Here is a 252,835-nt window from a genome sequence, read left to right on the forward strand (position 1 = left end):
TTTGTTTGTTTTTTAAAAAATGTTTTTATTCAATACTTTCTTGGGTACATCCAGAGCCTCTGTTTTCAAGCCACAGAATCCTTCAAACAAGTCAGTCAGGCTCAGAGTGGGACGTTACTATTCTAGGCAATATGGGGTTGGAGGGAAAGAAAAGTGGGAAGAGAGGGGGAAGGAAAAGGGGAAGACATTAACATTTCATTCATTGAAATAGTATGTGAGCTTTTGTGTCAGAGTCAGGTAAACAGGTATTTTATTTTTGTTGGCGATGGGAGAGACTAGAGGGCCCAGGAGGCGGTGGGTTGAAGCCATGCCCAGGCTTTGTCTGTGGTGTTTGAGCGGGATCCACGATGGCTGTTCACACATGCAGGGAGCAGTGCTTTTTTCTTTCCTGCTCATATTGAAATACTGCCCCTTAATGAGGTCAAACTTAGGTGCACAAAACGTTTAGGGGCATGCGTCCCCCCAGGAAAAAAGCACTGCTAGGGAGCCATTCTCTGCCGCAGTCAACATGTGGCGACTGTGTGTGCGCGCGCGCGCCTAAACTCCACTTGCACGCCCGCTCCGCATAAGTGGCAGCCTGTCTGTCTCTTCTCGGCGGTCGGAGGTGGTGCCCTTTTTGCCTGCCACTCACCCGAGCGTGAACCCCCGGTTCTGCCCCCATAGAGGAGAGGACAGGACTCTCCACATCTAGTTTGGGAGACCTCAGGCTTCTCAGAGGAGACCTCAGTTAAGCAGGAGGTGGGGGGGCATGTCCTTTACAACCCCCCCCCTTCCCTCACATCCTCAGCATTTCATACTCCCTTGTAATTACAGTCACAGCACACACACACACACAGAGTCAATGACAGCCGAGGTTTCCCCGGCTACACTGGCGGTATGAGGGAGAGGAAGGACTAGACGAGGCGCGAGGGGCGGGCGGGCGGGCGAGTGGGCAGGAGGCGGGAAAAAGAGCGAAGGCGCGCTGCTGGGCGGAATACTAATCAGGCGGGTCTCGCGTCTGCGGCGAGCCGGCTGCCTCCGCTGCAGAAGCGCGCACAGACGCACTCGGACAAGCGCAGGCGGGGAGCACCGCGGCGGGGCGGCCAGAAGGAACTTCCAGGCGCGCGCCCTCCGCCGCTCGCGCCTCCGAGCCGCCCGCTTTCTGGCGCTGCCCTTTCATGGCTTTCCTCACGGAGCTTCCCAGGAGGAGCCTGGCTTTCCCCACCTGTCCCCATCACCACCTGAGGGCTGTCGCCTCGCCGCCGCCCAACTTTGAAGGCGCTCGCTCGGCAGCAACAGCAGCCGGCGCCCCGCGGCGCGCCGCCTCACCTCAGCCCGCCTCTGACTGAAAGGGAAGGCGACGCGCGCCGGGCGGGCAGCGCAGCCTCCTTCTTTCAGCCCGCCAAAACCCACCGAGGAGCCCTCCCGGCGGCGCGCGCCCATGGCCGCGCCGTTGGGCGGGCTAACTTCTCGCCGCCTGCCCCCTCAGCTCCCCAGCCCCTTCGCTGCGGCCGCGGCTGCCGGAGCGGGCGAGCGCCGGCTGGTGAGAGCCCCGCGGGGTCAGTCTGTCAGCCAGTCCGCCTGCCTCTTCTCCGGGCGCCCTGACGAGGAGGCGGGAGGGAAGCCCGCTCGCCCGGCGCCTCAGCCTCGCGCCCTCGCCGCCTCAGCTTGGCACGAACCAATGCGGAGGCAGCCCAGGTTTTAGCGGGGCGCTTTCAGGCGACGGGGGGACTTCGGTGTGGAGGCTGCCGCCGCCGCCGCCGCCTCTTCTGCGGGAGAAGAGAGCCTGTCTGGTCCGTCCTCGGCGGGCTTGTGCCTCCTCACTTCTCCGCCGCGGGCTGCCGACTGGCGAGCGAGCTCCTCGGGCGGCTCTGGCGCGGGGGTCATGCAGTCCCTCATCTCCCCGGTGACCAAGGCGATTCTGGTGGCTTTGTTCATCTTCGCCATCCTGCTCATCCTCTATGTGATCCTGTGGTACATCTGCCGCGATGTGGATTGCGACCATGGCATCTGAGCGTCGGCGGCGAGGCTGCGGGGCGAGGAAGGCTGACTAGAGGGGCGCCTTCGGGTCGCCGCACACGGATCGGGGAGGACGGCCAGAGAGGAGGGAAGACGCGAGGCGGGGAAAGGGGAGGGAAAAAAGGGCCAGGAATCGGACCCGAACCTCCCGGAGCCCCTCGAGGAAAACTGCCATCCAAGCTAGCCCGGGATTGACCTTCAGACAGAGATCAGGACGACCCGGTGAGTTTTTCCACGCATCTTGTTTACAAATGGGGGCGAGAAAAGTTCTGAAACAATCGTTTGCAGCAGCAGCAAAGGTGGGTTGTTGTTTTATTGAATGAGGGGGGGGACCAAACCTTAACCATGAGAATAGCTGTCTGTCTGATCCTCCAGAAAGCACTGCAGTACCAGGCTGTTTGGGCTGCTGCTTCTCCATACAGTCATCATCATCCTAAGTGTCTGTGTGTGAGGATGGGGGGGGGGGGGAGGCACGGATCCCTGGTCAGCTCTTCCTCTACTCGTGTGGTCTCCCGATGGTTTTCCTTGCGGATTTAAATATGGAGAAAATGCGAAGTAGCCTCTTCGTGTCTGCGCTGGCCCCTCTGCATCACCTTACCTGTAATTCAACAAATGGGGAGTTTGGGAGAAGGGGTGTGTGTGCTAAAGAGACATAGAAGTAGATGTCTGAGCAGGAGAGGAAGCGTTGGTTGCTGCTGTCTTCTTAAAAAAAAAAAAAAGTAGGGTTTTAAAATGCACACAGGATCAATGTGTGATTGGGAAGGTGCGAGGCTGCGATCAAGGACTGTTAGGTTGTCTTTGCAGCCCCTAAATTGGTATGCAGGAGGTAGCTGCACTGCTAAACAGACCATAAAGGTAAGCTCGTGTGACAGAAGGAACGAACGCTTTGTGAATTCAAAAGGTGGAAAATCAAGAAAGTAATTGAAAATTAGACCTCGTGTGTGCAAGATTCCAAGGGCAGAAAATATGGTTCATGGCATAAACACTTGGGAATGATTTTGCATATTATACATTTCACCTTGCATAGATTTGCATTTTGAAATACCCATTGAAGGTTTAGTGGGGGGGGTTGGTGGGGTATTTACTAATTAATGGCAAAAGCATTTGAAATAGTCTTGGGGCTGGGATAAGAGGAATATATATGCATCCTTTTTAGATAATAGCTCTGCATTTAAAACAACTTCCCCACCCCCTAGCTTTTCTGATAGTGGATGAAATCCCATTCCATTAAAATAAATCAGTAGGAAATTTTGCCATTGAATTAAGTGGGAGGTGGATTGCACTTAATGTGTTCAATTGCAAAGCCAGTAAATGTGTGTGTTGCTATATTATAAATATCAGGAATGCTATGGGAAGTGCAGTCTGCTCTCTTCTTATATTGCCTGCACAGAGAAGACAGAATGTGGACAGCCTCATAGGAGATTAAAATGATGATGATGACAATGTATCATATTGACCTCGCTTACCCTAGCCTTCTGTAAAATAGTGGCGGGGGAGAATGTAAGACACACTGACTAGATGGAGGTGATCGAACTGAGGTGTCTTTCTGAAATGGAGAGGGGGAGGCAATAAACCTTCAGGCTGTACTGTAGACAGTAGAAGGTCTAGGAATGAGAGCAGAGACTACATGATGTATTCACCCATAATTGGTATATATGCTGTGTGAGACAGATACACTACCTCTGTCTCACACGGCATATGCACCAATTAAGAGGGACACTATGGGGAAGGGAGACAAGAAGGAAATGGATTTTGTTTTAACCCTCCCCCCCTCCATGTACTCAAAGTGCAACTCTGTGATTTGAGATGATGTTGCATTGCATTGCCTCAAGGTGACTTCCTACCCATGGAACCTTGTTTATATAGTCTGGAAAAAGAGAGAGAGCGAGAGATGCCCTTCTATAGTGATATCCAGTGAATTTTGCTCCTGCTCACATTGCACCTCAAAGATCTTCTGACCTGGCTAGTTAATCAGTCTTGATGCTATTGTTAATGCACCCTACAAACTAATGTGATTACAGCAGCAATGTCATCCATGTTTACATGCCTGGCAACTATATTGCTGAATCCATTTGTTTATCATCTTCTCCTCTCTTCAGCTGAAATGCCTGCTGCTCAGGACTCTGAGCAAGTAAAAGGTCACAAGCAGATGTCTAAAACAACTAGACCATTTTTGCTGAAAACTATTCCCTACAATGGTAGGCTTCTTGTGTGTGTACACTATCTAAAATACCACATGATTTTCAGCAAATCTTCAACGAACAACTCTCTCTCTCTCTCTCTCTCTCTCTCTCTCTCTGGCATCTGAAATGTGATGCACATTTCTTAATAAATAAATAGAATAAATGGACATGCAGTTCATAGGGTTTTTCTCCTGTGCACGCTCACTTCAAAATGAATGGGAGCTACTGAAGAGCATGTTGGTGTTTTTGCATTGCTCTTGTTCATTTCAATTAGGGATGTGCATAAGAGATTTCTGATGTATTGTGCCTTTGGTGTTGAACCCCATTGCAGGAAGGATAGTAGGGCTAATGTATGTAGAAGAAAATATTTTTCATATATCAAGCTGTTTCACAAAGTGTAAGTTTTATTAATATATTTCATTTATTCTTGTGGATGAGCGGGTGTGTAAATTCATATACATGACACACGATTAAATAGCATCACATTTGTACAGGTTGTGAAACTGCAGGTTTCTATATGCAGTATGCATGCCTCTTATTACTTCAGTACATGCTCAAGTCTCTTTATGTAAGTTACGCAACAGAATAAATATTTGTAACTCGCACTAACTGTACCTCAGCCCTCCAGAAATTTATAGCGTGACACTATGTATAATGAAATATAGGATTTTACTAATTAAAATTGCTGTGCATCACTTAACACCTAACTCCTAAGCAATTACTTGGAAGCAAATTCCAATTAAAATAAATGGAATTTACTGTCCAGGTAAATGCATTTAGGACCACGGTGCTATGATTTTGCAAACCCAGTTCTATGCAATGTTTCCTTGAAAGAAAATCCATGGAACTCAGTGGGACTTACTCCTGAGTGGATCTACATTGGATCAGGCCATTACTATGAATACACAGCAACTTCAGTTTGCAAATGAATATATCACCTTATATAACTTTAGTATGTAGTAGGGGGAAAACCTCAAATGAAGTTCTGCTTTTTCTCCTTGATACGGAAATGTTGTGAGAATATATATTTATGTCATTTTAAAGCAGCCTTTGCCAATGTTTCCTGTGATGGCTGGGGTTGATGGGAGTTACACTCCAACAGCAGCTGGAGGGCATCAGGCTGGTGAAGCCTGCTTTAAAGTCTAAATATATAGTTGCTGCTGTCCCTGGGAACAAGCAACACTTGAGCATCAGTCTCTCTACTTTTCTCTATCATTATTGGGAAGGTGAGTTGGAATTTGGCACCGGCACTTTTTCTATTCACCCCTGACTGAACCATTAAAGAGCATGTTGTTTGAGAGAAGCATACTATTCAGGGTAGATACATTCTCATTTGCGTGCATCTTTTTTTTGTAAAATACCAGATGGTGTGTGAACCACTCATGTAATGTCCACCTTATACCGGTTCCTACTTTTTGTCTGTCTTTCCTAGTATTGTATAACAGGTAGTAGCACTCCAGAGTCTTAGGCAGAGAGGTCTTTCTCATCACCTGTTAACCTGGTCCATTCTACTGGAGATGCCAGGGATTGCACCTGGAACTTCCTGCATGCAATGTTCTTTCCCCCTGATAGGTGGGATATTATATCTTAATTGACCAGTCCTTGACATTCCATAAACAACATAAGTGTTCTGCTGACATTTCTAGTTTGTGATTTCTCCCAAAGATATAGGGATAAAGTGTTGCACTTACGGTATAACAAGAAAGCAAGGTTCAGGTACAACTTGAGCTAAGAAAGCCATGGCTCAGCCATGAAGTTCCTGAGATAACTTTGCCAGCCTTCATCTCTCAGGGGTCACCCATACTACTGTTTAATGAGGATAGTAAGTTTCCTGTACCTGCATTAATTCTCCATTGACCACATGACATCCACCTCCAAATCCCTGCCTTTCTACACTTTCCATTCCCTCAATCCAGATGTTCTCATACCAGGGATACTCCAAAAAAAGGAGAGAGCATGAGAAAATATGGACTGAGGGAGGGGGAAGCGTGAAAAGGCAGTGATTTTGAGAATATGGATAATAGAGAATTAATGGAGGTACAGGAAGTTTGCTATCCACATTAAACTGCAATATGAATTTTCCCTTAGTCTAACCCTAATTTACAGGGTTGTAGTGACAGTAGGAGGGGGGGAGCAGGAGATGCACTTAGCTCATTGGATTAAAAGTGAGATACAAACATAATTAATTCGAGTAATTGCTAATGATCCACTGTCTTGTCCCTATATTCTAACAACCATTACTTATAATGGAGACTTTCTTAAGGGCTAACTCCTTTCCTAACAGTTTGCTATGAACAGCTACAGGTAGCTGAGACATGAAACGTGTGTTGGTTTTCCCCATCCTGATTCAGTAAACAAAGGGAGGGAAAAGCTGTACCTGTTGATTTCCCCTCCCCTTTGTCCTGAACCTGTAAAAGGCACAGAAAGTTAAAAACAAAACAAAACAAAATCCTGGTAATTCTACAATTCCGTAGTTTGTGCGTTGTGGTATGAGCTGGAAATGCAGAGAGAAATTCATTAGATAAGTGCAAAGCAATGTTAGGATCGGGAAATGCTAAAGTAAGCTTTAAAGGCAACTTTCCTAGATTTATGAATATGCAGCACTAATAATCAGCCTGGCCTCACATGGATGGAAGAGACTTCAGAGGTCATCTAGGCTAGCTCAGTGAAGGTCCTGCCACGCCAGATGCAACTTCAGCCACTGGTGGCTAGGGTCCATTAAAACCAGCAGCCAGAGCCAATGATATCCAGAGCTACCCTGTGACTGGTTGTAAGCAAAATAGCAGAGAAGACTGAGATTGGTGGTTCAGTGCTCCCTTTGCCCTAATGAGCCAGCCTCCACTGACTACAGCAACCCTGTCAGATTGTTGTCAAGCCTCTGCTTAAACACCCCTAAGAAAGGAGCTGCCACCATCTCCCGCAACAGCCTCCCCCAATATTGAACAGCCTTTACCCTAATGTTTAGTTCAAATCTGCTTCCCTGCCATTTCCACCCATTTGAGGTTCGTTCCCTGTTCTCTGTTCACCTTTTGCATGACAGCCTGTCAGATATCTGAAGGAAGCTATCATATATTCATCTTCTCTGAAACTCTGCTGTGAGAATGATTAAAGCTTAGGCTCTGAAAATATTAAGCATTTTAGCAGGCATTTCTCATGGATATATAGTGCTGCTGCTTCTGATATACCAAAGCTATGGCACATATTACTTATACATCCACCCACACCTCCACTTTGCACTAACACTAATAACCAAGTAATCAATACTCACAAACAGGAGTGTTTCATACCGGAAATGTGCTTTGCCTTTACCACTTGTACTTAAAATAGCTAAGTACTCTAGAACTCAATTTTATCCTTCAGTTATGCTGGCAGAGGGATTATCTGTAGGTTAGGGAAGAAGCACCACCACCACCAACAACAACAGGAGAACATGAAACATGCTGCTGCGTATCTTGTATACCAGCACAACTCTGTTGGCCTAGCAGCCAAAATTAGGCAGGGACACTGACCATGGAGCTGATGTAAGGAAAATTCCTCCCATTCAACTCAGAGCAAAACAAAACTTCCTGTTCCCCTACCAATCTCCTTCCTCATTCACATCATTATGAGAGCATGTAAGATACGGTGCAAATTAGCACTCAGTTACAGCATACAGAGAGATCATAAATAAGATAACTGGGTACTAGCATGGACCTATATCTTTCAGGCCTCACTCAGACCATGTACACATAGGGGAAACTCTGGTGATGGGAAACATAAAGAAGGTGCACTTTGAACAAACAGGGAGTGTTTCATTAAATTGCCTGTCTCCAGAAGAGACAGAGGGACTTGAGCACATTGCTAACACTTCTCTATCTAGGATCCTAACAGGTACTCCACCTTAGGACTCCAGACACAAACACCAACCTGCAACTCCCACTACACTGCCGCAACTGGAACTGCAAGAACAGAGCACTCCACACAGGTAAGCAAGCAGAGATGGCAGCCATCCTACAAAGTGGAATTCCTGCAACAGTTTCCCTCTCTTTGTGTATGGATGCCTTGCCTATATTGTATTGCAGTAATGCTTGGTTCCCCCAAACAGGCAGGAGCAGTCACTCTCAAAAGCAAACACTCCAATCCAGCCATTACCACTGCTGGCCAAAGACTCGTGAGCTCTTTTGCCTGACAGGAACACATCCTGGGCACGTGGAGCAGAATAAGCTGTTCCTCCACACAGAGAGTTGCACTGTAGCCCACCAGGGCGAGTAAGGCCTCAGTCACCCCCCTTCCCAAGGTGAAGGAGCCTGAGTTCTGGCCAATAACTCAGGTACCCCACTCCCACTCCCTCTTCCTCCTCACAAACACCTACTGTGCACCCACATTCATGGACTTTGTGTTGCATCTGTTACATATTGCTTATTGCTCTCTGTCTTCCCTTGCTCTCCACAGACTGCTGTAATGGACCTTCTCCCACATTGCATTCCAAGTCGACCAGGAAGGAGGCCCAACCCATCCTTGTTCCTCACTTGCACTAGACAAGCCCACTTGCACTAGACAAGCTCCTGATTCATTGCCAACGCCATGTCAGCTATGCAATACCTAGACAAGTAAGTGTCCTAATGTGGAGCTGGAGCCATGAAAGAAACACATCCTGCCACCATCCTGCTGACCATTGTGCTGCTTTCTGAGGCACAGGAGCTCTGCTTGGATGACTGGTTGGCAACCCTCTATGTGGTTTCCCTCCCCACCCACTCCTCCAACTCAAATGCTGTTCAATAAAGCCTATGATTATGCCACATTCATTTTTTTTTTGGTTTGTTTTCCATTGCTAGGGCATAGTGGATTGAAATGCCTTTCCCCTTAGTAGGATTGGGCTTCAGGATGGGACTGAAGGTAGGGAACTGGATGCTATCAGGTCTCAGGGCGGCAGTGGCTCTTTTGGCACTAACAGCAAAGGGTGGGCTGATATAGCGCTTCCTGGGCAACCCATGTGCTCCTGCTATACACAACTGAATCTGGAAGTGGTATGTGTGTGTGAGGGGAGACGCCCCATGATGTTTCTGCTTCCTGTCTGCTTCTATGGCTGAGTGAGTTGGGAACTGCTCAGTTGTGTTTGCAATGGGGGCTTGAGTCCAGGAAGGTCTCTTTCATTTCCCTCTGACTTGACTGCTGCTGGCCAAGCAAGCAAAAGATGAGTGGAATTCTATGCTTCTATACCTCCCCCGGGGTGCTTCTCTCTTTCCCCCTTCCCTTCCCTAGGAGTTATGGAGTATAGGCTTGCTCTTCCCAGCTGCAATCCTAAACATTTTGCTTCTGAATACAAGCTTACGATTGCACTGTTACTCTTGAAGGGGGCAGGGCTCTGATTAAGCTCAGTGGCAAAACATACACTGAGCAGAGATAGAGCCTTAGTGAAGCATTTTTAATAAACTTGGACTTCTTGTTATATTGTTGGGTAAGTGTGTGTGTGTGGGGGGGGGTGCATTTGATGGAAGGTACAAAGCTATTAGGAGGGACTACTGCTGCAATGGTTGGAGAAATAGGATGTTACTGACTTATTAATGAGATTAAAAAATAATGATGATGATGTTTTAGTTACCAGTGAGTAAAAACAAACCTTAAAGAGGTTTTCTGTTTAAGTGTCTTTACATTCAGCTGCAAAAGAAAATGAATCAACACAATTTTCAACTTCTGAGATATTATTTTCTTAAAATGGCTTTCCAGGGGTTTGTGGTCTTCAGGGAGTGAGTACTGAAAAGACTCTAACAAAATCCTATGTCTGAAATTTCACAGATATTTTCTTAACCTTTAATACAAGCTTCTTTTTTCCAATGTGTTACATTTCTAGAGTATATTTTGAAAACAAGCAATTTATATATCAATAAGATACCTACTAGTTGTAACACAAAGTAGTTTGGTTTGTTAATAATTGCTGTTTTAAGAGGGTTATGCAATGCAGACTTGCGTTAGAGGAATACTGAAGCTACATTTTTGTGAAACAAACAAAAATGCTTTGAATCAGACTCTCAATGTGATACTTGTAGCATTTTTGAACTTTCAGAAATGTAACAGCTTGTTTGCCATGAGCAATGAACCAAATGATGAGTGGTTTCAATGAATCTGAAGGATTGTATCATATCATGGTGCTTTTAATAGATTTGTACATGTTTATAGAAGTTTATATAGGTTTTAACCTTGGCTGGAGTTTTGTGTGTATTCAGTGTTGCACAGTGCATTTTAAAGAAATCTTTAAGTAGGGAAGGAAGGATCTGAAAATCTCAGTTCCCTTAGTCTCTCATTTTTTCCCCCAAATTAAATTTAGTTAGCCATATTTCTGCAGCAATTTGATAATTCTCATGCAAATTCTTCAGTAGTTGAGCACAAGTTTCTCCTAACTAATTTGTACACAGTTACGTAACCATTTTTCATATGATATTTTTCCTAATATGTTCCTTTTTTGCACACACTTTAATATATGCATTTTTATAAGCTTTGCTTCTAGAGCTGCATCACAAAATTTAGATAAGTACAGATTTTGAAAGATACCTCATATTTTGGAAAATGTGAATTTCATAGCTTAAACTTTCCATGCAAACTGAATCAAATTTATCCCCTATCCCTACCTTTAGGAATAATTGTTGGATCTATTGAAATCATACCCAATTTACAGCCATCGCAATCAATGGACTTAAATTATAGGGCAATCCTAACCATGTCTACTCAGAAATACTATTGAATTCAGTGGTGTTTATTCCCCAGTAAGTGGTGTTAGGACTGCAGTCTTAAGTTATTACTAACTTGCCCATTGATTTCAGTGGGTCTGCTCTGAGAATTACTTAGTTGCATACAACTCTGAATTACAAACTGATGTAATAAAAATTAGCAAGCGTTTCTCACTGCATAGTTGGCTTTGTGTGAGTTTTATTCAATTTATGGTCTTACCTTACAATTATACACAGGTCCATTGTCTAACACATGTAAACAGCCTTCTGTGTAACTAGTAAATTCATTTTTAGCTTCACAGTGCTAATCCAAGCCCTACCTAACTGACTCCATGGCTGCAATTACCCTTGTTTGTTTTAATCAAGGTTTGTTGAACAAATCATGATGTCTTGTAGATGAACAAAGTAACTACGACTTATTTAAGCTAATTAACATTTTTTTAACCATTTTTGTCTCTGTAGCTTTTGGAGTAAGACATCAAAACAAGCCAGGATTAAACCATGATAGAAGGTTTGGATGTAATGAGAAACTATGGTTAACATAGACTAAGATTTGTAAGCCGACTTCAAACTACGGTTTCATGTTCTGTTTTGTTGGCCATGAACAAACCATAGTTAGTTGGCATGGGTGAATTCAGATCACAGTTAAGCTAAACAAACCATGGCTTAATGTCACCTGGGAACCAGACCAGTATATAGGAGATAAGACCTGATCTTACTTACTCTCAGTGATGTTTGTGGCACTCCAGGTGCACGGAGATCATTTGACTGGAAATTGATCCCTTTATAAAATGGGGCTTCATTGCTCTTTTTAGATTATTTACCTGCTGCTATCTAAAAAGATTAGTCACAATATCCTCAAAAGCTCAGTTACATTTAGGAGCATAATATGTTTATCCTCATAACACTCTCTGGGATAAAGTTTTAGGTTGGTAAATTGTATTGAGACATTCTGACCTAGCAATCTTCATGACTGGAAATAATCTGGATTGCCAACATTCAACTACTCTGCACCACATGACCTATACAGTGGTACCTCGGGTTAAGTAGTTAATTCGTTCTGGAGGTCTGTTCTTAACCTGAAAATGATCTTAACCTGAAGCACCACTTTAGCTAATGGGGCCTCCCGCTGCTGCTGCGCTGCCGGAGCATGATTTCTGTTCTCATCCTGAAGCAAAGTTCTTAACCCAAGGTACTATTTCTGGGTTAGCAGAGTCTGTAACCTGAAGCATCTGTAACCTGAAGCGTATGTAACCTGAGGTACCACTGTAGTTCATAGTTCATGACTTGTGAGTTAGAAGTTGTGAACCCAGAGTTCTAATATGCATAGGAGAGAGAAAGTGTGTGTGTGTGTGTTTTCTTCTCTGTGTGTGCCTTTTTAAAATAGGAAATCAACTACATATACTCTTCCAGCACATTATTTTGTATTCTTACAAGCCACCTGTTGCCCTAAAATCAACCCACATTGATATCCCAAGTTTCCTATCAGCAGGTGCACTCAGCAATGTCTGCATATTTTGAATTGCATTGACGTAACATTTTCTCAAGTTGTGTTATACTTGTTTTATGTCTCCCTCTGTCACTTCTAAATCAACACTAGCAATGCAATACTATACAAGCCTGCTCAGAAGTAAGTTCCATTGAATACAATTGGTATGTGTATATAGATAGGACTGCAGCCCAAACATTAGGCCCTAGAGCATCATAGTAATGAGAAGCTTCACAGCAGATGAGTTAAGAGAGAAAGAAAGGGAACACAGTATCAGCTGAGGAGCTAGAACAAAAATAAATGGCACTGGAAAAGATACATGGAAACATTGATTTAAGAGACATACAAGAGATGGATTATGCAACAAAAATTTCTCACTATTTACTGTAGAACTATTAAAAACAGTCATTTGAACTTTAGTTTTTATAAATTCTTTTTTTAATAGAAATTTTGTCTGAAAACAAATCTTAAGGCTGCTTCTTGGAATCTGTGATGTGTCCCTTAGATCTGTGGAAATGAATGACAAACCTAGTGCATACATAATACAGAACATGCAGTTTTTTTCTCCATTTCCACTGTAGGTCATATGTTCATGGAGCCATACATGACAAATATATTTGAGAAATAGACTAACTATACCTACAATAATATTTAAGTAAGGCCTTCATTAATCATGGTCTTTAGGGAAAATAAATTGACACAATTAGCTAACTTGTAGAGCAGATTTCTTTTAAAACCTCTTTTAATTTAATTGCACTTAGAAAGATAACGAGTTATCACTGCCACCCTTATGAGATATGTATATTGAACAAGGATTAAAACGAAGTTGACAATCAGTCGCTGTTTTAATGACTTGTTTTTATTTCATACAGTAATACCATTCTATTAAGCCTAGTGGGGATTTCAGCTAAGTGGGAGGTTAATGGAAACATGACATCAGTGAAGATAAAATACAATGCTGGGAGCATACAGAAAGACACTCACTGGCTTAACTTTACAGCTGAAATAAGTGTTAAGGAATGTGCATTTTGCCACTAATTGCCATAGCAAATCGCAACTCTGCATCACCTGCTAAATAGCTGAAGGTTATGCTGAAAAGAATGGAATGGTTATCAGAGAGTAGATATTCTTTGTTTAAATATGCTATAAAAGGGGGCCAGTTATGAGACTGAGAAATGAGATGTTGCTCATTTGCATCCATATAAGGCTTGTAAATTTACTGCCCTTATAATGGGCACTATAGTGAAGCTTACATTATTTAAAGTGAGAAGATATAGCTGTGGTGCTAAAACTTCCCCTAATTATTATTGACCACCAAATTATTAGATTAATAAAGATATTTTGGATACAATGCTTACTGCCTTTAACATAACCATCTGCTCAGTCTCGACATACTCCTTATCAAAGAGTCCAAGAAAGAAAGGCAGCATGTGGAACGTTAAAAACAAAAACAATAAACTAAATACATAAAGAGCTCTGAAGGCATCTCAGAACATTCAGAGTCATTAGCTTGACATGCATCTGTGCATTGCTATACCTCACTCTTTGTCTGAAGCAATGAAGATATGCTTCAACAGCACTGCAATAAACCTGCTTATGTAACAAAGTACAGTATGCAGGTTAATGCTGCTACTAGATAAGACAGTTCTGTGGTAGTGGTTGTGGTTCGTTCCCCTTTATGGAAGGGGAGGAAGAATTTCCTTTCCCAGCAAAGGAGAGCTTGGCATGAAGTTACGTTACAGATATTCTTTCAGATGGAGCATCATAGGAATCATACAGTGCCATAGGAATCATACAGTGCCTTATTGTAGGAAGGGAAACAGTTTTCTGCACTGAGACTGTTAGCTGCAAGTCAGAATTGGTGTAGATTCAGAATCCAACAGGCTCAGAGCATGTCACCAGACTGTCCTTGCCATCTGTCCTGTTTCAGGTTCCAATATAGCTAATTTTGTAATTATTAATTCTCACTCCTTTTACTTGCAGATACGTACATTCCCAGAAGTAAGTTCCATTGTGCTCAGTGAAATATGCTGTTGGGAGGCCTTTAGAGAATAATCCAGATTATACATCCACAGAATTCATAGTGCATGATCTTTGATTTTAGAAATTTCTTCATAATAATATAGCTGACTTTGAATCCTGTGTGCTCTCCTATAGACCTGGTTGCTCAATAAGGTACTAGTTCGAATTACTACAGGGGTGGGAGACTGTGGCCCTCCCAATGTTGTTGGACTCCTATCAGCCCCAGCTAGCGTGGGCAGCTGTCAGGGATAATGGAACTTGTAGCACAGCAACATCCGTAGGGCCACAGTTTCCCTGACCCTGAACTAATAAATTGCATCCCAAGAAAGTTACATTAGTACAACACACTAAAGCATTCAAATTCACAAGCCTCTTTTTTGAAATCGTTTTTAGAGTTGCTGCCCACAAATTTATAAAACTAAAGTTTGAAACATACCAATATTTACTTAGTATACTAGAATCGTGATTGGGCCAAATCATGAAAAAAAGATTGTTTGAAGTTTCGAGCAAAACTGTCAGAGCTTTTTATTATTTAATTTGCTTGGACTGTAAATTAGAAAGCCTAAAATTTTTAATTGCCTGCTTGTCAAAATTATGAAAAGACTGGGTTTTCTCATTCTTAACATGGGACCACTGAAAACCTTTTAAAATTTTGCAGTGTGTAACCTACATAGATTGTTGTAAATCCTGTCCAAGGCGTTTTTGAACTTGGTAGACTCCGAGGCTTATACATGCATCATCTTCGTGGACTATCCTGATTTAACACATGCCAACTCCCCTCTTGATGTGTATGGTGCTTAAAAGTGCTTTTTACTGGCTGGATCATGCCACAAGTTCTGCCATTTTGGATATAACAGGAACTCTCATGTTGATAATTGTTGCATCATGCATAGGTAGATCTAGATTTGATCATAGGAAGATGATAAGAACATGTGATTTAAGAATCTGTTCTCTTCTCTGTGGCATCATGATTTAAATTAAACTAATGTGAATGGGGTTACCCTGAGAGCCAAATTATGTGCTATTCCATCATTTGAAAAGGAATAATTTCATTGTTATACTCTGCGTATGTATGATTACATAAGTATTACAAGCCACAAGGACAGTTGCTAGTGTAAATTCCTTTTCTAAAATTGCCCTTTGTTATTTAGTTTGAAACTGTGAATCAGGGGTCTTGTAAGGCAACTTCATTTTAAGAAAAACAACACTGCATTATTCATGGCCAAAAGTGTCACAGAGTATGACCTGAAGGTGTGTAAGCGGTGTTAGAAACTGAGATATGAAAGCTAGGAGCTAAATGGTACCTTAAACCTAGGTTATGGGCACAACAACGTAATGTCTAGGTGCACTTTTTCTAATAACAAGAATACAATGTTGAAAATGAGAGAACTGCAGCTAAAATATTATGTTCATTTTTCACATGGTCTAGTCCTTCCCCTGCCTACCCCCCTAATATTATTAAGAGGGTCTCTTCTCCAGTCTTCAGAGAATAGCTGGAAGTGGGAAGGCAGAAAAAGCTCCTCCTTTCCTTCCACTCTGCAGTTTAAATCTGAAATCGTAGGCACCTGGAGCTCAGAAACTGCTCGCACTAATGAAATTCCCTGTTACAAAATGCACCTAGAACAATGGGAGTTGTTCTTCATGTAAGGTCGCCATTACATTGCTGAAGCTAATCAGATTTTGGTCTGGTCAGTGCTGGACGAATGACCACTTGGAAACCATATGTATTCTGCCTTGGGTTCCAAGATGGAAAAAAGGCAGGATATAAATGTAAATGGGATTCAGAAGATGCCGTCATCTTTATGCTGGATATTTTCACTGCTGGTAAAAGCATTCCTCATAATTGTAAAGAAAAAGGTTCTACTACCAACCCCACTGCTGTTGTCCATCTTACATATTTATTTACTAGTGCAATTTGCATTGTCTTTTAGCTATTTGTTTGCTTTCTTTTAAGCTGGTTTTCATATATATTTCAACTTTCTTTCTTTGTTTATATATTGTAAGGCGCTTTGAGTTACCTTAGTAAAGAAGTGACCAATAAATACAATAAAAAATAAACAATTCAAATTCTTGTTCTGCTTGGGGTAAGTCATAATCTTCCAGCCTAAATGCCACCTGGGCTCCTTTAGGAGGAAGATCAACACAGAAATCCAATAAGGATGATAGCAACAACTAAGCTAGTATTTTATCTTGTTCTTTTGAGAAAAATTTTACCACTTACCATTTACAGATGCTTTCATAAAACAAACTGCAAAGCTGACCTAGTGAAATAAAACTATGATAATTAACTTGGGCCTAATATACACATGCATGGACTAACAAGATAGAATTCTGAGGTGTTAGTGTGTGGTGTGCTACTTGGGTCTGCAGGTAGGAAAATGCCATTTTAGAATGCCCTAATATTAACAAAGCAAAACTTGCCTGCAAGTACATAATTAGTACATCTGATCAAAAGGTTCCAGTCCACACCTTTGACCATTATACTGGTTTTCTATAGAGCGGAGCATCCAAAATGTGATCTTCATCTGCAGCTTCAAGTGGCACACTTTATTTTATTATCTCAGCATCCTACCATCTTATTCTGCAACAAAAAAACCCTCAATGCAATTAGAAAACCAGAAACGTTTGTATACTGTATAATGCTTCCCTCTGATATGGTCCATTTTCCATTTCTTTTTTTCTCTCTTTCACATTCAGATATGGTATCCCACCCCCAACCTGCAGTCTAAAGAGGTAGTTATTCTACCAGCTCACCGTCTTATGTGTAGCCTGACACAGTTTCTTTACCATTGCTAAACAAAAATTTCAATTTCTGGTGTTCACCAAATAATGACCAATGATATCATGCAGGATTCATCTCAACTAGCACCATGCAAGTCAGAAGCTATTTTACATATATACAGTTGTAAATGTTTTTCAATTTTAGTTGGCTGTTGCCTCCAGGGTTGCTCCCGACTAGCCCACACTGTACAGTTCCATATGAAGAAGACTCTAGTTTACAGTAACAGAGACATCATGGTGTGTGTGTGTGTGTGCGTGTGTGCGTGTGTGCGCGCACGTGCATGAGAGAGAGAGAATGGTACATTGCTGCTTTCCTTTACCTTTAACTTGTGAATACCAGAGGGAATCTTCTCGCCTTCCTCCTTAATTACTTTCCAAAGGGCTCTCTGATTTGTCCAGGAACTGGCCTCTGAGCAACCACATGTTGCAGCTGCAGCAACACACCCAACATTCCCAGCCCTGTTATCACAAATTATACAAATAATGTTTCCCGCATTTGGGTTGTTCTTTTCCTGCAAGGTGTGGCTGCTGCCACCAATTATAATATTGCAGCTCTGGGAAGATATAGTGGTGCAGCAATAAAACTGCTAGCACATTTACAAAGCTAAGCAGGGTCTGTTATGGTTTCAAATTGGAAGGGTATTGAGATTCCTGCATTGCAGGGGGCTGGACTAGATGACCCTTGTGGCCCCTTCCAACTCTACGATTCTGTGATTCTATATAGGATACTGTTTTTAATGGGAGGTGGTCTATGGTGTCAGCAATGCAAGATCAAAGGACATGTGCAAAATATGGGCTAACTTATGTTTTTTAAAAAAATCCATAACTTTAAAAAGGAAACAGAGAGAAGAAACCTTCTCTCTTCCAGCCAACTCCCTTTCACACCCCAATTCCTTGCTGGATTTGCTCAGACTAATTCTCCCCTCCTCCTGCTAAACAGATTACCATAGCTTGAGTTTATATCATCATGTTTGGAGCTATAGGCAACAATTTTTCTTCTTTCTTATTGCCCCATACAAAGTTTAATGTACAGTACAGTATTTCTAAGTGAGTTATGTCTAAGTGAGTTTAGTGAGACTTTGGGCTTGTCCACTTCTGAGCATTAAGTAGCTGTTAATCCACTCCCCTCCCCTTTGAATTAGAGCAGAGCAGTCCTCACTCCCACACAATTGAATTGGTACATGAGGAGCAACTTCTGTCCTTCCCATTCATACAAGTAAGCATGTGGTTTTGTGGTTTTCTCCACCTTCTAATTTGTTGATTCTGTTCTTCTAATTAAGTACCACCAGTGCTTGCCTGCAGTCAGCCGCACATGCACCTTGTTCTTAAGAAACTTTCCTCACCCAAGAAATGTGCAAAACCACATGAGCAATTACAAATTTACTTGTGCAGTTTTCTTGTTTGGTGCAAATCTGAGGGATCAAATTAAAAAAAGGCTTGGGTGGTATGCTGCATAAGAAATTAAAGGAATTGTAAATTCTTGGCACAGATTTTTCAGATTGCTGCCCAATATATCTGGTGTAGATTTTTTTTTTTTTTTTAATGCAGTTTGCTTGTGCATTGTTCTGGTTTTCTGCAAATCTGTGGGATCAAAAGAAAGAAAGAAATCCTCCATTCAGGAGCACACTGGAAAAAGATACAAGCACAGTCAGAAATGAAAGTGCTGAGTAGGTAAAGGGCATAGAGAGATGAGTAGCAGAAGGTGACAACTGATCCACCAACTCCAAAACCAATCATCTGTGATCTCCAGTGAAGTGGTTGGGCACCCAATATCCCCAAGGGGGAAAACCTTGAGATGGTTGTTGTTGTTGTTGTTTTGACACTAACGTAATGTGGACTATGCATATTAGACAGGAATGCAAACAGCGGCAAAATCACAGTAAACTCTGGTGTGGACAAGCCCCATCTCTCATATATATGTGCATAGAGCTGCCCCATTGTACCCTTCACTCCACATGCCTTAATGGGAACCAGCTGCCACTGATGCAAAGGGAGGATGGGAGGGACCAGGAAGGAGTACTTGGCCCTGGCATTCACCCCTGAAGAAAAACATCCAAATCCAGCCATTATGTGGAGCGTTTGACTGGGAAAACCAGAGGTTTAAATCCCTTCTTGGTGGTGCCACTTACAGGAATGCAAGTCTCTGTCTCAAAGCTTGGGTTATGCTGAGCATAATGTGGAATAGCTCATGTATGCTAACTTAAACTATTTTGGGGGTAGGGTAAGGCAAGGTAAATGAAATAAATGTTGAACAGGAAGGTGTTACATATGTATTTTACTTCCTGTTCTTTGAAAATAACCATGAAGGTCTTAAAAAGGTAAAGGTACCCCTGCTCGTAAGGGCCAGTCTTGCCAGACTCTGGGGTTGGTGCGCCCATCTCACTCAAGAGGCCGGGGGCCAGCGCTGTCCGGAGACACTTCCGGGTCACGTGGCCAGCGTGACATCGCTGCTCTGGCCAGAGCCAAAGCCAGAGCCAGAGCCGCACACGGAAACGCCATTTACCTTCCCGCTTGTAAGCGGTCCCTATTTATCTACTTGCACCCGGGGGTGCTTTCGAACTGCTAGGTTGGCAGGCGCTGGGACCGAACGACGGGAGCGCACCCCGCCGCAGGGATTCGAACCGCCGACCTTTCGATCGGCAAGCCCTAGGCACTGAGGCTTTTACCCACAGCGCCACCTGCGTCCCTTATATGAAGGTCTTAGGTTAGCCTGAAAACACCAATGAATGAATGTAACTGCTTCCCTGAAAGTGCAGATCCTTCTGACTTAGCTAACGAACCCAAATATATAGGATGTGACACGTCCTGTATTAATCTTTGATAAATCCACTCAGACATACAATGAATGCCTTGCTAACAAGGAAATAACACATATAGTTCTGTCTGACATTCTTCTTAGTTTATATTAAAACTATAATGAAGATTGTTAACCACCCTAACCAACTTGTGGATATGAAGTGGATAGTAAGATTGATGAGCATAAATGATGCAGCCAACAAGTGTTTTAGTTATGCCTAAAATAAAATAAAATAAAATTGCAAGTGGCTTTAGTTTACCAAGAGCTTTCTGACTTGAAAGGTTGACTCACCACAATATTACATATGATAATCCTAATATCTGACAGTTCTAAAGATGGTGTTAAATGCTTTCTGAGGCCATTTCCTGGGTTTATTTAAGCTGAGAAGCACCTGTTATCTTTTTAAAAAAAGAAATGTCAGCCTGCTTATCTGAAGAAAATAGATAGGGTTTAAAAGAAAAAAAAGCACTGAATATGAACAAAGTGAAACTTAAACTATAAGATTCGTTGTGTACTGCTCTCCTGTTGACATATCTTCTTCTATCAATGTACACAGATATTCCCATGGTGTCTGGTATAATTTTGTTTTGATATTTTGTATAAAAGCAGAATGTGGCTGTTCAGCTGCTGGGGGACATTGATTTCAGGAAGTGTGAACTGAGTCAATGGCTTCTATTTTATTTCTGAGATTACTAGTTGTTCAGAGATTCCATCTTTTGGAAGAGAAAAGTTCGTGGTAGTATCTGTAAAAGGGTATTTCCCATGGAAGCCAGAAGGCATTTCCTGAGAACTGCATGCTAAATCTACACCCCTTTATGTTCTGCTTTCAATGCTGGAATGCTGCACCTAATTATGTGGCTGTAAGCCCCATGGAGTGGGACGCAGGTGGCGCTGTGGGTTAAAGCCTCAGCGCCTAGGGCTTGCCGATCGAAAGGTCGGCGGTTCGAATCCCTGCGGCGGGGTGCGCTCCCGCTGCTCGGTCCCAGCGCCTGCCAACCTAGCAGTTCGAAAGCACCTCCGGGTGCAAGTAGATAAATAGGGACCGCTTACAAGCGGGAAGGTAAACGGCGTTTCCGTGTGCGGCTCTGGCTCTGGCCAGAGCAGCGATGTCACGCTGGCCACGTGACCCGGAAGTGTCTCCGGACAGCGCTGGCCCCTGGCCTCTTAAGTGAGATGGGCGCACAATCCCAGAGTCTGTCAAGACTGGCCCGTACGGGCAGGGGTACCTTTACCTTTACCTTTTAAGCCCCATGGAACTTGATGGGACTTACTTCTGAGTAAGCACATGAACATCCATTATGTTAATTTGGCACATGCCCTAAGGAGAGGAGGGAGAGAAGACAGCTAGATGGGGGGGGGGGTAGGGAAAAGGGCATCAGCATGAAGGAGACATTCTGGGGGAACTTCCATTCCTCCTCACCAGTATGATCTGAATAAAGAGCATGAAATCCACTCTCGACTCCAAGTATATTACAGATAGCTTGTTCTGTCATTAAGTTAGTATTAGATTAGAGCAAATAAAAATATTTCAAATAAAGGGTTTTTTTGCATTTATTTAAGTTTTTTATTTGGTTGTGTTGACTTCCTATGACATAAAAAATAGAATATGAATGATGTGATCAACAGGCTCCATATATTAGTGATCATATCAATTGGAAGCACAATTTGACAGCTTTACTCAATATAGGAAGGCAGCTGAAAATGCACAGCAAGGTGCTGATAGCAAGCAGTGGGAGATATTTCTCAGTGCCTTTCAGGTACAGAAAAATTATTACAGGTGTTTCATAATGCAATTTTGAAACTCCTAACCAAACAAAAACCCACAGGGAATAAAAACCTTACCTACATCTTGCTGTGGAAATATGACTCCCACAATGAAAGTTTGCAGTTGTCTTCAGCACTTCCCTTATTACTGTACGTACCTAAGGGAATATAGCTTTTATGAGGCTCAAAGTGACAATCCTTTCCCAAAGAGGGCAATTACAGTATATCTTTATTTTTAGCAGACTTACACCCTAATCCTAAATATGTTTTCTGGGGATATAAGTGTGACTGATTTCTGTGTCTAAGCAAGCAAGTTTAAATTTGCAGCCAAAATATAGAATGCATCTGTTCTAAAGAAAATGTTCTTTATATTAGCCTTTGCCTAGGTAAGGCTGCTGTTTGCAAAGCACTTACTCCAGAATGCTTAATATTGGGTATTAATATTGAACATATTTCAGGTAACAGGAACAAAATAAAACAGCTTTCTCCACCCTGCCTATTCCAATGGAAGTTTACAGTGTGTGCTTATTGTAAACTTGCAATAGCACTGTGAGAAAATTCGTGATGAAAATAATTTGCGCAAGACTAAAGCTATGAAAGTTATCTTCATGATTAAATCTTGGCCTCCCCTCTCCAACACAACGTTCTGGTTTATGAAAGGAATGCTACCTCAGGTAATTTATCTCTACGATAACCAGCAGCTGTTGCAAGTGCTACTACCTATGTAACTCTGTTTTCCATTTAAAATGGAATGTTTTGTCATATTGGAGTCATTAGTGAAGCACAACATGTAGGACTGGACATGCAGGCTTGGATTTTGGAACGAGATCACAACCACTCTTCACCTAGAGCTGCCTTTGATGCTGGATTCACTATGTTCTTTTCATTGAGGGTGCTTCCAGAGAGGGGTTTAATATTGCAAACAGGTTGTTCATCCACTGCAAGTAGGCCAATGGCAACAGGTTTTTGTAACTTGTGTGTCAAGACCCTCAAGCCAGCCCCTGTTAAGAATAAAGAAATTCACACTGATGCAGAATTTTGGTTTAAGGTTAATGGGCAAAATTTAGGCCACAACTTTATTGATTACAGCAGATGTGAGCGGTATTGGCTTAGGCATTGGCAAAAGACTATATTGGACTCCTGCCCCCTTTGCAGGAAGTCAGTAAGGTAAACCACCAAAAGAGGGAGCTGCTTCGGGGGAACCCGCCTGCATCTCCCCCGGTGTTCCTAGAGGCCTGGCATGGCCCTAGCCCCTCAACCGGACTTTGGACAAGATCCAGGCCCCAGATTCCTTTAACGGAATACCCTTGGACAATGGAGGGGCAGGCAATGGCCGACCTCCCCTCCCCCAGTCATCAATAAGCCAATGCCTAACCACCAAACCTTACAAAGTTGTGATGATTGCTAAGAAGTGGGCGAAAACCAAAAGGCTAGTGCTAATCTGCCAAATGGAAAAATTCCTACCCTGTCCCCATTCCAAGATGGGCGACCAACCATAGTCCGAAGCAAGGCCAGAGGACACCTAAATTAAAGGGAGGGTGGGCGGGTGATCGGCAGTGCGAAGCAGGTGCTTGGCACAGATCACAGTGCCACTTTTATACCCCCCATGATCACTTCACTCAAAATGATTGGCCAATAAGCCTGGGGTGATCGTGGTGCCACCCCGGCATGAGCGTATTACTCTGCCCACGCCAGGGTAGGGGGAACTGGGTTGAGGGCCTGCCCGCAACCAGGACCATCTTTTAAGATGATCCCACTTATCAGATTTTCCTTGGAATGTGGGGGGGAAGGAGTACAGGTTGGCATTTTGATGTTAGCAGCATCACATACACTAAGAAAAACTTACATGCAGTCTCAGGTTAGACACTCACCTGCAAGCACCCTGATTCACAAATTGATGTGCCCCTTCCCGCCTCACCTGCAAGCACCCTGATTCACAAATTGATGTGCCCCTTCCCGCCTCTATCTGCCTAGTAGTTGGACAGCCAGCATTCTCAAGTTCTTCATATTCCATTAGGGTTTGATTCTATGCACACTTACTACACAGGTGTAGAATGCTCTCCTCAGAGAGGCTTGTTCCCTGTGTCCATTTTTTTTTATAAAAAATATTTTTTAATTGCAAATTTTACAAGAGAAGCAAAAATAAAAGGATAAAAAGATGAAATAAAACTAAAGAAGAAAGAGAGAGAAGAGAGAAAAATAATATACAAATACAGTCATACCTTTGGTTAAAGTCATTTCAGGTTGAGCGTTTTCAGGTTGCGCTCCATGGCGACGAGGAAGTAACGGAATGCATTACTTCCAGGTTTCGCCGCTCGTGCATGTGCAGACGCTCAAAATGACGTCACACGCATGCACAGAAGCAGCGAATTGCAACCCGTGCACGCGCAGACGCGGGTTGCATTCTGCTCTGGATGAGAACGGGGCTCTGAAATGGATCCCGTTCGCATCCAGAGGTACCACTGTAATACTAACAACAGCATACCACCAGCAGCTCACATTGCAGATGCAATGACTGTTAGTGCATGTATCTTAAGCATATAAATTCATATAAGCCTTCCAGATGTCAGCCTGATAGTCCTTTCAGTGCTGCATGAACAGCTTAAAAAAAAAAATCCCAGGCATTTTAATGTTAAGAGCTTTTAGTGATTTAGCTGTGCTATATTAATGTTTTGCTACTGGTGATTTTATTTATTTTAATTCACATGTACATTTATTACTTGCCTTCTCTCTCTCTCTTTGGGTTTTTTGAAAAAAATCTTTTGTGTTTTTAGATTTTCTTGTTAACCACCCAGAGAATTTCAGTTATAGGCCAATATGCAAATACTGCAAATAAATGAATAATAAACAAACAAATGCAGAAATACACATTGACATCAATAGGACATTCTTTGGAATGTTGATGCTTAAGCTTCTGCTGTGGTTGCAGGGTGCCATCTAACATTAATCGGTGGTCTAGTTAACCATCTCCCCCACCCCCGCCCCCACCCTAAGCATCCCTATCTAATTAATATTCTGACTTGCTGTTTTTATTCTTGTGCTTACCATGAACGTTTTCTCTTATTTATTTTCTTGCGTATTTTGTCAGCTACTTTTTCAGCTACTTTTTAAAAAAGGAACTTGTTGGGGGAACAAACCAAGTTTCTAAGACATTTGATTGACCTTAGTAGCCTGCTATAAATGTCATTGCCAGAAGATCAACCCTTCTCTCCCCACTCCCCATGCAAATTAAAGGAAGGGGAATATCTTGTCTCCAAAATTCTACAGAGATTGTTGCTGCTTTCTGCTTTGAACTACAGCATGAGTATAGGGTTGAGCCTCCCCCGCCCCTGCTTCATGCCTGAGAAGAGTTGAAGGTTGATCCCGACTGTTGTGCAGAACTTTGAAGCCACTTGGGACACAGTGAGAACCTTGCTGCTTTCTCAATGACTCTAAAAGCTTGCAGTGGATATGTGAACTTTCCGCCTATTTTTCTCTTACAGTGTGCTTGCCAGAGCAAAAGATAAGTCACCACTGACAATCTGGCAAGTGCACTTGTGGACTATTGGGAATTGAGGCTTAAATTGTTATCGAATATTATGGAATTATTGAAAATAAGCACGGACATACAATTAAGGTCTCTTTTGTAGCATGAAAAGCCTCAAGGATACATGAGAATAGGACAACCCGATGAAAGACAAATGTTATATCTGTGTCAGCTACATTACAACATTGGGTACAGAAACATGAAATAGCTAGTCAGGGAGCAAGGGAATATGTGCTAAGTGGTGCCATTATCCAGTGCATTGATCAGGAAAAGGATTAGGAGGTTATTTAGGGAAAAACACTGAAACCTATCATGCCATTCCACAGTAACAATAAAAAAGGCAAACAAGATAATAGCTTATAGAAGAACAAACATAAGCAATGATGCCATGTGAGAAGGAGCACTTCCAGCCTCACCCCCTGTGAAATTTGCAGTGCATTGATGGCTAGTACAGAATCACACAGTGAGCGCAGAGGCCTTTGCTAATTTAAATACAATCAGATATACGTATTCGATGTAAAGCTGAAAGCTGGCAGAAGTATTGTGGTTGGGTAAGCCAATCTGTGGTTAAGTTCCTTGTGTAAGATATAAGAGCCAGGGCACACTGTGGGAGTTGTGAGCCCTTCATCCAAATCTTATTGATCTGCGTAAGGTTCTCAACCCCTTCATGGATCACTGCCTTGCCGTGGTGAAGGGGCTTGAATAACTCAGAGAAGCTATGAGCTATGCTGTGCAGGGCCACCCAAGACAGACAATCGACTAAACAACAACAAGGTTCTCAAATGTGATCTGGGATATATACTACATTCATAATGCCAGGCAGCACAGAATATCCTTAATGCCAATTGGCCTGGAGTAACCCTACCCTATTTTGACAGCCCACATACATAGCTCAGTTGGTTAGAGTTTGGTATTGATAACACCAAGGTTGCAGGTTCAATCCCCGTATGGGAAAGCTGCATATTCCTGCATAGCAGGGGGTTGGACTAGAGGACCCCCTTCCAATGCTATGGTTCTATGACTCACGATATATGCGTACACTGGTCTCAGTTAACACTAAGCCTGCCCTGTTCTTTTCTATGCCCGAGAGTGCTCCCTATCCTTGTCGCACAGAGTACCTGTTTGTGCAGCACATTTTCTAGCTCGTAGAAAAAACAGCAGCCCCTAGAGAGGTGAGGCTGTAGCTCCGTTGTAGAACACCAGCTTTGCAAGCAGAAAGTAGCAAGTTCGATCCCTGGCATCTCTAGGTAGAGATGATAACGTCCCCTGTCTGAAACTCTAGAGAGCAGCTGTTTTGTGGTTCCTGAGATCCTGCTTCTGTGGTTTTGAGATCCTGCTTCATGGTTCCTAGAATCATGCCTTTGTAGAAGTTTCTGCATTAACCATTACCTCACATGTTTCCCCATGCGTTCAACAGCTTCTCTGAACTGCAGCCAATGTGTTTGTTTAAAATAATCTTTAAAGGCATTCATTAGCATGCATTTGATAATCTGGTGAAATGATTCTGCAGAAAATAATATGCAAGATTTCCCCCTTCCCAGCAGGAGTAAATCTTTATGCCTATAAATTAAAAGAGGTTATTATGGAGCTCTCAAAGCTCTGCAAGTCCTGGGTAGCAGCAGAAGATAATTAAAAGGTGAAGGCATCAAAAATTAATTGCAAGGCCTCTTTCTCCCTCAAGTGTCATAAATAAATAAATAAATTAGAACTAGAAAGTGTCAAAAATTACATGGAAAAATATGTTGATTGATGCAGTGGGTGAAAAGGACATGCAGTCCCATGATATACACATTCATAGATAGGTCCAGAGACCCCATATTCTACTACATAGCTGACAGATGTTCTCCAAATAGTTGTTCCATATTCAATAAAACACAGCTTCACCTCCATCTGGAGTATTATGTATATTGTTATCAGTCATCATCACACAGAATAGCTTGGCTTTCTGAATGAATAGCAACAATACCACATCTGATAGCTAAGGAAAATTTAATGGATGAATAATGTTAGGCAAGCATTTAGAGTATTTTTATTCAGCACTTGTGTGTGTTTTTTCATGCGATTTAGAAAATGGGTTAAGTGTTGCAGGGAGGTGTACTTCCGTTTAGGGAGCCAGACCTCCAGTCATCCATGCCCTCTTCCAGGATACTAAAATAGAATTCCCATTCCATCTAGTTTTCCTTTACAGTCAGCTAGCATTCTGTGTGCACTGACCATACTCTGTCCACATTGACATGTTTGAGTTCCTACTAACCTTCAGGGTTTATTTGTGTAAGAAACTGCCCGGCCCCATTGATACCTCCTTCTTGTACATGGAGGTTGTTTGGGGTACCTTAGGACCCACACTGTTAGTTCAGTTGCGCATACTGATGGGTGTTGTACTCCAAAAACACCTGGAGGTTTGGGGTTGGGGCAGGCTGATATATGAGATATGGAGGAAATGGTTATGCATGGTTATGTCTGAACAAAAATGTTGAGTTTTGTTCTCTGAGCTAGCTACGTACTGTGCAATTGCATTATTAGTTCAGATTTTTCAGTTACTGTACCATTTCCTCAGGGTGGGTGTAAACGTTTCGGTAAAGGAAGTGGTTTGACTTGAAATGAAATATATCTCACAAATTGGAGCAAATTGGTTAATATGGCTCCAATGAAACATCTTCCGAGCTGTGGCGAAGAAGAACTATATTGGTTTGCTCTTTCACCTTGATTGCTTTCTCTTTTAGTAAACTGCACCCCACGGCAAATGTCTCTAGATATTAGATCACGCTAACCAATGTGGTGCTGCCCCAATTTTGTTGGACTGCAACTGCCTTCGTCCCAAATCACTGGCCATGCTAGTTGGAGCAGCATGAAAACATCTGGAGGCACTATGAAAGCAATAGCTGGCTTAGATAAATATTGGGCCTTATTCAACTCTCCAGTTCCATTAGTGGAAGTCAATGCAAGGATTCCTGCTAGTGCAACAGGACTCCCTCCCACTCTCCCTACAGCTCCCTCCAATCTGCTCTGGAAGGTCAGGAGAAACCCCCAGAACAGCAGGCAAGAGAAGGAAAGGGGAGATCATTTCACTGGTCAAGCAGAAATGCTTGTGCTGATGGAACAATCTCCTTAGTGCTATGTTGAATTCCAACCATTGTCTTCAGGTTCAACTGCCCAAACTGATTTGGTATCATGGAATACTATGTAAGCACCTGAGGCACAGGTCTTCAGCAAAACAACCATGTAAGCTAAAGACCCTTCTGAGCTTTGTTTGGCCTTCTGGGCTTTGTTTGGCCATGTTTGCCATAAGTCAAGAACCATAGGGAAGAGCAGCAGGAAAAAATAACCCACGTTCTGGGACTAACCATCCATCCAAAATGGACCTCAGCTGCTGAAAAACTGTGTCCCTGAGCCCCAGTTTGGACACCTGTCTCAGAAGGATACAGCGTTCAGTGGTACTGGAAATCACTGAGATGTCAAGGGGAATCCAAAAAGGGCACACTCCTCCCAGTGAAGATAATTTTTCAGGGCTACAGAATTAGTTTCCCTCCCAAACTCAGACAGAAAACCACATTGGAATGGTCATCCAGCAGCGCTTGGAGTTGAGGCCAGCACGCACTCCAAGATATTGCTTAGAAAGGGCAAACAGTAATTGAAGTCCAGGATTGTCTTTTTAAAGAAGAAATCAGCTTGCACCTCTGCCTCTTTTAACACAGCAAGGAGTACACCTTCTCTCAAAGACACATTAGTGACTCAAATATTTAAACTTCCTTTGGTGGCTTTAATTAGCTGCATGGTGCAAAGATCAAGGACACATATGGTAGCCTGGCCACAAACTTCAAAGTAGATTGTCCACTTTCTTACGTCAAACTACTTAAAAATGTATCTATTCCAATAGGACAAGACTAGCTGCATTCATCTCAAACTCTGCTACAGTCATGGAATCTAAATTGCCATGAATGTGAATAATTGTATTTTCAAAATGTGTTACAAATTGGTCACCATTAGCTACCAAGTTATGTTTGCAATTGCTGTGTGTATGGGTTAGAGGAAGTGTTTTCCTTTAATAATAGAACAACCAAAGAGCCATACCGCATGCAAAGAAAAACATTCTGCAAATATACAATTCCAGTTTTACAATAGAGCCTTTTTGAACAGGAAGATAATTTATTCCACATTGACCCAAACAATCAAAATTATATTTAAAAAGTAGATCATTCTGGTGTAGAACTATGTGAAATAATAGTAATAACAAAAAGCAGGCAGAAAATGATTCCTTTGTTGTTTTATAAAAAGGGGCTTTTGCTTGTAAGTCACAGATAAGCCTCTTTACAAAGCATTTTCTCTTAAAACCAATACAAAAGATGCTTTCAGACTTCCAGAGTCCTATGGGGGCATGGCAGTCAGTGCCTGTATCACCTTTACTAAAGCAGTTGGACTGATGCATTTCCAGGTACAATTTAAAGTACTCTTTTTGGCCTTTAAAGCACTACACGAGTGTTTCTCAAACAGTGGACTTTGGGCCACCAAACCTACAACACCAACCAGTCAAATAATTTATAGTTATAATAAGCCATATCTATAATATGCCAACTTTCCTAGTTTAGGAATACTATATAAGGAAGTTATTATTCTGAGTCAGCCCACTGGTCCATTTAGCTCAATATTGCTTACACCAGAGGCAAGGCATCTTTGCAGCCCAGTGGGCCAGGTTTGACAGGTGGAAGGAGGCACCTGCCTATCAGTCATGTGACATCATGGCATCGGGTGACGATACCTCTGAAGCCTCTGAAGCGCATTTCCAAGTTGTTTCTGATTAGCACTCTGAGATATGGCTTTTGAAGTGCATTTCCAAACAGTTGCAGGAAGAAACTGCTTGGAAAGGCACTTCAAAGTGAAGGCCACACCTTTACCTGCCTTCCACCTAACATCAACAACTGTAGTCATTTCTATAAAGTTTGTAGGCATATAATACAAAAAGTAAAAACCAGAAAACCGGAGTTTCATGAAATTGGGCCCTCACACTGCTCCTGGTAGATACAAGCCATGCATCTGAGCCGGGGGGGGGGGGGGGACGACGACTACTAACAGTGACTCCCCTGAAGACCTTAGTGATCAGGCAGGTATATAAGGGATTAGGTGATTCTTGAGGTATCATGGACTCAAGTTTTTAAGGACCTTGCAAACTTTGACCCTGACCCTGTAGCGTATGGGCTGCCAGTGCAAACTTTGGAGCACTGGTGTTATGTGCTAGCAACAGACTGTCTTCATCAACAGTCCAGCCACAGCATTTTGCAGCCTCCAGACCAGGCCCAAGGGTAGCCCCACATGCAGCATATCAAAATAATCAAGCCTTGAAGTTATCAGTGCATGGATTACCATGGCTAGACTATCTGTCAAAAAACAGCCATAGTTGATGCACCTGATGTAGCGAGTGAAAGGCACTCCTAGTTGCTGAGCTTCCAGTGACAAAGATGGATCCAGGAGCGTTCCCAAACTCTGAACTCCCTCCTGAACAGGCACCTTGCCAATCTTGTATGCATGGGAACTGTCAATCCACGGTGCTCCCATCTTCCCATGGTTCAAGCTCAGTTTATTAGTCCTCATTCAGTCCCTCACTGTGCTCAGACAACAGCCTCCCCTGACTCAAATGCTATAGAGAAGCAGAGCTGTTATGTTAACAGTGTATTGATGACCGTTTGCCACCAAACTCCTAGTGACTGCACCCAGTGACTTCATATATATGCTAAACAACATTGGGGAGAAGATTGTACCTTGTGGCACACCATAGTGCAAAGACCATACAGCTGGAACCCAGTCTCCCAATGCTACTTTCTGGACACAACCCTCTAGGTAGCAGAAAAACCACTGTAAAACAGTGCCCCCACAGAGTTGGTACAGAAGGATACCATGGTCCATGGTATCAAAAGTTGTGGAGGTATCAAGAAGCAGAGTTGCACTCTCTCTGGCCCTCTCCTTGATACAGGTGCAGCCCTGCCTTTTTAAGAACAGTAGGCAGCACCTTGTCATATAGTGATGTATCTACCACATTCTGGACCCATCCAGTCAACCCCTCCTGACTGCTTTTCACCAGCTAGGTGAGGCAGGGGTCAAGAGAGCAGGAAGCTGGCTGCATGACTGCAAGAGTCTTGCCCACATCAATTCCTTCTATTTGTTACTAAGTCATAGATTCTACTGAATGAATGCCATGAATGTGTTGTGCTTTGAAGGATGATTTGGGTACCACAGGCACCCTTGATAGATTGAATACAGGGAATAAGAGGAGGCAAATACAATTCTTTTAACTGAAGTTCTTCTTTTCATGGGTTCTTTTAACCAAGCTTTGTCTTCCCAGGTCACCTTATCCAAGGGCAGCAGCAGCAATATATATTCTAGTCAGAGCCCTCCATGCTGGAAGATAATTGGTGTAGATGAGTTGTGAAGGAGCCCGTGAAAACATTTTAACAAGAGGTCTGACACCTTTAAGGGAGAATTGCATTAGAAACACCAGACTTAAAAATAAATACACCCTCCCTCTTGGCCTGCTTGCCTTCCAAGTTCCTACTGGGCAGAACTGCAGGCAAATTTGAATGTCAGCGTTGATTTTTTCAATCATGCATTTAACCAGCGTTTATTTTATTTTTAAAAATCTACTAGTTTGTCTAGTACTTTTCACCGTAAGGTAGTCAGCAGCTGCTTCCTTTGAATGAGAAACGCGTGTTCCAAAGCAAGTGAAAAAGGCGTTATGTTCTCTATTGTTCCACATTCCGGCAAGTGACCTCATTTCACAGCCTAGCTGGCTGAGAGCCCTATTTCAAAGCATGCAAATTCTTACTGCCGAAATTAGCGCGGGGGTAGCAATGGGAAAGTGTATGCTGCACGCATGGTGTGGAAGGGAGGGTGTAAGGAAGGGGAGAGCGAGAGACCCGGATCGCGAGCAGAAGCGCGCACATGCCCGGAAAAGGACTTCTCCTCCTCCTCTTCCGCTGGGTGTAGCTAGCGAGTGCTCTGAGCCGAGCGCTCCGGAGCCCGGGAGGCGTGTCGCTTGCGCTGTGCCTCCTCCTGCCGAGGGTGGGGACCGGCCTCCTTTCTCCTTCGAGCCGAGAAAAAGCGCAAGGAAGAGCCGGAGGCGGCGGCGGCGGCGGCCAAAGAGCCATGTCGCTCCTCTGGCTGGCGCTGCCTGTGATACGAGTCTATTGGATCGGCTTCCGCGTCGTGTTGCACCAGCTGCTCCGCCGCCTCCTTCGACCAGGCTGGCCTTTGAAGCCAGGTTAGTTAGGGCTGCGGGTTTCTGGGGTGGAGAGGCTGGTCAAAGAAGCGCCTCGCTCAGCGCCTGCCACCTCGCCAAGTGGCGCGGGGGGCGAAAGGAAAGCGCGCGCGCGACACCAGCTCGCTTTTCTTCCGCCCGGGGCGGCGGCGGAGGCGAGGAAAGGCTTTTTCTTCCAGGGATTATCATTCTGAAAATGGGGAGCCAAGCCAAATTTTTGCTTCCGCGGAAGGAGGGCGCACCTGGGCGCCCGCTTCCCCGGGCTTTGTTTTGTCGCTGCCCGGAGGGGGATCTTCTTTTCTCGGGCCTGACATAGCAGAGCTTTGGCTCGGCCGTGTCAGTGTCTTTACCAAGCCCCACCTGCGGCTCTCGCCCCCCGGAGGCATGCAGATCTCTAGCAAATGCGTACACGCCCCCTTCCAGCCGCAAACCTGTGGCTCCTAGGTTGGACCGACCTGTTATAAGTGCATGCTGTTACAGTTGATAATACAGGTAGTAGGAACCGCGGACAGTGTCAAGGTTCGAAGCTGAATAATACCTAGTGCTGTGGACAGAAAAGGTACGTTGCAGCAGGCGAGGCGACACACCCTGGTCAAGAGGATCACATTGTCCTAGTAAGACCAATGGAAGCAGTAGGCTGTAACTTCTGAGTCAGTGTGTTTTGGCTAGGATTCGTTGGTTATCTAAAGAGAAAAAGCAGATCGTCCCTGCCTAGTGATGCATTTCAGAGTTGCAGTGTGAGGCCGCAGGATCCAGGAAACTACAGAACCTTGGATGGCCACCATCCTCTTAAAAGTAGAGAGTCCATAGCTTTTGAGTTTTCACTTTTCTATCTGTATTTTATGAAGCTGAATACAAACATGCCAATCTGTAAGTAAAGTTTTTAATGTATATTCTGTAACATATTTCAACTGTACCAAGGGGGTGGAGAACCTCTTAAGTTCTAGAATTGTTAACAGTTCAGATGTCATAATGTGTCTTCATTGGATAATGTTGCTCTGTTTTGCTCAATTTCTGATTACTTTTCATGGTCTGCTTATTTCTTTAAAGCAGACAACAAAAATATAATAAAGTTCACAAGATAGATGTGACTATTTTTTGAGTCGGAAAGTAATGTTTTACTGTAAGAATAGTTAGGGCTAAAAATACATTGGGCTGTCATTCTTGATAGCAGTGTTTTCTTTATGACATGTTATATTAAAACTTTGCAGCTGGAGTGCAAGAACTAGTCTTAATTAGTTTGTGCCTGGGTAGGTTAAACAATCCTTATTTTGAATGATGTTTCTGCCCTGATGTGGTACAATTAACCCTGTTTAGGCCTGCAGAGATATGCCACATGAGGTCAGCTACTTTCACATGCTAAAGGGACACTGTGTTAAGTCTTATCTTCTGCTTCCTCCTTGCAACAGAACCAGTAGTGTTGAATTCTTCATTTAAATTAATGTTTGATATATAGGATGTAGCTTTACTTGTCACTTAATTGCTGACCGTGTGCATAAAGAATTTTTAGCTGTAAAAAGTTCTTATTGTATTTAACTTTTGGTTTACATTTTCAGAAATCTGTCTCATAAGTGCATTTTGATTGCATTTGATGATGCATTAAATGCATTCTGCACCTTTATTTTATATTCTAAACAGGCCGCTAACAGCACAAACCTATGTGTGTTTGTTTGTAAGCGAATCCCACTTAGTTTGTTGGGGCTTATTCAAAGTAAATACATATAGCAGGTGTTGGAAATCTTTGGACCTCCCAATGTTGCTGAATTCTAACTCAGATCATTGACCATGTTTGCTGGGGCTAATGGGAGTTGTAGTTCAGGGCTGAAGGTTCTCCACACACACCTAGATTACATCCGCACCATGCTATTAAAACACTATTATACCACTTTAGAGGTCAGGCAAATTTCTGGGAACTATAGCTCTTAAGGGTGCTGACGTCACAGAGTTGCAGTTCCCAGCACCCTTAAGAAACTACAGTTCCCAGGATTCTCCATGACTGTTTAAGTGGTATAAAAGTGCTTAAATTGTATGTGTGGGTGACCCTAGTGCACAGGATTGCAGCCTAAAGACTTCTTCCTTTTTCATCTGAAAAACATATCTGCTGGTTGTGTAATGTGTGCTTTTGTATGTTGCTTTGTACTGTCAACCATCATTAGACCTAGATATATGAGCTTTCCATGTGGTTTACTTATTGCTAGATAAGTAAAATCTACTAGATTTTAAGACCAAGGGCAGGTGTCGTATCCAAGTCCTAGTATCAGACTTCTGACAATGTGTTGAATTAAGGGTGGGATGGCCGTGCACAACCTAAGGACCCAGGGCTGACGGCAGCCCACATGCTGTACTGATTATCTCATTCCCTTTCCCCACCTATTTGTGGGAATATATATCACCCAGGCTGGTTTATCAACAGATGAAAATGCTATGTTCTATGTTCTACATTAACCCTCTTCTAGCATTTAGGCATGGGACACTGGTGGTGCTGTGGGATAAACCACAGAGCCTAGGGCTTGCTGATCAGAAGGTCGGTGGTTCGAATCCCTGTGACGGGGTGAGCTCCTGTTGCTCGGTCCCTGCTCCTGCCAACCTAGCAGTTCAAAAGCACGTCAAAGTGCAAGTAGATAAATAGGTACCACTCTGGCGGGAAGGTAAACAGCCTTTCCGTGCGCTGCTTTGGTTCGCCAGAAGCAGCTTTGTCATGCTGGCCACATGACCTGGAAGCTGTACGCCAGCTCCCTCGGCCAGTAAAGCAAGATGGTCAGGGGTCCCTTTACCTTTACCTAGCATTTAGGCAGATGGTGGAGTTGGTGGCAGCAGCTGACCAAAATAAAGACAGACTTTAATCTTTCTCCCTTCCTTCCCAAACAACCTTCCGCTAATGAAGGTTTTACAATACTAAGTTTACAAGCATCAGTGTCTCTCTCTCTATATATGTAACAATTTGAATCTATATATGTTGCTTCATGTTTTGTTTCCCTTGTCAGGAGTTGTGAGACAACATATTGTGGATCTTTTAAGCTGCTGTCTCTTTGGGAATGATGTGGCAGAACAAGATTGGGTCAATAATTTGGTCTGACAGTTTCAAAGCATGGGTATTAATCACAGTAAAGAATGCATCAATTTTCTAAGCAGCGAGGTTTAGGTAAGAATTGCTGCTTCTTATTCAGCAGCAACTGTAATTGCAACTCTTTGAAGATTAGTTTAAACCAGCCAGGCACCTACTTAGGCATCTTAATTTTTTCAGGATTGACTTCTTAAATATTCTTGGCCTTGAGCATCTCATTAATGAACGTAAATTATGTAAATTTGAATATGTTGAGTAATTAAGTTGCATTCCAAAAATACAGATGTTTGTGGCGCGTATTTGAGTGTCTTAGGGGAATGTAAAAGGAGTCAGCATCAGGATATGTAGGCAGACTCTGGTGGCCTGAAGGAGTCTGATAGGCACTCATGAAAGGGGCAGCCAAGAGACTTTCCTGGATGATCTGACACTTATTAGTCATCCCCAAGGGAATTAGTAGGGCACTAATGCAAGGATTCTAGAATTGCTTACACACACACACACACACACACACACACACACATATACATATATACTTCACACTTGCATAGAAAATACAGAAAGATAGCATAGAATATAAAAATCACAATGCAACAATAACAGCAGTAGAAAACAACAATAACATCCTAATAGTTGTATTTTTGTTTATTTAAATTGCAGTATTTTCAAACACAAAACAAGACAGGAAGAGAAAGGAAGCTGAAGATCTATGGGTGGTGTGTATTTGTGAAGTCCCGCTGAAACAAATTAGATAATGTGAATTATTTAAATTCAGGCAATTGGTTTAGGGTACATTCCTACAAAACTATGCATGCAAGAGAAGAGTGTGCACATTCAGAGGTGTCTATAGCTTACAAGACTGAACAGGGCAAGCCACTTTTCTTGCTTGCTGATCTTTTAAATTGCCTTTCTTGTTCAGCTGTGGAGCAACTGCAGTGGTGGTTCTGCCTCCACTAGTTATGTGTAGCTTCTGCCCTATTTATTCAAGATTTTAAGTTGCATTAAACACAGCGTAACATTTGTTTACATATAATCTGGGGGGAAACCTAACTCCATTGACATAAACTGGGTCCCACTCAATAAATATTCTTTTAAATTATTTGCAAGAGGATGTTGAAATCGAAAGTTACAAACACTTTGGGTTGCTATAAAATTTGGTAATGTCTGGGGCTGTAGAAGTGCTTAATCCTACCTCGTAAATAAATTCACAACATTTTTAAAGCCCACAAAAATGTCTACCGGCCTGCCTGTACAGCCACACATACCTATTTTAATTAACTGTAGTGCACTGATAACCTCAAAGGGAGAGAGAGAAAAGACAACAGTCAACTAATTTACAAAAGCTCCCGTTGAGGCAATTCTTAATCACACAATTGACTGCCCACAGCGAGTATGTACAAACCTGAATTAATTAGGGCTTAAATATTGTCAAGAACTGAGATACTCACTTGCCATGGTGTCTTTCCTCCCATTGGTAAGTGTCATGAATTCCTGACCACCTGTGCTTGGATACGGGGAGGAGAGTTCCTGCAGTTACATTGTGCTTTGAAATTGTTATCAGGTCTTATAGAGATCAGCATGACATAGGTCAGCCTGCTTCTCCATGGGTCCTCAGCTGGTGATAGACTGCAGCTCTCATAACTCCTGACCATTGGCTAAATTGTCTTGGGGTGATGAGACATTTGCAGTCCAACACCATCTGGGACCCAGAGTTGAAGAACACGGAGCAACTCTTACTATCTTCTTAGGCAGAGAACAAGGCAGGAAATCATCCTTGACATTTTGCTATGCTTTGGAAGTGCTCAGAGTGCCATCAGAAACAAGGCCATGCTGGGAGATAAGCTTCCCCTCCTGCAGAGTTGGAGGAAGGAGCATATTTGTGGCAACCCAATTTTTGGTCAGCTGTCAAGGCCATCCAAAATGTTTTGTTCCCTTAGTGTTTTGTCGGCTGAAATGGCATAAGTTGCTTGCGGTAAGGAGAGGAATGCAAGCTAAAACTGAGACCTTTACACTGAGACATTGGCTCTAGTTCCACATACCATGCAACTTTTAGTTTTGGACAAGTCTTCTGTCAACACCCTGAATTTGCCATATGGTGTCCAGATACATAGGCTGTGGTGTGTCCTACTTGCAGAGTGGGAGCCACCCTCAAACGTATTCAAATAATACTAAGTATATTGTGCTTGTTCACAAAAGCACTGATTTCTCATATTTGATCAGGCCTACGCTTTCTCATTTTATGTTTGTTTGCTGCCTTTTATCAGGTGCTCATTAATGAGTGAAGAACCAAAAGGTTGGGGCTGTGGCCAAGAAGCAATGGAGAATAAAAGTTTGGAAACTTCCCCGTCAGACCTAAAGTTAGTGGCCCACCCAAGAGCAAAGAGCAAAGTGTGGAAGTACTTTGGCTTTGATACCAATGCGGAAGGATGTATAATGCAGTGGAAGAAAATCTACTGCCGCATTTGCATGGCACAGATAGCCTATTCAGGAAACACGTCCAACCTCTCTTACCACCTTGAAAAGAATCATCCAGACGAGTTTTGCGAGTTTGTGAAAAGCAACACTGAGCAAATGAGGGAGGCCTTTGCCACGGCGTTTTCAAAACTGAAGCCAGAATCGTCTCAGCAGGCTGTTCAGGACACCTTAATTATGAAGGCAGGTCACAGTTACGAGAATAAAAAGCACCAAGAGCTAACATTGGCAGTGATTAGCTTAATATGTGAAGGGTTATATCCTCCTTCCATTGTAGATGAGCCAACCTTCAAGAATCTTTTACGAACGGCCGACCCCAGATATGAACTTCCTTGTAGAAAGTATTTCTGCACAAAAGCGATTCCTGAAAAATATATGGCTGTCAGGGATGTTGTGCTAAAAGAGCTGACTGATATCCCGTGGTGCGGCATATCCTCTGACATGTGGAGAAGCGGGAACCAGAACAGATCCTACGTAACACTGTCAGTTCATTTTCTCAGTAGCGGTGCTTCCAGCTGCCTGGCTGTTAATTCCCGGTGTTTAAAAACATTTGAAGTGCCCGAGGAAAACACCGCAGAGACAATTACGCGAGTACTTTATGAGATATTCATTGAATGGGGAATCAATACAAAAGTTTTTGGTGCTACAACAGATTATGGGAAAGACATTGTGAAAGCTTGCTCTCTTCTCGACATTCCAGTGCAGATGCCTTGCTTAGGGCAAACTTTTAATGCAGGTATACAGCGAGCTTTTCAGCTTCCGAAGCTGTGTGCTTTCCTGTCGAGGTGTCGGAAGCTGGTGGAATATTTTCAGCAGTCTTCAGTAGCCATGTGCATGTTGAGTGAGAAGCAGAAGCAGCAGAACACTCTGCCCTGCATGCTTGTGAGTGATCGTGTTTCCTGGTGGGGAAGCACTCTTGCCATGCTGCAGCGACTCAAGGAGCAGCAGTTCGTAATTGCCGCAGTTCTTGTGGAGGACAGCAATAATCACCACCTGATGCTGGAAGCCAGTGAGTGGAATACAATTGAAGGCTTGGTGGACTTGCTCCAGCCGTTCAAACAGGTTGCCGAAATGATGTCTGCTTCCAAATACCCAACAATAAGTATGGTGAAACCTCTCCTTCACATGCTGCTGAACACAACACTAAACATCAAAGAAAATGACTTGAAAGAAATCAGTATGGCAAAGGAAGTGATAGCCAAAGAATTGTCCACAACATACCAGCATGCGCCTGATATAGACATGTTTCTAAACGTTGCAACTTTCCTGGACCCCAGGTACAAGAAACTTCCATTTCTTTCAGCGTTTGAGAGACAGCAGGTTGAAAACAGAGTAGTAGAGGACGCAAAAAGTCTCCTAGAGGAAGAAAAGGAGAACACATTGAGGCCTGAAGAAAAGTTTTTTGCATTGTCTGAAGAGCCACCAGTGAAAAAAATGGCAATTTCCTCTACCCCTCCTCCTACTAGTGCCATCAATAACATGCTTGCAGAGATATTTTGCCAGACAGGGGGTGCTGAAGACCAAGAGGAGTGGCATGCTCAGATTATTGAGGAGCTGAGTAATTTCAAATCCCAGAAAGTTCTTGGACTAAATGAAGATCCTCTCAAGTGGTGGTCTGACAGGCTAGCTTTATTTCCTGTTTTGCCAAAGGTTCTTCAGAAATACTGGTGTATTGTGGCCACAAGTGTTTTCCCTGAACGTCTCTTTGGTTCCTCTGCAAACATTGTTAGTGCTAAGAGAAATCGGTTAGCCCCGGCTCATGTAGATGAACAAATCTTTCTGTATGAGAACTCTCGCAATGGGTCAGAAGCTGAGCCAGAGGAAGAAGATGAAGGTGAATGGGGCTTGGATCAGGAGCACATCACTAGTTTAAGTGACACCACAAATGTAAACAGTAGTTTCTTTAATATGCGAGACAGTGGCTTCATGTAGAAGGAACGCTTAATGGTACATTTTCAGAGAAAAGGGTGTTTGTTTTAAGCTGCCATTACCAAAAAATAGTTTCACATGAAGATAGTGTTGTAAATACCAAATGCTTGTAACATAGCTTTGTTTTATGTGTGTGTGTTGTTTTAAATCTCGAGTGCAACCCATGACTCCAAAACACAGAAGTAGGCTTGAGAGTTATTATTGAATTCAATTCCATATTCAGGCAAAACTTTTTAACATGTTAAATGTCTTCTGTTGTTGTAGTTATTATTGTTACTATTACTGTTATTTATTGAATTTAGATACTGCCCTTCTATCTGATGGAGCCCAGGGCAGCAAACACATCCATAGTAAAACAATATTTATTTATTTTTTAAAAAAGAAAAACAGCTAACATAACAAATTTCAAAAAATTTACAGGTAAATTTACAGTTACAGGTAAAAAGGTTATTTCATCCAGGGATCCCAGGGTTGCAAGGAACAGTATCTGGGTAAACAGGAGCATGGATCAAGGCAGCCTGGATAGCTCAGTTGGTAGAGTGTGGTGTTGATAACGCCAAGGTTGCAAGTTTGATTCCCATATGGGACAGCTGCATATTCCTGCATTGCAGGGGTTGGACTAGGTGATCCTCAGGATCCCTTCCAACTCTACATTCTATGATTTTCAGATTCCTTCTGAAAGTCAGTAATGATGGACACAGACCCACCTCACCAAAAAGAGGAATTTCATAGGTCAACACCAACTAGGCAGCCCCATGTAGAATCTGATGTGGTTGATCCTCAAGAAGGTGTTCATTTAGGTAATTGGGGCCCAATCCATTTACGGGTTTATATACTGGCACTAACAGCTTGAAATGGGTCTGGTAGCTCACTGGAAACCAGCAGCACTTTCAGGACCAGTGATGTTCTGTGTCACTTACTAGCCTAGCAGTCACATTCGACAGCAGTCCAGACAGGTTCCTAGAGCATAGGCAACTGAAGCCAGGCTGTCCTGGTCCAAGAGTGGTTGTAGCTTGTAAATCAGCCTAAGCTGGACATCAACACTCCTATCCATGGAGTCTCTTTAGAGTTGGTGATTTGTCTAAATCCAGGAATACTCTCAGAGTACAAGCCTGTTCCTTCAGAGGCAGTGCAGTTCATCCTAGAACAGGCCACACTCCTAATTTCTGGACATGGGAGCCACCACACACAGTATCTCAATTTTACCAGTTTATTGCTGAGCAGCAATCTCCTCTTAGTACTATCTGGTAGCAACCCTACAGGTAGTGGAACCACTGAATATAGTACTTCCAACTCCCAGCTTATGGTCAGTAGTGTCAAAAGTTGCTGAGGGGTGAAGGTGAAACAACACAGTCACCATCCCCTTCTCTCTCCTGATAAAGGCTATTCTTGTGTCCAAACCAGATCTGAAACCAGATTGGAATGGATATAGATAATTTGCTTCTGCTTGCTGGCCACTACCCTCTTGGTCAACTTGCCTGGGAAGGGAATATTGGGAGACTGTAGATTTTCTAAAACCTTTGGAACCGGGTAGGATCTATTAAAGAAGAGTCAAACCACTACCTATTTTAAGGTGGTGGGATTAACTTCTTCCCACAGTGAGGCCTTCTGTTAGGAAGAGGACACACAAGTAAAAAGGGTAACTTCTAAGCAATTACTCAGCCCTTCTGCTACAGACAGAAGTAGCATGTTGAATGGTCAAGCCTAATAGATGGTTTAGCTTCATTGCAGAGCTAATTTGCTGTAGGGATTTGAAGTCTTAAAAGCTTTGATCTGAACTTCCTCAAGTGTTTAAATATTTAAAGTTTTAAAGGTAAGATCAGAACACCAAGGTTTTTTTGGGTTGTTTTTTTTAAAAAGTACCTAATTTAATGGATTGCTTCAAATGTTACTCTCCTCAATAGATTAGTTTCTGTGTTAGAAGCAATATGTGTCCTCTAATATGTTAAATCAAAGATGCTCATGCTTCCATTCTTTTTTGCCCTGATGGATGTAGTAGAGTCCTGAAACATGTACCTGAATGTTCCCACAGAGAAAGTGTAGCATGAAATGTCTCATTAAGATTTGCTGTACAGATTTGTTGTATTGCTGACGGTCACAGTAAAATATAATGGATCAGGAAGTTTGCACATACACAGAAATGTTGAACATTGTGAGTTAAGGAGATGCTTGTTTAATGCCTTCTCCAGTGAACACGTTTAGGATTGGGTGACAACCTGATTCTTCACCTCACTTTCTCCCTTCAAATAAGAGTCAGTTAGTATAACACGCCAACATTGCCAGATTGGCTGTTTGGCCAGTGAATGTTGGTCATGATTCAACACAAAATTCAACATAGAATTCAACATGTTTCGGCTTAGCAATTTCAGTGGACTTCAGTATGTTTACCTCTTCGCTGAATAGTTTCCTTTGTATGATATAGTACCCTCATAAAAGGTAAATTAGAGCTCCAATGGCGGCTATATATTTTATGAAATTAAAGGCTTTATTTTTTTTACCAAAGGGCCTGCAGGGATGAAACAAGTTTTAACTTGTGCTTGTAAAAATCCTGGCTGGAGGGAATGGGTGTTACCCTCACCTCCTGCTTCAGACTCCCAAGTTCTGGTTCTGGTATACAATTTTTGCCATGCCTGAACTTGCACTTGCCCTCTTCTGTAACTCTTCTGATTGAAATTCAAGGAGGATTTTTCAAATATTTTGGAGCTTTATGTTCTGTTTCATACATGTCTAAATGTTGGCTGGATAAAGATGTCATGTTTTACATTATTTAATGTTATAATATTTAATGTTATAAGAATGGGCTTCAGTGTGCCTTGGGGTCACACACACTCCTTCCTTCCCTTTCCTACTTTATGTGTGAGGTGTGGAGATTGAAAGTTTTCACTTTTGGTTTCAAATAAACTGAAGTTTCATATTTTGTCTGAACTTTAAAAGCTGTCTTTCATTCCAACTCTTGCTAGTTTGAAGTAAACCAGAATCAAACTGATTTCAGATGGTTTTGTTTGCTATCCGGAGGAAGGATGAACCACACATTCCTGAGGTTGGATGTAATGGGAAACTGGTTTATTCAAAACAAAATAGATGCTTTCAGTGTTCTCCCATAGGTGTGAAGGAGGAGAAGGAATGAGTAAGTACATGAGTTCAAGTGGCTCAATCTCAACCATAGTTTTAATGTAATGTCTAAATTTGGCCAATGGTTCTTATCATTACTATTGAAGCAAAAATTGTCTTGTATCGGTCAAAACAGTATGGCTTTAATTTGAGGATACTGATAGGTCTAATGCACATGTACGCTTAATGAGCTTAATTATATACCACTGTTATTATAAAACTTAAGTTGGAAATGGTCTGATGGTCCTTTTTGCTGAATAGAACATAATATATTGTGATGATTTAATGTGACTGACAATTGTTTTACCTACAGATGGTTCTTTTAGAGCATTTCTTGGTAAAACTGGTGTACATAAATACATCATTTTGTTTGTATGTCGCCTTTCCATAGGTAAAACCATGCTCAAGGCAGCTTGCAACATGAATATTACAAACACAACAAAAGTAGTCATAGACAACAATTAAAACATGAAACAGTACCCATCCAAATTGAAACAATTTCCACATAAATCATAATAAGATCTAAAATAAAGATACAAATAAGAACATCAATAACAGCAACAATCTCCCTGCAACAAAAACCCCTAAACAATACCCCAACCCAAGAGTCTGTTCAGCAGCCTCAGCTTTTGTGGTTGGAGTCACACAGGTCAAAAAAGGCCAGCAAGGCAGGAAGCAAGTGTTCCAGCCAATATGGTGTATGGTGTGAAGTGTAACCATTCATGATAACCTGGTTCCATACAGGTCTGTTTCATGTTTGTCACTTCCTGTTGAGTAACCAGTTAAATGAATTGGCCCTAGTTCTTACCATGCTGTAATATGTGGGTAGTAAAACTGCGTCCACAAAGTATCTCAAGTCTAATTTTATGTGGCCGATGATACCTCCTGAAGCTGCCCCATTTCATTCTTCCCTCTCATGGACAGAATATATAGGTAAGATAAGATCTATAGCTTGCTGTGCCAGTTCAGTATCACAGAATTTGATGCAGCTTCAGCACAGGAGAGAGATTTGGCCACATGACTATTTAGACAATATGGCATTTCTGCCATATTGGAATTACTAAATACTGCCTGAGATGGCTTAAAACCTTTGATTATTTTGTAGACATAAATATATAACAATGTTCCGTAGTTCTTTTAGTTAAACAAATCTTTTTATTACTAGCTCTAGTCATATTAAGAATAGATGAGTAGTTCTATTTTTAAAAAGTTTCTTAAGGATATTGCCAGTGCATTACACTCTCTAGTGCAGTGGTTCTTAAATGTCTCTGTGCCAAACTTTTTAGAATAAAAATTTACTGGCTCCATTTATTGTTGGAAAACAAAAACAAAGAAACAACTCCCAGCAGTGCTTGATTTTGAAAGAGTATCCACATTCTGCAAATAAAAATTATTATTTTGATAATCTACTACACTGAAATATTTAAATGTTACGTTGATTGTCCTTGAATCTTTCCCCTATGCTTGCCATCGTCTCCAGTGTGGCACCCACTTTGAGAACCACTGCTCTTGTGCTTCCTGGGCTTCTCTATATAGCACAGAAAGCAAGACAGAAGAGTTCTGATATTCTATATACCACACAAATATTCACATATGTTGTTGGTTTCCTTGTTGACGATGAACCTTCATGTTCTGTAGTATACCTCCTATACATGAATGTAATTCAATCAATGCAGAAGGCACTTATTTTTAAACCACTATAGTACAGAAGCACCCATTATTGTTTGGCTTTATTCATGTAGGGCGTACAGGACATACAGGGCATAAATTTATGTGTGTATCAGCCATGCACAGCTCATGTACAGATCAGTTGAACCTTCTGACACAGCCTGCTGAATATGCAGTCATAGCTTGGGCATTTTTCAATATACCGTAGCTTGGCAAATCCCATTTTGGAGCATAGTTTCTAGAAAGTGATCGAAAGCAATATGTCAAAATATTTTGAACTAATAAGCCATTTAACCCATACTGTTCCCACCCCCTTCTGATTCTCAGCTGTTGCAGTGTTGATCAGCTAAAGTCATCAAGGAAGTACCCCATAAAATGGTGATATTAATCTGATTTGAACTTGCTGAATTTTAAATCCATGGAAGCTCAAGATGAAATTTAAACAGCAAATTAGACTTATGCTGTCGTAAGCTATATTTGTTCCGCTACACCTAAATATAGTAATCAACTTCTACCTACTATCAATGTTATTCCAGCTACTATGACTGAAAACATGAAATGGTTGGCTATGCCTTTCCCATATCCTGTATTCTGGCCCAGGAAGTAAATTTTGTCAGAGCTGTGGTTGAACTGAAGGTATTTTCCTTTCACACAGCTGACTTCCTTTGGAGCTGGTCTAGGTGTCATTGGAAGATCGGAAACAGTCTCATATAGAGGTCTGGTCCATGTAGCCATACACTATTTATTGATGAGCTAATACGAGTCAAAGGCTTTGTTCCAACCTGACTATTAGAAATTACTTAATTGGGGATGCTGGAGACTCAACCAGAGACCTTTGGTGTCAAAGCATATGCTCATCCATTGAGCTTAGCCCCTTCAAAAGTTGTATTTCAAAAATTGTAAAAAGAAAACAAAACCCAAAACAAAACAAAAATTGTTTCTACTTGCAAAGCTAATTCTGTCTTGTCTTCCTTGCCTTGTATTTTCAAGTGCTTCAAACTCTTCTTTTTTCTAAGTTCATTTCTTTCTTTTTTAAAAAAGCCTTTTTTTCAGAAAAGGATTTGATTTCATTACCTAAAGAGTTCTTTCTAGAGTTCTTGGCGTGGAAGGGGCATAAATGTGACTTTTCAAAGTGAAATGGAGCATTTGAGGATAGAGATGGATAGAATGGGTTTAAGTGTAGACATTCCACTTGGCCTCATACAATGCATTTCTGGCTTTAAATTTTTTTGGTATCCAAAATAAAATTGTACATGGTTGAAATGACATGTTACTGTGATCAAAACCATTGTAAGTCCTTTCTGTTGTGTGTGATTTATTTGATGTCTTAAGCTCAGACTTAATAAACCCACAGAAAATTTTTCCTGTAATTTTTCAAACAAACAACAATGTTCATTAACATGTTTCTGGAGCTTCCTGATTGAACTATTCCATCTTCAAATTCATATATTCAGACTAGGTGTGTTAATGGTTTCCCAATGGGGAATCAACTTAAAATATTTCCTCTTTCACTGCTCGTTGCGCCAGTAAATGTGCTGACTTCTTTGTGTCTATATAAAATGTACTGTCCTATGTGAGGGCACAAGCTTCTGTTCCAGATTTCCATCCTATCTGAGTTGAGAGTGGTCTTCCATGGAAAAAGCAACATTCTGGAAATACTTCGTCTCATGTTGTGGGCATATGTTTTCCTGGCTCTGTACCCCACTGGAGTAGTACTTTGTTCAGAATACAGTTCCGTTACAGCCCAAGGGTTTGCAGCTGATTTTCTTCTTGCCAAAGGACCTCTACATGAACATGATGTGTCTTGCAGGCACAGGTCTGCAAGAAATGTGTGTATGTTTCAGCCAACGAAAGCCTCTCTGTGATGTGTACCTATATCAAAACATTCTCTAAAATATACACAGTGGTACCTTGGGTTACAAACACCTCGGGTTACAAACACTTTGGGTTACAGACTCTGTTAACCCGGAAGTAGTACCTCGGGTTAAGAACTTTACCTCAGGATGAGAAGAGAAATTGCACGCCGGCAGTGCGGCGGCAGTGGGAGGCCCCATTAGCTAAAGTGGTACCTCAAGTTAAGAACAGTTTCAGGTTAAGAACGGACCTCCGGAATGAATTAAGTTCATAACCAGAGGTACCACTGTACTTGAATTTTCTACATGTTCTACAAAGAACTATGAATTAATACCCTGATCCTGAAAGATGTGTTCTTTCCCAGACTGCCCTGCCCTTAATGCTGCCCACTACACATGAATTTGAAGTGGAGTATCAAAAACATTTTGTGATATTGCAGGAGGAGAGGTGACTGATTAAAAATACCAAACAAGCTGGTAAGGGCGACAGGGATGGGACCCTGGGATTTCTCAACCAATTTGTAAGCTTCAGCAACTCTTTGGAACTTGTGTCAGGTTTAACAAATATGCTACAGAAGCTAGTAACGTGAAACACCCTATCCCTGCCTGCTTTGAGCCATCGTAGTTTCCTGTCTTTTACATAACTTGTAAAGAAGCTCACCTTGGCACATATTGTAGGGACTGATCTCTTCATTTTGTGTTGTTTGGCTCATGGAATAGTTAGGAGACGGTTTCATAAGCATGGATCAACCTTCCAACTGGGGTCTGCTGAGTAGAAGTCAGGGGAGCGATGAGTGCACCAAAATTCTTGACTCTAAAGTGCAAAGATATGAAGTGATGTAAATTAGGGAAGCCTGCTGTGTACATCAAAGTATACAGCACATAATCAGTCCTTCAGTCTGTCATCAATATATGAGATGAGCCTGATTTTTGAAATTCTAAAAATGCAGCTTTGGAAATTCATTCCGTCAGAGAACAAGACAAGGGCATAAATACAGTCTGTATTATATTAAGTATATTAACAATGGAAACTAAAAACCCAAGGGTTTCCTGGTATTTTATTGTGTATTACATACTTGTGCTTTTAATTACAAGGGAATTACTTGTGCTTTGGAATGAATTTCCAAAGCTGCATTTTTAGATTGCCGCAGCCCTGTCATGGGGTATGCATGGCCTTCCAAATGTTGCTGAACTACAGTTCACATCATCCCTAGCTATTGCCTATGCTGGTGGAGGTTGATAGAAATTGGTTGCAGGTCTCTCCCCTGCCCTACAATATACAGAATAGTTGCTATCCATTAGTTTCCATGTTGTTCAGTACAAATTGAAATTAGAATAGCAGTATTATTATATTAACATCTTTTAAAATGATTTCTTTTAGTAAAAAATGAAAATACTGTTGGGAACTATTATTAAAATAGGAAGCAATATCCTCTCAGAATGCTGTGGTTGGCGTTCAGTGCTAGTGGCTGTTAAATCTTATAATAGATAACGGGTCTGATGCTAAGCTGTTAGGAACTGGTTGGACGCAAAGGAATGGTGGAGGAACCTGCTGTGAAACCTCCAAGGGAAGAATGCTCAGAGCCCAGGGATTGGTTGGTGGGACAAGTGGAGTGGAAAAGAGAGAAAAGACTGGGAGGATGTGCCGGAAGCTGAAAAGGTAGCAGGGCTTTGTGAGCTGGGGGAGTCTGTGTCAGAGAGCAGCCTAGAATCAGACATAAGCTGAAATGGGAGGGGGAAAGCCAAGAGGCAGAGTTAGGCTTGAGAAGAGGCACAGGTGTTTCCCCTTACTGCTTTGTCAAGCTACTGCTCCCCCTGGTGTCCCAGAACCAGGATAGTCATGAAATGGGAGGGGCAAAGACAGGCACACAGGCACAGTCTCCAACTGCTTGGAAAACACCATGGAGAGAAGATGGGAGGCGGGAACCTTTAATCTTCATGGGTGCAAGACCTGAGTTGCTGTGCTCATTAGGCCTGACACTCCTGTGCGGATCCTATTTTGCTGATAAAGAGTTAACTCCAGCTTGCTCAGTGTGATGTACTGCTGATATGCTCCTGCTATAAGATCAGTGATCCTGTTGAAACAGTGCCCCTGGTGCCTGCTAAGAGAAAGGAGGGGAAGTGATTTTTGCCAATTCCTCCTCCCTCCCCTGCAAAAGAATACAGTGGTACCTCGGGTTACATATGCTTCAGGTTACATACGCTTCAGGTTACAGACTCTGCTAACCCAGAAATAGTACCTCGGGTTAAGAACTTTGCTTCAGGATGAGAACAGAAATCGTGCTCCGGCGGCACAGCAGCAGTGGGAGGCCCCATTAGCTAAAGTGGTGCTTCAGGTTAAGAACAGTTTCAGGTTAAGAACAGACCTCCAGAACTAATTAAGTACGTAACCAGAGGTACCACTGTATTGACTCTGAATATTGAAAAGCCTCCCTCCATTTTTTTGGGTTAGCAGGAGCCTCCACTAGATCAAATGCTTTTATCTTTGTGGATGGGCATCTCTGGATCCAGCCCAGTGAATATTTGTTGAATGAGTGTAGACTACATACATAATTTATACTGGGGAACAGTTTGAAGGCAAAGTGACATTATTGTGTTATGGTTCTGGGTTTGATTCAGACTAAGGGTGGTGTCCATCTTAGCAATTCTACTAGCACAACCACTTCATGCTGTGCAGTGGGACTTCCACTCCTCATCTCTCACCTCATCTGCTCTAGGTGGTTTGGGGAACCCCAGAACATATTTAGAGAGTATTGGGACAAAGTGAAGGGTTCTGTTACGCTTTCAAAAGTGCTTATGCTAGTAGAAGTGTTTAGTTGGATACCTCCCAAAGTGAGTTGCACTCAAACCCCATTGAAATCAATGTAGAGAGTTAACAAGCTCCAATGGAACCAATGGGATTTATTAGCAACACCCTGTGGCTATAAAATTATTGACCAAACATAGATATTTGAAGGTTATCTCCCCCACCCATAAACCAGCTCTTTTTCCTTTCCTTGCACGTATTTGTTATATCAAACTTCTGATTTGCGTTTTAATGAAGGTTCACTTCCAAGTGAACTTAATCTTGATTTCTTTTTCATTCTTTCACTTTTGGAATATAATTAAAGTAGCTCTAAACTGATTGTCTAGTTCAGAAGTGAAATGATTGCCTTATCTTCAAGGGTCAAGAACTTCCAGCAGCGTCCAATCACTTTATCAGCAGTCATCTAACTCGTGGCGTTATCTGATTTTTTTAACAAAAGGCCTCATTTTCAGGGTACTTGGAAGTCCTGCTGGCTTATTCAAGATGAGGATGAAGCACACACTACCTGTTAACAGATTTTCTCTTTATTATTACTTTGCATGTCTAAGGGCTAAGACATGGTGAACTTTACATGGATGATGATGTAGCAGATGATGAGTATTCATTGCTGGTAACTGAAATTCTAAGAATTTAGAAGGCTGACTGAAGTTGGCATATTTCCCACCTCCCCCCACCCCAGAATTGTCAAATAGGGATTCCTGCCAAACTATATTTGGGCTTTCTCTTTCTGGAAGGGAATTCTGGTTAAGCATTTGAGCTTTCGCCATGTTCGGCAGATGAACAATTTCCAAGGTTTTCCTGTGTTAATTGTTTCTATTCATGTCGCTTACTCAATGTTACACTGGTTACAAAGGCAGTACAGCAGATCTTTCCAAACTCTGTGCCATGACATGTCAGTGTGTCGGCTGCGGTGTGTAGGTGTGTTGTGTGAACACTCTCTGTGCTCCTCCTGGGACTGAGAAGGGAGTGGGCAGCCTGCTGGTTTGCTAATAAAACTGAATTACTGTGTCGCGAAATGATACATGCCTAAAAAGTGTGTCACCAACATGAAAAGCTTGGAAAGCTCAGCAGTACAGTGAACTGAGTTGGGGTGTGTCAAAAGAAACCTGTTGACTCAAACAGGTATTGCAGTGAATAACTACTATTATTTACAAAGCACCTAAACATTTTTTGGCGGCGTACAGAGATTTAAAACAAAAGCAAGGCAAGCTCATAATCTAATAGAAACAATACAAAAGGAATGAGGGATGGGAACAGAAGAGGAAAACAAACAATTCAGCTACCAGTTCTAAAAAATTACATAATTGCTGTTCCAGTGACTGGCTGGTGAGGAAAGAGAAGGAGACGGCAGTTGGTCACAGCCTCCTCTCTCCTTGATACACACATACTTTGGAATGGGCTCCTTGAAGTTAAAGGACACATCGCTGGGTGATTCATGAAATTCAGGTGTGTGGTAGGTTATCTACCGCACACCACTTTCTGCAGATTTGGTCTCAATTCTGAGTGGTGATGTTGATCTGTAAGCTGGACAGCTGTCCTCTTAACAGCAGTGTGCAGTTTACAGGGAACAATTAAGGGATGAAAATTCTTCTATATCAGAAACCAGACTAGCATGCAACCAGAGACCAAATTGCTGCTTTGCTGTAAACTTTAGTGTACCTATCTACCCTCTGATGCAGCCAGTTGGAAATGGCTGTTGAAGGAAATGGGGAGAAGAAAAGCCAGTTCAGAGAACAGGTTTCTCAGTGGCAATCAGCCATAATAACTAAAAACGGGACCTCTTATTATAGGCAGCATACGTCTGATTATCACATGCTGAGACAAAACCAGGGATGGCTATTTCTAGCACGGCCCGGTTGGGATTGTTCATGGGGCGTATAACTGGGTATTGCTGAAGGCAGAATGTTTGACTAGATGGACTTTTGGTGTCATCAAGCAGTTCAGTTTTAATCAGTGGTTGTCAGCTGGAAGTGCCTTCTCCCCTTTCTCTCCTAGGAAGTGGGCGTACACCTGCTACCATCAGCCTGAGCACAGCTGGCTGGGGGACTTAAGACTGACATGATGGCTTGTTTGGGGAGCAGGGCAATGCGAAACTGCAAGGGATTTGCGGGTGGAACAGTGTATGTGCTTACTGCTGTTTTCATTTTTTCAGTCAGCTGGGAAGTGGCTGACCCAGCCAGCTGAGAAAACACACACACACACACACACACACACACACACACACACACACACACACAGCTGCATTTACTGGTTTACTGTATTTTCTAACACCCCCCAACCTTATTTGCATATTGAAGCAAATCTGCGATTCAGCAGAGCTCTTGTTTCAAGTGTGCAAATTATGAACCAGAGCAGTTGTGACCATGAGATGTGCCTTTCCTGAAACCAACAATTGTGTCCCAGAGAGCAATGATATATCGGATATATATCAGAAATCATGCTGTGCTGTCAGCAAGAGAACTTAGTGACTCTGTAGCCTCACCATCATCACATGTATAACTCTCAGACATGTGGAACTCGCAGACATTGTGCTGACACACTGGTAGAATTGTAGAGGTGGAAGGGACCTACAGTGGTACCTCGGGTTACATATGCTTCAGGTTACATAGGCTTCAGGTTACAGACTCCACTCACCCAGAAATAGTACCTCAGGTTAAGAACTTTGCTTCAGGATAATAACAGAAATCATGTTCCAGCGGCGCAGCAGCAGCGGGAGGCCCCATTAGCTAAAGTGCTGCTTCAGGTTATGAACAGTTTCAGGTTAAGTACGGACCTCCGGAATGAATTAAGTATTTAACCCGAGGTACCACTGTATTAGGGTCATCTAGTGCAATGCAGGAATCTTTTGCCCAACATGGGCCTTGAACCTAAGACCCTGAGATTAAGAGTCTGATGCTCTACCGAGGGGCAGGGCTTTGCCACATGCCTCTGTCCCCCCCCTCACACATTTGTTTATGTTCCTGAATAGGGCTTTTGTGAAACTGCATAGTCAACAATGTGATTCACCAAGGCTCTTCTGTGGCCTTCATTGCATCGGAAAAGCTTTTTGCCTGGAATGATCAGTTTGCAGATGACAACTGTGCACACTCACATTGTGATGATGAGAGCCTTTGGGCCTTACAGTGACTATTGCTGAATCAGCAGATTATTTACTTTTTAATATCCACTTGTTTTTTAAATAATAAACATTATTACAATAAGCCCTGTATATATTTATCAATAAACAGTCTGCAGGATTAAATTGTGTGAAAAGTGAAAAAAATGTATATATTACCTTATACTGCACCATCAGTGTTCATTGTGCTTTGGACTATCACCAGCAAAAAATAATATGGATCCCTTCTCTGAAAAGCATGCATTCAGAATTTTGACAGTGGGGAAAGTAACAAGAAATGGAGAAGGGAGGGAATTGATAGCAAGAGATAAACGTAGGCAAGTGCATGTAACCCCCCTCATTAATTGTAAATGGGTGTGTGTGTGTCCCTGTGTAGAAAGGGTTGATGGGAAGTGTGGCTTCTCAGCCGTCTGCTGATGTCCACATGTTCAGCCTTGATGTCTGCATATGGACCTCTATGGGAATCAGAAGCTTGATCACACAGGTTCCAGCTGCTGTGGAAGTCTACCATGCAGGCTTTCCTGGTTCAGATGTCCATGCCTAATGTGTAAATATCATCCCTTTATGTACCTGGATTCCCTTCACTTGATTCACTCATGGAGAGATCTGTACTTGTGCTCAGTTATGATATCTGAGTGACAGGGAGATTTTTGCTAAATGAAAATACTTCCAATCTAGATCTCTTATTTCATGCTTACGTAGGGCCTTGATAGCCAAAGGTACTTTCCTGTTTGGCATATCCATCAACGAACACACAACTACATGGAAAAATGAAAGTAACCACAATAACAAGCCGAATACAGGAGTCTTAGCTCCAAAACCCATGATAACTTGAGGCAATATTTAACTCTACAATTACCAGCTACTATACCAGGTACTGGCATTCAGACCCTGGAGAGTTGACCAAGGGTGAATACGTATAGTCTTTAGGCCCAAAAACATTAGCCAGCCCTTGTATAGACAGTGGGGAGAATGTGGTAGGTGGATGAACTGAACTTGCGAGGGAACCATTGCTGTGGTTTTATTTCAAACCTCCTTCAGACTATTTTGGCTGAATTGTGACTTCAGGAAGGTAAGACTTGTAGAATTTAGCTTTGCTCAGAGTTGGAATATAAAAAACCCCCCCAAGCCAGCTGCTGATGCTCCATCAGTTTTGGAGCAATACAGTTCCTTTAAGTGTATGCAGGAAGCTTCTTCGAGAATTTCTTCTGTTGTTTTGCTCCTTGTATGTCAAAAATGCCAGCAGCCCCCTGCCACTTTCTTGTTCCTCTGATCTTTTGTGCTGTCGTCCAATGCAACCCATTTTATCTGTTGTTTCAGGGCTGCTCTTGTCTGACATTACAAAGATTTCTCCCAGCTGTTTCCCCTTCCCTTGTTTCATCCTTGCCTTCAAAGGTTATATTGCTTTTTGTTGTGTACACCTGTTTGTTCAATGAGATCAGAGTCCCTCCCCCACAGAATTTAGTACAATTTATGATTTTAAACAAGTAGTAAATGTATGTAGGTCTTTTTTTCTTTTAACATGTTGACCAGTTTTTTCCCATGTGTGCATGAAGCTTGTGTGTGTGTATATAATCTTTACAAAACTATAAAATGCTTACAATGATCAGTAACCCAAACAATGGACTTATTGCTTCTTATATTGCCAAATCATTCTGCAATGCGAAGTAAATAAAAATTGACTGTTTTATGGAATGAAGCTGGCTTATAGAATGTGTAATGAGGCCTATTATTGTTATGCTTTTATGGTGTTATGGTGTAATTCCAGGCTAATGAAAAAGAGGGAAGCAAAATTGTTCATGTGTATGTATGTATTGTATGTATGTACCAACCTAGCAGTTCGAAAGCACGTCAAAGTGCAAGTAGATAAATAGGTACTGCTCCTGTGGGAAGGTAAACGGCGTTTCCGTGCGTTGCTCTGGTTCGCCAGAAGCGGCTTAGTCATGCTGGCCACATGACCCGGAAGCTGTATGCCAGCTCCCTTGGCCAATAAAGCGAGATGAGCACCGCAACCCCAGAGTCGGTCACGACTGGACCTAATGGTCAGGGGTCCCTTTACCCTTTACCTTTATGTATGTACTGTATGGTGCTTAGATAGGATATTAATTTCTAAATCAGTATTAACCTTCCAAAACTTAGAAAATATTTTAAATTATTTATGTTTTATTTATTAGTTTGTAAACTTTTTATACTGCCTTTTCTCCTCAGATCTCAAAGCAATGTAGATGGCAGTTACCTTATATTATTAGCATAACAATACTGTGAGGAAATTTAAGGCATTCAGTTAGATTCATGGTTTACAGTACTTAGAATGTGAACCTTGGTTTTGCACATTTACACCCAGCTTTGTGTGGACAGGTGGAGTCCCCCCAGTCCCAGGCGACCCCTGAGTGGAATAATGACTCAAGACAACATGCTATTGGATTAAAATTGGCCATAAGATTCACCTTCTGTTGTGTGGGCAGGGCGGTCCCTCTCCCTACCTGGCTGATCCCCTGGCAACATCTCCCCAGGTGGGATTGGGCGATTGGCTGAGGTAGACAGAGACCTCCAGGTATCCAGCCTGGGGAGGGCGAAGCCAGCCCATACTACCGGATGCCAAACTGGGATCTGGGGGCTGCGCACGACCACGCAAAAGGTGCCCCTTATTTGATGTGGTCATTCCAGCTGTTACTCATTAGGGCTTCTTTATATTGTTGACCAATATCACCAACAAATTTTGAAGTGGTTTCAGCCCTATGCTTAAAGGACAAAGGGTGTGACCCTGCTAATTCTTCTGGACCTGTCACTGGTCCTTGATACTACCAGCCATGGTATTTTGGCCCTAGGCTGTTTTTGCTATGAGGTCCCTCTTGTTCCCCCTTCTTTCCAACATCTACATGAAGCTACCGTGAGGGGTGCCAAACGTATGCCGATGATTCCCTTCTTTACCTTTTTTTTTTGACATCTGAGTTAAGTGATGTGTCGAAAGTGCTGAAATTGGTAGTGGAATGGATGAAGGACAATAAACTGAAATACAACCCTGAAGAGGAAGACACTGAGTGTAGGCAGTTCATCTACTGGAGGAGACAGTGTTCTTCCTGTTCTGGATGGGATTGCACTCCTCTCCAGGGATCAGTGTTGTGCCTGGATCCAGATTTGTCACTTGAGATCCCTGTGAAAGAATGCCTTTCCTCAGCTAAGGCTGGTGTATCAGGTACAACTCATCCTAGACTGGGATAAGCTTTGCTAGCCTTCAGATGCTGACTACTGTAATGTGGGGTTGCCTCTGAAACTGCAGCTATTTCAAAATAAAGCTGTATTTTCAAGCACAAATGCTTGGACTTTACCTTTAAAAGCCTGACATGATTTGGGGCTTGAATACTGAAGGATCACTTCCCTTCTCAAAGATGAAGGTGGTTATGTATTGAGGACACTTCTGGTGGTCTTCCACAGAGTTCACCCTCCTGAGGAGCAGTGAGTGGCAAACAGAAAAAATGGCCTTCTAAATAGTGGCACCTTAGTTATGGAATTACCTTCTTAGGTAGCCTTGGTTTGGGACTACATTAATTTCTTAGCATCAGGTACATGTACAAATTAGATGGGCTTAATATATTTATCGGCATACAATTTCCCCATTTTTATAAGTTTCAGTATGTATGATTTTCTTTTGGATTAAGGGTTGGCGCACATGAATGTATTGTAATGAGTGATGCCTAAAATACAATAAAAATAATCTGAATATAAATCTCAGCATCAGGTGATAACTTGATAATTCTTCCAGACTTTATAAGTTGTTGTTTTTTTTTTTGAGCTGCTGCTTTTATTGTTTGTTTGTTTGTTTGTTTGTTTAATTATTATTACAGCTGATTTTTCTGCCCTTGTATTTTTTATTGTGATTTCTTTGTAAAGTGCCCTGGAAACATGGATAAAACCACCGTTTTGTGTTTTTAATTTTATATAAGAGGAATTTTTTTATGTGGTGGTTGACTGCAGCAACTTTATGCTACTGGTGTTCTTCATTATGATCCATAAAATAATACCTTTGCAACTGCTGGAAGAACAATCGCCACATAACACGAAATGGCTGTAGCTGAATATTTTGTTACAATGAGTAATGTAAGCATTGTAGTAAAATAGATCTTAACCTGAATTACTTTTCTCTTTTCATGCAGTTTTTCCTCTTCAAAATGGGAATGTTGCCATAGTGACTGGAGGCACTAGAGGAATTGGTTACCATACTGTGAAGTATTTGGCAAGACTTGGCATGCACGTCATAATAGGTACTGTTGGTACTGCAATGATAAAAATATTTATTAACAATGTAATGTCATGTAATTTGATTTAATTATTAGTTACCTTTGCGTCACATTATTTGCCCCAGGAGCTCTGAGTAGCATTGCAAGCCTAGCCATCATCCTCATATGTTGGTTCAGTTGAGAGATGATAATGATAACTCATAGTCTCTTTCATAGACATAAAGCAAAGTAAAATTTAGCACCAAGAGTAATGCATTGAAGTTATGGAACATTGGCCAGGATCCTAGAGGGTTGCAACCAGTAGGGGTTACTTCTTATGCGAAATAGATTCTTTCAACACAGTTTGATTTTCCAGGTGCAAGGTTCTTGCGAGAGCTATTTGGAGAAACAAAATAACAACAATAATAATTGCTGTGGTTGCAGAAGCTTTTTTTGCGGGTACCAAAGATACAGATCAGGCATAGACAAACTCGGCCCTCCAGATGTTTTGGGACTACAATTCCCATCATCCCTGACCACTGGGCCTATAAGCTAAGGACAAGGTTTAAAATTTTGAGTAGAGTGGCATCTCTCTGACCTCTGGGTTTTTTGGGGGTTTTGTTGTTGTTTTTTGGAAGCTCATAAAAATCATTAAGTTCAGTGTTTGTCCAAATTTGAATTACATGTAGCTGAGTTCCATGGTAGCTGTGATTATAGTTTGTTTGTTTTTTAAAGCTGAAATGCCATTCATTTGCATTTCACTCTGAATGGCCTTATTTTAGTTCCTTAAAATGTGCCAGTTTGTGTATTTGAAGAAATGGGTGGCCTGACTTCCATGTCTGTTTGGGTTACCTTGTCAGTAGTTAGAAAAATTTCAGTCTGTGACTTGGGTAAACAAAATGTCTCTTCTTTACTTTCTAGGCAGCATTAGGCTTGACAGCCTGTATCATCTGATAGACAATGCACTGCTTTACATGTCTTCTAAATGTTCTAGTATAACTGTCCCTGCTGTGACTGCACTTCAGGAGATAAAATGTTATTTTTATTACCTTTTCCCTAGCTATGTAACACAGTAAGACTAGAAAGAGTTTGGCATTTCATCTGCAAAGGGAGATCCTATGTGACTACGATAAAATATACTTGCCAAGGCTTCGTGCTACAAATAATTATAGGCACACATTTATACTCCTTCTGTTACATAAATAGTAGAGAAGGAATATGGAAAGTTTCCCACCATAATTCCTATCACCAATGAAAAATTAGGATCTGGCAAAATAAACAGTTGTTTATGTTTTACCAAGACAGCATGTTCATAGAAATAATGATTTTGAGATAGGACCCCTGACCATTAGGTCCAGTTGTGACCGACTCTGGGGTTGCGGTGCTCATCTTGCTTTATTGGCCGAAGGAGCCGGCGTACAGCTTCCGGGTCATGTGGCCAGCATGGAGAACCAGAACAGCACACGGAAATGGCGTTTACCTTCCCGCAGGAGTGGTACCTATTTATCTACTTGCACTTTGAGGTGCTTTCGAACTGCTAGGTTGACAGGAGCAGGGACCGAGCAACGGGAGCTCACCCCGTTGCGGGGATTCGAACTACCAACCTTCTGATTGGCAAGTCCTGGCTCTGTGGTTTAACCCGCAGCGCCACCCGCTTCCCTAATGATTTTGAGATACTGATAACAGATCATCCTGGAAAGTACACTGAGAAAAAGGAAGACCTTTGGCTGGGTTTCTATGCACAGATACAGTTTTGCATAGCTGAGCTTCAGATCATGGAAGATGCTACAGTGATCAGCATTCTGAGTTTCTTGTATGAATTTCAGAATTAAAACAGGGCTCTTAGCTGCCATCCATCGCTTTTTACCATCTGATTGCTTTGAGTAAACCTCTTTACCTTGTCATTTTAGTGTTGATTTATATGTTCAACATTATTTATATTTAGCTTTTATTGTAAAGTGAGTGTTTCATCTCAGCAGTTTATGAGCCTTTCAATTGCAATTTCTTTTTGCATCCCTTCACATATACGCTCCACATCAATATTTTCACCCACTACATTTGCAGCAAGCCAACCTGTAACAAAAACGTTTGTTCTTTGGCCTTTCAGAAAGGTTGGTTTTCTTCTGCTTCCTTATTTGTGGAGACATTGCTTATGGACAATCCTTACTACTTTATTTTTTAGCAATACAGTGGTGCCTCGCAAGACGAAAAGAATCCGTTCCGTGAGGCTCTTCGTCTAGCGTTTTTTTCGTCTTGCGAAGCAAGCCCATTGACAGTTTAGCAGATTAGCGCTATTAGCGGTTTAGCGGCTTTTAGCGATCAGCTGTTAAGCGGCTTATCAGCAGATCAGCTGATAAGCGGCTTAGCGGCTTAGGAAAAGGGGGGAAAGGGGGGGGGGAACCCGCAGGAACTCGCAAGACATTTTCGTCTTGCAAAGCAAGCTCATAGGGAAATTCGTTTTGCGAAGCGCCTCCAAAACGGAAAACCCTTTCGTCTAGCGGGTTTTCCGTCTTGCGAGGCATTCGTCTTGCGGGGCACCACTGTATCTGAGTGAAAACGAAAAGAACTAGTTGCAACCAGTTCCGTGTGCTCAACAGAGCTCTGGGTTTGGTTTTATTTAACAGCAGCCACCTCCATCCCATGGCAAACTGCTTTTGGAATAGTGGGAACTAGTTGGAATCTTGGTATTGTCACGCACTTAGCTGCTACAAAGAGCTGTGGATCTCTTGTTTACCAATAAGTATGACTGCTGAAGTTCTCCTGACCCTTCTGCTTCCTGGTGTTAGGGAAGGACCTGTTGCAAGGTTTTTCTTTTAACCAAGTTTCACAAACTTATTTCAAACTTTGTTTAAGAATGAACCAGTGTGTGTGTGTGTGGGGGGGGCTCATCATTGTCAAGGCAAACAAGGGAATTTAGTGGAGAGGGTACATTCACCTAAGATAGGGAGTTAAGGGAGTACCTGAGTCCACGGCCCATTCCTGATCTCTCATTTATCGTTAAGTGGCCACTAGCATAATTTCTGAACTGAACTGCAGAAGCAGTACAATTACACAGACTTAAATGCACAACAACAGCAGTAACTGAAGAAGCACCAAAACCTTCCTCTTGCAAACTGAAATATGCATGCTTGGTAAGCAATTACTTAATTTGGCTTTCCTTCTCTTGAAGTCTGTGGATATATAATCTACCACCCCCTTTATGAGAGGCAATGTTACTCTGCTTGGAGCGTAGAAAGACAATGTTAAATTAATACAATAATGTTGTTCTTGTTTTAACTACTTATTTGTGTTTTTATACCATATTTTTATCTTGTGAACTGCCTTGAGATCTTTTGATGAAGGGCTGTATATAAATCTTAATAATAATAATAATATAGAATTTTATGTATTCATTTTAAAATATATATGTCATCTTGAGAGTTCAACTTAACATAATATATTAATACAATAATTTAAAAGTGCAGCTTCAGCAATAATAAAAGAAAACAAATTAAAACAAAAATAACAGAGTAAGAAATACAATACAATTTCCAGAAGATGTGTTTAGAAATATTATTCATCTGGAACTGCATCCATATGGAAGTGCTCGGGTTTTCTTAAAATAATGAATATGCAGCATGAAATATGTTAATATGCAATATGTTGTCCAGATGAAATTAATATTACCAGGACTTAGACAAGACTCTGGAGGCTCTTAATAAGCCTGCTTGCTGTACCGCAGCTGATGGATGAGGAAGAAGATCAGATGAAATTCTTGCAGGGATTATCATAGAAGCTTCCTTTCCCCCCAGCATAGCTACATCCAGTACTATGGCACACATTGGATTTTAATTCCCTGCTGTAGAAAATCACTTAGGCTGAAAAAGTGAGGAGATTTGATCTCATGCCCATAGCTTCGTTCAATGAGAACTCCATGGATATGGCAGTTTTACTGGAGGGTTTGTTCCTTGACACTGCATCTATTTTTAGGGATTAGGATCAAACTGAATGTTTGCGCTGTGTAACCCCAAGATTATTTCTATAGTGAAAACAAATACTGTTAAGAGTTATTTCCCCTCTTTCTTTTGTTTAACTTCCTTCTGCCCCACCCCACTCCATGGTTAAATAAAAAGAGATCAGCCAGGCAGTGCTGATATAATTGAAAAGCTGATCTAATAGATGCAGAGTCAATTGCAGACCAGTGTTCATGTCAGGAGTTTGCAGACAAAAATTGCTGTCTGTGTCTATAACTTTTAAATCCTATAAAGACTGCCCATTTGAAATGGTTACATAAGATTTTGTTTGGGAAGTGTGTGTGTGTGTGTGTGTGTGTGTGTGGATTGCATAGGAGAATGAAAGCTATTGTGAATGCTAGAAAATTAACCTGTTACAAACTACTTTCAGAATGAATGTGTGTGTGTGTGTGTGTGTGTGTGTGTGTGTGAGATCTTTTTGGTCAGCTTTACATTTACCTATAGGCATTGTTGCACAGCGATCAGGACCTAAGTGATATTCTTTAAAATCTGTGGCAAGTAAAGAATGATTGTTATGAAAGTGGAGAGACTGTGGAGTTATTAACTACCGTATGTTTCACCCTATAAGGCGCACCAGACCATAAGACGCACCTAGTTTTTGGAGGAGAAAAACAAGAAAGAAAAAAATTCTGAATCTCAGAAGCCAGAACAACAACAGGGATCGCTGCGCAGTGAAATTAGCGATCCCTCTTGCTGTTCTGGCTTCTGGGATAGCTGCGCAGCCTGCATTTGCTCCATAAGACGCACACATATTTCCCCTTACTTTTTAGGAGGGAAAAAGTGAGTCTTATGGAGCAAAAAATACGGTATCTTAGAAGAGTTCAAATTAATTTTGAAGGTTTGGCTATAGGCTTCTGTTTTGGGTTTGACATGAAATATAGAATTTGTCCTAAAAATTCAACCTGGACATTCATTTTGATAGCTCACCCTTCAGTGCAGATATTTCATTACATTTTCCTGTTTTGCTAATGGTTGTAAGGACCAGCTTGATATTCAAAACTGAAATGTAGAGTTGTATCCAGTATTTATGCCAAATAATCTTTCCATATTTCTCCACACCTCTGCCCTCAAGGAAAATAGGACATATATTACTGTTCTTTCTATTTCCTCCACTCCCCAGCTTGAAAATGAATGCAAAAGTTGATCATGTATTTGAACAGCAGTGTATTCTGCCTTTCACTGCATTCCCTGCCCTCACCTCCCTAAAATGGATCAGAGGCTAAGCTGCTTCAAATACAGAAATGTGCCATAAATTTACAAACCAAGTTTCAGAGAAAACGCATCACATTTCTCCCTTTCCGTCTGTCATAGCTTAATTGAAAATAGATGTGCAGACTTCCGGGTTAGCGCCATCGTTTAATGGCGGATTCCCTCCGAGCTCCGGAGGGAATCAGCTCCGCAGGATCGGGTCTTGCCCGCGGCGGTGACGCGGGGACCCTCAAAAATCACAGGCGCGGATGCCTGTGAACCTGGTGACTCGGCGGGCACCATTTGCGCCCCCCCAAACCGCGAAGGAGCCTTTTTAAAGGCTTCTGAATGGAGACGGGGTGCGGCGCGGTGCTGTGAGTCCACTGCTCCTTCTGCGGAGCGAAGCCGCAAGCCATTGACAGAGAGCGCTGACTTTTTCCTTGGATCAATTGGACTTTAAACTAAAAACCCGTGAGTAACATGGAATTTGGAATTTAAAGGAAAAATTTACTTTGAATCAGGAACGAGCGGGGAAGGGTTAAAAAGGAAGTCCGCCCCCCCTCTATGTAGATAATTTTAAAGCAAAGAACTTATTACCTATGGTCGAGAGGATCTTCTTTTTTTATTTGATTTGTTTTGTTGTGTTGTGTTTCATGATGGGCGTAAAGCCGAATAAACATTTTGAATTTGATCTTCTTTTTTTATTAAATGATTTCAACCCTCATGGTTTGACACTATAAGAAATTTTACCGGAGGATATAAGACTAAAGTGTGGGAGCTCAAGTTTTCACCCCCCTGGACCCGGGAGTGTCCCGCGAGAGAGCCTGCTGATAAAGCACTGAGGACTTTGACAGCTGTCAAATTGGCTGTCAGAGGGAAAAAGAGAACTTTGTTTCTGTTGTTTCTGCTGGTTATTTTTGTTATAATTTGTTGCAAACAAGGAAGAATTGATACAAATAAATTGGCTTTTGGACTGGAGCTGAAAAATACAATCAAACTAAAATCCCCCTAGAGGGGTTTTTGGACATTACAACAATGGTTGGAGAAGGGAAAATCCAGACTGAACTGGAAAGAACATTTGTTCTCTTGGGAAAATTACAAGGGGAAATTCGTGTTTTGGCTACAAGTATCACAACTCTGGCCTCAACAGTAAACAATGCTGGTGGAGCTGATAAGGATTTGAAGCAGGAAGCTCATATATATGAACATTTAGGCAAACTTGAATGTTATGAGAATATGGAAGAGGAGATATGTGCTGTTTCTGGAGCCAAGGAAGGTGGAGTTGTAACTTCCCAGATGCTAAAGAAAAGCTGTTATGAGAGCTGCAATTGGTGGCCTGACATGAAGGCAACAAAGGAGAATGACAATCTGATGTGGAAAGCCTGGCCTGAATTGGTGAGCTTGAAACTAAGAGATCCCCTTTTGTGGAGATCCTTAGACCGAAGGATTACAAACTTGATCTTGGGGATATTTGGACTTGATAGGAGTATGTTGGGGTACCCTAGAGGTTTTAAGTATGGAGGGCTGGCTGGAAAGAATATGGAACCTGTTGGGCCAAAGCCTTTTCGAAATCTGGGGTTTAACATTAAGGACTATCAAAAAGGCCGGCAGAGAGGGGTTGAAAGAGATTTAAAAGCCTCGGACGTGAGATCTCCAGGCTAGACAAGATATTGAACTGATGAACACTTTTTGGGGACTGAAACCGGGAAAGGGGTGGGTGGGGTCTGGGAATCCAAAGGGTATATAACTATAACTTGCTTTATTTTTACTATGCTCTGTTATTTGTTTGGAATTGGGGAAAGCCATGGAAGGGATATTTTGGTCGACTTTAGGAAAAGTGTAATGAGCAATGTTGTTTAAGTATTTGATGTCTAATTTTGAATATAAGGATTTGTTGAATTAAAAATTTAAATTGGAATACAAGAAGGGGAGGTGAGAGGAGGTCTGAGAAACAAGTTAATGGAAATAAGCATTCAAAATTGTATCTGTTTTAATTTTGTGTATTTTGTGTTTTTTGTATTTTTGCTGTGTTTTTTTTGTTTTTTAAACTAATTTTTGGAAAATTCAATAAATATATTAAAAAAAAGAAAAGAAAATAGATGTGCAGTTGGGCTGATATCTCATCTGAAACATGTATTTATGTTCTGAATGTGTACCAAATTTTATTCCAGGATCTCAGTGTTCAAGGGAGATGCTGTGTTTTAAAGCCAATACTGAATGGCCAATTAAGCTTTTCTCTACTAAGATCTTATTTCACTCAGCCAATAACAGAATTCTTTCTTATATTTATTGTAACTCCCCCCTTCCCTTCTCTGCTTCCTTTGCTTAAACATTTAAGAATTTCAGGTGCAGATTTTTCTTTTTGCAGGATTTATTATTGCGCTTTAAGTCTGCAATACTGACAGTTTTTCACAGTTATTTTTCTCTATCTTGATTTTATAACAGCTGGAAACAAGGAAAAAGAAGGCCAAGAAACTGTGATGAAAATAAAAGAAGAAGCTTTAAATGCAAAAGGTACTTCTATTTACCTTTCCCAGCAAAATTAAAAATCAAACCTCTTCAGCAATGTATTTCTCTCATGGGCACTTTTCAGTTCAAGGTACTGATTGTGTGGACTTTTCACAAACATGTATGTGACACTTGTCATTGAAGTGATCAATTTACCATGTACAGGGCAAGGTGATCTTGCAAGGAAACTGGTCACAAGCTGTTAAGGGCCTTAGATACTAATACAGTGATATCTCAGGTTACAGATGCTTCAGGTTACAGACGCTTCAGGTTACAGACTCTGCTAACCGAGAAATAGTACCTCAGGCTAAGAACTTTGCTTCAGGATGAGAACAGAAATCGTGCAGCGGCAGTATAGCGGCAGCAGGAGGCCCCATTAGCTAAAGTGGTCTTCAGGTTAAGAACAGTTTCAGGTTAAGAACAGACCTCTGGAACGAATTAAGTACTTAACCCAAGGTACCACTGTAGTTATGCCTTGTCAGGACAGATCTGGATGTAAATAAATGATAATATTTCTGACTGGATAAGTGTAGTGACACATTCTGCCTTTCTTCTTTCCCAAGATCTATGTGCCAGTGCTCCTTTAAAGCAGTTCTTGCCCATCCATGAGGCGGAGTGAAGCAGCCCCCTCAGGTGGTGGAAGCGCAAGGAGTGGTCCACCACTTCTGACGCTGGCAAAATGCTCCCTCTCACCAACTTTCAGTGAGAGGGAGGCATTCCAGCATGCAATGTTGCTGCTCCCTGGTGTGGAGGAGACGAGTGCCAAGGCCTTGCAGAATGCCCCCCTCTTGACGAATTTTGGTGAGGGGGTTGTTCTGGCAGTGGGGGCAGGTGGGACATGGTGGGGGAGCAGGAGGTGGCACATTCCCATTTCGCCTCAAGTGGTGAAACGGGACAGGCTGCCCCTGTTTTACAGTGTGCTCATGAGAGCTTGCGCAGCCCTCTGATTCTCACCATAGCTGCTGTTGTTTCTAGCGACGCTGAAGAATGGAAAATGGGGCACTTTTTTTCCCAGCCGGAACTCATTTCCGGCACCTCTCAGGTGGGCACCATTTGCCATTCTAAGAGAACAAGGGTGGCGTTTGTGGTGAGTTCCAGCACATTTTTTTCTTCAGAAATAGCACTGGGAAAATACACACAGAGGCCACGTGAGAGATGATTAGGCAAGTGGGGAATTGCATGGTTCATTTGGGATATTTGCATAGATCAGTCATTGCTTTTTACTGCAAAAAGTGACACATGGTTCACAGTTGCTTTTTTGTAAGAAGCCTGCAGACCGTAAATTAGAACAGTAGTGGGAATAGTACAGTTGATACATGTGTGTGTGTGTACGCAAAAACACAGTATTTGTTCATAATTAGAGTTTAACTTGGGAAACAAACCAGGGCAGATGGTTGAGAGTGGTTGTTGGTTTGCTTGCTTGCTTGCTTGTTTGTTTTAAGACCCAAATGGGGGCATCAGCCTATGTGGCAAAGGGTATTGTTTGTGAGTAAGGCAGAGTTGACATTTAGCCTCCATTTTCTCGGAAGATGCTTTCAAACCACGAGAAGAGAATATTCCATATGTAATGCAATGAGCACAAATATTTCTACTGTAAGATAGCAGTTATGACAAGCCGAGAGGGAACAGAACATCAGTTTGACAGTAAGCAAACCCTGATAAGATTCTCGTGAAACCTTTTAAAATAACTTGTCTAGACAATTTTTTTTTAAAGTCTGTACCATCTAAATTTATTTGTGTAGATAATTGGCAAAGGATTAAAAAAACTGATAGGATTTTTAAAAGTTAGTTTCCTGGTTGCAGAGCTGTGCAAAGATGCTTGTGCCACCACATTCTCCCTCCCTTTATCTACAGCGTCTTCATTTTCTTAGTATGCTAAACAAATATCTGATTGAACAGTGACATGATAGCCATGTAGAGGGCAAGAGTGCAGCCTTTCAGATGTCCTGTGTTGTTTATTCTTTGCCTGGTCAACTCCTTCCAGGACTGTGTATAACACTGCTTGGTCCCACATTGAGGCTAGTTGTTCTGTGGTTCCAGAAGACTCTCTTAACTAAAGTTACCAATGAGTAAGAGGAGCTGACACGTGCAAGCCAACATCCCTAGTGAATGAAGCCATGGGCAATGCAGTCTGTAGGACTCGTCTGAGAAGTGGCAGTTTCTGATGGCTGTAGATGCATAGCCAATAGTTAGGGTTGATGGAGGCCTCTGGTCTATAGCCATATGGACCAGTTTAGTCTTGGATATGGAGCATTGGCCCATGATCTTCTGCCACCAGGAGCTTGTTCAGGCAGCACACAGTCCAGAATATCACCACCATCACCATTATTATGCATTTATCTGTAGTGCTACAGTTTTCATAGAGTTGTATCCAGTGCTGCAATAGTAGAGTTCCACTTGTGCAACAGTATTTTCTGTTCTTCTCCCCACACATGCCCAGAATAAGCTCCAGAGTGCCCCCTGACCCTCTGGAGCAGATTTTGAGGGTCCTATGTGGGTTGCAGAGGAGAGGAGGGGAAATTTTTGTTGCCCAACATGAAGTCTTCTAAGTAAACAGAGCAGCAGCATTGGTGCAACCCATAATTTTAACATTTTAATATTGTGAGACTTGCGCTATAAAACTAAATGCAAATCTAAACCATGTCCCATGCCTTCTTTCCGTATGGCAAAGGTTTGAAATGAAAATGCACTTATTAAGGCATTGTACGTGGCAGACATTTGATTTGCACGGACAAAGATTTCCATTGTGTCCTAGTCCCCCCCCCCCCCCCCGTGGAAGCAAAATGCATTGGGCACTTTATTTGCACAATTTTCCTGGAGTAACAGATTTCACCAGGAGTAACTTGCAACAAATATATCATTGATTTAAGCTGGAGACTGCTTCCTTTGACGAAGATGTATGTTTTCAAACTGTAATTAGGGTGTCTCGTAGTTTTCTCAAGAAGAACATTTTCATCAGTGCAAGATCAGAGGGAGAAAAGGAATTACATACAGTGGTACCTCTAGTTGCGGACACGATCCATTCCGGGGTGCTGTTCGCACCCCAAAAAGTCCGCAACTAGAGTGACGCTTCTGCGCATGCGCAGAGCGCGATACAGCGCTTCTGTGCATGTGCAAAGCACACAGAACGCTTCTGCGTGTGCATGCGCGGCGAAACCTGGAAGTATACACTTCTGGGTTTGATGTGTTCACAAGCCGAAAAGACGCAACATGAACCTAGCACATAGGCGCCGACTCCATGGGGCCTGAGGGGGCCCGAGCCCCCTCAAAAATTCGTTTGGGGGGCTCTGCCCCCCCAATAATTTAAGAAAAACAAAGCCACTCCCGATCTAGAGAGGGGGTGGGGTTGCGGGCTCTCGACCCATCAACAATCTCGTGGGGCTGGCGTCAGCCCCGCGAGAAGCGGGGATTCCCCCTAGCTCATTAATATTCACCGCCCACGGCGGCAGCCAATCGGCTGCCGCAAAGGGCGGGCCCTCACAGGTTCACTTAAGGTCGGGGCAGCCCGGGGCTCGCCCCTTTCGTTCCCCCAGCAGCAGCGGTTTGGAGGTCTTGGGCCCCCCCCAATATTTTTTATGAGTCGGTATGGGCCCCCGCCCCCCCAATATTTTTTATAAGTCGGCGCCCCTGACCTAGCACAACACAAAGTATGACTGTAGTGCTTATTTTGCAAGCTTGGCTTGTGCAGGCTACTGCTTCCTTCTTTCAACAGCTGTTTCAGTACAAGGTGAATGCAGAATTAGGTATTATGATAATGTTTATTTTATTAGTTATTAGGTTCTATATAGGATATTCATTACACAACCTCCTTGTCAAGATGCTTCCGATTAGCATGTCTTTATGCTTAATTTGCTACCTGAATTTTACATTTGTCTTCTTGGATCTAATTTTTGTAATTCTATTTTCAGACGGCGAAGTTCCCTTAGCAATCTCTTATTCCAAGCACATCCATAATATAAGCAAGACTTTGAGTAGCATATAATATATATTCATTAATAATCTGTGTCTTGATAACCACCGAGACAAAAGCTGATTTCATGTAAAATGCATAAACCAGAAGAATCTGAATACCAGATGGAGTTGGTGTCTGAATGAGCATAGGTGGTTGCCATAGTAAATAGAATTGGTTTGGACTGGGAGACTGATACCACCCAGTAGTCTGTCATTTGAATGGCTGCTACTGTTGAACAAGGGAGGAGCAAACAGAATACTATTGTGGATGGAGAACAGGCCAGCATCCCTGATCTTAAAAAAACAGCAACTCAATAATACAGAATTACATTTGGATTTTAACTGAGGGGTTACATGGAAGGGTTGGGCTTTGTGGGTAGTGATCTGGAATGAGTCAAGAGCTGGGAACTGGAAGTCAGGTCTGAAGAGCAAACGGGATCAGAGGAGAAACCAGAAGGCAGGATTGGAGAACAAGTCGGAAGCAAAGACTTCCTGGACCTTGTTGCTCACTGAGACAGGAAGTTCTACCATGCTGCCCAGGATGAGTCAGCCTGTGTGGCACCAGTCTGAATATTGCAGTGCCATTGCTCATCTAATAGGGCAGTGGTCAGCAGTCCTGATAGGAGAACCATTGGTTGGGGCATGTGCACTGACAGCGACTACAGCTTCGTGATGATTCTTCTATGGAAGCAGCAAATGCATTTTTCTTCTGAATGCCAGTTGCTTGGGTGAAGACCTTGCTCCTTCACTGTTAACTTCCCAGAGGCATCAGGATTGCATGAAACTGGGTGCTTGACAAAAGAGGCTCTTAGCCTGAGCCAGCAGAGCTGCTCTTAATGCTATGTAGGTTACTGCCATACATATGAGGAGAAGGTAATCAGAGCAGACCTGGAGAACTAGGCATGTCCCAGTTTTTGCTTAGCTTGCAGCAAAAGCAAGCTTCTTCAGGTCATCATCCAGGTTGTTACTGCAGGACAAGTGAACTGTTGGAGCAGGGCTTTGGAGCAATGTCACCTGGTATGGCAGTGTGACAATAACTCCAAAACTACCATTGTGACTACAACATCTCATTGCAGGGTTATAAATACACTGGCCAGGGGCTTTGGATTCCAACATGCTCCTTCACCACCACCACCATAACAACAACAACAACAACAACAACAACAACAACAACAACAACAATTTATTTATACCCAACAACAACAACAACAACAACAACAACAACAACAATTTATTTATACCCAACAACAACAACAACAACAACAACAATTTATTTATACCCTGCCCATCTGGCTGGGCTTCTGCAGCCACTCTGGGCAGCTTCCAACACAATATTTAAAATACAATAAAACATCAAAGATTAAAAATGTCCCTAAACTAGGCTGCCTTCACCACTGCCGTGGTACCTCTGGTTACGAACTTAATTCATTCCGGAGGTCCGTTCTTAACCTGAAACTGATCTTAACCTGAGGTACCACTTTAGCTAATAGGGCCCCCTGCTGCCGCCGCACTGCCAACATGCGATTTCTGTTCTCATCCTGAGGTAAAGTTCTTAACCCGAGGTACTACTTCTGGGTTAGCGGAGTCTGTAACCCGAAGTGTTTGTAACCCAAGGTGTTTGTAACCCAAGGTACCACTGTAGTCTGTTTCTCCAATTAGAGACTGTTGCAAGCTAGCATTTGGTGTTATATTAGCTTCCCCCAAAGAACCCTAATACTTATAGCTGAGAATGATGCTGAAAAATTCAACTTAGAGATCCCTTCCCTGACCCACAGTTTCTTTGGTGGAGGGTGTGACACTACCGTCTTAAATCAGTTTCCCCCCTCTGTGCCAGTATGTTAGTTCACATGATACCATGACAACCAGTCACTTAACTTTGTTTGCTTTCAGACAGTTATATACTCAGATTTTACCGTATTTTTCACACCGGACCATAAGGGGCACCCAGTTTTTAGAGGGGGAAGCTGCTGGGGCTGCTGGGGGAAGCCCGGGTTCCCCCCGCCAGCCCCAAAGAGCAAAGAAGCCAAGACAGCGAGTGGGATCCATCCCGCTCACTGTCTTGGCTTCCTCTTTAGCCGCACCGACCCCTCTCGCTCTCCAGGCTTCAGCGAAAGCAACACGAAGCCTCTGGAGCGCGGAGGGAGTGCTCCCTCTGCGCTTCGGAGGCTTCGTGTTGCTATCGCTGAAGCCAAGGAGCCTGCATTCGCTCCATAGGATGCACACACATTTCCCCTTAATTTGTGGAGGGGGAAAAGTGCGTCCTATAGAGCGAAATATACAGTATTTTCTTCCTCTTAATAGCATCCAGTGTGTTAGATGCATTTTATAATCCAGAGTGACCAGGGCCGGACTTAGATTTGATGAGACCCTAAGTAATGGGGCCCTGTTTTTTGTGTTGAATATATGCTATATGGTAACTTATGGACCTTATAGGTATCTAAAGCCATTTGCACATAACAAATAGGAGCCTACAAAACACTGTTGCTGTGTGTAGGTTTTATTTTATTGATTTTCTATCTTATATTTTGGAAATGTACATCCAGTTTTTTCCCTTCAAATTTTTTTGGGACCCCCAAGAGAGTGGGGCCCAAAGCTATAGCTTGTTTAGCTTATACATAAATCCGGCACTAAGTGACCTCATAGTGGCTTACATGTGGCGCCAGAACAGTTTGTGGTAGTTGAAGATGATGCACAAAATGTGTGCTAGGTATTCAGTGAAATGCCACAGAGCCCCTCCCTGTCTTATATCTTCCCAGGAAAAGAAACAAAAACAAAATTAGATGTGTGCCTTTTGTGGATCTATGGTTTGGCTGAAGGAGGGATAGAAAGCAAACCAGAACAATTGAGAGTTGATAGTATGCATATTTATGAAAGAGAAATTCCGTTGCCCTGGCAGGGTAATTAATGTTAACTGTGGTTTAACTTTAATGAGCTTCATTACAACATTATTATAGAATTAATTATTATTTAATAACTGTTTATTGCAACAAGAAAGATAGGTTCTCATTGAGTGTTCTCATTTTCAAGTTTGATCGGTGACAGTTTTATTTTCTCCTTCCAGTCAATTCAGCTGAACTCCAGGGGAAGTAGGAGGAGGGATTTTTGTAACTATTGTAATTTTTCTTTTTATAGAAGTTAGATTATCATTGTTGCCTCATTTACACATGTTTGCTCATTGTATTATGTACCTGTTCTGGATATCAGTGTCTTGCCTGTACAGTACACAGTTTATGGAATTATTATTATTATTATTATTATTATTATTATTATTATTATTATTATTTCTCTCAAATCCTGGTTTCAAATTTTGGTTTAAGGCTAGGAAACCCTGGTTAAGGCTAGCAGGAAAAATCTGAACTGAATAGGGTGTTTACACTGGCCTACTTGCCCATATTGCTGAGCCATGATTCCTCATCCTGGAAGTTTTGTTTAGGTCTGGCATAAAATATGAAGTTCAGTGAATTTATCATCAAAGTCTGTACCAATGTTTTTGATCCTAATAATTTCACATCATATTTCTGGACTTCCTTTTTCTCTTTACTTATACTTTTTTGGAGGGTAAGGTGAAGCTTCTAGTATCTTGATGGGATATAATTTGCCCTGGGCTTTTCAAATAGTTATACTAGGGCATTTTGTTGTCTTGTAGTGTTGGTGACATTATCTGTCACGATTGCCTGCCTTGTTTCCCTTTCATAGCCAACATCCATGTCTGGTCCTTATTTAGCTTTCTGTTTACTGCTGTGTTCTCTAGCAAAGATTACTATTGATTTTCACAGACCTTGGGAAAAGAGAGAGCTTTTCAGCGATTGTCACTTCAAGTGACACATATATATAGATATATATACCCTTCCAAACATTTAGGCTGCCCTAGTTTTATTATTTTTTATTATTTATTTTGTTTATGAATTGCTTTCCATGAGGCATCTCTAAGCAATTTACAACATAATTACACATATATAAACACAATTGAAAACAGTTGCATATTAAAACAGTTATGAAAACAGTAAGTATAAAAACAGTTTAAAACTGCAAATGTTAGTATCTGAATTGTTCATTTTGGAACAAATGGATTTTCTTTTTTCACCATGTCATTTATCATCAGTGGTGCTACCTGGATGCAGAAAATGGAAAATGTCAAGCTTCAATAGTTCAAGTGCACATTGCAAGGAGGACCATTTGATTACAGCTGGTTATTGATTAATTCCATAAAACTCATGGCCCTTACTGTTCATATCCTAGGTAGGCATACAACTTAAATGCATGGTTAACATTGAGTTATGCCCATAAAATTCCTAAAAAAGCTAAATGCCCCACTGATTTTGCAAGACCAGTTCTGATCACTTGCAGTTTTATGGGGTGGAGGTGCACTGTTGGATCATCACAATTATTTTGCTTTACACACACACACACACACACACACACACACACACACACACGGAGAGAGAGAGAGAGAGAGAGAGAGAGAGACCCTAGGAAGGTGTGTGATAGGTTTCCAAAGCTTTATTTTTGTTGAGTATTCTCCATAGAGCTCAAGATGATTAAAAAAGCACCTAGTGGCATTCATGTCCTATGCTTCAGTTCTGAACTCAGTGGGGATTCCACCCAAGTAAATTTATGATTAGGATACCAGATACAGAACATTCTGCCTGTCACATTTCTAAGTAACTCCATCTGCTTTGCAAACATTGAGATGATGTGCACTGAATTTTGATATCGTACTTTAAAGATCCACTTGGAGAGCAAGCTGGCTGATTTTTCTATGGGAAACATATGGCAATAGTAAGAAGGAATCTGTGCACACAACAGTTGCCTTGAACTTCACATGCACTGTGGGAATTTTAATGGGTAGTTATTGTGCCTATTGAAATAATAAGAATTCATTTTTTTTGTTTTAAAAAATGAACATATTGAACATATCAAAAAAATACAAAATATTGTATTTAAAATAATATATGTGAGCTTTGTTTTGAGCAAGTTCTGATTCTGATTTTAAAAATGACAGCTATTTGTGTACATAATTTTAGTTAAATATGTCGTCTGCACAATCTAGCAACAATTTTCACAACAAAAGCCTGCTGCAAGAATGGAATGGAACTTCATTACTAAAGTGAATACTATGAATGTGATAGGAGGGTGTGATATACATTTTCCTAAACAAAAATATATTATTTTCCATCTTCTATTGAATTCATGTCTAGCCTTTGGTAGATAGTGGTTTTTGTGAGCAAAAGAGCAGTCTTACCTTACTGCAGATACGTCATAAAATCAGCAATATCCAGATTCCAAGTGGAACCTGCTATGATCAGTCTAGAACCAATGAGTTTTTCTCCAAAGCTCCATGCATTGCTCTTTTAATGGGACAGTGCTTAGGATGTTCAAGCCATATTTTTTCCTTGCTAGTTGGAGACGAAGGCAGGCCTAGGAAGAATCCATACCAGCCATTTATACTTTAATCGGCATCAGACTTGCACAGTTTGTATGCTGACAGGGTGCTTGCCTAACCTTTAGGAGAGACTCTAGAGAGCTCAAAGAGAGGATTGTGACAGTAAGGACCGAAGGAGCTGAAATAAAATTAACCCAGAATAGAACTGATGTGCATCAGGGGGTGCTGAATCAATAAGACCCAGATCCTAAATATCTATGCCACTGGATTGAAAAAGAGAGAGAGAGCTTTGCAATATAAATAATCATGAAGCAGGAGTAGAAGAAATAATTTGGGCTGTTTACGGTCCCTGAACACGTGGAGGACAAGAATATTGTTCAGGGACATTTCTTTCTTTCTCTCTCCCCACCCACTAGCTGACAGATATTTATTTACTGAATACTGCTCAGGGAAATTTACTTCTCACTCCCTCTCCACCCACTAGCTGACAAATATTTATTTCCTGGACACTGAGCTTATCTGCAGAACTCTACAAGCTTAAGGCAAAAAGTGTCAGAATCTGGGAGCTATTGATATCCTTCTCTTTTTTTAAAAAAATAATATTTATTAACATTTTAAAGACTGCAAAAGAAAGACAAAGAATTAAACAAAACAAAACAATAATACAAAAACAAAAACACCACACAATACCAACCCCCAAACATTAAATTAACAAAACCAAACAAAGACAATTTAAAACACATCTAATAAGTTCAGTATCTTAACTTTCATCTACTTGTTTCAACGACCTCCTCACACCTCCCTTTTTGTATTCCACTTTAATTAACTGTTTCAGCAATTCCTTTCCATCTTCCTCTGTTTTCTGTCTTGTAATTTATCTTAACATATTCTAACCTTATTTTTCCCTTTAATATATAATTGTCTTAACATATTCTAACTTTATTTTCCCTTTAATACTCTAATAATCTATTTGTACTTAGTTCCTTGTAACATTTCTACTAAAGCCATATAGCTCCTTTCCAACACTCATTAATTTTACAATATTTTTATAAATAGTCTTTAAACTTTTTCCAATCTTCTTCCACCGACTCTTCTCCCTGGTCCCGGATTCTGCCAGTCATATCCGACAATTCCCTATAGTCCATCAACCTGGTGATCTTCTGTCCGATGCTCTTAACTCTTTTCCAAGTCCCTTCTGCGAGTCTTCTTCATATTTATACATGAACTTTACTTTGTCTTCCACTGATCTTATTTTCATTTTCCTTCCTTTGAGGCTAAAGAGTAGATCTCGGGGAAACTCCCACCTAAAGATGATTTTATTCCTTCTCGACAGGACAACCAAATCTCCGTAGTTAAATCTAAGATCCAAAAGGTATTTCAGGACATCTTTCAAAATTTCCACTCTTCACTGTTGTTCTTCTAAGTTCCTCTGGTAGTTCCAACAGTCTCTTATTTTGTTCTTCTCTTTTTTCCCTCCTCTTCCAAGTCCGAGAGCCCTCACAATTTTAATCTCTTCTTGACCCAAGTCCCGGTCCCAAAAGTCATCAAATTCCTGTGTAAGGAAATCTATCAAACTTTCCTTCTCCAGTTCAGGTAGGGCTTTGATCCTCGAAATCTGATTTTCTTTAAATTCAATCATAGCAGGCATCAACTTATGGTCATCAAATTGCATCTGTAAGGCTGGGACTCTCTCTCTCCAATTGTGTTACTTTAGGTTCAACGGCAATATCTTTCTCCCTAGCCTTCTCCGCAGTTTGCCATGTCAAAGTAGATTCCTGTGTCAGTTTCTGAATAGTTTCTATATTGGTGTTCACTTTTTGTCCCAAATTGTCAATTTTGGTAGTTATCACATCCACCTTTTTGTGAAGCTGTTCCAATGAGTCACTTATCTTACATAATACAACCACTAAGGCCTCTTCTGTCAACATTCTTAACCGATTCAAGGTCCCCAGAATCTCACAGGTTTTTATCTTGCAGCTGGAAATTCCCCCAGCTCAACTCTTGTGACAGTTTCAAAAGCTTCCTCTAGAGGGAAACAGTTTCTATTTGTATTCGTCCTTTTAAAATCAATTCAAACAATAAAGTTAGTTTCAATTTTCTGTTACTTTTACTCCTTTTTAAACGCAGACGGAGACCATGGAAACAATGTATTCCTCTTGTTTAACTAACTGTCAGTGAACGTTCTAATCACGGTCAGTCCTGTTGGCAGCCCGTTTCCAGGATCGGAGCAGTGGTATATTAACTCTGTTCGCTCTCTCCTGCAGGTATACTCAGTCCAAAACTTTCCCTCCTCTTCTCCTGCCACCAAGGGGGGTTTAGTATTTTTTACTGATGGAAATTTAGTCCTTTACAATAGGCTTTCCGAGACTTCAGCTTGCATCCTCATTGCTTCAATCTATTTACAAAAGGGGAAGGTGGACTTCCTGTTTTAGACCTCCCTGTTTCGGCACCAAATTAAGACGTTTAAAACTCCAATTCTCCGCTCTACTCACGGGTAGTTACTTTAAGATCAAATTGTCCACAGGAAAAAGTCAGCGCTCTCCGGCAACAGCTATGCGGCTTCGCTCCGTGGAAGAAGCAGTCAATTTGAAGCACCGCGCCGCTCACCCCACGTCGCTCCGGATCCCCGAAACCAGGTTTCCCCACGAGTAGGGGAGGCGCAAAAGGTGCCAGCCGAATCCCACGTTCACAGGCTTTACCCGCCTGTGATTTCTAGTGGGTCTCCGCCTTCGCAGTGGCGGCCAGACCAGAATTCCTACGAAGCAAATTCCTCCCGATCAGAGGAATTCCGCCATTACCGGAGGCGCTAACCCGGAAGTCTATTGATATCCTTCTCAACTTCAGAATCAAAGAAAATTTTCTGGATAAAGCTCATATGATATGGAAAACTCGGATGTGGGTAGGGATGCAAAGACTGTGTTGGAACAACGTCACTGTTTTGAAGTTGCAAAATCCCTGTCTGCTGTGAAGTGTTTTCGGGCTCCTGAAGTTATTGACCATTGCCAGATCATTCCTGAAGTTATTGATTATTGCCAGATCATTCCTGAAATACGGGGTGAGTCTTTTAAAAGAGGCCCCATGGAACATGTGTATTCTGTATCCACGGGGCCTCTTTTTTACTCACCCTGTATTTCACAAATGTTAAATTCTTTTGAGTTCGGTGAAATTCTCACAGCAGTTTAGATTATATACCTCGGGTTAAGAACTTAATTCGTTCTTGAGGTCCATTCTTAACCTGAAACTGTTCTTAACCTGAGGTACCACTTTAGCTTAATGGGGCCTCCTGCTGCCGCCGTGCTGCCACCGCACGATTTCTGTTCTCATCCTGAAGGAAATTTCTTAACCCAAGGTAGTATTTCTGGGTTAGCGGAGTCTGTAACCTGAAGCTTCTGTAACCCGAGGTACCACTGTATCACCTAGTTGACTTGCACAATCTCTGATTATTGTTGTAGAGATCCAGGTTCCTTCTGTCTGCCTCTTTCTTGGCTTCCTACCTATCTAGTTCCTAGGATCAGATCAACCTAATTCTCAAATTTTAAAAGAGTATTTGTTTGTTTATTATTATCATAATTAATAACAACAACTACATTTTCAAAGGACTTACACATGTTTAAAGAACTTTGCATGCATTATCTAGTTGTAATCCTTACAATGACCCTGCATGTCATGTCATGTCATGTCATGTCATTATTTATTTTATTACATTTCTCCTCTTATGGGGCATTGAGAGTGTGAATTTGATATCTAACAAACTAAACGAACCAAAAATAATGGTGCTTAATATGGTTCTGCTGATAGCTTTTCCATTTTATTTTTGCGGCCAAAAGTATCTGTGTTTTAATGCATAAAATCTGAGGTTGCATTCAGGCCATCAAATCACACCATGCTTCTCTTTCTTTTTCTGACATGTTTGTCATCGAGCCCAGATGCCAAGTTACAGTAGCAGCTGGCTCCATGGAGATCCCTGAGGCTACAGCTGTATGAAGTTCTCCTGGTTATACTGTGAGCCAGATCACGTAGATGAATAGTGAAATGCTTTGTCTCAGCAGTCCTGCCCTCTAAAAATCCCAGTTTTTCATTTCCCTTCCCTGAGGTTGAGACCCCAGATCCTCAGTTAGTGCTTTGTGAGCAAAGGGAGATGTACCACCATCTGTTGTGGTTATGCTTAGTGACAAAGGGGTTTTGGAGAATGGTACACAGTGAGATTTCTAAAATATTTTAGGAATCAATAGAATATACAGCACAATTGTCTCTCTGATCCATATATGAGGGAGAAAATAAGAGCATCAAAATGAACAATCGTTACAGCATTTGCTAGTGATAACAAGGCTGAGAGACACTCAAAAGTGGAAGGTCCAGAAATGACCTGTAGTATAAAATATTTGGCAAATTGCTATTGTAGAAAATATAACCTGAGAGAGATGTTTTGAGGGTTATTGAAAAGTGAGAAACATTCTGTGATACATGGTGGGACTTAATTTTATATGCTAATGATGTAGGACTGAAGAACATCTTGTTAGTAGTATCACTACAATTATTGAAGAATGAATGACTCTCAGTGTTCAGTGAATGGTCTGAGAACACTCAGTGCATTTAACTTGTTGTAGCTCAGTGTGGCTCTCATCAGTGCTTAGCTTGTTGGCTACTGAGAAGCTTATGCTTCTCTAACATTTCTTTTAATAACAGCTGCAAAACAACCCATAAATATAATGCGTGGAATTGAACATTTTGCTAAGATGACCATTCCATCGGTGCATGCATGATGGAACAATCTCCTTTCCTGATATGTTGTTCTGGGGGTTTTCTTCTAACCCCCAACAGCCATACAGGAGGAAGAGGAGAGGGAAAACTACACTGAGCTAGTAGGACTCCTTGTGGTTTCTCCTGCTAGCATAACTATTTAGTTGAATCCAACCCAGTACCTTCTTTTGCAGGAATGGGGTTTCCTTCACAATCTGTTCTTCATTAGTTTTGCCCTTTTCTGACTCCTAACAATGCGACAAACTTTTATTGTTCTCAATTTAGTCTCCCCACCCCCTTTTGATAGAGTTAAGTATAAAGGTGAAATAAGAATTTCAGTTCTGATCTTCATATATTTCGACAGTTTTGATTTTCATTTGGAGGAGTATACGTGGAGCAGAAATACTCTCCATTCATTGTGATTAAACTTGACAGAGCCTGTCCTCAAGTCATCAAATGCAGACCCACGTTTCCCAAGAGCATCTGACACTTGCAACCCGTTGGTTTCAGGGTTGTATAACTATTAGGCATTGTGAAAAGCTTTGCTTGATTTTTGTTTATTAAATAAGGCATCTCAACCCATTGTTGAACATAACATAACAACATAACAACATAACATAACATAACATAACAACAACAACATAACAACATAACAACAACATAACATAATAATATAATACAGTATATGCAAGCAGCACTGTAAGCCATTGATCACTAGTCACTAGTGAAATCAAGTGTGGGGTGAACCATTTGGTTCTAAGAATACCTACCCAGTACAAACTTAAGTAGGCTTAATGCTTATTCACTGGTTCCTCTAGATCAGGCTTCCTCAAACTCGGCCCTGCAGATGTTTTGAGACTACAGTTCCCATCATCCCTTGTTGGACCGCATGTGACTCGGATATTCCAGAGCACGGGCTGGACACAGGGAGGCAAACGCCAATTCAGGTTTCAAGCAGAGTTTATTTGGTTCGCATATGCAAAGCAAATGGTGCAGCGCAATTCGTTCGCAATCTGCACACCCCAATCTGGGTGTGCCCACTTCTTATAACTATACAAATAAACAGAGAGTGAAACTTTTACATTCTTATCCAATCAGACCCCAACATTCCGTGTTTCTCCTTTTGAAGGTCAACGCTTCTTAATTTACTCATTCTTGCCTGTCTCCCTGCTTATGGCCTTGATCGTCTCATAACAGTTGCCTTGCCTGTCTGCCTGCTATGGCCTTGATCGCCTCATAACAGTTGCATGATAACTGCATACTGGAAGTTTCTATTCCTGAGGCCCTTCACTCTGACCACTGGTCCTGCTAGCTAGGGATCATGGGAGTTGTAGGCCAAAAACATGGAGAGCCAAGTTTGAGGAAGCCTGCTCTAGATCAGTGGGTACAGCACCATTCACATAACACAAACTACCATAGAGGCAGTACTGCTTTTCTAGAAAAAGAGGTGCCGGAACTCCTACCTCTTTCTCTTAGAATGGCAATGGCACCTACCTGAGAGTTGCCGGAACTGAGTTCCTGTGAGTTCCCCATGGGGGAAAAAGCCTTGCAAAGATGGTATTAAAATTTTCAGATGTAGGGGGTCCATGGCTTAGCTTTTGAAAAACAGGGGGTCCACAGTACTTAGCTAACTGGGAGCCACTGCTGCTAATAATCCCAGGAACTGTCACAACAGAATACGCTATTCCTTCGTAGAGGTGCAGTACACAAGATTTCCCTGAAGAGGCCAGTTTAATTTGTGGTGCAGATAGTTGCTCAAGTAGTTTAGGAGTTCGATGATGCTGAGGTTACTTTATTTTTCTGATATTTCAGAGAGTCATAAACAGCTCACTGTGTGCATTATATGTTGGTCTTGCATGTGTATGCCTCCAAAACACATTCAAATACAGTGGTACCTCGGGTTACATACACTTCAGGTTACATACGATTCAGGTTACAGACTAGGCTAACACAGAAATATTACCTCGGGTTAAGAACTTTGCTTCAGGATGAGAACAGAAATCGTGCTCCGGCGGCACGGCGGCAGTGGGAGGCCCCATTAGCTAAAGTGGTGCTTCAGGTTAAGAACAGTTTCAGGTTAAGAACAGACCTCCAGAATGAATTAAGTATTTAACCCGAGGTACCACTGTACTGATAAATCACATTTGCAGCATAATTAGCATTGGTCTCTTGGAAAGGGAACCTAATGGAAGCAACTCCAAACATACATTGTTCATTGCTATGCGGCCTCTATATATGTGAGTCATTGGATCAAATGGTGAGCTTTTGTTCTCAAAACCAGGGTGGATAAAAATCAATGATAAATCAGATTTTTAAAATTTAAATCATATTTTTAAAATAAAATGCTTTTGGAGGGGGGGGAAATCTTTCTAAGGATAGTTTCCTATTTAAGTTACATTATAGTCCAAAGGCTGTTCATCAGGAAATAAGGATTTGTTTTAAGTTTTTCATGAGTGCTAAAACTCAGTCTAAGGTGTGTGTTTTTTATTTAAAAAAAAGTTTAATCACACCAGTTAACAAACATGGATACATATGCTATAATGTTATTGTTTTACTTAAATAAATTGTTTAAATTGTTATTAAGGAAATGATTATTTTTCTCTTTCCAATAAAGTACAGCAGAAAAGTTGTCCAAATATAAACAGTTAACTTATTAAACCTCACAATAATTTCATAATTATCTGTCAATATATTTCTAATAGTATAACCAAATCAGTAATTTTTGATATGACTGTAAAAAATATTCTGAAAATTTATTATTCCAAAAATGAAACCTTCATCTGGTTGTAAATATTAAGATTATACCAGCAAGAATGAGTCTTTCTGTAAAAAAAAAAAAAAAAAAAAATTAAATCAAGGCTTACTGACTAGTGATTTAAATAGTGATTTAAATCAAATCCACCCTACTCAAAACTGATTTTAAATTCCTGTTCAGCCTTGGGGATGTAGCCATCTTCTTTTGTTCCCACCTATAAGATGAAGCCAAGAATTAATTTATCCAATAACTTTGCTGTAAAGATTAACAATCTACAGATTTTAAAGATTCTTGTATGCGTGGGCTATAGTAATGCTGTATACATGGTGATTTTCATATAAGTACGTTACATTCTTGGTTAATGGCGATAGGAGTTTAGTGGTCTCAAGCTGTTTCTTTCTGTTTTGTACTCAGAACATTTCCTGATGATACCCCTCTAATATGGCTTTTCTCCCACCACATTTGTAGTATGTTCTTAATACAATTTACTAAACCTCTCGCAATGCAGCAGCGGCCTCTTCTCTGATGCATATTGTTCACTGATAACACAATGAAGCTGGATCAATTTTGGTTGAGGAACAGATTCCTTCTGTCAGACTTTATGGGGACTTCTTTCTCATTCTCACCTGGCTGTTTTTGTGTCGCTGCCTTTAAAACTCTCCCTCCAATTCTGTGTTCCATTTTCTGCTGGAAGGTTTCCAGACATTTTGTGTCACATCACTGTTTGGCAAGTTGTGCCGGCAAAAAGGTTTTTGGTAGCCTGGCTTGGATGAGACCTTTTCAGGGCAAGAAAATGAGACAATTCTGGCAACAAATAGGAAGCAGAGAACAAATACGGGAAATACCGTATTTTTCGCCCTATAGGACGCACTTTTTCCCCTCCAAAAATGAAGGGGAAATGTGTGTGCGTCCTATGGGGCGAATGCAGGCTTTCGCTGAAGCCTGGAGAGCGAGAGGCGTCGGTGCGCACCGACGCCTCTCGCTCTCCAGGCACCAGGAAGCTATCCGCAAGCCTTGCGTGCCCGGGGGAACTCCCCCCGGGCGCGCAAGGCTTGCGGGCGGCAGCCTGCAGCGCGGAGCACGGGGCGCCCTCCGGAGGACGCCCCGTGCTTCACGCAGGTGTCCGCAAGCCTTGCACGCCCGGGGGAACTCCCCCTGGTGCGCAGGGCTTGCGGGCGGCAGCCGGCAGCGCGGAGCACGGGGCGCCCTTTGGAGGACGCCCCGTGCTTCGCGCAGGGGTCCGCAGCCTGCCACCCGGCGGGTGGGGTGCCCTGAAGCATAGCGCCCCACGCGCTGGACAGACATCCGCAGCGTGGGGAGCCCTGCAGGAGTTCCCCGCAGGGCTCCCCACACTGCGGATAGCAGCCTGCCGCCCAGCGGGCAGGGCGCTCTGAAGCATAGCGCCCCGCGCGCCGGACAGACATCGGCCAGCCCCACAAGCTCGGGGGACAGCGGGGAGGCGCAGCGCTGCCATCCCACTGTTCCCCGACCTGGTTTTTGGGGGGAAATAAAGGAATTTTTTCCCCTTTATTCCCCCCCCCAAAAAAAGTAGGTGCGTCCTATGGGACGGAGCATCCTATGGGACGAAAAATACAGTAATTCATTTCCTGATAGTTGAGGAATTATAGGTGCAGATGTTACAGCAAAACGGGCCAGCCTTGGCTGCATCAAGATGACAGTTGAGAGTGCAGGGAGCTCAAAACCTCCATTCCCCATCAGACCTGATCTGCAAAAGATCATTGTCCCCATGTGATATCATGGAAATATATGTTGGACTGTGTGTAGCAACCTCCCTCATTAAATAAAGTAGCAGGTACTTGCTGAACCTCTAACATTATACAATAATACAGTGTGTTGTGATCCAGCAAGCACATGGGGGCCAATTGTTCACATAGCTTGAGCTTTTGCTGATGAGTTGACCAGAGCAGTTCGTGCTGCCAAAGAGAGTTTTAAAAATTTAAAAGTCGTTTGCCTGCTTTGCATGGGGAACTGCTGTGCAATAGCTTCTTGCTTCATGAATACATATGGAACACTGTGTACCCAGTCCTCCATTCTGCCTTCTGTGCTGATCATAGAATGCTGTTGGCTGGTTATAATAGCCAAGTGAAATGGACCCTGCTAGGAGGAATCTACTAAACACACCCTTTGATGGGGTTTTCAAGAATAAAGTTGGTCAGCTCCATAATGTTAAGATGTTTTTTAAAGTTTTTCATAATACGGCGAAATACAGAAAACTAATGCAATTAAAAACAAAACAGAAACAGCTGCAGAGAAAAAGAATGAGAAAGAAGCAGGGGCTATGATCGTTCCTGGCCAGGGCTAGCCTGACCATTGTAGTCAATGCCTTGCTGACCTTGAAATTTGATTACTGTAATGTGCTCTATGTTGGGCTGCCCTTGGGTCTGTTTTAGAAGCACCAGCTGGTGCAGATTGCTGCAGCCAGATTGCTGATAGGAATTTCTGGCCAAGAACATGTGGCACCATTGTTAAAGCAGCAGTACCGGCTGCCCACGTGCTACAGAGACAGGTTCAAGGTTCTTATATTGATTTACAAAGCCCTGAAAAGCTTGGGTCCAGAATAACTCTGGGATTGCCTGAACTCTGCTCAGTTACTGAGATCATCCGCGGGAGCAAATTTGATTATTTCCTGAGTTGGTGAGGCTTGTATGACAACAAGCCTTTAGTGTCACCAGCCCAGTCCTATAGAACATCCTTCCAAGAGAGGGTACCTTGTGTATCAACTTTTAAACATCTGCTTAATTTCCCCCTGTTCCATTAGAAAGACAATTAAGAGTACATCCTCCCACAATAGTCTACTGATGTTTGCTTTTAAATTTCTTGTTGCTTTTAACTTTTTATGGTTTGGTTTTATGTTTTTATATTGTTGTAAACTGCTGTGATATATCTTTATGATACATTGGTATATACACTCTTTTTATAAGCAAACAAAGAAATCACCATTCGCATTTGGTTTGCAACATGAGAATTTGGATAGGGTTTAAATATTTACCTCTCCATCCTGTTACTGAGGGTTGAGACTGCATTCTAAAACGTGCTGAAATGGAAGCAAGTCTGTTTAAAACCAATTGGGGGCTTATTTTCATGGAACTACTACTTCCTGGGAAAAACAAAAGCCACCACAGTTTGTCACCTGGAGAAGAAATGTCTGACAAGAGAGGAATATGAAAAGAAAAAGGGAGGTAAGCAGTGGGGAAATTATCGCCCTTTATCATTCACGAAGAGAGATGGATCTTCAGAAGTCACTGCATCATTTTTTTCATGACTGTTTTGCTTGCTCTATAAGGGTCAGAGTTCCCGTAGATTCCTTTTTAGCTGTATAATTATATATCTACTGTATCGTGATTCGTCATTAAAGTAGAGCATGGAAAAGCTTTGAAACTAATTCTAGAGGAGTGTCTTTACAGTGAGAGCTATACTGCGACAAAAGTGCTAAATTAATGTGTTCAGTAATGTAGACTCCACATCCCACCCTGAAATGTCATTCCGTCTGAATTCTCTCTGCTCATTTGATGGTAGTTTTGAAGAAAAACGCAAGCTGCTCTTTTTGACTTGCATTGTTGCTGCTCTCATTGTTTTTTTAAAAAGCCCTTCTGTTTGTGTTCCCTTATGCTCTTAAACTGGGGTGGAAACAAATTAAGGCTGCAGTCCTACTATACACATGGGGAGGGGAAGCAAGTTGTGCTGAAGTGAATGGGATTTACAGCATACAATTCTGCTGTGAAAGTCTTTGTTCATCAGATTTTCATTGTGGTTTGTTTTTACAAATCTGCCCCCCCCCCCTCCCAATTTCAGACAGGTTTCAGAGCTTGGGTACAAAACTGTAAATAGGGTTGCAATGCAATGGAGACCTGGATAAACAGGGTGTGTTTAACTCTATCCCCCTCATTCTGTGGTGGTGAATATGGGAAACTGCAGTGTGAGCTTTTGGACTGTCTGAGAGGGCATCTGTTTAAAAGTGTCGATACCCTTTCTGGTCTATAGCTTTGCAATCCTAACATGGGGTAGATCTTGAACCAAGGAATGTCTTTTTCAGCATCAGGGCACGATTAGTAAGACTGAACTTCGTTTAGCTTGAAATAGACATTTATTGTACTCAGTTTCATGTTATATTTAGGACAAGAATAATTGCTTGACTGAATTTGAGTCCACCTGGCCTTGAGTTTGGTCTCCATCTGTGGAGCACGGTGGCAGGGGTTACCATTTGTTGTTCCTCCAGTACACTATCTAGAAATCAGAGAGAGACTCACTCAAAACATAGGACTTAGACCTATCTAATACATATTATGTGTGATTTCATTTTAAATCGAAGAGTCAAATTTAAAGTGACATTTAAATGCACCATTAGCAAATACTTTGGTTTTTAGATTATTATTATTAGTAGTAGTAGTAGTAGTAGTAGTGATATGTGTGAGGGGATTATCTTCATTTGGTTTTAAGGGTTAACTCTTTCCCCTCTGGTCAGAATCTGTGTGCTACTATTTGCCTTCCGGTGGGGTTGAGGTACCAATGAAAGCTGTTCTTTTAAGACTAATAGCTCTGGTGGCCTCTATCAAGATCATACCTCAGGAGGGAACAATTAAGCCTCCTCTCATCACACACCACAGTCCCAATTTAAATTAGTTTTAATTCCTGATGACACATGGAAAAGAAACTACCCCCCCCCCAAAAAAAGTTCTATAAGCCTCTCACAGCCCATAGATATTCAGAGTATGTTCCAAATAAGAGTAACCTCTGATTGTTCTGCTTAGAAGTACTCAATGTTGAGAATCAATCACCTCAAAAATATACCAAGCCAAAAAAACTCTGACTCGTAAGGCTATTCAGATTTAAATCACATCATTCTGAGTTCATGTACAAACATAAGACTATCATGGTTAACAGAGGACCATTTCCACAGTATACCTGTTTGCATATAATGATGCAATCTAAGAAAAAAGAAAGCCACTGCATAATTTCTGGTGGTTAGCTTAAAACAGCAGGCAGACTTATGTCAATGGGATGTTATGTTAAGCATGCTGTATTAACTGCACATGACAGGCTTTAAATCTTGTTCTAAATAGCACTCCTTCTTATGGTCTAACCTGGTCGTTCACTAACCTTGAAGAGACAATTTTCCACTCTTGATAAAATGTTTTGAAAACTGGAGATGTGATTTTAAAGCAGTTTGGCAATCAATCAGGTTTATTGCTTGGTTCTTTCTTCACAGATACTGGCTGCTTTTATTGCTTTCTTTCACACACAGTGGGCAAATTCAAGTTATATTCTAAATAAGGAAGACTCAAGATTTCGTTTTTGGTTGAAATAGCAGGCCGTGGTCTGTTCAACTCTTATTGGCTTACTGTGACAATAATTATGAATTCGTTTCAAATGAGAATAGTTGGGGGAATCTACTAACATCTTTGAAATATTTTATTTCTGTGACTGCTCTAACCTTGTTTTTCTGTAATGTTGAATGATTTGATGAAGATCAGAAATCAGGAGTTCTCAGGGTGTTGCCTGCCTGCCCATATACTGTATTTTTCGCTCTATTAGACACACCAGACCACAAGACGCGCCTAGTTTTTGGAGGAGGAAAACAAGAAAAAAAATATTCTGAATCTCAGAAGCCAGAACAGCAAGAGGGATCGCGGCGCAGTGAAAGCAGCAATCTCTCTTGCTGTTCTGGCTTCTGGGATAGCTTTGCAGCCTGCATTCACTCCATGAGAAGCACACACATTTCCCCTTACTTTTTAGGAGGGAAAAACTGAATCTTATAGAGCAAAAAATATGGTAGGTCTCTTCAGTATTTCTTCAAGTGAAGGAAGCACAACATTTTGGTGGCAGGTCTGTTGACCTGGGATGTGTAGCTATTGACTCTCCTTTGGGTCATAGCAAGTGGGGACTATTATTATGAGCTCTTGTTATTATGAGCTCACCATAGTTTCTGGTTCTTTAGTAAGACCAGAATTACTCACCTTTGCACTAAGTATCAACCTGATGGCCAACACACCAATAGATGGTGCTAGGAGCCATCACTCTGGAAGCAGTTAAAGCAGGCATAGGCAAAATTGGCCCTCCAGCTGTTTTGGGACTACAACTCCCATCATCCCTAGCTAACAGGACCAGTGGTCAGGGATGATGGGAATTGTAGTCCCAAAACAGCTGGAGGGTCGAGTTTGCCTATGCCTGAGTTAAAGGCACATGCTGTGTATATTTACCTGGATATCATGTATATTTCCTGAATATAATAACTTGTGAAGTCACTAATCTTTCACAAATGCTCAGGGCTTGGAGGAACTGCATGACTGGATAACCATACTTGTGCTGTTAAGAATGGGGAAGAAATTTGTTTGTTGCATGTTTTAATGCTTAATTCACACTTCCTAAGCCAATATGAAATTCTCACTTTGCTGAAGTTTATAACGTCATTCTCCTAAGACAATGCACATTAAAAATGCATGTATTGGGAGAGTGACACAAATATCAGTGAAAATAATGTACAAAATGCATTATAATAGGAAACATTGCTTGCCCCAAAGTATATATTAGGAGAAATGCACAGAATTTTCATGTGGAAGAATATGGGGAAAGCTTGCTACATTTCCATGGATTCAGGATTCTATTATTAGACTTATATCCTATCCTTCTTATGTGGTGTGGGAATCCTGTAACCCTCCAGATGGTTATGCATTCCCATTTCAACTGACCTTAACCAATGTTGCCAGTGGTCAGGGATTGTTGTTGTTGTAGCCCAACAACATCATCTTTTGAGGCTACAGGTTATCCATTAACTCATAGCTATTTACATGTGGTTTCCAGGCAACTTACAGGACCAGACTTGCTTAGCCTGGAAACGATGCCTTATGAGGAATGGCTAAGGGAGCTGGGCATGTTTAGCCTGGAGAAGAGGAGGTTAAGGGGTTATATGATAGCCATGTTCAAATATATAAAAGGATGTCACATAGAGGAGGGAGAAAGGTTGTTTTCTGCTGCTCCAGAGAAGCGGACACGGAGCAATGGATCCAAACTACAAGAAAGAAGATTCCACCTAAACATTAGGAAGAACTTCCTGACAGTAAGAGCTGTTGGACAGTGGAATTTGCTGCCAAGGAGTGTGGTGGAGTCTCCTTCTTTGGAGGTCTTTAAGCAGAGGCTTGACAACCATATGTCAGGAGTGCTCTGATGGTGTTTCCTGCTTGGCAGGGGGTTGGACTCGATGGCCCTTGTGGTCTCTTCCAACTCTATGATTCTATGATTCATTACCCGAAGCGGGCCATGTGCCTTTGAAGACATGGAGATGCGTTGACTCAAGCTATAAATACTCACAAGAATCCACTCATTCACTAAATCTAAAAAGAAGTTAGCCTAATGTTATGGAACAAAATGTAATGTTCCATAATTGCAGCAGAGAGAACATTTTATTAATCTACACACCTTTGAACAGTTTGCAATAAGGTAAACAACAACAACACCCAGTTTTGGTTCTTTGGTTTGTCAGTCACGTGTTATGGAAATAAATGTCTTGAGAGGTGCTGTTGATCCATTAAATATAACTCTTGCAGTTTATGTATAATTAGCTGTAATTTTCAGATAACTAATGCTTGTTTCATCTGTGCATTTCATTATCATGCTTTCAAACACGATGGAATTTGATTAAAGGGAGTGAGAGGAGCGAACACCACACTTAATAACAACTAAATCTATGTGGTCTCTATAAACCATGAACTCATCATGAAATACTTTATATCCATCGTTAGGTGACACAGTATTGTTGATAACCTTTTCCCCAAATTCATGGTTGAGAAAAATTGTGGTGACATCCAGTATAATGTGCTCTGGAGGGTCCATTAGCCATTTGGATCAGATTTGAGGGATGCACACTAAGCTGCCAGAGGGAAGAGATGGGGAAATAGTCTCATTGTACAAGAGAAAATCCATTAGACAAGTGCTCTGACACTGTTTGAACTCACCCTGGGTATTTCACTTATTTTTATTGGTGCATGTGTATGAATTTGCTACATATTTGTTTGGCCGTTAGATGAAAATTAAGTTTGGTCATGTAGTCAAACCTGGATTGTCCTTGTTAATTTTCAGCAGCTATGTGAGTAAATTGAGCTAGACATTACTGGAATATAAGAATTAATTGATAAAATGTTTTTAATGTTTTATTTTATTGATGCCTGTCGCTTTGCTGTTATTCTTAAGAATTGGGTGGTTTCACAAGGCTGTCACTGTCCATAGTTCTGTTCCCCAAAACGCTGTTGCAAGATTTTAAAGGAGCTTAATACATTTTCCATGCCTTTTCATACTAATCTTTTCATATTTCATTTAATAACATCAAGCAGCCAGGTGGTATTTAATGGACAAAATCAGGAGGGGGAAAAACCCTACTGCTTTTCTAATAAAGTACAGCTGATAGCTAATCTTGAAATGGATTGGATCTTTGAACATCAAACCTTTTAGCTTCCAGCATGCTGACAAAAATTTCACAAAATATAAAAACCCTGCAGTTGTTGTAATAGGTGAAGTGCTGATATGTGCTGTACTAGTTTCAGATACTACTAGGCAACAGATTGCTTCTCAAAGCACTCCCTGTAAAACACTAACTTTGCACATAAAAGTGAATAATCCTTTATCAGCCTGGTAGTATCTTAAAATGTGGCACCCATTACACCCCCCCCCCCATTTCCTAGCACTGATAAAGTCTGCATTGGATTGCAGATTGACTGAGGTCTCAGAATTCTATTTCATTTATAGTTGAAAATAGAAAATAAAATACATATCACCTCTTGTCTTACCAGTTAGATTCTGTCAGGTTGAGCAATGATGTTTCCTCAAACAGTTCACTTGCAACAAATGGTGGGGAATTTGCTTTTACCGTTATCATTTTGTACATATGTAACTTAAAAACATAAAGCTAGCTGATATAAACTTAGCAGTGTTCTTTAGCTGTGTGTTGTATTCATAAGGTGATGTTTTGATCCTACTTGTTTTGCATGCTCTTTGGTTTAAGGATTTGCAGATTCTTAGTAATAAAGCTAGATATGCACCGGTATAGAAATATATCCCTCCCAATCCTAACTTTACTGTGATTTTATTGTTACTGTGCGTGTGTATGTATCTTGAGACAAATCTATGGAATTGTGAAGTAATGGGAAAACTGTGTGTGTGTGTGTGTGTGTGTGTGTGTGTGTGTGTGTGTAACTCCTTCCTCTCTACTCTAGAAAAAAGTGTATAGTACAGTGTTTGGTGAAAGAACGTGAAAGAAAATTTTAAGAAGAGGAGAATCGACAGTGGCTAAGAAGAGGAACGTTAGAAGATGTGTGCTCACACCTGGATAGCTCAGTTGGTTAGAGCGTAGTGCTGATAATGCTAAGGTTATAGGTTCAATCCCTGTATGGAAAAACTAGATGATCCTAAGGGGCCCTTGATCCATTGCAGGAAGACCAGCAGAGATATGAAATTTCACACATACATGCACCAACTTAGGAGTGAATTGAGGGATAAGGACAGACTGCAAAAAGCTTGTAGGATGCTCATAGAACCATAAGGACAGAAAAGTTGCCTTGTTGAATGACCTTCCTATATTCTCTCTTCCAAATACCAGGTATTTGGTTTCATGAATCATGTCATCCTTGGTCTTTCAGATAACTGGTTGAATTGATGCAAGCAGCAGATACACAGGCATGAATTTTGCTAGCATCTGGATCAAGCCTTTTAAAAATACTTCACAATTATGTGCAAAGCATGTGCAGCTCTGACTGAGATGACGCTAGGAATTGCGATGGTGTGCTGAGAAAGCAGGACACGGCTGTTATTCTTACAGATTTCTTAGGAAAATGTGACTACTAGTCTGAGAAAACGAAATAAAAAAGAGGTGACAAGAACACTTTGTATTAGTAAATTAGAAACAAGCTTGGAATTAAAATGAGGAAAGTTAACTCATTACATTAGACCTTAGTGGCCTTGCTGAACAATTGGTATTGCAATTGTTCTTACAACTGTAAATTTCTTTGAAGAGCCCACTTTCAGTCACCAAGCTCACTGATTGACCTAGGTAAGTAGACTGACCCACAAATCTCACAAAGTTGTGAGATGCAAGGAGGTTATGTATGCTATCCTGAACTCTTTGGAAGAAAGGTGGCATTTGATTAAAAAAAATATGAAAGTAGTTGCATTAGCGAGTATAATATTTGCAAATAGAAATTGTTTACTTCTGTGCTAATTAAAAGATCCCTTAGGTTGAGTTTACTTGTGTGTGTGCATGAACTTAATGAGGCGATTAATATTTTCTTTCCCTCAACCCACCTCTTTGGAAACTGTTCTTTAAGCTCCTCAAAGTTTAAAATTCAGCTTGTTCTGCAGAGGGACTGATGTTAAGTATTGCTCCCTTCCTAAACTGTTTACAGTATGAGAGTGGGTCTTACACGTGCTAAAGAGGTTTCTACTTCTCTCTTTGAGGGCTGTCAAAGGGCTAGGATCACTTCCTTTTTGCTGTTAGGAGTGTTGGGCATTGACTACTTAATAGGTGTTGCTAGGTCCCAATTTACTTCCATTTTACTATTTTCAGAGTTGTTATAATAATAACAATGGGATTATTTATTTATTTATTTTTAGTGCACCTTGGAGGCTGGTACTGCAAGGTGGGATAGAAAGTAAAATTGGTTATTTTTGTTGGCAGCAATGTTATAAAAAACTTTGTTTGGTTATTTTTGTTAACAGCAAAATGTCTAGAGAATAGCTGTGTTCGTATTGTTTGTTGTTATATTCAATTGTAAATTCAAACTTAATTCTATTGTGTTTTATGTTCGTTTAGTACAGTATGTGAATCTGGTCTGGGACCAGAATAAGCTTCATTTCATTCAGCTGTGGCACATCAGCGAAGTAGTATTCCAACATCTGTGGTTAAAAAAATAAATGCTTTAAATAGCTGTTTGTCACAAAGGGCAAAGGTGGGGGGAGGGCAGAGCTGTTTGCTTAGGGAAGGAGACTGCAGTTCTTTCCAAAAATGGGGAAAGAAAAAACTTGTGAACACTTACCATCTCCTTCACGACTCACAGAACAGCTTAACATCATGAGATTTGCCATCATGAGATTCGTAGTCATTGTGGTTCCTCACCCTCTAGAAGGGTTGCCTTGAAACAGAAGCACAATCTTGGGTGCTTAAAAAGCCCTAAAATATACACGGTGTGGATGTTTTGGGCCATCTAAAGAGAAAGAAATGCAGCTTTATTTCAGCAAAACTGCTGTGGCTTTTAAACCATATGCTGTTGGTTGAGCATTTAAGCCGTTCTTCAGAAGTTACCCTGCCAGCTTCCACTGTGAATCATTTAAAGTCATTAAAAGGGAAACCTAGCTTGTTAAAAGTATTTGGGCAAAATACCAACTGGATCAGCGCTCTAAGACGTGGGCGATGTATAGTGCAAAGAAATTTGATACAATCTCGTGTGGCTTCTTTATTGGTTTCCAACTTGTCATGGATTTTATGTCTGGCCTGCAATTCTCACTCAATGGCAAGATTCCCTTGGGTAAAAGGGACAAAGTCCTGACGAGAAACGTGGTGATTATCTGTTGTTCACTATATAATTCTAGAGATCTGGGTTCCGGAGAGGTACTTTTTAGAAACAGTTTAATGTGTGAAGCACTACAATTATTCTAACATATTTCCCTGTAATCTCACATTCAATTCTTTAAGGTGTACATTGGATGCTTTAATTCTGCAGTTAAAAGTGTACATTATGAATGTGGAACATGTATGCAGCAGTGTGTCTCTTATAGATAAACTCAGCTTGATAGGAATTGCTGCAACTCCCTGTTGAGTGGTAGACTCAGACTTGCAGCTAAAGATTATGTACACTCCTACCTGGATTCATTAAGAATCCCCAGCGTTGCTCCCTGTAAATGAAACAATGTCTTAATCTGTCCCTGGCTATTTATCTTCTACTTAACCAAATGATTTGGGCTTCCCTGGATGCCTTTCCATTTGTACTAAATGCCTCAGAATCCTCCTGCCATGGCAGCTTGGATTTTCAACACTAAGTATATTGTTTGCTTTTTGCTTTAAGTAAATAAACATATTACATTAATAAAACAAAGGTAACTATGTGGACTCTCTCTCTCTCTTTCCAGTTGTACCTTGGAAGTCGAACGGAATCCGTTCCGGAAGTCCGTTCAACTTCCAAAATGTTCGGAAACCAAAGTGAAGCTTCTGATTGACTACAGGAAGCTCCTGCAGCCAATCAGAAGCTGTGGCAGCCCCGTTGGACATTTGGGTTCCAAAAATAGTTCGCAAACCGGAACAGTCACTTTCGGGTTTGCAGCGTTCAGGAACCAAAACGTTCGAGAACTAAGCTGTTCAAAAACCAAGCCTGAAATTTTATTATTTGTCGTAGAAGCGTTGAAGAAATGTTATCTCCTGCAGCCTCCTATCTTAGATTATTGAACTACTGTGTCTGTTGTTAGTGATAGTTCTTCCAGTCCATTAATTCTCTTTGCAGTACCGCTGCATTCCTGTCACAGCTTTGTGCAATGTAAGTCTGAGACCTGACATTTTAAAAAAGTTGCCCTCTGCTGCCTCTACTTTGTTTATTGGTTTCTGTGTACAGGGAACTGGGCTTCTGGGTGCCGTGGTCTGATTCTGTTTCCGTTACATGATGATTTGAAAGATGAAGTCGTGCAGATATTTTAAAAAGACCAAATAGCTTTCATTAAATACAGATAGAGGAACCAAATATTTTTCTGGGAGTCATGTAAAAGTTCAGAGTTTGAAAGGGAGATATGCAATCATACCTGACAGCAACTGTGGAAACAGAATTTATTTGGTAGGAAAAGATAGAGGATGGCCAATCTTATTTCTGTAACATCAGCTTTCACCTCTTAAATATCTAATGAAATGTATAAAGCCAACCCTGCAAGAAATTAAGAAGGTGTGCTGCAAACAGTGCCTTGAGGTTCGCTGCTCCTTAAAAGATGGGTTTGATGCTTTTCCTGCTTCCCATGTCATTTTCGTCTAGCGTCATGATCAGGGCATCAGGGGTGGGAGGATGGGGCTGTCACTGCAGTGTGTGACACCAGACAAGGCACTGGCCATTTCGTTAGTAATGACTGCTTTTTCCTTCTTACATGAGCTTGCAGTTTATAGAGATTGCCAGGAAGACAACTCTGCTTTGTTGTGCTCACAAAAGTTTCAGCGTTACCTGCCCAAAATGAAGCGCCTGTGATGAAATGAACTGTTGTACCTCAGAGGTATTCAAACATGCCTCACAAACTTAGTCCATAGAACAAAACAAATACAAAGTAAGAATATTAGGCTGCATCCAGCACTACTGCTCCACTGGTGCAGCAGACTTCTGTTTGCTCAAGGGAACTTTTCCCTCCGTTACCTTGCACCCTTAAAATCCACTCCAGATGTCAAATCCTACCTACTTTCCCCAATTTGTCACTATAAAACAGATACATTCAATGGACTTCGGTGGGAAGAATTTATCAGGATGTCCTTAATATGTAATTCATAGTGCCTGTAAGATGGGGAGGGGGAAGGTGAAAGGAGGATAAATCCCTAGATAGCTGGTCTATCTTTCTATCAGATATATGTCTGAGCTCTCCTGGACTCAGCTAGATTGGTAAAGAAAAAGCAATTTATATGTGTTGTATGTGCAATACTGTATAACATTGTGCCACCCGATGGAGCTGTGGAGTCCTGTTTTTCTCTATCTGTTTAAATGAAACACTTCTTTGATATGTATAGATCCAGCCCCTCTTTTGTTGCAGATCAACAAGGGTTTGTTGGCTCCCAGTGGCAACAATAAATATACTACAGTCCTATGTGTATGCAACTGATTTATCAATGTCACATCTTTGAGCCTCAGTGCTCCTCAGCTGTTAAATGATGATTCTGTGCACTAGAGTGCTGAGACAACTTGGAGTTCATTAGAATTGTTAGTGTAAATTTTATATATATATAAAAAAGAAAGATATATCCCACTATGGCTGGCCAGTTTTAGAGTTTTGTGTTAGAATCCCTGTAGTATCACAGTTATCCTTCAAAATTTGCATTGCTCCACATTTTGTGATGTAGCTCTCCAGCCAAAATATGTGGAAAAACAGTGTATATTAGTGGAAATAGCATAAAAGTGGAATATTCATGTACAAAAACGTGTATTAGGAGAAATATGCATGAAAGTGTATGTGAATTTTCATGTTGTTGTTTTTAAATAAACTGACACTGTAATGGAGTGAATTTAAGATTGCAAAAATGAGAAATTGATGGTTAAATGCAGAATAGCACTTAGGGGGACATCTTATCAGTGCAATGATTTCTTTTAGGGCATTGAAACACAGCCCTCCCCCCAAACTATTCTGGGGCTTATTCCAACTCTCTGGAATAGATTTGGGGATGGAGAAGGCATGCATAGGGTGAGGAGAAGGGGAATCTCCCTTTCACTAGTGGAAATTGTTATGCTTATGCAATAATTTAGCCAAATACCACCCTGTGAAACCAAAATTATCATATTAATGTGTTCCTATACTCCAGTTGAGTTACCTTGTCCTCTCATCTCTTGTATAGGCACCAAAGGTCCTTCATTGGCAGATGGCTGTGTGTGTTAGCTCTGTTGTTGGATATTACCAACATATTGTACAATACAGTTCCATAAGCACTGTGACTAATCTATCAACAAAAAAGACACTTGATAATCCTTTGCTGAATCCTGACACATTCCTCACCCACATAACTTATTTGCAACCTTACAAACTTTGCAATAAGAATATGCATACTAAAATAGAATCGCGATTACTGAGCAGTTTTCCAAACAGTCTATTTGCTCTTTTGCATTTCCTGTCTACAACAGTTGCTTAGTAAATGTGATGGGATTAAGAATCTCTTTGAGGATTGCATTGCAATAATGTGGTGCTTTACTAACAACTAGTTTGAAGACAGTGATCTATTTATTAGGTGAGAACCCATGATCTAAGGTGGAAGAAGTTGAATGGCTGAAACAGTGAAGGTTAACAGATTGTACCATTTGGTTTCTTTTACAGTTTTTCAGTGAAATACTTTCACAAAGTAATTTAAACTATATGTGAAGTAGAAAGTCAATGTAACCTAAAAATTGAACTGATTCCTCCCCTCAAGACTAGCCTCTCTTTTTTCCCTTTTCCTTTTCTACATAAAGCTGCTCTTCAATCCTAGCTGGTATTTAATATTATCATGTGTTTGACATGGATTAGCATATGCAAGTACACGTGGGTGTTTTTGGTGGCAAACCCAATTTATTCCTTTTCCTTTTGAAACAGAAAGCTTTCAAATAAAACTGGAAAATCTTGTTTTGTAATAGCTTGACAAGTAATCTCCTTAAAAGTTTGACATGGCCACCAAATTCAGAAATAAATAGGGTGATAAATATGCAGAAAATTATGTCTGTTGTTGACATGGCGGCTTTCGCTACAGATGCAAAGTTCTTTGACAAATGGGTCTTGTTTAAACATGAGCACTTGGGTACGGGAGCAACACCATGCTGACCAGGTCTCGGGTCTTATAAATTTGGCTGCTGAGCCAAATATAAGAAAGCTGAGGACCTCGGCATTCATTGTATTTTTGGGGTGGTAATTCTTGTGCACTATCCCTTCCCCCTTTAAAAATCTTTGCTTTCCGAAAGAAAGACATCACTTGTATTTCCTGAGCTGTTTTCTGCTTTTACCTCGTAGTTCCTTCCCTGGGAAATGCACATTAAGTATCAAAATGGCCCTATGAAACGGGAAGGGAGATTGGATGGTTTTCACATGGCAGGGAATTTTATTTTATTATTTAAAAGCTGGCAGAAGGTTTTCTTTGTATTTTGAAACCTCAAAAAAGAGTGTCATGGAGGTTGGATGTTGTGTTTCAGTAGAATGCTGAATCCCACAAATAGGGAGGTGATGCACAGTAGGACAAAACTGGTTAGAAGTTGCAGGACCATGGACAACTCCCAGTGAGTTGCTGTGATGAAGGTTGGGAACATGCTGAAGCCTTTGAGGTCTCCATCACCTGACCACATCTTATAGGCTCTATCCCTTGTGAAGAACTTCAGAGCCTTAATAGGGCAATTACTCTGGCCTGACAATAGTCACTTTGCCTCCATTCCATAGTCTTTCTCTTGGGACCACCTTTGTCCCAAGCCATGCTGCGAACAGCAGCATGTCTGGATTCTTCCCACCATTGTATATTTCATTGTTGCAGAGGAAAGGATGGTGCCTCAAAATGGTACTAAGGATTCAGTCTTTTTAAAATCATTATACTTAGCTTAGTTTTCCAGGAATAGCAGCAGTATATTCAGAGGAGAATATATTTTTAAAATATGTGTCTTCTAAATCACTAAAAGGCCATTGAAAAGGCCTTTCAGAAAAAAAGCCATTGTCAAGGGTAATCATCAGGAACCATGTTCACCTATCAAGTCAAATGTTGAATTGATCAGAGAACCTTATTTTCACTTAAATGCTTCTGCAGAATGATGTTTTCAACCAAAACATAGCCCCCTTTTTTAAAAAAGTACAGTACTTTATAATAACTGTATTTGAAAAAGATTGATTTATTAGTACAGTTTTCTGGCTGTGCCTCTTCCTTTACTTCTCTTAGTTTTTTAGGGGTTTTTTTGCACTTCCCCTCCCCTTTTTCTTATTGATTGTTGTCAATCACAGGAAAAATTCCCTGTGGCACCGTTTTGCAGGTAAGGATCTGGCAGCCTTACTCAGAAACCTATTCCATTTTGCACACTTTCTTGAGAACAAGTTGTACATAGATTTTGCCGCATCATACAAACCTTGAGAATCTAAACTCTTTGCTTCCCCTCGGTATCTGACAAAGTTGTAACTGTGCAGCTTTTCTTGAGCGTGTTACCTAGGTAGAATTACAAAAGCATATCAGCACAGAGGAAAGAAAAGCAGGTGCATTTGTTGTTGCCTGCTTTCATGTCTGAATAGAACTGATTTTCGAAAGAACAGAGGATAATTTGCCAGCATGTATTGTGAGAGTTTCCATATTTAGATTTTAATGTTATCAGCTCTTGTTTTTTAGTTTCTCTTTTTTTTGGGGGGGGGGGGAGGGACCCAATTTGGAGCATAGTTAGAATTGCTATTACTAGGTATTTTGAAGACTAATGGACAGCTTTATTGAAGCTGCTATGCATAAATTGGACTGAATGTTTATATGGTAAAAAGGTATGATTTGAATTTGTTCGTATTCTGTGATTTCTCTTGTTTTCTTTGCCCAGAACTGCTACACATTCAAAAATCTTGTGATAGTTATTCGTATATTGATAAGGAAAAGAATAAGACACCGGCTACATTAGTAATGGCTAATTTAGATCTGATCCCATTTTTAACCGTCAGTTTTGAAGCCTGCTTACTCTGAAGTAAATCCCAAAGAGTTTACTTGGCATAAACTAGCCATGGTTATGCATGATTAAGCATTTACCTGGGGGGGGGGGGAGCTTTCCAGAGCTCGATATATATATATAGGATTCCACTGTAAGTCTGACTGATATCCACAAGGAAAACCTATGGGATAACTTAATGTGAAGGTGGGACTTTAAAGGGTATCCAGATTGTGTCCCAAAAGATTTATCTTTTGGTAAGCATATTTATGATTGTGTGTCTAATTCTGACACACAATCTATTATAATTGTTATAATTATAGTCCCCCCGTTAGCTCTGTACCTGTTAATCCTACCCCTCCTCCAAGGGACTTAAACCTCTATGCATATCCCATGTTTATCCTTGCAACAACCATGTGAGGTAGGTCAGGTTGGCTGGGAGGTGTTGGTTGGCTCATGTACAACATAATCAGAGGCGATGAGTTGCGATTTTCAAGACAGTAGTGTATGTCAGATACTGTACCAGAGTATGCAAATGCAGAAAACAGGCATCTCTATCTGTAACAAGTATCAGTGTGCTGAAGGCATTTTATACTGTGTTATGCAGCAATGTTTATTGCATGTTGATCTACAGCTGAACACGAAACGTCATTTAAATCTCTCCAAGATAAAACATATAGGCCTACAATATTCATAAATGTTTTTACTTGCAACCATTTCCCATGGTTGGTAAGTGATTGTAAGTAAAAGTGTCTCTACTTATTTTTGTGCAGGTGTCTTAAGAGAGGCTGGGTGAAAATATTTCCAAGCGCTCCTAAGGAAATAAAATAAAAGTCCAGTATTTTCAGGCTACCTCTAATGTTGCATCCTGACTGGTACATTTCATGTCGCTTCACATTTGTCCTTACTGTCCAGGAATTTTGGCTTTGAGATTCTCCCCTGAATATACAGTTGCTATTCCTGGAATACTAAGCTCAGTATAAGGATTTTTCTTAGTAATGCTTAGTAATGCTGATCTTGGCTAATTGCACTTACACATCTGTGAACACGAGGCCACGGAAATCAGTTTCCTGAGAAGGGGAGGGTAGGTTTGATATGGCATTGTAAATATGCATGTTTCTGTCATTGTGGTCAGATAACCCTTCTGCTGACATACTGTATTTTTCTGTCTATAGGACGCCCTCGTGTATAAGACCCCCCTATTTTAGGGGACTCAATTTTAGGAAAATGAGGGGAGATGTCCCAAAGTTGTTGAGCCTTTCCCCCCACGCAGCTGGGGGCAGGAAACACTTCCTAGATAATTTCTCGCATGCAGAGCCATCGGAGGAATTTGCGCTCCAGCCAGCCATTGTGCTCCAATGCCGCCGCGCAGGAAACAACCCAGGGAGCACCCGCCACGCACAGTGGCAATGGGGGAAGTTGTGCTCTCGCCAACAAGCTGGCTGGTGGTGCACAGCTACTCCTCCCCCCCCCACGTAGCTCTGGGCAGGAAACACCCCCCAGATTGCTCCTCGCCCACTGTGGCATTGGGTGAAGCCATGCTCCCGCCAATGAGTTGGCTGGCGGCACACCGCTTCTCCCCCCCCCCCTCCCCCATGCCACTATCCATGTATTGGACAACCCCAGTTTTTTGACGTGATTTTTTAGTCAAAAAACCTCGTCCAATACACGGAAAAATACGGTAAATTAACAAAATGTCCTGGTGCAAAGTGAGCTATTTCATTTTTTCTTAAATGATCCACTAAAGAAAAACCTTTTTTAAAAAAGTCTGTCCAGACTCTTAAAACAAAAAGTGGAACACAAATATCAAAAATATGTTTCTCATGTTATATTGTTAGTAGATTGTGTGGAAACACTGCTGTTCTACAAATAACTTAAAGGTCAAGTTGCAGGCTCTCAAACCCAGTATGAATACTTTTGTTTTTCACTTAATTGATTTGGACATTGTTTTTCTTTTCCCTCTTTCAGTGGAGTTTTTATACTGTGATTTGGCTTCCATGAAGTCCATACATCAATTTGTGCAAGCATTTAAAGCAAAGAATTACCCACTTCATGTCCTGATCAATAATGGTAAGTTTTCTTAAAAGTTGCTTTTTGGATGAGTGCTCCCCTATTGGGATCCATAGCATTGTTGTATATTTTACTCCCTTCACTTAGCAAAAGAACTGTGTCAGTGGGCAAAAAGTTCTTGAACCTGAGAATTTTGTCCCCTGACTTCTAAGCTAAAGGAATCGTTTGTGCAAGAACCTGATGTGCAACAGCAGTGGAAAAGGGCTAACTTGATATCAGGAATTGTTAGGAAGCATCCAGTATCAAATTGTCTTTATATTCTCTGGCAGTCTTCCTAACTTCATGCTTTGGACTACAACTCTCACCAGCCTCAGCCAGCATGACCAATGCTCAGGGATTATGGGACTTGCAGTCCGAAACATCAGTCCAAGCACACCATAAGCCAAGAGGATACAGTAAAGAACCACCATAACAATCAAGGGATGGAGCAACCATTCAGCGTTCCTTGCCTACTGAGCATGCCCAGTCCTAACTGGGCTAGAACGTGGGGTTTGAGAAAAGGGATTCCCCTTAAGACTTCTAGTACTACTGTAGACCTAGAGGTTCACCCAGATCTGATTATACCCCAGGTGACAGGTGGCAGTAGAGGGAATGTTAATGGGAATAGCAAGGGACAGAAAATGCTCCCCAGGAAAAGGAATGGGCTTCCTGAGTTGATAGAAGCCGGGGTGAAAAAGTTATAAGTAATTCATATAAGCACCCAGGTAGCAGTAGGGGAACAGGAGAGCTTAAAGGAATGAGCTTCAGCTGGGCACATGGATTATTTTCTTCTTTTCGTTTGCCTACCAAACAATAGATCCAATTGTGGCTGAGGAGGGAAGGAGGAGGATAAGTGACTGTCTGTCAAGTTTAAACCATGAAGCTCCCTTGGGAGAATTTAACAAAAGAAAAGAGAGGGTGACGAATTGAAATAAGTTTTGATTCAGTCTGACTTTTATGTAGTTGGGTGTCTTGCTTGTTTTCTGGAAAAGGGAATCGGGTTCAATAGAATAAAAAGGAAAAAGGAGGAAAGCCAAACATTTCAAAGGCTTGCCAGTGTTTCCACTCCTCAAATAGTGTCAGTAATGAAATTCATGTCCTATTGCCACCACTGAATGTAAGTAAGTTGCCTTGTTGGTAGGAGATGAGATTCTATGCCACATGAAAGTTATTCACTGGGCTTCTGATAGACTTGTTCAGTTGTGGCGGGATCTTTAACGTAATCCTTCAGGAATCATGTAGCATTTTCTGTCTTTGGCATCAGTTTAAGATGCATTCCATTTTCATTTTATACCACTGGTAGAGTAGGTCTAGGCCAGTCCTTTCTCTTCTATTAAATACATTTTTTTAAAAAAGCATAGACTTAATAACTAGTAGCATGTAACACTAAGCACTCCATCTCTCTGGTTGATGAACTCCTTGCGCGTCGAACGTCTTGGCTCCCGAATGCCACAAACCCGGAAGTGAGTGTTCCAGTTTGCGAATGTTCTTTTGGAACCCGAACATCCAGTGCAGCTTCTGTGGCTTCTGATTGGCCACAGGAGCTTCCTGCAGCCAATCGGAAGCCGTGCCTTGGTTCCAAATGTTTTGGAAGTCGAACAGACTTCCGGAACGGATTCTGTTTGGTTTCCAAGGTTCTACTGTATAAGAATAGCCTGCTGGATCAGGCCAATGGCCCATCTAGTTCAGCATCCTGTTCTCACAGATGATCAATTGTCTCATTACAGACCACCTTTTTTAGGAGAAATATTCCCTTTTGTTTTATTTTAATAACTAAAATATGGTCATTATTTCAGCTAGATTTTTTTTTGGGGGGGGGGTGTTGATATGCTGTTAGTTAATTTGATAGAATGTTGATGAAAACCAGAATAATTTTAATCCCCAGAAGGACTAATTTGGGCAAAAACATACGGGCAAAAATAAATTGCATACAGATTAATCCAATAATGGCTGAACTGGCAGCTGCAATTATCATGGCACGGGGGTGGGGTGGGGGTGTGGATCATGATTCATTAGCTTGGCTTCAGTGGGAAAAGCCTGCTCATGTGAATAAGCTCCTAGGCAATGATGTTCTCAACTTCTGCAGAATTTCTTGTAAATGCCACACAAGACATGAATATTTGCAAGCACGATGGGTTGATTTAAGGGCAGGGATGTAGGTTCCTATATCTCCATGTCTGTTCCATTTAGTTTAACTGAGGACCTGAAGATTTCTTGAGCACACTTTAAATTAATGTTCTCACGACAAAATATGTCAGGCAAAGTGTGCAGTTTCACAGAAAGGTCAAGTCTTCCCTTTTTAGGCTTTCATTTTGCTTCACAGGCACCATTCTTCACAATGCACAATGTTCGTGTGCACTGCTTACATTTTCAAAGCAAATGTGTAAAAAAAAAAGTGCATAATAAATTGTTAATTTAGGTTAAAAAACAACAACTTGGTTTTTTATTTCACCATGAATGGCAGGAGAAAATGTATTTTATTTCTCCTTGATTTAATAAGTAAATTAGCACAAGTACTGCTCCTCAGCTCAGTTGCCATTACCGCCATTAAGGTACCAAAGGAGAGAGAACATGGTTATTTAATAGTGCCAAAAGAAAAAGAGCTGCAGACTGCGTGAGAAATGTATGCATACTGTGAGCCCTTTTATTTATTTTTTGAAACTTCAGACTCCCTTTCTTACTTATTTAATGCAAGGTATTGTACAAAACAAATATTAAAACCTAGCTGAATGGAAAATAGCAATATATAAACTTTTTTCTTTTTGTTTTAAGGATGGGTGAATAGGCAAGCAAAGTAGTCTGTTGCCAAAGGTCTTGCTGTTAAAAGCATGGAAAAGGACAACATTCCTCCTCCGTTGCCCCGGTTAGGAAATCCTTGTGTGGGGCTAAAAATCAAATCAAATCAATACTGCTCTGCGGAGAGATGTTAAGTGCATTCCCCCAAGATTCTCAGCATTTTACTCTGCCAGACTTTTCAAGGACATAACTCTGCTTCTGTTTTTCACTTTGCAATTTTCTGGTGTATGTACATATAAATTCCATATTTGTATCTGTGGAGGGTTGCTTGACTTCAAATGCTAGGCTACCTTTCCAACCTTTCCAGGTTGAGTTGAATGGTCTGAAGGGTGGTTGTAAATGCATTAGACTGCCTGTACTTGCAATCCTCTCTGCAGTCATGAACCGTGCACCATCTCCATAGATGCAATTTAAGAACACCTGAAGAGGACTATTATCCCATGGTATGTGGGGGAACCCTGCTAGATGGCAGGCCATGACTCTTGCACAACATTTGCATTAAAATTGTGAGAACTCTTTGGCTATCAACATTTTTTTCCCCTCCATCAGATCTGGCAGATGCTCAACATTTTAATATGTTGGGCTTCATACAGTTGCTGTCGGGTTGCTAATAAAATGCAGAAACAGCCGTTTTGTGTGTTACAAGTAGGGATGGTGGAGGATTTCAGTTTGGAGCAAACTTTTCTGGTTAGTATCTGACATACATGCTCAGATCAGAACATAGTCATGTGGGTTAGATTGCACACCTATGAACATTTCCAAATATGGCCTCTTCCAGTTTACAGTTTTAGGGGTGTCTCCCCCCACCCCCAGGCATTTTGAGGGCTTCAATTTATTTCTCACCTAATGAAGAACATATCTAGGTGACTTTCATGCACAATTTACAGTGCAATCTTAAATGGAACTAGTAGGGGTGAGTGCAAAATGGTGGATTGTCCACCATCTCTAAAGCTTTACTGACTTATATGCCTGCACAGGCAGGCGGTTCTATAAGGGCATCCTCCCCCCTCCCCCATGCATGGATCTTTTTCTAGTTCTTTAGTTCTCTCATCCCACCCGCCTTGATTCCAATTGAAGATAATTAGTTGTGCCATCTCCAGTCTGACATAGGTGGCTGGTGTGATCCTGGCAGCGGCGAAGCTGTATGCTCCAGCACTGGGGGCGGAGAGCAGATGGGGGCGTGGCTGGCACACATTCCAGGGGTGTGGCGTGCGTCCCAGGGCATGACATGCGTCCTGGGGGCATGGTGTGCCGCTCACGGGGGTGTGATGCCCGGTGTGGTGGGGGGATGTGTGAAGTGTGTCGGGGGGGCGCGTGATGGTACCCCTTCCCCGATGGTGCCGGCGGTGGTGCGCTTCCCCCGTCCCCCTGTTCCTCCGCCAGTGGATCCTGGAGCCCCTTGGATGAATGTAAGGGTCTTGGATCCATTAAGTTTGAAGCCTCCTCTGTCCTGTCCCTAGAACAATCTGTTTTGGGGCTTAATATGGGCCGCTGCTGACAAAAGAACCACTAACTGTAGCCCTACACTCACAAATGTTATCCATGAAAATAGAGGAAGCTTCCATTACAGATGCACAGTTCATAGAAGGCAGGAAGTCTCCTCTTCTCTTTCCTAATCCCCTCAAACTAGAGGATTTGGGGGGTTAGGATTGCTGTTGTTTTGTGTTAATTTCTATTATTAAACTTAAAAATTCAGAAGTTGTACTGCAAACTTCTGTCTGAGAAATAGATTCACTTGTTGTCATGATGATATATGATTGCTTTGAATGAGAAATTGCTGCTCATAATCCATCTCTCTTCCTCTTCCACCCACCCACAAATATCTACAATTAGGCCTATCAGCTAATTTATGTTAATGGCAATTGTTGTAAAACATTTTTTTAAAACCCACAGATCTTGGAACTGAATTTTTCCTCTCCAGAAATTAAGCTTTGTTTGCTTTGTCTCAAAATCAGGCTTTATTGTTCGAGTGACTGGATACATAAATTCGTTTAATTAAAGTCATGGACACATACACAATGTAAACCCTAGAAAGTTTGTTGGCATCAGCTTGTATTGGATTGAATATTTTTATCCAAGATTTAGCTACTAATTAAGAAAGTTACTATTTTCAGTGCAAATATGAACTTCATAGCAGGATGTCATTAGACTTTTTGGTCACTATATTCTTAGTTGTATTATTCAGTAACTTTCACCCTCTTCTAGAAATCATGGACTGACGTTTGACAGGATCTAGTCCACATTTTATGGTTCACCAGGGTGGATAATATTTATACTATTATTTGTTTGTTGTTTTATCTGAAGTATTTTAAAGCTGCCTTTCAGACTAACCAACTCTCTCAAGGTGGCTTACATAAAAGCTTACAATTTTAGTTTACATACTTCTATGTATCAAAATGTATAGAGCGATCCTGCAACCAGTCTGATCTTTTCTTGTTGCATTTCCAAGCAAAACCTCAACAGTATCACATACAATGGTACCTCAGGTTAAGTACTTCATTTGTTCTGGAGGTCAGTACTTAACCTGAAACTGTTCTTAATCTGAAGCACCACTTTAGCTAATGGGGCCTTCTGCTGCCTCTGCACCGCTGGAACACGATTTCTGTTCTCATCCTGAAGCACTATTTTTGGTTTAGCAGAGCCTGTAACCTGCAGCGTATGTAACCTGCAGCGTATGTAACCTGAGGTTCCACTGTACATCACTTTTTGTTTAACAAAGAAAGTAGGTGGTTTTACTTCCATTGTTTCTCTTCATTCGCCTCCCCCCTTGGTATAAATTGTCTCCAACTGAATCTTTCCAATGTTCCATGCACTTAAATGCTCTCTCTCTCTCCAGTGTGGATTCCCTCGTATATCATAAGGTTTCCCTTTCTGTGTTTACTTTCCTAGGAGCAACCCCCATTAAAAACAGTGGGATATAGCAGAGTAAACATGCATAGGAATGGGCTGTTAATCTGTGGATTTGTTAAACTCTTAACCCAGGGCAAATCTGGGAGTGGTAATACATGTACACACATAATCCCCCTCCTTTGAAAATGTAATTTGCATTGGAAGAAAGAAAAAACGTTGACCCTATTGCAAAAACACGCTTAATATTAATTTGGCCTTAAGTGTGGTGATGAGGTATCTGTGAATAAGGCAAAGTAGGGACAATCTATCAGAGATAAGGGGCAGATTTTTCCAGTTTGTTTTAAGATTTTGAATTCTAGAGTGTTGCTTTGCAAATATTTTTTCCCTCAGTACCTGGAACATTCTCCTCTCTGATGTTGGAGCTCTATTGTTTTTCTTGCCACCCTTTCCTGCTTCTGTAAGACAGCACACATCACCCGTGTATCTGAGCTAAACCATAGGGTGGTTTGAGTGTGAGTTTAATGGCCTAGTTCATGCAAAACCCAAAGCCAAACCATGGCTAAGTGTGACCACAACAGTGTGCAGGAAAAAACCATAGTAACTACAGCTTGTGAGACAAATCACAAGCATCTGGTTTACATGTAACACTAAGCCAAACCATGGTTTAGCTTGCGGTAGTGTGGCAGAAGCAGAAGCAGAAAATCACCAAAATGACTGTAATTTTCCTGTAAGGGTTTGGCTTTACGTTACATTTCACTGGGTCTCGGTGAAATCTTGGTTTATTGCAGTTAACTGTTTTCCTGTGTTTGACCTGGCTGAGCCATTCCTGCCTCCTTCCCAAAAGACATCTTCATTCAGAGCTAATTCAAGTACATAATTCAGACTGGATCTTGCTGAATGTCAGAGTTAATGTGCAATTATATGGATTGCCTCAGCATCTTGATATCTACTTGCATGTACACTAATAGGAGATCAGAAATTGCTAAACAAAATATGCATTGGCACACACTGTACAGATTATTCATAAATGCGCTTGCTGCTGCCTTACTTTTTCTATTGATGTCTGTTTAATCAAAGGCTTTTGAAACCAAGCTCGCTAAACTAAATTAGTAAATTGCATATAAATGACAGTCCTATCAAAACAGAGAGGGCTGGGGTTTTTTAATAATAAAAAGTGTCACTAACATTCTGTCTGCTGCCAATCCTTGTTCCTGAACTTGCTGCTATGTGCTATCAGACACTAGGGAACATTAGAAATCCAAAGGCAATTAGCAGTGAAATCTATTCAAAAAGTAGTTGATTTGTAAGAGTTCTCCTATGAAAAGTTTAGCAAAAGAATTTTTAGAGTGGGCAAAAGATGAAAGTGCACCATGTTCTTGGCAACAAATAGTTTCACAGTTATTGGCAGTAGAAAAATAGAACAGCTTTTGTTGCTCAAGTTCACCCCTTTAGGACCCATGAGTAAAGCTGAGGACATGTTTGGATGCTAGAAAATCAATAGTCTACAACTTTTAGTGCCTGGTGAATGTTGTGTAGTTAATAATTTAAAAAGGGGAAGTTGTTCTTCCAAGGCTTTTCCTTTTATCTGAAAGCAGGTCTCTGTGTATGTATGTTTGCTTTATTTCCTTCATTTCCTTCTAGTGCTCAGCAGGATTAAAATAGCACAAACATACATTTCAGGAAATATTTTTTTTGGGAAACAGTTGTATCTCTCTGGAGACTAAAGAGCTGTTGGAGATGGCAAGAAAAATATATAAATAGTGATTTACTGGGGTGGGGGTGGGGGTGGGGGTGGGGGTGTCGGAGAACATGGTGAATGTGTCTACAGCATAAAGTCAGAGAGAAACAATAGCCAAAGTTATTGTGCCAAGAGGACAGAATGAACTAAGTGTGCAAAATCTATACAGTAGAGGCAAAGCAGGCTTTCCCTCCTCTAGGAATCTTTGAGCTGAGCTAGCTCAGGGCCAGTTCCCAAGGCAGAAATGAAGTGGGACATGGTCTTTATCCATTGTTCAATGCAAAAACAATTCACTAGTGAGAAAGCAATCAAGCAACTACTTTAGTACTTGCTCAGTACACCTGCTTTTCCTGGGCTTTCTTTTTGGTCATGTGAATGAACTGTCCCTGAAGGTGGTGAGTCCAAGGTGGAAGAAAGCAGGGCATAAGTATTACTTGTATGATGGCACTTCCTCATTTCATCTTCTTCTGGAAATGGAGTTGCTTGGAATTCCATTATTTTTTGTGAAGGAGCTCATTTTTTTGCAGGTACTAGGAAGTTTATAAGCTTATATATATGTATATAAACACACACACACACACACACACAAACACACAAATTGATGAATTCAGGTAGTTTTTTTTTAAAAAAATATTAAATTTATATACCACCCTTTGTGTAGTGGTGTTAAATATCTCATGTTTATGAATAAGTAGTTTGTTAAGGGTGTTGGGGATTGTAGTTTTGTAAGTGGTAAGCTACAGTTTCCATGTTTCTTGGGGGGGGGGATTATGTGCTTTCAAATGTACGATGTGTAGCAGCCTATATAGTGGTCCATTCACCACTAGCAGGCTCCTGTATACCACAAACTTCACCTGCACTCTTTCTTTTCTTTTTAAACTTCACAGCTGCAGTGATGCTGGTGCCTGAAAGGAAAACAGAGGATGGGTTTGAGGAACACTTTGGTATTAACTACATGGGACACTTCTTGTTGACTAACCTTCTCTTGGAAACACTGAAGCAATCAGGAACCCACAGCCACAATGCTCGAATTGTCACTCTCTCATCAGCTACCCATTATGTAGCAGAATTACGTCTTAACGATCTGCAAAGCAGGTATATTGAAATAAAATGAAAAACTTCACTGTACCTCGAGTTTACAAAAAAATTGAAACCAGAATTCCAGAATTTAGCTCATTTGCCTTGTATATCCAGACTTATTTATTTCATATTTGTATCCCATTCCCTCCCTACAAGGAGTTTTGGGAGAATTCAGGATGGGACAACTTTGAAAATTCTCTTGCCTTTATGAGCATGAATTTTGGGTTCTGCACATCAATGCATTTGCTCCCAGTACCAGCCTATTCTTCATATGAGGGCTGCAGTATTTAATTGGGTGAACCATTGTCCTGCTTAATCAGGAATCAGATTTTTTTTAAATAAAAAAATGATTCAAAATAATTATTTTTAAGAGAAACACTTATGAAGACTCCAGATGGCAACCACCATCTTAAGGGCCATTCCGTTTTGTGTGTGCGCAGGGGGTAATACCTCTACAAAGGTGTTGGCTGGGCTCTTCACCTTTCAGGGATGCTGGGTTGCACCCGTGCTGAATAAGGGGTCCAAAGTCCCTTCCAGCCCCATGATTCCATAAATTCATCCTCTAAAACACACACAAAATGACTTTTTCTTTAGGACAAGTTTTCTTATATGCAAATTAATTCAAGTCAAGTTTGATTTATTGATTACACAAATCAACCTTTCTCTAATTGTGTGACAACCTTCCAAGTTAACCTTCAGAAAGGGGGAGGTGTGGGAGGGTTTGCTAGGCAGAAGTCCTCATCCACAGCTGGCAATGATGCCCTTGTGTCATTCTGAGGACCATCATTTCCTGCTGGGGAGCATGGGATTCGCAATGTCCTCCACCTCCAAATTCATTAAGCCATGCAAAAGAAGAAACTACAATTTCCTGCTCCTCAATATTTCCCAGGTTCTCTGTTGCCCTAGATGCTACCCTTGCACAGTTTTCAGATGACAGCAAAGGCAAGTAGGAAGGGAAACATTGTAGAAGGGCCACAGCTCAGTGGCTAGCATCTGCTTTGAATGCAGAAGGTCTCAGGTTCAATTCCTGGCAACTCCAGGAATGTTCCCTGCCAGAAATCCTGGACATCTGCTACCAGTCAGTAGACAATTCTGAGCAAGAGGCTCCTGGCTGTTTGGATTCCCAACCTACACAGAGTCTAGCACTTCTCCACTGACTGTCAGTTTCTCTCATAAGTTTTGCTCTCCAATTGGCAATATCCCCCTTCAATACTCTTGCCAGTTGGCAGTCATTCTGGCATGTGTTGGATATCATTTATTCTATTTAAATGTTGCCAGATTTCTGTTCATCCACCTGCCTGCTCCTTAACCCTTTTCATTGGGTTAATCTGTTCTTCCTTTGCTCTGTTTTAGGAGAATCATGGAGGGGGAATTTATAGCTCTAATCCCAGCCCCTGCTTATTATGCAGGAAATGCAGAGCTTAGAGCTGTGCCATATACCCTGTTGCCAAGCCATTTTCCTACCCAGCCATTCCTTTTGCATTGCTAGAACTGTGTTGTCTTCTTTACTGGCATGGTGTGACTTTGGAGACTGATACTAGTTGCTAAATTCAATATCCTCAAAACAACAACAAACCTCTGGTTACGTGAAACGTATTCAGTAAACACACAAGACGTAACCGGCTTGGTCCATATAACTCTACTCTGTAAAAGTTGCTGCTTACAGCAGCTACTACTATGCTATAAGATCCTGTGATATCATATATGAGTTTGTACTACTGATGAAGCCCAGGACGGCAAAACAAGGCTAATATTCCGGAAATCCTTGTCTTAGACTCTGTGAAAGGATTCTGTGGAACTGTAACAACCTTTCGTGTGGATTGTTGGACTCTATGAACAGACAGGTGGAATAGACACTTACACATACATGGACGTTACGCATAAACTGATTAGAGAATGAACTGATCCACTGTGTCTTCTGCTTTTTCCTTGAACTTTATGAGCTACTTCTGTTAAAATCTACAATTTAATACAATGAATAGTATACTTTATTTATTTAAACGTACAGCCGGTTATGTCTTGTGTGTTTATTGAAAGTCAACATCCTGACAAACTTGGATGGATTAAAGGAGCTAATAAGTCATGTCAGGGTAATGTCTTTTTAGGTATAAGAATGGAATGCATATGTTGTTGTCTTCTCTTCCATGGCAGCCTGTTGGAACAGCCTCTGTGTTTCTACTAATGTAACCCAAGGCAAATTATGAAAGTCACAGAGTATGAACCTAGTTATATTGTGGAATGCAATACTACCTTCTCGGTAGTGGCACCCTCCCTGTGGAACACCCTCCGTCCAGTTGTCAAGGAGATAAAGAACTCTGCAACTTTTAGAAGACATCTGTATTGGGAAGTTTTTAATATTTGATGCCTTATTATGTTTTATATATTCTGTAAGTCACCCAGAGTGGCTGGGGAAGCCCAGCCAGATGGGCAGGGTATAAATAATAAAATCACCACCATCAGCTAAACTTTGGTTTTGTATAGCACATCCTTGCATGTGAGCTACACATTACCGAGGCCACATCCTCCTTTGCTGATCTGTATTTGCATACTTCATCAGAAGGTGCTTTTTAAGAAGTACAAATCCAAAGCTCACTTGGATATATGGAGCAGGTTTTTTTTTGAATCCTGGCTTGCTTACACACAGTGTCAGTGAGAGATGCATAGGCTTAATTTAGGGATGCCATTTGGAGAGGGTGGAAGGGTAGTGAACTCCCTCTTCTCCTGGTATTTCAGGACTCGTGAGTATTCCTTTGGGTCACTTACAGCTTTGGTTACTTAGAAGTATTTATTTTTATACTGTCTTTTGACCCTGAGATGGCTTCCAAGGAGGCTCATTTCTCTCCCCCCTGCTTAAAAATCTTGGGAACTATAGTTTATCCCCACACACAGAGTTTCCAATACCTTCAACAAACTACAGTTTCCAGGATTCTCTGGGGGGTTCTTTAACTGTATGCTGGGTATGCAGCCACGGTTTGCAAAACAAAGCACCACAAAACCAACTTTTAAAATAATCAAAGAGCAGCGTTAAAGCTTTTACATCAAAAACCATTTCAGGACAGGTAGACCAAGAATTGTTTTTGTCTTTCCTATTCACCTGAAGGTGTTCAGGAATAGCAGGCTGCTGCCACAGGAAAAAAACCACCCTGTCCTGCATTCCCATGAAATGCAATTCTTTTGTTTTGGTGGTGGGACATCTGACAGGGTCTTGGAAGATAACAAAAAGTAAACACAACAAATACCTTTAAGATTCATAACTTCTTAGCAATTTAATCTTGGATATATCTCAAGAACAGGTTTCTGTACAGTGCTGTGACTCATCTTCCCCCATTCCCTTTGCAACACATACTACTGAAACCTGTAATGGAGCTCTGGTTTCCTCCTTAAGAGTTTTGGCTTCGCAAATTTCTTAAATGGCATTTCAACAAAAGTCTCGTTTTAGCATGCAGTGTTTTGATAGCCTTTCTTCTGTGTTCTCCTCTGAAATTGTGTGGACACGAGAGAGCATAATGTAGGTATAATCATGCCAGCTAGAATTTCTCCTGAATGGGCAGCTGTCTTTTCCTGCCTGTTACAAAAGTACTTCAAGAGAGGAACTTTAATTTGCATTCCGGGCCTCCATATCTTTGAAATATCCCCCTCTTTTGTGGGGAAAACAGAAAGCAGCAGCATCTCCTTAAGATCCTCATTATAAAGCCCTTGGAGAGCAGTTGGACCAAACAGGAGGGCCACATTTTGTTAGTGAAATATTGTATGAAAAGTGGTTTAAACAGCTCTTTCCTTATATGTTGACTGTAAAATAGAGCATTGCACCTGCATTTGCTTATAGAGCTTCAGTAAACACAATAGTGACTTCAGTAAACACAATAAGGTATTTTAAGAGTAGCCATTACATTACTAAATATTAATCTAGCTCACTTGTTTTCCTGTCTTCCACTGCTCGTGATTAACATTGTTACAAGTGAAATTGCCTTTAGACAAATGGCTGTAATGATTCCAGCCCACATATGCAACAGAAGGCTAGGCAGTAATTTCATCCTGAAGTTACCTTTTTGCCTGAATATTTATTGCGGTGCTGTCAGTATAACAGCATGATAGATTAGGAGGTTTTGCATTAAAATGATTCTTAAGTAAAGTAGACATGAATATGTTGAACGAGCCCCTGCAGGACCTTTTTAAAGCTGCTGAAGCTTTCTTTGTTTCTTGGATACCTCATTTCAGAAGTTTTATATATTTGGAAAATTCAAATAGTGAATACTATAAGCCTGTTTGTTCTATGGAATTCATTCCTGTCAATGTCCATTTAAACATTATGTGTGTTTACAGTTATGATAACCTCCATTTGTTTTCCAGTCAATAACTGTGAGTTACATTTATTGACTGTTACTGGCGGTGATGTGGGTTTTCCATAGGATTTTGAAATTCAAAAATATTCCCTTGAAGTTTAGGGTAATTTGCACTGGGTAATTTTCAGGTTTTGAGAGTTATCCAATTTAGTTTGCGTATTTTACTTGTATTTAGTAAGCAAAGCTAAAATTGTTGAAACTGCTAGGCTTGCCCAGTAATATATTTGCAGATTAACTTATTTTTCCATGTAAAAATTAAAACACTGGGGATTTTTCTGCCCTTCGTCATTTATTACTGATCTTGAGTATTGGACCCTAGTTCTCAGTCAGGTCCACTTTAAGTTATCAGGTAAAATAAGCACAGATACCACACACTGGCTAACATAAGCAATACATTTTGTATGCTATTTTCTAGGCAAGATTTGCCTAAAAACTTGTTTGATGGAAATACTGTTGTGGTTTGATTTTTCAGATTGTTTGATTTCCTTTATTTTGCTTGCTCTGGGATGTATTTCCATGAGGAGAGGGTTGCAGACCACATCAGTTTGGGTGACATGCTGATTCAAACCATGGCTTAACTCACAGCAGTGAAGCAGACGGAGGACCACAGGAGGATCATCATGGTGACAACATCCTCTCCAGAAGCCCACACACTTCCTTATTATAATAATTTAATAATAATAATAATTTATTATTTATACCCCACCCATCTGGCTGGGCTTCCCCAGCCACTCTGGGCGGCTTCCAAAAAAAATATTAAAATACTGTACTACATCAAACATTAAAAGCCTCCCTAAACAGGGCCGCCTTCAAATGTCTTCTAAAAGTCTGGTAGTTGTTCTCTTTGACATCTGGTGGGAGGGCGTTCCACAGGGAGGGCGCCACTACCAAGAAGGCCCTCTGCCTGGTTTCCTGTAACTTGGCTTCTCGCAGTGAGGAAACCGCCAGAAGAACCCTCGGTGCTGGACTATTTGCACAAAGCCATGATTTGCCTTGGTGCCCCATTTCTCTGACTGTGTTCTGTGGAACCCTGGGGTTCTGCAAAGCAGTACAAGGGGTTCTGCAATTTTTAAAAAATGTAATGGTGGAGAAGCATGCGCAATGTGTGATTTCCACTGAGTTGCAGCCATTGAGATTAAATGCCCTTCCTCTTCTTCCCTTCCTTTCCAAGAGCTAAATCAGTGGTGCCCAGTGTGGGCAGGGCAGTGTTGGGTACCTGGCTTCCCAACCCTGTGCTTTGTTTTTCGTTACTGAAAGGGTGTGTGTGTGTGAGGCAGCAGGGAACTTACTTTTGCCATTGCCTTATCCCTCCATCTCTTTGTAGTTATCAGTAACACACTGCATTGGGAAGCACAGGAAGCAACACCCTGCCCACACCATACCACTACTGGGTTAAATTGGCTGTTGAGTCACTTGTCATGGGAATTCTTTGTCCCCCTCTTAGCGCCTTCCATTGAGCTGCAGCCTGCAAGCAAGGGTTCAAAATGCTACTCCTTTTAACACTGACAGACGCAAGGGGAGTATTGGCTTTGTCCTCATTAGATCTGGGAAGTATCTGGGCAGCCGTTTCTACATACTGAGGGTTAAAGACATTCTGTGTTGGGAATGAAGGCTCTTTATGAGGCAAAAAAATAGTTGTCCAAGTTTCCTATATCATCTGAAGGCAGCCCTGTTTAGGGAAGCTTTTAATGTTTGATGCATTACTGTATTTTAATATTTTGTTGGAAGCCGCCCAAAGTGGCTGGGGAGGCCTGGCCAGATGGATGGGGTATAAATTATTATTATTATTATTATTATTATTATTATTATTATTATTATTATTAATCATCCTTCTCAGAGCACCTGCATCTTTTCGCTCTTCTCATTTCTGCCTTACTTCTAGTGTTAGCCAGGCTGTGTTTCCCAGGTTGTTTAATTAGGTCCACAGTCTCGTCAACAGTGAGTTGATTTATGACCAATTTAGGGGCAGCTTGATGGTGAGAGAAGAAAAAGAAGATGGACAGGAACAACCCCCCCCCCCCAAAAAAAAATCAGAATGTTCCTTCCACACTGTCTCTTCAGTACCCTACTGTGCTGCTGCTACAGTTTGTTTGTATTGCATAAAGAGTTTAAGGGGTCAAAGGATTGTATGAACAGAAACTTTAAAAGTTTTATAATTTTAAAAGGATAAAAGCCATAAAAATAAATAAATTGAAGCATACAGAAGTAGTCACCAGAAGGTTAAGATGGCGGCTGTGAGGCTGATTAGCTCTTTGGGGTAATTTACAAGGCTGGCTTCATAACATTTTACAGTGTTGCTTGCTGGGGATAATCGGAGCATGTAAACAACCTTGCTCTCAGCAGAAAAGAGGAAAAGTGGCCAGCAGTCAGCCCCCATGTTACAGTTAAAACAGAGTTTTAAAAGAATTTTAAAAAGGAATCTGTGGAGCTCTGATAAGCGCATCTTACCTCAGCGCCATCTTGACCGAAAACCCTTTGTTACAACTCATGATTTGTCTCTAACACTGACAGAGATAAGGACTCTTTCTGGTCAGAGCCAAAGCCTAAAGGATAACAAGCAAAGCAAAGGCTTCTCCCATCAGTGGCTATCAGCAGCAGAGTTTTTCAAAGTCTCAAGAGTTGATGCTTCTAAAAGTTGCAGCTCTGGCTGGCTCCTCCAATGATCAACTCCATTCCCCCTGTATATATTTCTGCAAACATTCTGCTATATTTTTGTTTAAAGTGAAGGGTTCCAGCGCTAAAAAAAAAAAAGCTAGAGAAGCACTGTCTCAGTATTGTATGCAAACAAAGTCAGTATGCTTGGAGAGCTTTCTGTTGAGGGCTTCATTCCATAGAACGATGCCTCTGAATACTGGTTGCTGAAAATCCCAGGTAGGCTGAGTGCTGTTGTGCTGAAGTCCTACTTGCCTGCTTCCCACAGGAATGTAGCTGGCCACTGTGAAAACAGGATGCTGGACAGACGAGCCATTGGCATGCTCCAGCAGACTATTCTTAAGGAGAAAAGATTCATATTTGACTGTGTTCTTGCCCTATTTATCTGCTGCCGGTTAGAAATAAGTGTCTAGACAGCTTTAATAAACACTAGTTTGCTGGCTGCTCACCAACTGTTAGAGAAATCTTGGCAACATATATAGACGCTAACATCTCTAGACTTATTGCCAGAGACATGTGCTGCCTGCCTGCCTGCCTGTCTTTCACCCTGTTGTCTTTCATATTGTGTGTGTGTGTGTGTCAGCCATACATATATACACACACTCATGTGCATGTAAAGATCAAGATTCAGAGCATCCGCTGTGTTTTAAGGAAAGAAGCAAAATAGCTAAAGGAGGATGATAAATGGAAAAGACGCCACTTATGAGCATATTTAGTATTTCAACCATAGTTTATAGATAGTTCTGCAGCAAAATGTGTGAAAAACTTACCTAAATGAATAGAAAGTCGTAATCTATAGTTGCACCCAGGACTGAATCCAGTTGTTGAAAATCTGCAGTTTCTTGTGAGGACTGGACTCTTGATGTAATCATGAAGCTCTATCCTGCCTGGAAGATCAGTCTTATTCAGGCATCCTTGAAAATTGGAAATTCCACCTCAGGGAGGGCACAGAGATTAGCATTCCAGCTCTAACCTGTCTACCATCCTCAATGCCTTCAAGCAAGAAGCCTGTTTCTACCCATTTAGGCTCTTCAGCTTACAGATGGTGATGGGAATTGGGAAGCTAGCATTATCAGCTTTGTGTGTGGAATTTCCATTTTATAACAATGTCTTTGATAGGACTACCTTATCTCAATTAATAGGCCAGACATTCAATCTAAAAGGATGATTTTTTAAAAAGGAATAGTGCATCAGTCTTGCACATAATGGCAAACTGGCCACTGAGCATAGTGCTAGAAATTACGCAAATAATTTCCACATTCCATGCAACTAAAAACCTGGTTACCAGCTAAAGGACTGAATATATCTATGGCTGTCTGGGGTTTTTTCCTTAGCTTAGACAACAGCGATGTTTTACAAACATAAGGCACAAATCATTAAGAAAGCTTTATGAGTTCTAGAGTGCTTCTGTTTTCCTCACCAAGTGCTGAAGCCAAGGTGTATTGCAGCATTTTACATGCGGCCTTTTGTTAGAAGTCACGTTAAGGTATGCAGAATAACAATGCTTTTGTTGAAACATTTAGCAATCTGCCTACGCCTGAGTACATTCTTAATAAACTGCTGTGCCCCCTAGACAGATTAACACCTTGGAAATTGGAGGGAGGTAGATTGGGAAAGGAAGTGTCAGGGTTTTTGATGTGTAGAATATACAAGTGGTTTGTGGCAGCCAGGAAATCCTGGCTTCTGGCAACATTGAGGTTAATTATAGCTGTCTTTTGTGAGCTGTGCACAATTATGTGTCTCTGAAGAATGAACCCTAACAAGAAGGCAGAGTAGAGGGAAAAAAGGCCTCCAGGAACCTAGAAGTGACATCAAGTAGCCACTTGACGTATTATTCTGACCTTGTGTCAATCAATATGCGTCATTCTCCCCTTCAGGTGTAGTGCATTTGTCAGCAGTTTAAAAAAATGAATAAAAGAACATGGCACAAAAGGAACAGAAGTTGAAGCATAGGCCTTGGTAGGCTCATGTTGTCCTCTCTCTTTCTCTCTCCACACAGCACATACCATATTGTGTTCAACTGAGCATGAATTTGCAGTAAAGTGGTACCTCGGGTTACAGACGCTTCAGGTTTCAGACGCTTTAGGTTACAGACTCCGCTAACCCAGAAATAGTACCTCGGGTTAAGAACTTTGCTTCAGGATAAGAACAGAAATCATGCTCCGGCGGCGCGGCGGCAGTGAGAGGTCCCATTAGCTAAAGTGGTACCTCAGGTTAAGAACAGTTTCAGGTTAAGAACGGACCTCCAGAACAAATTAAGTTCTTAACCTGAGGTACCACTGTATTTGGAGCACAACCTAAGCTGCTGTTGCAGCCAGAAACAGGTCTTGTCATGTTCTGGAATAAGGTGTAACCCTTAAAATGTAGTACAGCCAGAAACTGAACAGTGTTAGAGGAGTAACTGATCCTGAGGTTTGGGGGGAAGCTATTTTCCCCTGCACCACCTCCAAAATTCTACCATTCGATCCCAGAACAGGTATTAGCATTTCATATCTAGAGAGAATTGAAGCCAAGCTCTTTCATTGTTCAAGTCCTGTGCTTTAATCGTGCAAGTGAGAGAATGGGCTGTGATCACAAAAGCGCACTTGAGCTTCTTGCTAGTGTGTCTGTACTATGTATCTTTTTGTTAATATGCGGCTGTTAAAATTTGCAGGTAATTTTACACTGTGTCCAGTTAACTTTTCCATATGCTGAAGGCTCTTTGTCTCACACTTTCATGTTTGTTTTCCATTTTATTCAAGTCATATTTAGTTTTCAATGCTAATACAATAAGTGCAACAGTTCTTTCTTGTGAGATCTGTGAAGCAGAGGCTGCCTATTTTTAACTTCTATAAATGTAATAAGAGACTTCCGGAAGTCACAGGAAATCACACATATGGTGTTCTGAGATTCATAATTTAATTCTCCCAAGGGAGAACAATACCAGTCAGGTGCCAACACTACAGTTTATATTAACAGGCAGGTTTATCTAAAGCACTTCTTTCCATAAATGACACAATGAAATCTACTGAAATAATCACTTTGGCTACTGCAAGCAATGTGTTTTGAGATGATAAGCCCATTTGAGGGCCATTTTGTTGTATTGCTGCTTCTCTTATCCACTTCTCTATAATTTATTAAAACTTGTAACCAATCATGTGTCCTATAGCACACAGTTACCTTCAGAGAATTAATTCGCTTCTGTGTTTCTCCACCCCGTGTAGTTGCTTGTATTCACCCCACGGAGCCTACGCCCAAAGCAAACTTGCCCTTGTTCTGTTTGCCTACCGACTACAACATCTCCTGACAGCAGAAGGGAGCCACGTGACTGTTAACGTTGTAGATCCCGGAGTAGTGAATACTGATCTCTACCAAAATGTCTGCTGGGCAGCGAAAATGGTCAAGTGGATGACAGGCTGGCTTCTCTTAAAGGTACCTGGGGGTATTGTCAGAGTGTCATTTCGTGATGAGGTCTCCTGTGCATGGCTAAAGATCTATTCAGTATTGCTAGTGGCTCACAAATTTTTCATCTCTTCTTGTTGTGTTCTTCCTGTGCTGCTAACATGAATCAGAAACACCTCTGCCTTAGGAAGTTAATATTGCACACAGGTGACCAGCTGGCAGACCAGCTAGTCCCCAGCTGGTTTTACACTTCCCCTACATGGCAGGTCAGACTTGGCGCTCACATGATGCTGCACACCCAGGCAACACATCTTTGGCCAATAGCTTCACACAAGGTGCTGCTTCTACGTTAGCTATCCAGCTTCCAACTCCAGTGACATAAAGGCTCCAGGGACATTTCTCCCTTTGGTCATGAAAGGTTGAATACAGGCCTCAAGGACTGCCTCTTTCCATATGAACCTACCCAAAATCAGATCATCTTCTGAGACCCTTCTTCATGTGCCACCTCCCTGCTGTTTGCACTAGTGCAACGTTCTTACTTTAATCCCACCTTTGTGAATTTTAGAATGAAAGGGCATGGTTGGGATAACAAACCGTTGTACAGTTTATAAGTCTGACATGTACAGTATCTCACAATGTGAAAAGCATGGCAGACTTTTCCAAAGGCCTTTGGTCAAACCCTCAGAGGTAAATTCCACTAAGTTCTGCATGGCTTACTCACAGGTTAATAGGACTGTAGTCTGAATTCAGTGGGTAGTAGTCAACTAAGTTTTACTCCAACTTAGACCCATTCAAATTAATTAACATGATTCAGATAGGTCAATTAATTTCAGTAGGTCTACTTTGGGTAAAACTTAGTTTCCGACCACCCAGTTAACATGATGCTACACATCTACTTTTAGATAAAATTGCAGAAATAGTTACAAAGGGGAAATATGTGTTTGTCTTTCATATATATTTGAAAGAGTTTACTGAAATAAAGTTGTGTCACACTAAAATCTTCCCTAATGTTGGATTAGGGCCTAGATTGTTCACACTTGGCAGGTGGATTTAAAACTTTGATAAGAATATACAACCAGTATAGTGAAGTGTTTATAATCTGAAATAGTGTATAAAACCAAATTCTTAATACAATAAAACCATTCATTGGAAATACCTGATAATACTGTTTAAAAATACTACCTTAGAAGAAAAAGTGAATTGTTGACAATACACCCGGGGGGTGGGGGGGACATTTCTGAAGGGGAAAAAATTGTTTTATGGCTTAAATGTAGATTGTTTTTTTCTAGTGTGATTTGTATCCAGTGGCATATTCTTCCAGTGGCAGTTAATGCAAAAAAAACAAAAACAAAAACAAAAACAAAACCCTTCAGCCTGGACCCACCATAAGCAAGTAGATTGGAATCTGTCAATGTGATTCTAGTAGGCTGAATTAAATTGTGCCCTTTGTGCTTTCAAGTATTTTTCTTTTATTCTGGTCAGATAAGCTCCATGTCCTGGCCTGATTTTGGAGAGTCCTGTTGCAGCCCTCTGGAAAATAATTGGCCACTGATCTACTGTAACGGCGGCTGTGATCTGTTAACCCTTCACAGAATTACTGATCTATGCATGTGCCCCCTGATGTAAATCCATGCTGAAATTCAAAAACAATGAGAATGCTGAATCACAGTGCATATGTGAACTGTCAGGAAGTAAATGCTGCACTGAACTGAAACATAGGTTTCTTAAAAGTGCCCAGCATTGGCTGTAATCTCTCATTCCCTTTCCATTGCCATCAACAGCCTGTAGGCTTCTTTCTTTCTTTCTTTCTTTCTTTCTTTCTTTCTTTCTTTCTTTCTTTCTTTCTTTGGAAATGTCTGTCTTTATGTAATGCTCTGAGGTTCAGTCTCCAAGGAATTAGGCAAGTAGGCAGCCTTTCTCTGGCAAAAAACAACAACTATAGCACACACCCCTTTTTTTTACCAGCCATTTTGGCCCATGTAAACTTCTCATTTAGAAGGAGACACTGAGATGAAATGTGCTTGAGAAGAAAATGTGTGCATTTGTTTACTGCATGTTATGGTATTACAGAGCAACCTTGGTGGAAGACATGTAGCATTTAGTTCTCCATGAAGTAAAAATGTTTACAGCAGAGTACTGGGATACATTTGCTCACTCTCCTAAGCTGAGATTTCCACTTTTTTATTATGTACTAAGGATCCTCCAGCCACAGGTTTGGGTTCCAAATCCAAATGACCTGTATACTCCTTCTTGCTTCAACAGCTTCTTCCTGGTCTCTTCAAGTGGCTTCTTGTCTCTCCTACAGTTTGCCATCCACTTTCCTACCAAACTCAAAACACAACCCGTTCCATCCCCAAGTGGAATACACACGTGTATCCTATCCCTGTCTCTGTGGTCCTTTCAGATGCCTCCTTGACATCTTCCCTTTAATCCTAAGCATTTCCCTTTGAAAATCAGGGCACTGTTTTGTATAGCAGTTTCCAGGAGCTGGCTCAAAGCATTCTAACCCAGGATCCATGTACCTCACCATTAGGGACTTTTGTAGCCCGTAACACTATATATAGGAATGTGAGCTATCATCCTGATCTTCCTTGCCAATAACATCTTTTTTTAAAAAAAAAGAGAGAAAGTGAGAGAGAGGATCTTACCGCACATGTAGTTACTGCACTGAAGAATGACAATGCGCTGAAGAATGACAATGCTTTGAGAAATTTGGCAGGTTACAAAAAAATTCCACTTCTACCTATTATTTGTCACTGTCAGCAAAGTGCAAGCAGTAGACAAGAAACGTTGCAATTATCTTCCAGTTAATACTCTTCCAAGTCAAAAAGAGGGCAGGGGCTATGGCACTTCTGACAAGCAATTAACTAGCCTTCATTCCAACACCCCAGGGCGGGGTTGGGAGGGGGACCTTCTAGCGATTCTTTAACGATAGAAATTATAATCCCAGGATGTGAAAGACAGCAGCAGTCTTTCCTTTAAGACAGCATTTTTAAAGATGGACAGGGAAGTGGGAGCATGTGTGGTCCTTTCTGCTGCATCCTCCATGTTGTAAAATTCCACAGAGGCATTAAAATAATACATTGGTGGGGGGAGGGCCAGCCGTTGTTAAAAAATGCAGTCTTCTGTTTATATTTCAAGTATTCTGCAGGGTGTCAACAGGTCTCTTCCCAAGGCTGGGTGGTTTTCTAAAAAATCATTAGAAATGGACAAGCAGAAAAATAATTCCAGAAGTGGTCATGGTTTTGAATAAAAGCCCTGGCTCTTGTTCAAAGAAGATAATGGAGGAAGTACTTTCCAGCTAATTAAGACTGCTGTCCTATGCTCACTTGAAGTCAACAGGACTTCTGATTAGTCAGGTATAGGATCACACTGTAAGGCTGCCTCTGAGGAAGGCCTTTTGAACCTACAGTAAGGCTAACTGAGCACAGTGGGACTTCCTTCTGCATAAACATGTTGGGCTATAGATCGCATCTGTGCCTTCTGCAAACACAGAGACAAGCTCTCAAGAATAACAGTTGTGCAGATGTATTGATTCTTGTCTATAGTTCCATCTCCCCCTTACTCTGTTCCAATGATGTTGCTTGTGATTTACCTATGTTAATATATTAGATGAAGGACACACACCACAGAAAACTTGATATGGAATATCTGAATACACTTAAAATTGCTTCATTTGTCCTACAGCCTGAACTACTTTATATACAGTCGTAACTTGGATCCCGAATGCCCTGGAACTCGGACGTTTTGGCTCCCAAATGCCACAAACCCAGAAGTGATTGTTCCGGTTTGTGAACGTTCTTTTGGAACCCGAACGTCTTCTGTGGCTTCTGATTGGCTGCAGGAATTTCCTGCAGCCAATCAGAAGCCACAATTTGGTTTTCGAATGTTTTGGAAGTCGAACAGACTTCTGGAACGGATTCCATTTGACTTCCAAGGTACGACCATATTGTTGTTGTTGTTGTTGTTTGTTTTCATGAGGCACCTCTATTTTTAAGGCTGCAGAGCTCGATGTAGGGCTAACTTACGAGAAAACATGTAGGTTTGCACTGCAAGAGAAGTGTTTTTACAATTGTCTCATTAATGAATTGTTAAATGGATTGTACATAAATTTTGCTTTTATAGTTGCCCTGAAGGAAGAGTCATAAGACTTGCAATGTGCTAGACTCATAAATCACCCTTTTCCTCCGTTTCTTTTTGCTTGCTTTCACTTGGTTTCCCCCACCTCTTGCATTGTTCCTTCTCTGGATCAATTAAAGCCCAGGTAACTTGTTTGCATCACTTGAGCAAGTTTAAAAATCTGCACCATGGAATGTGTATAGATTAGTGTTTACTGATCTCAAAACAAAGAGCATGCTGGAATTCTTGTGTCTGAAATAATAGGCTTCCGTTGCTTTATGGTGCCATACATGGCCTTCATTAGTGGCTTTCTCCTAAAATTAGTAATATTCAGTAGCAGTGTGTAGGACAAGGCAGAGCCACCCTCCTCACTCCTTCTTCACTGCTTACCTGGACTGGGAAGGGAAGGGAAAGTCAGCAAGGAGGTTAAGACTACATGGATGAAGCAGAGCACTGGATTAGCAACAGTGCTTGTGCCACTGGTCCAACAAGCCACCTTGCCGCTGCCCTGCTCTGTCCTGCCATCAGCCTGTTCTAGGCAAGGACCAGCAACACTGGTGTCAGAAGTGTGGCTTCATAGATCTACACACATGCTGGAAATATTGTCTAGAAGGCATGCGTTCTTGGTAACAGAGCTGCAAATTAATGGTGATTGCTCCTATTTTGATTAAGCAATGAAATACAATGAAGCAGAAAAATGTTATTTTTAAAAATATTCCGAAACGGAAATCTGAATTGCCACATGTTCTTCAGTTTTACTCTTAAGTACCTACACAATACAAGTCAAATAACAAACATCTCTCTCATTAGCCTTAAGTGCTTTTTGTCACAACATCACTATGGAATTGCATCATTCTTGTCTAGGTTTTTAATATTTTTTCTTTTCTTCTCAGTGTTTTTAGGACCTTCCTTTCACCCTCACTTGAGCTGATTGTTTAAAACAGCCAATGTACAACTTACTTGAAGTGATGAGAGCACAGGTTTAGCAATCGGGAAATAATTAAAGCAATTTATCTCACTGAGTAATGCAGCCTGTTCAGTTTGAATAAAAATTAACTTAATTTTATTTTCCTCCATCTGTGTTCCAGGCCTAAGGCTTTGCAAAGTTCACAAACAATTGTAATCCTCTTAGTGAGCGCATATTTAAGAACCAAAAGGTCAGCCATCTTTCATTCATTCATCAAAGTTATTGTACAATTAAAGAAAAGCAAATAGCTGTTTTAAGTTTTGTTTTCAAAGGGTGCTGATCAGACTAAGGCCCTATGAATTCCTCCAAAGGCTTAAAGCTCATCCACACTTCCTCTTGTCGCACTGCTTTCCCTAGAGGAAAACCAATCTTTAGTGCTGAAACAGAGCAAACCGGAGGAGACCAGGGGGAAGGAGAGCTGATCACTGCAGGAGAGAGAGACAGCTTGGCTCCCTCACCAGCCCCACTCCTCTCCAGCCTCCACTTCTGCATCTGATTCTGAACTACTCTCTGCCACAGACTCTTCCTGCTCACTAAACCCTGTTGCTTCTTCAGCTTGCGACACCTCCCCCTCCCCCTTGTCTGCTCCCTCTTCAACTTCTGTTCACTCATCGTCATCCCAGCACCACTCCCCTGGCTCTGAGCCTTCTTCCTTTAGGGATTCCCCAGCTGGCACCTCTCACCACTCTTCTGCATCCAGCCAGTCCTTGAGCATGCTCAGTGGCCATGGAGTACTGAGAAGAGAAAACATAAAACTGTGAGGGCAGGGCAGATTTTCTGAAAACAGGGTATGACTGGCTGGAACCCTGCACTGCAACATTTTGTTGCAGGTTCCACTTCTACACTAGTATTTGCATTCTTTGTACACTATAGAGTGTCCTTCATTATTATTATTATTATTTGCAGATATAGCCAAAGTACCTTTTTAATATGCTGCAATTTACATCTAAACCATCTTCTGCTGCTTTATTAGTACAGTTCTTAATGAAGCACCATGGAAGAAGGGAGGGGGGAACCATATCTGCATTATTTATTAGATCTGCAGCAAATGCTAGTCCTTTAGGAGCAGGCAAAACATTTGGAGGCTGTGTAGCTTATTAGGAGAAAATGCCTTTATGCATGTAGTTAATCTAGTGGCTTTTAAAAATAGTTCATTAATGTAAACAACCAATATATACAATTTTATTTTTTTTAGTTGATATTAACTTGAGTACTACAATAGTTGCCCTTCTAGGGTTGGGGTAGAAATAAAGGAGAGATGCTGTGCTGATATTACTAATCAATGCTTATTTTATTAAAAATGCTATTCTTCCTCCTCCTTTTTTATTTTTAGAAAAGATATAGGTGTGATTTTTCTAAATTCACATTGTCTTGTTTGTGGTATATTCCTATAACATCTTAAGTATTTTGGCCAGATAAAGGTTTTAAAATTGGTAACAAAGGTATCTTTTCATGGATGATTGCCATTCGGATTGTCTGCAAAGGAAAGATAGTCACAGAAAGAAACCTGGACAATCTAGTCTTTTGTAATCACTTCTCCTTTAAAGGCTTGTTGTTGAATGAAGCTTCTCTAGATGAACAATGGTAGTAACCTTGAGACTAATCATATGCAGGGCAAACCTTTTTATGGAGAACCAGTAGTTTATCAAATTTCTCTTGGGTCTTCTGGCACATCCCAGAAGCAGAAGGATGAACACGGAGGATTTTAAAAGAAATAAATAAATAGAAAAACAGAAAACAGGAAGCTGAGAGAGAGAGAGAGAGAGAGAGAGAGAGAGAGAGAGAAATTATCTACAATGTTTAGAAAGACGAATAGCCTGCAGATTGCTGTACCGTATTGTCTGTCATTTTCTGTTGACTGTGTACTCTTGTCTTCACTTAACCATTATGACATTTGCACAACATACAGAATGACTTAAAAAAACACTTCTTGTGTCTTGAGCGTTCAAAGATGCTTAGTCTTTGATAGCGTATAACAATACAATGTGTGCAAGCAGCATGTCTCGGCAAGGGACATAGTTTTGTAAAGCAGAAAGAAAACATACCACTTTTCATAATAAATGCATTTATAGCTACGTATTATGTGTGCCCAGTATCATCTCTGTGGTCTTCAGTCTTCAAAGAGTCTGCCTAAAGATTTTCATAGCTTTCCATGCCACTGAGTTTCTTTCATCCTGCCCCAGTTGCTATAGTGATTCATCTTTCATTGGTCCCCCTCCATCCCCAGGGCTGGAAAAGGTTATCAATAAGATAGGCTTAGGTAATTAGTTTTCACAGGAGTAGGAATTAGACCCATGTGGGCATGTACTGTGTCTTGGATTATGTTAGTCTGCAGTGTCCTGTAAATAAACAGGGCAACAACTCAGCTCTGGAAACAGATTGTAATATTTGCTCACACCTTTCACATAAAAATTATGTTTTGTCTGAACGTTTCAGAAGGACAGGAATCAAAACATTCAAACAGAAGTATCATAAGCTCAAGATGAATCTACATGAGCCAGGTTATCATAGCAATTTCCAGAAAGGGAGCCACGCTAATCCGTTGCAGCAAGGAATTGTGTTGCTTATTTACAGAAGTTTTCACATGATCACAATGCCCATATCACCCCAGTGCTTGCTGTGAATTGCAAAACGCACCTGGCTGATGTAACATCCAGTTGTTGAAACAGTACACGGTGTCATAAAGATTGTTGATGCACTTCAGTCTTTAGTTCCAAGTAAGACCCCCAAGGTCTAAGCCAAAGGCATGAGAGAGGAATCTTCTTGTCATGTGTGCTTGAATCAGTTGGTTCAGGATCTGTGTTTGATGGGGGCTGTTGCTGAGCCTATACAAGAGGAAATCCTTAAAGGAAAAGGTAGTTAAGGAGCTCATTTTTGGATTGGACCATGTGATATTTGTTCCACATTTTTGAAGCTGTTAATAGCAAGGCTCAATTTTCTGTGTGGTGGGATTTATCATCCGTATGAAACCTGCTAGTGGGGAGCAGATTGACCATAGCTTTGTTCTGTATTTAAGCGGTACTTTTGGGTGTTTGGAATTTGTGAATAAGGGGAAACAAGCTAAAATTAAATCCCAAACAATACCAAAATAATGTTTGTTGGACGCCAAGTGCTCTAGGAAAAGTGAGTTTTCCTGTAGTTGTCTGGTCATTTGTTGCTCAGTAAAATGTGATATGAGGTGAATATGTTTCACACAAGAGGCTGGTTTTGACCTTTAAAATCCTTGATAGTTGGAATTTGTAGACCTCGGAAATGCCTTAGATTAACTCCCACCATCCTTCAAGATTGCTAGGTAAAACCCTACTTGAAATCCCACCAGGAGATCAAGATGGTGGCAGTGGAAGAAGAAGGCCTTTTCTGTAGGAGCCTTAAGGCTCAGGAATTAGGTCCCAGAGGAGCAATATTAAACATAACTCTGTAATTTTCAGAGATCAGTGCTTCTGAATTTGTTATTGTAACTGTTTTCAGCGGGTCTGTAGATTTACTTTTTCCCATTTCTATCCTGAAAAAGCAGAACACGCACCTGATGATGGCCCACCATTTTGGTATGGATATTTTTATTTTAGGAGTATAGTCACATTTGCAAGCTGCTTCAGATGGTAGGGGCGGTCAGGTAACACAGTCTCAGTGTGTTTAGGTTCCTTGTTTTCCCTGATGAAACGAGGCAATTATTGAAAAATAGGGGATCAGTGCGATCAGTAATATATGAGGCTGGGGCTGGGGGATCCAAATCTGTGATTAAAAATTTAAAACTTTGTAAGAATGTTTTTGTAAAGCCTAGGATAGGAAGTAAATCTGTTAAATGTGGGACAAATTATATCAGATGAATACAAAATGTTGCTTTTTGTTTGTTTGACGCGTACTAGTTTTCTCTTTGACAGCACAGCACTTTGATGATAATTATTTGTGTCAAGTGAAATCCTCTAGTTTACCTTGCTGTGCTGGATTAAGCCTCACAATCTTCATTTGCTGTCACCCTAGTTGTTGTGGTCTCTGCCTCATAGTGTGTTACTCAACAGAATGCATTATATATATACACACATACATACAACTTGCACCTTCACTTGCTTGTGGCAGATTAACGGACATTTCATCCTGGTAAAATGAATAATTACACTAGAGATTTAAATACTGCTGCTTGCTTTCAGTAATGCATTAATTGTGCTGCTGAGAAAGGAACAACTTGCCATTTCCGTGTAATGCTGCTGTATTGAGATTGAAAATCCTTGGATCAAACCCACGGCAGTGAATAAACCACAGTTTCAAAATCCCTGTAGGCATGCTATGACCTCAAGCTCTACCCATGTACAACTGTAAGCAAAATGCCAGAAGCTGACATTTGCAAAGAGATTAATGATTTTGAAAAACTTCGTGTTGGTTTAGCCAGCTTGGATCACCTGAAATAACCTGATATTCAGACGCTGTGATATTTTGCCCCCCAGCCTAATGAATATGAAAGTGTTACAAGTAGGACACCCTGAAGCTTAAGGTGAAATAACAGTGATACTCACATCTGGATTGCTCATTCTCCAATAAAATGACCCTGTTCCAGATTTGAAATACTGTTTATTGGATTCCTTAAATTTCGGGCCTCCTGCTTTCCTCCTTTTCTCTTCTTACCTCTTCCTTCTCCTCTTCTGTATACTGAAATGGAGCATGACATGCCATTTTGCTTCCACATTTTTCAAACTTACTACAGTGGCTTGAAAAAAAAAAAAAGGGATACAACCCAGTTCCTTACCGGGAGTAGCAATATACGAATGGGAGAGGACGTTGTGTATGAAGGGGACAGTGGATCACCAGGAGAATAGGTTGCTAATCCATTTCTAATGATGTTGTAATTAACAAGATTAAACAATTAATTTGCAGTTGGGGAAAGAGGAAAGCTTAAATCAGGTCTCACAAAACTAACTCGGGATTATATAATTTTAAGGACAGATGTCTAAATATCACCTTGAAGCACAAGATGTATCTTTCTACATTTGCAAACTTGACAAGTTTGATTCTCAGTGGTCTCTCCCAACAAAATCCATGTGTGTGCGTGTTCACACACACAAACAATGGTGATAAATTCAATGTTTTTTTCCTTAAAAAAATCAGTGCTTGTATTCACCGTGAAGTTATTACAGTAAATGCCACACTTTTTAAGTGGGGGGGGGGGAGCACTGGTGATAATTCTTGATATATCAAGATTTCTCCTCATAGAATGATAGTTTCCAGAGTTCCTTGGTCAGAGTGCTGAGGAATGGGGGCATAACTAGTTCTTGTATTGTTCTGTAAACAGATGCTCTATCTAGTAAATACAGTAACAGAATCTGTGTTGCCATGTCAGTTCCTAAAACTGAAAGAACTAGGTGGTTTCTAAGCAACAAAGAACCCCCACCCCCCCAAATTACAGAGGGGAGTGGTGAAGGCAAGCTAAAGGCAGAGATGTGATACATTTATCTTTGCTTAAAGTCCTTGAGAGACAGTACTTCCACGTAATCTGCCCATGGGGATCGTTCTGTTCATTGTGGTGTTATATTTATCAAATGTTACTACACTATGTGACTTGACAATTGCCTCTTGTTCATAGAATAACTAGCTCATAGACCACCTTTAGCAAGTCTCAAGGGAAGAAAACTTGCCCTGAGTGACACACAGTCTCTCCCCATCCTCTCTCTCTCCCCACCCCCACTCCCTCTATCTCTGCCTCTCCCCCCACCAACTCCACCTAAACTAAATATATTCGAGAACTAGGCTTATATGGTTTCCTTATAGAACATAACCTCTCCCCACACCCCACCTACCAATTAGCCAGTGCTTGAAATATGTCTTGGAAGTAAGTTCATGGTCATGTCTTGATAAACCTTATTCTGTGCATTCCTGTTCTACTTGATTGATTGATTGATGATTGATTGATTGATTGATTGATTGATTGATTTCTAATCCACAGAGCCCAGAAGAGGGTGCATCCACATCAATCTATGCAGCAGTTTCACCAGAGTTGGAAGGCGTTGGCGCCTGCTATCTTTGCAACGAGCAAAGGACAAAATCTGCGGACGTCTCCTATGATGAGGAGTTGCAGAAAAGACTCTGGACAGAAAGTTGCAGACTTGTTGGGATCCCTGATACAGCACCGTAGGATAGCTCGGAAAATAGCCACAGCTTGCTGTGTGAATGCAATACGTCTCACCAGCCTCTGTTGTGTGGCATCACTCATACTTCCGGAATTCACTGTTCAGTCACACCGGCAAATAAGAACTCTGTTTGAGCTACCAGTCTGCTAGTGGTGGTGGTGGCAGTGGTGGTGATGGGCAAGAGGTTCCCATCCAGAATTGTGTGTACGGTGGTTTTTGAACTTGACCATCCATTTTGTAATCATGATGTTTCAGTCTGTGATTAAATATATATATATCTTTAACCTTATGTAGAATTAGGGGTTTTCTTTCACACAGAGACGGCGAACCGCCAAGTCCCCCAGTTGTTGCTGGACTAACACTTCCATCTTTCCTGGAGCTGATGAGAGTTATAGTCCCAAAATTCATGGAGAGCCACAGGTCCCCCACCCCTGCTGCAATATCAGTAAAAAGGTACTGTTTCGTGAGGCTGAAACATATTCAACTTAAGGCAAGCTCTTCAAAGCTCTAGTGTAGGCATTTTGTGTGCCTTTCAGCAACTTGAAGAAGATGGAGTTTCTTTCCTTTGTGCTGACTTACGACAGGGCCTTTTCAGTAGTGGCTTCTCATTTGCAGAATGCCCTTTCTGGTGAGGTGGGTCTGTCTCCATCATTACTGACTTTCACAAGGAATCTGAAAATCATAGAACTGTAGAGTCAGAAGGGACCCTGAGGATCATCTAGTCCAATTCCCTGCAATGCAGAAATATGCAGCTGTCCCATACAGGAATTGAACCTGCAACCTTGGAGTTATCAGCACCATGCTTTAAGCAACTGAGTCATCCATATGTATAAAATGCTATGTATGATTAAGAATAGCTTAGGACTCTTGCCATGTTTTAGATAGCTGACCATTTAACTTGACCAAGCTGTTACACAGAATCATAGAAGATTCTATGCCCAAAGAGTCTAAGAATGATCATCTGTACTTCATTTCATGCCCACATAGGCCAGGATCCAGAGGTACTCAAGATCCAGAGGCACCCAAGGTCTTGAGCATGCCCAAATGAGTTTATTTTTTTAAATTTGATGGACGGAATCATCATGCTATATCACAAACACAAGCCCATACCTCCCTTGGCCACACACACAGATAGTTGTGATCTTCTTTAGATTGTTGTAATAATTGTACTCTATAAGTAGCTTGTAGCAGTAAAAGGGGTGTCATATTCCAGAACAATTCATCCAAGAAATGCAAGAATCTATGAAGACAGGAGAGGTTTCTCGGGATGAAAGATAAGTAAAACAAAAAACTGTGTGCAAAAAAAAGCTTCCTATTTTCTTAGAGGAATAGTTTGCTATTCCATCTCCAGGTGCAATGCACCTTTAGATTTTTAAAATGGAAGCTTTTTAAAGGAGGATTTCTAGTTGTCCACATGACTGCCCTTTGCAAAATACCTGCTCCCATTTCAAGATAAAAGGTAACATTACTTGCACCATGCATTTAGAAATAATAAGTAAAACGCATGGGAAAGTATGCTTCAAACTTCAGGGCTCTTTTACAGGCTTTACTATGGGAGTACAGTATGTGTTTGTAATCTCATCTTCTGTCCATCCTTTAAAACTATACAGGTCTGTGTGTGTTGGCTTTGCAGAAAGGGTTAGGGTGATGAAGGTAGATTTTGGGGTTGTTTGGGGTTTGTGTGTGTTTTCCTGGGCCCCCCAGACTGGGTATTTTTCTGGTGAGTGCATTTTGCAACACAGTGTGAATGCAAATATATATATAAAAAATAGTACATTAGTGGGGGATTTCTATTGCCCTGTACATTTATCATTCCACTTTATGAGTTGCTCTGCAGTGCTTCCCCAATGTAATTCCATTATTGCCATCAGGAGGGGCACTCTGGCACTACAGGTAAAAACAGCAACCCTTCACAGATCATTTGTGGTATGAAGTGTTACAGGATCTCAGCAGGGAGGTATGGGGGCATGTCCTGATTGGGAATGAAGGTGTACGTCCACACCAAATCTTCTGCATGCCCAAACAGTTTTGAAAACAGGATCACATATAACCATCCCAGTGCCATCACGAGCACAAACAGTGAGTGCACAAAGAAAATGATATCTGGAGGTGCCTGCAGTGCCAGAACTTGATTGCTCCTCTCCATGTTTCACTGTGCCAATGAACAGATCTGGGGCAATAATCAGGATGGCAGCAACCCTGTGGAAAATAGCTCCTCTGAAAGGATTTGCTTTGGGGAGAAATCCTTCATTGGTGCCAGTGAGGAAGTGTCTTCCCCTACAGATCACAGAAGGAGAGAAAAGGGTTAAATGTCCCCTCCATGTCTGCTATGATCTAATAGTTTTACTTTCTCTTCCCCCAGCCCCCAGCTGATGCTATTTGCATTTAAAAATAGCCGCATGTTAAATGCAAAGATGCATTTAAGGTCGCATATGTAGAATGACAGTTCCCAGAAGGAATTGCCAGAAGGCCAATTTAAATCTGTAATGTAAATACACCCTTAGACACGGATATCTCTTTACTGTTATTTTGCTTTATGTTAAACTGAACTTTCTGCTGTTCATTAAGCGAAAGAAACACGAATGAATGTAAGAAAATGTGATGAATGACTAAACTGTGGTTGAGTCATTCTACAGTTTCTCCAATTCATTTAGTATATGAACGCTGCTATTTTACAACCACAGCAGACAGCTCATAAATTGGCAACATAAGGTGTTTTTTTAATAGGTTCTGAGTTGAGTTAGTACTATAAAACATCGCCTACATTTCAGCTGTTTCATCTGTAACTGCGATAGGGTTACCCTTGCTTTGGCTTAATAAGGAAGCTTAGTGTCATGTTGTCTGCCTTTTCCTAGGTGTTGTAGTGCCATAGATGGGTGGAAGGAGTGAATTTGCTGTGAAGATTCACTAGGGAAACATACATGGCTAACTGAATGTTGTTGTGGCAGATCAGCTGTAGCCATGAAGGGTCTACTGAGCCAGGAAGGATCAGAAATATGAAAGATCTGCATGAATACCAAGGAATAGATGGATGAGTGAGCAATAACTGCATCCAAAAGGGGAGAAAATGATGAAAGAATAGTAAAAGCTTTAATACAGCTTTCCAAACCTGATGCATTCGAGATGTTGCACTCCTCACTTCAAGCCAGCACAGCCTGTGGCATGGTACAGTGGTAGCTCAGGTTACAGACTCTTCAGGTTACAGACGCTTCAGGTTACAGACTCCGCTAACTCAGAAATAGTACCTTGGGTTAAGAACTTTGCTTCAGAATGAGAACAGAAATGGTGGGGCGGTGGCAGTGGCAGTGGCAGCGGGAGGCCCCATTAGCTAAAGTGGTACCTCAGGTTAAAAACAGTTTCAGGTTAAGAACGGACCTCCAGAACGAATTAAGTTCTTAACCCGAGGTACCACTGTATTATGGGAGTTGTATTATAGTACCAGCTACATCTGGCGGGTACCAGGTTAGGACAAATTACTTTAATATACTGCCCGAATGAGACATATATCACATTGCAAAATCTGCAGCTGTTTGTTATTTTTTAGTCACGGCACCTACAGTCCTGGACATTTGTGTTAATGTCACCCAGTTCTTGTTGTCTTTATTGGTTTGAGCACCTGAATTATTCTAAAATTCATCCTGATACCCCCCTGCCCCCAACAACCAAAAGGTAAGGAAGCTCCTAAGCTGTAAGAAATCAGATTCCTATCAAATAATGGTTAACATTTGTTACGGATGTTTATAGCTGATCCGAAACAGAGAGAAGCTCACAAGAAGATAAAAAATCCAATAAGGGCATTTTGGTACATCTTTAGAGGCCAGCAGGGACACTTTCACCTTTTAAAGTGCTTTGCTTAGCATCATGTCTCAGGAGGAAAGTTAGCTCATTTGTTACCTGCATAATAAAGTGACGTTTCTAGGTGTGGGTTTTGTTTTGTGGGGAGGGTTGCTAAGGAAACACTTTCTAGTGTATATGATCTGCCTTGATGTAAGAATTTAAGAAGAGTTCTGTTGGATCAGGCCAAGGACAATGCCATGTTCTTATAATGATCAGCCAGATACTGATGAGAAACTCACAAGGAGGACATGAGCTCTCTACCCACTGCCATTTGCAATACTGGCGGTAGAATGCAGCCAATGTTGCTAGTCAGCCACTGTTAGACTTATTCTCCATGTGTGAACCCCTTTTTAAAGCCATCCAAATTGGTGGCCATCCTATGGTCACAAATTAGACTCAGGGTTGGAAGAAGTAATTTATTTGGCCTGTCCTGAAACTTACAACACTCAGGTCCATTGGGTGGCTCCAGGTTCTGGTATGAGAGGGGGAGAAACACTTCTCCCTATCTGCTTGCTCTGCACCCAGGCCCACCAGCTTGGCCCTGGGACCATTCAGGGTTGCAAACACCATGGGTGCCTGCCCACAGTGCATGTGTTCGGTGTTAGCATGCCTGCCAGCAAGCACACCTCACAACAGCACACCCTGCGGCCCTAGTGCAAAAAATTGTGGGTGCCCGACCCCTTAATGGGGAATGTTGTGTGGGGCGGGAGCCCCCAACTCCCACCCCATCCGGCGCCTATGTCTGTACCTAGCATAATTTTGCACACACTCTTTACTACAAGCACAAGCTAGGACAGCATGTGCTGATTTTTCTGCACAGCTCCTTGTGGATGCAGTGCCTACTCACGGTTGTGATCCTGCGGGCATGTTCTCATGGCCATGGAGGGCACATTCAAACATGGGTAGAGAATCCTTTTCTCCAGATTGAAAACTAGGGTGGGGGGTGTGTGTGGAACAGTGTGAACTGGTTCTGTGAGTCACTTAGTTTTCCATGCTAGTAAATGATGTAGCATATCCCCTGATTTGGTACTTGAGCACCACCTTCACTTACCATTATCCAGAAGTGCTAATGTGAGCCAATCATTCACAATGTCTGTATGAGAAACAATATGTGTGTGAGAGACCTGTTGAACTCCTGACTAGGTATAGGAGGTCCTTGACCAAGAGTCTGGCAGGAACAAATACTGAACATTTGGTTCAAACAGTCCATAACCATACCCTTCTCCAACAAGCCCTTTCCTCTTCATGGATTCTCATAGAATCATAGAGTTGGAAGGGACCCTGAGAATCATCTAGTCCAAGCCCCTGCAATGCAGGAATATGCAGCTTTCTATCCTGCCTACTTGACAGTTCCTCTCGTTTTGGTCCTTTGCTTGGGAGTGTTTACTTGTTAACTCCTCCCATCCTTATGTCTTGGATCCATGGTCCTCTGGTACCAGATCCTCTGGCACTGACTCCCTTCTTGGTTCATAAGTTCCTTTTTTTGAGCTCCGTCTTCAATGCCCAACCATTGACTGCTGCTTCTGTTGGCCTGAACTATGCCTGCAAGCATTTCACAGATTTGTATGTAGTAAATGTGTTCTTAAGCAGGCGTCACAGTCGAATGAAGCAACAGCCAGGTTTTTCTAAGTGGATGTGTTTCAGCAAGAAAAGGAGAGAGGAGTAGAAGCTGAATGTTAAGGGAATGACCTCAAGGATTAGAAGATCTCGTGAGGGGCAATGACCTCAAGGATTAGAAGATCTCGTGCATGGAATACAGCGTATTTTCTCTTGCCTAGTAACCTTAATGTGCTTCTTTGGTGCCATTCATAAATGCATTTTAACAGTGTTATATTCATAAGATTTAAAGAAAGATTTAAAGATTTAAAGAAAAAGAACACTCCAAAACAAATTTGTTTTTTGTTTTTACTTTTGCTTCGTCTTACCCTTTGTTACCTTTCACAGCAACCAGGTTCCCAGCATATTTTGCTAGCAGGTTCCTTTCCTTCTATTATTAAAGTAGCTACTAGTCTCCATGGATTTCTTTGCTTGTTCCACATACACTGCCTTACAACTTTTGCTTCCATTCCTGTTCTAGCAATGGTTTGACTAGCTGTTCTCCCCATTGTTTTCCACTTTATCCAGTAAAGATAGGCTCCATTCACATACATCTTAAACCATGGTTTCAGACTGTGGCTTGTTAACGAATTTTAGTTACAACAAACCACTGTTCCCTGTTTTCTGGCATTAGGTGGAATTGTAGTTTGTTCTAAAGTAAAAGCAGGTTTCACTTTTCTCTCTCATAAGAAAAGAAGAGGAAACATCTGAACCTCAGACTCACCGCAGCTCATTCTCAATAGGTGGTCATGTGAACCAAGCCATAGTTTAACTATAGTGTGGCAGAATAGCATATCTGAATGCTCTGCCATGTATAAAGTCTATGTCCATAGAAAACTAGAATATTAGGAAAACTCTTCATTCACCAAGCTAGAGAAGCTCCATCAAACAAAAAGCCAAATTACTCAAAAGCTGAATAGAATGCTAGCTGTCAACTGTTTGCTGTTTCCAGCCAAAACTTACAGAGACAGCTGTGAAAGTTTGTTGGAAGTAAGATTGCATTGGCACACTTCCCCTGCTTCCCATTTGTTTGTACAATGAACATGGTTCTGGTAGCTTGCAAATTTCTAAGTACGCCTTCCACATTGGTAGCTGGTGCCAGTTGGGAGTCATCCATGCAGACTTATCTCCACTGGGCTGGTAGTACCAAGGCAATCTACAAGCATAAACAGTGTGTTGCAAATTTGAAACAACAAACAAGAGAAAGTCTGTATTTGCCAACTGCGTAGAACAATTCTTCCAGGTAGGAGTTCAAAGACAGCATGGCAATTCTGAAGAAAGCATTCTTTTCTGCTACTATGGTGTGCAGTCCGCTGAAATAAGTTCTTTTCCACAGTGGTTTGGACTAAGGCATTGGCTTAACATCACATTGGCTGCTGTTCTGCTTTTCTGGTTCAGTCATTATCATGTAGCTCTCTTCATAGATGCATCCTATTTATATTAAGTAAACAGTCAGCTGACCCATAACTCTTTCCTATGGTTCATCATGCTGTCTCTTCTGTAAATAGCAGATACAGAGATCTGTAAAGCTAGAGGATAGAAAGGTCAGTGATCCAAAGCTTAATCGGAGGCAGAGCATAACATCCTTGCTTCATTTGTTCCACTACCGCTCTGTGGAACACAAGTTACATAGCGACAGACTGAAGGCAATGGTCGCATGAGAAATGGTCTCAGATACCCGGGTTGAACTTTCCCCTTTACACTAGCACATTGTTTCTAATCTTATGCACCCGCATTTTGACACAGAAAGAAATGCTGCCTTCTCCCCAATGTAATTTCACAGAGCAGTTTATTAACCTCTAATTATATTCCTGATTTTGTGGAACATCATTAGAGTCACATTATACGTTACCAGGCATTCTGTGGATACCTCATGCATACCTGCAAAGCAGATGCTAAGACTTCATTTCACTATACACATAAACTGATGGGATGGGGAGAAAAGAGAATGTAATGATTCCCACATCATGTACATATTGAAAAACAACAAGTGTATACTTAATGGGGTAGGGTGGACAATGCATTGTGCACATTAAATTTGTAACACATGCAGGTTTGTTTGTTTGTTTGTTTGTTTGTTTGCTTGTTACCATGTTTACTTTTTAAGTAGCATAGAAATAATACCTTCTGTTTTTGTCATATGTGGCATGCACCTCTGGAAGCTAAATCAGCTGTATAATCCATGTTGTTACCCTGAAATTTTCAACTTCAAACCTATGAATAGCTTAAATGCTGTGGCTTCACGTTTCCCATTGGTTGTATAAGTTGACCTTTTGCTTAATTCCTTTAAAATCATGCTATTCTGCAGCAAGAGGGCAACACACCATGGCAGCAAGAAGTGATCAAATTCCTGTGGGTTTTCTTATTCCCCCACCCAGTCTCCCTGGGTGCCCAAAGCATGCTGGGAAGTTCAGCTGCTGGTCTTTTCTTGAGAAGAAAACAGCAGCAGGAGGACTTCTCAGTATGTTTCAAGCCCATATTTGTTCATTCCCTTAAAAAAACAAAAAACATTTGCCCTTTGAACAAAACCTAGGACAGGACACCCACTGAACTGTGATCCCTTCCTGCACTCTAAAGGCTCACTGGCAACATTGCATATGGGTTTGCTTCACTAGAAGTGACACAGTGTACTTGGGCTTTCAAAGAGCTTTTTGATAAGGTATGTCACAAAAGAGACCTTAAACTTAGCAGTAACATAAGAAGAGGCGTGGTCCTCTTGTAGATCAGGAATTGGTTAGAGCAGGAAGAAGAGAGCAGGAATAAATGGCCAGTTCTCCAGATGAAGGGAGTTAGAATGTGGAGTTCCACCAGGATCAGTACTAGGACCTATAATTTTCAACATGTTCATGAACAAGGCATAGAAGTGGAATATTAAATCTGTTTATTGGTAATGCAGTCCCACTTAGAATCAGCCATGTGACCATTTTTTAAAAAAAGTTTTTGCTTTCATGGTAGACTTGACGGTACCTTGGTAAAAACAGATGTGTTATATCCTTTAGCATATGTGCTTCTGTGCATGGTTGGGAGCACCGCATGGAAGAAATGAGCTCAAAAGCAAAGGCGTGCTATAAAAATCTTGAGGTCTTACAAGATAAGTGAAATCCTATTCCAGTGCAGTATGATAGATAAAAGAGCTGAACTTGAAGGACTTGGCTTAAACTAACACCTCTATTATGGATTCGCTGTGTTGTCTTCTGTGGCATTTGCAGCAGGGGAATTGACTATTTATGTACAGTGGTACCTTGGGTTAAGTACTTATTCCGTTCCGGAGGTCTGTTCTTACCCTGAAACTGTTCTTAACCTGAAGCACCACTTTAGCTAATGGGGCCTCCCACTGCTGCCGGAGCACGATTTCTGTTCTCATCCTGAAGCAAAGTTCTTAATCCGAGGTAATATTTCTGGGTTAGCGGAGTCTGAAATCTGAAGCGTATGTAACCTGAAGTGTATGTAACCCAAGGTACCACTGTATTACATTTAGATCTGGGGTGGGGAAACTTTTTGGCCCAGGGACCCAGTTCTTAATTTTCCCCACCCTCAAGGGCCACAGTTTTGATACACAAATAGAACCACTTTCCTGCCAATCATCCGGCATGACAACGATATCAGGCAATTGACAGAGATATTGAGCCTTTGGGAAGTGCTGCAGAAGAGTCTTTGCTCCTTCCCCAATGCCGTTGGACTCCAATCACATCAGCCCCTGCCAGAAAGGCCAACAGTCAGGGGTGATAGTACTCATATGGTGGATCTCTGCTTCCCCATCCCTAGCTCTTCCACATGGTTAACGTTGAAATGGTAAATCATTAAGGGGAGGAGATTTTTGTTTGTTTGAGCCAACTGCAAAGCACCAGGTGCACTGATGGCGCTGTGTGAATGAATAAACAGACAGACCTTCTGTCCTCGAAATAAGGGAGATAAATGAACCCAAATGTGCTCATTATTATCTCTGCTTATGATGTGCTGTACCGACGCTACTCAAGGAAGCCTGTGCAAAGGAGGCTGCAGTTTGAATGCATACTTCTGACTACCTGAATGTTTTGAATGCTGTCCCAATATTTGGATAAATGTGGCAGCGGAGGCACCACAGCAATGGGATCAGACGCCATTTATCATCGAGACAGAAACCAGCTTGAGAGAAGCGAGCCTTAACCACTGAAGTATTTGCTTCTACATTTTCTCTCCTCCCCCTACCCCCGGCCATTTATTTTCCTATTGCTTTTGAGCAGTTGTTCCTCCATGGATAATGTTTGCAAATGAAAGCAGTCTTGGCATGCAAAAGTCAAGAGGCAGAGATAACATTGCTGCCACAAAGGTTACCAGGGAGAGTTAGATCACAGCCGTGATTAGCTCGCTTGGCAAAGGGAAACACGTAGGACTCCGTAGGCAAAGGAGGCTGTTTGTTATTTGCATATGCTTGATTATATGCAATGTTACAAAGAAAATGAAAGGGTCTGGCACTGCTAGAAGAAAATTAGAGTGTGATTACTTTATGTTAATAGAAAACTTTCTTTTTTCTTGGAGGCTCTTTGGTGCCATATGCTAGAAATGCGGTGGATGTGTTAACTACAGAGAAATGAGCACATTTCTTCTTCCAGTTCTGATTTGAAAAACAACCGAAAACTAGTTATTCCAACAGATGCTCATCCGTATTGAGATATATGCGCTTCAGAAAAACTGCTTTATGTAACAACCTAATTTTTAATAGAATCCATTTGTTTGCCTTCTGAAGTTATGGCTTTTTCTACAGGCCGCTTCACCCAATTGGAATGAAGAAAACATCCCATTTACTGCGGCAAATGACATTTCGAAAAGCATGCAGGGTGGGGTATACTAATACTGATTTGTCTTCTGCAGGATTTTGCCTTAAAGTGTTTCTGTTGCCAAACACTCCGTCTGTCGAATAAGTAAGGCATTTTTTCAGCTGGAACTCACCAGAACTTAGTTCTGGTACCTATCAGGTGGGTGCCATTGCCATTCTAAGAGAACAAGGGAGGTGTTCATGCTGATTTCTGGCACCTCTTTCTCTAGAAAAATAGCACGTCCAGGAAAACTACCCAGCATGTCTATTGCAATAACTTGGTTCACTCAGGGTTGAACTTGACATGGCATTATTCATGTACTTAGCCATTCCATGGATGATTTTTTAAAAAATAATAATAAGATATCGAGGCATGGTCTTGATCCAACTTTCTCTTCCCATGCCTTTTATTTTTCAAAAATCAGCTCCACAAGGGCTAAAGATATAAATAACATAAAGAGTTCTTATGCATAGCTACCAGTGATTATGATAAAGGTTTCAATATGTAATATACTTCTTAGTCACAAAAACCTGCAGAGAAGAAGTCACAGGAATCAGAACTTGGAAAACTCTCTTTGGTGCCACTCCAGACACATCAGTTTTACTCCAAACCTCAGAAAGTCATGGGGGGGGGGGGAGAGAGAGAGAGAGAGAGAGAGAAAAGAAAATTACAGCTGATTACAACATTGGATGTACAGAAGATGAATGGGAGCTATCAATTTGAGGTGGGTTATGAATACATTTAATACATTTAATACATCGAAAGGCAAATCTGAACCTGGGTGAGGGAATTTAGGAAGCTTTGTATGCAATACATCATTATTATTATAGCTGCACATTCATAATGTGAGCTGAAAGAGACACAGAAATGCAGTAGGTGAGGGTTTGTGGAGCAGAAGGTCAAATCTCCAGTGGAGGCTCTTCCACTTGGGTGATGGAGGCATTGCACCATCAGCTTCAATCTGCCTTTCCTCAGTCCCTCCATAAACAAACCCCTGTGTTGCAATATAGACAAGCTGAACAAAATAACACAACACGATGGCCAATAACAATGTCACTAAACACTATTCATAGACTAATACAAATGATCAGAAATGCAACCAAAGTCTCTAAATCTTCTTCACCAGTAGCGGTAGAATGATTCAAAAGTTTGATATATACATAATCTGTCACCAAATGTCGCCGGAACAGAGTTTCCGGATAACCAATCTGTTTTGTTCAATGCTTCATGGAGGCACCTTTAGTTGAACATTTTATTTCCCTGCCTCACTGACTTCTTACTTAAGACAGGTCTAGGGTTGGCCTTGCCTATGAGCTTCCTCCTTCTGAATCTCAGTGTTGGGCTTGCTGAGCTCACCAAGGAGGAGAATGAGGTCAAAACTAGAACACACTATACCTTCTAAGCACATTTGAAGCATTTTCTCCCCCTCGAAGTATTCTGGGCCCTGAAGTTTACCACTCACAAGAGTTACAATTCCTTAGATCCTTAAACTACAGTGCCCAGAATTCTTTGAGGGGAGAAATGTGCTTCGAATGTGCTTCAAAGGTAAGGGTAACTTGCAACTTACGCTTATTTTACTTACATGCTTGCAGTCTGGGGTGGGTGGATGGGTGGGAATAAATAAATAATCTGAAAGTGGAGGAAACCCACTCTCCATTTATTTCCCAAGCACCTGTGCAAAGCTGAAATCCCAGGCTTACCCGGCTTTGGGAAAGCAGTGGGAGGGCTCAGGCAGCATTCCAGAGTAGTCACACTGTCTTCCCCAAACTGGGCAAGCGCTTACCAGGCTTTGGGAAGGAGGTGGGAGGACCACAGGACCAGCCATGACCATGCTGCCTTCCCATAGCCAAGCAAGCAGACCTCCACGTTACAGGGGTCCTGGCTTTATGTGTTTTTGTGTATACATGTGGCCCCCCAGAACCTAACCCTCAAGTAAGATAGTTTAGTAGCACCCTAGAGACCAACTAAGTTTGTTCTAGGTATGAGCTTTCGTGTGCATGCACACTTCCTCAGATACTCAGTGTGCATGCACATGAAAGCTCATACCTAGATCAAACTTAGTTGGTCTCTGAGCTGCTACTAGACTATTTTTTAATTTGTTTAGTTTTTTAAATTTTTTAAATTATTTCAACTGCGTCAGACCGACATGGCTACCTACCTGAACCTCAAGTAAGATGTGAACTACCTGTGCATGCAGCCAGAGTTGGCTGTACCTGAAAATGGCTCTGGCTCTACCGCTGTTGGGCTACCCATCTTCTGCCCTAGACTTGCTCTTCTGACTAGCTGTAGCTTGCCAGATCCTGAGCAGATGCGAAGCAGCAATGGGACTCTAACCTTCAGGTACATATTTCAGAGCTCCTAGAAGGTGCGATCTCAGAGGTAGCCAACATGGTGACCTCCAGATGTTTAAAGGCTATATTTCCCATCAGCCCTGGCAAGCATGACCAAAGGACAAGAATGATGGGAATTGTGACCCATAACATCTGAAGGACACCACATTGCCAATCTCTGCTCTACTGTGAATGTTTGTATTATTCATTACATTTCCTGGTTCTTCATGTCCCCATTTTCTCCTCACAATGCCCCTGGGAGGTAGGTTAGGCTGAGAAACTGTGCCTGGTCCCAAGGTCACCCAGTGAGTTTTATTCATCAAGTGTCTGGTTAGGTCTAACTAGCTCATGAAGAGTCTAGCTAACAGCAAACATGTAACCCCACATATCTGCTGACACCCACTCTGCCTCATTAGCTTGGTTTCTTCAGTAGGCTGCTAGGATAATGAGTGAGGAGGGAGAGAGCAATGTTCTTGGAGGGTGGGGGAATGTCTTCTGATAAACTTTGGCTCAGCTCTGCTCAGAAAAGGAACAGGGAATTATTGACAGTGAGTATCCCTGCACAGCTAGTCCCTAGCCAACCCTTCCCCTCCCAACATACACTGTTCTGAAATGAGTAGACTAGCCTGCAAGACTGGCTCCCTCAACCACAGAGAGAGGAGAAAATTAATAAGACAACACAGAGAATCCTAAATCACATGAGCCGAAAGATATTTTTAAAAAAGTGTTCTGCAGGAGAAAAATCTGAATTTCTTCAGAGAGAATATTTGACTGAAAAGATGATGGTGTTCGTGAAAAGGAGATAGAGAAAGAAATCAGTTTTATTTTCTGTTGCATTTCTTACAACCGTCTATACAATTCAATTTACAAAAAGGTGTGTGGCCCAGAATGTAAATCAGACATTTCTATCCAAATAGAGAAACAAAAGATTCCCCCCTTGCCAGCTCCCAATTTTTCACCAGCAGTATTAAATGGCAACTTCATAGGCACTCCATACTGCAGGAATGGGGAAATCTGTGGCCTTCCAGATGTTGCTGGACTACAAATCACATCATCCTTCACTACTGGAACACGCTGGACCTCATGGGAGTTAGAGTCCAACAACATCTGGAGGGCACCATGTTGGAACAGCAACTTACTGGAACAGGCACACATGCATGGTGCCTTCTGTCAAAAATTGGATCTTGGCTTTGGAAGGGCTCAGCAGGAGTACTGAGTGTACTGGGATGGCTCAGAGCTGATTCCATGCTATTTGCATGGAACCTAATTGGATTCTAGATACCTGGTGTTGCTCTACTGTATTGCAAGAGTTGTAGGAACCTGGAACCTTGATTATTAGGGGACTCCATAGTTCTAACTCAAAGGCTCTCTGACCGTTTGTTATGCCATTTTAGCTAGAGAGATATGAAGACACCCACCCATTTCTATCACTGCAGCTAAAGCAAGCCTTTAGAATCAGGCAGTTGATTATGTAATGGAAGCTGAGCTGTTTTTAATAATACCCGTTCTAATTTTAGACAGAGATACCTTGCCTGCCACTGGGGAAGAGGCCACCGTTGTCCGTTTATTCTGCCAGCCCTTGAAAGAGCTGACCACCAGGACTAGCTCTCAAAAATCCCTTGGTGTTCCTTATTCTCTTGGGACCACAATGTAAAAAAAAAGCTACCCTCTTAGGTTCTTGAAGCCCATTCTCCTACGGCTGTATCTCATTAACGGATTCACAGCATAGCAGGCAGAAGAACTGTGGAGGGATAGAATAGCACCCCACAATGCAGCCATTCTCACCTAGCAACAAAAGCTGTCTGAAGAGACGAGTCATCTTAAAAGGTCCATGCTCAAGAAGAATGAGGAGTCGAGCCCAGCTCTATTGTGAGGCTCCTTTCTCTTTTCACGTGTGTGTTCTCAAGCCTGCTGGGACGTTTTATTTTATTTTATTTGCAAGGATGTCTTGGGATTTCCACAAAGCACACTGTGTTCCTTTTGCGGGCAAATGAGCCACATACCTAGCATTTTGCTTCTGTCAAATAACAAGTGCCTCTGTGTTTATATTCCAGTCATGTTCCTTTTATTGCCTGAGCTGCTCTGCCCATCCTCACAGGGCAGGAAGATGCTTGCAGGCCTTGTCTCTGAGAGTCAGACATATATCACAGACAAGGGAGCAGAAAGCCGGAACTAAAAACAAACTGACAGACAGGTGCATGCACACATAGTCCGCATACATTTAAAGCACACGGCTCCAGTGGGTCATGGGAACTGTAGTTTACCCTCACAGAGTTACAATTAACAAACTACAGTTCCCAGGATTCTTTGCGCGGATGTGCTTTAAATATATGGTGACAGCAATTGCCTCATTATCCAATTCTGTCATTGGCATGCCAGTTTGTGACTAGGGATGGAAGGATCAGTCAATTTCTTTCATTTTCTCACTTTTCCAATCTTAAATTCAGTTCTGCACATTTTCCAGCAATTAGCATTAAAAAAAAAAGTCCTCATGCAAATTCGTCCACATTTTAGTGTGATTTCCCCCCCCCAATAAACACTTTTTTATATGAAGTTTAAAGCAATACACACATTTTCACAAGCAATTTCCCAAATCCATTTTTACACATGCTTTCCTCTAATCTATGCATTTTCATAAATGTTACTTGGTTGAAGAACTGCCTCACAACATTCGGATAAGTGCACATTTCAAAGGATAGCTGTATTGTGTGTCAATCCCCAAAACCCACCCCATGGAAATAAAGATGGAGACAGTGGAGACAGAATTAAGTTTAAAGGTTATTGGGCAAATTTAGGCCACAACTTTATTAATTACACAAGTGTGACTGGTATTGGCTTAGGCATTGGTATAAGACTATATCTGGCTCCTGCCCACCCAGCAGGAAGCCTCTGAAGGGTAAACAACCAGCAGGGGGAGCTCCATCAATTGTTATTGACTGGTGCTCACCCCTGGGGTTCCCAGGGGTCCTGGCTTGGCCTGGAAGGAGGTGGCGGCAGGAACTTGACAGAATGGCATTGATTGGATTGGTGATGTGGAGAGAGGGAGAGAACCACATTGCTTTACTTTCCTTGCTGTCCCCTCCTGTTTTGTTTTTAGAAAGCTGTGGAAGAACCATGATTTAACTAAGAATGGGGGCAGTGGTGTAGTGGAACACTGGCTGGGGGCAGGGACAAAGCACTGCCACTTGGACATTAAGGGTTGTATCTACCAAAATTGTCCCATTCACACAAGGACTTGTGCAATGCAGCTTCCCTTCCCTCTCTCTCTCTCTCCATGTGATTTCAGTGGACATAAACACAAGTAAGTTTGTAGTGGATTGTGGCTACCATGTTGTGGCTTTTAGGAGGAATTGCTACCACTGTGGCAAAGGGTCCCATTTATGACTTGCCTTCTCATTAAAGAAAAGTTTTGGCTGACTTTTGGAGCCAGGCATTTAATAAAAAATAAAGCTGAAGTGGTTGGGAATCAACTCTCATGGCTACCATATGCCCAAATGATCATGTGATCTAGGAGGCATCAAATTATCCTGGAACCACAGATAAAGGTAAAGGGACCCCTGACCATTAGGTCCAGTCGTGACTGACTCTGGGGTTGCGATGCTCATCTCACTTTATAGGCCGAGGGAGCCGGTGTACAGCATCCGGGTCATGTGACCAGCATAACTAAGCCACTTCTGGCGAACCAGAGCAGCGCACGGAAATGCCGTTTATCTTCCCACCAGAGCAGTACCTATTTATCTACTTGCACCTCGTGCTTTTGAACTGCTAGGTTGGCAGGAGCAGGGACCAATCAATGGGAGCTCACCCTGTCACGGGGATTCAAACCGCCAACCTTCTGATCAGCAAGTCCTAGGCTCTGTGGTTTAACCCACAGCACCACCCGCGTCCCTGGAACCACAGACACTTCATATTTAATCCAGCAATCAGGCACTGATACCCCAAAGTGAGAACTACTGGAATGGAATTGTGAGTCCTTTGGAAAGGTTGGGTGGGACGAAAAAGAGAATAAATCTTAACCTTCACAATGCATGAAGACAGCAGCTCATTAGAGCAGAAGCTGCTTCATAATGCACCAACTCAGAGAAAACCTGCCACTTGGAATTACAATTCTTCTTTGCGAGAAAAGCACTTGCTGAACTCTCAGTTCCAGAGAGTTATGAACAGCTCATCCTTGTCAAAGCAGCAAAAATCTCAGGGTCTGGAGCTGCCAGACACAGACTGTAATTTGCTCACTTATACAAATCGAGGAGAGGAGCCAGAGAACAAAACTGCTGCAGATAGGCATGGAGGCAATGGAACTTGACAGGCTACTTGCAGACACCTGCTGCACCTAGGCTGTGTGTGAGAGAGTCCTTCAAAATAGCACTGATATGAAAACCTGACATAGTTGATCTTTACAATGCCAGGGCCTAGTTCAGATGTAATGACTAAGTGGTGACTTGAAGCAAGCCAGGATCAAAACTATGGGTGTAATGGGACTCTGAGGATAGTTCCAAGGCAATTGTGGATGTTTTTGAACTCTTCTTCCTCTTGCAAACTACAAAGTACAATTACAGATTTAGAGAGAAATCCAAAAGGCAGGGAGGAAGGGAGGCAAATAATTCAGCTTTTCCATTGCCCTGCCAGTTTGATGTTGGCAAGGCAATAATCATGGAGTGGGTTTGTTTCTTTTCCTGTTTCAGGTTTCTTTAAATAAATAAAAAAAATCCCATTAGAATTATTGGGAGGGAAATAAACTCTAGGGCTGGCACTGTTAGCCCCCCTGTTCATGTGTCAGGGAAATGGGAAAGCCGTGGATTTGGATGCATAGCAACTCCCCCACACACACCTTCTCATTTAAAGTCAACCATGCTTCTGGGTACATCTTGTTAGAATGAATTCTGTTGTGTTTACTATGTGGTGTGTGGGTGGCCCTGAGTTCTCTTACTGAATGAAGCTGAACATTGGAAGGTTCAGGACAGACAACTAATCCAGAATGCAGCAGCTAGACTGGTGACTGGGAGTGGCTGCCGAGACCGTATAACACCTGCTCTGAAAGACCTACATTGGCTCCCAGTACATTTCTGAGCACAATTCAAAGTGTTGGTGCTGACCTTTAAAGTCCTAAATGGCCTCAGCCCAATATACCTGAAGGAGCATCTCCACCCCCATTGTTCAGCCCGGACTCTGAGGTCCAGCGCCGAGGGTCTTCTGGCGGTTCCCTCACTGCGACAAGTGAGACTACAGGGAACCAGGCAGAGGGCCTTCTCGGTAATGGTACCCACCCTGTGGAACACCCTCCCATCAGATGTCAAGGAAATAAACAACTGACTTTTAGAAGACATCTGAAGGCAGTCCTGTTTAGGGAAGTTTTTAATGTTTTGATGTTTTATCGTGTTTTTTATATTCTGTTAGGAGCTGCCCAGAATGGCTGGGGACACCCAGCCAGATGGGCGGAGTATAAATAATAAACTACCATCATCATTATTATTTTCCCCATGCATGACATAGTTAAACTATAGAATTCACTCCTGTAAGATGCACTGATATAGTCAACAACTTGGATGGCTTTAAAGGGGATTAGACATGGAATGTAAGTATATCAATAGCTCCTAGCCATGATGGCCATTCTGAGAAACAGTTGCTGGGAATCTCAACAGCCAGTTGCTCTTGAGTTTGCTGTTGTACTCCAGTCTGGCTTGCAGACTTCCTGTAGGGATCTGGTTGGCCACTGTGAGAACAGGTTGCTGGGCAAGTTGAGTCTCTAGTCTGATCTAGCATGTCAAAACTCCATCATCAGGGAGGAATGAGTTGTGGACATTTCTGCAGCTTCATGAAGGGGCCATCAGATACCCGACGGATGCTATGGCCCCTGGAGCTATAGAATTACATTTTTAAATGACTGTCTAAAAGCCAAGGAATTCCTATTGTAAGATAAATGTCATATCTACAGGATATGTATGTATCTAGAGATAGGATCACCACAATCTTTTCCTCAAATACAGCTTAAAAGTAACTTCTCCATGGTTGTAAGGCTGAGGTGAGCTCTGGGATTTTGAAATCCATACAGGCTGAAATGTAATAAAAATAGAAGCAAACAATATTTCAGGGAAATTAATGGAAACTGGGACACTGCAATCTAAGGGAACACGGTTTGGGGCATTTTAGCAGAAACGGCAAGTGCTTTTAAAGTCCCCACACATCACCTCCTTGACATTCCATTTCCTTTCATTTCCATCTGGCCTTCAGATTTGATCAGGAAAAAAAACCATCTCTTGCTGGCATATTGAATAACACAGACTTTATGTTGCCCTAATCAGGACTTCACAGAAATGTCATAACTGTTATCCACACTTCTTGTAAAGTGCAGAGGTGTGTGTGGTGGTGGTTTTTTTTTTAATCCAATCAAAACTGTACTGCTTTGGAAAGGACTGAGAAATTTCTGTGGAAGCAGAATTCAGAGAATTATTTTTTTTTAAGCCCTCCTGATTTCAGATACTATGTGGATAGATTTATGCCTGGGAGAAGAAGGAGCAAGCTCTGTTACATCTCATGTTTCCCCTGGCAATTAGAAATGATCCCCAGGCTTATTTAAATGAACTCATATGCCCTGATTTGGCACAACACAATCCTTCTGCCATCACATTTGATAGCCAGAGAAGGATCATGTGTATGATAAAAGCAGCACCTTATTTTCAATGAGGCAACCTTCTTTACTTATGGAATTAACATTATAAGGCAGTTAAAGAATGACATGTATTAAATATGTTGCATATCGCATGTATTAACATTCACCCATAATTCACAGGAAAGTGATGCATTATCTTGGAATAGCTTCCAGAGCTTAGAGCAGGAAACAGGGAACTCTTGCAGGATCAAACCTTCAGATGGGCTACAAGTTCAGCATAAGGTAATATTAAACCCACCTCCTAGTTTGGGCATGTCTTGCTCTTTTACAGTGAAATCTTATGCATGTTTACTCAGAACAAAGTCTCATTGGTTCAGTGGAACTTACTCCCAAGTCATGTGTACAAGAGAACAATCTTAGGAGTCTAGTGTCAAGGTTTTTTTTGCTGTTGTTGTTGTGTGTGTTTTGCTGCTTTTAAAATGTTTTGTTCTCTTGTTTTATATTGTTATAATGTGAGTGATTTATCGGAATTGGGAGATGGGGAAAAGTAGAGGGGAATCCAATTTCCTTCCAGCAGACTTGGGGGGAGGGGGGATTGCTCTGATTCCTAGTTATAGTCTCCAAGAGTGGCCACAAGCCAAATTAGGAGGGGGAAGGAATAAAGAACCACCAAAAATGCATTGATCCATCAAATCTCTTGATAAGTGCATGGCAGACAAGAACCTCTTTATTCCAGTAGCTTTTCCAGTTCCAGCTTTTTCTGTAATAATACAAGCTTTATAGATTTTAGAAATACTGTTGAGATATTGGTTTATTTTGTAGTTCACTTTTTATGCATCTTGTCTGTCATGATGGTCATTAATCTTCTATGCAACTCTATTAAAACACAGTTAAATAGAAATAATCAGGACCCTTTGAAAAACTAGCCACAGTTGCATTTTTGCATACGCATGATAGCCTGAGTTCCTGTGTCCAGGTGCTGGTGGTGTTCGATTAGTGTTCTGCCAAAGCCTGTATTTTCTCAAAAGTATTATTCCCCTGCAAAAGAGACTAGTATTTTTTATTCTTTTATTTTTCTGCTTTCTGGGGCACATTAGAATTTCTTTAGAGTTTCAGCCAGTAAGGACCGTGCTTATGTTATCATTGCATGGTGACTGTAGGTGGTCTCTTGCATTTTTCCTTCTGTTAAACATTCCCTAGCAGCCTTCCTAGCTGCTTTTAGTTCCTGATCCAAAAATAAAAAAGATGGGAGAAGTTAATCCATAGCATCTTCCCCACAGCCTTAATTGAAGACATTGGAAGCCAGGAAGGTTGGTGACTAAGCACCAGAGATGATAGTGGTCACCCAAAATTTTGCAATAATGTCATCTGAAATTCTGGGCAAGCCCGTACACATTTCAGAGCAGCACATTTTCCATGACTGGATCAGCAAAAGCACTTACCATGTCACGGTCAATGAAAGCTTTTCACTCCAGAACTGCATTTCACACACAGTCTGCTATAACAGAAGCAATTTGTCTATCAGTGTACTTTGATAGTTGTAATCTGTGTTTCTGAAACAGAGGTGCAGCTATGTTGCAACACTGCGCACTGCTTTGGGCCACTAAATCTGTGTCCTCCCATGCAATAATGATGACCTCACAAACTTCCTTTGTTACATTTTGGTTGTGGAGCAACAGATTAATATCTGCTTTTGTTCTATGATTATTTCCCCCCACACTGTTTAGCCTAAGTGATTTTGTAGCAGTATACAATTAATAAGATTTTCTCTCTGGAGGTTTCCTGTTTCCATCATCCACAGAGAGAGGCTGAAATTTTGGTTTTATTAGATGATCTTGATAAGAATATTTGCCACTCCTTTATGTTGTGACCCACTACAATGTTCTTGTACTGAAGTGTACCGTAACTATCAACAGATTACACACTTGTTCTGTGCTTCTTTTTACAAGCACAACTCTGATCCTTTTGCTTTGATGATCTTCTAACAGAAGCCCTCTAAGCAATTACTACTATTACTGTTACTATTTCAAATTTCTATCCTGCTCTTCCTCCCAAAACAGCCCAAGGTAGTAAACAATATAGTCCAACAATACCTGTTGACCCCAATGCAAAGAATATGATGTTAGTTCCTTATATGATGGTCTTTCCATCAAGTAAACATGATAAAACTTATTGAATAATTTCAGCAGATTGTGCTAGCTTCCCAAGCTCAGTAACTAAGGTAGATTTTCTGAGTGAAGCATTACACGTTGCTAATGACCAAGGAACTGGTCCAAGTGGATAGTCCAGATGTCTGTTTCACAAATTATGAATTTATGCAATAAAAACCATCTGTCCAAGCAGGGCTCTGTCAGCTTTCCACATTAGTTTCTTCAGCAACAACATTGCATGCATATATATATATATATATATATATATATATATATATATATATATAGTTGTAATGTGGTTATCGTGTCATTCCATTTTTGTGGGGGTCTCTGACAATATTTCTCCCAGAAGCTTTCACTAAGAACTATTTATACCCTGCTCCCCACCCCTCACAGTAAGGTTTGTCCTTACAGGAAAACAGTTGTGCCTGACTTTTGTAAATTTGGCAGCCTTTATCCTGTCAGATGATGTGACCAGTTTGCACCCAATTTTGGCAGGAAATAAAAAGTAGATACTTTTCTTTATTAAAATAATACCTTTTAAAGGTTCACTGCATTAAAATCACTGAATGGATCTACCTGAAGTTTGGCAGGCTTAAGCCAAACAAACTCCCTTGCCTGTAAATTTCATCCACTTATGTGAAAAGGAGGGGGGAGTTATGACCATTGTTAGATTCCCCAGTACAGTAAACGTGAGGGGGAAAGAGCTTGAAATTTAACAGATCAGAGCTGGACCTGAATAACCAAACAAATTGGAATGAACACAGAGCAGATCCAAAATAGAGTGGGCTGCTTCCAAAGGCTATATAGAAAGAAAGCAAATCTGGTGGTTGGTGCCCCGACCAGCCGACACGCTGCGTGGTTGCATTAATGGCCTTCAATCAATGAGTGTAGTGATCCCTTGAAACAAAGCTTCAGATGCAGTGCAGATGCTGCTAAGGCTGACATCTGCAAAGTGTGTGCTTATACTATTTAACAGCAAATTCTCACAACTTTGGCATTATAGCTTTAAACCTGTCACCGTGCTTCCAGGCTAGTTCTACATCTATAGCATACATTCCTTGATCAAAGAGTGCATGTATTGCATCCAGACACAGTGAATCTTTAATTTGGACATCCTGACAAAGCAGTTTGGACACAATAGACCTTGACATTGCAGCAGCACCAACTGTACAGAGGCACTGAACAATGTCAGATATCACCTTAACATCCCTTCCTACCTGTATGTTAAATCTAGTCCAACATGTGCAACAGTTTAAGCAACAGATGGTAACAACCAACCATTTTTGGACCCACAGACTATTGACAGTATCAAGTTCCTCCAAATCTTTAAAAAAATAAAATTTTAATTTCTCCCATCTATCTCTAAAGTATGTAAATTATGCACATTCTCAAGCAAAAGAGCAGACATTTGGAAAGGAAGAGTAAGAAGTATTGTTCATTTGCATTTTCTAATCCTATAGCAGACGCTTGAACAATTATTTCTGAGGGAGCATGATAATAGCTGGTGTCCACTGAGAACAAAACTCATGTTGATTTTAATGATGCTGGATTGCACCCATCGTTTTACAGCTGGCTATCATCACAAGGAAATGAATCTCTTGTGCATAAAGAACTTCCAAGTAATAAAGTGCTCTCCGCTCATAATTAACCAGTGGAGCCTATTAATTTGATCAAGAAGGGATGAATGGGAAGTGAGGCTGGTTATGGCCACTCTTATGAACCACTTAAGCCTATCACAGAAACTGGTTTAAGGAAATGAAGTGGTGGCACAAACGGTACCACCGTTGTTATTGTGACAGCTAAAGGTAAAGGGACCCCTGACCATTAGGTCCAGTCGGGGACGACTCTGGGGTTGTGGCGCTCATCTCTCTTTAATGGCCAAGGGAGCCAGTGTACAGCTTCCGGGTCATGTGGCCAGCATGACTAGACCGCTTCTTGCGAACCAGAGCAGCATACAAAAATGCTGTTTACCTTCCCGCTGGAGCAGTACCTATTTATCTACTTGCACTTTGACGTGCTTTCGAACTGCTAGGTTGGCAGGAGCTGGGACAGAGCAATGGGAGCTCACCCCGTTGCAGGGATTCAAACCGCTGACATTCTGATCAGCAAGCCCTAGGCTCTGTGGTTTAGACCACAGCGCCACCCACGTCCTATATCGTGACAGCTACTTTGGGGCAAATTCTGTGCCACTTCATTAGTGCTAAGTTCCCGTCTTCTCTGCCCACTGACCATCGTTGATAGGGCTGATGGGTTTTGGAGTAAGGAACAGACAAATTTGTCTGTTTTGGCCCTTTAGGTTTCTCAATTTTTCCAAGAATAAATTCAGTTCACATTTCCACAGCAATTTGCATTTTAAAAAGATCCTTAATGCAAATTTCTCCTAATAAGCATACTTCTGTATGGCTTGACTAATATATACATCAGTGCAAGGAATTTCCCCTAAGGTAATTTATAATTGTGTATTATTCTCACTAACATATGCACCTTTGTGCACAAAATACCCCTAAGATACACATTATTTCTTGCTGGAGAATTGCATGGCAAAATTCAGAGAGGTGTGAATCTCGATGGATAACTATTGGTTCAAGTAGTGAATTTGGTAGCTTCTCATTAAAATGTGGACAGTGCCAAATATCTTCTCAAACCCTAGTTGTAAGCTAGCTCTATTTGTATAATGACAGGTTCCTCCTTAGTCTAGAATCTTGGCAATTCAGACAGAGTTACAGAGTTACCGTGTCTACCGTTGCTTAGAAGTTGTAACTAAAAAGTAGTATTACATCTAAATAACGCAAGTGTGCTCAGTAGGAAGTATCAGATCAACTTTTAGCTTCAAAACAAAGCAGGCAAGTGCTAAGCACTCCTTTTTACTTTCTACAAACTGCACAGATCCAGCTTGTAAGCAGCACAGGGGGCAGGAAACCTGGAGCAACTGCAACTTGGCTTATTTTGGTTACTTTCAGTAGCATTAATGATCCTGGTTCACAGGTTCTAGCTCTGTATATTAATCTGGCTCTCTGCTCTTAATTTCAGCAAAATTAGAAATAGTATCAGATTTCCAGCATGGAGCTATAATGTACCCAAAGGGCTGTAACTTGGAGTTGGTATGTACAGGATGATTCACCATTCTAACTGGTAAGATTTTATTTTTCTGCCCTCCATCTGTTGGTCTCCTTTTAAAATTTGAGTGAGGATCATGCGGTTATGCAAAATGCACTGAGCAATTTCACAGATAAATATGCAATTATGCAAAATGGCAAAAACTCAAAGCCCTATTCTTCAAACAAGGTGGGAGATGTTCTCACTTGATCATAATATTTTCTACTGATAGAATGAACAAAGGCAGGCATGGTACACATTTTCTTCTGATGTCTATCAGCGTGCACTGGAAACATAGATCCTAAGATTCTTAGCCCAGTAGTGCTCCATAAGCTTTCTTGCTGTAGCCAATAAAATAATCCAGAACATACATCCATAATATAAAAATATATAATATAAAAAAGACTTTGTCAATGTCACAGAGCATGCTGGTCACAGTCCAAAGTTAGAGTTAACTCTTAAATAGCAAAAACACAATCTCCACAAACTTGGCTGAGTGTCACATCTAATGAGGCCTTATTCATGGGTCTTCTTCCATGAAATCAATTGTCATGTCTTAAGGTCCCCACCTTCACAGCTGCCTATGTCTCCTCCTCTCCAGGGCTTTTCCCAAGCAAATGGAGACTGTGCCTGTGTGCAACCAATCTCTCCCCTGCCCTTTTCATGCCACTCCTGGTTCTGCGAGACAGTGGAGAGAGGAGCTTGTCACTGCAGGAATGGGAGACTTCCATGACACTTTACTAGCCCAACTCATCTCTGTCTCTTAACCTCCCTCCTCCAACTCTCCAGCTCCAGCTTCTGATTTTTGAATCTCTGCCACAGGCCATCTCACTAAGCCCTGTTAGCCCTTCAGCTTCAGATACCTCTTCTTCCCAGTCTTTCCCCTCTGACCACTCATCTTTGTCCCACCACCAATTCCTGAGTTCTGAGCCTTCTTCACTTGCTGGTTTCCCAGTTGGTTCTTCCCACCATTCTTCTGTGTCCAACCAGTCCATGACAGCCAAGTTCCTGAGCATTAAAACACATCCTGAGCATCTCTGACAGCTCCAGTTCCAATATTCTATTGCCATTTTAAAATCCAATTTGCAAACATCCATAATATAAGAGAAAAGTTGCCAGAGACACCAACAAACTCAAATCCAGCTTGCTTTCAGATTAAACCTCTGAATCACCACAACAATTTATAGCAATTTTATCTAACTCATTGTTCCTGGGGTGTGTTGTTTTTTTTATAGCAGCCAGCACATAGAGGGTCACACTGTGTGTTACAAAGCTATTACTGCCACTCAAAAGAAACTGAACCATTTCTGCCGGGGTGTGCCTGCTTGCTTGTGTTAACTAAGGTTTCAGAGACAGATCTCTTGGATCTCTATGTAAGGACAGGAAAACAGAAAATCCAAGACTTCAGAGGACATCCCTTGGAAGCACAGCTCAATAAAGCAATTTCTTAAGGAAACTGGTCAGATAACCAGCTCTAAAATGCTCTGTTATCAAGTGGGGACACCAATGGGGAAACATGTTTCTAGTTAATTGTAGGTCCCTTCTGAAAGTTGCTACACAACAGTCCTAGTTAAAAAATAAAGTTCCATTCTTTATTGAGTGCATTACATTGGAACCTGGTACAGTGGTATCTCGGATTAAGAACTTGATTTATTCTGGAGGTCCGTTCTTAACCTGAAACTGTTCTTAACCTGAAGCACCACTTTAGCTAATGGGGCCTCCCACTGCTGCTGTGCCGCTGGTGCACAATTTCTGTTCTCATCCTGAAGCAAAGTTCTTAACCCGAGGTACTATTTCTGGGTTAGTGGAGTCTGTAACCTGAAGCGTCTGTAACCCAAGGTACCACTGTATTTGCCTCAGTTCCCCTGAAAGCAAACCTCACAAATTTGCCAAAGGTGTCAATAGTGTCATTTTGCAGTTTAGCCACTCTGCCTGTTGCCATTCTGTTCATGTTGAAGAAAGAGAATGAGATGGTTCATATAATTCTCTTCATGTCTTGAAAGGCATAGAGGGCCCTGCCCCCATTATTATGAACCCTTGACAGCCATTACATCCAATACACATGTGTTGAGTGGCTCCACATCATAGGAGCAAACTCCTAGGGGCCAAGGTCCCTTCCCTCCATTAAAATATTTGCGGGAGCTGCTCCCCAAGTTGATGGGCATTGGCCTTCAAATGGTGTGTACAGGGCTGGATTTAGGTTTGATGAGGCCCTAAGCTACTGAAGGTAATGGGGCCCTCGATATGTCCAAATTGTCTCTGTTTTTTGTGTTGAATATATGCTATATGGTAATTTATGGACCTAATAGGTATCTAAAGCCATATAGAAATGAGCAAACCAGTGATATTTTAGGGAGTAGGCTAGCAGGCGGGGCCCATTACTTGCATCACAGGAGCCTATACAGCAGAAAACTGTATGTTGGTTTTATTTTATTTGTTTTTTTATCTTATATTTTGGAATTGTACATCCAGTTTTTTCCCTTTAATTTTTTTTGGGGGCCCCCAAAGGAGTGGGGCCGTAAGCTATAGCTTGTTTCGCTTATATGTAAATCCTGCACTGGGTGTGTGTACCGTGTCTTGTGATAAATAATGCAGGCAGGAGCTGACCTGGGGCCCCCAATGTTTTATTCAAGTTCTGCACAGAGAATGACTGGGATCCCTCTTTGTGTGCAGAAGCTCTAGTGCAAGGGGGAAACCTTTTTGGATCTGGGAGCTACATGTTTATTGGGCCACCTCCGCCCCCCCACTTGAGTAAGACATTCTCCTATCAGCTTTCCTGTTCATGAATTTTACATCCAGCAAAGGAACAACAGGAAGCCCACTTCAAGCTCCTGAGTTATCCTTTGAAGCCCCTCCCATTCCCACCCCACCCCATTGATGTCAGGCATGGGGCAAGTGTGTGGCTTCCCCCAAACCAGCCTCTTGGTTAAAATGGGGTGATCCAGCAGGCCAGTTTGACCCATGGACTGCAGGTTTCCCACCCTGTTCTAGGGCATACTGTTTGCATTTCTTAGTATAGAAGAAATCGACATCAGTACATGAGTATTATGATGGTGATTTATTCCTGTCCTTCACCCTAGAGTCCCAGGGTGAGTCATAACAATTTAAAATACAGCATTAAAAGCAGTCCAAACTGAATTGCAATATAAGAATAATAATTTATTATTTATACCCCACCCAGCTGGCTGGGTTTCCCCAGCCACTTTGGGCAGCTTCCAACAAAAGATTAAAAATACATTAAAACATCAGACATTAAAAACTTCCCTAAACAGGGCTGCCTTCAGATGTCTTCTAAAAGTCAGGTAGTTGTTTATTTCCTTGACATCTGGTGGGAGGGCGTTCCACAGGGTGGGCACCACTACCAAGAGGGCCATCTGCCTGGTTCCCTGTAACTTTGCTTCTTGCAGTGAGGGAACCACCAGAAGGCCCTTGGTGCTGGACCTCAGTGTCCGGGTTGAACAATGGGGGTGGAGACACTCCTTCAGGTATACAATTACAGGAATAGGGTGGATTGTAAAATCATACATTTCAGATGATTAAGCTAAAGAGGTGCATCTCCAGCATTCAGTGAAAACTGCATCGTGAATGTGCCCGGTGCATCTCTGTGGGGAGGGAATTCCACAACTTAGTGGCTGCCACAGAGAATGCTCCTTCCTGGGCCACCACCGCCACCCTCGAGTTTCTAAGCACAGTGGAGCTCTCAAGAGGACACCCAAAAGAGAAGGAGGTGGTCTTTCAGATAACTGAGGCATAATTCATTTAACACTTTCAACCCTAATATGTGCACCCTGAATTGGAACCCATATGAACTGGTAACCAATGCAGCTGTTTTAAAACAGGGGTTATATGAGAGTTAAATGGAACACCAGGCAGAAGTCTGGCCACTGCATTTGGACCATTGCATGGAGAAAGGTCATTTCAATGCTCCCAGTGGTGTGTGGTGTGTCCTCTTTGAAATTCCCTGTTTGGTTGTGTGTCCTCTAAGTCTTCCATGATACCATAGAAAATAAGCTGTCTCTTTAACCACCCTTGGGGCATCCTCGGGCCCAAGGCACATTTCAGCCATTTGAAACCATGCTTAATCACAGAAATGTTACAGAGAAAACAATTGCTGGTTTTTGTGAAGTTTTCAACAGGAAAATCTTTCCTGTTTGTGAATTTTTACATCCTGACACCTGTTGCTGGTGAAGCAAATATGTTATTCCTTCCCTAATAATCTCTTGGTCTTTATCGGCAGAACCATAGGATGAAGTTCTGTCAACCCAGTAAACACAAAAGCTCCCTCAGAAACAGCCAACCATTGAATTTACTCAGCATCATCTGATAACTCTATGGAACAAGTGATCAATATTAATCAGCCTCACAGTGCCACGGCTAGTGATGGTTAATGGGCTGATAATGCCATCCTTGTAGCCAAAATCCCATCAGGGACCAGACAGCTGGAGCTGAAGGAGAAAACTTATCAGATCTGGCAGTAGACAGTTTTGCAGGCTAAAATTAACCTTGGACAATTCAGAGAAAGGACTAATTGTTTGTGACTGCTAGATTCCTGCTAGTGGCAAAGGTTTATTGTAGCACAGATCTTGTCTGGATACAAAAGCAAGGGGGAGAAGGAGGGGACAAAACCCCAAGGAGAGAAAGAAAAGGATAGCTTAAAATCCCTAAAGGAGCTGGTAGTAAGAGCACAACTAGAGCGCAATATTAAGACAGAGATGGAAAAGCTTATTTTGTGGCTGGTACAATTTGATCCACAAGACTCAAAAATTTAAATACTGCAAATTCATCATGTCCTACATGACTGCTAGCGGGGTCAAAACCTATTGCTGCAGAATATCCATTTGAGAAAAGGCTGACTGTCCACTCTGCTGGTAGCAAGAAGGGATTTACTAGGGGACTAAAGATTCTTAACGCAACTGGGATTGCAGTCAGAGTCATCCCCTTCAGGGCTTATGATAAGGTGTGTGTGTGTGTGTGTGTGTGTGTGTGTGTGTGTGTACAATAACATATATACCTCCCTTAGTTAGCTTTCATTCGTAAGAGTCATATTGATCATCTTTATTCTCTAACTTTGCAACCAATGCTTTTTGAAAGGAACCTTGCCCCAACATTTTCTCAATGCATTATAGCACCACCACAGGACATGCATAAAGAAGAAGAAGAAGAAGAAGAAGAAGAAGAAGAAGAAGAAGAAGAAGAAGAAGAAGAAGAAGGGGAAGAAGTTATGTTACAATCACCCAGACATATTGCCAGATTTCATTACGCAGTGAAGTCAGTCAGTCTTAAGTACTGACCGAATTTGAATATTGATGTTTTAGCAGAGGTAGTCCTCAGCATGCCAGATCCCATGTTGTACAGTTGTTGAAACGCTGTCCAATCTGTTGGACTGCTAAGGCAAATATGGAAACTATACATGGCAAACTATATATGGCAAATAATAATAAAAATATATTTCTTCTCCCTGCTATTCAAGAATGAAACTCTCTGAAGAAATCCTTCTAACTATTATATATTTATCTATCCTGCAGGACTGCATACGGAGGCAGGAGGGGGTCTGCCACCCTCTTCTATTACTTACAATGCTGAACCTATTTAACCTTTGTTGTAGACCTACTGCCTCCAGGAAAAACAAAGACTGTACTAGATCACACTCTTAAGCATAAATAATTTGAGATGATCAATGGCCAAACTGCTAGAGTATATTGGCTTGGCTTCTTTATCATTCATTATTGAATTTACTGCTTGCAATATTCATAAGGCGTACCCAAAAAGTAGGATTGTAGGACTTAATTTGTATCTGCAATGCCTTTTAGTGCGGCCACTTATGCACCACCAAATGTTATCACCAGAAAAGAGGACAAAGAGGAGACATGAAATCTGCTTATGCTAGTTTATATGCAGAGGTACGTGGGTGGCGCTGTGGGTTAAACCACAGAGCCTAGGACTTGCCGATCAGAAGGTCGGCAGTTCGAATCTCCATGACAGGGTGAGCTCCTGTTGCTCGGTCCCTGCTCCTGCCAACCTAGCAGTTCGAAAGCACATCAAAATGCAAGTAGATAAATAGGTACCGCCCTGGCAGGAAGGTAAATGGCATTTCCGTGTGCTGCTCTGGTTCGCCAGAAGCGACTTAGTCATGCTGGCCACATGACCTGGAAGCTGTACGCCGGCTCCCTCGGCCAGTAAAGCAAAATGAGCGCCGCAACCCCAGAGTCGGTCATGACTGGACCTAACGGTCAGGGGTCCCTTTACCTTTACTGATGTAGAAATAATTACTGTAATTTAAACTGCAATGATAATAAATAAATAATAATAATCTCACCATAATGGGAAAGGCAGCTTGTGTTCTGTTGTCTAGGTGCTAACTGTTGAAAGGCTTCAAGGCCTTTGCTCTTCTTTCTTGGACCAGAGAGTTCTTCAAACAGTAGTCTGTCCTCTGATAACCCTTCATATAGAGAACCATCCTCTGTAGCAGGTGAAAAATGACCACCCTAATGACTATTAACACCTCCTTATTAAGTAGACCTGGAGTAAAAGCTGTAAGAAGAAGATGCACTGTAGATTTGGATGAAGTTGGTGTTTGTGGTGTCACAAAGCCTATTCTCTCAGAAGCAATTACTAGCTTCTGTGTAGAAAAGGTATTGTCTCTTATTCCAAAACAACAAAGTGTACAAAAATATCATTAAACCTGTCAGTGGCTCCACACACCCTCATTTATCCACTGATTTCCTTCCACGCCCACCTTGCCAGTTCTTGGTATTATATACCTAGAGATGTAATATGCTGGTGAGCAAACAATTGTTGAAAATGATTGGGTTTTTGCACAGTTCTAATCTTGTAATAGGATAAACTTCGCATAAGAAGAATTTATAATCTTGTTGTTTTGTTGGTGGGGGATGTAAAAGTTAAAGAAACTTTCTTGTTCTGAGTTTTAAATCCGAGCAGCCTGTGACCAAATGTTAATAGTTATGAAAGGATGGAAGAATAGAGCACAAAGATTATGGTTCCCCCCTCCCCCCCAGCCATAAAGATATAGGGGTACTGAGCCTATGAATACAACCAATAAAATCAATTACTGGAGACTCAAAACATGTATGGCAGCAAATCTGTCGCATATTTGCATGTCACACTCAACATAGAGATTGCACCCTCTCACTGCTGCCTGAGGAATTCCTAATCTTTCTATCAGTGTGCAACCAGGGTGGAGATTGTGTGGTTCTCCAGAAACCTCTGATGCGCCACAGCTTCACCAGACCTGAGCTTTGCAAACCAATGATGAATCAAGACAAAATAAAAAAATTCCTTCCAGTAGCACCTTAAAGACCAACTAAGTTAGTTCTTGGTATGAGCTTTTGTGTGCATGCACACTTCTTCAGATAGGTATCTGAAGAAGTGTGCATGCACACGAAAGCTCATACCAAGAACTAACTTAGTTGGTCTTTAAGGTGCTACTGGAAGGAATTTTTTTATTTTGTCTTGACTATGGCAGACCAACATGGCTACCTATCTGTAACTGAATCAATGATGAATCAATCTGTCCATTTTGAAATGTATTGAAGCAAAGTACTCACTTAGAAACTTAAATGTGTGTTGTTGTCTTTTACAAGCCTTCTAGGCTTACTATTGTGCCAGGAGATGTAGGAATGTATTTGCATAAATGAATCTTGCAGCCCCCCCCCCTGCTTCTTACACATTTTTGCTGGTTTTCTTCCTTTAGCTTTTAATTGCTATGTAAACTCTGCTTTCCTTAAAAAATGTTTTGTTTTGCTTTTTAATTATAGCTATGTGCCTTGAGTTCTCCCCTCTGCCTACACCATATCACTGCTTGCATCCATGCTTAGAAGATTTTGATGCCCCATTAATGTTAGGGTTCTTTTTGTAACAGGGTTATGGCATTCTGAAACGCCCCTTGGTGGGTGTATAAGGAGATTTTGGACCTTTGGGTGTTTAAGAAACACACAGGGTGCAGGTTGGAAAGCTGGAGAGGAAAACAATTTTCCCCAACCCCCAAACCTGTGACACACACTCATGAATCACTTTGGTTGCTGCTGCCATTACATTTAAAAACAATAGTAGTTTCCCCTTTAAAAAAGGATTACAAACACAAAGAAGAAAAGAGGAGAAATACTAACAAAGAAAACTTTTTCTCACTGTACTAGGTTTTTAAGAAAGCCACACTGATAAAGCTGCAAAAAAACAGATAAAATCACTTGTGGCGGCTTGGATTAAGGAAAGACCTTGACACTGTTCTTACTAAATTGACCCAATGTGAGAGAAATGCATAGCAGAGTTTAAAAGGTACATCAAACAAATGTCTCTCATCTTGTGGTAATGTTCTAAGCTGCACATCAATAATATGCCCTCATTTTCTCAGCACTATCATGTTAGTGGCATAAAGAGCTAATTAAAGAATGTAATGAAAAGCTTTTCTTGTTGCTGGGTCTGTTTGCTTTTTGCTTCAGATGCAGCTCCACTTAGATATAGCATGCCATCTGAAAAATAAACCTTACAGCAAAAGGTTTCTTAATAGACACTTTATTACAAAAAGACTGAGGAAAATACATTACTAGTAATGGTTTTCTTGGGGCTGCCACTTATGGATATGAGAGTTTCAGCAGGAATCCACTCCTAGGCAAATGAGATGTTCTGTGTACACAAAAGAGTCTTGGAAAAGCAAAGCAAAAGGACTATAGGTGGCTATAGCATGTGCACTCTCAACTGGACATAGGTGGCACTGTGGTCTAAACCACTGAGCCTCTTGGGCTTGCCGATCAGAAGGTTGGTGGTTTGAATCCCCAAGACGGGGTGAGCTCCCGTTGCTTTGTCCCAGCTCCTGCCAGCCTAGCAGTTTGAAAACACACCAGTGCAAGTAGATAAATAGTTACTGCTGCTGCAGGAAGGTAAACAGCGTTTCTGTGCGCTCTGGTTTCCATCACAGTGTCCTGTTGTGCCAGAAGTGATTTAGTCAGGCTGGCCACATGACCTGGAAAGCTGTCTATGGACAAATGCCGTCTCCCTCAGCCTGAAAGCGAGATGAGCGGTGCAACCCCATAGTCGCCTTTGACTGGACTTAACCAGCCTTTACCTTTTTACTCTCCACCAAAACAGATTTATAGTTAATATATTTGATCTACACATACATTCTTTTCATTTAAAAATATTCAATTCTTCTCCCCAGATGATTACTAATATTCTTTAATATCTAAGGCATAGTTTTACTGAGATCCTATTATTTATGACAACAATAAACTAGGTCAAAAGGTAAAAAGGCAAACATTTGCTGCGGCAAAGTTAGCTGTGCAAAAGATTACTAGAAAAAGAGTGAGTCATGCATGAGTGAAAAAAGCTGATGGGATGAGGGTGAATTAAACTTTTTTTAAAAATAAAAACACATCTCATGGGAGATGTACCGCATTACCCTCTTAAAGATCTAGTCAGGTTTTACTGAGAACTAATGAGAACTAAGGTGACCAGCCCAGGGGCAGTTTCATGACTGGGCAGGGATTTGAAATGGTTGCAAGATAGAAAGCAGTGACTCAGCACATGGTAAACCGAGTCACCAGGAGCATGAATGTCCCACTTTTTACACATTTAAAGCAACTTCATTATTAGAGAAAGAGGAGTGTGCTGTGGCAGCTGAATGCAAGATGTTCAAGATAATGTCACCTGCAACTTCATTGGTTTCAGAGAGGCTGTCTTTCTTTAACAAGACAGTCGTTTGCAAATTGACACTTAATTTATCTCACATGACGGGACTTTGTATAAGATCAGGGAGGCCAGTGATCCACTTTATTATGCTGGTTCATGAAAGATACTACACCTTTTTTATTATTATTATTAAATTTTGTCATAAATATATTTCACAAACGTACAAAAGACAAAATGAAAAAGAAAAAAAAGAAAAAGAGAAGAGAAAAAAAAGAAAAGAAAAAGAAAAAGAGAAAAAAAAGAAATACACCAAATACATACAACTTTAAATGACATTTCAATGTCATTTGAAAGATACTACACCAGTGTTCCTTGGCGTGATCTCTCAGTGCAGAAAATCTTCCTTCCTATCCTCTGTCTTTTCCTGCCCCCCCCCCCCTTTTGGACTTGCTACTCCCATGAAAAATTGGTTAAATGCCATGGATGTGATAATTCACTGATTAAATTTAGCCTTGAAGGGAGATGAATTAATGGGGCTTTAATTGAAGTATTCTAAACTATAAAGAATTCTAAAGAAACCCAATCAGCTCCTTTTCACAAGACACCATAATAAGAACAAAAAAAAAGGGAGAGTCATCCCCCTAAATTAATGACCTTTAAGTAGAAAATTAAAAGGACATTCATCTTCTCACAGAAAAATAATCATTGTAGCGCAGAGTTATTGAGCAAAATACAGCAGCTGGTAACTTAATGCCAATAACTGGCATATGAAAGGAAGGCAATTAAAATGATAGTGTGTGTGTGTGTGTGTCATTATTCGCTTCCCCACTGGATTCCACTCTCTCCCACTTACACATGTAGTTTTCCATGTATCTATGGAGTTCCTTCCCACCCGCCCCACTTCCACCAGGGCAATCTCCTTCCACAGAGAGTTGCATTCAATTTCACTCAAACCAGAAATTGCTATATTTCCCACCTTTAGAATGGCAGCGCGTAGGCTTAAGAATCCAAGAAATTGCTTTGCTGCCATGAAATTGAGCCGTTCACCAGAAGCAATGACTTTCTATGAAGGAAGAAGGTGCAGTCATTGTAGAAAACTGCCCTATAAATAATCATGCGATAAGCAAGAGAGAAAAAGAACACCCCCAAGTGTAATTATATATATATATATATATATATATATATATATATATATATAACCTCTATTTATTTTTTTAAAAAGGTAAACAATTATAATGTGTCAAAAATACAATAAATGCTGTAACTGAAAATATATAATACAAACAGATTTTAACCACAGAATAATTGTACCCGAGTCCCTATATGTCACTGGGCTCAGGAGTAGAGTAGCAGGCTGAGGCAGATGAGGATGGGGAACAGGAGGATGACATGGAGAGAACAAAGGCTGGATGGAAGTGGGCAGTTCTGTCTCACAGTATATGGTGGCCACCACCGGGGATATAGGACTCTTATCTCCCCTATTCCCTCCTTGGCAGGGGAGCACAGCAATGGAATCCAGGGAGGCTGTCAGTGAACCATCAAGGATTGGGAAACTGGGGTCAGAAGAGGGCCCACCAACATTCACATTGCTGGGAAGGCACATATTTTCAGATACATTGCATGTCTGCATGTCTGCATGCTCAGCAATCTCACAAGGCATGAAAGTCTTGTGAATGGGCGTACCTTGCCCTGTCTTTAAGAACTTGGTGTGTGGGTGTGCCAACCCATTGGGACAACTGCACTGCTTCTCTACAGTGCTGAACCCCTCACCCTGGTCTTGTCCTCCTTAAACTTGGACTGCTGCTCCTAACACAGCCGACCTCAACTTTCCTGTCATGGAGCCTAGATATAGCAGCTTCTGAAGGCATTACATCTTGCTGAGCCTGTAAGTCTTCCCTCCCTCAATAAAGATCTCTTCCTTATACTCAAGTAAGATCCTCTGTCATCACGGTCTGAGCAGGAGCTCGGACAAAAATAGCTGAAAATATAGGCATTTATGTTCATGTATCCAACTGTCATCCAGCTGTAAACATGACAATCTTTCAGATTATTATGCCCTCAAATAGTCTGCAGTGCCACTGTTGTCAAAGCCAAAGTGACCTAATATTTCACTTTTGAATCCTTTACAATTAGAACAGACAATTGTCCTTATAACTGAGCATCCCCAGCTGTATGCCAGCTCGGAACAGCTGGATGTTGAAGGACAGAGCACCCAGCTGTCAGGTTTTATGGATATGTACTTGGGAAATCTGTTTAGACTGTGTGGAGAGTTGAAACCTATTGGTTTTGACAGAAAAATACTGCTAGTAGGCACTGTGGAGGCAAGCCCAGGGCAAAGTCTGTACGAAGGGACAGTCTGAAATAGAGAAGAGGCAAGTTACAAAGGGGATATGCACTCCTACTAAGAAGTAAACAAATAATTGAATAAGGCCAGCTCCTTTTTAACACAGAGGAGGAGAGCAGAAATCTGAACATGGAGGTTACAACTTGTTACAGTGCAAAAAGTCCAGGGTGGTCAGGTATCTAGGAGAGCAACTGGGCACGTGCCAATGTGCCAATAACTGACTATGCAGAATTGCTTCTGTTTCTTTGGGGAAGGAAAGTAGCCAAGTAATTTGATTATTTAATTAATTGCTGTACTACTTAGTACAGTGGTACCTCGAGTTAAGTACTTAATTCATTCCGGAGGTCCGTTCTTAACCTGAAACTGTTCTTAACCTGAAGCACCACTTTAGCTAATGGGGCCTCCTGCTGCTGCTGTGCCGTCGGAGCATGATTTCTGTTCTCATCCTGAAGCAAAGTTCTTAACCCGAGGTACTATTTCTGGGTTAGCGGAGTCTGTAACCTGAAGCGTCTGTAACCAGAGGTACCACTGTATATTAGAAACATATCTAAGCAGTGTACTGAAGCAGCAACAGACAAACAAAACATTACAAAAATACACCATTACATATAAAAATGTTACACTAACACAAAGTTACTAATATATAAAAATGAATCTTCCCTCGGGCACCTGCCCCCCCAACCTCCGGGTTTTCACCCAGGGCACAAACATACTCTCAGCTCACCCATGAATATATCACAATGAGAAGAGCTCCTGGAAGCAGCAGACATCACCTTAGTCTCTCATTCTAGACTTGCTTTTTCTGGGCAGTCCCAAGGTGGATGGTACTACTCACAGCTGTGTCCCATTCAGCTGCACTCTCATCACCTAGATCCAGGTATGGCAGATTGGTTGAGTTTCACAGGTGGACAAGAGGATGGGAAAGGGGGGGGGGCTCCACTTGTAGCTGTTTCTTCACCCTTTGTCATCTCCTCCTCCTCCAGCTGCTACGAAGTAGCTATGAAGTGCACTGAAACCTCAAGTCTTCATTACTGCAGAGTTTCCCACTAGCGTCTGAGGTTTCATTGTGAAATTCCAAATCCTATTCAGCCTAATTCTATACACCATAAGCAAGACCTAGAAGTGGCTTACAAGTATGAAGTAAATTACAAAATACATAAACGCATATAATTAAAATACACAATAAAACAATCCCACCAAAACAAGTGTGGAATAAAAACAAGCACATTAGAACAGCACAACAATTAGAATTTTTTAAAAAAACAACAACAACAACAATCACAACAATTAAGAGAGGATGTTCAGGTCAGGCGATCAGGGGAATATTTGTCTAAACAAGTGGGTCTTAGAGAGCCGGTGGAATGCCAATACAGATGGGAAGGAGAGCATTCCACAACTTTGAGACCACCAGTGAAAAACCTCCATTGCCTATTTGTATAGTATTATAGTTCCATGTTGTCTGGGTACCAAGCAAGCTTCACCCATGCAGAACATCCTGCCTCAAGAACAGTGAATCACAGTTTACATAAAGCTGCAGATTCTAGCCTTGTGCTAAGAATAATCCAGTTGCTCCCTTTATGTGGATGGCCGCAAATAGCTTTTGCCCTCTGAATATTTTCTAGTCTGCTGGAATCCTCCAAGGCCTGGCTTTCTTCTACTCCACTGAAAATTCAGCAATGAGAAAAATGTCACTAGCAACACGGCGCGCCACCTGGCCTGTGAGGAATGTACTGGGCTTTGACAAGCTATGTCCTCTTTCTGGGTGCTGCTGTGGGAAAAGAAATCACCACACACTTCACCTCACCAAGATATCCATTTTATAAAATGTGGAAGAAGTCCACCACTCCAGCCTCAATCCTTGTTCTTCTGAAATGGGTTCAGCTTCTTTTTGAACCCGTGCTGGCTGACCACAGTAACTGCTAGTATGTAGTTTACCCAATAATGCTGGTTCACATAACCCCCAAAGAGAAATAAAGGTATACAAGAAATACAATTTATTTCACTGTAGTGGTGAGAGGATCCAACTAAACCTTTATTTTACAGGGTTTTAAGAGAGAAAATTCATGTTCAGAAAAATTGAGAATTCAGCTTCAGCATTAAAACAAAAATACTAGAAGTTAGACTCATCCAGTGATACCGATTGACAGCAGGTTCAGGCAATAAAAAAAGGGGAGGAGTGCTTCATATAACACATATAGCACCATCACAAAGCATGATGTTTTAAAAGAACCCCCTCTCCCAATACTAGAATGCTGGCTCACCTAATGAAAATGACTGACATCAGATTAAGGCAAAGAGAGAGAGAAGGACTTTATATAATGCTGCATATAGCATCATCTACGTACATAATTCTAGAAGGTAGGTCCCTGCCTCAAGAGGTTTTCAGTCATGAAAACAGATGCAGCAGAGACAAGAAGAGGATGTGAAGAGAAATTGTCATTGCTAACATTATCCGTTGATTCATATACCAAATTTCCCACAAGAAAGACTGTGCTCAAAGTAGTTCACAGGAAAATCAAAGTCTAAATACAATAAAAATACCCAAAAATACATTAAACATCACTGCATCACAATACTAAAATAATAATAACTGCTCACTCGCTATATACAAATATTTGACTAAACATACTGTTTACTAAAAACTCAAGTCAAAATATCCATAAAGCACCTCTCTTCTGAAGGGTTGGTAGGCGGGACAACACAGGTGAAACGAACCACCACCTGATGGCAACCACAGAGTCTCTCCCCCCTCACACTGGAAGCTGAAGAAAGGCAGGAAGAAAAGCGATTATTTTCAATGCACAAATTAACTTAGCTGCAAGGGGATATGGGGACAGGGTGACGGTGGTATTTATTTATGTATTAAGTTATTTTTATACTGCCTATGGGGGCACAGTCCACCCAAGGCAACTTACATCTCATAAAAACAAACAGGCGCTCTAAAACTAAAAGCAGCAGTGCAGCAAATATTTTAAACACTGGCCAGTAATGCCAAAGGCTTCACAGGAAAGGTGGGTTACGAATGTATAATTAACTTGGTATTTAATAATTCTCCATAATCTGGATTTATGCCTGTCATGGCCCTCATAACTTTGGAGTTCTAAGATAACTCTGAATTCAGCTTCTAAATCCCACACACGTGCACACCATTTGGCAACATGTAAACCCTGATCCCAGCCTTGCTGCTTCATCCTGTTTCTATGCATATAGATTCTCCCCATCCCAACCAACACCCCCTCCCCTTGCCAGTCACATTGGACTCCCACATTGGAGCTCTATATTTATCATGTACTTTTTTGTCCTTGAATTGTGCCTACTTAGGAAAAGTATATCAGTATTAAGGTTGTCAGACTCAGGCAATTGTGCAAATGCAAGAGATTTATTTAAATTTAAAGACAAGTGGATGTTATCCTCGTTGACATTAATGGCCTGGCACAGCTTCATAAATCAGGAAAGAACAAAATGGTGTAATCTGTGTGGAGTGTTTTTGGCTATGGTGGTCCACAGATGATATAGATAGATATATAGATAGATGATAGATGATAGATGATGATAGATAGATGATAGATAGATGATAGATAGATGATAGATGATAGATAGATAGATGATAGATAGATAGATAGATAGATAGATAGATAGATAGATGATAGATAGATGATGATAGATAGCTAGATAGCTAGATAGATATAGATGATAGATAGATAGATTAGATAGATAGATGATAGATAGATAGATAGATAGATAGATAGATAGATAGATAGATGATAGATAGATGATGGATAGATAGATAGATGATAAATAGATGATGATAGATAGATAGATAGATAGATAGATAGATAGATAGATAGATATAGATAGATATAGATAGACAGATAGATAGATAGATGATAGATAGATGATAGATAGATATAGATGATAGATAGATAGATGATAGATACATAGATAGATAGATAGATAGATAGATAGATAGATGATAGATGATAGATAGATAGATAGATAGATGATAAATAGATAGATAGATATTTGAAAGACAGAGTGAAAGAGAGTTGGTGAAAGAAGCAGCCATTACTGGAGCTGCTGCTCTCACAACTGTTTCAAGAGCAAGGACAGAGAAGGGGGTAGGTGGGGTGTTAATAGGAGCTTCAATGTGGCTGGGAGGGGACTGTAGAGTATGGCTTTTATATGGTGATGTGAAGCATGTTTTGGGCCAATCATCACCAGTAACACCACCGGTAGTAGTTCTGTGCCCATGAATCTTTTCATGGGTGCAACTATGGTCTCTGGGGTGGGCATGGCACCTCACACCAGTGGAGAGTGCTCTAACCTAACTTCAACCAACCAGCAGATCTGGGTTAGAATTGCTTTCTAAGACTCCAGTGTACCGATTGTCTTTCTCTGCTCTGGGGCTAAGTGAGATTTTTCCAGGAGATAAATATCTCTAGGTCAATGCAGAGAAAACATTGATTATAACAATCCAGGAATATAACAGAACCACCATGAGATAAATGCCACACAAGTTACTGTATGTCTGCATAAAAACTGTTTTGTTTGTTAGTACTTACATTTGAGAGATGCCTGGATGACATATTTTCATATTATCTAATCTTTCATTTTAGAGAGAAATGGTGAATAGCATTGAATCACATGTGGTGAATTTTTGTAGATCCTTTTTTTGAAGTAGGAGTCAGGCATGTTCTTATAGACCTCCCTATGTTGTGCATTGTGGCTAATGCCTACAATGACATGCACATCGATACACATAGAGCTAGCCCTGAGGGAGTTCAATCCCAGGGTTTAGTAGCTTTTCAAAGGTTAAGTCAGAGACTACCCACATATTTACTGCACAGAAATTTCATTTAGCATAAAGGAGAACAGTTTTTGGTGAGGTCTCCATATCCATCACACTGCTGGAATATCACTTCCAAAACTGCTCCAGGGTTGTAGGGGGTATTTTTTTCAAAGTGCAATGAAAAGTGTTGTAAAATAAATCTTGAAATGATTCACAGTACTGCCTCCAGCAGGCAGGAAAAAGACGACGACAACCACTCCCCTAAAATTACATGATTTTGATCCCTGGAAGAAGTGTGCAATGTTCTGATTTTATCATATCCAATTTTTAGCATCTTCAGAAACAATGCGCAGCACGAATGATTCAGTTCTGCTCCAGGCATCCTTTTGCTTATGCAAACTCCAGCTGAAAGGATGATGAAGCTACTCTATCATAAATTACAGCATGAGCAATTGAAATGGAGGGTCTTCTTCATTGCCCTTTTATTTATTCATTTTGTCCTCTAAGCTGTATTAATCACTCCACTGCGTAATCTTAAACTTGTCTAAGCAGAAATAAGTTCCCTGAGGTCAAGAAGATTTGCTACCAGGTAAGTGTAGGGATGTGGGTGGTGCTGTGGCTCACCCGACGGGGTGAGCTCCTGTTGCTCGGTCCCTGCTCCTGCCAACCTAGCAGTTCAAAAGCACAAAGTGCAAGTAGATAAATAGGTACCACTCTGGCAGGAAGGTAAACGTGTGCTGCTCTGGTTTGCCAGAAGTGGCTTACTCATGCTGGCCACATGACCCAGAATCTGTACGCCAGCTCCCTTGGCCAGTAAAGTGAGATGAGTGCCACAACCCCAGAGTCTTCTGTGACTGGACCTAATGGTCAGGGGTCCCTTTACCTTTAGCTTTAAGTGTGCATAGGATAGGAACCCCGCCTGGTTATTATACTGATACAACAGACACAGAAGTGCATCGCCACTTTCATACCGTTTCCCAATAGAAAGGGCATTTTGAGGAGGAGGGGTGCCAATTGAAATTATGAGTGGTATTAAACTTAATTTGATTTAGAGTAGACTCATTGATATGACTAAACATGTAATTAGGGTCATTAATTGCAACTCAGAGTAAAACCAAATTGGCTATCACCCATTATGTCCTGAACCATTGAAGTTATTGAATGTACAGTATAAATGTTTCATATGGTGATCAGTCACATTTGCCACTGTGATTCTCATTTAACAGAAGTTTCTTTAAAATAACCTCTAAGAACTTAGAATTGCATTGTGAGATAAGAACAGGGTTTGGGGCCCCATGCTCAAAAAATGCTCACAGACAGGGCATGGACATTGCAGCCATCTCTTCTTGCCTGCTATCAGCATTAAATAATTGAAAATGCTACCTCTGAGCGACCTTTTCTCTTCTTTTTTAAATAACTAATTGCCATGGCTAGACCCCTCTTCCTAAAGCACATGTAAGTGTCTATACATCAAGGATAGCAAATGTAGTGCCCTCCACTTGTTGATGGACTCCACAGGATAACTCCCATGGCATTGAACAGTAGCCTCCCATGGCTGCTTTCTGGAAATGGCCCTGGAGGTAGAAGAGGAATCACTGAAGCACTGTTCTTCCAACCCCCACCTCCCTGAGATGCTCCTGAAGGATACCATGGTCAACAATATCAATAGCCACTGGGAGATCAAGGAGAAGAAGCTGTGTCACACTTCCCCTAGTCTCTCTCCCAGTGAATGTCATCAATGGGGGTGACCAAGGCAGTTTCAATGAAGCCAGAATCCTGAAGCCAGACTGGCGTGGATCCAAGTAATGTTGGACTGCAGCACTGATATAGGTAAAACTATCGAATTATCACCATGGGGAAAATTGTGGAGAATTGGAAATTTACGGCTTGTGAAGCGATAAGGGAAAATTTAATAAAGATGTTTTATAGATGGTATTTAACACCAAGCAATATATGTAAAATGTATAAAACAAATTCAAATCTGTGTTGGAGGTGTAACAAAGCACAGGGGACACTCATACATATGTGGTGGACGTGATGAAATCAAAGACTTCTGGGATATAGTGTACGAAGAGTTAAAGAAAATGTTTAAACAAAACTTTGTTAAGAAAACATAAGCTTTTTTACTGGGGATACTAGACACAGATATTGCCAGAGAAAATAAGAAAATATTCCTTTCTGCCCCAGGAGCACTAATTGCCAAAAATTGGAAAAAAAGAAATAACCCCAACAAAAAAAGAGAAATTATTTGGATTATATTGAATTGGCCAGATTGACAGAGGCAATTAGGGGTCAAACCAAGCAAAAATTCCAAAAAGAATGGGTAACATACAGAGAATATCTCAAAAAGCAGTGCCCTCAAATTAATACTTGGACTTGTTTTGCTTAACTTCTGCAAAATAACTTATGGTACTTAAGTTAAAAACAGAAAGAAAAAGGGGTAATAATGAACTAAAAAGGAGACAGTTTACCAAAAACGATAAAAGAACCGTGTTGAGGATGAAGAAAGTCAATTGGAAGAAAAGAAGAACCGAAATATGGTGTGTGTGTGTGTATGTCTATGTATATGTATGTATATGTACACACACACACACACGCACATATATATATATGACTATTTGTTTTGTATAAGTTTTTGTACGTTATCATGTTTTATTTGTACTTTTTGTTTTGTTTTATGTCTTGCTGTTGTTTGTTTCTCTTTTGATTCTGTATTATTATTTTCATGTTCAGTTTGACAAGTGTGTGTGTGTGTATGAGTTGTAAATAAAGTGAATAAAAAAAACAAGTAATGTTGGACTGCAACTCCAATCATCTCTGACCATTCGCTGTTCTTGCTGGGGTTGATGGGTCCAACAACATTGGGGGGGGCAGGTTGGAGAAGCTTGCTTTAAAGAGTTCACATTCAATCACTGTTCATTTGTTGCCTCCTTGTATTTGTGCCGGTCCTTTCTAAAACCCATTATTTCCAGCTCCTGGTGTTTGAATGAATGCTAAACACGTAATTCTTTTTCTAGCGCATAAAGAATCAACTAGCATTTGCTAGCATCTGTAGGCCTTAATTTTTAAAAGGAGACTTTAAAAAATGACCACAAAAGAGCACTCTCTCAAGAACAAGAGTTTGGACTACAAGCAAATGTTTCTCCATCTATCACAATGGTCTAATGTTCTTTGGGGCTAATAAAGCAAAGGGCTGGAGGAAATGTGTGAGCTGACATGTGAGGAGGAATTGGGTTTTGAGGAGCAAGAAACATCAGGTTAAGTGGCCCTGCAAATTATTGTACAGGTAATTAATATGTTTTGCAGGTGCAAGGCAGAGAGACGGGGCAAAACCACATCTGTTTTAATTATTACTGCCAGAACATTAAGCTGTTAATGCAGTTAGGAAGAGAGTGTCTCAGTAAAGACAACAGAAAGAAAAACCATTCTCTTTCGAGAACATGTGCAAACTTACATATATTGTTACACACCTCAATCTCTGAGAGGTGCGAGATTCCAGGGTCCAGGAACTTACCTATGTATCCTTTGGAAATGAGGCACATCGGAGACTGTGGAGTCTTTATGATATATGGTTTATTTATATACCACATGAGCCTATGATGGAGGGGCTCACAACATTACATTCCAAGAGGTTCTTGCTTTTCCCATGGCCACAGTTTTGAGGTGAGCAGAAATCAGCCATGGCCCTCTGTTCCTCGCTCAGCTTGCTGTGTTTAAATGACTGCCACTATTTTCCTCCAGCTAGCTTTCAATCACTTCTCCTCCAGCCCACATCACCCCCAACTTCAATCCTGAGACTCAACTCTGCTTTGTCTCTGCTAACTATCTCTCACCCACCTGCCATTAACCACAGAGTACAGTGGTACCTTGGTTTTCGAACAGCTTAGTTTCCAAACAACTCGGAACCTGTACATTGCAAACCTGGAAGCCAAACGTGCTCCCGAACTTCTGTTTTTACTGTTGTGCAGCTAATCTGAGTCTCCCACATAGTAATTAAGCATTGTTTCCTCCCGCTCCTGCCCTTGTGCCGCTCATTTGCATCTCCTCCCATCGTAATTAAAGCTTTCCGTTTCAGATTGCAGTGTTCTGAGATTATATTTGGTGCTTTTGTTTTTGCTATTTTTTGCATTTTTGTTTGTGTGGCTTTTTCATTTTTGTGACTGGGGCTTGTTTTTCGTTTTATGATTGGTTGGTTGGTTGGTTGGTTGGTTGTGTGGCTGCGGAAATGGATAAAAGCCCCCCCCCCCCATCCAAACAATGACAATCATCAGTGCAGGTAAGAAAAAAATTAATTTTTATTTTTATCATCTACAATACTGTCTTATTTATTTTATAGTACAGAACATAGATTATTGCTTTCATTTTATGGATCAATGGTCTTGTTAGATAGTAAAATTCATGTTAAATTGCTGTTTTAGCCATTGTTTTTAAAAGTCTGGAATGGATTAATCCATTTTGCATTTCTTTCTATGGGAAAGTGAGCCTTGGTTTTAGAACGCTTTGGTTTTGGAACAGACTTTTGGAACGGATTAAATTTGAGAACCAAGGTACCACTGTATATGCTTTTTTAATCAGCCATTATCTCCCTTTTGTTCTCTATAATGGCTCTTCTCCCAGGTGATTTCCTGAACAGGAAAGTGGTTTAGCCTGTATTTCAGCACTTTGCTAAATTCAGCATCTCACAGCCCATTTTAAAACTCCAAACCATGATTAAACTCCAACACCTGCTAGAGTCAGGAATTTAGGGGACTTTCTGGCAGCCAAGAGGTTAGAGGAGTTAAGGTACCCACAAACTCATAAAATGTGTTTTTCCCATGTAAATATGTATGTCATAGTTAAAGCGCTCATTAGTTTAATACAAAAATGAAATGTAACATAAAAAATGTCATTTTATATTATATCTTGTTATACATTTAGAAGATATCCACCCAGACAGTATTTTGCCTATGTAGAGATTCCTGTGTTCTGGGTAGTTTACAGTCCACTGCTCACTCTAAAGTCAGGTTCAGATGCAACGAGAAACCATGGTTTCCTGCTATGAGAATGAGCTGCTGTGAACCTCAGGCTCCTACCCCTCCCTTCTCTCATCCCTGAGAGGAGTTTGAAAGCTTCTGCTTCCCATTTTTAATTAATCATATTTCTTCAAGATGTCAAAACTATGTTTTGTTTAATGGTCAGTGAGAAACCAGGATCTGAAACCATGCAATCCCTCAAACCATGGTGATTTTTCCAGTCCTTCTAAACCGTGGTGGAGGATTAGGTTGCACACAGATGTCATCTTTAGTGGCCATCCTATTCATATAAATGCACTCTTTGAAATGGGTAATGTTCCAGTTCTTCCTGATAGAACGTCCTCAAGAATCATTCTGCGTGGGCACTGATTTTTATCAAAAGAGCCTAACCATTTCCAAGGATGTCAGTTTGTGGGGCAAAGTAAATATTCAGCACCTAAACTGTGTCTGAGGAATGGAAGGAGAATAGAAAAGTTGGCCATGTGTCCTTATACAATACAGCTCAGCAGAAGAAGGGAAGCAACACCTTCTGCTGTGATCATACAGAAGAGTGATGGAGTGTTTCACCTAAAATGTGAGAGGCTTGATTATTGCTTAAATAACAACACTGTGATATTCTGAAACAGATGTTTTCTAGGTCTTCTAATGCAGGCGTTGCCAACATGGTGCCCATGGGCCCATATATGCTTGTAGGGGCCACCCCTGGCATGCATAGAGTCCCTCTCCTGCCTCTCCTCCTGCTGGAATTTGGTTGGAAAGAAGCATTCTATTCTCAATGTGGTGTGTGCTTCATTGTGGTGTGTTTGTGGTGCCCACAATAATTAGTCTGATTTGCAAATGGACCCCCAAGGGTCAGTGATCCTTTCTAGAATGCAAACATCTCCCATTCCTTTTATTTTTCTGAAGCCTTAAGGTGTAATATAAAGCATGAGTCAAAAATGTTATAGCATCTTTTTTTCCATGTGTGTTTTTAAATAGGGCATTGTTGGGTGCAGCATGAAGTCTGATTCTAGAGTGCAGGATAGAAGATGAACATCAGGAAGTATTATTTTTATTCAGTCGACAGGAACAAGTTGTTCAAATGACAACTACAAAAGATTAACATTAGGGGAAAAAACCTTTGTGATTATGTCTCAGTAGGAATTTAAATAAGAACAAAAGCAGAGGGTCAGATAGAAGTCAAGCAATATTTCATGCAAGCACAAAACACAGAACTGGCTTGCCTTATACACACGATAGATGCCATCTACAGGTGGCCATAAGCTAGAATGCCAGGGTGGCAAAGTTTGGTAACCAGGCTTAAAACCTTAAACAAATATGGTTATCCATGGTTGGTGATAACCCCTTTCCCAACTAAGCAGGACATCCCAGGCTGACAGAAGCAAATCACAGCTTCTGTATGCATCCTGGAATGTCCCATTTTTTGGTCTGGCACTCTGGCGTGAGTCCTTGTGCCAGGGCACCTGACCAAAGGATGCTCGCTCTGCATTCCAGCACTCTGGGGCTCGTCGGCAGGATTGCGCCAAAGATCCAACACTCTGGCACTGGACCAAAAAGTGTGCCCCTCCTGACATCCTGATTTGGGAGTGAAAATGTTGGAGGTTATGTTATAATGAGTCAGGTCTTTGGTGCATCTAGTTCAGCACTGGCAGTCAGTGTAGGGTTTCAGACATGTGTCTCTGTACCCTTCTGTCAGGCTTCGGGGAATCTGCTTCCTCCCCCTGTGGCAGTAGATCAAAGAGAGGAATGTCTTACCAGTTAGAAACTTTAATAATCACAGCGAGAGAACAAAGAACACATCTCCTAGAAATGGTGGTGCTCCCAATTAAGGATCACACCCCCTTCCCTCCCTATTAATCTACGTCACTCCTATGTCTTGTAATCTGAGCTTGTACCCTCTATGCTTTCTGTTCTGACACTTTCTGCGCTCTTCTTGACCTTGGGCTGAGCGGAGGAATGCTGTCCAGAGACTGTGAATCTGTTAACCCTCTCTCTCCCAGTGTTTCTTCAGTTAGCTGTTCCCCATCCAGTATTTCCCAGCTTCTGCCTTCTGAATTATGTCCCTCTGCAAACCACTGTTCCAAATCTATACTGTCCTCCTGCTCCTGGGAAGATTCGGGATATGGATACAGAGCATGGGGAGGGGGAGGCTCCCACTATTCCTCCTCAGCACAGTCCCTGACATCTACCTGAGGATGCCAAGGGCTGAACCAGAGATCCTCTGCATGCAAGGCAAATGCTCTACCACAGTGCTATGGATCTCCTCTGTCACTACAATGGGCATGAAATACCAACTGTCCTATGTGAGGGAGCCAAGAATGGGAGGGTAACAAGCAAAGACCCTTCCTGTTGCATGTCTGCCTTCTGAATTAGCTTATTATTGACCCTTGTTCCATGTTTTGAACAACATTGTTTTCCCCAGACAACAGAAAGATGAGATTGTAAGGAGAGTGTGTGTGTGTGTGGATTTAATTTTTTTCCCTGTTCAGGATTTTAAAGTTTTGTTGTCTGACCTTTTCTCATCTTCTATCTCTCCTTTCCTATCTCCCCATCTTCACAAGTACCTTTTCTTTTGTGAATTTAATTTTTAATGAAATTGTTGTATTTTATGAATGCACTGGGCCATGTGGGGACCCTGATCAAACAGCACAATGTGAATCTGATAAATAAATAAAAATCTCTCCAAGCTCCTGCTGGCAAAAAGGAAAATAACCCTTCAATATGCTTTTCTTGGTGAACTATATCGGCTATATAAGCAACATTCATCACAGTTTATGAGTTTGCATTTGCAAGGTAAGGGAAGCAGAGGATTTTTGGTGCAAGGAAAGATACAATAGGTATAAAAGGAGAATTTCTCGAGGCCAAGATCCAAGCTTGGGGCAAGTACTCTTCAATGAGAGAACCCCAGCAGAGATTTAAAATCACAAAATATGCTGCAAAATAAACCATGGAAGTATAGGCTGTTGGACCTTTAAAATATGCCATTCTGAAGCTTCCCAATTCCCCTAGCGCAGTGAAAGACCACACTTTTGGTAAGTTAAAAATGTTTTACTTACAAACTCTACAAAGGTCGGATTCACATGCTTTCCCACACAGCATTGAGAAAAAGTTGCATAGGCAGTAAAACATGGCTTGGCTAATCAACTGAGCTATCCAGGCTACAGTGGTTAAAGTTCCTAAATTATTAGCATAAGAACTCATCAGCTTAATACCTTCCTCTCAAAGTGAGGGGGAGTGACCTAGCTATGCCTGACAGGACAGCATACTCTATGGTCTTAACCCCTTCATGTGTTAATGAGACTTAAGCATGTTGGTTATATGAGGCTGGTTATCCCACAAGGATTTCATACTTTTCTTCATTGGGATGTGAAACCTATATGCAAGTCAAGCAAAATATATTTTATCATTATCGTAAAAAAGAAAAAAAGGAGGAAATCAACTCATGAATTTAATGTATCAGCTATCTGATCTGAGTAGATATAATTAGCACAGCAAAACTACTGAACCTGAGACCTGCATTCAAAACATGTATTCTGTCATTTGGCTACCAATCTGTCCCAAATAGTCTAGCAGGTGGTAGTGATTATATCCCAAGATTTGGTGTCCAGTTCCATGGTGGGAAAGTCAGTTCCCCTCTTCTGATACTGTAGAAGGCGTACAGGGTGTACAGGGGGTTAAGTGAGGTGGAAGACTGACATAGCACATCATTTCCCCCTGCTAGATCACATGATCTATAAATTGTGGTAGCCATGTGAAAAAACCCACAAGGCTCCTCCTACTCCAGGTAGTTGGGCAGAACTGCAGAGCCACCTTTTTGATACCTTCAGCACTGCAGCTTACTGGGATTGGGTAGTGCAGAGGACAGCGAGGTGAAGGCTGTGTGAATCCACCAGATTGCCACTCACCTGCTCTGTCCCTTCCCTGTAAAGGCAAACTCCAGCAATGTCAGTGCTGAAAGGCCATCTTTGCAGCTCTGCACCAACCCCACTATCACTACTGCTTGCACATTTAATAGTTATGTGGAAGAGGGAATTTAAGCAGGTATAGCATGTTATGCATGGACTCTACTTTCACATGGCCACACTACTACAAATGCCTATTAGGCACCATGAAAGCTAAAGAAAGAACCTCTCTCTGTATAGAAATAGCATACCACAAGTTACAGAAAGCTGGGGGGAAAACAATAGGAATAGGTTGTATCACTTCAGCTAAGAACACCTTTGGCCCAATCCTGCAAGGCTTGGAAGCATTCTTATGTTTTAAATAAATGCCAAAGCAGAATAAGAGAAATGGTAGGAATATGATTATTTGGCAATGATACAAGTAAAGGTAAAGGGACCCCTGACCATTAGGTCCAGTTGTGGCTGACTCTGGGGTTGCAGCGCTCGTTTCGCTTTATTGGCCGAGGGAGCTGGCGTACAGCTTCCGGGTCATGTGGCCAGCATGACTAAGCCGCTTCTGGCGAACCAGAGCAGCACACGGAAACGCCGTTTACGTTCCACTAAACACTTCAGACTGCTACATGATGTGCCAAAACTCAAGTTAGGATTTTTCCTTTAAGAAGCAGTCATCCAGTTCTAAAGGAACTTCAAAACTAGTGTATTTCTCCTCTGCCATCCATCTCCCAGTACAAGGTTCTAAGAAGGCATTAGGGATCTTATCATTGATTTCTTTTAATGTCCCAGGTGTTTTAATTAGAACTATCAGGCTTCAGAAGTGCTATTTGAATCCATACAGACTTAAGGCACTGTGCTTTGTTCCATAGCTCTGTTCTTAACCCAAATGAGTGATAAAGAACTTTTCATTTTGAAGCTGAGAATGGGAACGCATTTTCCCACTCTGTCTTTTAAAAGGTTTTTTAAAAAATTAAAATAAAAGAACATGCTGAGTACTAAATCACAGCTTCAGCTTTGGTGCCCAACCTTTGTCACAAAGGAAAGTAACAGTTGAGCTTGTGTTTCGGACAGGTAAGAGCCTTTCACCATGTTCTCAAGTTTGTGAAATACTTTTACAAAAAGTCTGCCTTTTAATTGCTGGTTTCAGTCTTTCATCTGTGAGTAGTCACCTGAAAAGGACAAAATAGATTCTTGCTGAAACTGAATTGCACTTTCAGAAGCTAAACGGAACCAAGGATATCTCAATGAATTAAGATATATAATAATTGCAATGCAAAGCACATGAACTCCAGTTCAATCCATAAATCGCCAAGTGCATGGCAATAGGCCTGTAGGTGTATTCTCAAATGAGAGCTACAATGGTACTGATGTGGGGCATGCCTGCACCATTTTGTGGTTCTGTCTTTCTTTCTGCCCTTTTAGATGTGGCCACCATTTTGTGTTGCGCCATGCCCTCACAGTGGCCATCTTGTGACTTGTGCCCCCATCACTTATTCAAAATTCCCAGTGTGCCCATTGGCCCATAAAGATTGGCAGCCCCTGCCATTAACCATCCAGTGCAGTCCCATGTTAATAGGCCTGTGGGTGCATTTGCAAGTGAGATCCAAATTAGTATGCTAGCCTTCCTTGCCTTTACTAATATCCTAGGGATGAGTAACTCAGAGCACATCCACATATACATTTAAAGCGCATTTCAAGCACTTGGCTTTCCCCCAAAAATCTTCAGAACTGTAGTTGACCTTGTACAATTTCCACACCCTTAACAAACAGCATGCATTTTTTTTGTATAGGGACTAGGATGCTGTGCACCCCACTTGTTCTGTCCTGTCGTCAGTTGGACCCGTCAGTGGTAGCTCCATAGCCCAGAACTCCAGGGCCAACAGAACAGGATCCAGCCCAGTACTAATATACAACAAGTCCATCAGCTTCACGTAGAACAGAAAATCTTGGTGAGGAACTGTGACTTTCCTTAGATATGGGTTCCATTCAAAGACATCGGAAATTAGAGTCAGATACATATATAGTGGAAGGGATAGATGAGGGTCACCATACAGTAGTTATGAAACAGATGTTACCATGGCTATATATTGTAGAATTTTAAACGCCTATGTTTCCCCCAATGGAGCAAATAGCAGCTTAAGGGAGATGGTGCTGGTTGCATTTAGATTGAGCTAACAGCCTAGGAAAAGGAGTTAGGCTCCCCACACAGCACTGTGATACCATTTCTCACTCTCCCGTCTCCCTCTCCCTCCCATTTTCTCTCTCAAAGACACAGATCTTCATGCCTGGTCCTCGGTGGCCCAATTTCTGATCCACTTTCTGCAGCATGCCCTTCAATATGGAACACACACCTTTGGGTATTTATCTTGGTTTAGCCTTCCATATCTTTAAAAATATATGTATTTCCAAATGCTTTTATGTAAAGGAACTACCATGGGCTCATTTTACTGTAGCTTTCTTTTCCCCCTTTTTAAAAAAAATGGTTTAAAATAGAATTTTTGTATGTGATTTTATTGCACTTTATTTTTATATAACCAGGAAGTGTCTAGGAAGGCACTGTAAAAATAAAATTATGGTGATGGCAATTACTTTTTATTATGCATGCTCATCAACAGATGTCTTTTATTTAGAAAATTAGTTTCATTAATGTGTGTATGATGAAGGGAAAATAAAAACCCAGCAAATGGGTGTCTGGCTGTTAATTGACACAATTATGTTATGTTATTTCCCAGTTTGACATTTTTCTATACAAGCCTGTTGATTGGACTTTTTAATTCTCTTAGGAATGTGGGAATTGAATTGAAGTTCTTAAAATCCCACACTCCATTCTATTTAGAGCTTTAGCAGAATCTAACCTGATTAAAACAATGCTTTATACTGTTATAAGACAAATTTCATAAATAAATAAATTTCAGCAGATGCAAACAGGGGATACAATATTTAAAATGCCTTTAATTCAAAGCAATTTCACTTTCAACAGTAACTGTGAGACACTATTCCATGTGAAGCTTCCACTGCAACCACCCACCTCTAAATGACAGCAGTGGGGATTTGCCTAGCAGAAGTTATCAATGCAAGTTGAATTAGCACCGCAGGAGACAGTGCCTGCTCCAAATCTCACAAAATCAATTAAACCCTTCATGTGGACTTCTTCAGTGTGCTTGGGTGGGATGTCTCATTTCCCAGAGGTCTCAGTTTCATGGTCTTAACATATGACTGTCTTTATAACAAGTATGTCGGACAATGGTCTCCTTGTCCCCTTCCTTGGCAGAAAAAATACTCATGAAACAAATAGGATGAAGAAAAGACTCCATTGCCCAATTTCCTTCTAGCAAAACCAAGGAAAAATTGTACAGGTAGGTTCTCTCAAAAAAGGAGATAGAACCAAAGACGTCCAGGCAAAGAATTGACATGATCTCTGTGAGATTTGAATCAACCACAACTTCCTGTATTGCTAATTCAGCCTGAGACAATGACTTCAGTTAGGCAAACCCCAATAAAGCCATTGTTTGCTGATGCAAACTTTAAAATCTGTAGTTCTCAAATACTGGCTAAATGTGGAAATATTGAACTTATACTCTGCTCAGAGACTCCAGAGTACTGTTATGTAGTTGTATGAGTTCCAATGCATGACTGCTCTCTTAAGGAAATTCAGTATAAAAGGATAATCATCAGGTAGACCAGAATAGCCAATGTGGTTCCCTGCAGATGTTGATAAGCTGCAACATCTTGGATCCCTGAATGTTGGATGAGGCTGCTGTGAGTTGGAGTCTAGCAACATCTGCCTACCCTGGTGTAGACTATAAAATGTTTTTTCAATTGCTATAGTGGGTTGTGTGAAGCTAGTAGGAAATTTCACATGGATTCTGATCCCCTTTCACCTTGCTCCATTCAATTGCATGGTATAAGAGAAAATGCTATGGCCACTGGGGAGGGTACTTGCTGTCTTGCCTCAGAGGTACATTGGGAGCTGCCTTACACCAAGTGAGACTATTTGTCCATCTAGTTCAGTATTATCTATTCTGATTGGCATTGGTTTTCCAACCTCTAAGGTATTGTCTGAGAAAATATCCTTATAACGGGATATGCCAGCAATTTATGCTTTCAAACATTTGTAGTCTATCTCTCTGGATGCCTGAGGTGTCAGGTAAAAGGTAAAGGACCCCTGGACGGTTAGGTCCAGTCAAAGGCGATTATGGGGTTGCGGCGCTCATCTCACTTTCAGACTGAGTGAGCCGGTGTTTGTTCACAGACAGCTTTCCAGGTCGTGTGGCCAGCATGACTAAACTGCTTCTGGCACAACAGAACACTGCGATGGAAGCCAGAGCACACGGAAACGCCATTTATCTTCCCACCGCAGAGGTACCTATTTATCTACTTGCACTGGTATGCTTTCGAACTGCTAGGTTGGAAGAAACAGGGACAGAGCAATGGGAGCTCACCCTGTTGCTCTGATTTGAACTGCCAACCTTCCAATCAGCAAGCCCAAGAGGGTCAGTAGTTTAGACTACAGTGCCACCCGAATCCCTTTCCTTTTCCGTTCCTTTTTATCTTGTCAGTCTATATATGAGTTGTATCCAATATACTGCAAATGGAACTCTGCTTGTACAATGGGATTTGCCCTTCCTCTGCATGCCCCCAAAATTTACTTAGGGAAGGGGTTCCCTATGCCCTTGGAACAGATTTTGAGGGTACATGGGGTTCCCAGGACAGAGTAGGAGAAAGTTCTGTTCCACAAGGAGAAATCTATTGTGCTAGAGAAACTGGAATATCACCCAAAATCATATTACTGATTCCCCATCCCTACAACGCTCTTGGACAAATGACTGCAATCCTCCAATGTTTTTTCCAGATTTCATCTCTTTTACACTTGTTCTATAAAAGTCAGCATTCCATATTATCTCCACTGATGTATATGGAGCAAAGGAAACAACTGAAAACATGTTAGGGATAAAATGAGACCCCGCTCCCAACCCACCACACAGACCCTGGAAAAACAACATGTATTAGAATCGTAAGAGCACTTGCTCCTCAGATTCCTGACTTATGTACAACCTGTTGCAGAAAGATCACCTAAATTTATTGCACATGAAAAATTTCGCTTGAGCACTAATCTGTAGACCAAGCAGCCTGAACTGCAACATGGATGTTTACTAGACAGTAGAAGGTCAGTCTCATGAAGAGTAGCTGTTTTTTGGGTAAGGGAGCTATTCCAGGTACCTGGAAAATTCCCACATCCATAGCTGCTGAAAAAAACAGACCTAGAAATGGTGATACGTTTTGGAATGGCTGCCAAAAAGGAATTACAGCTTACTATTGGAAAAAGAAAATCCCCCTCTGATTAGCTATTTCAAGATTTGGGATGGAGTGCTAATGATGAAACCTGCCTATTATATGCAGGCATGAGAAATAGAAATGTATGATATTCAATTTGTTGGGAGATGAACGATCTTTATTACATGCTGGAATGACAAATTTAAAGATTAGCTACATCCATACCATACATTATTCTCCTGGTTTATTACCTCTGTCATTTTAATTATATTTGGTTTTGAATTTAATGATTGATTTGTATCTTTTCTATATTTATCATAAAAAGAAGGGGAGGGGCCCGTCCCCCGCATACGCACACACCACATTCAGTATATCTAGGCTATATTCAATGCTCTTCCTGCATAAAGCATTCCTGAGTATACTTGATTTTGTGTTCTCTACATGGTATGTAGTTGACAGACGTCTAGGAGGAGCAACAATGCAACGTCTCATTGATCATGTCATTAGAGTGTCAGTAACAACACGCTTTGTGGATGAACAACAACAGTGGCAAGCAAGTTGTTCTTCACCATAGGCCTTGCTAATTGTTGCTCTAAGCCACAAAGCAATTTCTAAATGGTATTCATTTTTTAATAGGACATGAGAGATGGGTACGGAACCCAGACATTCCGCGTGCAATTATATCCCTGCAGTTCCTTTGTAACCTGCTGCTGTGTCAGTGGGAACTAACTGAAAGGTAGCTGCTCTTTGTTTCTCTGGTAGTGGTGGTGGTTGAAGTAAATAGGCTACATTTGAATAATACAATACAGTAATGAAATCAAAGCCATGAGAGCTGTTTGTGGACAAGAGCGGCATAATCATGAAATTGCACTACCCAAAAACATTTCCCCAGTCTTTTTTGACTGTCACAAATATGAGCCGGGAGAGGGAAGCAGATGGCAAATTCCCAATTCAGCTGCCAAACAGGGCAGGAAGAGGTGCCAATTACAGAGACAGGTATTTCCCACTTGCTAATTCATCCCTGAGCGACAAGACAATAAAAAGTGAAACTGGAGAAGAGCAAAGAGCACTAATTGACCAGAAGGTGTTTTGAGACAGTGGGCTGTGGTTCTGAAAGAAACTTTAAAACTTAGGATTATCATTGGCTAGCCCAGAGCTGAAGTAAATCCTTTAACAGTGCAATCCTATACATATCTACTCAAAATAAAGTCCTATTTAGGATTGAAGAATAAATTGATTTATTGTGCATTTGGTACCGCAAGCATGGTGCTTATTGACTCTTTTGTCTTTTCACAGGTGAATGGGTTTTTTAAATTTGCATTTTATTATGAGCAGAGCCACAACATTCTCTTCATATTTTGGTGTAGTCACAAGCCAATACCATAATAGTCAGTCCGCACATTATCCGCAGAATAGGTAAAAGGGGACAGACTAGGGAAAAGAGGCTGGCTACCATCAAGTTTGCCTGGGAAATAATCATTTATGGGTGGGCCTACCTAAATCACGCTTTTTGAAACAATGTGTGAATCAAAACACAGCCATCCTTTCAAATTCGCACTTCTCTGAATTTTGCAATGCAGTTCTCCAGCCAAGTTACATGTACAAAAGAAGTCATGAGGAGAAGAAGAAGAAGAGTTTGGATTTGATATCCCGCTTTATCACTACCCGAAGGAGTCTCAAAGTGGCTAACATTCTCCTTTCCCTTCCTCCCCCACAACAAACACTCTGTGAGGTGAGTGAGGCTGAGAAACTTCAGAGAAGTGTGACTGGCCCAAGGTCACCCAGCAGCTGCATGTGGAGGAGCGGGGACGCGAACCCGGTTCCCCAGATTACGAGACTACCGCTCCTAACCACTACACCACACTGGCTCCACACACCATGAGGTGGAGTGTGCGTGAGAATCTTGGCTGTGAGTGCTGAAAGACCTGCTCCCTGAAGGTTTCTTCCCTATCTAGTCTGGGAGGGTGGGGCCCTGACTGACTCCAGCTACAAAAAGCTGAGGCTGCTGAAGTGGACAGAGGCCACCTTGGCTGCCTCTTAGTGCAAGGCCAGGTTATCCAGCCTGAGCTTCCAGCAGCCACCATGAACAACCATTGGAAGGGCTGGCAGTAACAATAACAGGAGCAGGTAGATCCTATGCTTATGATAATATGTTATTCTCTTGTTAATTATGTATTTTTAAATGTGCATTTTATATTTTGCTTCCATTAGTAATGTTTTCTTCGGAAATTTGTTCACTTTGCTGCATTAAATGTGCATTCTGTAGTTGACCTCCTTTGTAATGTTTTATTTTGAAATCTTTAAGATAATATTTTAGTTTCCTGTTAATTGTGTTGCTTTGAATGTATACTTTATATTTGACTTACTTCAGCAATGCTTTATTCTGGGTTGCTTGATTTGATATTTTAATGTGGGTTGTAAACCACTTTTAGATTCCCCTTAAAAATATAAAGCGGTATGGAAATGAACATAATAATAATGCACACATGAATGAAAATGACAAAAATGCATTATATTAGGGGAAATTGCTTTGAAAAAAATGTGTATGCTAGACAAAATTGCGTATTAGGATAAATTCACGTAAGAATTTTAATGAGGACTTCAAAATAATAATCTGCAAACTGATGTGGAAATGTGGAGAGCTGAACTTAAAATTTTAAAAAATGAGAAGCAAAGAAAAACCTACATTGACATATTTGCCCATCCCTAAAAGGCATGGGGAGGGATGCGGGTGGTGTTGTGGGTTAAACCACAGAGCCTAGGACTTGCTGATCAGAAGGTCGACGGTTCGAATCCCCGTGATGGGGTGAGCTCCCATTGCTTGGTCCCTGCTCCTGCCAACCTAGCAGTTCGAAAGCACGTCAAAGTGCAAGTAGATAAATAGGTACCGCTCCAGCGGGAAGGTAAACGGCATTTCCGTGCGCTGCTCTGGTTCGCCAGAAGCAGCTTAGTCATGCTGGCCACATGACCCGGAAGCTGCACACTGGCTCTCTCAGGCAATAAAGTGAGATGAGCGCCGCAACCCCAGAGTTGGCCGCAACTGGACCTAACGGTCAGAGGTCCCTTTACCTAAAAGGCATGGGACAGTTTTTATCCTTTTTTTGTGCCAACTTCAGGGCTGTAGCAGCTGAGGAGCTTAAAGATTGGGCTTATTTGGGGATTCACCGGGTTTTGGATTCCATGGTTCTAAAGCCACACACATGGACCATATTTTGACGCTTTCTGACTGCACTATCTTACCAAGTGCTTGGGCACAGGTCAGCCTCCGCTGCACTGGAGACTCCCATCAATTACACTCCTCTTGATGTGCTCCCCTAAGCCTCCCATCCAGCTATCAACATGGAGGGAGAGAAGATTTCACCCTTAGTAATCTTAACATGAGTAATCTTAGCTTGACTTCTTCCACATCATGGAAGAAGTAGCTGGTAGTAGAGAAGTTATCTAATAACCTCTTAATTACAGAAGAAAGTAAAATAATTCCTAATGATATAAAATGCATACATATATATATATACATATATATATATATATATGGGGGAATAAAGACTACTCCAATATTTGCTCTTATCAGTGTGATTCCTCATTATTTACAACCCTTATTCTTAAACATGAGGTTATTATTCTGTCAAAGATCTGCCTCTTTTTGACTTCTCCCTAGCCTAACTATATTCAATAAGGAATCTAAAAGACTACATGAGGGAGAAATGCCTCACACAGGATCAAACAATTATTTCAGAAAGGTTTTTATCCTCTTATTACTTTGCAGGGATTTTTTTTCCAGTTGACTGGATAAAAGTCAGTGGTGCAGCATATTAATGAAAATGTAGGAGTGGATGGGGTGGGGGAGAGAGAGAGAGAACTTAAAAATATTTCTCCTCAAAGCTAGGGTAGAAAAAATAAATGTTCAACAGAAGAGGGTCCCAGAGTGGTTTATATATTAATAATTTAAAAAGTCCCTAGGCTTACAATGTCAAAGACTCAAACCAGAAGGAAAAAGGAGAAGGGAAAGCAGAACTTAAATTTATGAACCTGTTAGAAAGATTAGCTTGGATAGAAACAGTTCAGGAAGAGGAGGAGCCAGAAAGAGCTGATCTCTCAGCTCTTTCTGGCTCCTCCTCTTTCCCATCTTTCCCCACTGCTGCAAGATGATGTAAGATGATGTAGAGGTCAATTACTGCATATCCTACTCCTATCAGGTCCTATAGTTCTAGACCAGATCACCGTCCATTGGGTTATGGCTTTTCAGATCACTGTTGAGGGGTAGGAACACAGGCATATACTGGCAACTTTGTGCTGGCAGACTGATTCGTTAATTATTACATTTTGTTCCTGCCTTTCCTTCCAAGAAGCTCAAAGTAGAATATATGATTCTGCAATCAACTTTGTCCTCAGAGCAACCGGGTGTGGCAGGTTAGGCTGAGGGACAGGAAGAACAGAAGAGGAGCCTGATGGATCAGTCAAAGGTCCACTGAGGTGCTTATGGGAAGCCTGCAAGCAGCACATGGGTGCAAAGGCATGCTCCTCACTTGTCATTCTCACTAGTATCCAGACACACATTGACAGAAGAGGTAGCACATAGCCATCATGGCTAGTAGCCATTGAAAACCTTGTCTTCCATCAAGTTGTCTAATCCTGTTTCAACGTCTTCCAAGTTGGTAGCCTTCACTGCATCTTTTTGGAGCAAATTGCATCATTTAACTGGACACTTTCTTTTGTCTGTCCTGAATCTCCCAACATTCAGCTTCTTTGCATGGTCCTGGGTTCTAGTATTGTTGTGGGGTAGGGGATTTATCTCCGCCCACCTTCTCCAAACCATTTACAAATATCTCATCTACCTTGATAGCTCAGGCGGTAGAGCATGAGACTCATAATCTTAGAGTTGTGGGTGGGAAAAATATTCCTGCATTGCAAGGGGGTTGAACTAGAAGATCCTTTTAGCCCCTTCCAATTCAATGATTCTGTGGCCCTCCTTACCCACCCTTTTTCGAAACTCAAAAGCCTCTAATGTTGCAACCTTTTCTGATAGGAAACTTGCTCCTGGCCCTTGATCATTTTGCTTTCCCTTTTTTCCAGATCTGCAATATTCTTTGTGAAATGAGATTACAGGCCAAAGGTCACCTAGTGAGGTTAACCTGAAAGAGGATTTGAACCCTTGTCTCCCAGGTCTTAGCCCAGGACTCTAGCTTCAATATCACCCTGCCGATCATTGGCTTTTATGGTTTTGTGGAGGCTAATAAGCATTTCAAATTGTTTGTGGCACCAAAGCAGCAATATCGCATAATGAACCACATCTGGGAGATAGTGTCTGTTTAGCTGGACCAACCTGTAAGCCATGTTGTGATATTCCGGTTTGCTTCACTCAATGACATATCAGTGGTGTCATGATACTGTTTATTTACTGGCTTGCTGGCTTATAGGAACAAACCTTAAAAATTTCTGGGACTGGGCCAGAGTGATAAAATTCACAGCTATAAATAAAAGTGAAGGCGAAACATTGAGATTTTGGGAACCTAGTGATAACTGACAGATCCAGTCTTAGCTGGTTCATGTTAAACCACTGAGGGTGCATTTTTACCCTAAGTCCAAAACACACTTTGCTTTAAGATTCTTACTGCCGCTCAGACTAATCCCTAGAAGCTCAGAGAAAGATCAGCACTAGCATTTCTTACAGTAGTCAAATAAAATATTTTATTCCAAAGCTTATTTTCAAAATACAGGATGCCCAAACCCCGAGACTGCTTCTGATATCTTCTGCTACTGTTTTGAAAGATGCTTAGAGAAGAGGAACTCAGGAACTGGAAGCTGGAAACAGACAGGCAGTAGAAATCGGCTTCAAAAATTGCCATGAGAGAAACGTTCTTCTGACATTTCCTGTGCTGCATTAGATGCAATTTGTGCTAATGAGAATGAAAAACAATTCTGAGCTGAGAGAACACACAGTCCCCTTGTCAAATATAATTTCTAACAAAGTGTATACAGTTTTCAAGGCAATCTCACCAGGGAAGGTTTACTGCAGACAGAGGAACTTGAGGGAATATCTTTAGAATTCAAGCTGAAAGTTGCTCTGGAGGTGACAGATTGCCAGCAGGGAGCAGGAGAGCGAGAAGGGACTGTAACCAATCTTAAAGTATGAGGAATGGGATTTGAAAACCACTCCAGTGCTGCATTTATGGTGGTCTTGTATAGCTGGCGTGGCTGCACATGTATCACCAAAAGAAGAGGACAAAATGACTTGCATAAAAATTGCACATGTTAATTTATAGAGTGAGATGCAAACAGAGGATTCCTTCAAATAAAGTACTGTGACCTGGAAAATGGGCCTATCTACTGATACTGTAATGATTGCAAGGTCTGTTTAAAAGAGGGAGAGAGAGCACTTTGATGAATGGGTCTCTTTCTTGGCATGTCTCCATAATCCAAAGCAACTTTTACTGACAATACTGGCTTGGCAGATGTCTTGGCTCCATGAAATATGCCATCTTATTTCCCATATGAGTGATAGGCAGTTGGCAGCTTGGGAGTCAAATCTGCTGTTAAGAGCTTCTAACTTCTAACTTGTGTGTGGCTAGGGGTCTAGGGTCATGATTCTTGCTTAGCTTGTGTGAGGACTCCAGTTAAACAGTGGTCTGACTTGGTGTGTGGCAGCTTCTTACATGCTTTTTCATAACTGCCACTTTTAGCAGGCACCTCAGACACTTCCTCCCATGCATGGTGCCATTGTGGATTTAAGAGCACCTGCTGATGGTTTGGTATATAAGGACCATATCTCCCACATACATCTGCTGAGACACTGAGATATTTCACTGATTCACTTCTTAGAGTTCCACCACCATTTGAGATCATGCAGCAGGCAACAAATAAGAGAACCAGTGGCAGAGTTTCATGCTCCGGCACTGGGGGAGGGGTGGAGAGCAGGTGGGGGCAGGGCTGGCACATGTCCTGGGGGAATGGTGTGCTGCCCCCAGGGGCGTGGTATGCATCCTGGGGGTGTGGTGTGCATCCTGGGGGCATGGCTTGCCGCTTGCAGGGGCATGGCACCCAGTGTGGGCAGGGGGGCCCAGACATGATGGCACCCCACTGGGATTGCGCTGCTGGCGACGGTACACTCCCCCCATACTCATCTTCCTCCGCCAGTGGAGAGAACTGCTCAGTTTTGGACCCAGTTATGGAAGAATCTGCCTAAAAACGCCTGCCTAACACATTCTCCCTTAGGTGTCAGATGAAGACATTTTTATTTTGTTCAACATCTTGTTGCTTTGAACTTTAGTGGAAGGATGGTACATCTAAAGCTCTTCTAAAATTAATTTAATTGAGTTAGTGTATATTTTGTTCATTGTGCTTTTTGTTTGTTTGTTTATAATTGCATTTGTAAACCACTCTGAAACTGATATCATGAAGGGTGATATAAAAATAAAATCCAGCAATAATAAAATTACATAAAGCTGAACTGAAACCCAAAATAAACTTTTTACCAAGACACCATAATACAAAGGAAGGCGGATATCCCTTTTGAGTTTATTTAGCAAGCTTTTAATTGGTGAGCTGAGCTAACCCCTTAGACAATTCAGTATAATAACACATGCCACAGGTCATTTTTTGGAATCGGCTACTTCCAGCAGGCTTGTCCTGTGAACTCTGTTTTCTTGCTGGGTAAATTAATTATGTGATTGCCTGCTTGAAATTAACATACTCCTAACCCTTTTCACATGATGAGATCCAACAGTCCCCCATGACTGGCAAAATCTGATTCTAAATGAGGCGCCTGGAGAAATAATTGCTTCCCTTTGGTGTTCAATGGGACTAGCAGTATTTCACTCACTTGTTGTGGAATGTTGCCTTGTCATAGGTATGTGCTGGGCTTAATTAAATAAACCACCAAGGGCGTATGAAGTGAATTTTCAATATAGGCACTTAAAGCCAAATTAAAGGGCATATTTTATATGCCTAACATATTAAACAAAAGAAGGAGAACTGATGGTGTTCAGGAGGAGGTTGTTCTGTGGTCTGGCTGTCTGTAGGCCATGCTTCCTGCCTGCCATCACTGAGCAATGTATGAAGAGTAGGACAGCATCTGTGTGTTTGCTGCTGCTAAGCAGTGACCAAGCAGTTAAAAGAGGCCCTAGTTCTCACAGTGTAGATCTGGGGTGGTCAAAGTGGTGCCTCCAGGTGTTGTTGTGCTTCAGCTCCCATCCCTTCAGTCTGCATGGCCAATGGTCAAGGATGGTGGGAGCTGTAGTCCAGCAATATCTGGAGGGCACCATGTTGGCTAACCCTGGGATTGGTTCTTCAGGACTGTGCCTATAAACTTAGAGGAGCCTATCTCAGATATCCCAGGGTAAATGAAGCATTTAGCTTACACTGGCCAGTGTAGCCTTTGTAGAGATGCAGCTTAGCAGAACTTGCACTGATGAAAGAGTCCAGCAGGGCTTTCCTTCCTTTCTTCTTCTTCTGCTCAGTAATGGTGGACATGAAGCACAGCATTCAACCCCACATTGGCCACAGGAGGCAATGGGAGGATATGCCTGCAAGACAGATCATTGTAGAACATGCCTGTGACCCAGAATAATGCACAAATAAACCTACTGAAGCTACTGAAACAAGGCAGGAGCCTTGCCTGAACTTGCAGTGAAGGGAAAGGAACTGAAATGGTCTGTTTCAGAAGGCCACAAACACACAAGCTTTCTGCTCTTCACAACTTTTCCAAGGGGACTGAAAGCAAGGCAAGTAGAACTGTATGTCTGATTCCCCAAGCAAATCTTTCTCCACTCCTTGAACTCTAGAAGTGGGTTGGAGGTGAGTTACAATGGAAGGAGGAAAACCACTGTAGTACATCTGTTGCACTGAGCCTTACATGACAAGGGCCTACTGTGTCCCGTCCCCCCCTAAACTTATTAACATAATTTCAGGACAAAACAATCATGCAGAGCAACAACTGGTCAAACAATAAAATAACACTACAACTTTTCTTATAAACGGACTGTATCATATAACATCCCCACAAACTTTTTGTGAACCAATCAGAATGAATGCTCATATACACAGATTCTCTGGAAGTGATCCTTAACAGTGCTGAGTTGCCAGCACCAAGAATGACAGATCGTGTTACTGACACTATGAGTGCTACCCAGCATCTTAACCTTAGTCCTCACACTGCCTATGACACTGTTCGCAATTAGTCTTTCCAAATTACTGAAAGGTTTTTGTTTTGTTTTGTTGCTGAATTTCTTTTTCTACTATAAGAAATGAAATCACTGTACACCACACAACATGATTCTGGTTTGCTTGTCTGTACATTTTTGTGTCCCAGCTGTCTTCCAAAGCTTTTTGTACCAGCAGTGCATGGACAATGTTGAGTTTATCAAGTTTTGTGTTATAAACAAATCTAGCCAACCAACTGCCTTCTGTTCCCTCAAACATTCTCACTTGTTGCCTCCTATGCAAGGAACTCGTTCCCTGAAAATGCCATCTTCTCCCTTCCATCAATTTCTTCCTCAAAATCCACTTCCCCTGAATGAGATTTTTGGATTATCCTTTTAATTTTAATTTCCATTTGTAAGCCAACTTCAATTACTGGTGAATTTACATTTACATTTTTTCTCCCCCCACCCCCTTTCTTAAATTTATTTCCTGTTCTTCCCAACAAAGGAGCCTAAGATGGCATTTATACAGCACCTTTCATCCAATGAGCTCAAAGCAAATATGGTTTTCTCACGTGGTGACGTACATTGTGAACATGGTGAGGTACATACACTGAGAAACAGGGAGTGGCTCTAATTTACCCAATGAGCTTTCTAGATAACTGGAGAATCAAACCAAGTTTCCTGGTCTTTATGTGACACCCAAAGCAACATGCCTCTAGATGTTGTGGACTACAATTCTCATCAGGCCTGGACAATAGGACCAAGGGTCACATTGGCTCTCAAGTCTGTGTAGCTGCATTTGCCAACATTCTTCAAGCTCTGCCCTTCTTGCTGTCCATTTTAAATTATAAAATACTTTGAAGCATGGCTTCTTTAAGAACTCTTGGACATCCAATGAAGCTGAGTATAGGATTCACTCCCACAAGAAGTAGCGGTGCCCACCAACTTGTATGCCTTCAAAAGAGGAGTAGACAAATTCATGGACAATAAGCCTATCAATGTCTATTAGCAATGACGACTGTATTCTACTTCCACTGCAAGAGGTACTATGCTTCTGAATACCCATTGCTGGAAAATGTAGAAAGGGAGTGTGCTTTGTTACCCCTATCTTGCTTGCACACTTCCTTTGGACTGGCCACTATGAGAACAGGATGATGGAACAGATGGACTATTGGCCTGATCCAGCACACTCTCCTCATGCTCTGTGTTTTCTGTTTCTGTAAAGAAATCACCAGAGCAAGTCTTAAAGTTGTGGTCATGAGCTGATAAACATCCACGTGTGGACCAACACTGTGTGTGTGTAAAAAATAATAGGTGCATTTATGCTCCATAGTCTATCCATGCAATAGTCTTCAGTATAATCTGATTGCACACACCACCCTTACACTGAGCACATCAAGTAGATTTAATAAATAAATACTGGCTTCTAAAGGTAAACCACAGAGGGAGCTAGTTGTGGAGCATTTGAAGAAAGCAGGACCTGTGTGTGGATCAGCCACATTTGTGGCTAAAATGAAAAGGAATGTGGGGAATGTGGGGAATGAGGACTCAGTCTTCTACCTAAAAGTTTGGAAAGTACTTTCCTCAAACAGGCAGGTTTTTAACAACCTCCTAAAAGACCTGGCTTGAGAAAAGATGCACAAAATCTGAGCTGACAAGTCATCTCAGCCACCTGGGAAGCCCCGCGGCAGCCCCCAAGCCAACAGCATGATTGCCTGTGGAACTGCCAATAGATCCAGATGGTTGCACTGAAAGAAGAGCTATGTGATGACAAGCTTTGAAACAAAAGAGTTATCCAGGGCCAGTTTCTGGAGCACGGCTGCTGACAGCTACGCCTGAGACAGAAATGAAGAAAAACAAAGCACAGCGTCTTCCTGAAGGCAGACACTTTGTTTACATTACTGTCCATTACACCACACTTGGGCTTCATTACTGAACAGGTCAAAAGTTGCCTGTGGAAAGCCAGCCATACCACATGGATGTTGGCCAGGGAGGCCTAGGTTCAAATCCCACTCAACGGGTGGCTTTGAGCAAATCATCGTATCTTGTGTACTGTCAGTGTATTTCCTTTTACTTCTGCAGCTGAGGCAGTGAATGGGCTAAACCAATGTATGGCCAGATGGGAGAAGATGAACTGAAACTAGGCAAGACTGAGGTGCTGTTAGTGTGGAACCGGATTACCAAATAGGCAGAGTAGGCACTGGCCTATAGGCCCCATGCCTTTTAGATAAAAATAAAATCTGTTAGTTTTGTGTAACAAAATTGGTTTAGTAAAATTGTTGGTTGGTAAAAACTGCTCAGTGACCCCCACGGACTGCTCGGTTAGCTCCCGCGTGCTAATGGAAGCTCCTGCAGCCAGTGGAAAGCTGTGCACACCTCCTCCATATGCCAGAAAAAGCTCCAGAAATAGCGTTTGCGCGTGTGTGTGTGCGCGTGCACACTCTGGCCCACTGTGGCATCTGCGGGACCATGAACCAGCCCAAGCCACAAAAACTTTGCCGACCCCTGGTTTATTCCGGCACTGTGTTAGTGGGTAACCCTAGACCAGATGGGTAGGGTGTGGTTTACTCTGGATGAAGGAGAAGTCGGATATCCTTTGGGATCTGTTGCTGTTGCTTGAGGCCCAAGTAGCTTCGGTGGCTTTAAGGACTGTGTATGCATGTCAATACACACCCCTTCTCATATGGCCTGAAAGCGAGATGAGCGGTGCAACCCCATAGTCACCTTTGACTGGACTTGAGAGTATGGGCAGTCAGGGGCATGGTTCTCCAGTAAAACACCACACTTAACTCAGCATGGTTCTTTGAGATCTATTTCACAGTGTGTATTCCCGTCTATCCACTGGGCAGATACAGCATATCTTTGGCAGATAGAACTTATTGTTGTGCAATAGGCAGCCACTTTGGGACAGGGCAACTTACGCCATCTCAAACTGCTACAGGAATGAGATAAGTGACATTTGCCAGGCCTCCCCCTTAGTTATACAACCCTGTCTTCTCTCACAGATGATCATTCTAGCTGTAAAGGATTTATGTGGCTTGTACACACTGACCTTTTTATTTTTTTTTTTTTTTAGTGACCTACATAGCAACTTCCCACCGGTTTCACATCAAAAGATCAATCACGTCTGAGGATTCTGGTAATGTAGCAGAGAACCAGGAGCTGGGCTTCAAGGACTTGGGTACACACTGTATTTCGATGTAACGCAAATAGTTGAGTGTTAAAATAAATATAAATCTCATTAAATTAAATTAAATAACACTGACACTCTCAAGCACCAGAAAAGGATGAAGAACAACGAACAATAAATATTTAGATGGGATGTTTTGGGAAAGGAAAAATAATGAGAATGCCAGGGTTTTTAAAAGCTAAACCAGAATCTAAATCAAAGCTTAGTAAGCAAGGCTTTTTTTAAAAAGGTGTTTAAAGACGTTTAAACTCACACTGTAGCACCCTGCTTGTGGTTAACGCTTAGCTGGAATGAAATATTCAACGCAGCAATAGAGAAATTAAAATAATAATTTATTTGTCAGACAAATAAATGAGAGGCACAGTGGTATATGGTTACCAAGCTCTGGCCTGGCCTCCTGCCGTTATGGCCAGCACTTATATTTCCTTAATCCAGCCCCCTTGCTCCTCCTGTGGCTGCCTCTGTCCAATCAGCCTGGTTGAAATTCCTATTGGCTGTTTGCTAGAACCAATCACAAAAGATACACCCATTTCCTCTTGTCCTTTTATGGGAAACAAAAAGATATATATTCTTCTATCTATAAATGACAAATAAGTAGTAATATATCTTACATGTGTCTCAACAAGGAACCTTAATTACCAGCTCACCTCGCCCTATTGCCCTCCAAAACAAATGGTTTAATCTTAAATTTTTATCTTAAACAGATGTCAAGGATCTTGAGTTCACATCATCATTGAAAGATCTCCTTCTCTTGAAGGTCTTTTAAACAAAGGCCTGACAACCATATGTGTGCTCTAATGATGTTTCCTGCTTGGCAGGGGGGGCTGGGCTGGTGGCTGATGGCCCCTGTGATCTCTTCCAACTATATGAAATAAGAATCTAGCATAAGGATTTAACATTTCTTAGCTTCTAATTCCTTTGCATAATTACATTTAAGCCAATATATTTAATACACAACATAGATAGCTTTTTAGAAGAATAAACCTTTTCAAAGTAAAAAAAGAAGGAACAGTTTCCAGCCTCAAAATAAGATAGAAAGAAAACCTCTTCTCCAGCCAAGCCAGTTGCCTTTTTCACTGCTCTTGACCTTTCAACCTTAGGAAAATATGGCTCAAGTTTAATGGGAGGCACATGGTTTTATTTTACTATTTACCTACTCTTAATTATGTTTTTCTCTTTTTTTCTCTTCTGTAATATGTAGGGTCAGTGTAACCTTGGCTGTCAGCCTGTAATTCCCTTTGACTTTGAGAATTGTTTTCTGCTATAAATCAGGGGGCCCCCTTGTCTAGGAGGAAAAACATTGCCAAGGTTCTTAGGCAGCTGCTCTTCTGCCTGGCATGAAACATTTGAAGATCTTTAAGCTCATTTTAAGATACAGGCCCTGATCAAAATATAAGCTTGATAAAAATGCAGGCTTATGATTAGATGCCTCAACACCCCAATCCTATGCCTGTTTATTTTTAACTAATTCTCACCAAGTTCAGGAAACATGCATAAGTTTGCAGCCTTAGCTGACATAACAATTGCCTATAGCTAGCAGCAGCTGGTGCAGTGGGGTAGGAGGGATTCTGCTAGTGCATGGGTCAGCAACCTAAGGCCCACGGGCTGGATCAGGCCCAATTGCCTTCTAACTCCGGCCTGAAGACGGTTTGGGGATCACTGCTTGGTTTGCCAGCATGCTTGTTCTTTCCCTCCCTCCCTCTCCCTCACACAGTGACGCCACCGCTGGCACTTCCTCCTCCCTCCTTCCTCCTGGCGTCTCCCCACCCTGCCTAGAGGAAGAAGGGGACTGGGCTTTGTTGGTGCCAGCTCCACTCCAGAGCCCTTTCACATGCCACTCATCGCCCCTCCACCGCTGCCACCAGTCCCTGCTGCTCGCAAGACACAGGAGCCACGGTTGGCTGAGTGCCCCTCTTGAGCAGCCGCCATTTAAAGCAGCCCCTCTCCGGAGCCCTTTTGCGTGCCGCTCACCATCCCTCATTCATCCCCCCCCCCAAAAAAAATAGTCCTGTCCCCCACAATGGCTGAGGGACAGTGGACCAGCCCCCTACTGAAAAGGTTTGAGGACCCCTGTAGTGCTTACCAGAGGGAGAGGGAAGATGTGGGGAGCCAGACACTGTGTGGTGCAATAGAGCCAGCATACCACATTTGCCCTTACTCACAGGCACAGTTTCAAGCTCTCAATGCCTTGCCCTTCTCCTTCTGCCAAACATCAGCGACACTCTGGGTTTGGAAGGCAGGAGAGCAAGTGGTGTCCCACCTGCTCTGCCACACTGGCCACTAAGGACTGCGTGAAAGCAGGTAGTTTAGGACATGAAGCCATATAGTTTGAAAAGGCATGAAAACAGAAGTGAGTTCTTTAATACATATTTCTCACTGGGTAGTGCAGTCAATCCGCCAGACTGAGACAACTCTGTGTTTTGCATTATGCCTGTCGGTAAGCTGAATTTTTTAATGTCCCACTACCTGCCTCCTCCTCCTCTTCTTCTTCTTTGGCGATCACTCAAAGCTGAGTAAGATTGTCTTCTATGAACCTGGTTTTAACAGTGAGTCCGTAAGTGACTGTGCAGGCCAATTCTGGATCCACACATCCTTCCACAGTGGGGACAGAGGTTTCTGGGCGGGAGTTGATAACGGTGAGGGTTTGCAAAGCATGCTGTCCTCTTAGCACTTTTCTCCCTTTTGTCCTGAGTTCAAGCGTCTTCAAAGCCCATGAAACCTTTGGTAAAGGCTGTTCTCCAATTGGAGCGTTCGCAGACCAGTGTTTCCCAGTTGTCAGTGTTTATCCTACATTTTTATAGATTTTTCTTGAGAGAGTCTTTAAACCTCTTTTATTGACCACCAGCATTACGCTTTCCATTTTTAAGTTTGGAATAGAGTAGTTGCTTTGGAAGATGAACATCAGGCATCCGCACAACATGACCAGTCCAACAAAGTTGATGTTAAAGAATCATTGCTTCGACACTGGTGATCTTTGCTTCTTCCAGTATACTGGCAGTACACCAGTACACTAGGACAGTGTATTCTTCAAAATTGTGCTTATTCGTGTTTGGGTTTCAGTCTGCTTACAAGTCAGATGTAAGCATTTTATTTGAGAAATAGATAAGGATTCCACTCAGGTCACTGCAGAAGGATGAGAGGAGTAGAAAGCTGAAAGAACCTTTTCTGTCTGTTTCATCAGTATTCTGAAAGGAACAGACTTCGGCAGACTCGATGATGATTGCTGATTATGATGTGCGCTCAACTCTGCATTACCATTATCGCCATCTCTTCACATTACTGGAACACTTTGATCTTGATTTAATTTCACAAAATCATTGGCACATTTAAAAATACAACACTGACTTGCATTGTAGCCATTAAAGAATGCCAAACTGGATCTAAACAGTGATTCATGCAACCAGTGTCCTATGACTAACAGGACATTATAGCACATGGACAACTACTGTGGCAAACAGCAACCCAATGTCTCGTTTTTCCATGTCCTCTGGGGATACTAAGTATGCAGCACAATGTCCTTCCATTGTGGTTTTTCCTACCCAATAAGTGGCACTACCTAACAGAGTGGGGAAAGTGAATTTCCCATTGGGATGACATCACACTATGGCCTTGTTCGCACATCACATTAGACCACAGTTAAAATAAATGTTGATTTATTTTGATTTATTTAAATGTTGATTTATTTATTTGTGCTGGTACACACAAAAATTGTGGGTGTTTCACCTGTCCCTTGTTTTTGTTCTGCCAGGGAGTAAACAAACCATAGTTTGGCTTATAGTTACATCCAAACCTGTGTTCATGGTTTCTCTCTTTCCAAACAAATCATAACCACAAGCCAAGATTTGTTCTTAGCTTATTGCTCATGGTTCATTTTGGGGAAAACAAAGAATGAGCTAGGATTTAGAAAAAAATGTGCTGTAGGTTGTTTTCCTCACTATGCAGCAACATCAGGTGTGTGTGTGGGGGGGGGGAGAATTGCTTGCTATTTTAGCTGCATTCACCTACATGCTGCTCATTCTCACAAACCATAGTTTAGTTAGACTATGTTTTAATGTGATGTGCAAACCAGGCTATTGAGTATCTCTAGTGTTACAAGGATGAGCAGTAGAGATATGGAGCAGCTGTTTTTGGCAGCAGCTCTTGATTTTCTGGGTCATTAATTTCCAGGTATAGAAACAGGGCAACTATGCTTTGCCATACATATCTACATTCCAACAGGAAAACAATAAGCACAATTTAAGAATGAAGATACATAAATGAGGTCCTTATTGAAATATCTGTATTTCACAATGTCTCCAGTGGTGAACCTCCTTACTCCCCAGCACCCATCTCCAAACTGGCCCAAAATACTTGTGCAGACAAAGAGCTAAAGATGATGCAGATTTGATTCCTTCAAGGGTGAGCAGGCCTTCTTTTCTGCCACAATTTGGCAGCGCGTTACGGAAAACAAATGTTATCCTTTCCACACCCTTCACTTCGCCCTTTCTTTGGAAGAACTGTACTGTATTGACTTTCATAAATAAAATATGGAATAGCTGTCACCATCTGAACAGGAAATTTAAATACCAAGAGGATATTAAAAACCAGGTCCACTTGGGAAATGCTGTGGGGACCTCCCAAAAATGACACACATGCAATTGGAATGAATTCATCTTATCAGATTCAACAGGGCAATACAACTATAGAATGTTAAGAGTTGGAGCAATCAATTTATAATTATAAGAAGCAGTCTAATGAGCATGTACAAAATAAGAGCTGCATGTTATAATATAATAATGGCCAGCAATTGTTTACACTAGAATTGCTGCCAAAATCTGGGAGTGAGGGACACCTACTATGACAACAGTTTCTAGGACTCAAGTATTTTGGATCCGTTATGAATCAGACTCAGGACTAAAAATTATGTGAATTGGGACTTAAAAGTGTATGATCTGATCTATATAATGAATTTTTGAAAGCCCCTATAGAGAATAAAGTGTGATCGGAGGCCCCTAGACCCTAGATGCATGGCTGTGAAATCATTACCACATAAGGGTCTAGAGGCCTAAAAGTCTACCACACATTTTAAGCTGCAAATTGGATCCCTCCCCCCCGCTGCTTCTTCCCCCACTGATTACCAGAAGCAATTGGGAAGTGGAAAGGCCCACCTCATGGAGGACTTGTGCTCCACAAACAAGGCCTGAATTTTATTCTACATCTAGTTTACTTAAGCCTTGTCCAGGCATTATACCCAAACAGGAAACATCCATCTGTGCTGGGGGCATAGGGCTGTACGGGCCAGCTCCAATGTCCCTTTGAATAGGGATCACCAAAGCATCCCTATTCACAACCTTCCCAAAGGGGATGCGGTGACTCCCTCACTCAGAAAAGTTGCAGTATTTACAACATTTTTAGTTTGGAGTAATGGTTGGTAACAGGTGACATGACAGAAGTTTGAAAAATCATCCATGGCATGAAGAATGTGGACAGAGAAAAAGTTTTACTGTCCGTCTTATACTACAGTGGTACCTCAGGTTACATATGCTTCAGGTTACAGACTCCGCTAACCCAGAAATAGTGCTTCAGGTTAAGAACTTTGCTTCAGGATGAGAACAGAAATTCAGCTCCGGCGGCACGGCGGCAGCAGGAGGCCCCATTAGCTAAAGTGGTGCTTCAGGTTAAGAACAGTTTCAGGTTAAGAACGGACCTCCGGAACGAATTAAGTACTTAACCCAAGGTACCACTGTAATGGACTTCACAGACATCTGGTGGAAGTGACTGTTGAAAGATTATTCACACAGCACACATTTAAATGTGGCACTGATTCCTACAGAAGGCAGTGATGGCCACTAAGTTGGATTGCTTTAAAAGGGGATTAGACAAATTCATGGAGGGTTCTGTGCTCCTACTAAGAAATTTTCTTCGTAGTCCTCTGCTTACCACCCTAAATCCACTATTCAGTACCTACAAATCTACAATTCTATGGTTCTATTTCAGAAAGAAGCTATGTTCGTTGGATGCAACAGACTCAAGAAAGAGGCTTCTGATATCTTACAGAGCTTCCATGTAGCAGTTTAATGTGGACTAGGTGCTGTTCATGTGCTGAAGTTTCTTGTGGTATCCACACATCATTGTTATCAAAATGCCAGCTGATATCTTTTCTTCCTTCAGTCTGAGTTTCACCTTATTTTGCAGGATGGGCATTTTGTACTTGATGAAGAAGGTGGACTCCAAGGCTTGAAAGCTCCCTTGTCTTTCATGTTCTCCCTTGTGCAGAAGCCTCTCTCCCCCCCTCCCCCCGAGAAAAGGAAACCCTGCCCTCTCCTACTGGCACAGGTCTCTTGCTGGACCTGAATGCACCTCAAAAGCAGGCTGTTTCTGCTGCCTTTTCATTGCCCACCCACTTCCTATGGTGTGGGGACATTTTGCTCCCTATTTACACATTGTCTGGATCTGACAAACCATAGCACCTGCCCTGCCCTAGACAGCTAGAAGATAGGAAGGCAAAAAGGAAGCAAAACTGAGCACAGATTGGGATTGGGGAAGGAGATTTGACATGCAAGCTAAATGGAATTCCACGTGAGTGATGAAATGCCTGTCATCACACAGTATATATAGATGATCCCTTCTTAAAGAACACCCATATATACATCAAGACTTTTATTTTTTTATTATTTTTAAAAAAGAAGAAGTCTTGAGCAAGGCCTCTTTATCCCTCTTTGGCAAGTGTTAGCCATTGCAAGACCTTAACGTTAAAATACTTAAAGACAAACGAATGGAAATGGGTGCTGACCCCCCTCCACAAAAAAAGCAGAAGCCATTTTGCCTGTTATGAAACAGGATAACTGGTAAGAGTCGTTTTTGCTCTCTTGTTCCATTCCTATGATTAAAACACACACACACACAAATACACAACCAAAGTGCATGCAGACAGGTACAAAAATAGCTGTAGGCAAGCCCAGAATGGAGAAAAGGTAGCAGAGGGCAGAAGAAGTGTGTTTGCCGGAGGGGAGGAGAAACAAAAGCATCAGCCTGGATACATTCTGTCAAGCTGGATGCTTTCTATGGACAGCAAACACTTGAATAGGGATGAACATAATGTCTGGAAAAACCTGACGTGTGTGGACAATCGCCTGCCAATTATGTCCACAGAGAAAAAACAGATCCGAATGACCCATTTGCAAGACGACACCTCCCTGTGAACAGGGCCTTAAGAGCTAACCATTGTATTGTGTCATAAGGCTGGTGTTGATAAAGGAGGAGTGGTTTGGCTTGAATTCATATAATAGCTTTGCTCGGTACACATACTACTTGCCACTTTTGTATAAAGCTTTGTGGATCCGAGCCTTTTCTTTTACACTGAACCAGAATGAAATGGTCAAAAGCGATGCTTCACTCCCTCAGGGGCCGCTCATGAATCATACTTCAACATATTTCCGATTCCTTTAAAAATTGAATGTTCTGATTTTAGCAGGGACATTTGAGTGAGTCATGCTGTAGGTGCCAGAAGCACTTGCAAAGAACAAATTTGATTCTCTTCTCAACATTTGATTTGACAGCAAGAATTCCAATCTGCTAAGTGTAAAGTTAATGCTGTAAACATATTCAGCAATCCTGTACTTCTTATTTATCTGGGGTGGAGGGAAAGAAGGACTTCCAATCCCTTTGGGGTGTCAGGATGCTGGCGTTGTTAAATATAAATGGGAAAAGTACATTCAATGCATTTTCTGAGATGGCAAGCAGTAAAATGGGCTTAATGTTTAAATGCAGACTCAGTGAAAATATAAGTACAGTGGACGCTTGGGTTGAAAACGTGATCCATGCTGGATGCACGTCCGCAACCCGCAGCGGCACGTCTGCACACACGAGGGTTGCGATTCGGCGCTTCTGCGCATGCATGACCGCCGAAAACCAGAAGTAACCCATTCCGGTACTTCCAGGTTTCGGCGGTCCGCAACCCCAAAAAACACAACCTAAAGCATCTGTAACTTGAGGTATGACTGTAATGGAAGTTTTCTGTCATGGTTAATGGAAACACACAATTTTTGGTTTACAGGAATCAAAAGGAATGATACTTAAAACAATTCCACAGGTAATATCTTGATGGATGTTTACAATGAAAAATACTGTTATGCACTTTAAACAGAATGTTATCTATGCCTGCTTGTGCAAGCTTCCTTAAGCTCAGAAGAGAGTTCTCTCATTGTAAAGTTCTCTCGTTGTAATGCTACAAGATACTGCGTTACAATACAGTAATCAGGGATCACCTACTAGCAATGGTACCCTAATATAGCAGCTCAATGTCTCACTTTGGACTGGTTATTTTATCTCAGCCTAGCCTACTTCACAGGGATATTGTGAGAATACAATGATGACAGGAGAAGACCATATGCACCAAACTGTAGGGGGGTATGTACAACATGGTTATGTTTGCTGCTCCTCTTCAGTTTCCAAGTTTCCCCATATGTCACAAGGATGGTCTGCAAAAGGATTTTACTTGTGTTCCCCTGAACCTGGACAGAACTCTCTATGTGACTGGGGACTTTGGTAAAGGAGGTCCCTTCATTACATGAAGCATGTTCAAGCAAACACAAATAGAATCTCTTTGCAGACCTCGTCTGCGCATCTCAAGGAAGCTCAAGGATGCCATGACATTGAGAGAGGAAGACTTGCATGTGCACCCATCGCACCATACAGTTCGGCACTTGCATGTTCAGCCAAATGCATTGACATACACACAAGGAATGAACAATCTCCATTCCTCCAGATATTGTGGGACTACAACTCCCAATGTGGGCCATGCTGATGGATGTTGAAGTCCCACAATGTCTGGAGTGCTACAGATATACCAGCTACCACCTCTGATTTACATTGCCATGAGCACAGGAAAGGGGGAATGCAAATGTAATGAACTGAGAAAGTTCACTATTATTTATTATAATTATTTCCCCTGGAAATTAATTGGGTTTGACCTTGACTTTGGCTAAATCACACCTTTTGTGGAATATTCCCAGTGTTTTTCAGCCCCTCCAGCATATGATGACCCACAGAATGTGCCCATCCAGCCATCAATTTTCAACCACCCTTAGAAGACAAACATGATCTGCATTGGCACAAGCTCCAGTACAGATCTTACTTTTTGACATTCAGGAGCTGAATATGTGTCATAACAATATGTCTGAAAATCATTTCCTTAGCTTGCACTGACAACAAAAACAGCGAGAATATCCTCAGAGAAACTTTAATGAAAATGGCTCCCCCTGGAACTTGCACACTTTTTCAAAGAAGTGTTGCAACTTCCATACGATACTGCTTGCTGTGGGAGGAGATTAAAATGTCATCACTAGAAAGTATTTGTCCTATCAGTCCCAGAGCAGAGCTGTGTGAAATTAATAATTTTCACCTCCTGCAAAAAAGGGGGGAGGGAGCAACCTTTCTGTGAATAGTCTGTTTTGTTTTGGCATTTTCAGGAAAAAGATTAATAAGATATTGTTCCTTGTATGTTCTGGATCTGTGAAAATATGTCTCATGTATAATTAGATTTTACTAGTATGCATCTCCTTCACAATAGCGCCTTTGAAGAAAAATGAATGAATAAACTGAGAGTACGTCACCCATCGCCTGACTCAAATTAGATTTTATGACAAACCTGTGGGAGAATAGGCACTTTATATAAGATTACCAATTGACCTGTAATCCTGCTAGGCAGCTCAACATGAGGGCTCTTAGGTTAATTCATATATTGGTTAACAAACTCACACAGATCTACAAAAGTACCAAAAATCTCATTACACTCTGAATGGCTCAGGGTTGCTTCCACTGCCCCACATTAATGAGCGAGACCATGATGATTATTTATGAATGGTTTTTAGGCTTCTGGATGACCAGGAAGTCAACCACAGCAATATTATCACCCCCCCCCCCCATGTTTCTAATATTCTTTTGCTCGTCCCCTTTCTCCCTTGTATGACTGTTTTTTGTTTGTTTGTTAAATTTTTATACCACCTTTCATCTGAGGATCACAGGTTGCTTTACTGTATAAAAAGACAAAAATACATAGTATAATAAAACAACAACAACAACAACAACAACAACAACAACAACAACAACAACCATACCACAGACACTGTTTTAAATGCCATAGATGGTTTAATTAGCCAAGGACCTGGGAAAAGAGGAATATTTTTGTATGGTGATCAAAGATGAGTAACAAAGGCAGCAGGCAAGTCTCCCATTCCGCAAGCAGGGAGCCACCTGACTCAGCAAGATTAAACAGATCCTCTCGAATTTGCATGTTTAAATGACTCATGGCATCCCTAGACTGAAACATAAAAACCTTAAGTGCAGTAGTTTTCAGTGCTGTCATTCTGCAAAAAAGTGAGGGGGAGATCCAGCATAGGGTCCAATGCTAGACTTCACCTTCCATCATCCCTAATAATTGGCCAAGTGCCCATCAGCCCAAAAATGTTGAGGACCCCTGGAGGTTCTCTTCCATTTGAACCAGAATTGAAACAGCATAGTTAATGCCCAGCTCAAATTCCCAGAAGCTCCCTAATTACAGTAAATGGGATTTTGGGAGACAGTCACAAAAACAATTCAGATGAATGTGGATGTCACCCATTTTAAGATCTCTAAGCCGCAGATGACCCCCTGGAACTCATAACAAGTGACACTTCCAAGAATCCTTCTTCCCACTGTGCAGGAGAAGCTGGAAGCAGTTGTTTTGGTTAAATTGGCCTTGGCATTATGAACAAATAATCATCCTTAAATTTTCTGAAATCTATGGGAATGCAATTCATAGATCAGGTTTCATCAAACACTTTGTGCCCATGGTCACATTTGCAAAGAGAAGAAACTTCCCACACACCCACATACCACAACCAAGCACATAAAATGCTTCTGTCAATCCTCATTTTTGCAGCAGGAGGAGGGCCTGCAGGCCCCAGGGAAAGCATCTGTAGTCACAAGTGGACCTGTAGGTACCATGTTGGTGGCCACAGCCTTGTGCAGAAATTCAGCATCATGAGATGGTTCTACAGTAGAATTTATTAAAGATACTTTCTTAACCTAGCTAGACTCCAGCTGTACATTTTGCCTATTTTGTGCCACATATTTCACTCTCTCCTACTGAAAGGACAGTCCAAGATACAGTCTACCTTATGCTTGGGTTTGCATCCTTGTTATACTTTATATGCTGGGGATATTTTGAAAGCAAAGTCTCTGATTTGCAGAGATACACTGTATTCTTATTTTCAAATCACAATCCAGCATCACAAACTGTCTTTCTAAAACACATGGCACAGGATTTCTCCCTGTGAGTCAATCATTGCTAGAAATAGTCCATCGCTTCTCGGCCTTTTGGCTAAGATCAAGTGTAGTAGAAATAGTCCATCATCCAGAAAACAGTTGGAAGTGAATCTCAGAGAAAACAAACCAATGGAGAGAAACTTGGGGCTATAACAACACCTTGTCGTTTGGTGTGGGAAGACAACAATTCAGTCTATAAATTGTGCCTTAAATCTAATTTTCAGTATTTGATTGGCTTGTGGAGACCGGGAGCTGTTTGCCTCTGTACAGCACAGAGGATTGTGACGACACTTATCAAATCCAAAGCATCAGTTTTTAAAAGTGGGATTACTGTTAGCTGTGCAGACTTCAAGCAGACAGACATGAACAAAGTCATTCCTGAGCCTGGTAATCTATGAAAGCAGAGCTCCTTGTTGAAATAAACACTAATCATCTTCTAAGGGACAAAATGGGGGGTGGGGGGTTTGAAAGGGTGACACAGAGATGGAAATGCATTGATTTTGCTAGTCAGTGGCGCAGTAAAATGGTCTTGAGTTCTGCCCAGCAAGTGATCTGAACCCCCTCTGCAATGTTGCACTGCAGCCAGCACCACTGGGGCTTCACACACACTGGCAACACAACCCCATGGCCCTCATTGATGCACTCTTGCCACTGCTGATGCATACTGGTGGTAGCATGGGTGCATCCACAGGTGAGGGTACAATTGCCGTGACAGGGCTGACAGCAGTGCAGGTGCAATGGCAGGGGAAGAAGGGAGCAGGATAGTGGCCCAGATCTAGAGGGGGCAGTTGGGAGGCATCTTCAGGGCATTTTGCTACAGTGGCAAACATATTGGGCTAGTCCTGCTCCTAGACTTTGTAGGGAGAGGGGTAGTGGCCATCTCACCTGAAGTAGAAAAATGTCTTTGGGCAGCCCTGATCATGCAGTGCAAACAGCATCTTCTAATACACAAACTCATGTTCCTTGGTTGGAAGTCCATTGAGTTCAACCAGACTCATTTCCATGTAAACATATATAGGGTTGTAGCCTGAAGCATAGCTCTGTATAGCTTTAAACTAAGAGCACAAGCGCAAGCATTAGAAAGATGAATATCCTGTAAAACTTTAATCTTGTGGCCGGTAATGAATCTTATATTAACTTTTTGAACCATGGAATATTTGGCTGGACATTGAACCGCTTGCCAGATGCAATTTAGATTAAATTAAATTGTTCTAATATGATTGTGGGCATAAATTTACTTTTCATTTCCTGCATAATGATTTGTAATCAGGCAAGTCTGAACTACTGAAAAGTGAGTTTAATTCCAAGTGTTAATAAAATATTGATTAACACATTTGGCTCCATAGGCACCCGCAAGTAAGACCAGACCATGAGAAATCAGTTGGCAAGCTCTCCGACAAAAGATAGAAAGTGACACTGAAAACAGGCAAGTGTTTGGAAATCAATCATTTTTAAATGTGCATAAGATGTCCCCACAAGCGCAAAATATCAAATGAGTTAGGGATAATTGTTTCACTTCATATTTGTGATTGCATATGAATAGAACACATGGACACATACAAGATAGCATGGAGATTGTATAAAGCTGTGTCAGATTTAGTTCAAAGAGCTATTTTTTAAAAGTATTCTCTTTAGGGCCTGAGCTAAGAAACTACCCTTCTTATTTAGCTTGATTGGGTAACTGCCTTGCCAGTGTTCCCTCTCACAGCTTATAACATGCAGAGGTTTGCTCTGGTAGGAGTTGGATTAGATTGGAGGGGTGAACAGATGAGGAGTGTGGCCTAGTTTGTCACTTAGAGATACAATGAATTAAGCCAGTTGGATATTTGGTACTGTACAGCTTTCCCCTGGCAAGCAGCAGGGCTCCAACACAATTCTACAAGGTCCCAGGCAGAGATAATAGTGAAAGCAAACCTAGGGTCTTCTACCTGTCAATATTGCTTTTTCCTGCTGCCATAACACTGCCCCAGTATTTAAGAAATGTCTTAAAGATTTAGGTGTGGTTTGGGCAATTTGGTCAATGCCAAGGTGGGAGGGGGCAGCAAGGCTGATTTGCTCAGCCTTGATCGTGCAAGGAACTGTCCAAACATGCAGCTTCCTGGTGGAGTCGATAAAAGCGTTTTTGAAGGCAAGCCATTATGGGACTTCAGATATGCTTTGGGATGGATGCTATTGTGAACCTGGCACTGCCTGCTTGTGTTTGCTTACTTCTGTGTCCCCATATGCTTGCCCAGCCTGTAAAATTGTAAATAAACAGATTATTAAGCACACCAGAAGGTTCCCCTGCTCTCTCTTCCAAGTGGCTGTGGGGACCGATGAAGCAGTGTGCTTATTTTCATCCTCGCCTCCTCTGAGCATTTTTCTTTTACCCTTTCCCTTGGGGTCCTGTTTCACCCTGCACTGTTTCAATAGATTCAGCCATCTTGCCTCAGGGAATCTCTGCCCTTAGGTTCCAAAGTTCTTGAGATCTCTTCAGCCTATTCCCCCCCCCCCCCAAAGCTGCTGCATCTAGTATCTGTGTGGACTTTTAACCTCAACCAAGCAGACAAATTCTATTTCCTTCACTGAAATGGGATTGCAAACATTTATAGCTTTGTTTCCTGAACATTTTGAATGTTTATGAACATTCTGTGCCATCGCAGCTGCTGCAGCCACTTGGTATCAAAATCTTCATTGCCATCAGTACAATGGACCACAGTTATAGACAGTGTTTTTTTCTGGAGGTATGCTGGGGTGCGCATACCCCTAAACATTTTGTGAATCTAAGTTTGGCCTCATTGAGGGACAGTATTTCAATATGAGTAGGAAAATTAGAGTACCTCTAACCATTTTTTTAGAAAAAAGCGCTGGTTATAGATAAGATGTAACTGAAAACATTGCTTTGACTTGTTAAAGGTAGTGTGATGTGTGTGATTTTGGTGAGATCTTGCTGGAAATCAACACAATCTTGCCCAAAATTGGTGTCCATGCCTGAGGCTGTGGCCTCACCCTTCCTAATGGCTGTTCAGGCCCTGGCTGTGCAGGTAGCTGCAAACAACATTTATGGGCCCATAAAACAACATTTATGGCCTTATGTTTGCATGTAAGTGTGCGTCTCCAGGCAGCTTGAGCAGTGAGCCTGATAATCAGTTCACTCAGAGTGAATTATTGCTCAGCATGGGAAAAGAGCTAATGTAGGAAAGTTATGCTATGTACCAGCAGTGGATATGACTGCAAGACAGTTGTGCCTCAGTTTTACAGAAAACGAGCATTAATATTTATTTTATAGTCACATTAGCATGAGTGTCAGTCAGTTTGAAGTACAAGTCTGTCGGCGCTCTGCTAAAACAGTTTAACTCCTGCTGAATTTCTAGGATGGACCCTGACATACGAAGAAAAATGCTGATGAGCCTGGGAACAAATACAAAGGGCAGACATTGTCATCTCCCTACTTTCTCAAAATGAAGATTGTCACATTCAACACAGAACATGAGCTCATGTTATATACAAAATGGTTGACCCAAAGTAATCTGCCTGCTCAACTCATCCACTTCCACATAATTTCAAAGTTGCCAGAAAGGTGACAGGGGATTTAAACAGCCTCATTTACAAATCTGAGGCAATTCCGGTTTGTACTAAATGAGTGATGATGGATATTGCAAAGGTTCAGCATCTGATAGGCATTTACAGTCGAGAAGAAATGGAAACAAGGATGTCCCTGTCAGTTTTGCTTACCAAGATATAATGCATAGATATTCACACTGTTTAATCATGGCAGGACAAGAACATCTTACCTTGGCAGCCTGATTTTTAGTCTCTTTCCCACAGCAGCTTGAGTTGTGTATCACTGGCAGGATATCTTGCTCTCAAGGAGCACAACAAAGCCAACTGCCTTTGCCATGTTAATCAAAAGTTACCGTCCCATTCTCTTCTCCCTTGCCTCACAAGTGAATACTGATTATTTGACAGTAATCACAGCAATTCCTGGACCCATGGTACAATCCTGGCTTCACAATTTGCCTTGCATACCAGCAAGCTGAACACTGTTGATCTGGCCTCTCCTCTTGCTTCAGAAAGTCTTTTTTTTTTTTTTTTTACTAAAATTTTTATTGGATTTTCACATTTTATAAACACACACACACAAAAAAGAAAAGACAAAGACAAAACATGTATAATTTCATATCCTTACTTTCTTAACCCCACTTCCTGACTCCCCCCCCCTCATACATCCTAATTCAAATAATTAGCTCAGCAAGTTCTTATCTCTCATCCTTCTTGCTTCAGAAAGTCTTGGCTTTAAAATAAACATTTTAAACCCGGAAATTTATATGTGAAATGTCACCTTACAAAAAATTAAATAAATCAGGAAATTGCCAGTTATGATGGGTTTGAAGACATAAATGCCAGTCAGTAGGCACCCTCCACCCCAACTCTTCCCAATTTATGCTGAAGCACATTAGAAACCTGCAGAAACCTTTCCCTCAATGCTTGCTCCTACACTACAATCCTATGCATATTTATTCAGACGTTGGTCCTAATGTAGTCAGTGATCTTAATCCTAGATAAATGAGCACTGGATCAAAACATTAATGTTGTATCTATCTTTACTCTCTAAAATGGTGAAGCAGATTTGCTCTTGTCTTCACTGTAGACCACAAGCAGCCATGACAGGACCCAGTCCTCTCCTGAGTTCAGAAAGTCAGGACTGAGGGAGATGTGGTCTGGTTACCAATACTAACACCACTGGTGGCATAGCACTGCTAGAATAATTCTTACGCCAGTCCTAGAGATGGAAACCCTAACCCAAGAATGGCAAGTCTGTGGCTCCAACTCCCATCAGCCTCAGCCATCATGGCCAATGATTAGCGATGATGGGGTGAAGTCTAACAACATCTGGAGGACCACAGGTTCTCTGGCCTGGGATCAGGCTCTTTCAACCACTATGCTTTTGCCCAACATGTTTTTAGGAAACAGAGAGAACTCCACAAATAAAGGCATGATGTTGAACACATTGGGAAGCAGAAGGAATACCACACTCCATTACCCTGTTTAATTAGGCCTATGAGGGCTATAATTATTCTTGATTAAGTGCACTATACATTCTTGGAGCAGTCCATGAGTAATTCCAAGAAGAGAGGAATGGAGAGGCCATGCAGAATCTTTATCTCAATTCTGCCCTTGGGAATAATTTTCAGGAGATGTTATAGTTTGTTTTCATTGGCACAATCCTTTTTTTATCCCAAGAGACTGCAGCCAAATCCAGGCCTGTTATTTGCTACTAGGCTTATTCACATTTTGGGAAACACTGTATGGCTTTGTTCTTTTATTTGAGAAATAATATACATAGCAATGTATCCATGGTAAACATGCTTTCACCTTGTATGCTAGACCTCATCTATGAGATACAAAACTTCACAAAATGACAAACTGAGCAGACCTTGTGATGTGGGCTGTTGCTTTTTATTGTTTTTAGTCCAAGCTCTCTAAAGTGATCTAGCCATAAAGCAGATTTATCCAGTCTTCTGTTTCAGAGCTGATCTTTCTTTCTTTCTTTCTTTCTTTCTTTCTTTCTTTCTTTCTTTCTTTCATCAACATCTATGTAATCTATAAATATATGATGGATTCAGTTTATTTAGGGGACTCACCTTAAGATGTGTATGTTCTTATTCAGCTTTTCAAAGATCTACAACTTGGACTATCCTTGCTGTCAGGTGTTTGCCAAAGACTGTAAGTCAACTTGACTTTAGCTCTTGTGGGAAAATAAAGTAGCACCAGGATTTTCACATTTTGCAATTTTACAGCTATTTCCACATTTTATGGTACAGCTGTGTGCCCTGGACTGTCTACACAAGTTAGAATCTCCTTGTTCACAAAATTAAACTGTCAGCTCACTGATGGTGCCATTCGGAGGAATGATTTCTGATAGAATTTCCAAAAGAGCAAAACAAAAAGTAGAGGGAGGAAGCCTATGGAAAGGGGTGGCATAAACTCCTACAGCAGCACAACAAGAACCCAGAAATGAGTATCCTTCATTTAGGAGTGATGCTTGACAAGTGCAGGAAGGAGTCATTATATATGAACATGTTTAAAATTAGTCCCAGCCAGTGTGGTCAATAGTCAAGGATGAAAGGAGCTGAAATCCAACAGCAACTGGAGGGCACCGGTTTCCTTTTCTCTGGTTTACAGTTTCAATGTACAGTCCCAGCCATGTCTACTCAGAAGTAATTCACACTGAATTCTGTGGGGCATGCTTCCATTCCCGGTAAGTGAGGTTAAGTTTTCAGCTCCTGTGGTTAAACCACAGAGGGAGATTCAAAGGTGCTAAACAAAAATCTCAATAATCTCTTAATAATGGTTGTTGTCTGACAAATGTTCTTGGAAGTCAAGGAACTCTCAAAACATGCCCTGCACTCAGTGCTGGATTTATATATAAGCTAAACAAGCTATAGTTTAGGGCCCCACTCTCTTGGAGGCCCCCCAAAAAATCAAAGGAAAAAAAACCTGGATGTACATTTCCAAAATATAAGATAAAAAACAAATTACTTTGATAAAATAACATATTTTGTTATATGCAAACAGCTTAAGATACCTATTAGGTCCATAAATTACCATATAGCATATATTCAACACAAAAAACAGTGACAATTTGTTGTTGACAAAGGACAGCTGGACATATAAAGGGCCCCATTACCTTCAGTAGCTTAGGGCCTCATCAAACCTAAATCTAGCCCTGCCTGCACTGTGTGTCCTGGGCACAAACCAAGGAAAGACGCAAGGTTAAAATATCTCAAATGTGAACGGGGATGCAAGGAATCGTGGGAGAAGAAAAATGCATAAGCAGGGGTGGCTGGTAGATGTTTGAACTGGTAGGGCAGAAGGCAGGGAGGTCACTGATAGGTGGAGCCAGAGCCAGAGGCAGCTTGATTATCTGCAGCTGAGGAACTTGCCCCTCCCCCAGTGAACTCATGTCCCCAAATGCACTTTGCTTGGTCAGCTTCCTTTTCATTGAAGATGAAACACAGCTCAATTCATTTATTTATGCATTTGTTTGGTTGCTATTTCAAAATCTCTGCCAAAAAACCCCAAACACTTTCATTTTTGCTGCTTTCATGAAGAGCTCATACACACTTCCACTTGTGTCATAGCTAGAAAACACAGGGCTGAGCATTTTCCCACTTGTCCCATGCTTTCTGGACATGGACCTGAGTAGTTTTGCCTTTGTCCCACTGCTTTCCCCCCAGGAAACCCACTCTTTAGCACTAAATTGGAGCAAACATCAATCCAGAGAAAACAGATTGATGCTTGCTCAAATTCAGAGGGTTTTCCCGAGGGGTAAGCAGAGAGGCATGCAGAAGTATAGATGAACCTTAAATCTGAGTGAGCCCTGAAATAGTGCGCCATGTGGGATTTATCCAGCCCTAAAAAGTGAGGGGTTGGGGGGTCACTGCCTGCTACTTTCCCAGAAGGTACCGTATTTTTCACTCTATAGGATGCACCGGACCACAAGACGCACCTAGTTTTAGAGGGGGAGAACAAGAAAAAAAAATTATCTCCCTCTCTGCACAGCACTCCTTCAGTGAAGCGGCAGAAGAAATAGAGCCCCTTCCATTTCTCCTCCCGATTCGCTGAAGGGGCGCTGCGCAGCTCTCCCTGCATAGTGTCTCTCCAGTGAAGCAAAGCTGGGAGGGCAAGAGGGATCAGTGCGCACCGATCCCTCTCAGTGGCGTAGCGTGGGTTGTCAGCACCCGGGGCAAGGCAAGTAATTTGCGCCCCCTAACCCATGGATTTGCGCCCCCTAACCCGTGGATTTGCGCCCCCTAACCCTAACCCCCAGATGTTGTGCCCGGTGCGGCCGGCCCCCCCTGCACCCCCCACGCTACGCCACTGATCCCTCTTGCTCTCCTGGCTTCAGCGAAAGTAACGCGAAGCCTCCAGAGCGCAGCGGGAGCTCCCACTGCACTCCAGAGGCTTCGCATTGCTTTCGCTGAAGCCTTGGAGCCTGCATTTGCTCCATAAAACGCACACACATTTCCCCTTAATTTTTGGAGGGGAAAAAGTGTGTCTTATACAGCGAAAAATGCAGTACGTCCTTGTTGCAAGGGCAAAAGCTCAGGGCCCAACCAGATGTGTATTTAAATACATAGGAGGCAGCTATACATCTTGTTTCGTCTTAGTTACCAGAATGGGGGCTTTTCCCTGGTAGGACTCCTAGTTGTATGGAGGGAGAGACTGAGATTTCCATTCAGAGAAAAGCTTCCCCATCCTGTAGGCTGTCTTCATTGTGAGCATCAAATTCCCCACCTCTGCAGATAGTTAGAAAAAAACAAAATGTGTAGGTTCCTGCTATGTGTCTAGTTTGGCCATCAGTATGAATACTGAAACCCGCTAAACTGTGAAACCATCTGATTCACAACCCCTCAATTTCCACTTGAAAATAAGAAGAAAGACAACTCCTTTCTTCCTATTTTCATGTGGAAATTGGGGGTTTGTGAATCAGATGTACATCAACATAAATTGCCGGGGAAGTTAAATCTACACCCACACCATACATTTAAATCACTCTTATACCTCTTTAACAGTCATGGCTTTCCTCCAAAGAAGTATAGGAATTATAGTTTGTTAACAGCGCTGACCTCACAGAGCCACAATTGCTAGCAAAAGTACAGCTCCCAGGACTCTCTATGACTTTTAATGCTTTAAAAGTGCTTTAAATGAGCTGCAATGGTATTCTTCCCCCCAACACACACTTTCCCCCCACCTTTGAAGGTTACAAAACATGTCTTGCACTTGGGAGGCACAAGGCACTATTTTCTCTGCTTTTCTGATGACATTACTCAAAGTTTCCCTGCACTTGACAAGGTACTGTTTATTTTTATTTTATCTCTCTGTGCTATGAGCTGGCTCCTGCAGGTGCATTCATACTCTGCAGCACAGAAGAATAAAGCACAGGCAACATGCTGGCACCAATCACTGAATCACATGGAGATGGCAGAGAGATCGCTTGAAGAAGAGAGCTCTGTTGCACCTCCCTACAGCACACCTTTGTGGTGCATAGAAAATTATGCAGGCTGCCGAGTGGATTTGTCACCGTTTGAGTAAATAATTAGCCTCGTTTGAATCTTGAACAAAACCTCCTATATTTATTGGAAGGAGGTGGATAGCTACTTCAGAATACGCCTGACCTTTTGGTGTCCTCTAACTCAAAAGAACGTGTTGTTGAAATTTGCTTTCCATAATAGCCATATTTTCAAACCCTTGGGGGTAGATAAGTTGAAAGACAGCACACAACTTTGAAACAGCTGCTAGCCCATTGCCTGGTGACACAGTCAGTTAGACCCCACTTCTGTATTCTACTTGCCAGAGTGAAGAACAGCAGGTAGTTCCAAGTAGGGCACTAACAACACAACTTCCTGATGCTGGGTATCAGGTGATTCCAAAGAACCAATACTGTGGCAGCACCACTCTCCCAAGAACGGGCAACTTTCTGCAAAGGGAAGCCAGCTAAGCAACTAGGTCCAGGGTAGCCAACACAGTGGTCTATAATTCTCATCATCCCTGACTATTTGCAAAGCTAACTTAGTGGAGTACAAGAGCTGTTGGGGGGGGGGGTCAAATCTGATGATGATGATGATGATGATTTCTTATTTATATTCTGCCCATCTGAATGGGTTTCACCAGCCATTCTGGGTGGCTTGCAACAAAGGATTAAAAGTACATTAAAACATCAGTCATTAAAAACTTCCCTAAAGAGGGCTGCCTTCAAATGTCTTCTAAATGTCAGATAGTTGTTTATCTCCTTGACATCTGCTGGGAGGGCATTCCACGGGACTGGTGCCACTACCAAGAAGGCCCTCTGTTTGGTTCCCTGTAACTTCGCTTCTTGCAATGAGGGCATTGCCAGAAGGCCCTCGGCTCTGGACCTCAGTGTCCGGGTTGAACGATGGGGGTGGAGATGCTCCTTCAGGTATACAGGCCAAGGCCATTTAAGGCTTTAAAGGTCAGCACCAACAATTTGAATTGTGCTCAGAAACATACTGGGAGCCAATGTAGGTCTTTCAGGACCAGTGTAATATGGTCCTGCTGGCCGTCCCCAGTGTAGCTGCTGCATTCTGGATTAGTTGTAGTTTCCTGGTCACCTTCAAAGGTAGCCCCACATAGAGTGTGTTGCAGTAGTCCAAGCGGGAGATAACTAGAGCATGCACCACTCTGGTGAGACAGTCTGCGGGTAAGTAGGGTCTCAGCTTGTGTACCAGATGGAACTGGTAGACAACCAATGCTGCCATTTGGTTTCAGACAGTACAGGCTCTAAAAAGCCCAAGACACAAATGTTCACAACTCTAGTGGCTATGGTGAGATCTGGATCTTAAAAGATAAGTGGAAAGGTGCCTTTGTGCTTTGGGCAATGTAATTGCATTCAGAAATAATGCTCCAGACTCATCCTGCAAGTGTACTCCAATGTACTCTTTGGGGGATCTTTTGATTGCACATCACCATATGCCAGCAGCAATGTAGCAGAAGTCTAATTTGAAAGCATGGGGAAGGAACCACCTGTCAGCGGAATAGCCACAAAAAATGTAAATACATATTTTCTCCCCAACAATCTGTCAAAATAGAACAGAACTATAGACATCTTTCCTTATTTCACAAACCAGCAGCAGCGCATTACTCAACAAGCTGTAACTCAGCCCATTCTAAACTTTTCCGTTCCCTGTTCTCGCCCTGTCTTCTGCCACCTAGACCCCTTCAGCCATGCAAATTTATGATTAACTAGAGCAGCAGAGTCTGGCCTTCTGCAGCTACAAATCACAGAAGATGGAGTTTCATCATTTCAGAGGCATTCAACAATTTCAGTCACTGAAAAATGAAATGTGATTTAGTTATAAATTGATGTGGCCTTTTAGCTCACATAAAAGGTTGACCAGGCACAATAAGGATCTACTGATAGCTCATTAAGCATACTGATGAAAACCTAAGGCATCCCTACAAATATAAATGGAGCATTCACTCTCCACTTACTGCTTGTATTTTAGGCCCCTTTTTGCTGGATGTTTAGATCAGGCATATGCTTATTATATCAAGATTGATGTTCACAGACAGTTTCAGCATTAATGGATGGCAAAATCAACCTAATATTCTGCCGGTGGTAGTGGGACCTCTCAGTATGCATAGACTCATGGCTTCAGATGTAGTATAGTGCCCTCTCTTGTTCATTAAAAGAGTTAGTGAGGAAGGGGGTGGACCAAAAAAGTCCCTAACAGCACAGCTGAGAGATGTAGATGTAGAGTGGAGGTAGCCAATCAGGTGTCCTGCAGATGTAGTTGAGCTCCAGCTCCCACCAGCCTCAAACTATTGGCCATGCTGGTTTGGTTGATGGGAATTGGAGAGTCCAGCAACATCAGGAAAGCACCATATTGGCTGATGAAGAATGAGTATGCCTGAGCAAAGCAATTTCTCTGCACCTTCTTCAGCACTGTTTTGCTGGTTGAGGAAATATTGGGGTTCAACACCCAATACCCTGATGTCAGAGACTGGACAGAGGAGGAATGGTGGTGGCCACCTCTCCCTCCTCCTGAACCTTCCAGAGAAGAGGAAGGCAGTATAGATTTACAATAGTGGTTTGCAGAAGGTCACAGCTCAGAGATAGGGCCAAAGCTGAGAAATTATGGGAGAAGAGGGGCGGGGGGGGGGAGCAAAGCCAGAGCAGCTGGCTGACACGTTATCACTAGAAAGCATTCCAGACCCCCCCTTCTCCCAGAACCTGGTGAGCAGTGAAAGTAGGAGAGCAAAGAGCGAAGAGGCAAATGACCTTAAGCAGCCACCATAAGGGTAGTGGTGCTGTTGATGATTGAGAGGGGGGGGGTGGAGATTACTTGAAGCAACACCATTACTCCAAGAGGCTACTTTTCTAAGTCTCTCTCTGAATATTCAATAAAAGACTTTGGTAAGAGCTTTTCCTGTCTATTTATCCCTGGCAGCCTGCTGGGGGGGGGGGAGTTGGATTCCCCGATGTCTGTGGGTTCAGCTTAGACAGCTGATAACATCTAGACTCCAATTGTCAGTCAAGCAGGATGTTTACTGAGGCATTGCAAGTCCAGTGCAACACAACCTCAACCAGCAAGTCTTTGAGGAGTGGCACACGAAATACTTTGTACAGAAGCCACAAGTATTTATACTGTTATAGATTTGGAAGGGACCCCCCCCCAAAAAAAAAAAAAAACAACCCTCCAGAAATTAATAAATGGTAGGATTTGATTAATTGGGATATGGATGAAAGTAGAAGCTGCAGAGCTGTGCCAGACAGGGAATCCCTGGGCTGGCTTATGCAAACCAGCTTGGCTGGCCTAAGGAAGAGCAATCTGTTAACATGACAAAATGTGTTGATGGGTCATCTGAGAGGGATCCTTTGGCCTGGGGAGACAGATGTTGCCAAGGTGATGGGATGTGTGTTTGAGATGACAGGGAAAGGGAGTCTTGAGCAAGAACTGCTGGGAAGAAGGAGGAGGAAGAAGAAAGACAGGGATCCATCTTGGGCAGGCTGCCCAGGAGAGATGCCTTTGACTCCATGGATGCAGTGCTGTAAGAAATGACCATGCTGTAAGATCTGGACTCCCTCCATGCAGATTGAAGGTGTAAATAGGTGAATAAACCATATTTATTAAAGATACAACCGTCTCCATGTCTGAATTCTCCAAGGGAACACAGACCCTGGGTGAATGCCTGGAACTCCTGGGATCTTGCTATCGCTCAGCAGAGAGTGGGGGTGCCACTCAACTTTTGTAACAATACATTTACAAGCAAAGGGGCAACTATGTCCATATATGGCAGCACTTTCTTCTACTAGCATCTATTGACTTAATCACAAGGCATAGTAATTTTCTTATCTTTCCTTCATTCCTGTGTCCTGAACAGTTATAGCAATAGCTGCTGCATACATGTAATTCTGCCCTTTCTCACAATTCTCTTGCAAACACAACCTTCACATTCCAACCTTCACTTCACTTAGCCCTTCTGACACACATTTTAATTTTCTTTCTTTATTTAACTCCTGTATAATTTTATTCTTCTTCCATATCTTCCTGCCTTTAGCTGTCCACCTATTTAATGAGTCCACCACACAAGAGTCTTAGCTCATCAAATGTGTGATGCCCCACCACTGTTACCACCCCTTAATTGGCATGTGCAAAGAAGCCATCTGCTGCCAAAGAGACAAAAGTTCTAGATTCAAGGGAATTCTTGTGCTACTGTTGCTTCCAGTAAGTTGTGGAAGATAAAGAGGAAAACCTTGATTTCATCCTGAAAGAGGCTCAGGACTTTGTGCAAGATGATATGTGCCGCCAAGCTGCATAGGATCAGTGACCAGAGTATGTATAGTATGTGAATATAATATTGCTCAGAAGTCACTTTTGATTTCAACAAGGTCTCAAATAGGTTTCAAAAGTCTCAGAAACAAAAGAATGAGCTGGAAGGAAAAGCCAGACGTCCAAATTCCTCCAGGAAGCATGAAGGTTATTTAAAACACTCAATAAGAAGCTGAAATAAAATTTATATGAACTAGCAATGAGTCATCAAAGATGGTATAAAAGGCTAGAAGGCATCTGTTAAAGAAATGGACCAAGAAGATAAAAAGGAGGAGGAACTCTGGTAAAAGAAATGTAAGTTAACAGAAGGCACACACACACACCTTTGATGAATTTGTTAAAGAATTCTAAAATACTTGCTGGTAGGAGACCTGCTGTGGGACTGTTAGAAAGCAAATGCATGAAGCGATTGCTGTGGCATGGAGGAGACTGCTGGGAAACTGAATTTGTTACGTTAGTATTTGCTGTAGAAAATGTTTGGTGGATACCCATGTCCGATCCAGTGTTTTCCAGGATAACTTCTTAAGAGTTAATGCTGCAATCTTATGCACATATACAAAGTGGGACTTCCTATTCTATAGACATGCATCTGATATGATCTTAAATCAAATGGAGGTGATAAGGGGTGACACTGGCTAATAGGCAAATTAAAATTGAAAGGTCACTAGGGCTTAGCATCATATCTTCAAAAGTCCTTAAAGTCAAATGCCAGGTTGTTGATCTTCTAGAACAATAAACAGCCTCCTTATGGACCATTATTGCACAACAGTCAACATTAACAGCAATTTTCCAGAAGGGACCTCAGAGCAAGAAGCAGGGGCAGATTTAGGACAGTGCTACCAGTTTGGTCTCTCTTGTCCATCTTCATGGTCACCTGAAGATCTTGTAATTGATAATGGGACAAGAGGCGTTGGGTGCCAGCCTTCCAGCATTTGGTCTGTTCCTGTTCTGTGTAAGACATAGTGGAGAATCTCTCTTTTGAAAGAGATTGAAGTCTTTTCACATAATTTAGGTGCAGGTAATCAATTCTAGCCTATATTGTTGTCACATCAGCTTCAACACAAAGAAGAGCAGCTGGGGTTCCATTGGGGAGCGAGAGCACTTTCCTGAGGAATTTGTACTGCACTATTTCTAAGGCTTTGTTAGCCTTTGGTTCCCTGCCCCATATCACTACTCCATGGAGCATCTGGGAAACCACTTTGCTGGCAAAGATTTACCAGTTCGGTCATACTGGGCATGGAGCCTCAGGGGGCACTGCCAGGAACACCACAACTATTATTTAGAATGGAGCATGAGAGGCAGTGGTGGAGAATTTTAATGTTCAGCACGGCATTGAAATTTGATGCCCCCAAGGTCCACCACTGTAAGAAACCCAGAAATTACAGACCTATTGTCCTAATTTTGTGGAAAGCATTAAAGCTAAAAGCTCTGCTGCAGAAGAAGAAGTGGCATCAATTCTGCAAATGGATGTCTTCTGCAGTTCCTTTGGGATTTCAGCAAACACAGAGAGATGGGAAATCTGACAGCCATCACCTCCCACCAAGAGGTGCAAATACCAAGCACCAGCTGCATTTGCCTTTAAACTCAGTTCCCATTGTTTAATTCATATTCCATGGAGATAGGCAGTCAAGTTGTGTATCCGTAGCAGTGACCAGAGGAGAAATTACCGCTGGGAGGAGCACGGAGAGAAGAATTGTCATGATGCATCTGCAGCAGCACAACCAGATGCCTTCATCTGCCTTAGCTGCAACAAAACATGTCTCTCCTGCGTCAGTCTCTACAGCCACAGCAGGCACTGCAACTGTCCTACAGCTTGACCTCGCCCCCAAAAGCGTACTCCTCCACTGTCTCCCAAGACAAATGGATCCCAGCAATACAGTTTGCATTCTTCTTCCAGGCATTCCTTTCACTTGAGAGGCTGTGTGCTCTTCTTTCTGGCAGTTAGTTTGACCTTACAACTGTTTGTGGTATGGCCTTAGAAAAACATCACTGCTTACATTTTTTTTTCATTTCAAAGTGATCTTGCAGAAGTAGCATTTAAAAAAAAGAAAAAGATTCTCTATGAAGCTTGTATGAATGTCATGTCCCAACCAATGCATATATATATATATATATATATATATATATATATATATATATATATATCTCCTTGTCCTGCTTTTATGTTTGGCCTCTAAATAATCACAGAGAAAGAAGCCCTGCAGCTACAAAGAAAGGAAAAGATTTGGGATGAATGCAAATGACTTGCATTGCCAGCTTCCAATGGCAAGGGCACGAGCCAGCTTTTCTTTGATTGTATAATGCATTCATGATTTGATGCCCCAGGTAAATGAAGAAGGAAGTGATGATTGCGATCTTGGTATATGCCTCCCCACAGTGTCATTTGGGAGGTGTGGATACACTCACAAACTCTTTCTCACACACCCATTGCTGAGACTGCCCACACCTGTTTTCATATAGACACATTGTTGGGTAATCCAAAATCAATCTGCAATGAGCTTTAGATTTGGGAAAGAACTCAGTTTTTCCATGAAGCTCTATTATTCTTATTCTTATTCTTATTGACAAAGTAATAATCATAAATAAATAAGAATAAAAATGTGCACCCCACCACCGAGACCATTCCATTGTAACTATCCAACCTCCCAAAATTTCAACACCTCTTGCAATGATTTGACCCCTTTCTATACGAATTCTACAAATACCTTCCATATCTCCTCGAAATCATTTCTCCTGCATATTCCCTGTCTTTCCTTAATGGAATTTGTTAATTTACCATTAATAGCTATATCCCACACCTCTTTATACCATTCTTCCATTTTATATTCTGCATGCGCCTTCCATTTCCTAGCTATCATAATTCATGCAGTTGTCAATAAATTTGTGTGCACGTCCTTCATAGGCTACAAACCTTCCACCCTGTTGTAGATTGATAATAATGCTACCTCTGGACTTTCGGTCAGCTTTAACCCAGTGATTTTTGCTAGCTCCTTAAACACCCTTTGCCAGAAAAATTGTACATGAAGCTCTTTTCATGACAGAGACAGAGATTTGTTCAGCCCCCCACTAAAATTTCTTTTTTTAAAAAAAAAATTATTTATAAAATTTTCAAATTTAACAATAAAAGAAAAACATTCCATTTGAATTATACATCCAATTCTAATCTTTCCACTTTCAGACTTCCTTCAGTCTATCTGGAAATTTTCATGTTTTCACAGTTATTCACATTTCTTGCATCTGTATTGTTTGGTTTTAACCAAATTAATCTTAACAATTATTATAAAAAAATATTTCTTTCCATTATTATCACAGAGCTTCTTGAAAACCTACAAACGTTAATTGACCTTCACATATATTCTTAATATACTCTGTAAATTTATTCCAGTCCTCGGTAAATCTCGGGTCTCGCCGGTTCTGAATTCTCCCCGTTAGCTTGTCTAATTCTGCGTATTCCATCAACTTCATTCTCCATTCTTCTTTCGTTGGGATTTCTTCCTGTTCCCATTTTTGTGCCACCAAAATTCTTGCCGCTGTTACTGCATATAAAAACAACTTCTCATCCTTCTTTTTTATGTCATTTCTTAGTATTTCTAACAGAAAAGTTTCTGGTTTTTTAACAAAGGTATATTTCAACATTTTTTTTCAATTCATTATAAATCATTTCCCAGAAACCTTTCATTTTTTTACATTCCCACCACATATGATAGAATGTTCCTTCTTTCTCCTGACATTTCCAACATTTATTACTCACTTTATACATCTTTCCAAGTTTTACTGGTGTAACATACCATCTATATAACATTTTCATAACATTTTCTTTTATTGTAGTACATGCAGTAAATTTCATTCCTTCTTTCCACAATCTTATCCAATCATCAAATTGAATATTATAACCAAAATCTTTGGCCCACTGAATCATTGCAACTTTAACCTCTTCATCCTTAGTATGCCACTCAAGTAGTAATTTATACATTTTTGATAAAATTTTAACATCATTATTCACAATTTATTTTTGAAATCTAGATTTTTCATCTTGAAAACCTCTTTCCAGCATTTCTTTTTTAAACATCGCATTCAGTTGGAAGTAGTGTAACCAATCAAACACATATTCTTTAACTTCATCGTATGGCTTCAATTTCCATTTCATTCCTTCTTTTATAATTAAATTCTCATATGTAATCCAACTCCCCGTCATACTGATCTTCTTAACACTCATTACCTCCAATGGCGACAGCCAGAATGGAGTTTTAAACTCTAATAAATTTTTGTACCTATTCCATACTTCAATCAGCGGACCTCGGAAAATGTGATTTTCAAAACCTTTATGCACTCTTTTTTTCTCATACCATAAATATGCGTGCCAACCAAATCTATTATCATATCCTTCTAAATTCAAAAGTTCTGAATTTTCCAACTTTATCCATTCTTTCACCCAGCAAAGACATGCAGCCTCAAAATATAACTTTAGGTCTGGCAGGGCAAAGCCTCCTCTATCTTTTGCATCCGTTAAAATCTTAAATTTTATTCTAGGCTTCTTGCCCTGCCAGACATATCTTGATAATGCTCTTTGCCATTATTTAAATATCGTAACACCTTTAATTATTGGTATTGATTGAAATAAAAACAACATTTTTGGTAGCACATTCATTTTTACCGTTGCAATTCTTCCCCAAAATGACAACTTCATTCTTCCCCACACTTCCAGGTCCTTCCTAATCTTGTTCCAAACTGGTACATAATTATTTTGAAAAAGATCAATACACTTGGGAGTTAATATAATCCCAAGATATTTAATTTTCTTAACCACTTCCATATCTGTTTGTTGCTGAATTCTTTCTATTATCTCTTGGTCCATATTTTTAACCATTATTTTCGTTTTGCTCTTATTTAATTTGAATCCGGCAACTTGTCCAAATTGCTCTATCTCTTCTAACACTTCGCTAATACTTTTGATAGGGTCTTCTATTGTTATAACCAAATCATCAGCGAAGGCTTTTACCTTATATTCCTTACAACCAACTGTCACACCTTTTATCAAATCATTACTTCTTAACGCTCTCAACAAGACTTCCAGGACCGATATGAATAACAATGGTGATAAGGGACACCCTTGTCTTGTACCCTTGGTTATAGCAATATCATCTGTCAGTACATTATTAACAATTAATTTTGCTCTTTGTTCAGAATATATTGCCTTTACACCATTCACAAATGAATGACCCATCTCCATAAATTCCAGATTCTTTAACATAAATTCCCAAGAAATATTATCAAATGCCTTGTCCGCATCAACAAATATCAACATCACTTGCTTATCTTTCTTATTAGTCAGATATTCTATTATATTTATTATGTTTCTTATATTGTCTTTCATCTGCCTCCCTGGCAGGAATCCTGTTTGGTCCTTTTTCATTCTATTTGCCAAGATGTTGGCAAATATTTTATAGTCATTGTTCAATAGCGAAATTGGCCTATAGTTTTTAACTTGAGTTAAATCTGAATCCTGCTTGGGAATTAATGTTATATATGCTTCTTTCCATGTCTCTGGTATTTGTCCTTCTTTCAGAATGTTGTTCATAACTTCTACCAACGGTACAAGTAAGATGTCTTTCATTTCATTTCAATCCATCGGGTCCCGGAGTCTTCCCACTTTTTAATTCTTTTATAGCCGTTTTAACTTCTTCTATTCCAATTGGTTCATTCAATTTATTTTTATATGTCACTGGAATCTTTTGCACCCCTTTCTTCTTTAAATAATCTTCTATCATCTTTATCTTAGATTTCTCTTTTCTTTTATATAGATCTCTATAAAAGTCCACAAATCCTTTCCTTATTCCTTTCGGGTTCTCAATGTCTTGGTCTTCTACTGTAATCTTTTTCTACTTTAATCCGTGAATTCTTCTTGTGTCAAAATATAAATTCCCAGTAAGGCTGACCTCCTTTTTTCCACCTTACTGCCTCAAATTAGTTCCAATTAGATCCCTCGATTTGTATTTTATGTTCCAATTCGATTTCTTCTTTTTTGAGAACAGATCGCTTTGTGCACAAGCCTGGAGCTTCGCTTTAGAGAGCTAGAAATGGCTTCCCGCTGCCAACGTCTCAACCCCACCACACTCATCGCCCCCAAAAAGAGGGTTACTTGGCGGCCGGGGGAGTGTTTAACTGGCAAAGCCGGGACCCCTGCCTCTCAGATTCCCTTCTGAGAGTATTTGGGGGGCTGCAGCGCTCTTGCAGACCCCCCTTGCTTTCACTTCGCGATCCGCCGGAAGTCTCCCAGCCCCCCCCCACTAAAATTTCAGCCAAGATCCAAGAAGCCTAATTAAAAGCACTACTTTGATGGCATTGGGTGTCAGTAAAGCCACACCATATCATGGCCTTACCTATCAGCCATCCACCCCCAGTGTTGGTGTGGCTGCAAGGAGCATGAGTCTCTCATCCTTATGTGGTAGGGCTGCAAACAAGTAGATGGCCTTTGGACGAAAGTCTTTTCTACATCTCCATCATTACAAACCAGCAGTTTGATCCAGATTCCACCAGAATGGCAATTTTATCAGTCTTCAAAGATGACATTTCGTCCGCACATTCCAGGGATTTACTAGCACATCTGCTGGCAGCAGCCAGAGCAGAGACAGCGTTACATTTCAAGGACATGGCTAGCCTATTGTTTCAAGGCTGGCTGGACAGAAATTGGCATATTGTGTTATCCGAGGAGCTCACTTGCCATGCAAGAATGTTCCACATCAAAGAAGAATCGTTTTGAAACAATTTGGCTTCTCTTCATAGACTTTGTTAACGAACATCAGCATATTTGTACACCAGCATTGCTCAAACTTGTAGGCACTCTGATCTGTCTTTGGTGTATTTCATTTTGATGACTCTGTGTATTGCCAATATATTTTTATTCTACCATATGCTGAAGGGTTGCTTCTAGGGTTCACCTGATGTAACCTGTACTGCATTGTTTTGAGAAATTTAATAAAAACATTTCCAGTGACAAAAACATCTGTGCAGTCCTCTAGATTGTGTGTGGCTAACATAGAAAAGCCAAGTACTTGGTTTCAATTGATTCTAGAATAAAGATAATAATTTATTATCAACACAGTCTTATTGATAAGCACAGCAATTTTAAATGTGTTGATTAATTAAGACACACATAGTAAGACACCCGTACATGTCACAGGGGACCTTTGAAGAATAGATCTGAAAAGTGTTTGTTTTATATACTTTGTATATATTTGTATATATTGTATATGTTTGTATATTTATATACTCTCTTTCAACCAATTGGCTCCCAAGGCAGTTAACAGCAAAACAAAGCAGTAAAATGACAACACAGAGCAATTCAAGATAGCATCAGCTCCAGGGTTCTGCAGGCCTTCAAGAAAATGTCACCAGAGGTCCAATTTTTCAATGCAGCATCCCTGAGAATTGGATGATAATAAGAAAACAGTAGTTCTGATGTTTATTATTATTCTTATTATTATTCTTATTAATGCTTCATTTTCATGCAGCACAAACACAGTCTAACACATCCTATAACCAGAATAAATTGCATGCTTAAAAAAAACATATCAATAAGTGATTTTAAATAATTGCTTTTATGCCAGATAAGATTGCTTGGTTAGAGTAAAGCATTTTTTTTTAAAAAAAAATCCTTCAGTTTTTCCAATATACTGTTCTAATTAAGTTTACTATGTAGAATTGAACAATCTCCACCCACACAGCTTAGTATTAGTAATCATCTGTCAAACCCTAGGAAGCAAAATTAGTTTTGTTGAAAAATCATTACCACTAAGTCATAAATAAGGGTTGAGAAAAGGCTTGCTTCCACTCGTCCAAGAGTGTAGAGTGTGGTTGTATGAAGAGCATCTTCAAAAATGAAAAGATCTTACTTTTGCATACATAATATTCTGCAGCTGATTTAGTACAAATCAATTTAACTAGCCTACCTGATCTTGTTTAGTCATGCTCTTAAAATTGTCAGCAAACCTTTTGAAATAGTCTTTTGAAGTATCCATTAGGCTAATAGGTAACTTCAGCCAAGTTATGCACCCAAACTGGCCAGATGTGTGTGTCCCAACACTCTTGTGAACCATGTTCACAAGATAGATAGATAGATAGATAGATGATAGATGGTAGATAGATAGATGATAGATAGATATAGATAGATAGATATAGATATAGCTTAACAGATAGATAGACCTTTAATCATCTGAGTCAGATTATTTGCAAATTGTAGCTCTTCAGAGTAATTCTTCAGGGATTTTCTCGTATCACTTCTCCTTGGGATGAATCAGTGGATTTTGCTAGAGGCAATCTATTCAGTCTACCAATAAATGCTCTAAAAAGTTGATATTAACAAGCAGAAGCAGCCAGAAAAGTCACCCAAACAGCAAATACAAGGAAGAAGGGCGACCTGCTTCTCTATGCTGTATTTTTTTCCTGAAGCAACATAATCAACAGCATGAAAACCTTTACCAAAACAAGGCATCATTTTATCAGAGGTTGTTTCAGACAGTTCTGCAAACATAATTTTGATGTATGGCACCTACCTTGCAAAAGTCAGCTTTTTTGTGCAATGCACTGCAAGACGAGAGCAAATAAACAGAAGCAGAAGAGAGCAAGTGTTACAAATGACTGGAATTACAGCACAGTTATGCCTGAGACAACAAAGGAAGTGGGTAATTTTTATCCTACAGAAAAGGCTACTACCATTTTATAGAAAGGCAAAACAAATTCAAAAATGCAAGGAATAAACATTGAAAATATTTTCAGTTATGTCCTGAGTTGACCTACCACAAATGGAAGGGACCCTGAGCCAATCGAGACTCCTGCTGGCAAATGGGGGAGAAGCAATCCCCCCTATTTCCCCTTCCCTCTGCAGCCCCTCACACTATCCCCATATTGCTCTGGAGGTCCCCAAACCCTCTGAGGTAAATTTGCAGGGTGGGACAGGAGACTTCCCCACTCAGCTAGTGGAAGCATCCCACTAGCAAAATTCTGCTCATGTGAACTTCAAATTCAAGCCAATATATGCATCATTGCAGAGCCTCTGGGCCCATTCCCCATTCTCAGTGGAAAGAATGATTGGAACAGTGAGTAAAACATTACTTTATGTCTCTGCTGCCTTTGCTGTTGCTAGGCACTTCACCCCCTTAGGAAATATGAGCTCACCCCAATATCTCCAGTCTGTGACAGACAAGTGCTTGACCATACCATGCTGACTACAGATGTGGTGGGTTTTGTTTCATTGCCTGTTGCAGTGAAAGAAATAAACAGCAAAGCATTGTTACTAGCTTAATGTTTGCCCTATACCCTAGGTATTCAACTGGTGGGCTGTCACTCTTTTCAGTTGACATTCAGTCACATATTGGCAAATTCAGGTTGCGCAATTGTAGTTGTCCAGGAGATAAGGACAGTGATGGGAAAGTCCAGTGGGAAGTGTGGGATCCACTAGCATTGGGGCACCATCATCTAGTCTCCCCACGAACAACTCAGAGTGAATTCTCATAGTGAACATTGTCTAATCTCCTTGCAAAGAAATCAGGATGAATGCTCTGTAAACAGATTGTCTGGAAGTATCCTAAGCTGTATTTGAGGGCTGATGCAAATTCCCACCACCAAGACCATGACATATTGTTTCCCAGCTTTTCAGGAAATATGCCTCCATCCCAAATTCATCCTTTATAACCCCACCTCTAACTTCATGCTCTATAACCAGGTCTTTGGCTGACTGAACATTCTATGGCTTTTTAAATGTGTTTGTGGGAGGGAGATTATTGGTTTGGTTTTGTGTTATTATGTATTTGGCATTCTCATCTTGTATTCTTATGTTGTGAACCATCCTGTGATCTTTGGATGAAGGGTGGTATACAAAATTAATAAACAATAATTATAATAATAATTTACATCAGCATTGCTTGGTTTAACCTGCTTCTCTGAGACTTCACAGGATGTGCTGAGTTGTGTCTGCATATGTACTGAAGTGCTCAGCATGCACAAATCCAATTATTCTCTATAGAGAGAATAAATTACCATTTACTTTATTTAATGGGATCTACTTATCACCAAACTTACCTATTATAATCCTATTTTTATTTAGCAGTTTGCAGCAAGGAGCTGCCGTCCACTGAAGCCTAACATGTTCACAGTGTGCTCTGCGAAATTTCAGTGCAGATGACAAAACACGCCAACACCAGCGATGATGATAACCTTCATGCTATATCAAGACAAACCACAATCATGCAGCTGGTGAACAGTGGCAGGTATGCCTTCATTTAGGTTGTCAGTCAATTGGCAAAGAGTGAGTGATGAGTAATCAAATGCTTAAAAAAGCATCGGTAACAAATTCCAGAAGCACAGCTTCAGGAGTCCCTATTGGCAGGAAAGGAGTACAACATCCAGGCTGCTGTTATTAGTCAGTTATCACACTTGCAATTAACACTGACTAGAAAAATCAGTCCTTCCCAAAGCTTCATTGTTGATTTCATCCATTTGTTCACAGTAATTATACAAGAATAATTTAGCATTATTCTGAACAATTGCTTAAAAGGGAACTTTCTTTTCAATGGAACTGCATGGGAACAGTGCTCTTTGTGCAAATCCATACTTGTTTAGTCAGAAGGAAGTCCAACTGAGGTCAGTGAGACTTACTCTGCAGTAAGCATGCCTAAGATTTCTCTTCAAGTTATGTTTATATGGCCAGAACCCTGAACAGCTCCCTCTTTAGAGGGAAAGATTGGGTTAGCAACCAACCTAAGCCTGGGGTGGCTCAAGACTTCATGGTCATTATGACAAATGTGGAGCTATTGCAACATGTCATCCACCTAATGATGCAAATTGCAGACCTCAGCTTACTGACTGGGCAGAAAGAGGGTGATCTGAGAGTGGGGAATTTCAACACCAGTCTCTTTTCATGGTCAGGATCTCCCTGTTTTAGACCTTCAGTGGATTCCCCCTCTGCAGAAATAGGGGACAGATAAGAATGACCTGCCCTTGGAGACTGATTGATTGACTTGGTTTTCAGATAGCTCTGGGGGATTTTCCAGATGATTTGGCTGGCCCTCCTGCTGAAGCCTTGGTGGAATAATATCTGTGGGAACGATTGAGGCTACTGACATGATCACCCCTGAGTAGTATAGAAATCAAATAAATAAACAAAACTTTCCCGGGTAGTATGGGATCTTTTACCTTCTGGCCCAAAGGAGGGTTTGCCTCCTGTGACTTGTTTGCAAAGCATTTTGAGGATAAAATTGCCTGCATCCACTTGGACCTTGACTCTCCTATTACAACCGGTGAACTTCAAGAGGTATCCAGAGCGTAGTCTAGTCCTGTTTTGTTGGATGAATTTCAGTTGGATGAATTTCAGTTGCTCTTCCACAGAGACAGATTTTGTCCCCCATGCTGCTTAACATCTAGAGATTTGGACTACATTATCATCAATGTGCTGGTGACACGCAACTCTGTTTTTCCTTTATGTCTGCAGTGCAGTGGTGGAGGTACTGAATCACTGCCTAGCTTTGGTAATAGACTGGATGAGAGACAGTAAACTGATGCTCAATTCAGCTAAGACTGGGACACTGTTAGCAGGTGGTTCCCTAAACTAGATAAGTAGTGTTCCACCTGTTCTGGAAAGCATTGCACTCCCCCTAAAGAAGCAGGTGTAAAGTTTGAGGGTGCTTCTGGGTCCATTTATAGCTGGAGGCACAAGTGACCTGGATAGAGCAGAATGCCTTCCATCAGCTTCAGCCGATGACCCTGGGGTCACTGTCTGGACAGGAATAAATTAGTTTCAGTTGTCTGTGCTCTGGTAAGTGCTAAGTTAGATTACTGCAATGTGTTATGTGTGGGGCTTCCTTTCAAGATAATTTGGAAACTACAGCTAATGTAGAATTTAACAGTCAGGTTATGAACTGGAACCAGAAGATCTCAATATCTTATGGTAATTGTGATAATTTTTATTAATTTTTCAATTATAATCCAATGATAGCCTCAGTATAACAATGCCAATTTAAAATACAATTACTAATACCAATCATTCAAATACCAAATTATATAATTTACGGTAGATAAAGTGCCCCCTCCCCCCACATGCTAGAATGGATGATTTTCTTTATTTCTGTGTTTCAAAATCTTATTGATTTCAATTACATTCCAGTTATAATAATAATCCCTTATACGACTGCTGCAATATTTATAACTTCTATCCGTGTCGACACATTAAATGTTTATAAAACTACAAGTGAGCATCTCATACTGTATCATTGTTCTGACTGTGTGTGACGTTTTTTCTGTACTTGATGTTTCTTCCAGTTCTTGTAAAATGTTATGTCTATCTTTTCCCAGTTGTTGCTGTTATCCATCATGCCTTGAGCGGAGCTGATATCCCAAGGTTGTTCCTAAAATTTCTCCCTCTTAAGCCAATTCTGGCCTGACTGCACTGGTTACCAGTGAGTTTCTGCCTCAATTCAAAGTTCTGGTTTTGACTTTTGAAGTCCTAAATTGTTCATAACTGTAGTACCTCAAGGAATCCCCCCCCCCCCCCCGATACAAACCAGCCTGAACTCTGCAGTCTTCGTCAGAGGCCCTTCTCCATATGCCCCACTTGAGGAAAGTGTGGAAAGTGACCACATGAAAACAGGCCTTTTCAGTATTGGTCCCGATTTATGGAATGCTGTTTCCATGGAGATGAACCTGGAACCATCTCTGCCAGCTTTTGGGCACCAGGTGAAGACTTTTCTGTTTGCCCCAGTTAATTATTGTTACCCCCATGTGGTGGTAGGGCTTGGTCCTTACTAATTTATTGTTGACCATTTTATGAGTCTTGCATTGTTAATGCTTTAAGTTTTTCTGGTTTTAAATTGTTCTCACATGATGCATTTTATTCTTGTCAAGTCGCTTGGAGATTTTTTGCTGCAAAAAGCGACTCACAATTAAATAAATAATTACAAGATCAATGATAACAACCTCTCAAGCACAGCTATCCTTCCCTGTATAAAGGCACGTTCTCTTCCACTCAGTGAACAACTCAATCTAACAGATGCTTTCAGCTTAGAGAGAGAAAGAGAAAATGTATGCAATAGTGGAACTTTCAGTACATTCAAGGAGACAGTTGCTGCAGGGAATATTAGGCTCTTAGTATACACTATCATTCTCCCTCTCCCTTTTGGCTGACATTAGCTACAATACATGATGGGCAATTTTGAGGGCCTAACAGAGGCTGCTTCCATGCTTTCACTGGAATTGTCACCCATCATTTGCAATGTTGTATTCAACCAAGCACATGCCAGATTTTCTGTGATACCTGCCCATCTATTTTCAGGTCTGATTTGTGGTATACACTGTAACCTGTCCTGTGATCATGTGTCAAAGGGCAGGATGCACATTCTTACACAAATGAAAACACCATGCACAATCTTCTATACCTCTATTATGTTCCCTGTCTCTCACTTTTATTTTCTAAATTAACCCCCTCCCCCATATGTAGTAACTTTTCCTCATAGAGAAGTTGTTTCAGCTCCTTAATAATTTTGGTTGTTCTTTCCTGAATGTCTTCAACTCTACAGTGTTCTTTACAAGGCAAGGCAACCAGAATTGTGCAAGTATTCCAAGTGTCACCACGACATTGATTTGTATGAGGGGATTATATGTTACATTTGCATAACAAAAAAGGCTGCAATCCTGTAGGCTGCTTAAATCTAGGGCTGCAATGTTTATGTGATGCATCATTTTTTCTATATAAAAAAGATTAACTAAAGAGGTGCCCCAATTACTGAACCATCAGATTTTGAAGAAAATGCAAACTTAAAAAACTACTTATATTTACTTTTATTTATAAAAGCTGCTGACCAAACTGCCAGAGGCCTGGGCTAGGCTACATTTCTAGCCCAGAAGCTAATGGGAGGAGACAGAACATCTCTCAAGTTTGCACCCCTGGTAGACTAACCAGAGCTCCTGACTGGTTGGCCAGGACAGACTCACTGAGATCCCAGCATGCATCACAAACTGCCAAACTGAATCCTCAACAGGGGGACCACCTCCCTCCTCCTGCTCACACCAGGGCTCTCAAATTGGGCTCCCCTGGTGAGACAGGTGCCTGAATTTTATAAAAACTGCAGCTGGCAGGTGCCATCTTTAAAAGAGGTATTGTCCCTACCCTCAAACATAGGCAGGAATTCCATTTCTGTTATGATACCTGCTTCAGAACATTCACCCATAATCGAAAACAAAAATATAGTAAGTATGCTTCTTTTTTGTCAAAAGCATTTAAAAATCTATATACACATTGATGCATTTAAATCAACCTGTTAAAACCCATGCAGCCATTTTACTAAGGGTTCTTCTGCTGGGTGACCAACTGCTTAATTCCTGTTGACTTTGGTGGGATTTGAGTGGAAGTATTACAGTATTTTCCCGTGTATAAGACTAGGTTTTTTAACCAAAAAATTAGGTTTAAAGTTGGGGCTCGTCTTATACATGGGTAGTGCTGAGGGGTGTTTTCTTAATTTGGAGTCCCCCCAAATAGGAGGTGTCTTATACATGGGGGCGTCTTATACACAGAAAAATACGGTATTTATTTTATTGATGCTGTGATGGAATTTATAGACAGCCCTTCATTGCAAAGTAATCAGAGGGTGGTCCCCAACATGTTATCTAAAAGCACAATGCAAATAAATCAAACTGTACAATTCTAACAGTGTGCAGAATTACAGCCTTCTTAACTGATAGACAGCAGCAAACAATGGTGGATTGTGAACAGTGATGCCTGATGTCAAAAATAAGACTTATTTTTCCAAACACCAAACAGATGTCAAGATGAGGGCCAAACAAAACACAAACAGCACAGTCCTTCACATGTCTCTTCAGAAGAAAATCCTATTGTTCTCAGTAACACTTAATTGTAATAATGGATACACAGTTAAGTGGGTCTGCTCAGAGGTAAGACCCGCTTATACAGTAGTTAAGTGTGTATAGGATTGCTGCTTAATTTTGTCACATAAATCATTGCAAAATGAACCAAATCAAGGGAAGGGAAGTGAGAGTGACAATCACATCAACTTCTTATTGTACCACAAAGTACAAAAACTGCTTACAATGGATTCAGTCAAGCCTGACAGAATCAAGCCCCAATGATCAGTCATTTCTACCACAAGGTTATTTGACAGACTGGAGTGCTCAACTGAAGAAAGCAAACACAGATGCCTTTTTATCCCTTGACATTTTGGGATATGGAAATTCACAGAAATCAGCATGTTTTGCATTGCATAGGATCCAACTGTTGAGCTGCGAATGTGCACTTTTTATTTTGGACTTTCTCAGATATTGTGCTGGGAAGCAACCACTAATTAGCCTTAGCCCAGTAGTCAGTATTTGAGATGATTTCTTTTTAAGGGCAGGTTATAAATTCTGAAAATAAAAAGTTATTTGTTTTCTAGCTGGGAGTGCCATACTGTCAATATTCTAAAACATTTATTAGGTGCTTCAGCGCTGTTATGAGGATGCTAAAGTTACTTTGCTACTTATGTCAAATATGGAGAAGCTATGGCCCTCTGGTCTCCCAATAACTCTTATCATGCCTGACTATCGTGGCTGGGACTGATGGGAATTGTAGTCAAGCAACATGTGGAAGCTTCCTCCTTAGTAAGCCCTTTGTAGAATTTAGTAAGGAGGGATGGCCCATGCATGAGGATCAAAAGGTAAAGGTAAAGGTACCCCTGACTGTCGTGGACAACTCTGGGGTTGCGTGCTCATCTCGCTTTCAGGCCAAGGGAGCCGGCATTTGCCCGCAGACAGCTTCCGGGTCATGTGGCCAGCATCACTAAGCCACTTCTGGTGAACCAGAGCAGTGCACGGAAATGCCGTTTACCTTCCTGCCAGAGCGGTACCTATTTATCTACTTGCACTTTGATGTGCTTTCGAACTGCTAGGTGGGCAGGACCTGGGACCGAACAACGGGAGCTCACCCTGTCACGGGGATTCGAACCACCGATCTTCTGATCGGTAAGCCCTAGGCTCAAGCCATTTGCCTCAGGCGGCAGATTCGACCCCCTCCCTGCCATTATGCCAATGCCAGCTTCACCGACACAGCCGCATTACCTTTGCCACTGTGCCCCCCCCTGCTGCTGTGTCATGGTGGCAGCAGTGGCACAGCCATGGATGAAGGCACAGTTGCATTGATGGGACTAGTGCAAGTGGGCACAACCATAGGGGCAGGGAGCGGGCAGGGCAGGGACCTGGATCTGTGGCGGTGGCATCAGCATCAATATGGGGGAAATGTCAGGGCATTTTGCCTACAGGAGAAAAGCATCTTGGACCAGCCCTGTTAGTAGAGTTTGTCTGTCATTGGCTCCAGCTCCAACTACTGCCTGCCCTCTTCAATGGCAGCCATAATGGACACCAGCCTTTACTATAGGAAAAAGAAGATTGGGTATTTAGCCCAAGGCTAAATAAATGCAGCTCCTCGAGAGTTGGCATCTCCTGCCAACTCATTTGCCAACTTCTGCTACCTAACATGCACATAAAGACCATTTACAGTGGTACCTCGGGTTACAAACACTTCAGGTTACAGACTCTGCTAACCCGGAAGTAGTACCTCGCGTTTAGAACTTTACCTCAGGATGAGAACAGAAATTGTGTGCCGGCGGCACAGCAGCAGCGGGAGGCCCCATTAGCTAAAGTGATACCCTCAGGTTAAGAACAGTTTCAGGTTAAGAACGGACCTCTGGAACAAATTAAGTATGTAACCAGAAGTACCACTGTAAAGCACATGTATTTCCCCAAAGAGTCCTGCAAACCATAGTTAAAACAACATACAGTATAAGTCCCAGCAGCCTTAACAAACTACAATTCCCATTATTCTTTTTTGGGGAGAGTGGGGTTCTTTAACTATATTGTGTGTACGCAGCCTCACTGAAAGAAGGTTCTGGACTTACTCCCCAGTACGTGTTTATGGGGTTTCAGCCTAAATAAACCAAATATCTTGTATACAGATGTGCTTGGTAATAATGCTCTGATTGAACAATAATAAAGCTCACACCACACAAAGCGAAGAACCGCAGCAGATTGGTGTTTATATCTTAAGGCTATATAGCTGCAGAAAATGGCTCCTTTGTTGGAAATGAATTGTAAAAACAATGATTAATTCCCTCCCCCCCCCCCTTTTGGTGTTTATAATCTGAAGAGGCTATTCAGCAACATCACTTATTTATACCCATCACAGCACTGAGCTATTTTATTATAGTTGCACTCTGCTTTGTGACAGCAGTCAGCAGAAGTTAGTTTAAAGCTTGTTGCTTGGTGGCTAATACACTTATTGTGCTGTATGGAAAGGAGAGGGATGTGGGAGGGTGTGTGTGTGTGTGTATGTGTGTGTGTGTGTGAGAGAGAGAGAGAGAGAGAGAGAGAGAGAGAGAGAGAGGAGGAGGAGGAGGAGGAGGAGGCTTGCCTTGTCTATGCTTTCAATATGCTTTCCGGATGGAAGAATACATTGTTCTGCATGAGGGGAAAAATACATTGGTAGTTACACAATGTAGTTTCTGATGAAGCAACTGCAAGCTTTGTAACATTCTGGGTGGTTTTTTTTAAAAAACAACTTTCCTTTGTATTTCTTGGACCCAATGAGTTCAAGTTGCAGATAGGAATTGGATAATCTATCCGTTTTAGTGTCGTGGCTTTTTCCAACCTTAAATCCAGTTCTCTACATTTCCACACCAGTTTGTGACTTTTTAAAAAATTCCCCATGAAGCTCTGTCAACATTTTAGTGTGAATTTCTCCTAATATACGGATTTCTCTATGCTGCTTTCCCAATGTAATGCATTTTCCCCCATGCTGTTTTCACTAACATATGCATTCTTGTGCACTTATCACCCTAATAAAATGCATTTTTGGACACATTACTTGGCTGGAAAAGTACACAGCAGAATTAAGAGAAGTGTGAACTTTGAAGGATACGTAGCTTCACGTATTGGTTCAAGATGTGTGACTTAGGCAGCTTCTTGTTAAAATTGGGGGGGGGGGGAGTGAATTTCTCTTCCATTCCTAATTTGCCAGTATGCAACTGGATCGCACTCTCAAAATAGGAACAGTATGGAAGCAGCCCTAATCGTGGCCAGACTGTCAAAACCATCTCAGAGCATCAGCCAGGATTGTGCATGATTTGTGTGGAGACCCTCCATGCAAATAGCTTCCAAGAGGAACAGCTGCTGCCTGAAACATCAAACAGAAGCCATTTTGGGGAGACATCTTGTCGTGTGAATTGACCCTTAGAGTCTGCAGCTTAATAGAAGATAGCGCTTGGACACAAGTAAGCTTTCAAAATGATAAATTGCCCTCTGGTTTTTCCCTTTCCCTTTGAACCAGGGCAGCCCCAGTTGGGGAAAAAAATACAGAGGGAAGAAGATCAATATTACATACCTGGAGGAAATTTTTCTCCTGAGCCACACATTCATTGCTACTACCATGGTACCTTGGGTTACATACGCTTCAGGTTACAGACTCCGCTAACCCAGAAATAGTGCTTCAGGTTAAGAACTTTGCTTCAGGATGAGAACAGAAATCGTGCTCCAGCGGCACAGCAGCAGCAGGAGGCCCCATTAGCTAAAGTGGTGCTTCAGGTTAAGAACAGTTTCAGGTTAAGTACGGACCTCCAGAATGAATTAAGTACTTAACCCGAGGTACCACTGTACTACAATTGCTGAGGAGACATGCCTACCCAGAGGGACCATCAGCCTCCTGTACCAGGTGTCAGAGTCTGAACAGGCAAACATTTTCTCATCTTATGGGTCATCTTTGAAGGTCCTTTGGAAATCTGAATGTGGCAGCAAGCATGCCTGTGGGCAGTTGCCCATAGGATCTTACTTAAACCAATCTTGCAACAGCTGCAGTGGATGACCATTTTTCCAGGCTCATTTCAAAGTATTAGTGGCTGCTTTTAGAGGCCTAGGTGGTCTTGAGTCCAGTATACCTAAGACATCATCTGTTTCTGTGCCAGACTGCTGCTCTCTATCTGAGAGGCCATTCTCCATGATGCATTTCCAGCAGCAGCGGGGCCCACAGGGACTGGTAGGGTGAAAGGCAGGGAAACAAACAGGCAGAGCTAATAGCAGCCAGAGCAAGTTGATCTGAATTTTGACCCTATTGGAGATATTCTTACTGTGCAGTTTGAAGTGACTGGAAGCATAAAAACTGACTACTTTTGGAAGAAAACGTCCAGACACATAAAAAGTATACTTGCAGAACTTTCTTCAAAACGTAACAAAAGCATCAAAGATACATCCCAAACAATGATACATCCATACAATGTCTTGTGCTGTCCAGCATAGGCTCAGCATCTTAGAAATAAAAGTTAACTCCAAAAATCAAAACATTCTCTCCCCCGTTCCCATCTGTTTCTTGGAGAGCCATTATCACATCTTTTGGTTCTCTGTGGCATTCAGAGAAAGACTAAAGCAGGCACCCCCAACCTGCGGCCCTCCACATGTTTTCACCTACAACTCCCATGATCCCTAGCTAACAGGACCAGTGGTCAGGAATGATGGGAATTGTAGTCCAAAACATCTGGAGGGCTGAAGGTTGGGGATGCCTGGACTAAAGCCACCACCCTTTGAAGATGGTGTTTTGGCAATTCAATACCTTTGTCACCTGATCTAAGGTTAAAACACTCACATATTAGCTGCTAGAGAAAGCAATCAGTTAATTATCAACAGTTAAAGCTCAGAGATAGCTCTTCTTGCTGTTCTTTAGCTTCAGTGGAATCTCCCCATATCACACCTTTTCATCAATACACAGGCCTTCCCATTTCAGTGTCAATTAAACCAATTATACTTGGTTTAACAGTGCCAATATACTCCATGATGTTGTTATTAAACAAAGAAGATAAAGCTGATGGTGATTATGATGATAATGATTAAATTTATTACCCTCCTATCTCCAGCAGATCCCAGGGCAGGTTATAACAATTTAAATCTCAGAATTAAAACAAATTACAGTCACCCACCCAATTGGATGGTCCTATTCCTTAAAACAAATTACATTCACAGGAATAGGGTGGATTAAGACTTTGTATTGTTAAAATGAATGATGTCGAGATGTTGTTGTTGTTTTCCCTGACATCCCAGGAGAAGGGTATATGAGGCACGATGGCATTATGAAGTTTTGTTAAGATTTGAGAGATATGATCACAATAAATGTAAGCATGGAAATATATTACTTACTTTAATTTTGAGCATGCAACAAGAGTGAATAACACAACAGAGAACATTAGGTTTGGTTTCAGGAGAAGAAGGCTTGACCTACTTCCTTCAGGCTTTCAAGTGCTGGCAGAATGAATTTTTAATGCATCAAAGTCTGGAAGTTCTTCTTTTGTACAGTGGAGTATTTCTCAAGGTCAACACTGGTGAGTCTTGGTGTAGGAACAGTCTTTCCTTTTTGGATTAGATTGGCAAATCCAAATCCCTAATCCTAAATAAGTTCCTTATGTGTTGTCCACTTTTTTTGAGATCAATATGGAAATAGATAGTCACTTACTTTATGGCCACTGATGCAAACTTTTCCAAATGTGGCACATCAAACTAATTTACCACATATCCAGGATGGCCAACTTCTGTGTCTCTCACAGAGAGCAGTACCAAGCATCATGGTGGGGACCATAGTATTCATCTGACATCCCAACAACTGAATCTCTGCTACTTACTGGGACGGAGAGTGGGAGAGACAAGGCAGTGGGGAGATTGGCTTGATGCAAACACAGCAGTACAGCCAATCCAATGCTTCTGCCACTGTGTGCAAGAGCCTTTCCACCACCTGAACACTTCTCTTCTTCCCAATAAGGAGCAGTGACTCAGCTGTCAGGAGGTCAGGTAAGTGTCAGTGCCCCATCATGTAGTCCACTCCCGACACTAATTTTTGTCAGTTTGCATTTCTTAGTATAGAGAGTATTGATCTGATGTGTAGACTGATGTGTAGAGATTGTTCCTGTTCTGCTTAATTCAAGAGGGTTCTTGAAAGTTTTCTTTCTATGAGAAAGAAGCAAGCAGAAGGTTCTTGTTTGGGTTATTTCCTTCTGGGAAACTGAGTACAGCTGCTTTAAACTGGTTCTGTTATCTTTCTGTCGATGTCGTGCTGACTATAATAATAAGACCAGAAGGAACCTGGGCTCTCCCTTACTTTTTCTGTCTCTTTGTTCTGGTGTGGTGTTCTGGTATGCTATAGTGTTTAGTCTATAATGTTTAGTCTTATTATAAGTCATTATAAGTTTTATTGTAAGTGCTGCAACTGGATTCTTATGGACAGTGGCAATCCTGAATGTATTGGATTTGTGACCATTATGCTCATTTGCCTTAAGTACCAGTAAAGCTCTGCTGGATGAAGTACAATTGACTCTGGTCTGCTTTTTAGGAACTCTGCAATGTGTTTAAGTTTGTTTTCCCTCAGCACAACAATTTTATCTACCAAACAAACAGGGTAGCATCCTATAGCAGTTTAGCAGGCAATTCCCCATTCAGAAAGAAGATAATAAAATGTGTGTTACACATAGATATTTTTGTCTTGCTATCTCATTCTGGAAAGACAGAAGACCACTGCCAGTCTATTGATTAAAGGGCTCTTTGGGGAAGCACATTTTCTCCTCAGCAACGCTTCCAAATCAATGACCTCACAAGTAGTGCAAAGAAGCCATAGACATTGCCTGGCCACCCATCCCCTAGCCCACCAGGGGGCAACCAAAAACCACATGCAGCCCTTAGTCTCACTTGGTGCACTCCCCTGGCAGGAGAAGCAGTTGAACCTGTGGGAAGGTGCAGTTCAATCACAGAGTCATTCCCACCCTTTATCAATTAGAAACATAGACTGCGAAATGCAGGCTTGATTTTGTTCACAAATATAGCTTGTTCCTTTTTGGTCCACTTTTTCTCAAGGAGGGGCTGCCTCTGGAGACAGAAGTTGGTCACTCCCTGCTATAGGCAAAGTGGGATAACTATTCTTAGATAAAGGGCTCTACTGTATGGGATAAACTTGGCAGTGCAGCAATAATTTCTGCAACAATATTCCTTAGCAGCCTTTAGTTGAAGCCACAATTGAGAAGGGTACAAACTGAAAGTTTGGGATTGGAGGGGGGGGTTCTTTTTATAAATATTGTAATATTGTAACCCCTGGGAGTTAAGTCCAGTCACAAAAGACTCAGGGGTTGCAGTACTCATCTCGCTTTACTGGCCAAGGGAGCCGACGTTTGTCTACAAACAGTTCCCCCCCCCCCCCGGGTCATGTGGCCAGCATGAGTAAGCCGCTTCTGGCAAAACCAGAGCACACGGAAATACCGTTTACCTTCCCGCCGGAGTGGTACCTATTTATCTACTTGCACTTTGACATGCTTTTGAACTGCTAGGTTGCAGGAGTTGGGACGGAGGAACAGGCGCTCACCTTGTCATTGGGATTCGAACCGCTGACCTTCCGATTGGCAAGCCCTAGGCTCAGTGGTTTAGACCACAGCGCCAACCATGTCCCTACAATAAATATTGTACTTGCTACTAAAACATACCTAACTCAGAAGCGGTTTCTAGATTTGTTTAGTTAAAATCAAATAATAAATAATGGATTAAAAACAGATGTTTGTGTTTTCTGGCTGAGAATGTTATACCGTTAATGTTTTTAAACATTTATTAGCTGCTTCAGGACTGACAACAGTCATAACGGTGAGGTGTCTGGGAAAAGATGCCGAAGGTACTCCAAAGAAAATGGCAAAAGACTTTGCTGCCTGAGATCACTTGGTGACGCTGTTGCAGTAATATGTAAGCTCCAGCTATGTGGCAAAGCAGACGTTACCCTCACCCTTCCCTGAATTTCAGAACGGGTCAGGAGCATGGTCATTATGTGGCCAGGTGTTCTGTTTTAGTCAGTCAGTCATTTCATTTGTATGCCTCTCTTCTAAGCACACAAAACCATGCTCAAAGTGGCTTGCAATAAAGAAAACAGGAATGCCTTTCAAAACCAAACCATGCAAAAACATAATAATCACAGGTGCCAGGTTGCTCCCAAGATTGAGGGGGCCAGTGCACATCATGCAGGTGTCACGTCGCACAACGGCACACACAACTCCCAATGCTGTGTAGGCCGAACCAGCACAGCCTAGCAGAAGGATGCACTGGCCTGCAGGGGAGACACAGCACAGGATGCTGCAGACTTCCGCTAGGCCACGCCAGTCCCCACAGTTTCAGGAGCTGTGGCACAGGCCAGTGTGACCTTGTGCCAGGCTGACACTGCACAGCTCCTCTGGCAGGGGTCAGCTGCCTATGGGGGTGCTGCAGCAATCTGCGCACAGGGGCGCCACATGGGGGCTCCTCAGTGATCCGTGCATGGGGCGCTGCATGGGGGAGCCATGGAAATCTGTGCATGGGGGTGATCTGCCTGGGAGTGCATGGCAATCCACCTAGGGGGGCGGTGCGGCAAGCTGCCCACAGAATCCACCTGGTAGACACAAGCCATTTCAGGCAGCGTGGGGCCTTGAGCCACTGCATCACTCCCAGGAGAGATGCATGGCTTTGGCGCACTGCAGGTCAGGCCCTGTGGTAAGTGCCGACCCCCATGGTGTACCATTTTGCCACCCCCCCTCAAGGATGACACCCGGGGTGGACCACACACCCCGCACCTCCCTTCCTATGCCCCTGGTGCTGCCTTCCATTGATGCTGCATCATGCTCAGCACAGCAATCCGTCAACCTCTGCCACCTCAATATTTGGGGGGCTGAAGGAATATTGAGGGGGTTGATGACACCTCGGCCCCCTAGAGTTGGTGCACCTGATAATAACATAGCAAAACAACACAATAGAACATGCAACATACATAAACCAACATTTCAGTACTACAAAGATAAGATGATTACATAAACGGAGGACTAGTGTCCTGCTTGGTCCAAATTTTGTTTAAAGACAAAGAACCCTAAGACAGTGGCAGAGCTTCAGCACCGGGGGGCAGAGAGCAGGCGGGGGCGTGGCTGGCGCACATCCTAGGGGTGCGTGTCCTGGGGGCGGGGTATGCCGCCTGCAGGGGCATGGCGCCCAGCGTGGGCAGGGGGGCAGCCGCGATGGCACTCTACCGGGATCGCACTTCTGGGGGCGGTGTGCTCCCTCCTGCACTCCTCTTCCTCCGCCAGTGCCCTAAGAGAGGAGAGCAGGGGCTTTGAAGTTGCCCATCAGTAGCTGGTCTGAATAATTTACTGAAAATGAAAAAGGCTGCAGTTGGATTTCTGTAGACTTCCCTTTGGTATGCAAGATCAGCTTCTTTCTCCTGTTTGGTATGTGTAAAGCTTTCCATACTCCATATTTCAACCCTGCTGGCATCAGCTGGTTAATGTGCTATTTGTATGAAGAAACACTCTGGTTTCTCTATATCACTTCCTGCCATAAACAGCATGTAAATAGAAGATGCATGACAGAGCATCAGTTCAAACTACAGAGCATTGTTTATATCAGGCAGCCATCAATAAGGTCTCCTCAATGTCACAGGCTGCCTGATAACAATTATCCCTTCTGACCTTTCCTTAGAAGAGGGATTTCATTAGAATAAGAGCAAAAATAAGCATGCTGCCCTAGTCCCAAGAATGATATATCTTCTCTTTTGAAAATATACGTGAACAATATTTATTCCAAGGATGTTATGAAAATGCCGATTGCATCTCATTTACAAATGGAGAAAAATTGGGCTACGCCCTTGAGATTAAAGATTTATTTACTGCAGGAAACTGTTTTAAAGGTACTCTTTTTTAATTTCCTGGAAACTTTTAATTAAGCCCCTTTGAAAACAAAGACAATTATGCAAAAAGCCAAACTGCACCAAAGCAGAGATGACGAATCTTGGAAGAACCCTCTATGTTTCAATCCTCAGGCTGTTATAAAAACAGTGAGGATTAATAAATGCCACAACTGACAATGAATCTGGATTCTAAATTTTAACCCCTGGGGCACTTAAATAAGTGTGCTCATATTGACAGACATCTGGGCTGCTTTTTTTATTTGGGTCAGAGATATTCCTTTAATTCAGTGCATTCCACCTTCTCCTTCAAAGTTTTAACATATGGATAAATTGTTCCTTTGGAAAAGTAACTGAGAAATATATTTATATTTAAAACAAGCCAGACACTAGCTTAATCCCCCAGCAGATTCATCCTCTCAATAGAGCAGAGGTAGCCAATTTGGAGGGACGCGGGTAGCACTGTGGGTTAAACCACAGAGCCTAGGACTTGCTGATCAGAAGGTCGGCAGTTCGAATCCTCGCCATGGGGTGAGCTCCCATTGCTCGGTCCCTGCTCCTGCCAACCTAGCAGTTCGAAAGCATGCCAGTGCAAGTAGATAAATAGGTACTACTCTGGTGGGAAGGTAAACAGTGTTTCCGTGTGCTGCTGTGGTTCGCCAGAAGCAGTTTAGTCATGCTGGCCACATGACCCGGAAGCTGTATGCCAGCTCCCTCAGCCAATAAAGCAAGATGAGCGCCGCAACCCCAGAGTCGGCCACGACTGGACCTAACGGTCAGGGGTCCCTTTACCTTTACCTAGCCAATTTGGCACCTGGTAGGTGTTTTGCCTACAACTCCCATCTGCCTAAGTCAGCAGGGACATGGTCAGAGATGAGGAGATCTGTATTCCAAAACATTGGGAGGTCTCTAGACTTGCTACCCCTAATGTACTATCTCCTCATGCCCCCCACCCCCAATTATAGGAACAGTACTGTCAGAAGAGTTAACTGCACACAGCTAAGCAAGCACATAAATAGCTGAATTGGACTACAAAGTTCGCAACTATTTTGGTGTTGCTCTTATATGTTTGTACAGCTTTTAACATTTGCTGCACACTTTACAGCCCATCGGAGCCAAAAAAACCCTTTTACAGAGAACCTTAACTACACATTTGTCAAAAAATAACAATAATCCATGAATAATGAAGTAATCAATTTCTTGGCACTGATTAATGGTTTATACATTTGTCCCTGATCAGTTATGTTCCACCTCCTTGGCTCACGGTATCTTGAGAACAGGCTAGTTAGTCAAACATTCGCAGCAGCCTGGAGAGATGGCCTTTTTGCATTAGCCCATGATTGTTCTTTTTAGTTACTGCTCTTCAATCTCCATTACTATTTACTGAGAGTAGACACAGGCTAGGTTAACCAGAATATAATAAAAGAAGGCATTCCAAGAAGATTCCTCATGTAACCCGGGTAGAAATGCCATTTCACACCAATCCAAAACTTCACCGAGCTTGGCATTGCTATTCGTCACACATTGTTCTATGCTGTGAACTCTATCAGCTCTCAGAATATTACTCGCTGGAGCTATGGAAGCACCTGTACCCAGTCTCTTGGAAGATGTGACCCAGGAAGGCAAGAATGGCTTCTGTCTCCCCATGTATATTCCTGTCCATTAATTAGAGTGAGACGCCACTGATTTAGACTCTCATGGAAACAAATGGTTATTTCTCCCTATATACATTGAAATGGCAGGCTGTTGTCACCCTGCAGTTCGCGTTACCACTACTAAGTACCATGCCAGCTTCAGTGTGAGGAATTGTTGGGCCAGTGAGTGAGCAAGAAAGCAAGCAGTATGCGTGGCAGGTGGTCCAGCAAGCTATTTGATGGAGGGAGTGCTGTTCAGAGCCTCCCCTTCCCTTAAACACACCTGCAGTGAGGTTAACGAAGTGGGAGGTACTTCATGCAGCTGCTTAGCTAGCCACTGTGTGAAACACTCCCCCCACTTCATTAAACATGGCTGCACTGAAGTTTCACACACCGGGGAGGTGCTTCACACAGTGGTCTAGCAAGCTGCTTCATGAAGCGTCTCCCCCTCTTTTAAAAGGGGTAAGGGCAAGCTGGGGGGGGGATAGGTGAGGACGTGTGTGAGTTGTAAAGGGTGGTGGACAAGCAGAATGAGCATGGGCAGCAACCCCTCTTAATTTATTATTATTTTCATTTTACAGCCAAGCTGGGGGAGATGCTTAAGACTAGAGGTGGACAGATGGATTTCCGATGAATCCATATCCATGTGTTCATATCCATGTGTTCATACATAATTACATCTCATTCCCATGTCAGTCTGTGTTTTTTATTTTAAAAACAAATCAAAACACCCCTCACACATTTTTGTACATATTGCACTCTAAAATACGCATTATTATTGACGTTTATTTTTTTATTTTTAGTTGAGCATTGCAATGCAAAATTTTGAAAAGTGCAAACAAAATAAACAGCATTCTGATCTGCCTATTCGTCCAGAAACCATGCATCATGTCTGTTTGCTTAAAAAGCAGACTGAATGACCCAGCAATTCCAAATGAAAGACAGGGGAAATGCCTGAAGGGTTGGAATCGCCACTGCTGGTCAAAATACAGTAGGCAATGGTGGACTAAATGGACTAAATGAAATCCGCAGACATACCCCCTTGTGATATTTTCTGCCTAAGGTACCCCCCAAAAAAACCTTAAATACTCACGCTGCACCTTAACCTGGTGAGAGAGTCCAGAGAACCACTTGTTTCTCTACTTCAGGCAGCAATATCTCTTGAGCTGGCTTTGCTTCACACATTTTGTATGGCCAAATGGCCTCATTTAAGTTAGGCGACTTTCAATTACTTCTCTCAATTCTTTTGTTCTCTGTTCTCTTGCTCAGTTCTAGTCCCTTAAAAGTCAAGGGGATTATTCAAAAATAATTATTTGGAGATCACAGCTTTGTTTTGATATTTTGGGGCTTATAATCCTTTTTAGAAGCTCCACCTACATAACTTTTTTATGATTTATTAATTCAGAGAGGGAAAAGGCACTAATCTTCTTCCTATCTGAAGTCCAGTTATTAGTTTTTTTGCTCCTGAGAAAAGATGTTTACCACTGATTTCAAAGGAAGCAGGGAAAAGCCTGTTGTTTTGACATTCATTTTAAAGTAGCTAATATGGCCCAGATCAGCTGAGATAAAAAACAAGAAAAAATGTACCACGCGTGTTTAATTAAATCCTTTCAACCTACTTGAAAATATACTATTTGCATATCTAACTTTAAAATCCATTTTATGAGGAATTTGTCATGTCAAATACTTCTCCAATTCTGTACTGCCTTCTGGATTATTCATTTATTCATACTTTCTTTCTGAGCATTTACCACTCTTTAGAAAAACAAACAAACAAAAAACACCCCCAAAAAACTAAGAAGTGTGTTCTGGAGCAGCAGCTGGAAAGTTATTGGCCTACCAGGGTGTAGCTGGAATCTGCCATCTTCTTATAATTCCCTTCAAGGTACATAGGCTTTGGAAGCTGAGCTGATACCATTAACCCCAGAGCAGATGCTCCTGCTGTTCTTTCTCGCAGGGCAAGTGGAACTGATGGTCTCTCTGAAGGGGAGGAAAGACCCAGACCACCTGGTGAGAACAGCAGCAGAAGACAGCCGCTCCAGGCATAGTCAACAGAAGACGACAGATGTTTAGTCTATTGTTTGCAAGTTCATAATTGGGAAGGGAGGGCTGGACATGCCTGGGTTAACTGCCTTGCTTTCTCCCCTTTTAATAGCCTCTGGAGCTGCCTAGTACGTAATCAGACAATTGCTCTGTCTGGCCAAGCTTGTGCCAAAAGGTACTGCTCTCAAGGTTCTCTCCTAATACTGTCTAAGTTCCATTTTTTTTTTGCTGATGATACCAGACAAAGTCCTTTTATGTACAAATAAACATGCAGCCAACCACAGAGCTATGGGGACAAATAATCAGCATCCCCTATGGTCAGCTTTGCATTCTCTGTACCTGGCAGGGCCAAGGATGGCTTGTAGCCTTCAAGGCTTCTCTGGCCCTTGGAACTTTACTCAGGCCACAGCCCTCACTGCTCCTGACCTGCTGTCTCCTTGAACAAGTGCTTTCGCTTGGTTGGAATATGTGCTTGAATTGTGAGACTGGATGGAGAGGGTATTTGTGGGTGTAGTGTGGTCTAGAAATCTCTGACTTTTGTATAGTTGGAATACACTCTACAGTGGTACCTCGGGTTAAGTACTTAATTCGTTCCAGAGGTCTGTTCTTAACCTGAAACTGTTCTTAACCTGAAGCACTACTTTAGCTAATGGGGCCTCCTGCTGCCGCCATCCTGCGATTTCTGTTCTCATCCTGAAGCAAAGTTCTTAACCCAAGGTACTATTTCTAGGTTAGCGGAGTCTGTAACCTGAAGCGTCTGTAACCTGAAGCGTATGTAACCCAAGGTACCACTGTACTGTAGAAAGGTAAGAGCAGGCTTTCTCAAACTCAGGCCTCCAGATGTTTTGGACCTACAACTCCCATGATCCTTAGCTAGCAGGACCAGTGGTCAGGGATGATGGAAATTGTAGTCTCAAAACATCTGGAGGGCTGAGGTTGAGGAAGCCTGGGTAAGAGTCAATCTGTTGCTCCACCCACTGTTGCCTCTAGCTCCACCCACCATTGTCATGTGGTCCCCAGGGGGATTTCCATGAGAGCTTGGGGTGAAAATGGTGTCACGTTCCTTCTCTACTATAGACTCCTCTCAGTAAAGTACTGCAGGTGAGGAGAAGGTTTGTTCTTGTGCTGCTAGTATATTGAATCTAAAGCTAAGTGTCAATGTATGAACCCCCAGACCTGAAGGCAAGCAGAGAAATGACTCACACTAAATGATCTCTGATTTGATATTATTTCACAGTTAATACAAATCAGTCAGTGGAGCTGTCCAGGTCTTACATTACTGGATGAACGTTTCAGTTTTTAGATTCTGATGTTGTAAACAAGCTGATTGGTCAAGTCTGACCCTGGTATTAAATCTTATTTTTTTCCCCAC

At 41.6% G+C, this 252,835-nt stretch overlaps 1 protein-coding gene across 7 annotated transcripts; it reads left to right on the top strand.

Annotated features, from left to right (window-relative positions):
• The first annotated feature begins 941 nt into the window (after positions 1-941).
• Positions 942-131,011, top strand: LOC307214119 (E3 SUMO-protein ligase ZBED1-like). 7 transcript variants are annotated; one of them, XM_079972674.1, is made up of 7 exons: positions 32,299-32,513; positions 56,680-56,787; positions 64,389-64,457; positions 100,597-100,698; positions 108,949-109,156; positions 119,340-119,547; positions 130,539-131,011. In XM_079972674.1, the coding sequence occupies exons 1-7, from the start codon at positions 32,399-32,401 to the stop codon at positions 130,725-130,727; spliced, it is 999 nt and encodes a 332-aa protein (XP_079828800.1). In that variant the 5' UTR covers positions 32,299-32,398; the 3' UTR covers positions 130,728-131,011. The 7 variants fall into 7 exon arrangements, with proteins under 7 accessions (XP_079828796.1, XP_079828799.1, XP_079828801.1 ...); XM_079972675.1 differs by lacking the exon at positions 64,389-64,457 and having other exon boundaries at positions 32,278-32,513; XM_079972669.1 differs by lacking the exons at positions 32,299-32,513; positions 56,680-56,787; positions 64,389-64,457; ... (2 more) ...; positions 119,340-119,547; positions 130,539-131,011 and adding exons at positions 35,495-35,652; positions 36,232-36,287; positions 37,836-43,319.
• The last annotated feature ends 121,824 nt before the right edge of the window (positions 131,012-252,835 follow it).

Source organism: Podarcis cretensis (assembly GCF_951804945.1).
Source record: "Podarcis cretensis genome assembly, chromosome: 4".
NCBI lineage: Eukaryota > Metazoa > Chordata > Lepidosauria > Squamata > Lacertidae > Podarcis > Podarcis cretensis.

What these genes read in the sequence shown, in the direction of transcription:
- LOC307214119 (XM_079972670.1), top strand. Translation starts at nt 37,846, where the DNA reads ATGAGTGAAGAACCAAAAGGTTGGGGCTGTGGCCAAGAAGCAATGGAG.